General features: G+C 35.3%; 2 pseudogenes; both read right to left on the reverse strand.

The window, feature by feature from the left end:
- Positions 1–34,914: 34,914 nt before the first annotated feature.
- Positions 34,915–146,082, reverse strand: LOC144223166 (sterol-4-alpha-carboxylate 3-dehydrogenase, decarboxylating-like; annotated as a pseudogene).
- Positions 146,083–193,515: 47,433 nt separating this feature from the next.
- Positions 193,516–212,342, reverse strand: LOC144223167 (large ribosomal subunit protein uL16-like; annotated as a pseudogene).
- Between the last annotated feature and the right edge of the window lie 76,016 nt (positions 212,343–288,358).

Raw genomic sequence — 288,358 nt, forward strand, 5'->3', positions numbered from 1 at the left:
CTGTGTATATTATGCATAAATGTGGTATGACTCTTTCAATTTTGTACATATGTGTACAGATTCACTCATTAAAAACACCTTAAGGACAAATAAAACCTGGGTTATACTTTCCTTCCTAAGCACCCTGATTTTTTTTTAAAGAAACAGTATAATGGTAAGAAGAAAATGAACTTGACCAAATACAAAATTAAAGTAAAACCTATCCTGCAAACTATACAAAAGACATACAAAATGACTGAAATAGCTTTACTTTTTTTTGAATCGTAAATGAATATATCTGTACCTTTAGTATGTCTGGAGGCTGATAAACACAGCTGTCCATAATGAGAAAGCAGATTACATCATGTTACTCTAAATAAGCCTTCTAATGAGAAATCAGGATTAAGTTGAATCTGGAGAAGAAATTTGAATTTGCCTTGAGAATTTCAAGCTCATCTCCCCCGGGGGAATGATGGAGCATTAAGAGATTTTAATTTGAAATGAGGTTATGGGATTGTAAATTGCTGACAGATATTTAGTAAATGATTTAGTGTTTGTGTTTACATTCTAGCTTAGGCAAGATTTTGACTTTTTCAGCAAACTGAAGAAATGTCTTCAAAACACATTTAGCTAATCAGAATGAAGTGTCCAAAGAATGGGGAAGAATGGGCAATTAAATCAATATATTTGAATTATGCATTAAAATTCAACAATAAACTTTCATTCTCTGAGCAAGCCTCAGTGTATTTTAGTGCCATACAATTAATTTATTAGTATCAATTAAAGACCTAGTGGTAATGTCCTTGAATAAGCGTTAGAACGTACAATATCTGACTTATTAAAAGTACCTCTATACCTCTCTACATTTCTGGAAGAGATCATAATTACACAAAATCCACGGAAATTTCTTTTGTGGTGATTTATCACACAGTAGTTCTAAAAACATTCAGAAAGGAAAGCTGATGTAGGTAAGATATTGTGTTTATTCCGCCCCCACCAGGGATGAGTAGCATAGCTCATGTCCAACTACTTCTGTAAAAAGGCAGCCCCGTGGGGAAGACGGATAAGACCAAGATTGATACCACAACTTACTCCCTTTTTCCTTTTGAAAGTTTTATTTTCAGTGTGACACCTACTATCACACACAGTCCCTTTCTGTTCTTTTGACAAACTCACACAGCTGGCAAAAAGCGATTCAGCCTTCATTACAGAAATGCCACCCAAAGGGTGTCTTTCAAAAGCTTTGTGTTTTCCGGCTGGAGTCAAGGCTGAATGCATCATGGTTTCTATGGCCCTAGATTTTCTAGCCCAAGATAGACGCCACTGTCATTACAGATATTGCAGGAAAATGTGCTATTTCTTACTGAGCTGCCTTGTGGACCAGTGTCACTGGGGAAATATCACAGCCTGGTTTATGGGAGGCTGTCCCATTTTATATGCAGGTACGTCATAAAGAGCTTTATGCTTGGGAGGCTAGCTAGGAATACACTGCTTCCTACCCAGCCAAGATTCTCCTTTTTATTTCATCTATTGGAAAAAGTGGCTTACCATTTACCTTTTTGTGTCCATTTCTAATTTCGGCATAATCCTTTTCCTCTCAAATTCGAAATCTGACACTTGGGGTTTGTGTCCTTCTCCTTTGCTTCTTCCCATACATTTTCTTCTGCCCTAAAACCTATGCAATTAACTCCTGTCACCTTAAAAGCCTTTCTTACAGCACATTGCCCCAGCTGTTGAAGCATATGTAATTACATCCTACACTACCTGTCCTGGGGCATGCTAGTTTCATACAATTTTCATATCACCCTTTTTCATTATTCAAGCAGAGTGAAATTTTAAGGACAGTGTGATTAGGCTGAAATTGGAACTATTCAAGGTTTGGCATTGTGTAAAAGCAGGCTTTCCTTTCCTACACCAAACGGAAAAGCTATTGTTGAAAAAAAGGGTTCAATCGGCTTGACGTGCACCCTGGTCACACATTCAGGACTGTCACGGTTAAGACTTTTTGTGGAGCCAGGGCACCTGGGTGACTCAGTCAGTTAAGCATCTGACTTTGGCTTAGGTCATGATCTCACAGTTTGTGGGTTTGAGCCCCGCATCGAGCTCTGTGCTGACAGCTCAGAGCCTGGGGACTGTTTCGGATTCTGTGTCTCCCTCTCTCTCTGACCCTCCCCTGCTCATGCTCTCTCTCTCTCTCTCTCAGAAATAAATTTTTAAAAATACACATTAAAAAAAAAGACTTTTCATGGAGCCAGGTTAGCATTCATTAGTCTTTTCGTGACTGAGTTGGAGTTTAACCTGAGGGAAATGGTGTCAGTGATGAAGGATTTTACAGATTTACATAGATTCTGTCCTAATTTTGGCGATGAGAACCAAAAAAGACACATGGAAGCAACGTGGACAATATAGGCAAAGTACTTATGCAAAGTAGGCCAGTGAGATTCTTAAAGAATATCGAACATTACTTAAAATGTTCATTGTACAACAAAGGGAAAAGGAATAAAAAACTTAAACAGTTGTTCTCTCTCTACATTAAACCTAAACAAAAGCCTCTAAAGCAGACATACAATCAGGAAGTGAACTCAATCCAGTTAATACTAATAACAAGTTCTCTAACTTCCCAGAATTCTAGCCCCACAGTTTTCCAAGATACATTGTGGTTCAATGTAATCAATCAACTTTTAAATATTTTATCTCCTCAGTATTAAAGTGGGCTACTAGAAGCATTAAACTTATAAAGTCCCTATGATATTAATAATACTGTTTACTTCTCACCAATTGGAAATAGAGTTGAAAAGCTGATCAATGCAAAGCCATAGTACTTTAAGACATGGTGTCTCTCATATGCAAGTGTATGAATGCTCAATTAATTTGAAATCCTTATGTCACACAATCTTACTGTTTTTATCAAGTGATCACATTTATTCTGATATCACATCATGGTATCAGTGGCATTCAGTGTATTTGGAGCTTTGGCGACAGAGGCTAGACATTGAAGAGGTGTGTAAATATTAATTTGTCCCAATATGGGAAGATTGTGTATGTGTCTGAGCACATATGGTGAGCTAGGGGCACTGTGTAGATGGAAATCCACATATAACTTCTGACTCCCCAAAAACTTAGCTATGAATAGCCCACGTTGGCCAGCAGTCTTACTGATAACATAAACAGCTGACTGCGTGTTGTATGTATAATATATTGTATTCTTACAATAAAGCAAGCTAGAGAAAAGAAAATCTTATTAAGAAATTTATAAGGAAGAGAAAATATGTTTACATTACTGTACTGAATTTATGTTGAAAAATGGCATATAAGTGTACCAGCTCAGTTCAAGCCTGTGTGAGTCAAGGCTCAACTGTAGAAGGAATTTTTAAATTTTTCTGTGTTATATTACTATCATTGGCTATTCTTTCCTTCTTAATTAGCAATAACACCAAAGAACTGACTATTTATAATCCTAGTTACTAATGAAAAGTCAGAGTACACTTGAAAGCATGTCATTACAAGGATCCCTTCAAATATGATTTACAGACATAAATAATGAAAAAAAAAGAGAGAGATCTCCTCACCAGGACTAAAATGTTATGATCATTTTGCTTTCTTTTTTGTTCCATAAATATGAATCTGTTTGAAAGTATAGATTCATGTGGCAAAAATGAAGAGGTCCAAAAACATCAAATATTAGAAGAGCTTTGTATTAACAGGATATTTTGTTGAATGTTTATAGGCGTGTAAATTGGTAGAAGTAATTTGAGGACGAATTTGGGATTATGTGGTAAGACTGAAGAAGCACATATCCTTTGAGAAATTAAAATCTTAGGCTACCTAGAAAAACTCTTGCATGAGTGCACCAAAGGATATGCTTGCAATGTTTATAGTAACATTTATGCAATAGAAAAACACTGGGAAGTGACACCAAAATCTGTTGGGTGAAGAATCTATAAATAAATAAGTCCAGGTATATTTATAGAATGGTATACAACATAGTTGAGAAAAATTAATAGCATTATGAATAAATATGATTAAAGTCAAACTTTAACATTGCACAGAAAAAGCAAGTCTTTAGAAAATACATATTATTATTATTATGTATAAAGGTAAAAAATACTAGACAAAAATGATTGTATATTTCTTGGGTGCACCTACATGTTCGGTAAAAGTGTACAGAAATGCAAAAGAACAATCAGCTTATAGTTCAAGGGTAGTGGTTATGTCTGAGAGAGATATGAAGAAGGAAGACAACACAAACACATTCAAAGGTAATGGTACTATTTAATTCCTTGAGGTGGGTGATAGTCTCATGAATGTTATTTCTTATTCTTTAAGCTACAAATTATATGTATACATACTCTTGAGAGAGAATCCCAGGCAGGGTCAGTGCTATCAGCATGGAGCCCAATGTGGGGCTCCATCTCACAAACCATGAGATCATGACTATGCCAAAATCAAGAGTTGGAAGCTTAGTGGACTGAGCCACGCACGTGTCCCTAGCAACTATTCTCTGATATTTACCATAACCTGTGTCTTGTTCTTATCTGAAAGACCATGGTAGACAGGAGAAAATGATAATGCTGGGATTAGAGATAATGCCATCAGAATTTCTTACCCTCTACACATAATGCTGTCAAAATGTTTTCCTGATTTTTTGAAGTAGCTTTCAATATTTGTTGAAAATATTTTTTTCAATGTTTTTAATTTACTTTTGAGAGACAGAGACAGAACGTGAACAGAGGAAGGGCAGAAAGAGGGAGACACAGAATCCAAAGCATTTTCCAGACTCTGAGTTGTCAGCACAAAGCCTGACACGGGGCTCGAATCCACGAACCGTGAGATCATGACCTGAGCCAAAGTCGTCGGAGGTTTAGCCAACTGAGTGACAAGGCACCCCTCAATACTCACGTTATGTAGAAAAAAAATACATTGTGCTATAAATGCAGTAAAGATGATAAGAAGCAACGTTGCATAATATGCAAAATTGGTAGATGTGTAATGGTGTATACCTTTGACTTTGAGGTTTAATAATATTATATTCCGCATAGAAATTTGTTCAAATCAACTCATTGTTATTTTCACTTCTATTTATTTACATGAATTGTTTCTTCAGTTCAAAGATATGAGACACATACATCTTTGATTCTTTGCTGTCACAAACCACTCAAGTTATTTTAACTGACAATGCTAAAAAGCATTCTAATTTTTAAATGCCTGTGGAACATAACATTCTAAATATTGGCTGGATGAGATGGACTCTGTGAAACAGTTAAATCCCGGATCTGAAGGAATACTCTGTTGATGAGACCCACTGTGGTAACCGGATTACTAGATAATGCAGGTCAATGGGGCAGAGGAGGTAAAGATAGAGAAAGAGAGACAGAGACAGAAGGAGGGAGATTGATTCAAATCCTGTGAGAGTGGCAACCAAACCTGACTGAAGACCTTTCTTAGTATCCGCCTTTGGAATCCCTGCAATGTATTTTGTAGTTCAGCCCATTGGCATTTAGGACTTCTGCAGACACTAAATATATACTAAATACTTTTTTGATAAATTATTTAAGTAACTAATACTACTGAAAATACTGTTAGGGGCATGTGGCTGTGACAGTTGTCCTGTCTGAGGAGAGACTGAATGATTGGTGGAAATTAAACTTTGAAAAAACACTTTACTAAAAAAACAAAAACAAAAACAAAACAAAACAACCCCCCATCCCAATCCTTTTTTAAACATTTTTAATGTTTTTAATTTATTTCTGAGAGAGAGAGAGAGCACGCATGAGCTGAGGAGGGTCAGAGAGAGAGGGAGATACAGAATGTGAAGCAGGCTCCAGGCTCTGAGCTAGCCGTCAGCACAGAGCCCGACGTGGGGCTCGAACCCATGAACTGTGTGATCATGACTTGAGCTAAAGTTGGACGCTTAACCGACTGAGCTACCCAGGGGCCCCAACCTCAATACTTTTTGATGTGCAAGAAGAGGAAGTTGTAGATTCTTTTAGCAGTTAATTTGATTTTTCTAATCAGTTTTTCACTTGCTTATCCAGTTTGTTAATCATGATCATTTTTATAGCAGTCCTTTAGTAGCTCTTACTATATGCCAGAGCCATTCCAAGCATTTAATGGGTATTGTTTAATGTATCTGCAAATGTCACTTTGAAGTAGACATTAGTAACTTTGTTACATAGTGAAAGCAGGGTCATTGAGGAACTTGCAAGAGGTTCCTCAACCAGAGTTTGGATTTGAACACAGGTCTGCTGGACTCCAATGTTTATGTTCTTAACGTCTTCCACTGTACTATTCTCATTAGCCTCCTAGAATTTCTCAAGCTCTGATTTTCTGTGCTGAATTTAATCTCTTTGTTAAGTTTGTGGGAAATCTAACCGATTAATCAAAAAACAGAATTCCCTTAACCATGATATTTTCTTTCTGCATGCTACCTAATCTGTAACTGCTGATGTTTACTTACATGCCATGCCATCAACATTTCCTATGCTGATCTACTTGGTTACCATTTAGTCCTTGATTCCTTTGTAATCTGATTTTCAACTTCACCATTTTATACTGAGAAAAGGCTGTGCGATGTAAAAATGAACTTGCTATGAGATACAAAAAAGGTCCTTTATCTTGGGATAAAAATAATTATCCTGCATAATTTCCTAATAATATTAAGAAAACTCCATGTCAGTGAAAAGCTATATTCATGTTAAGTCCCCAATCGACTTCCAGAGTGGAGTCCATATCTGATTTCATTCAGTTTACTGAACCTCCTTTCTGGAATTGGCCCCACTGACTATTTTTATATTTTATAATTTGATAACTTTGTTCATTCTTTCTGGAATGTCCCTGTCCCTTCTTCATTCAATCTAATCCTATTTATTGTTCACTAGATTCCAAGTTTCTCCTGATTCTTCCTAGGACAAGTTATCTCTGTGCTTCTACTGTAACTACCATTTTTCTGAGATCATTCCTTGTGTTTGTATCAGGGTGATTTCTCACATTGGAAAGGATGCCTCAAACTGTCAGAAATTATTTCAGAGCCATATTTATTCTTCTACCATGCCTAGTACAATGAATAGCCTGAGTGAGTTGTCAATAAATATTTGCTAAATTGAATCAAGGTTCTTTATAGTATTTTGTCAATAATTAGAAACTTGACAAATATAAAATATTTGCTGAGAAAATAATGAGATGGGGCCTCATTTATTTGCTTAGCTATTATCTATTTAAGTGTGCTTTTGTCAGTCTAGCTCATGGCCATGAAAATGATACATGAGATAATAAAATAGTAATTTGGTTTATTTCTCAATAAAAAAAACTATGTCTTCAATGGGATCAAAATGTTCATTTCTAAAAAAATAAAGTGTTCATTTCTTAGAGTGAAATCCACCACACACAATGTTTTACACCATCTTGTAAAAAACTGTTCTTTGGAGCATTTTAGAATCAAGAAAAATTATGTAAAATGTAAATGATAAAATTTCAAGGAATTTTTCCTACTGCACGTGTAGCATTTCCTGGGAAGATGTTATTGACTTTTTGCAAAATAAAAACAATAACATTAAATGCAGTACACTCTAAATTCATGGTTAGGAAGATTTGGAGATCTGGGAACGTGGTTTCTCTATAGGAGCCTTGAAGTGAGTGTTGATGTTTCAATTAGTGCCAATTCACAGCCTATGAGAGCTGTGGATAGCTACCATCTGGTGGCCTACTACATACAGAGAAGAGATGAATGTCTCGTGGATATAACTAACTTCCTGACAGATAATTTCTCTGTGAATAAATCCTCAAGCAATTCAAGTGTATATTTATTTCAGGCTTTTTATTGGAATAGATGAGACAGGTGAACAAATATCCATTAAGGAGTTACTGCCTTTTGTAGAACTTACGGTGACAAGAAGGCGATATAAAGTTCTCAATCATTCACAGAAGAATTGTGCAGCATGGTTTTCAGACATCCAATGGCACATTTGGACAGAATAAATGTCTGTTGTTCTCTTAGATTAATATTCCAAACGTTGAATTTGAAGCCCAGAATCATGTGGATTTATTTCAAAGTTCAGCTGTAAAGCTTCCCAGAGTTATAACCCAGCCAACCAGGAAGGCTTTGAGCTAGGAATTTTGTGGTTCATGCTACTTGAGGATGAATATGGAAATATGATATTAGACAGCTTGTTGTCAGTTTCTAAAAATCATTACACCCACAGAAATTCTATTTGGCCCACCAAATTTGCAATCTTCCAGCTCATATTTCCTAGCATTATATCTGCCTTGCTGTTTCACATCATGAGGCTAAAGCAAGAACTTTCAAAAAAGTAGAGTCCATCCCCTCAAAAATACCAGATTTCTTCTGAAATTGAGTTATGCGGGAAAGGAAATGAGAGAACGAATATATTTAATTAAGTTTTCTCAGACTAAGTGCTGAATTTTATTACATTCACTGGATATTTACGTTCTCAGCACATGCATTGGCATTTATTTTCCATTTCTCATCCTATTCTACCCTTCAATCTAGGCTAGTGACATAATGACAATTTACCGAGTGCTTATTAAATGACAGATCTGTGAAATCCTGATGTGCACTTATCATTTAACCTTAAAAATCAACCTCTATGGTAGTTACCATCTTCCTTTGCTGATAAGGAAACTTGCACAAAGTCACCAGCTGGGATGCAGTTATGCCAAGTTTCAGACTCGGTTGCATGTCTTATGCCTGTGCTCACAGACAGAACATTTGTTTTAAATGTTTATATTTACAGACCACATCTATACTGCATATCTCCAAAGATATTGCATCATATTTGAGATCTTCTCCAAACATTTAATTTATTACAGTAAACAAAGGGATCATAATTCAGCTGGTAATATTAGAGATCTTTGGATATATATTTGAAATCATAAAGAAAAAAGGAAGGGTTTATTTTAGGAAAAATATACCATTTTTATAAAAAGCACTTTATGGGGGCACCTGGGTGGCACAGTCAGTTGAGCCTCCGACTTCAGCTCAGGTCATGATCTTGCAGTTCATGGGTTTGAGCCCCACATCGGGCTCTGTGCTGCCAGCTCAGAGCCTGGAGCCTGCTTCAGATTCTGTGTCTCCCTCTCTCTCTGTCCCTCTCCTGCTCCCTCTCTATCTCTGTTTCTCAAAATAAAATAAAGACGTAAAAAATTTAAAAAATAAAATAAAAAGCACTTTATGGAGGTATAACTGATATGTAAGAACTATACATAATTAATGTAAAAACTTGACGAGTTTGGAGGTAAATATATACCTGTGAAACTATCACTGCCATCTATGCCATGAACGTATCTATCACCTGCAAAAGTTTCCTCCCAGCCTCTTTATTATTATTATGATATAATAAAACTTAACATAAGATGTACCTAGTATTTCTTGAAAGTATATAATACAATGTTATTAACCAATGGTACTCTACTGTACAGTAGATCTCTAAGACTCACTTGTCTTGAATAACTGAAACCTTATACTCTTTGATTAAAATCGCTCTATTTCCTCCTCCTCCCATCCTCAGCAACCACTATTCTACTCTCTGCTTCTATGAGTTTGGCTATTTTAGATTTCTCATAAAATAAAGTCTTATCAATTCCTCATAAATAAAAAATAAATTCTTCATAAATACAAAGCCTGGACAACACTGATGATAGTTTCACAGATGTGTACTTATCTCCAATCTCATTACATTGTTTAAATTAAATATGCATATCTTTTTGTATGTTAATCATACCTCAACAAAATAAAGAAATGGGAGATAAAGAACAATTCAAAAAAGTTTCTTAACAAAAGAAACAATCAAGAAAGTTCAAAGATAACCTACAGGATGGAAGAAAATATTTGCAAACTTATATATGATAAAAAGTTAACATCCAAAATATATAGGCAATTCTTTTTTTTTAAATTTTTTAAATGTTTTATTTATTTCTAGGAAAGAGAGAGAGAGAGACAGCGTGAGCAGGGGAAGGTCAGAGAGAGGGAGTCACAGACTGAAACAGGATCCAGGCTCCGAGCTGACAGTCAGCCCAGAGCCCGACGCGGGGCTCGAACCCACGAACCGCAAGACCATGACCCAAGAGGAAGTCGAACGCTTAACCGACTAAGCCACCCAGGTGCCCCTATATAGGCAATTCTTAAAACTCAGTAGCGAGAAGACAAATAATCCAAGTAATACATGAGCAAAGGAACTGACTCAATGTTTCCTCAAAGAACATGATACACATGACTGACAGGTATATGAAAAGGTATTCAACACCACTAATGATCAAGGAAATTTAAATCAGTCATAATGAGATATCACCTCACAGCTCTTATAAGGGCCACCATCAAATAGACAAAAGGAACAAGTGTTGGTAAGAATATGGAGGGAAGGGAACCCTTGCATGCTTTTCATGAGAATGCAGATTGATGAACCCCCTATGAAAAACAGTATGGAGATTCTTCAAAAAATTAAAACCAGAAAGACCATATAATCCATTAATCGCACTTCTGTTTAGATCGATAAAATAATTGCTATCAGGATCTTCAAGGGATATCTGAACTCCCATACGCGTTAAAGCATTATTCTCAAAAGACAAGATGTGAAGGCAACCTAAATGTCCACTGGCAAAAGAATGGAGAAAGAAAAAGTGGTGTATATACACAATGAAATATTGTTCAGTGTTAGGAAAGGAGGATATCCTACCATGCATCACACCATGATTGAATCTGGAAGCTAAATATATTCTTGCATTGACTAATGTGCCTCACTTGTTATATTTATTTATGCCTGTATATCTTATTAGCCTAAATATTATATTTCTATAGAGCTATTTAAGCACTTGTTATGGTATAATGCAAGCATTGATTGCTTTATTTATTTATTGGTTGTTGCTTTGAAATCTTTAATGATCTTAGAAATTTTAGAAGCTACATGATAAAATGTGTTCTCTTTCAGCTCAGCTGAACTTATTTATAGCCTTATTCTTCTTATGTCAGCAGCTATCATCAAAGATTATTATATATGCACCAGATTTATTTCAAGTCTTTTTTATATGAAGTAGTACTCTTAGCTGAAAGAATATATAACTTAAATTTTCCAGAAAAATATTTACTTCTATTAAATATCCTCAGAGATTTTCTAGTCCAACAACATGCTAATATCTATGTTAGCAACATATCTATAGATTTGGGATTTATATTTTCATATATGAAAAACTAGTAGATTTAATAAGTATAATTAGAATACCGAAGAGCTTAATAGAGGGCCTTGACAATGCATATTAAAAATAAACAGTGTTTGATAGCATACACACCAAAACCCGAACAATACAAAGAGTAGTATGGCTCCTAGGCAAGAATAGCATGCAAATTCACCAAGTGTTCCATAGGAAAACAAAAAAATAAACACATAAAAACTAATAGTAAACACAATGACTATAAACTTGCCTTAAAAAGGATATGATTAGGGGAGACTGGGTGGTTCAGTCGGTTGAGCTTCGGACTTCGGCTCAGGTCATGATCTCACAGTTGGTGGGTTTGAGCCCTAGGTCGGGCTCTGTGCTGCCAGCTAGCTCAGAGCCTGGAGCCTGTTTTGAATTCTGTGTCTCCCTCTCTCTCTGACCCTCCCCTGCTCATGCTGTCTCTCCTTCTCTCTCAGAAATAAATAAAACATTAAAAATTTTTTTTAAAAGGACATGATTATAATGACAAAATTTAGAAATGTGTATGTGTTTAGCTACTACATATAATGGTCAAGATATGTATCCTTTAAGCTTGGCTAAATTTATCTACAGCCATATTCCAGTGACGTCAGTGCCATCATAGAATCAGCAAATCCTGGCAGGACTCTGATCCCAATCAATGTCTTCCTTCTCTTTTCTGCTGCTACATAGGGCCAAGGTGATGATAGGAAAAATATTAAGTGATAGGGATCTAATGGAGACAGTAGTTCAAAATGCATCATGATCTAAAATAATACTGCTCAATAATTTGCAAAATAAAATCAGAGACCTTTCATGAACATAGTAATACTGAATCATTTACCTCCAGGCAATTTATATTTGATATTGCCCTTAAGCTATTTTCCATGTATTATGACTCCTATACGTAATGCAGCACTTCAACTTTGCCCTATTTCTTTCTGAGCCTGTGTGAAACCATTAGAAGCAGATTAGTAACTATTTATTTTGATGATAGGTGTTTTTCTGTGTGTAATAGAAAAAAGATTCAGAGTCCATGATGCTAGGAAATCATTCTGTAGCCGAGCTTTCCATCTCAACCCTAAGGGGAGAAAAGCTATTGATGTTGATGAGAAAGACTATTCACACAGTATATCCATAAACTCAATAGCTATTTTTCTTTGGTAACATTTTAAAGATTATTATTAACAGTTAAATCATAGTACTGATTATTTTATGTCATTATGCATTTCCTATGTTCAATTACTTGATGGAGATTATTTTTGTTTGGTATTTTAACAGAGTCCTTGGTTAACAGTGTTGATCTATGTAGTCTTGCTTTTTTCTTATGTTACAATGGAAAGCCATGAACCAATACATATATCAAAAATTCAGCACGCTTGTAACATGTATCTGTGGACGTGCTCCTCCCCTATCCCATTTACTCCTACCTCCCCTCATTTTAAAATAGCCACTATTTCGAAAATAGGATTATAGTTGCTGGACTATACAACATTATACTTCACTACACTATACTACACTACACTAACTTGAGTTTTATCACACATATATGCAGTTCTATATGAAATATTGGGCTAAAGTTGACTAATGTGGAATTATACAAAAGGGTATCATATGGTATAATATAATATACTATATTTTAAGTACAAACTTTTGTTTACAGCTACCTTCTCTTAATACTTTAAAGATAACACTTCATGTCTTCAGGCTGTTGCTATTATTGAGAATTCCATGGTCTTTTTAACAGTCATTCTATTATGGGTGATCTTTTCCTTTCTATTTCATGATTACTGTCTTTGCTATTTTCTCACTTTTACTGCAGTGAGTCTTGGCATAGATTTCTTTTTATTAATCTTATTTGGGATTCATTGAGTCTGTGGATCTATCTATATTTTTACATCTGGTAAATTTGCTCTTATTATGATTTTAAATAGTATCTCTTCAGCTTTCTACTCAGCCTTTATTCCTGGAACTTCAACTAAGCGTAAGTTAGAAATTTTCTTTCTTTTGTCTATGTGTTTTAACCTCTCTCTCTTTCTTTTTTTTTTTTTTTTATGCCCTGGTCTTTACTTATTGCTTTCAAAGTATTTTTTCTTACATATATTTTTCAAGTTCATATATTCTTTCAAATGCACCTAATCAGTCATTTAACCTTCCACTAAGTTTGTTTTTATTTCAATGACTGTTTTTCATATCTAGAAATTCAATTTATTTTTCAAATTTGTCAGTTATATTTTTGTCTTCTTGTTCTACACATACTTTATAACTGTATTTTTTTCCTTAAATTTTTTACTTAGCTAGTCTGTCCTCTATATCTGGCAATTCCCAGATCTGTAGTTCTTACTGTCAAGACTTTGTATCTTTTTTTGTTTATCGACATAGTTAGTTTCTATTTTGTTTGGTAATTTTCAGCTCTGATCTTAATCCTGCACGTATTTGAACAAACCTTCCTCCAGATATCATTTGTTTCTAATTCTGAGAGTGGCTAACACTGATCTACAACTATTTCAGCACCCTACTAACTTGGAGGAGTTATCTCAAGTTCAACTTCCTAACTTGCTACTCTTCCTATAGTCATATCACAAAGGGCATGGAGACTCCGGCCAGCCACCAGTCCAGCTTGTGTACTCCAACTCTGCTTCTCTGTATTATGTTCCCTGCCTCTCAGACTCTGCCTCATATCCAAGTCCAGTTTTCTGATGCTCCAACTCCAGGCTAGTTGAAGCTCTGATTCTTAATCCTCTAAACCCTGCTTACATTTGTGTTTATTTGTTTGTTTGTTTTGGGAAAGTGGAGTGTGGAGATTTCTCCTACCATTGGTGAAGAGAACAATGGTATAAAGAGTGAATGTCACACTGGGAGACATCACCACTCTGGTGAACTGTTGGTGAGTTTTTCAATCTTCCTTTTAAACACATGCACTATAGATATAGAGATAGAGATGATATATGATAGATGATGGACACATAGATGATAGATAGATGATAGAGAGATAGATAGATGAAAGATAGATACAGAGATAGCTATAGGTTTTTCTGGCATTTTGTTTTCATGTTCTTTTAAAGAAGTGCCAATAAAACTGTTCTACACAAGGGAATTATTTTACCTAGCTCAGAAGAGTTTCATAGAGTTTAAAGGCTTTCATACTGTTTTCCTAATATTCAAAATCAATTTTCATTTTATAATGTTATACTTCTGTTTCCTGAAATTCTTCCTATAATTGTAGATAATGATCACAGCCTCCTGAGTTTATATATTATATCCATTTCTTCCATTTTGATAATGATCTCTTATGTTATATTAGCTTAAGCTTTATTAAGGATTTTGTAGAATTTTCAAAACATGGTTAACTACTTATATAGCTCTTAAAAGGAGACATGCAGTGGAAAAATCAAGCCTGTGTGAAAAAGTAATTGAAAACACACAAAATATACAGTAAAAATGCAATTACGTTAAAAATAGAGTCTGTAAACTAGGTCACTGAAAAGCTGTCAGAATATTTTGGTTTTTGTTTGGTCTCCAACTTTTTAACAATACTATTTTCAAAGAAAAAGAAGTGAACGTATTGTCTGTGAGTTAAAGAATTTAAAGAAAACATGACATTATAAAAGAAGCTAATGATCTTCATCTACCTAGATTAAAAAATATATGAGATGATAAATTAAATATATGTTTACTCAATTGCAGCACCTAGATAAAAATGCAAATGTGGTGTGTAAAACTATAAACAGTGCTTAATTAAATAATGACTCAGTGTCTGGAGAAAAGGAGACCTATGCAACAGCTATGTGGTTTTTTTGCTTGGTAAAAATGCAAATGAAATCATTAATAGTTTATAAATGAACCTAGATAGGAGACAGCTAATGCCTATCCTGTTCTAAATTAAATAAAAGCAATAAGTGTTCCATTACATTCATTGAGGTAAACTCCAAAGTCACCTTATATTTACGAAATATAAGATTTAAATGCTTATCTTATTGTTTTTGTCTCCCATGAAATCATTCTTTATGCTGTTATGAATTTTGGCATTAAAGCAAAGTTAGTTAGAACATCATTTTCTCTCATTGTTCTATTCAATTTCTCCTCTCCTCTCTCTGCCTTTCTTTCTTCACATATACACATGTATACACACTCACACATGCACAGGAAAATGTCTATATACAAAGAGAGAGGAGAAAAGACACAATAAAATCACATCGACCTATATGCTTTTAGGTCAGCTCCAGCATTAGGTGACCATATTCTTGCCACTAAGAGTTATTTAATATTCAAAGGAAGGGTTTGGTATGGTACTTTCACTTTAATATTTATAGAATTTGATTGCAGCTGGCTCCTCCACTCCTCCACTTTAGGGTGTGGTAGAGAAATGGACTGAACAAAACCAAATGTATTATGTGATCAACTCTCAATGATTAGTGTATTTTAAAATTGTGTGTCTTCTTCATGATGGAGTTTTTGTTTATATCCAGATCATCTCTCTCTGTACTCACAATTCTACTCAGTCTCTCCTGCTTCCTTGCCCAAGGAATGCAAATAATTTTAATTCTAGCAAGAAAAAAATGTAATTATGAAAGCAAATCTGCTGAAAAAACTGCATTCCCCAAACAAATATAAACTGCCTTTAACACTTTTAGATTATCAATGTGCTACTTCCCTTCATTACAACCGATATGTGGATTTCATGTAAATAAATTATTTGAATAAGGCTATATACAGCAAAGAATATAAATTATAGAAATGAATAAATAATTATTCTGATATTCAAATATACTTTGAAAATCACATTGGTTAGTGCAGTGAGATGTAAAGGTAGTAAAGAGAATGTCAAATCAGAGGAGAATTACAGAAGGCAATAATTTTATTTCTTTATTTAACTGTTTTTAGTTTTACCTTAAACATAAAAGGTTTGCCATGCCCTAAGAAGATGAAATATTGTTATGAGATCATGACTGAACAAAGAATTTTGTGTGGGAGAAGGAATAATATTGACAGAGCAAGGTGAAATGAGCCAAAGCAAAGTATGACAATAACAAGAATTCATGTGCGTATAATATTTTCAGCTGGTTAAGAACTCTAAGATCCATTAGTTCATCTGATATGTAAGCTTTCTTGGTTGAGAAGGTAGGTGTTATTACTCCGATTTTAAGTATGAGGAAACTCAGTAAACATTGCCAATCATAGCCAAAATGCCCAATTTGAAACTCACAGAACTGGACTAAGTGGAACAAAGTAGTTTAGGAGAGAATAGGCTTTTCATGGGGTGGTTTAAAATTAGTAAAGACATAGGCACTATTTCCTAGTGAGTGCACACTTTAGAGAGTTTTGACTGTGGTAAAGAAAGTTAGCCTAGCAGGCAGTTAGCCACTCAGCCTACTAAAATAACATTGATGACCTTATGAAATTGTTTTCAAAGATGGTTGTAGCAATTCCTACCAAGTTTTTCCAACTCAGAGGAAGAGTTAGCTTCCCCACCCTTTAAAAATACAGGCTAACGTTGAGACTTTGCACTAAGTTTTCATCAGGCCTCTAAAATAGACTTGCTGATGGAAAAAAAGATTCATAAGTATTATTCTATCATCTCCTTTTTCAAGACATTGAGAGCAGCACTGTCTTAACTTGGGCTCCTATAGCAAAATACCATAGACCAGGTGGCTTAAACAATGGCCATTTATTTCCCACAGTCTAGAGGCTGAGAAGTCCAGGATCAAGGCTGCAGCAGATCCAGTATCTTGTGATGGCCCTCTTCCTAATTCACACAGTGATGTGTCCTCACATGGTGGAAAGAGTGAGGGAACTTGAAGGGGTTTCTTTTACATGGACACTATTCCTATTCACAAGGGCTCTACTCTCATGACCTAATCACCTCCCAAAGACCCCCACCTCCTCATGCCATTACACTGGGGATTAAGTTTCAACATCTGACTTTTGGAGGACACAAACATACAGGCTACAAGCAAGCATTTTATTCACTGATGGACACTCCTTTCTCTCCATTTCAACCACTGTAAAATACTTTACCCTAAATGAGTATGCAAAAAATATTTATTGTATAAATAAACAGATTTCACTTGTGACTACAACAGTTAGTTTATTACTCAATATTTATTCATCCTTACCTCCTTACTAACAGCTTTGATTTTGTTGGATATGCAAGTGACCAGTTACAAAACCACACTTTCCAGCATTTTGGGTAAATATATGATATAGTTCTGGCATGTGCCTAACTCCTTAAAAGGAAGACTATTCAGCCAGAATGACTCTTTGACCTCTTGTTCTCCTTGGAATATGGTTGTGATATAAGGGCTCTAACAGCCACCTGTCACCATTAAATGAGATGCACATGCTAGATAGCTGAGCCGGGAGACAAAAAGAAACTGCGTCTTTGATGGTATCATGGATATGTTAAACCTGATTGAAGTCACTCATTATGGAATTTTCATTGTCTGAAGAAAACATACACTTATCTTGTTTGTTTATTTATTTGTTTACTTATTTATGTTTATTTATTTTTGAGAGAGAGCACGTGGTAGAGCACAGCAGGGGAGGGGCAGAGAAAGGAAGACACAGAATTAGAAGCAGGCTCCAGGCTCTGAGCAGTCAGCACAGAACCTGACACCAAGCTCAAACTCACGAACTATGAGATCATGACCTGAGCTTATGTCAGATGCTTAACTGACTGAGCCACCCAGGCGCTCCATATTATTTTTTGTTAAGCCTCTATTACTTACTTGGATTTTCTGTTATATTTGGGTGAGCTCCATATATTATCCTTACCCAATGTGTATTGTTCCATTTCCAGATGATTAAACTGAGGCACCTAGAGGTTAATTGATGTGAATGATCATATAGCAAGTCGATTTCAAAGCAGAAGGAAGAATTCTGGTTTTCTGAGTCCCTACCTTTTTTTCACTATAACACAGCTGAAATACCTATGAAGTGGTAAAATCTTTGGGGGAAGGAAGTTACCATTACTTTATTTCTTTTAATATATCTTCTGGCATATGTGCCGTTTTTGGTACTGGATCCCCAGCGTAGACAAACAAGTCTCTTGTCTGCATGGAGTTTGTATTTTAATGGTTAAATGAATACACTAATGAATGTATGAGTAACCAATACTTTTCTATCTTTTTTTTTCTGAATGACCAACCTACCAGACATGATAATGATTTATTTCATTCTTCACATTTAGAAAAGCACATGAATATATCCACCCCTTCCCTCCCTCATTGTATCAATGAGTAATCTGAGACCCTCTGACATGAAATGTTATGCTCAAGGATAAACAGTTCTGGAAGAAACTTTGACATTGGCTGACAAATTTATATTACCAAGATCATGAAACAAAGAGAGTCGATCAAAATTCCTGTAACAAATTGCAGGATGGGTCTACTAAGCTAGCTGTAGCTGGATGCTGAAGGGAAGCAGGGTTTCTACTTCTATGCCAGGCACATGGTGGTAGAAGAAATTTTGTATACTCTCTGCAGGCTAATAGGAAATGAAAGCCAACAAAGAAATGATGGTTTCAGAATGTCTGCAAATTGAAGGATCTACACCAAATTGTGCAGAAACAAAATGCTTTCTTTCACATCAGAGCAATAGATAACCACCTGTGACCAAAGGACCAAGCAGAGTCTAAAACAGCAGGTGGATCCACAAAAGAGCAGCAGCTTTTGCAAAACAGAACACCAAACAACTCTTTGAGATAGCGACTCAGTCCACATAGGATCAGCCCTGGGCAAAGTTTCTCCTTTAGAAGTGTCTCTGCAAAGTAACTGCTTTTTGCAGGAGAGCTTTGGTTGATGCTGAGTACAAAGAGACTAACCAGAACTGGGATTTAAAAAAGTAGTTGGTCCTTAATGCAATATGTTAACAATTTGGATCAAATCTGGCACTTCTTTGTCATGGGCCAAATAAGACTTACATCAAATATTTCTCAGCTGTTTGAAGAAAATCAATACTATTTACAGTTATAGCAAAACTCAGTGTGGATAGAGACCACGTAGGTACCAGACATTTTGAACGGAATAATAGGGTTTGCTTTCATTTTTATTTATTTATTTTTTAACTAGTGGAACCAAGTCAGGCTTAATACATTTTATTGATTTTCTGTCGCACTGTTTTGAATACATATGTGCCTGGTTGATACAATGGCATAACGATATCTCCACCACTTTAGTTTGTTTTCTCATCAAATGCATTGTGTCAGTCCAGATTTCTAGGCTTTTGTTTTACATATTCTCCAAATTATGATGAAAATGTAAAGGACAGCACAGAATAGCTATGCAAGCCTCCGTGGGAAAACATGTCCACGTGAAGAGAAACTTCCAGAAGATTTGCTGTTTGTGTAATATGTTGACTGAATGTTTTGTTTATGTAAACAACACTTTACAGAGATAGATTAACTAAATTTTAAGCAAGTTCTTCATTTTGATTGTGTGTGTGTCTTTTACATGATCACAAGTGAGAAAGGGAAGATTTTGAAGTTTAGGCAGCTGATCTGGAGATACCATTATTCTTTATGAAAAAAAGTAAGATTTTAAGAACTTTGAGAACTTGAAAATTTTTCCGTACATAGGGTATCTTCTGTCTTTTTGATATGAATTTCCATAATTAAAAATTTTATTAGTCGTTTTATATAAACATGGGAAATGATTACCTTTATATGGAGTCTGATATTAGGTCTAAAATTTAAGCTTTTATATTTGAATACTGCATACAAAGTCAGATTACATTTTGAAGGCCAACCTATTCTGTATAAATGTGAAATTTACCCTTTCAAGAAAGATGTTTATATTTCAGGTTGTATATTTGCATCTCCTAGAAATTATTGATCTTGTGATAAATGTTATACTTTCATATTTAATACATTCTAATTGTGTCATGGATGTCAGCTCCTTGAGAAATATATATATGAGAAATACATGCTATAACATACACATAGAGTAACACTTATATGATGTGTATATGAATATTTATACACGCTAATTTAGTAGCTATCTTAATCTACATATTCTTTCCTTACAGTGGCATACCCAGGGAAGGTAGATGAGTGTGGTCTATCCTTGATATAGGCATTGTCTTTAGATAATTAAAAATAATAATAAACCAACTCAAAATTGATATTTTTGTCAACATAGGTCAATAATTCTAAATAATGCCAATAATAAAAAATCTCCTTCCTGAATATATCTTTTGTCTAAATAATAAACAAGTGCTAGAGTTACTGCTGAATTTTAATTAATTAAAGGCACATGTGTGTGTGTTTACGTGTGTGTGTGTGTGTGTGTTTCAAATTAGTGCAATTTATTACTTAGCCTCTAAATATCCACTGTCTTATTTTCTACATGGCATTTTCTGTGTACCCACTGCCTCATTTTCTGTTTTCTGTCTAACCAGCTATGGAACATCAACCCATTTTTAACCTACAGAAAAATAAATAAATAAAATTTACATGCAAAATATTTGTGTGTGGGCTTTTCTACCAAAGAGTAAGTTTCTTGCAAACTCCATTCTATTTGCTCTAACATACAAAGAAGTTTAGTCCCTTACTCCTACTGATTCTACCTTTCCATAAAGAAGGATCATTAATGTGCTCTGATCAAAAACAGAGAAATTATCTACTGTAGATTCCACGATTTAGCAGCACAGAAGAAATAGAAGCAGTTTCGGCATTTGCAGAACGGAGATGAATTCCCAGCTCATCTGAGCTGTGCTACTGCCCTGCCATTTTGGTTATAAATAATATTTCCGCTCCACTATGTAGCAATTTAAGGAGATTTCATATTCATAAGGGCAGATTTCAGGACGCTGTGCCTATGAGAGGGAAGTCAGCCTTGAGAAAAATCATTTAGCTCGCTAATATTTAATCTCATTACCTGTAAAAAGGGGAGCTTATTTCAGAATTCCTTTTAAGTATAAATACTGATGTTGAGGAATCTTGAATGAGACTTCTTACGGCTGCCATAGTTAAGTGCATAAATCATATTTTATTTTAAGAGTTCTTTAGCCTATCCAAACAGCCAATGCAATAGTGCTAACAACAAAAAGGACATTAATTAAACATTTCCACGCTTTATGTTAAAAGCTGCGTATGCATTTCTTCCATTGATCTTGGCCTTTCCAAGTTTTTTGAGGAAATGGAACCACCCTCCTTTGACTTGTTCAAGCCCTTGAACACTTGAGTCTTCTATGTCCTTCACCCCTGCATGCAATCCTTCAGCGCCTCCTCTCAAGCTCTCTTTGGGACGCCAGCAGTAACCTTGTCATGGTTTTCTGCTTCCATTTCCCCTCCTACAATCCATTTTCTGTAGAGCAGTCAGAGTGAACTTTCAAAAATGCCAATTAGATCATGTTATTGACCTGTTTTAACCTTCCAATGGCTTCAGAGTTGCACTAAAATCCATTTTCCTTAGCTGCATTGACCGGAGTCACCCAACCAGAGCCTGCTTGTCCGACCATCTCTGTCACTTCTCTGTACCCCCACTGTAGCCAGCAACCGGTCCTTGTTCTATTTTTCATGAATTCCATGTTCGTTTCTCACCTCGAGGGCTTGGCATTTACTGTTGCTTCTTGCTGAGAAAGCTCCGGCCTGAGTGCTTCACACTGCTAGCTCTTTCTTGTTAAATGACATCTCCTCAAAGCCACCTGCTCATGAACGCTTCCTGGAGTATTTTCACAAGGATTCGTTGTTGCTTTTACTTCATTATATCATTTTAGTTTCAAAACCACCTCTCAGGTGACATCAGTCCTCCTTAAGTGTATGTCCTGGAGCAATCTGTCATTGGTGCACAGTACCATGTTGTGTGACTGTGTATAAGTGCTGGTTGGAAACAAACAAGTGAATATATAACCCCATATGATGGAGGATTTCTCCCAGGGCCTCCTGTACTGTGTAGGGAGAAAATTTGTCACATGTATATTTTAGATAGGATATTTGGTTAGGCAAAAATCTGGAAATTCAGGATAACTCTCTTTCATGAGCTCACAAAATATGTATTTGAATAGGCATACTTATACACACATAAAAATACAAAATCATGAGTGTGTATCTTGGTTGACTTTTATTGTGTCTACTGCGTGAACCATACCCATATTAAGAAACAGAGCATTGCTGGCCCCTGAAAAGCTGCCCTGTTTTGCACTTCCAGCTACTATTACCTCTCTCCCCACAGCCAAGGATAGCCATTATCCTCACTTCTAAGAGATTATGTTAGTTTTCCTGGCTTTGAACTTTTTGCAAACAGAATTCTACTGTGTATATTCATTTTGTTTATGGCCTTCCCCCCCAGCCCCCTCAATGGTATGCTTTTCAAGATTTTTCCATGTTGTGTATAGCTACAGATTTGGGGGGATTGCTCTATTGTAGTCCACTAATTGAATAGAGCAACCGTATTCCATTTGGATCATTTCCAGGTTTTGGGCATATTAAGAATAAGTTGCTATGGACCTTCTTGCACATCCCATTTGGCGACCACATTAGGAATAGAATTGCTTGGTTGCAGAGGGTGCATTTGTTTACCTTAAGTCAATGCTGACAGATTTTCAAAGTGACTGTACCAACTTTACTCCCAACACAAGTGTAGCCTCCTTGCAATATTATTTTTTTTCACTTTTCATTGAAATAGGCAGGCACAGAATGCAACATGCATGTAATTACAACCATCTTCTCCAAATTATGTTCATTCTACTATATCAACTAAACAAGAACTTCAAAAAAAGTACAATGTTTCCTCTCTGCAGTCATTTCCCTGGGAATATTGATTTCAAAACAAGATAGAACTCCAAATCTGATAAGTAAGCAGAATCTTGAGAGTCAGGCAACATGATGTATGGAAAGACCATAGGGCCCATAGCTAAAAGGCTTACATTCCAGTCTTGCCTTTTCCTTCTACTGGCTCTGGATTGTTCAAATCATTCAGTCTCTCTATTTTCTGAGTTATTCATCCACAAAATGGGGATTAAAGAAAAATTTTATATAACTTAGTTTTCGTGAAGCTTCAATAAAGCAATGTGTGGGATTCTCTCCTTACCAAGATGTAGAATAATCCCTACTTCAGTCAAGAAAAGATTAACAATGTGGATGGAACGAGAGTGTATTATGCTAAGTGAAATAAGTCAGTCAGAAAAAGAAAAATATCATATGATTTCACTCATATGTGGAATTTAAGAAACAAAACACATAAACATAGGGGAAGGGAATGAAATTAAGGTAAAAAACAGAGAGGGAGATAAACCATAAGACACTCTTAAATACAGGGAATGAACTGAGGGTTGCTGGAGGGAGTTAAGTGAGGTAGTGAGATGATGAGCTAAAGGAGTGATGGGCATTAAGGAGGGCACTTGTTGGGATGACCACAGGTGTTATATGTAAGTGACAAATCACTAAATTCTATTCCACTGGTGTTATTTGTAAGTGATGAATCACTAAATTCTATTCAATACTACATGATATCTTAACTAACTTGAATTTAAATAAAAAAGAAAAGGTTATTTAAAAAATGACTACTATATTTGATAACACTTGCATATGCTTCTATAGCATTCTTTACCCCTGCTCTCTTTTTACAAAAACTCCTGAATTGTACTTGGAGATCCATGTGGTTCTTTAGAAACTTATTCTACCCCTGGTTTTATGCAGGGATTTGCAATATGTAGGCTTTGCCAACCCATGCTGTCATTTTCTGGGCCACAGGAATTATTTTAGCATGGAGCACTCCAATTACCTCTCAGATCTCTTCCAGGATTGTGGGAAGGCTTTTCTTCATTTTCATTTTTTTTATAACAGCTTTATCGAAATATAATTCACCTATCATATAATTTGCCCGTTTAGAATGTACAATTCAATGTTTTTTAATGTATTCAAGGAATTATGGAACCATCATCACTACCTAATTTCACAGGACTATTTCATCATCACCAGAGAAACCCATTAGTAATCATTCCTGATTTTCTTATAATCCCATTCCCTCACAGACCAAGGCAATTGCTAGATTTGACTACTTTTGATCCTTTATGTAAATGAAAAACTATAATATGTGGCCTTTTGTGACTGGCTTCTTTCACTCAGAATAATCTTTTCAAAGTTCATTCACGTTGTAGTTTGATCTTGGTCTGAGCAGTCAAAGGATACTGTTAATTACTGCTGAGGGATCTGAGAGTGCTTCCTGATGTTTGTTTGGTTGAAGATCTCCTAGTAGTCTCCTCTCTTACTGGATTATGCTACACTGTCATAAGTCATGCCCTTGTACCCAGCTCTGTAGACAAACATTTTCCCTATGTCCTAGAAATGTATTTCCTGGCCTGCTAGTGGCCTAAAACTATACTGGACTTATTCTTCACCCTTATTCCCATGCTCATTGGATATTTATGTAAATCTAAATTTTTGTAAGCTTTTTCTTCATGCTGTCCTTTTAACTTTGATCACTGAGATTGGTCACAAAAATCAGCACTTTCTCCCACTCTAGCATCTGGCTGTGGGAATGATACTGATGAGGAGCAACACTGTTACTTGTAAACCATCCTGATCTCCATTAGAGGAGCCTCTTTCAATGACCAGAATCAGCCTTTTTATTTCTTCCTATTTCAAGGCCTGTTCCTCCTTGTGGTAGGTCTCAAGGTAGACCAAATCTGCCAGACAACTACTGCTCTTACTAAAGCTGAAGTGTTCTTTCTAAGATCTCTTCTGCCACTTAATTTTTCTGGTTCTTAGTGATTAATTTACAAGATCTTCTCCCCTTATTTCTGTTCTCCAACATTCATGTCCAGGGGAATCCTGGATTACAAATTCACAAAAACATGTATAGAAATGACCGACAAAGAGTGGGAGCGTTGCTTCATCTTTATGTGCAACCACCTAGAACTGTTACCATGAATTCACAAATTTATCACAGTGTGCATGATTATTGTACACTCCCTTAATTATAAAATGTTAATTTTACATTTTCCCAAACTCTTCAATTTCAATAGTTTAAAGACTACAATAGCAAGTATTTGTTTCATTTTTTGAAATTTCCAAAAGATATGAGCAAACCTGGCTCTATCAGGTTGTCCATTGGTTAAGCCTGTGCAATAATTCGAATGCCTTACTAGACAGCAGCATCCAACATATATATCATACACTTTTTGTTACTGCTGCTGTCATTCAAAGCTGATTGTCATTGAATTCATGATGATTTTATTAGCTCTCTACTACTCATACTTACTACTTATGCAATGGTCTAAGAAGTTTCAATTTGTAATATGAGCTCCCCCCATACCCCATCCCTCAAAAAAAAAAAAAAAACCCATAACAACAAGGGAGGAGAGGGTGAAAATAAGCTACTAGACAGAATGAAAAGGAAAAAAAAAAACAAACCAATTATCTCTTTAATTAAATTAGTATAAAAAATCACTTCAGATAGTGCAATATAAATAAACGTACTTTCCTTTCCATGATTTATGTGGTTTTGGTATGGATTTGGTCAAGACTCGTTCAACAAAACACATATAACGTATTTACTATAGTCACGGCATGAATGGGCAATAACACACCAAGCAAAACAGAGGGCTTGTTTCCAAGAATGTTACATTTAGAAGTTTGGACAGTTGCCTGTTGTTCTAATTCACTTTGCCAAGACTAAGAAAAGCTGAATTTAACAACACAAAATTCACTGAAAAGTGTCATCCCCTCAAAATTAGAGTGAATGTTAAGAATCTCACTTTAAGTAAAATTTTCTTGGATATTGTTTTTTGGTTCTAATTTAATGACAGTAATAATCCCATTTAAGGGTATTTAAATTTGATACAAAAGACAATATTAGACTGAAAGGACAGGTAGCATCTTTATTCGAAGCAAACATCACCAAACATAAAAGAAAAGGCTAAGTATTTCTCACAGTTTACCAGTAGCTACTTAAAGTTATACATCATTCAACTGGGATCATTACTTGAAGATCTCCAGCCAATAACACAGTGTGCTTGAGACCCATTCCAGCTGTTGAACAGCTGAGCACTGGGCTAAGCAACATTAGCATAGTATTTAATCTAACCCTCAAAACAACTTCAAGAGTTGCTTTCTATTTTTAACCCCATTGCATAGATAAGAAAACTGAAGTTTAAAGGGATGGGTAATTTATCTGATTGAGGTCATACAATTAGGCAGCTACAGTATCATAATCCAAACTCAGGTCTATTTCCATCATCTGCTAACCATGTTGTTGTACCGTGTATTACATCTGGGAAGGATATGTTTCCAATTCATAACTTTTTCTTTCTACTTCTTCCAATGCTTTCTTTGATGTGGGTTTCTTTTGTATACTAGCTTTCTATAGAAACAACAGTGGTGTCTATTCAAGTGAAGGTAAATTTGTTGTCAAAATGTTTTATCCTCATCATATAGAATAGTGTTGTTACTTTAAAGAAAAAGGAATTGTCAGATAATATTGTAGACCTATATAAAATTGGGAATTAAATAGTGTAATAATTCATTGGTCAAACTTATTTTATCATAGAACCATAGAACAGTGGAAAAGAGTGAGTGTGTGTAGTTTTACTTTTTCCTACTCATTCCTATTTGAGACAGGCTGATATCCAAAGATTTAAAACTTTTTTGAAGCCAAGATGCAAATAACCCATAACAGAACCAAGTCTCAATTCTTTTGATTCCAATTTCAATAATTCTTTTAAAAAATTAATTTAATTTAATTAGACATTCAAAAATAATTTCCTCTTCTGAATTTGTCCTACATATGGAGAAAATGTGAAAATATTTTCATAATAGAGTAAATAATTGAGACCTAAAAGTTCTGTTTAACATCATCATTTAGATTATTTTTATTACATCACCCAGAAAGCTTTTGTCATAAAGTCAAGGGATGAAATTATAAGTTAAATGTAAACACCTTAATGGAGACTTTTTGAATGATGCTTTAAAAATACACACTATTTGAATGTCTCAGAATAATTGACATATTAGAATTTAACAATAAATCTTTATTCCTTTTCTAAATTCTTAACATGGATTAGAATGATTGTTTTTGTTCCTGCTGTTTTTAGAAAGATGCTTCAGTTGTTGTTTTGGGTAAATGCTTTAGTTCTAAAAGAACAATTTCCATTTCTAACTCTAACGTTTAAAAAATGATGTGTAAAATGGCAGATATTAAGAAAAGAAATTCAGTTTTGACAGCCTTTCATTAATTAAAGTCCACTAAATGAATCTATTTATAAGAATGTTTAATCAACTGAGTTTCTACAGACTTAAAAGCCATGTTTTTAAGAGATAATCAAGTTAGAACAAAAGAGAAAATTCTGCATGCCCTTTTGGTTGGACCTATATCAATAGTTTAAAAGCTTTTTGATGCTTTGAAACACAGGATTGGTTTCCTGACAATGATTTATATACTAATATCCCTGGCCTATTGCCTCTTTTCCATAATCATAAAGCTGTTCAAGTTTGGATACTAGAGGTAAACATGACAATATAAAACATGCTGACCCCAAGCGGTGTTTCTCTCACATTCAAACATACTATAGATAATAGTAAGTGGTAGAGGTAAAAAAAAGAAATAAATAAAATAAATAAATAAATAAATAAATAAATAAAAAGAAAGAAAGAAAGAAAAAGAAAAAGGAAAGACAAAATCTTTCATCCTGTGAAAGGGTTTTTTGCAGGGGGAGGAAATAAAAGCATTTAAAATTCATATTTTTGGACTAAGGGGATTAAATTCATGGGCACTTTAAGAATATTAATAATTGAGTGCTTCACACAAGCCAAGTAATATGCCATCCTTCTAAACACAAGTTAGACAGTTTTTGTCCGAAAGGCTGAGCCCAAGGCAGAATGGTAGTACCCATGGAGATAGAGCCAGTGATTTGCTGTATTATGACTAAGAAATTAGTTCTGTCAGAAATTGCATCCTTTTTTTTCCAGAATGAACTTGAATATAATGGGACTCACCTTTCTCAAAAGACCATTCAGTGACCATCTATTATTGTTCAAGAATGGTCCATGGAATTCTCATTAACTTCCATTCTGACCCTACATGATTTTATCAATATCTTCCTTTCAACTACATCCAATATTCCGCTCAAGATGTGTTCTGGTAAGCACACTGTTGTCTATCAAACTACACAGACTACCAGGGTCTGTGTCCATTTCCTTCTGTCCCTGGTATAATTTGGTGGATGGGGTGACACTCTTATTATCACTAAATTTTCTCACTTTTATCTCCCCTTGAGTCCAGTGGATAGTGTGAAGACGTGCATTAGGGGAGCCATGTTAAAAAATATTTGAAAAGCAATGCCTTAGAGAAGGATACTACAAAGGTCAACTTGGCATTAATAAATAGTCTTTTTCAAGGCATAGATAGGGAACTACTACTTTATATTTTCTTTGACTATGTAGTTCTAATACAGCTTCTGGTTCAATTACTTTAATATCAGTGATTTCAATATTACCATTTGATATCAACCTTATTTAATCATTTGTAGTCATTTCATGAAAATCTCCAATAATGTAAAGCAGAGAGAAAAATATATTTAAAAGTATGTTTTACTCCACAATGGGAAAATCCATAAAGATATTCATAGGAACTTCGATTTCAGTGTAACTATCTTTCCCTCAAAGTCTCACTAAAACCAAACCAAACTTCTATCCATTTTATGTCACTAATCTTGTTAGCATTTTCCTTTCATTAGCCCAGGCAAGAGACAGAAAGAACTCGATCCTAGATTTCTGCTCTCGGTTACCTTCTTGAGTCAGTAACTTGGCACTTTCTCAATCTTAAAAATCTCTCTTGTTGGTTCCCTCCTCTTTATCCTTACTGTCTCTACCCTAATTCTCTTCTTTTATTCTTTTCAGTTGGATAAGTGTATCACCCTTCTTATTTATCTTTTTTTTCCCTCAGGACACTTGGGTGGCTCCGTAGGTTAAACATCCAACTTCGGCTCAGGTCATGATCTCACGGTTCATGAGTGGAGCCCTTCGTCAGGCTCTGTGCTGACAGCTCAGCCTGCTTCAGATTCTGTGTCTCCCCTTCTCTCTGCCTAGCTCATGTTTTCTCTTTCTAACAAAGAAATTAAAAAAAAACATTTAAAAAATTTAAATTATCTTTCTCTACACTTATCTTTCTCTAGTCCATCCTCAATATCATCTCCAAGCTGATCTCTCCAACACAGATATATGACTGGTCAACTAACAATGGAAATATAATTTTGAAAAACTTGATTACAGATTAATCGAATGTTCTGCAAAATATATCAAATTTTTCTTAGCGTGAACCTTCCTTAAAGGTTCTCAATTGATTCAACATTCCATTTTCCCCTTCTGAATTACTTAGTGTTCCCAGACCTCGTCAGACTCATGCTTTCATATCTGATATTCCTTTCATCTGTCATGTCTGTTGCTGATTGTCACCCAAGTGCCTCTTCATCCTGTCAGTTTTAGCTCAAGACTCCTCTGCTCCTTAAATACATCTTGGATTCTCTCAGATAAGGATCAGCAATCTGCCTTAAGTTCTTCCTGCATCTGGCATATAACTTTAACATAGTAAGGATACATTGCATAATAATTTTTGGTCAGTGTGCTGATCCATTCTATCTACATTCTATAAAGTCCTAGAAGGTAGAGGCCAATACTACCCCTGTATTTATGTCCTGAGTCCCTAATGTAAAGCTTGAATGGAGTAGACACAGTACAAATTTGTACAAATAAAATAAACTTGTACAGTACAAATAAGCAAATTTGCCAAATAATCTCTCATATGACTGCAAGAACAAAAAAAGACATTATAGGCTTCCCAAATTGTGATTAATATTAAATAATTCTTCATTCATAGCCACATTATGATCCCTAGCTCTTAAAATAATATGGTTTTAGTAGGAGACAAACTACAACAGAATGCTAAGAGTTCCACAATTTTTGCCAATGGTGATAAACAGTAATAAGGGAATTATTTCCCACTGGTTGCTAGACCATCCGGGGGAAAATCTTTATCTATTAAAATGTAGAAATCCTAAATGCAAATATTTATACTTGTTCGGTGACACCTAAGTTGTAGAAATGTACATTTTACCTCCCTAAGGCATTGAAGGAGGATGATGGTAAGATACTCATCTCTTTTTACCTCTGCAAGGAATAGGACAAGGTACATATCAATTTCAAAAACAGACTTTGATTATAGCAGGTGGATAGTGAATTTACTGATGAGATAACGCAGAGTTAAGTGGTTGGTAGGGATGTAAAAGTGAGCATCACTTTATGCATCCTTATATTAGTTTTGTCAATAAATATGAAACTTGAACTTCTTTTATTTGAAATGGCAAATTTCACCAACATTTTAATACAAAGTGACGGTGTGAACTAACTTTGACTTGAAAATTCCTCACTTGACAAATTGCTTTTTTTGCTAATTGTTATGTTCAAGTCATCCTCCTGATAGACTAAATCTATGCACATATAGTAGAAATATCATTAAGATAATTTAGTCTTGGATCTTTCCTGATCCAGAGAATATTTTGAAAAATTTCTTATGTACCACCATTGCAAAAACCAAAGTTGTTAGTTTTAAAAAGCCTAAAGACATCACGTATCTTTAACATACACGTGCGCATAAGTCGTACCTTTAAGTATATACACATAAATGCAATTACAGTCAAGATTAAAATAAGAGGATGGGTGCTTGAGAAGTAGTATGAATAAGATTAAATTGGATACTAAATTTTTACAAAAAATTGCAGAGTTCAAGCACAAATGCTGGCGTGGGTGTAGTCATATGTGAAAATGATTTTCCAAAACCAGTTGCATTTGGTTTATGTGTTTAGAGATCCCCCTTCCTAGTCTAGGCACTGACATCTTCAGCCATATTCACTCTTAAGACTTTTCCCCAGTGTTTCGAGTTGACAAATTAGAAGGAAACATATACTGTATTTTCCATCTAATAGCCATTTGGAGTGACCTGAAGTATGTTGGAGGGGCAAGAACACCTAGAAAAGACGTATTTTCAGGAAGTGGGGGGGAATCCGTGGACAGCTTACCATATTCTCACAGTAGACAAAAGTTAGGCTCTCCCGATCCCTTGCTTCTTCTCTTAGCTTGGAGGAAGAAGGGGGAGAAGGAAGAGAAGAAAAATGAGATGTGTCAGACATCCCGCCTCTCTCCGTCTTCAGTGGGCCCAAGGAAATTGTGAATTTTAGTGAAGTTTGGAGTCTGATTATTATTCTGCCTGAACAGGACAATTACTGGAATGGATCATTTGCAACCATTGGAGCCAGTAATGTGACAGGAGGCTTTTATAACGCAGACAATGACTGGAAAAGTTATGGGCTCTGCTTGAGGGTTCATCCAGAAAAAGAGAAAATTAAACTTCACCAAAAATGGTGTGGAGGAACAGCAGAAGAAAAATAAATTTCATTATCGCATCTATGAGTCTGACTTGTGTGGTGTCCCAGGTGGCAGCTATGACTGGCAGCAGCCGTAGACATGGCTGCAACGAGGAAGAAGGGAATTTTGTTTTCACCCTAGTTTATACAATTCCTTGCATGTGGAGCAAACTAGTGGTGTGAAAATAATTCCAAGCGTTGGTTTTATTTATTTATTTTACCCCAAGCATTGGTTTTAAATGTGGAAAAACAATTTACCATTGTACATCGGATATGTTAATGTGATCCTTTTATTCTTCCAGATCTTTAGTGAAGTAAATTGTAAGATTGGTACATTTTTGAAATCTGTGTTTCAGTTTATATTTACAATGCATTTTAAAATGCAACATTTCATCTCTAAGATGTTTATATTTGTGGAATATAGGAGATTTGGGGGTAATTTCCATTAAAATTTTATTATATTCATCTATAATTTATAGGGCTGTTATGAAGTTCAAATAAGATAATGATGCACAGTACAAGCCCTTGACAACTCAAAAAATGTTAGATATTATAAATACTATTATTACATACATACTAACAATTGCTTTATATGTATGACAAAAATACTTTTTATCTTTAACTTTAGTGTCTTTTTAGCATTAAGAATATTAAGATATAAAGTTATAAAAGCATCAATTTATTAGACTGTATTATTTCTTTTTTGAATTTTAAAAACCATTTGATAATGGCTTTCATATTTGAATAAATACAGAAATCTAAATCTAACCATAACACAAAGGGTTTATATTTTTACCATACTGCTTGGCATCTTTTACTTAACTATTTCACAGTTTAAAATGGTCTGTTGAAAAAGTGGTAGCACATGTTTCTGTATATGACAAAATAATGGCAAATGTAGAAAGGTACAGAAGGTACATTATATGAATAATGGTTCAAAAAAGTCAGTCTTTGAACTTTGATTCTTTTCCCTTTCCCACAATTAGCCAGTTTTGTATGATAGAATACGGACCTATAAATAACTTAATTATACGATAGAATCATTCTTAACCTACTGTTCTGTGACTGGCCCTTCATTTTATGTTTACTGGTCATTTATTAAAATCAGCTCTTTATGCCATTTCATGTCAATTTACTACATTTTTCTTAATCCCTGAAAAATGGTTAGATCTGTCTCCTACTTCTTGATATTAACATTGTCAATTGCGTTTTCAGATATTTTTATCTTGGAGAAAACTGTTGAATATTTCCTCATAGTGGGTTTGTGGATGTGTTGATTTGCAATATGAATTTTTGTATCTATACTTCTAAATTGTTTTCCAAAAATAGACATTTCAATCTGCAAAAATGACAATATCTATTCTGTCATGGCTTCACCAACATAAGATCTTATAAAATATTTTGTCTGGTATCATTTTGGCAGTTTGGAAATGGGGCATTCTTACTGTTTTATAATATATATATATATATATATACATGTGTATATAAATGTATATATATATATACATATATATATTTGTAAATGATCTGGACATTTTTAAATTTATTTCCATCCTGTTTTCATTTTTTGTGAAATTATTATTCATATAATTTGCTTTTTCTTTAAATGAGATTTAAAAAATATTATTGATTAGTAAGAGTAGTTTAATATTAGATTAGTCCTATGACTCAAGTTCTTTTTTTGTATAGGCAAGAGTTATCGACATTGTAAAACTACATATAATTTCTATATTAGAATAAATTTTTACTGAAAAATGTTCATATTCAAAATATCTCCTTACATGAAATGATATAAAAAATAAGAAATAAGCATGTGAGTTCAGGAGAACAAAGGGAATGGTACTAGATAATTAAAACAGAATGCTAAAAAATAAAATGACAGAGGGGCGCCCAGGTGGCTCAGTCAGTGAAGCACCGATTTTGGCTCAGGTTGTGATAATTCATTTCTTGAGTTCAAGGCCCTCATTGGGCTGACAGCTCAGAGCCTGGAGCCTACTTCGGATTCTGTCTCTCCTTCTCTTTCTCTGCCTCTTCCCCACTCATGCTCTGTCTCTTTCCCCATCTCTCTCAAAAATAAAATGAACATTAAAAGAAATGTAAAAAAATAAAATGACAGATGAAGAGATTAAGATACAAAGCCTAGGAGTAAACTATGTTTATCATAATTTCAGACAAATGTGTCATTTGAAGTCAATAGAGATGTTATGGACAATTTTTTTGATTTAATTTTATGTGTTTTATTTTATTTTATTATATATGTTTAAATTTTTTAATGTATTATTTATTTCTGAAAGAGAGAGAGAGGCAGTGTGAGCAGGGAAGGGTCAGAGAGAGAGGGAGATAACAGAGTCCAAAGCAGGCTCCAGGCTCTTAGCTGTCAGCACAGAGCCCTACGTGGGGCTTGAACCCACAAACCATGAGATCATGACCTGAGCTGAAGTAGAACGCTTAACCAATTGAGCCACCCAAGTGCCCCTATTTTATATATTTTTATGACTATAGTTTATTGTCAAATTGGCTTGCATACAACACCCAGTGCACATCCCAACAAGTACCCTCCTCAATGCCCATGACCCATTTTCCTCCCTACCCCCCCATTTGTTTGTTCTTAATATTTGAGAGTGTCTTCTGGTTTGGCTTCCTCCCTCTCTGTTTGTAACTATTTTTTCCCTCTTTCCTTTCCCCTGGTCTTCTGTAAGTTTCTCAAGATCCACATATGAGTGAAAACATGATATCTGTCCTTCTTTGACTAACTTATTTCACTCACCATTAGACCTTCCAGTTCCATCCACATTGCTGCAAATGGCATTGTTTCATTCTTTCTCATTGCCAAGTAGTATTCCATTGTATATATAAACCACATCTTCTTTATCCATTCATCAGTTCATGGACATTTAAGCTCTTTCCATAATCTGGCTATTGTAAAGCTCTGCTATAAACATTGGGGTACATATGCCCCTATGAATCAGCACTCCTGTATCCTTTGCATAAATTCCTACTAGTGCTATTGCTGGGTCATAGGGTAGTTCTATTTTTAATTTTTTGAAGAACCTCCACACTATTTTCCAGAGCTGCTGCACCAATTTGCATTCCCACCAAGAATGCAAGAGGGTTCCCGTTTCTCCACATTCTTGCCAGCATCAGTAGCTTCCTGATCTGTTTGCTTCAGCCATTCTGATCTGTGTGAGTGGTGTCTCAGTGTGGCTTTGATTTGTATTTCCCTGATGATGAGGAGAAAACACAAAACAGTAGAATATGAAGTTGCCTGCTTTAAGAAATTCAAATCCAATCCTGCAAAAGCTAAAGTGTCTGCTGTTTTCTCCCACTTTGTGGTCACGTTAGAGCTAAATGTGCTCTCATCTAACTGGCAGGAGGAGAACTTAGTTCAGAAGAAACTCACTTGGAGAGGGGTAGTATCTTGGACCACAGGGGACAGTTGGCAGCCAGGAAATGCATTGAGAAGGTCCAGTCTCTGGGGGCGCCCCACTCGACCTTCCGCAGGTTGTGAAAGCTCTACATGGTCTGGTGCTTTCTATGGCTTCACCCATGGTGACCAGTGGCCGATAGCCCATGACCTTTCTGGCTCTTCCAGCTGTAATAGTGGAATGTGCTGGGTAGTGTGACCGGCATTGTTATGAAAATGGGCTGGAGCTGGATGACAGGACTGATCACCATCACCAAGAGGAATAGCAGGGAGGGTGGTAGCAGGCCACCCAGTAGGGGATGTGATACTTGGGGGCCTTTTAGTTGAGGCCTGCTAAATTCCTGTGGGGCAGGAATGTCCAGAAAGGTGTGACTTCATGGTTGGTGATATGAAGTGCCTTTTCACTCACAGCCACGTCTCAGGAGAGGTACTCTGCAGCCAAGATGTGTCTGTGCACCACATTCTCCACAAAGGTGAGGTCCACCAAGCTCTCCCCATTTCCATCACAGACTTCACCTTGCCTTTCCCAGACACCTTGTTGAAGATGGGGACCAACTGGAGGTGTCTTGGGCTGAAAATGCCGTGAGGGTAGGTGGCCATGATTAAGAAATACCTCTCAGGATTATTGGGCCCCAGGACTGTTCTCTCCTGTAAGATTTTTGTCTCCATGTAGGGGTCTATGGGTTTCATGGCAACAGGAAGATCTTCAGTACCATTCGTGATGCTGACGCCCCCAATGACACTGGACTGCTGGTTAAAGTGAGTTTCTGAACCCCAGCCTCTGTACAAGTTTCAATGGCATCCTTAGTGCCAATGTAATTCACTCTATAAAAGAGTTTTTTGTTGTTACTGGTTGGTGGGAGTGACACACAGTGGACAGCTGTCCTTATACTTTTAAGAGTTGGGTACAGATCCTGTTAGCTGCAGGGATCACCCGGAAAGAACTGCATCCAGGGATTGTCAAAACCTGGCCGCATATCAAGTACATTGATAGAGTAGCCTCTTGGCTAGAAACTGCTCCACTTTGGGCTACCCGAGGAATCTAGAGCCTCCTATAATTGTGCATTTACAGGCCCTTCAAAGAATGCTCATTCAGTTCTCAGCCTCCCAACCCATGGGACCTCCTCTGATCAGTCTCAGCCCACTTTCAGCTTGTACCAAAAGACTTCCAGCTGCTGGTGCCACCCTTTTCTCTGATGCAGTCATTTTGATATCAAGGACCTTATTTTCTCATAAATAACTAACTTTTTAATTAATTCTATTTTTCAAAAATAGAAATGTCTTTATTGGTTTGTTCTTCTGACATTGAACCTAATGCACCTTCATTGTAAGCTAGTAAATAAAAGTTTTAAATAAAAATTTTAATAAAGAAGATTATAAGTATCCTCTATACAGGAATAATCATTTTCAATATATTTGCTGAATGTCTTTCCAGTTTCTGTTGTTTTTTTCTTTCTCCCCTTCCTTTCGGGCGCCATCCTTTTCTTCTTTCCCTCCTCTTCACCTTCTAAAACAAAAATCACCATCATAGATTGCATTTTTTTTAGAATTTTCATTTTTTACTTACTATAGTTTGGACATATCCAAAAGCCAACTACATAATCATTTTCAGTTTCCATAGAATATTTTTTTATTGTGAACTAGACTATGTATCTACATACTGTTGATGATCATTTAAGCTAATGTTATTTTACAATACTCTAAACAACTCAGCTGTAGAAATCCTTGCACATTTTCCTTATAATATGTTTGATTATTTAGGTTAAATTTTCAGAAGTGACATTTATAGATCAAAGTATCCACACATTAAATATCATGATGCTTATTGTCAAACTGCCCTCCAAAATGTACCTGGCACTGAGGTGCTATCATTTTTACTAACATTTTTATTATGTCTTTTTACTTTTTACTATCATTTTTTATCTGCCCAACCTTATTTTTGTAAAAAAAAACTCATTTAATTTGCACTTATTGGATGACTAGTGAGGTTGCATATTACTCATATTTTAATCACTATATTTTTAAGTGATCTCATAATTATGTCCTACACATTCTCATTGTCTGTTCTCTCCACTCTTTCTCTCTCTTTTTAATTTTAAATTTCCTTATTTGACTTAAAAGATTTATTGCAATACTCTTTTGTCCTATGTATACCTTTCAACTGTTTATTTGTGGTATTATATAATCTAAAATATTTTCCTTAATGATATCTGTATTGTTTTCATGTTTTACAAAATTCGTCTTTCACATGATTTTAAAAGCAGTAACCTAAACAGTCTCCTAGAACCCTGAAAAACCATAATACATGTAGTTTAAGTCAGATTCCTGGACAGAATTCCCTCCCATGGGAGTACGTGTCCTTACTAATATCTCTTTCCTTCCTAAGTGTAATTTACCCTTTCTTCTTTAAATGGAACAAGTAGGTCATATAACAAATATGATGGCAAAATAAGTAGAGAGTTTCCAATGCATTTGGAAATATTGACTAAGATATAGGGAGACATTAGTTTTATAGCTTTCCTTTTCCTTCCCTCCCTTCCTCCCTCCTTTCTTCTCTCCCTCCTTCCCTTCCTTCTTCCCTCCCTCCCTCCCTTCCTCCCTTCCTTCCTTCCTTCCTTCCTTCCTTCCTTCCTTCCTTCCTTCCTATATGTTTATTGAGTGCCAACTTAATGCCATAGGCACAATTCAAAGTTTCAGACTTTTAACAAAGACAGGTAAATTTAATAAGAGACTAGACTAGAATTTTGCAAAGACCACCTAAGGGAATCATGGAAAGCTCACAAAAAGACATATGTAGTATGAACACAGTTTCAGGTTATGAGTCAGATGTGCTAAATGGTGACTATTTTTTTAATAGAAATGTTTCTATTCAATTTATGGGAGAAAACATAATCTTTCTTAGTCAATTCATATAAACTTAGTCAATGTGAGATTTAAAAAATGAATTTAGGATCTTCCTCAATCTTGCATTGGGGGGGGGACATTTTTACTGGATGTACCAAAAATATCGTCATATCTGAAGGAGTGGGAGGCACCCAGTCCCTGCTATTGACATCTTTCCTATTGGCTTGTGCTGAGAGACCTCTCATCTGATTCATTCTCCATGACCACCAAGACATGTCTTTGTAACCACTGCAAATCTTTTTCAGCCCACCAGCTCTGGGTGCCACATCTTGGATACCCCCAGCCAAGGAGCACAGAAGTGGCTGGGGGACTGTGTGTTCCTTGTGTCCTATCGGAGTATGTGAGGACTCTCGTGACACTGTCTCAGGTTGCTTCCTGGCATGCAAGAAACCTGTCTCCTCCTGAAGCATCAGTCAGCTCAATCTACCCTTCCTGTGTGCATACACTGTGAAGCTAACCTTAGGTAGGGCAAGATTCAATCCTCCTTCAATGACTCTCACCCTCTGACACTTCTCACTTCTTCCCAACTTGCACAAATCTTTACCACTTTCAAGTGCCTGGAGATATCACATACCAATCAATTATTTATTCACTCTGTGTCTATATTGATAACAAGGATTTGGCTTTTGATGCTGTAAAGATCTAACTTCTTGTGATTTAAAAAGCTAAAGAATCTGCCAGAAGCTTGGTTTTTAATTTTTTATACAAAAGCTAGACATTCATTCTTTCTATCTTCATTTCTGCAGTTATGATGGTTACCTAAGAAAGACCAGCATGCTCATGCCTGATCTTTTTCTGGTTCTTTTTATTGTGTTTCCTTCTTTTTCTCTGTTTACTCTCTTTTTACTTCACACACACACACACACACACACACACCTCTATACATTCTAAATGGAGAAACTAAATCATATATAGTATCCTCACTCCAAGATCTTAGGCTTGATAAGAAGAAGAGCTTAAGTAACAATGAAGTATCATGTAGAATCTTTCACTATAAAGAGGTACCAAGAGTAAAGAATTTATAAAATTTAATAGGCTTTATGCTCATTTTCAAGATTAAAAAATCTTGGGGAGGTATTTACAGTGAATTTGTTATATGTTTTGCTTGTTACTTATACAGTTTTAAAATTTTAATTCTGTAAAACATGCCTTGCAGATTTTGCTTTGTTAGTCACTAACTGGGAAAGAAAGGTCAATCAAAGAATGAGACATAGTGTTCTAGCCTCTAGACAGGCAAAAAACAGGAAGGAAGGACCAAAATCTTTTTAGGAAGGATATTTTCTTTATCTCCTTATATTCTTCATATTCCTTTCATCATCCTGCTTTCACATTTCCTACAATTAAGCATCAGCAAAATAAATATGCTCACCCAGTTTGCAAGCCTGCTCTCTGAAGTTGCTCTTAGTAATACTTCTCTTTTCTGTGTATACAAATGTACTAAAATTAATAAATGCAGAATATGCAAAAAAGTGTGTAATGAATAGTTGTTGACTTGTCCAGTTTATATAGAAATGTACCTTTCTAGGTTGTGTTTCATGATTGCTTTTCTATGTTAATTTAACTGTAGGTGATAAAATGCCAGAGAGATTAGTATAGGATCACATTTGAATTTATTTTTTTTGTATTTACCCAGCAAATATTTATTGAGCACTCTACTAAGTACCAGATACAGCTGTAGCTGCTTGAGATACTTCAATGATCAAAAGACACAAAGATTCTTAGAAATCCTGGTCTTCCTTAAGCTTACATACTAAGGGAGACAGACAATCAGTATCAACAACCAATCAACTCTACGTAACTGGACGAAGTGATAAGTTCTATCAGAAGGGCAGAGCAGAGTAAAGGGACAGAAGTTCAGAAGTGGACAGAAGGTTGAAATTTAATATGAATATGCAATACATATTTGTGATTATATACACAGCATATGCAATTACATACATGGTATATGCAATTGTATACACACACACACATATACATGAAACTAACAAATGTTTTTGCTATCTTTGCTTTGGCTATGATCACATTTGAGTTTAAATGTTAGAATTAGATTTGAGTCCATCCCCTCCTATTACTGCTTTATCCCAATTCCAATTGTGCTGTATCAGCCCTAAATTCTTCATTTACTCCAGTATCCTACAGAGCTCACACTGAATATTTTATATCAGTGCTTCCTTTAAAGTCTTGGACAATCAGTAAGAATCTCATTTTAAGAGCAACACACAGGAGGTTAAGCCTTGGGTTCCTCCTTCCTGTAGTTTATGGTAGTATAATGGTTGTGAAGTCATCAGCTCACTGCAATTTGTTATTTCAAAGGTATTAATATTACCCACACCTACAATGAAAAAGTCAAGAATTTTTATTTTAAGTATACTTAAGTGCCTTGGAAAGAATAATTGATTAGTATGTTCATCCTAAATAGAATACCTATAACTTTTTAAAATATTCTCTTTTTAAGTCATTGAAATATTGCCAGAAAACATAAGAACAGCTACTGAGAATAGTATTAAATTTAAAGCAACTTCATATAGGAGTGGTGATTTAGACATGACTTTTAGCATAATTATCACTGAAATATTCTATACATCAAATAGAACAGAATAACTTTAAATATATAATTTTGAAAATGCAATTACCCACAGAAAAAGGTGCAAATTATAACTTCTGTGTATGCTACTCTTTCTTTTGGGATATGGTAGCGATTCCACAAACCTATGTGACACAGCTTCTTACTTGCCCCATTGGCCTTATCTTAACACTTTATTTTTTATTCCTTTAATCCTAGAAATTTAGAGGCAAAGCCTTATAGCATATATTTACAGTATATACATGCAAAAATGCTTTTCAAAAAGTATGCTTTTGAGATTTTTTAATGGAAAAGAAGCTGCAGGTAACTTTTATTTATTTATTCATCAAGTATTCATTTTACATGTTTATTGAGCTCCTAACTTGTTCTACAGATTCTGGGTAAGGTGATAGGGTGTTGTTTTGACATAGGTAGAACATCTTAGTAGTGGAGTATTAAGTGAAAAATTACTAGGTAAAGTGAAAGTTAACTTCTGCTATGTTCCCAAAATTAAAAAAAAAAAACAAAAACCTTTCTTGCCTTTATTTGGAGATATGGAAAGAGACAAAGAACATTTTAGTAGAGCTGTAGAGATCAATATTATTTTTTATCTTGAAACCTCTTATTGCCATTTCTATACATTCCAGAAAGTTGTTCAGACTGACAGCTAGGGTATTTGGGAAAATGGTTAGTTTACACATATCTTCCCAATCAATTCTGTGAAACTCTGTGCTTTATACTTTTTGCCTATTGCAGGCACATGTTTTGAATTAAAAGCAAAAGTAATGATATTTTAACAGAAAGATTTACATAATTGGCAGCAAAAATCTAAATAAATGGAGTGAGAAGACTTGTCAGGAGGAACTCCCTCAAAGAGGTGAATATTGAGTTTGTCATTAACAGAGAGAAGAAAAAAAGAAGCTGCAGAATTGTCTGTGAAGCATCACAGAAATAACAATTTCTAGTTCCTTATGTGTGCTCATATGGACATCACACCTACTTCTAGAAAAGCTACTATCTTATTTTAGTCACATTTATTTTAAATGCTTATGTTCCCTTCCTAGTCTATAGGAAAGAAGCCTATAAGGAAAGAAGCATACTCTACTCATTTTCAATAAGTAAAGGAATAAATGAACAAATGATTTTATGTGTGTGATTAGTTTGCTAAAGAGGGAAGAAAGGCCGCCCTTGACAAGCATTTATGGTAACGGCTGCTTTGTTTCAAAGCTGGCTTTGATGGATGTTTCAGGTTCACATCTTGGAAAGCCAACTGTGAGATGGAATTTGTTGAGAAGGGTGATTTGTAGGGGCAGTCCTTGGAATCTACAGTTGTGAAAGGGAGCCACTGAGGCAGGAGTGGGCAAAGGAGATGTTAAGAATGCAATTCCAATCATAGCCTCAGCCAAATCCATGGAGAGAGCTCTGGAGCTAGAACAAACCTTCAGCATTATAGGCCAACTTGATCAGGACTCTGTCTGCCTTCACTGATGAACCATTGGATGTTGGGCATCCTGGGAAGGGGGCATAGCCTCTGCAGTCACTCTGTGCAATGAGGCAATCTCTGATATTCCTGGCAGTTGAGAGCTGTTTACTGTCAGCACTCTGCAACTGGGGCAACTTCAATGATGTATTCCTTCATCGATAGGGATCTGCGTGGCTTATTAGTGTCCATTGCGGTGGGGTGATACTAGTTTATAAAGACTGTGGTAAGTCAGAAAGAAGGATGTAGAGGAGATAAAATTACCAAAGATGAACATGTGTCTTTTTTTTAAGGCACAATAATACCATAACATTCACTCCATTACTAGTATGTAGGTTGCTTGCATAGGAGTGGGTGGAGAGATCAAAGGTGAGGGAGTTCGTTTACAAAGTTGTTTGAGTGATTCTGTCATGAGGTAAAGAGGTCCTGGTAAAACTAAAAGCCATGGAAATAACCTGTATTGAACCTGGCACCTGAATGAATTGAGGGGTTGGAGAGGTTTGCCCCAGAAACTTTTGAGCTTCTCGGTTTCAAAGACTCTGTAATATTTTGCACCTAATATGAGGTACACATTATTGTAATTTTATTCTATAGCATAACAAAATGATACTTTGAGAGTTTAGATGTATCACCTAAGTCTTCCTTTCGGGAAAGGGAGGAAGACTAGGTTTGTCTGACTATAGAGACTGTACATTTTTACACTAATCACATATTGTTTCTGTGAACTGATAGGCTAGAGCATACATTTCATCTTCGAAGTGCAGATTTGCTAGAGGATGATGTGGAAATATGATGATAAAAGAAAATGAAGGTCACCTCAGTGGCTCAGTCAGATAAGCATCTCTTGATTTCAGCTCAGGTCATGAGCTCACTGTCGTGAGATCAAGCCCCTTGTCGGGCTCTGCAATGAGCATGGAACTTGCATAAGATTTTCTCCCTCTCTCTCTGTCCCTCCCCCACTTGTGCATACATTCCTTCTCTTTCTCAAAATAAATAAATAAACATTAAAAAAGAGAAGGCAAAGGGGGAATATTCTGATATGCATTAATGAGGAATGAGGATTTCTAAAAAGATACAAAAGTTTATCAGGTAAAAGAATAACACCCTCGTTATGCACTGCACTGGAACTATCATTTAAAGAGAATATACTTAAATCTTCATGAAAACTGTATAGGACAGATATTATCATAATTTTTGTTCTCCACATAAGAAAACTGGCTCTTAGAGAATTCAAATAAACTGCTTGAGGTCAATGAAGCAGCTAGTTAACAGTGAACTGGATCTTTTTACATCAAGATTGCCTGATTTTAAAGCCACCAACATCATATCTTATTAAAATTTGCCTCCTTATCAAGGGGGAGTATTTTTCTGTTAAGTCATTTAAACAATTGCCAATCTACATCCTCCCCTTTGGAATATCCATCAATAATTTAGCTAATCTTGCTCTTTAAAAATTTGTGTCTGACTAATTATCATTCTATGCAATGGGCACCTTTAAAGTCGCCACCAAATCTTCATATAGGATATAAATGTATGTTTAAGTTGCTTATATTCAGTCAGATTGAGGCTTGCTGTGTCAGCTGTCTAGGGCTGCCGTGACAAAATGCCAACCACGGACTGGATGGCTCAAAAGAACAGAAATTTATTTTGTACCAGTTCTAGGGGCTGAAAGCCTCAAGTCAAGATGTTGGTAGAATGATCCTAGCTCTGAAATGTGTAGAGGAATCATCCCTGGCCTCTTTCTAGCTTCTGTTGTTTGCTGACAATCTTGGATGTTCTTTGGGTTATCCATGTGTCACTCCAGTTCTCTGTTTTACATGGTCTTCTCCCTGTGTCTCCATCTTCATGGGGCCATCTTATATGTACAACAATAATGCTATATTGAAGGCCACTCTACTCCAGCATGACTTCATCCTAACTAGTTACAATAACTTTCTTTCTACAATAATGTTTTCTTTATTCCTTCTTTCCTTCCTTCCTTCCTTCCTTCCTTTCTTAGAGAGAGAGTGAATATACACAAGCCAAGGAGGTACACACACACACACACACACACACACACACATACACACACACACACACACACAGAATGCAAAGCAGGCTTCAGGCTCTGAGCCGTAAGCACAGACCCAGACGTGGGACTTGAACTCACAAACTGTGAGATCATGACTTGAGCTGATGTCAGATGGTCAGCCAGCTGAGCCACTCCATCTTGCTCCATCTCAAAAAGTTTACATTCTTAGGTACTGGGGAGTATGACTTTAATATATCTTTTTGGGGGGCACACAGTTCAACCTATAATACTTGCATACACAAAATCTACATGTGTGATCAAAATAATTTTGTTTTGTGCCATGTCTGTAAAAAAACAATAGATGAGCTTTGCTAGGCATATTCCATTATAGCATTCTTTTTTTTTTCCATTATAGCATTCTTTAACTATTTAATCTATATGAACAAATTAGAATCAGACAGATAGCAAATTATTCCTAATGGACCAGAATCTAACATTTTATCTCTTCTTTGTATGGAATTCCAACTGATATTATTGAGTGTACTCTTGTGGTGAGAAAACAACTTTACTGATATTACTTGTGATTTTCTTATTCCCTGTGGGTTGCATTTTCTTTTTGCTCATTTAGATAAGTTCCCCTGGAACCCAGAGTCAAAACTTGTAGGGTCGGCTTGGGGAATTTGTTCTTCCTAAAGTGCTTTATTCTAATTATATTTTTTATTACTCATATTGTAAATGAGACAGACTGAGGAGGCATTGCCAGACTAATTTTTTTCAGCTTTTGTAATTTGAATTACTCTCCTTCCATATGCATCTAATTATAAGAATTTCTTAGATGTAGATATCAAAGAATTTTAATATTTAATTTGCCCCTAGGAATATGATGAACAAGGTCTTATGTTTATTAAATTGGTCTTAGGGCAGGGAGCCCTAAAGTCAGACGCTATGATGCATGATTTGTATTTAGATATCATTAAACCCATGAATAAATTATGTGATTATTTCACACATCTGTAACATGGAAATTAGACCTCTTAATTGTCAAATATAATTATCTATTTCCAGGTTTCAGCCTTATTTATGTTTCTGTACATCTTACGATGTCTTCTCTCAAACTTTTTTTTATTTCTGGTCCCACCACACACTCACTTGTGCTTTATACTCCTTTTTAGCGTCTTCTTCTGCCTTCTCATCTACTGTCTACCCCCTTGCATTTGTATTTATTACAAAATAGAATCCTTTTATCCTTATGATTTTGTGTGCACTGCAAAATTGTTGCATATCTGTATACCAGTGTTGCCCAAATCTACTTCTCTAGCTTTGATATCACCAAGTCTTTGACCTCAGTTGCCTCCTGGATATACCCTGGATGTTTATGTGTATTTTTGAGTATCAGATGCACCATATTCATTATTTTTTCTACAAAGCTGCTTTAGTAGTAAAGTAGATATCATTCCTTCCTCAGTTTACATTGTTTTCCATGTAATTTTGCAGTTCCCCAAAACACAAGGTATATTTCTCTCCCTTGGGATCTGGGCTAGCTAATGAGGTAACTTGGTGTGGCCAATGGGATGCTAAAAGGAAGAGTTTTCTCAGCATGTAGGGACTGAAGTGTGCTTGAACATTCTTTGGCACCTTTATTATTGCCATGAGAATACATGCCCTGGCTAACCTGGCTAAAGGAGGTTGTGAGAATTCTGTAGAAGAGCTACTCCACAGACCAATGTTTGAAGTAGAACTAGCCAAACTTATTAGTTCCACTTATTAGCCAAACTAGATGTGTGAGTGAATTCAACTGATAAAAGTAGAGGCAACCAGGTAAGATGTGTGAGAAGTAAATTATTGTTTTGGTATGTCACTGATTTTTGTGATTGTTATGCAGAAAAAGTAATCTGATGCAAAAATTGTTACTTGAAGTGGAATGCTAATAAAACAAAAAACTAAAATATGTGGCATGGATTATAAGCCTGGATGGCAAGTTAGAAAGAGACCGATATAGGAGGCTTAGAAAATGGTAGCCCATATGATATAGTCATGAAATATTTGTAAAAACTGCCTTTGTGATCCTTTGGAAGACTGACATCAGATGTGATTAATTTGTAGACTGGGTAAGATGGACTCCAGACAGAGTGCAGAATGAGAGATCTAACTTCATTTAGATGGATTTAATCAGGTAATAAAAGTGAGACATGAGCTCAGAAAAGAACTACCTAGTTGGTAAACAGAATGAAGAAGTAATAGAGAGCTTCCACAATGTACTGGTTTATAAAGCTCAAAATTCTTCAGGCTCTCTGACCTTGCAAAATAGTAAAATATTACCAAATTAAGATACATAAAGCTTTGGGGCAAAGAAAAAATTAAGGGCCTTTAAGATGTAGCGTAGGGGTGTAGACCCTAAGAGTGGTCCTCTTGTGCTTTCCTAAACTATTGAAAAGATTTAGAATGGTACCTAGTATGTCTTGCAGAGAACAAAAGGGCATCTAGAAAGCATAGTCTCACAGATTCTTAATGGGCCAATACTACTCAAAGCACCGAAAGGTCTGTGGCCTTAGAAATACAGTTCATGGAAATAGAATACATAATGAAACCCACAAATTTGTTACTTTTGTAAATGTAGTTGACTGTGATCAACTAAGTAAAACACTTGGATTTTGAGACACTTGGCTAAAGTACCACTAGCCAGGGTTGAAAAGGACTGAAACTAATATCTAAAATAACTCTTGGGTTCCCAATTTTGCAGGCAGAAATTAGTCAAAGGAAAGAGGACACATCCTTTAACAACCTCTTTAGAAATGGACAAAGATGATGACAAAAGATTAATTCCCTAACGTGGCTGAGAGCCACTCCCAAGAAGCAGAACTGGGACCTAATCAAAGAACATTTATTTTTTTCAAAGAACATTTTTGACTTCCAGAGGACGGGGGCATGGAAACACTTGTGTAGCAGGAATTCTGAGTTGCCAAGGAGCAGTGACTTCTGTGTACTTTTCTTTATGTTCTTTTTTCAAATGGGAGTGTGTTTTAGAGTTCTCTGGTTTCTATTCCAAAAATTATGTGATGTATGCATAAGGTCAAAAAATTTACTGGGGTACCTGGATGGCTCAGTCGGTTAAGAGCCCGACTTCTGTTCAGGTCATGATCTCACGGTTTGTGGGTTTGAGCCTCACTCCGGCTCTGTGCTGACAGCTCAGACAGAACCTGGAGCCTGATTCAGATTCTGTGTCTCCTTCTCTCTCTGACCCTCCCCTGCTCACGCACTCTTTCTCTCTCTCTCTCTCAGAAATATATAAAACATTAAATTTTTAAAAAAACATTTACTTGTAGGTTTGCTTCTCTCTGTCTCTCTCTGTCTCTGTCTCTTTAAATTTATAGGCCTCTAAATCAAGAGAATGTATGTCTATATATATATTTCACCAGATCCAGGACTTTGAGCCTGATATTATCATTAGTTTGGTTTTCAAGGATTTTTGGATAGAGTGGGGCTGAGTGTATTTTGCATGTGGGATAAGTGTGTGTTATTCTGGCTGAAAGGGCATCTCTCAGGCATACTTTAAGGAAGAGGCAGAGAACATTTGTTAGGTATCTTCAAGTTCTGAACATAGCATATTGTGTACTTGAGATTACCCCACTAATTTACCCAGTGACATGGAAGGCTGGGAGCTAGCTTTCAGTGGAGCTCTGAGTCAGACCCACGGTGTGTTGCAAGTAGCTCTGTTTCTTGAGTCATAGATTTATTTAGGAAGCCGTTTTGGATCTGTGGTGGGAAAAGATGTCATGCAAGCTGTAATAGAAAAATTGTAACAAATAACTTTTGTGTTTCTAGAGAAAGTTCCCATACCATCTGTAGCACCATTCACAAAGCATCTTCTGTTGTTCTGTTAAGAACTAATATTGATGAACTGTGTAACCAGGAGACATCAAGCATCTGTGCCTTCAGAGATACCCATCATGGGTAAAGTGAATCAGATCATACATGTAGGTAGGCTCAGTAGCAATCCACTGTTAAAACGTGATATGTCTAAGATAGGCATGATCAATGTCAAAGGCACAAGAAGATGGGGTGCCTCGGTGGCTTAGAGGGTTGAGAGTCTGACTCTTGATTTTGGCTCAGCTCATGATCTCACAGTTTGTGAGTTCAAGCCCCACATCAGGCTCTGTGCTGAGAGTGCAGTGCCTGTTTGGGATTTCCTCTCTCTCATTCTCTCTTTGTCCTTCCTCCACTCATTTGCATGCATGCACGCTCTCTTTTTCACAAAATAAATAAATTAATTTAAAACAAGGTACAAGAAGTTGCATTAACTAACAGATGGGCCAGACCTTAACTATAGTCTCTACCACAGTTACAGTGCAACTTATTTGCCTATCCTCATGTTATACCTATGCCAAAATAGAGTGGGTTCTCTTATAACAAGTTGACAGAAATGGGAAAAATCAAGGCTGCTTCATAGATACGTCAGTTTGGTGTGTTGGGACTAGCTGAAAATGGACTGCTGATGCACAATACTCATACTTAGAAGTCGCCCTGATGCTGAAGGAAAATCTGTACAAAAGGTTCCACACTATGCACGTCATTAACAACATGGTGGAGCAAGAGATGTGCCTAAAGCAAGAATGTAGACAGATTCGTCAGGGGATTGGAAGATAAAGTTTGGAAGATAAGGTAAGGAGGCCTATAAAGAGGTGTGCGGATGGACAAATGGGGGTGTGTACAAAGTGTGAATGGTTTTTGTATCGCTCACTTATGCCTTGCAGAATTGACCCACCTTTACCAATAGAAGAAGCACTAAATAACCAAGTAGATAAAATTACACAGCACAGTGTAATTAGTTATTGGTAACCATTGCTGGCAAATTAAATAAATGGATGCAGTAACCACGATGAAAAGTATGAGGGCTAGACATAAACCGCAAACCCTGGATCATCTCATGAAGATTCCCACTCACCCCCGCTGAGTATCCCAACTGCCAGCAACAGAGACCAGTGGTAAGCCCCTGATATGGCACCGTCTTAAGAAGGTCAATTTGGTGGCAATTTATTCTCTTGAACCCCTTCTATCCTGAAAGAAATTCCTCCTTTAAAAAAAAAAGTTTATTTATTTTGAGAGAGAGAGGGAGAGAGAATGAGCACAAGCAGGGGAGAGGCAGAGAGCAAGAGGAGAGACAGAATCTCAAGTAGGGTCCACACCCACAGTGCAAAGATCCATAGGGGGCTCCATCTCCAGTTCATAAACATGGACTATCTTTCCATTCACTTGAGTTTCCTTTAATTTCTTTCATAAATATTTATAGTTTTTAGTTTCAAAATCTTTCACTTCTTTGGTTAAGTTTTTCCTAAGTATCATATTGTTTTTGATGTTATTGTAAATCAGTTTATACTGTTCGTGGGAATGTAAAATGCTACAGCAGCCTTGGAAAGCAGTAGGGAGGGTTCTTAAACACTTAAAAACAGAACTACCATATGATCCAATAATCCCACTTCTGGGTGTATATTCAAAAGAATTGAAATCAAGTTCTTAAAGAGACGTCATATTTCCATGTTTATTGCAGTTTTATTCACAATAGTCAATACATGGAAATGACTTGCATTCATCAACTGATAAATAAAGATAATATGGTATATACATATAATAAAATATTTTTCAGTCATAAACAAGAAGGCAGTCCTGCCATTTTCAGCAACATGGGTGAACCTGGAGAACATTACAGTACGTGAAATAAGCCAGGTACAGAAGGACAAACACTGTATGACTCCACTTGTGTGAGGTATCTAAAATGGTCAAACTCATAGAGGCAGAGAACACTATAGTAGCAGGGCCTGAGTTGAGGGGGAAATGGACAGCTGTTTTTCAAAGGATATAGTTTCAGCTATACTAGATGATTGAGTTCTAGAATTCTACCATGTAGCACAGTGCCTACAGTTTGCAGTACGGATATTGTGCACTTCAAACTGTGGTAAGAGGATAGATCATGCGTTAACTGTTCTTACTACAAACTCAAAGCAAAAGCAGAGGGACACGAGATAATTTTTGGAGAGGATGTATATCTTTACCTGAATTGTAGTGATGATAGATGTCACAGGTGTTCGCATACGTCTAAACTCATCAACTTGTGCACATTTAATATGTACAGTTGTTTGTATGTAAATTGTGCCTCAATAAAGCTATTAAAAATAATTTTAAGAGTAAGAGTAATTTTACAGCACCTTCATTGCATCCTTGTGAGAGCCCCAGAGCCAGAGGAACAAGATGAACTATGTTTTGATTCCTGACCCATAGACACTGTGCAATAAAAATGTTGTTTTAAGTTGCTAAGTGTTAGGTTAATTTAACGCAAAAACCTTAGGGGAAAAGCTTTATTTTTTTCTCACTGAGAATGATGTTAGCTATAGTTTTTTCATAAAAGCCCTTTTTCTGTTGAGTTTTTTTTCTCTTAACCTACTTCATTGGGTTTTTTTTTTTTAACCATGAATGGATGTGGTACTTTGTCAAATGTTTTTTCTGCACCTATTGAAATGATTATATGTATTTTATCCTTTCTTTTGTTGTTATGTATCGCGTTGATTGATTTGTGAATATTGAACTACACTTTCACTGGGAATAAATTCCTTTTGATCGTGGTGAATGATTTTTTTAATGCATTGTTGGATTCAGTTTACTATTTTTTTTAATTGAGGATTTGTGCATCTATATTAATCAGAGATATTGGCTTGGAGTTCTCTCTTTTCTGTGGTGTCTCTTTCTGGTTTTGGTATCAGAGTAATGCTGGTCTCATAGAATTAACTTGGAAGTTTTCCTTCTATTTTTGTAATAGTTTGAGAAAAATAGGTATTAATTCCTCTTTAAATGTTTGGTAGAATACATCTCTGAAGGCATCTGGTCCTGGATTCAGTAGGTTGTCTTATTGCTTTGTTGATTATTTCCTTTGCTGTGCAGAAGCTTTGTATTTTGATATTGTCCCTACACTTTATTTTTGCTTTTGTTTCCCTGGCCTCAGGAGACATGTCTAGAAATATTTTGCTATGACCAATAACACAGAAACTACTGCCTGTGCTCTCTTGTAGGATTTATGGTTTCAAGTCTCACATTTAGGTCTTTAATCCATTTTGAGTTTATTTTTGTGCATGGTGTAAGTACGTGGTCCAGGTTAATTCCTTTGCAAGTAGCTGTCCAGTTTTCCCAACACCATTTGTTGAAGAGACTGTTTTTGTTTTCCTATTGGATATTCTTTCCTACTTTTGTCAAATAAGCATATTTGACCAACAAATATAAACATATAATTGTGGGTTTATTTCTGAGCTCTCTATTCTGTTCTATTGATCTATGTACTATTTTTGTGTCAGTACCATACTACAGCTTTGTTGTATACCTTGAAATTTGGAATTGTGATACCTCTAGTTTTGTTCTTCTTTTTCTTTTTTCGTTTTAAATGTTTATTCATTTATTTTGAAAGAGAGAGAGAGAGAGAGACAGAGGGTGTGAGAACGGGGTAGGGGCAGAGAGAGAGGGAGAGAGAGAATTCTAAGCAGGCTCTGTGCTGTCAGTCCAGAGCCTAATATGGGCTTAGCCAAAACCAAGAGAAGGACACTTAACTGAGTGAGCCACCCAGTTCTTTTTCAAGACTTCTTTGACTGTTCAGGATCTTTTGTGCTTCCATACACATTTGTTCTAATTCTGTGATAAATGATGTTTATATTTTGATAGGGATTGCATTGGATAGTATGGACACTACCATATTTTGTCTCCCAATCCATAAGCATGGAATATTTTTCCATTTGTTGGTGTCATCTTTAATTTCTTATATCAATGCTTTATAGTTTTCAGTGTACAGGCCTTTCACCTCCTTGATTAAATTTATTCTTAGGTATTTTATTCTTTTTGGTGCAATTGTAAATGGAATTGCTTTCTTAATTTATCTTTCTGCTGCTTCATTATTAGTGTATAGAAATGCAAGAGATTTCTTTATATTGATTTCATATCCTGTGACATTACTGAATTCTCTTACTGGTTCCAGTAGTTTCTTGGCAATTCCTTAGAGATGTTTTTATACATAGTATTATGTCATCTGCAAATAGTGAGTATTACTTCTTCCTTATCAGTTTGGAGGTCTTTTATTTCTGTTTGTTGTCTGTTTGCTGCGGCTAGGACTTCCAGTACTGTGTTGAATAAAAATTCAGAGTGGCTCCCAACTGTGTCTCTGCCCTTCCTACCATTTTTGATGTGACCTCTTCTCTTTGTAGCTGTGGAGAGCCTGTTCTGCCAGTCTTGGGCCATTTTCTGAGTTACTTATGTGAATGTGAGCGTTATCTCATTGTATCTGTGGGAAAAGGTGAGTGTAGGGCCCTCCCTACACTACCACCTTCCCCCAGAAGTCCTACATCTTCTCAATTCAGGATGTGTCTACCATTTTGGAATATTTCTAATAATTTTGTTCCCTCGACACCAAAAACTATATAGTCAGTTGCATTGATCACATTTTAACTATATTTATAATAAATTCAGAAGGTTTTAAAAGTTACTAAAGCCCACACCATTTAAACTTAGCTCTGTGTACAGGCAAAACTGAGGTAAACAATCAATTGCTTTTCCTTAACTAGACATTCTCAGCTAGTCATGCTTGAGGATTTTATTTTTGAATACTTAATCGTGTTTGATAGGACCAAAGTGATATACATTCAGGAATGTTAAACACGAAGCAATGATCTAAATTTGAAGTATTTCTTTTCTGGTCTCTAAATCTGAAGTAAAAAATGTGCTTTTTCATTTCTCTTGTGTGCTGGGTGACAGATGGGAGAAGAGCTTCCTCTCCTCCTCTCCTGCAGTCTCAATGCTCGAGGGTCGCATTGCAGTCCCCAAATCTCTAGCTTCATAACTTTCAGATATGCTATTTCTTTGAATACCTCAGAGACATGCGGTGAAGTAACTGAAAGGATGCTCAATTCTGTATCTCAGTCTACAAGATTGCTTGTGCCTCGGATGTCCTGTGCTGACCTCTGAGGTAGGCCATGCATCTTGAAAGGTGAACCTTTGTGCTACCTCTCAGTGACTTCCCTCCCTCTGTAGCCCGGTGAAAAATTTTCCCCTATGGATGTATTACTCCCTTTCCAGATTGGTCATGGACACGAGTCCATATTAATAAAATTCTGTTTCAACCTAAATAAAAATTTCTGGCATGTAATCAGGACTCTAATAGCAAATATTAAAAACTAAACAAAGGAGAAACCTTACAAGATGAGATACATATGAGATTTATATGGGAGGACTATTTCTATGCTAATCAAGCTCAATAACTGTTTGTTAAATGAATGATTTTTCTCCCTCTCCTTATTTCCTTTCTGAAGCTTGGAAAGTTTAGCCTGTACGATTTATTATCCAAAACTTTGAGATTTTTACAGATATTAACATGAAGGTTTTGAAATTGAGACCAGGTGGTTCAATCCAGGGCCTTACATTTGGAATATTGGATTCCTCTAGGGTAACAGTCTGTCAGGAAAACCTTTATGCAACGCAAAGATAAGTCCAGATTCTCGTGCCAAGACTTGAGGGGAATGAGGCTCTCTGCATGAACTAATATAAAGTTCTGACTGCGTTGATGAACAGAAAATGGTGAAATTGTAAATGCATAGCTATTATGGAGATGGAGACATTGCCTTTTAGAGATTTCTTCTGGTTTCATTCCACTCTGGGGATAGATCAGGAATATTTTTCACCAGTTTAACATATCAGAACAGTGTAGAAATACTGTTCTGGCAAAAAAGGTTTTCCTATCTGTGAAATTTTCTAAGTTAACAAGATTTATTTATCCTTTAGTTCACCAACATTATATTGAACAGAATTTGTCTCCACTATCTGCTTTTGCACACGTGCTGTCAAACCTCTCCAAATCTTTCATATTCCTGTTCATGTTTGGGGACATTTTTTCTTCTCTAAAATCTCTAGATTTTCACTCATACTGATTGCTTCTTTTTCAAAAATTTTTAAGTTTATTTATTTTTGAGAGAGAGAGAGAGAGAGAGGAAGAGAGAGAGTGCCTGTGCATGTGAGCAGGAGAAGGGCAATGACTTATGAATATCACTTTGATAATCTTTAGCATATGTTTATCTTCTAAATTCATTGCCTAGCTAAAAAATTTTTTTAAAAATCAAGTTTTCCATTCCTATGTATTACATTAAGTTTCTTCGCACTTTATGCAGAATTCTAACCTGTTTTTTATTTTTTTAAATTTTTAATGTTGTTATTTATTTCTGAGAGAGAGACACACACACAGGATGAGCAGGGGAGGGTCAGGGAGAGAGGGAGATACAGAACCTGAAGCAGGCTCCAGGCTCTGAGCTAGCTGTCAGCATAGAGCCTGATGCGGGGCTTGACCCCACCAACTGTGAGATCATGACCTGAGCCGAAGTCGGCTGCCCAACTGACTGAGCCACCCAGGTGCCCCTAACCCTGTTTTTAAAACAACCACGACTTTTCTACAGAAACCCAGTGCCCTGGGTTTCTTAAGCTTTAGCAATGGTAACAAAATAGCAATGCTTTTGTCTATTGCTTCTTTTTTAAGAACATTTAATTTTTATTTAAAAAATGTATTGAAGTATAATTAATATGCAATGTTATACGAGTTTTAGGTGTATAAATATTGATTCACCAACTCTATATATTACTCAGGGCTCACCACTGATAAGTGTAGTGGCTGTCATCATATGTTATTATAACATTATTGGTGATATTCCATATGTTGTACTTTTCATCTCTGTGACTTACTTATTTTAGAACTAGAAGTTTGTATCTCTTAAGCCCCTTTATCGATTTCTCCTACCTGCCCCCCACCATCTCCTGCTTCTTCTTCATACATATGTGGGCTGACCTTCTCCATGAGAGTTTCTTAAATGACTGAAGCTCTCCTGATCATACTTATTTAGATTTTAATATACAAATGTTGTGTCATAAATCTTAAAAGACTGAGCACCATCTTCCTACCTTTGATAACAAAAAAATGCTTTAATTTTCACATATGCATAATTAATTGTCTTGCTGATTTTTTGGGAAGAGTTCTATAAATCAATCTCTCAATTCATTTCTTTGGTGATTTCTGACAGAAATAGTACTTCTTTGCCCAACGTTATAATAATTCTCTTGAATGAGATCAATACTGAAAGCTCATTGTCTAGTCTTTTGGTTTGTGTTGAAATTATCACGAAATCCAAATTACTGGAATAGTAAACTGAAGAAACGGATTATACATTTAGGACCTCAAGGTAAGCTAAATTCGGTGGGCAGAAGAAATAACTTCATTTTATCAAAGTTTAGGTTTTCTTATGATTGGTTTCTTGGCAAAGAAATCTTTTTCTTTTAATGTTTTATTTATTTCTGAGAGAGAGAGAGGGAGCATGAGCAGGGGAGGGTCAGAGAGAGAGGGAGATACAGAATCCCAAGCAGGCTCCGGGCTCTGAGCTATCAGCACAGAACCCGACGTGGGACTCGAACCCACAAACTGTGAGATCATGACCAGAGCCGAAGTTGGACGCTTAACCGACTGAGCCACCCATGTGCCCCATCTTGGCAAAGAAATCTTAATAGTGGAAATAATGGCAATTAAGAAAATACTCATCAGTTGTGTTCACTTCTATGGTAGATAGCTCTTAAAAGAAAATTTCCTTTTCTTACTTGAAATTAAGGCAGTAGTGTGTCACTACCTATGTCCATCGATTCTCTGAAATGCTCTCAAATGTTTACTTGTTTGTTTTCTCAGTAATCAATTCTACCAAATCAGGATTTAGATGTGCAAAGTTGTGCCCCACCTATTTTTCTCAGTTTAAATTTGGTGTAATTAAAAATAAAGATGAGTTTATAAAAATGTATTTTTCCTAATTTTTGTATTCATTATGAAGAGAGGCAGTCTAAAATCAAAATTAAACTGTTATATCACAGTGACACAGGACTAAAAGATCATTGTTCTGAGTTCTTTAGGCAAATAAACTGTGCTTTTTTGAGAAGACTACAAATGAAGTGTTCTCTCCTCTTTAAATAAGAACTGATTAAAAGATTATTTAAATAGAAGCTCTAAAGCAAAAGTGGTTGCAACATTGATAAGAAGGAATGGATGTAGTTGCTGTTCCTTGAGTTAACACAACTGAAATTCTCATACTGAAAATCCACATTTCTAAGCATTTAGGCTGTGTGAAATTATATACTGAAAAAGAAATGTTGGCCAATGCTACAAATATGTTAACTGTTATATTTTACAAATATATATATTAAAAAACAGTCTATGCCCACATGTTTGAATCTTCCAGTTTGACCTTATTGATCAAAAATGCATTATCTATATCAAAACATTTTTCAAAAAAATTTACTAACATGATAACCATTCCAATGAGAAGAAGAGAATGAATATAAGCATAAAATCTATAAATAATTCAAAACCTAGTAGTATTTTATAACAAAGTAGACATTCAGTTATTTATTTTATGTCTTCCCTTCTAGATTGTGGGCAGATTCCACAGCTTTCTCATTCATCATTATATTCCTAGCACTAGATTGGTGTCTGGCTTATGATAACCAGTCAAGAATATTTGTTCATTGAAACAGAGCAGACTCATAAATACAGAGAATAATTTGGTGGTTGTCAGAGATGAGGAGGTGGGGGGGATGGGCAAATTAGGGGAAGAGAGTTAAATTTTTAAGGTAGAAGAAGATTTTATTTTATTTTATTATTTTATTTTATTGTTTAGTTTCATTAGTTTATTTTGAGAGACAGAGCAAGTTGGGTAGGGGGAGAGAGAGAGGAGAGAGTGAGAATCCCAACCAGGCTCCGCACTGTCAGCACGAGGCCCCTGTGGGGGCTCCAACTCAGGAATGGTGAGATTATGACCAAAGCCTAAATCAAAAGTCAAATGCTTAATCTTAAGATTGAGCCACCCAGGTGCCCCAAAGAAGGTTTCTTAAACAAGATACAAAAAGCACCAGCCATAAAAAGGATTAATAAGGAGGACAACATTAAAATTAAAAGTTCTGTTCATCAAAAGGTGCATTTCGGCAATGAAAAGACCAGACCCAGAGTGGAGAGGGTGGTTGCAACACATGTAACTGGCAAAGGACTCACACCCAGACCTCTAAAGCATATAAAGAATGGCTATAAACCAGTTAAAAAAAAAAAAAAAAGATTAGTAACCCAATAAAAAAAATGGGCAAATGGCTAGAAAACACTTTACAAAGGAGGGTAGCAGAAAGGCCAACTGACAGATGGACAGGTGCTCCACCTCCTTATTAGGGAAACCCATACTGGAAGCATGATGAGATGGCACTGAGCACCGCCAGAGTAGCAAAAACTGCAAAGCTGGCTGGGTTGTGGAGCAGCTTTCTGAAGCTCTGGTGGGATCATGAATGCATGACCATTTCAGAGCGCTGACTACATTTGCCCTACACCTGACACTGGCAAACCCAGCGATTCCACAACTAGGGGTGCCCCCCAAAACGCATTCATGTGTGCGCCAGTGACACATACAAGAAGGCACACCATAACGCTGTTCCTAACCATCTCAAACTGGACACATCCCAAATTCCAAAAACAGTAGCATGGTTGGACAAATTGTGGCGTATTCAAACAATGGACTACCATAAAGCAAGCGTGACACAAAATAATTACACATTGCAATTCCCTTTATGTAAAACTCAAAAATCAAGAAACACTAACTCCTGGTGTTACAAATCAGGAGAGTGATGATTTTGGGGAGGAAAGGTAGTGAACTTCAAAGGTACTTGGTCTGGAGGTTGGCTACCAAGGTGTGTTTATTTTGTGATAATTCAGTGAGCTGTAAAATTTGTAACTTGTATACATTTATATATGGGTTATATTTCAATAAAAAGGTAAGCAGAGTTTGAAGAAAAGAATATATTTGTTGATTAATGAATGGATGAATTAATGAATGAATATTAAATTGTAAAAATAACCAGACCTACTATACTGTGCTCAGTAAAAGGTCTGTATAGAGTCTTGTACACACATCAGCTCTCTATGAAATATGGTGAATTTTTTAGGTAGAATCAAAATAGTTCTCTCATATGATAATATTTAATTAGGTATTGTGTTTAGTAATTTAAATATTTGGAAACAAGTCTAACCTATATTTTAAAATAATAGATTCTATACAATGATTACAAGGATAATTTATTTCTTCTCTTTTGTCTTTCTCTCTCTCCATCTCTCTCTCTATATATATATTTAATTTTTTAATGTTTATTCATTTTTGAGAGAGAGAGAACTGAGCAAAGATGGGCAGAGTGAGAGTGAGACAGAAACCCAAGCAGGCTCCAGGCTCTGAGGTATCAGCCTACACTTGGCTCAAACTCATGAATCCTGAGATCATGACCTGAGCTGAACTCATACATTTAACTGACCTAGCCACCCAGGCTCCTTTTTTTTCCTCAAAATATATTAATTAGGGTTTTGAGTAACATACAAGTGTGATTTCAAATTTATCGACCATAGTTTACTAAATTACAAATATTTTCATTCCATTGAAAGATAACTATGTTTTTCTTTAAATTAACCTGAAACCAACTCACTATATTGCTTTAGCCTCAAGCTAGGGAGCTCTCAAATTAAGGACAAATGCCCACAAAATCATATTTTTAAGGTAGTAATTATAGTTGCTATAATGGAAATTTATTTATTAAATTATTTATTAATTAAAATAATGCCCTCCCACAGAAACTGGGAGATGAGAGTGCTATTTTTCTTGGTTTTTGCTTTTTAATGGGGTATTTCCCAGATCTTTTAAAAAGAAATTTCTGGGTCTTTAATGTGGCAAAAAGCTAATTTAGCTTTTAAGAGATTTAAAATTTTTCAAAGAGACAGAGTAAGACCTTATTGCAAGTTTTCTCAAATAAATGGTATGAGAAGGGAGGTGGGGAATCTTTTCCCTTATTTTTAACAGGAAGAATAAAACCTTTTATTTTTAATTTGCATTTGCCTTTACATAAGTATAGCCCAAATTAATAGTAGCAAAGTAGGGAAGAAAGGCTACTATCAGAAATTTCTGGTTTTGATTCCAAGCTTCTAGTCCCAAACTTCATTAGACTTTTTTCCCCTTTGATCATATTTGATTTATTCTTCAGTGAATTCAGGTCTTATTTCAACAGTCAAGCTTCCACAAAACCCCTTAGGCTGGGTTACCTTGCCTCCATGCCTAAATCTGTACATATTTATTATAACAGACGGTGCATAATAATTCTTGATAATTAAAGTGTGGTCACTGGAGCTGAATAAAGACAGGATAAATCATTGCCTATGTTATACAATAGAAAGAATGCAGAAGATGATACTGAAGGTTGCAGTTATGTTCCAGCCTTGCTGTACCAACTTGCTGGGTAATTATATCTTCTTCCGTGGGTTACCGCGAAGATAAAATGAAATTATGTGATTAGCACAGTGTAAACCAGGGAGCAAAAACAGGTCTGAATGGAGCTCAAGGAATGTTGCTGGGTTAAATACGTTTTCAAAATCCTTCCAAGACCTAGGATTTCACGGTTTGCTGATTTAGGATTTAGGATAATATTGCAGGATTTACTTCTTTAATTTCAACACTTCTTTTCATTCATGTCATTTTAAGTATTTATACTTCGGTTTTATTTACTGAGTTCCTTAAAATTTTTTTTGACATTGATGATCACCTTTGTGCGTGGAATCAGATTAATTAGGATCCACTGATGTCTCAGATTTATTTAAAATTGGAGATGGGCCTAATGGACATTTGGTATGAAAAACAAGTTGAAAGCATGTTATGTCCTTGGTGACAAAATAGATTTGATTTAGAATGACTAAAAGGTATTATTCTTTAGAGGTTTTCCTTTTATTTATTCTGTATTTATTTTCAATCCAGACACTTGATTTTACTTGGCAGAGAAGCAAACTGATAAGTTGTATTTGGAGATGCAGTGTTAATTGATTCTTAAAATACTTCTCCATAAAACTTGAAAATATCATCTAAAATACCAATTTCATTTCTAAACATATATTGGAAGATGCTAACATTTTCCGATACAGTAAAAGAGGACTTTTCCACCTTCTACAGACTATTTTCTTGAGCATTAGGCCCATGCTTAGATACACCAAGCAAATCTGTTCCCTGCCCTGAGATGCCGAGTAAATGCTGTCTGAGAGAGAAGTCAATAAGCATACGTTCAAGATGTATTCATGTAATAAAGCTACTTTTGAAAACTCTGAATTCTTTCTGCCTCGTTTTTTTCTAAATATCTGGCACAAATATAATATCTGAGAGTGTAGTCACTTATGCATATTTACACGAAGAATAATCTGGTAAACATCGGTATGATTAAATATAATGAAGTTATTTGCTAACAGCAAATATATTTAAGTTCTTATATGTACCGCATGGGGAAAAAAAGAAAAAATATCTTAAAAGAGGGTTTTAGCAATATATGGTTTCTTGTTTTTAGAGAGTTCATCTTTATTACTAGCACAATATTATTAGCACATATATGAGTTTTAATATTAACATTTTTGTGTCTGGGTTGAATTCAAAAGTATAGATGTATTTTTATTTATTATTTTATTTTTTAGAAAATGTTTATTTATTTATTTAGAGAGTGGGGAGGGGCAGGGAGCCAGAGAGAGAGAGAGAGAATCCCAAGCAGATTCCCTGCTGTTAGCACAGAGCCCAACTCAGGGCTCCATCTCATGGACTGTGAGATTACGACCTGAGCTGAAATCAAGAGTGAGATGCTTAACCAACCGACTTACCTAGACACCCCTATAAATGTATTTTTAAAGTTGAAATTAAAACAATCAAGTTGAGTTGTAACTGAGTAGAGAATGTAAGAGAATGAGTAACAAGAAAAATGGATTAAGTGGTGAAATCTATCAGGTTTAGATAATGTAAATTAAAACAAGAAGTAATATAGTGAAAGGAAGTTTGAAAATAAGGTGAGCAATACTTTACATTTGAATGTAGCGGTAAAAATCCCATAATTTTAGTTTTGAAGTGTCAGGTACCCCTCTGGAGACCAAGTGAAACTCAGATGGGCCTGGGTATGTCTAGCAAAATGGATGAGACCAGAATTCTGGTCTGTTGCCATTGTTCTAGCTACATGAGGAATGAGGGGCCTCTGAGGAAAATTCATTCAACCAGAGGGAAGAATAAGCCATAAATACTAAACATGAATTTCTGAAAATAATAGACACTTCAAGTACATCCTTTTTCATATTATTGAATTATTAGCCTATGACCAGTATTGTGGGAGCAGAAGAAATACAACCATGAGGGCCCATTAATAAACCATTATGAGAAAGTAGAAACCAAGCCTTCCTTTCCCCCACTTTACCATATGCTGCTGTCAGAGCACTGGAAGTGGCTAAAATCACAGAAGTGGCCAAAGTGACACTCTCGTCATGGTAGAATTCTGGGAGACTTTGTAGTGCTCAGAAGGAGCTGCCTACCCATCCTGTAACCACGCCCCTTAACCCTCCACCCTGCATAAGCAGCATGGTATTAAATGAAATAGATGCATTTCTAGCTGTATATGAGGAATTAACAAATCAAAGAAATACTCAGAGGAAAATTTTCATGGGATCAGTAACCCTTCATCCAACATATTAAGGCAGGGGCACCTGGGTGACTCAGTCAGTTAAGCGCACAACTCTTGATTTCAGCTCAGGTCATGATCTCACTTTGTGAGACTGAGGCCCCTCGCGCCCCCCTCCCCCCCATTGGGCTCTGCACTGATAGCATGGAGCCTGCTTGGGATTCTCTCTCACTCTCTCTCTCTTTGCCCTGCCCATGCTGGTGTTCTGTCTCTGAAAATAAATAAATAGATATTTAAGAAAATAAGAAATAGTAAGGCAATGCTAAAGAAAAATGAAGTTATTCCTCTTAGTAAGACTCCATCCCTAAGTACGGTCAAGGCCTAGGGAAAGTAGAAAACTTTAGAGTAAGTTATTGAATATGCCTGCCCTCTAAGAGGAAATAGTTGTGATAAAAGGCTCTTTGGTTTGGAGAAGTTTTGATAAAAGTCCTTTTGGTTTTTGCACGATTTTCCAAGAGCCTCAGGATTTGAGGAAGTGTGATGAAGGAGGGCTGGAAGAAGGTTGCTGGGTGGATAGAATTTAGTCTACCCGGGTAGGTTCCTGAAAGGAGCTGTGGGGAAACATCTGGTGCACACTCTGGACTTTCCAAGGCCCAGAACATGTTTTCTTCACCCCAGTGAACCTCACTCTGTGGTTTCCTTTGAGTAAGTTGTGAATGAAGAAGATTGTAGCTTGGACTCTGCTAGAACCTCAGAGTCATAAAAGGCTTTTTGAAAGTATCAATGGACTCCAGTGGATAGCGTTAGAAAACAAATCCAGTAACAGAGTTGCTTCATACAAGAAGTAGCTTAGAGTAGCAATCTTTAAGTCTACGTGGGTGTGATGGACTTGATTTCCTTTTGGTGACCACAAATACTGTGTCTGTCCCAATTTTTAAGAGGAGCTCTTTTTTTTTTTTAATGTTTGTTTATTTTTGAGAGAGTGTGAGTGGGGGATGGGCAGAGAGAGAGAGAGAAGGGGACAGAGGGTCTGAAGCAGGTTCCGCGCTGATAGCAGCCAGATGATGTGGGGCTGGAACTCACAAACCATGAGATCATGACCTGAGTTAAAGTTGGATGCTGAACTGACTGAGCCACCCAGGCGTGCATAAGAAGAACTCTTAATACCCTTATTATCCAAGCTGAGAGACCACTCCAGATCTCAGTTTTCCCACAAATCCAGGCAAACAAATTTGGACTTAAGATTTATTTTTGCTGCTTTTTAACAACCTCTTTATTTCTTGCTACATTTAATCCGGCTATGGCGCTGTCCTGGAGGCAGACTCTATTTGCCCTCTGTGCCAACACTGAAACAACATTTTTGTCACATTTTAAAAAGCCGATTTTGCGACGTACTTGTGAATGATGTAGCTTTTACTAAAGAATTATCTGGGAGACAAAGGATAAGAATTTAGGTCACACAAACATCCAGTCCTAATTTCCCTCAAAGGCCCCCTTTCCTCCATCCTTTTTGAGCTTCCTCTGAACGTCTCCCCTTCTGGAACAAAGAAAAGGCTTTCTTCCAGCTTTCTCAAAGATTACCCTGGGGCCAGGAAATGAAGACGTGGTCTCTGTGTATGCCTATCAAAATAACCACCCCACTGTCCTCACCTCCCGCCCCCCAACACAGTGGGTTCTTCTATGAGATTTGACTTCTAAGGTGAAGAAGAGAGTTCCATATCAGTAGTTATATTAAGATCCTTCTTCTCTAAATGTGAATAGTACTTTAGGAGCTGAATAACTTTTTTCAAATTTATAAAAACTTGAAAGAAAAGTCCTGAGGAAGGAAATGCCTACATAAAGTTACCATTTCCAAGACCCTGAAACTTTCAGCCAGAGTTAAATCACTGACGCGTGATTGTACTGTGAATTCTGGCTCTCCCTTACTCATGCATAATTAAGTTTCTTAGCTCCTCATGATTCTGCCAAAGCTCTCGGGCAAATCAACTCAGCTTTCCCTGAGTCCTTCCTGGTATGGCTAAAGTTCAGTTTTGTTTCCCTTTAATGAAGAATTAAATCACAAATTCCATAAACTAAGCCAGATCATAGAAAATTTAAAGCAGGTCATTATAGTCTAGTGACTTCACAAATCCTTTGTGCCTTTCTTCCTTTTTTGTAAAGCAGGTGATAAAGTAAGCTTTTACTGTTCAGGGATAAGTAATTCTCAGGTATTATTTTCAGATCGTAATAGTGGTTCAGCAGCTACAGTGCTATCGGGTCAGATTCTAAGAAACTTCTTAGCAATGAGTTGTACACAGACAGAAAAACACGACTTTCAATGAAAGAATAAAACCCATCATCACCATGTTATGAGCTTCTTAGTGTCAATAGGCTCATACTTAGGGAATGAATGTAAGATACTCTTTAATATCAAAAAAGCCTAGATCTTTTGTTGTCTTTAAAATAGAAAGTTGCTAAGACTATTACTTAATGGTTGGTTTAGATCTCCTACTAAAAAGTTCAACTTTCAGTTTGTCAATTTGTATTCTAATCAAGCATTGTATCATTAATGGGTTTAAGTTCCTAGAGAAATCCAGAAATGCTGTTTTAATCTGTGATATAGCTGGTAAAGTGTTTAGATACAATAAAATGTAATGGAACAAAACCTATTGTTTTTTTTCTTCAAAGTATCACTATCCAGTCAAAGTATTAAAGGCATGACCAAGATAAATAATATGCAAATCATTGTCTGGATGGACTAGCTCCGCATAAAAATTGTTACAAAGTTTCAGAAGGATAACTGAGGTTAAAAGGTAGCCTAATCCCTAAATCTCCCACTGAATATCAGAAAATAGGAGGAAAGATACAGAAACAGGAAAATGATGATTGCAAAGTAGAAACGATATTGTAGAAAATTAAACAGTGCTGTGGAATTTTTACTCATTTCTTATTTATTTATTTATTTATTGAAGTAATCATTTATTTTTTAAAATTTTATTTATTTTTAAAATTTAAATCCAAGTTAGTTAACATTTACTGTAATCATAATTTGAGGAATAGAATTTAGAGATTCGTCGCTTACATATAACACCCAGTGCTCATCCCAACAAGTGTCCTCCTTAATGCCTCTCACCTCTTTGATCCTTCTCCCCACCCAATACCCCACCAGCAAACCCTCAGTTTGTTCTCTGTATTTAAGAGTTAAATAATTTCTCTCTCTTTCTGTTTTGATATTATTTTTGTTTCACTTCCCTTATGTTCATCTGTTTCGTATATTAAATTCTGCATACAAGTGAAATTATGTATTTGTCTTCCTCTGGCTGACTTATTTCACTTAGCATAATTCACTCCAGCTCCATCCATATTGTTGCAAATGGCAAGATTTCATTCTTTCTGATTGCCAAGTAATACTCCATTGTGTATACCCATTTCTTATAAGAAAATTTAAGGTAACATTCATCCCAGTAAAATTAACTGTAGAAGTATAAATTTGGTGTTGCAAGAGAACAGGGTGGAGGACACCAACTTAACGCCCATTTTCCACCTTCCTATCCATTCAGTCAGCCATGTTTTGAGAAGGACAAGCAAAAGCGTTGGAACCACGAAAAAGAGTTTCTGCCAAAGAAAGGAGATGGATAAGACATGGTCAGTGAGTGTAGTTTTAACATAGAGATTAAGATGGAGAAAGTTTCATCCAGCAGTCCCTTATTGAAAAGAAGGTAGACAAAGAGAGAAATGAATAAAATAAAAAATACAATTCTTCAAGGGCAGCACATCTTGGCTCAAATACCTTCCTAGCAGTTTTGCAATGTGGAAAATGTAGAAGAAAGACACACAGAGGAAATGCCTCTGTAGAAGCAGTCCAGGGAAGATGATAACGGCACAAGACAGAGGTGATGGCCAGAAGACTGGAGGGTGGGGACGTGGCATCTAAGATGGTGGGGAGTGTTTGTTTGAGAATGAATCCCATTTGCCACGTTAAAAGCTACCTCATGAAAAGTTCATTCTAGTAATTTGGACTTCATTAGCTTTAAAAAAATTTTTTTGACAAATAGTTCTCATATATCAACAGGGCCTGGAGAGAATATTACAAAAGTTTTTAAGTACATTTGTTAGAATTTGTATCATTTCTGAATCGTACTATATAGCAAAGTGGAAAATGTAACGTAGAGCAAGAAATTGGGAATCTAAAGATAACATAAAATTAATAAAATGTTGCATAAGCAAGGGACATTCTCATTATATTTCACCATGTTTTTAAATAAGTTTTGAGTCTTATTTTTTCTCAGTTTTTTAAAAGGAAGATTAACTGTAGCGTGTTCAACTATTTGGAATATACCAGTTGCTTAGATGGAAAGGTATTTAAATTTTCATACCTTGACTATCATTATATAAGTCAAAACATATTTTTGATGGGTTTACACTTTTACTTTTATAATCTCTTTTTCAATATTACATGTTGACATATAATTATTTTGACAATTTTAAACAGTTCTTCAATTTAGCCTCAAGTAGGAGAAATATTAGAAGCTGAAACAGATTTCAAAATTTACGTAGGATTCATACTCTCTAAGGCAAAAGAAAATGACATGATAAAAAATCAGTAAAGAACTTTTAAAATATTAATGTATTTCCTACATAATCTTTTATATGAATTTAATGAAAATTTAAAAAATCATGGGAAGGAATAATTGCTTTTAAAATTGCTAATGAAAATTCGCTTTTGTAGGTATAGTCAATTATGCAGATTTTGACTACTAAAAGACACACCTCCACTTTTGAAATATTGGAGGGGTTTGGCTTTTGCCTTTAGCTTTCAGCTCTTTCAATGATAACACAGCTGAGGTGGGTATACATATCTTAATGACTCATTCACTGATGAATGCAATTCTGTCCAATAAAACAAGGGGTGTTCAGAATGTTTCATGGCAACCAGATTCCACAAGAGCTGCCTAATTTAGCAAAGCATTGAAAGTCAGAGAATGTGGCTGTCTTTGCAATAAGAAACAACACTTAGAAGAATATATTGTAATTAAACTCTAGGACTTGAATATAGCAATTCTAAGTGGAAACTCAACTTTTCTCTCACGATGAGATATAAGCAACCTGTGACTGCCAATCTCTTTAATGTTTTTAATAAATAGCGTGTTCAACTTTACATTTTTACAAAAAGTGTATTTATTTAGTTGAGTTCCCTATATGGATGCTTAAATTAAATTTATCTCTAAATTCCACATATCATGGACGTGTTTTATGCCTACTCTAGTGGAGGAAACTTGTCCGAGCACAGAGACACACATTGGTCCAGTGAATACGATGGTGGCAAATAGAGGTGGGTGGTACTTTCATGATGGCATGTCTCTGCCCAAATTGTCTTTGTATAAAATAGGTCATTATGTCTTTTATTTTTACTTAAAATTTTTAATATTTATTTATTTTTGAGAGAGACAGAGACAGACAGAGTGTGAATGGGGGAGGAACAGAGAGCGCGAGAGAGCGAGACATAGAATCCAAAGCAGGCTCCAGGCTCTGAGCTGTCAGTCCAGAGCCCGACATGGGGCTCTAGCCCAAGAACCATGAGATCATGACCTGGGCTGAAGTCAGGTGCTTAACTGCCTGAGTCACCCAGGCACTCCTTATTTTTACTTTAACAGCAAGTAGAATCTATGCATCTTATTATATTTCTTCACTAAGATTTCTGATGATAAAAATATTCAATTAAATCTTTAACTACCGCTAGAGGCATAGATAATGAGAAATTGTATTCTCCTATGAAAACCAAAGATTTATATTTTAAAATTTTATAATTTTATTGACTTTTATCGCTTTAAAATATTGTTCCCCCATTGACAATAAATTTAATGAGTAATCATGAGTTGGCAGTACATGCTATTAAGTCTGTCTTTTTAATGGTTTTATTAGATTTTGCAAAATAATAATAGAAAATCCACTTGCAATAATTCAACAAGTATATATTAATGCCTAAGAAAGCAAAGGAGAGATCTCATGACAAGACAAATTAGATTAGGATAATCATCATATTTATAGTAATAGAGAAATTTCTTTTCATTATTGGCTGTTTAATCACATATGAATAAAAACAGGGATATACTCAGTATGATATTTTGGAAGTACACTATGCCTGGATTCTCATATAATTGAAATTAGGGATTCTAAATAATGTATCACCTCTACTATGCAGTTAAAAATTTTTAATGTTTATTTATTTTTGAGAGACTAGAGACACAGAATATGAGCAGGGGAGGGGCAGAGAGAGAGAGGGCAACACAGAATCTGACACAGGCCCCAGGCTCTGAGTTGTCAGTCCAACGCAGGGCTCAAACTCACAAATGGTGAGATCATGACCTGAGCCAAAGTCAGATGCTTAACTGACTGAGCCACCCAGGTGCTGCCGTTCAGCAGTGTTATTTTAAAAGTCACAATTATATTTAAATGTCACGACTTAAGAGTTACATTAGGATGCATGTACATGAGATATGCAATATTCCCTATTTACACTGAAAAGCCCACTGACTTAAAAATTGATTATTCTTAATTTTTTCATTTGCTCCATAAAATGTAATAATCTGAATTACTTGGCCTAACTTGTCACTCTGTAGATGGAAAAACTTGTTCTAAGCATTTGTTATCTAGATGTTTGAAGAAGAAAAGATGACTTGTTACAATGTACACTAGTCGATCTCTAGTCTTAAAAAATTAGAATATGTTAAAAAGAAAAAGGCTTGACAAATCTCACCCACAGTTAGAAATCAGAAAATGATGGAATGTCAAAGCATTGAAATAATCTTTCAAAATAGTGTGTGGCATAGTAAATAGCATGTATGGTATTTTGACTGTTATATAACATTATGTAAATATGTTATAATATACAGATAAGACTATTTTTCTATAATTTTCTCATAGTAAATTTAGGTTGTGTGCATTTTAAACTTTCTTTTATAAATAATGTTGCAATTTACACTTATGCCACATCCTTCTAATGCACATGCTGGAGTATGGCATATTTTGGTAACGTACTATATACATTTTCAATTTGTCCAGCTAAAAAAAAAATACTCTCCAAAGTTTTACTCATTTATACTTCATAACAGGTGCTTGAAAGTTCGAATTACCCCATATCTTCACCAGCACTTGGTTTATGTGACTTTTTGTTGTCATTGTTAACAGATGATTGTGAAATACTATCTCACTTTTAAAGCTGTTGTATTTATTTTGAGAGAGACAGAGAGAATGTGAGGGGGGAGAGGTTAGAAGTTTTAAAAATATTTTTTCTATAAAGTTGTTACAGACATTTTGTATCTAACTTTTTAGATTCATAAACTTCGAAGCTTGTTACATTCTTTTAATAAATTGACTTCTTTAATCATTATGAAATAATCCTCTTTATCCCTGGCCATGTTTTGTGCTTTGCACTCATTAGATCTTTATAAAACCAAGTTTCTTTGGATTAATATTAGCATGATATATCTTTTCCATCCTTTAAATGTTAATCCATATTTGTCTTTACATTTAAAGCATATGTCTCATAAATAGCGTATAGTAAAGCCTTGCTTTTATTATCAAATTTAAAACCTTTCTGTGGTTGAAATGTATTTTTAGGCAGTTTATTAATGCAATTATTGATAAGATTGGTTATCTTTCTTCTTGATGTTTTTTTCTATTTGCTGCAACAGTTCTTTATTTCTTTTCCCTCCTTTTTTATTCTGTTAAATTAAATAATTTTTATGATTCTATTTTATCTCCTTTGTTGTCTGGTTAGTTATAATTCTTTGCTTTGTTACTTTTGTGTTTGTATTAGGGTTTATAGTGTATATCTGACATCTGAAGTTATCACAATATATCTTCAAGTGACATTATAGCATTTAATGTTCAGTATGAAATCTCAGTAGTGTACTGGCATTTCTCCCTTCTCTTTCACGATGTTATCATATGTTTTGAATTCAATAGATAATAAATGCCACAAAATTAATATTAGTTTTTTAAAACATGTCCTTACTTTTATTTATTTTTATTGTCTTCAAACTTTTATATAAATTCAGTTGGTTAACATAGTATACTATTGGTTTCACGAGTAGAATTTAGTGATTCATATTTTACATATAACACGTAGTGCTCATCCCAACAAGTGCCTTTCTTAAAACCCATCACCCATTTAGCCCATCCCTGTGCTCACCTCCCCTCCAGCAACCCTCAGTTTGTTCTCTATTGTTAAGATTCTCTTACAGTTTGTTTCCCTCTTTTTCCCTCTTCCCCTATGTTTCTTATCTTCCACATACGAGTGAAATCATATGGTACTTATCTTTCTCTGATAGACTTCTTTTGCTTAGCATAATACACTCTAGCTCCATCTTCATGGCAAGATTTCATTCTCTTTGATGGCTGAGTAATATCCCATTGCATAAATGACGGTAATTACTTTAAAAATTCAAATAATAGGCACAAATTATATATTTTTCATGTTGTTACCACTTCTAATATACTTCATTCTTTTTTTCTTTTTAGGATTTCCATTGGGAAAAAAAGCCTACGTTGACTTTTTTTTCTTTTTATACTTTATGATGTTTGCTGCTGTCTTAATTTTTTTTTTAAGTCTTTTATTTATTTCTGAGAGAGAGAAAGAGAGACAGCGTGAGCAGGGGAGGGTCAGAGAGAGAGGGAGATACAGAATCTGAAACAGGCTCCAGGCTCTGAGCTGGCCGTCAGCACAGAGCCCGACATGGGGCTCGAACCCACAAACCGTGAGATCATGACCTGAGCTGAAGTCAGCTGCTTAACTGACTGAGCCACCCAGGTGCCCCTTTTGCTGCTGTTCTGCTTATTGTTTTGTTTCAAACAACAAATATGGTGTTTTTTATGTTTACTCTTCTGTGTATGATGGGTCTTTTTCTATGTATGATTTTAGGGTTTTTTTCTTTATCACTGGTTTTGAGAAATTTTATTATGATGTGTGATGGTATAAATTTTTTCAAAATTTTTGTGACTGATGTTCATTGAACTCTTGTTTTTATAGTTTTCATCATATTTGGAAGATTTTCAACCATTATTTCTTCAAGTGCTTTTTCTATATTCCTGTTTCTCTTCTCTCTTTCAGAGATTCGAATTATATGTATCTTAGACCACATAAATTTTTCCCACAGTTCACTGACATTCTGTTCATTTAAAAAATTTTATTTTACCTCTGTGGTGCATTTCAGATAGTTTACATCATTATCTTCAAATGCAATATTTTTTCTAGATATTCTAATGTCTACTATCTTATTAATCCCATATAGTGTATTTTTCATTTCAGACATTATGGTTTTCATTTCCAGATTGGATCCTTTATATTCTTTCATGCTTCCACTTAACGTTTTGAACATAGAGGATATAGTTATAGTGACTAATTTTATGTGCTAGTGTTCTAATTTATACAACTGTGACAGTTATGAATTGGTTTTTATTGATTGATGATTGATTTACTCCTTATTATGAGACATGTTTGCTGTCCCTATGCAAGCCTGAGATTTTTTTACTGAATTTCAGACATTATTAATTTTAAGTTGCTCATCTTGGATATTTTTGTATTTCTATAAATATTTGTCAGCTCTGTTGTAGCATGCATCTAGGTACCTAGAACAGTTTTATCCCTTAAGGTCTTGATTTTAAGATATCTTAACTGAGACTAGGCCAAGATTCAGTGTGTGACTATTTTCTCCTTCAGAGGCAAGATTCTTCTAAGTAGTCTAGCCAATGTCCAGGGAATCATGAGTTTTTCCAGTCTAGCTAATGGGATCAGGCACTCTTCTCTATTACATGTAAGCACCAGGACTGCTCTCTTTAATCCTTTTGGACTGCCTTCTCTCTTAAAGTAGTTTATTTATGTGTGTGTGGTTCTCAGTACTCAGCTGAATAATTATAGAGGGAATATCTTGAACATGCTCTATGAGCAGCCCTCTGCTCACTGGTACTCAGTCCTGCTAGCTCTGGCCATTTTGGTCACCCTGATCTCTCAGCTCAACTCAGGTATCCTACTGGCTTTCCGCTGTCTGCACCATGGCCTGGAAATACTCTCAGGTTAGTAAGTTGGGACCATCATGGGACTCATAATGTTTGTTTTTTGTCTCTCAGGAATCACTTTCCACTACCAGCTGATATACAGTGTCTTCAATTGTTTCACATATTTATTTTTGGATGTTCAAACAAGAGGGAAAATATGGTCCACTTTAGTCCATCTTGCTCATCGGGTGCCTGGATGGCTCAGTTGGTTGGGGGTCTGACTTTGGCTCAGGTCATGATCTTGTGGTTTGTGAGTTTGAGCCCCATGTCGGGCTCTGTGCTGACAGCTCAGAGCCTGGAGCCTGCTTTGGATTCTGTGGCTCCATCTCTCTGTTCTTCCTCTCTTGTATTGTGTCTCTCTCTCTCGAAAATAAACATTAAATAATTTTTTAAAAAGTTTTACTCTGCATTCTCTCCTTGTCTAGTCTCTAAACAAGTTGCATAATTGCAATGTGGTCTGATTCCTGAGAGTGTTTTGCAAATGTCACCTCTAAAACTATCTGCACTTGTCAGTTCCTCTGTGTTTTGTGTGCATGTGCACGTGTGTGTATGATTTACTTTAAATTCTATTTCTTTTATTTATATACGATATAGAGAGATGAATAATAGTGTATATTCAGGCATTCGATTTTTTTCTTAATCACTTTTTGCAGGTTGTATTATAAAGAAAACTGGGTGTATAATTTATTATTTTTCAAATTTATTAAAATATATTTTCTTATTTTTAAAATTTTACCTTTATCTATGATTATGTCTTTTCCACTTCTGGTAGTGAGTTTTGGTTTCTTGTCTTTGCCTGGATTCCCAAAAACATAGAGCCTGAAACAATGGTTAATTAAGCCCAAGTAATTTACTGGGGGGTGCAATACAGAAAACAAAAGTTAAGGATAGAATGAATGCAGCAAGCTAGGAAGAGCTAGTGCAAAGATACATTATTTCGTTGCCTGCAATCTTAGAAGATTGCTTGTTCTGTCTCTTATTACCATAACAAATGCGCCTCTGGAACACCCGTATGGGAGAAGATCTAGAGAAGGACTTATCTATCTGTTCCTTTTACTCATCATAACTCGTACAAATAGTGGCAAGCACTACACACAAATACGAATTTATTACCGTTGTCAGCCAGCAAATTGCCAGCTCTGATTTACATTTTTCTCTTCATTTTTGGCCCCAAGGACTTTGATTGCATTAAAGGGGCTTAGCTTTGCATTCAAAAATAAGCTTTCTTATGTATTATCTGGCATAACTAATTGTCTTCTGAGAAAAGGTTTTCCTGCCATGTTGTTAGAAAATGAAGAAAAACATACATATTTAAAATGTTGTGGGTTTTTTCATTTTCTGGCTATGAAAACAAATGAGAACAAAATGATCTAGATATAGTTTGCTTTCCATATTGCTTTGAATTGAAAAGCTTTCAGTGAACAAGTAGACCTGACATGTTTTGTGACAGGAAGGAGAAATAAGCTTTCATGCTTAAAAAAGTTTTTCTTTTAAATAACATTATTATTTTTTAAAATTTTATTTTAGAGAGAGAGCATGAGCAGGGGAGAGGAACAGATGGAGAGAGAGAATCTTAAGCAGGCTCAATGCTCAGGGTGGAGCCCAACATGGGATTCGATCCCACAATCCTGGGATCATGACCTAAGCTGAAATCAAGAGTCAGACACTCAACTGGCTGAGCCACCTAGGTGCCCCTCATTTAATTAACATTATTTTTATTTGCTCTGGTATATTTAATCAAATCCTGCTCATTCTATTTCTACATACTTCGACTCACACATTGCAACACAGTTTTTAAATTTCTCTTAATTTTATTGATACTGTGTGATTGATCCATAGTCCATAATTCTGCCATAGATGTTGTTAAATAATGTAAAACATCTGCAGATGTTGGTTTTTAAATACCATTTCCTAATAAAAGGTTCCAGAGCTGCATGGTGAAATGGCTGATTCTAGGGAATATAGAAGCCATGTCTAGAAATCAGAAAGTAAAGAAGTGCTCAAAAAAGGACACAAGATGGTCCATGTTAAAGGGACACAGGAGCGAGCTTGAACATGCTCCCAATGGTCAAGTCTGGATCAGTTTGCAAAATAAAATAATGTAGCAATGGAATACTACCCACAGAATAATCTGAATATCTATGGCTCTCTTGGTATAAATAAATGACTCAAAAAATAATAATAGGATAAAGTTTAGCCCTTTCTCACAGTAGAATTCCAATTCTCCTGTAAGAAGAAATAAGGGTGTCTGCCTGGCTTACTCAGTAGAACATGTGACTCATGATGTTGGGGTCATGAGTTTGAGTCCCACATTGGAGATAGAATTTACTTAAAAATATGTAGAAGAAATGGAAATGGAGTCATAATTAAGTACACAGCATAGAAACAAGTTTTGCAGGCAAAAATCATCACTGGACACTGAAAGTAATGAGCTAATGTATGATGAGGTACAGAGAATTTATATAGGTCCAAAATATCACCCCACCAAACACTTATAATTAAAAAGGGTAAAATACTAACTTTTTAAGGAAATCTGGTGTACACCACCCTTAGTGTGAGCTAAATTAACATGACCAGTAATGAGGCATCTTCCCATCCTATATCTCCTAATTATCCACTAAGAAGGGCACAATATCAATTTAATTATGAGAAGCTCTCAAACATTCCAAGTTGAAAGAAATTCTACAAAATGACTAGTACTCTTCAAAACTGTCAAGGTCATGAATGACAAAGAAAAACTGAGGAACTGAAGGAGATTAAGGAGACATGCCATCTTAATTCATCATGGGATCCTGGATTGGATCAAGACCACAAGAATGAGAGTGTAAAACTGATGGAATTTGAATTAAGTTCTGTAGATTTTTAGTAGTGGTGTATTAATGTTAATTTCCTTGTTTCAATGATTGTATACAGACAAAGATGTTAATATTATGAAAAGCTGTGTGAAGGCATATAGGAAGTCTTTNCTGCAGAATAAAAGCTAAACTGTTACTCATCCAACCCAGATCTTGGGTTATCTGGTTCCTCTCCACATTTTTACAGATTTATCTACTATCAATCAGTCTAGGCACATCTTCACCTCTGGCTAAAACAAATTGCTTGCAATTTTCTCAATGCTTGATGCTTTCTCTTACCTCTAGGCTTATGTCTTACTTCTGTTTGGAGGCTTATTTGTTCCAATCCCCCCCCGCCCCCGTTAACTTGACAGATTCTTTAAGGCTCAGTGCAATGATTCCCTCTTTTTATCAGGGTTACCTAAACCATCTCTGTTCTCACAGTAGCTGTGATTACGTGTGCCCTAGAACTTATAGGGGTTTGTAATTTATGATTTATTTCTCTGTTCCCTCCCCAGCTTATGAGTGATTTTAAGACAGAGATAGTGTCTTTTGTTATGGGATTTTGATACTCAGTAGTACCTGGTGTATAGTAAGAACACAATAATGATTCACATAATGAATGTTTGGGCCTTATGTAAAGTGAACCAATAATAGAAAGTAAAATTGCTTTTATCCCATTATTTTTATAAAAGAGGATGGTGTGTATCATTAGGATGTCTCTGAAGATGCAACTGAAGATCAATTTTATATATTTCTGGGTTTTTCTTGTCACTAATAACACAGTTTTGAAACCATGTGATCCTACCTACAGGCAAAAAAAAAAAAAAAAAAAAAAAAAAAAAGAAAAAAAANTATTTTTATAAAAGAGGATGGTGTGTATCATTAGGATGTCTCTGAAGATGCAACTGAAGATCAATTTTATATATTTCTGGGTTTTTCTTGTCACTAATAACACAGTTTTGAAACCATGTGATCCTACCTACAGGCAAAAAAAAAAAAAAAAAAAAGAAGGAAAGAAAAGCTATTCTAAAAAAATCATGAATTGGAGATTTTAAAAGTTTAAAATTCAGTTGAACTGCAAGTTAAACATACTATTATATTAGCTCAACTGTATTATTGCTACAGTTGAGTGCTACAGTATGTGCTAACTATTTTCTTGTTTGTTCCTTCTCCCAGTCCTCATAGATTCAGGTTATTGATTGATAATTTGCTTAATTCTTTGGGGCTTTGCTTTGTTCCATTAGTCTTCTGGAAGTTATCCAGTATGGCAGAGAGGAGAGGCATACGTGCCATGGAGCTAGACTGCCCTGGTTAAAATTCTACCTTGGCCACTTAACTGTGTGGACACGAGGGAGTCAGTTAGCCTCTCTGTGCTTCAGTTTCCTCATTTATAAAATGAAAATAATAATGGTAATTAGCTCATAGGATTACTGTGAGGATTAAATATTATTACACAGGATTCACTTAGAATAATGGGAAAAAAAGCTCCTGGCTCATAGCAAAGAATCACATAAGTGTAAATTATTATAATAATTGCTATTTGTCTTTCATCCAACCTTGCTACTTATCGTTTCCTTTCAATACATTTCCTAATTACCTTTGTGGCTATAAAAAACTATAATTAACAAAATCAAGTAAAATATCTATTAAAGTATCATAGGAATGTAAAATTTATGGGAAATGGAGGGCTTAGTAGCAGACTGCAACCATCTGAAGGGCTCTTATGTGAAAGAGATTGGGATTATTTGCTATTTTTTCAGAGACAATATGCTAAAGTGTATGAAAGCTGCAAGGAAACTTACTTTGAATTTCTCATAAACAGAAATGACAAAAATGTAACCTAAGGAGAAAGATTTCCTTTTTTAGAAGTACAGGAGATAACCTTTAAAATAGATGACTTCTGAGATGTTTTTGATTCTAAAGATCTATACAGCATCCCTTCTTAATAAAGACTCTAGAGAAAGTTGGGATAGAAGGAACCTACTTAAACATCATCAAAGCCATCTATGAGAAGCCTTCAGCTAACATCATCCTCAACGGGGAAAAACTGAGAGCCTTCCCCCTGAGATCTGGAACACGACAGGGATGTCCACTCTCACCACTGTTGTTTAACATAGTGCTGGAAGTCCTAGCATCAGCCATCAGACAACAAAGGGAAATCAAAGGCATCAGAATTGGCAAAGAAGAAGTCAAACTTTCACTCTTCGCAGATGACATGATACTCTACATCGAAAACCCGACAGACTCCACCAGAAGCCTACTAGAACTGATCCAAGAATTCAGCCAAGTTGCAGGGTACAAAATCAACGTACAGAAATCAGTTGCATTTTTATACACCAACAATGAAGCAACAGAAAGAGAAATCAAGAAACTGCTCCCATTCACAATTGCACAAAAAACCATAAAATACCTCAGAATAAACCTAACCAAGGATACAAGAGATCTGTATGATGAAAACTATAGAAAACTTATGAAGGAAATTGAAGAAGACACAAAGAAATGGAAAAACATTCCATGCTCATGGATAGGAAGAATAAATATAGTTAAGATGTCATTACTACCTAAAGCACTCTACACATTCAATGCAATTCCAATCAAAATTGCACCAGCATACTTCTCAAAACTAGAACAAACTATCCAAAAATTTGTATGGAACCACAAAAGACCCCGAATAGCCAAAGTAATACTGAAAAATAAAACCAAAACGGGAGGTATCACCATCCCAGACTTTAGCCTCTACTACAAAGCTGTCGTCATCAAGACAGTATGGTATTGGATCTATATTATTTTGAGTAATATTTTTAGGCAGAGAAGAATTTATTTCTCCCTTCCATAGTGTGATAGGTCTCCAATTCTGTTTATCAAGAAAGAGAAAATCTTATAGTAAACATTAAGAATAGAAAACATGAAAGTATTGCCATATATTAATGATAAGATTTATGTCCATATCCACAAACCATCTTTTATAACCAGTGGTATGTAATCCGTTAGTGAATCAAAGGTACATTATGAAGTGGTGTATTACTTCCTAATAACCCCCTAAAAATTCTTCAATTTATTTTAGTTGGTAAACTTCTGTGTTTCTAAAAGGCATTATAAGTTTGTGGAGGGTGGGTAGAAGACGTAGGCTAGCTGAGTCTGTAATAAGTGTTCCATTTCCTCTGATATGATTATTTTGCAAACACCAGTGCATGCCCAGTATTGGCTGAATATTTATTGGTAAGTGTACTATGTTCATTTAAAAATTGACTTCCACTCTGGGTAAAATTCACTTAAATTTTTGAAGAACTGTCATTTTAGTAAGTTATATATTGAGAAATATATCTATATTTGTTTCCTTCTCAGAGGACTTGTGAATGGGTTGACCATAAGTCTATTTATGCAAGAATGAAAAATGTATTTTGCCTTCAACTCTTTATTGGCAATAGTATATTTGAAAAGGAGTTTCTGTGATCTAAAATCTCTATTAAATATTTATTGCTTGACTAGAAATCCCCTTCTCTACCTACCAAATACGTTTTTGAGGACGGTCATCAAGAACCTGGACCTGAAATGAGAACTACCTGGCCACGTGACCTTGTGTGCACATTTTTCACCACTAGGAACTGGTTACCTCATCATTAAATTGACCATATTACCAATGGCCCACAACATGCTAGCTGAAACCTGTGGATCCAGTCATGTTTAAATTCAAATTAAGAGGGGTGCCTCCGTGGCTCAGTCAATTGATCATCTGACTCTTAATTTTGGCTCAGGTCATGATCCCAGAGTTGTGGGATGGGACCCTGCTTTGGGCTCTACACTGGGCATGGAGCTTCCTTGAGATTCTCTCTCTCTTTGTCCCTCTTACTTGCTCCCCTGCACATGCTCTCACACTTTCTAGCTCTCTCTCTCAAAAAAAAAAAAAAAATCAAATTAAACAAAATAATGCGGTGCATCTATCATATATTATTTAATACTAAATGGGGCCTGGGGCATAATCCCAAAAAGGAAAGTATTCATGTATTTGCAGTGATTCATGAATATTGACTCTAAGTGGGGAAAGTAAGATATGTAACATCCTTACAAAAGCTCAGATAAGTTTCACCTTTAAATGAGTTTTGGAAGCAAACTAAAACTAAAACTAAAAATCTTTTGCTCCTTAGAACTTTTTGTATTTTGAAATAGCAGATGAAAGATCATATACCTATATTTGTATAGCACAGTTCATTATTACTACTTACATACTTGACTTTATGTTTATTTTCCAGGATTTTACTGGATAACAAAATCTGGGCAATAATTTTTTTTATTATTCTGGGTTTGAACCCAGTTTAAAGAAGCAAAGAGATTTAAAATTTTTTTCCTAGAAGTATATGGTGATCATACTATTTAGATGTCATTGAAACCAGCATGAATTTATGTCTTCTAGGCATTAAAGTTATCTTTCTTACCAAAATAATGCTGACACATTTCTGCTATTATAATCTTACTTTAAATGATATCTTAGGGAATCAAAAGCTTAAAATTCATTCATTCACTTATTCATTCAGTAATTGTTGATTTGGAATTATTATGAGTGAAGTCACATTCAGTGAGAAGTAATATTAGATCAAGAACCTGACAGAAGAGTTGTTTGACCTGAAGAAAGATTGGAGATATATAAGAAATTCCAGCTTCAGTGATAATTTGGCTCAAAGTAAAACTAGTTTAAAAGTTTACCTATAGATCTTGGATATACAATGAGAAGATAAAGGTAACAAATTGGAAAGTCTTGTTGGAATGCATAGGAAGCTTCCTCTGCAGTTAGTCAAGAAGCCATAATTAGAATTACAGCTAAATGTTATTGGCAACTTTGGCCAAGAAAAGTTGTGAGTGCTCAACTGGGTAGGATTCTGATCCTCAGAGAGCTCCAAACTGCTGGTCACACTTGAAGTTCTTTGGTAAACCACTCTGTGAACGACTTCCAGTGTGAGTGTATAGGACCACTATAATGATTGTTACTTCCTTCTACTCTGTTTGATAAATAAATTATTTAACTCTACATCATCCTAATTAATGCAATCAACATCATACATGGGAATTTATCAATGGATGCATTTGATTTGTTTAAGTCAGCAGCGTCCAGAAAGAGGCCCTCTTGGACAAAAGCAGATGAACCTCTCTTTCACAAATTGAGAAGGGTCAGCTTCACGTATGAAAATAAGAGATGGCACAATGACAAAAGCAATACACATGTTAATATACACATTCTGTTGTTCTCTCTTAAATCAAACTGAGTTAAACATAAAAATAATATATGTGGGTCTTACTTTTCTCATGTATAAATTGTAGGGATAGATGGGATAAGCCTGATGCTGCTACCTGCTCAAAATTTTTATTTGAAATTTAGTATATTTTTTGTAGTTTTAAGTTCCACTTTAGCCATGTACTATGCCTCAATAATCCAGTTGAATCCAAAATTATCAGTGGTTGTTTTACCAAGTTTATGTAGAGTTTTCTTTTGAAAGAAAGTTTTGTTTTTGAAAGAAAACCATGCAATTTAAAAATTAGCTCCTGCACACACACACACACACACACGCACACACACTTATCATTCCCCACATTCTTTGGTCTTTGCCAGGGCAATGAAAAACTGACATCACTATCTATGCAGTTAAGTGATGAATGCACTTTAACACAGCTGGGTACTTTACACTAAATATGTCTTCTCAAACACTATCATATCATCACTTCTAACTTTTCAAACTCTTTTCTAGTCTTATAAAAAACAAAATAATTATGAATCTTCTAGAAGTGACAGAGTGTAAGTTTCAGAGCAAAGAGAAATTATTAAATGGAGCATGAGTAATGTAAGTAAATGAAAAGAAAGACATGATATGTAGGACATTAATAAAATAAAATTTATATTGCAGTTGGGCTTTGAAAATTGATAATAGGACTCTGTGCTTCTAAAGGATATGATTTAGTCTCATACTGCTTATTTCCATCTACTTCCAAAATAGTCATTCCTTTTAACTTGTAAAGAAAATGCCTCACCTTTTCATGTCTCACTGGGCTGAATTCATGCATCAAAAAGTTGTTCAGTCTGACTTAGAAGAGAGCAGAAAGAAAGAATGTATTTTGTTGTTGTTTACATATATAGTCTCTTGTATTTTGTAATCAAGACCTCACTGGTTTCTTATTGATACTGTAAATGTAAAACACTTTGTTCAATAGATCATGTTACCAATCAGGATATATTAAGGCTAAATTAAAGGAGTATAAAATTTTATTTTTCCTCTGATATTTTTATCCATGTTTTTTTAAATTGGTAAATATTTATAAGTTGTATTATATATACCAAGCATTGTATGATCAGGGACTGGATATACAATGATGAAAATGTAATTATTTTTCCTTTTATTTATCTGATTCTCTAGTGGAGGAGGAGATCAGTGCATCAATTACTAATGATGATAAAAAATGGTTAATACTTTTTATCTTTGGAGTGCTTACTATGCATCAGAAACTGGACTTCCTATTTTTCATGAGCAATCTCATTTTTAACTATCACTACAGTCCCATGAAGTATATACTAGAATGCCATTTGTCAGATTAGGAAACTGAGGTTTAGGATGCTAACTTGCTCCAAGTCTCCTAGCAAGTCGATGGCAGAACAAATACTCAAACCTGGCCTCCCTGACTCCAAAGCCAAGGCTCATAACATATATTATTACAGGGGGACAAATGCCATAGAAATGTGTATACACAAGGTTATGTAAGCATGGATAAATGAAGTGGTTAATTTTATACCAGTTAGGAAGGGAGAAAGCCATGGAAAATCTTCACAGATAAAAAGGGTATTGAGTGAATGCTGGCATCTGAGAAATGTGGACACTGTGAGATGACTAGGATTTTCACTACAAAGCATGGAGTGGAGGGGAAAGGGATTGGTATGAACAGATGTATAGGGGTTTGGTCAAGAACAATCTGTTTAAACTACATTAAAGGTCTAGGATTTTCTTTATGTGTACATAGAACCTCCAAATGATTTCTCAACAAGGAGGTGATAAAATCAACAGGGAGGTGATTAAATCAGTCTGGCACACATGAAGACCAGATTGGAGTAAGAAGACCCTGGATAGGAAGACAAGTTAAAGTTACTGGACATGTTGACAGGAAATAGAAAAACTTCAGTTAAAACAGGAGCCTTGTGGAAGGAGATGAGAGAAGAAATGCAAGAGCTTCGAAATTCAGAGATGGGATCAATTCAGTTTGATACTGTTCTGTAGAGAATGAGGAGCAGTTTAGAATAATCCCATGATTACTGTATTTGGTGATAGGGAGGATAGGAAAACAGAAGAATGAATGGATTTGAGGGTGCAAAATGAAGAGTGGTATGACAATGTTGAGGTTCAGGGGCCCATGGCATGGCCATGTTGAGACGTCCAGTAGATGGAGGTAAGATAATGCAACTATTATTAACACAGAGATGAAGTAAAATTTATTTTGCTAACTCAAAAATTATAGCAGGGAGTTCTTGCCAGAGAAAATACTGATGGTCGCTATGAACAACAGACTCACCAATCGTATGTAGCTATTTTCTTTGCTCTTCAATTGCCTCCAAGTGGGGCTTGGCATCTTGAAAACAGAGATTCTTTCTTAAGGACAAGTCTCCCCTCAAAGCATGCATAGAGCAGGCATGCCTTCTCTCTTCAAAGCTGAAGAATTAGATCCACCCTTTAAAAATAGCTTAGTGAAAATCATCTATAAATATGTTCGTTTTCCAAATAGTTCCTTTTGATATTTACTTTAACACTTAGGTTATTACATTTCTTTATGAGAATCATTTAACTAAATAAGTGCTATTAGATGTTCAAATATTACTACATAGTATGTTTCTCCTGACATTTTGTGATGTTAAGATATATATGTATAATTCTTCCAACTCAGAATTCCTAAAAACCATTGATGTTAGGAGGTGTGATTTTCAGATCTCAAGTAAAAGTCCATTAGTCCATTAGTCACTTAGGTATATAAGTTATTATTTTGGTTTGGGGATATTTTAACAAAAATGAAAGCAAATCTTATTATATACATTCTAGATAAATACATATTTGGCTCAATTTCAATGCATAGCCAATAGTCATACCAGGTTTTCATTCTAAGTACATATTTTTTGTTTTTAAAGGATGGATGCATTACTAACCTGCTCTTTAGACCTTTAAATTTGAAAATAATTTATCTGCTACCTCATTTTATACTTTAAAATAATCTGAGAGGATATTAAGAACTCATTTTACAGATGAAAAACATGCCAAAGGATTAAATAGAAAATATGTGACAAGTCTATGTTTTAGTTTTATAAAGTACACAGTAAAGCAATTGGCCCTTAACCTATAATAAAATTATGTTATGAACAAAGTTAAGTGCCTTGCAAATAGCTCTGAGAATCACAGCATACACAGTTTTCTTTTTTAATCTTAGAAGTGACATGAAAGATCAATTGAATGGTGTTTATTATAAGGTGATCCAGAGAGCACCAAAACAGCATTTCTTGTTTTGACTTTTTTCTCCAGTGTCATTAAGTTATACTTGACAAAAATGCAAAAGATAAAAAATATTCGATGTGCACTATGTCATGATGTGGTATGTATGTACATTGTGAAGGGATTTCTCATATTGAGTCAAACAGCACATTCATCACCTCACATATTTACCTTAAAATTTTTTTGTTTTGGTAAGAACATTTTTCCATTCTCCCAACAAATTTCAATTATACAACACAATTACCTGTATCAACTGTAGTCATCAAGTTATGCATTAGATCTTCTGAACTTACCCATCTTATAACGGAAAGTTCATAGCCTTTTACTAACTTCTTTTTATTTTCTCCACTCCTTGCCACTGGCAATTACTGTTTTCCTCTCTGTTTCTGAGTTTGACTTTTCTTTATTTTAATATTTTTATGTTTAAGTGATACCATGCACTATTTGTGTTTCTCTGGTGTATTTCTCTTAGTCTCTAACAGATGTGAGGCCATGTCTTATTGTGGTTTTTATTTGCATTTCTCTGATGCTTAATGATGTTGAGCACCTTTTCATATATCTGTTGACAATCTGTAAGTCTTTTTTCCAAAAAAATGTCTATTTTGATCCTTTGCCCATTATTTAAATTGAATTATCTGGTCTTTTTCTAATGAGTTCAATGAGTTTCTTGTATGTTTTGAATATTAGGCCCTTATTGAAGATGTGGTTTGTAAATATTTTCTCCCATTCCATAGGTTCCTATTTCATTTTGTGATGGTTTATTTTACTGAACAGAAGCTGTTTATTTTGATGCAGCCTGTCTTTATTTATTTTTTCCTTTTGTTGTTTTTGCTGTTATATTTAAAAAAATCGTTGCTAAGACCAATGTCAATGAGCTTCTTTGCTATGTTTTCTTTTTGCTATGTTTTCTTTTAAAAATTTTGTAGTTTTATGTCTTACATTGACGTCCTTAACCCAGTTGAGTTGATTTTTGTGTATGGTGTAAGATCAGGGGCTAGTATCTTTTTTTTTTTTTTTTTTGGCATGTGACTACTCAGTTTCTCCATTACCATTTATCGAAGACACCACCTATTATATATTTTTGACAACTTTTCAAAAATTAATTGACCATATATGCATGGGATTGTTTCTGAACTTTATTCTTTCCATTCATCTATGTGCCTGTTTTTATGCCATTATCATTTTGTTTTGATTACCACAGCTTTGAATATAGTTTGAAATCAGGAAGTGTGTTGACTCTAGCTTTGTTTTTCCTTCTTATGATTGTCTTAGCCATTCAGGGTCTTTTGTGATTCCATACAAATTTTAGATTTTTTTTTTTGTATTTCCATGAAAAATGCCATTGTAATTCTGAGAGGAATTACATTAAATCTGTAGACTGCTTTGGGTAGTACGGAGATTTTAACAATATTATTTTTTCCAATCCATTAACACAGACTATCTTTACATTTATTTGTGTCTTCTTCAATTTCTTTCATCGAACTCATAAAGTTTTTTTGTGTTTATAGTCTTTTACTTCTTTGGCTAATTTTTTTCCCGAGTATCTGTGTTTTCAGTGATATTGTATATATTTTTTCCTTAATTTCTTTTTCTGATAGTTTATTGCTGGTGTATAGAAATGCGACACATTCTCATATTGATTTGCATCCTACAACTTTACTGAAATTATCTGTTAATTTTAACAGTATTTTGATGGATTCTTGAAGGTTTTCTCTATATAAAATTACATCATCCACCAAAAGAGACAATTTTACTTCCTTCAGATGTAGATGTCTTTTATATCTTTTTCTTGCCTAATTGCTCTGTCTAGGACTTACAGCATTATGCTGAATAACTGTGGAAAGCAGCCATTCCTCTCTTGCTCTTTATTATCTTTGACATTTGTTCAACTCATTTTCTTTTTCTCTGTCTCTCTGTTTGGTGCCTCTGTCTTTGCCTCTGTGTTCTCAGTTCCCTCTTTTTCTCTTCCTTCCTCTCATATTACTAAAACACACACACACACACACACACACACACACACATAACTACATAACTTTTGGATTTGGATTTTCTACTAAGGAATTAGCATTCAGCTACAAATGTTACACTTAGGAAGAAAATGAGAAGAATAAAAGGTAAAAAAAGAAGACAATATTTTGATATTGTGACCTTTCTTCACCTGTCCTGACCTCCTTTCCCCTTTATATTTGTTCTCCCTCTCTTGGCTGTCTCAACCCTCAGGCTTAGAGAGATGAAATAATGGGAAGTTTCACCTATGGAACTCGAAAGATGTTATTCAAAGGGGAGAGAAATAAAATATTTAGTGCTCTGACACAGTCTGTGACCTGCTTCTTTTTATTGCTATAGTTCAGAGGATGTTAAAAGGGTTTTATTAATGTGGTTGGGGCTAAACACAGACTTGCTGTATAGTGTTTTTTATCTGTACCATCTTACTTTGTAAAGTTCATCTATTATTTTAAATACTGATCATTTTTCAACTAAAATTTCTCTTATTTATTTTGTATCACATGCTGCTGATCATTGTCTTGATGACAATTAAATCAATATCTAGGCCTTATAAATGAGTCATTGGGAAGTTCACCAATGTCTTTGTCTTTCATTTTCCTGTTCCAGAACAGTTTTCTAGAGAAGGGCTTCTCAAATTCCCAGGGAAATTGTGTAAGTGATCAGGCATCCATCTCTTTTAAAACACAGGTAATTTGTACATTTCTTTGCATTGTTCAATACTAATTTTATACACACAACCACATGTGCACACATGTACACACATGATAATTTAATAGTATTTTAATCAATGTTTTAGATTTTTATTAAGAAAAATTACACCATGGAATTGAACTCTTTGGTGAATGTCATATTCCATGTAAGCTATGGCAATGAAATATTTTATGATTATGAATTATAGTTTTATTTCCATTTTGAAAAATGGTACTACTCTGCTCAAGGGTAACAATAAACTGTTTCTCAAATTATTACAAATAATTCTCAAATATAAGATGTATTTATTACATACATTATTGTGAATATTATAATTGATATAATTATTATTACAATGGTAACAATGTTTATGTTATTAATTCACAATCTCATTATTGATAATATTTCATATTTTGATATAAAATTTGATATGAAGTCCCTAGAGAAAAATTATACTTAACTCAAAGTGTTTCAATCTACAGTAATCTGAAAGTTAAGATAAATCAGTATTAAGAGGAGGAAAAAAAATTCCCATAATGATGAAAAATGCCAATTTTACATTTTATTTTAGAGCAGAATGAATCATATGTGTGTCTGAATTGCAATGTATACGTATTTCAATTTTTCTAACATCTTATAGTGTCAGACTTAGAAACCACCTATTAACAACTGCCCTTACTAACTACTACCAGTGTCTAGCAAGAAATAGACTACTAAGCAGCTCCATGACATCGAAATAATAACATAAATTCAAGTTGTAATATTTTGATTTATTTTTATGATCTGAAAATATTTATAGACAAATAGATTTAAAATTCAGATATTTGAACTATATTGTTAAAGAAAGTGACAAGGACATGGTTAAAGAGGATGAATTAATACTTCATAGAACCAAGATGAGGTATGTGGGGTAATTACAGAACTAATGAGCTAGTTAATCATTCTGAGAACAAACCATTGCTTCCATTTGCTTCACCTGGTGGGAGGTTTGAATAGATGACTTCTAAAGTTCTCACAGGATGTAGGATTCTATGACTGTGCAATTTAATATAATTTATGTTTCAGGTCCTTGATTAATTAGAAAGTTTGAGAAGAATATTAAGTCTTTTAGGCCATTACAATAATGCTTTCAGCCACCTTAGTAAGAGGAAAGAGTTAATATCCAAATTTTCCAGTTTATTACTGTGGATCAATAAAGAGTTGAGCATGGTAAAATGTCAAAAACCAAGCAATATATACTAAATTTTTTGCAATGAAGTATTTTTCTGTCCCAAATCTAAAATGGGTGACCTAAGATTGTCAAAATAGTTATTGGATAACTCAATGTAGGCAAACTAAATTTTTGAATAAGAATCAACAACAAAACTAAAAATAAATAGACAGATTAGGCTAAATTATTCTATTTTTTATCATGTCATGAAGACCTAGCCTTTTAGGGTGTTAGAGAAATAATGTATTAACTTGAATCAGCTAGGGTTTAATTAAATTCATCCTAAATCCCTGGAGTTTTATGTTCTAAGCAGCAGCCCAGTGATCTGAAGAGGTCATGGATCTTGACCTTGCTGACTACCATATTCTCAATATTAGAGAAGAACGATTCTCAGAGTGCCTAATCCATTAGAGTATATGTTATATGTTACAAGATCATATACCTAGACTAGTGGAACATCGTTTAGGTAAAGGGAAAAAATAATACAAAAATATCTATACCATATGCATTTGAAAGCCCTTCTTATAAAACACAGACAACATATACATATATTTAATTCAAAGATTAAAATAAATTTCTATTTTTTCTCTAGAGTGACCCTTTTTCATGAGTAGAGACAAATTTTGATTACATTGATTGTCCTGGTATGTCCCAATTTAGACAGTGAATTCTCCCTTGACTGTAACAAATACACGTTAGTTATCTCTTTAAATCATAAACTAAGTGTGGTCTGTCCCTACTCAGGCTTTTACCCATGAAATTAGAGGCCTAATGTAGATCTTAAAACTTCTAAAGAATGTGAGAGGATGTGCAATATTTTCAATGAATTAAGTGCATTTCATAATGGTATCATATAAATAATTGTTCCAGAAGTTTTTCAGCCACATTATAAGATATCTGGTTTTCTGTTTTTAAAAGGTTATAAGTAATCAACACTTGATTGATCCAAACACAATATGGTAAAAATGGATATCCAATACCGAAAAGTAGCAGCAAAAAACACACTTTAAGTTTCTTTGACAGCAAAATTTTCAAATATATTTATAGATTTAAAAACTTTATGCTAACTTTATTGATTTTTCATTACCTTTTAAACTGAATTAAGTCAGATTAGAGGTGACTGATGTTAAAAACTAGTTTATATTTCAGAGGAAATTTTAACATTTTTTCACACCTTTGGAGTTTACTTTCAGGAGGAAGATAAGCAGTTATAGCAAGGATAGTGCAAAAATAGCCAATACTGATCACCAATTAAGGACAGTCCCCTTTACAGAGACTTCAGATTAATTCTCTAATGTTGTGTTCACTGATTTGATCTGGTAATTGATTTTTTTAAATTTAAATTCAAATAGACATGACTGTTATCTTCCCAATTTTCTGTAGATGAATTTACCTCCATTTTTTAAGCATCCCAGGTTATGATCCCATTTGGTAGACACTGAGGAAGTGTTACTAGGTGACCAGTATACCTGGTATACTGCTGATGCTTTATATTCAAAATCTTATTTCTCTGAGACCATGATGGAATTTATTTGTATTTGCTCAAAGACAAAGTTTTTGAACTTTCACCATTATATTTATGTTTTCCTGAAAACAAAATAAAACAAAATCAAACCCATAAGATTAAGTCTCCATATTTAAGACTGGAGTGGGAAGTTTGATCATTTTGTGTAACTGTATGTGTGTGTTCATGTATGTAATTTATTCCATGCTAGTCTTTTGTGTTAAGGCTGAGCTCGCTCGCTATGATCTTGACTAAAATCTGAAAGAAAAACTTCACTGGAATTTACCAGAGACAACCTGGCAGGTTTTTGGATAAAGCAGGAAATAAATGAGAAGGACCAGTGTAACATGTAGTGTAAATAAATATGAAAAAATACATTTCTAAAATTCATGCTAATACTAAGTTATCAGCCTAGGGCACAATGTATGATGCCTGATTAAATTTTAACTTTTCTTTGGTTTGTCATTTCATTGTATGCTTCACTTCACTTAATAAAAATTTGTAATCAACATCAAATAGTTCAATGCAGTAGGCAGAAGATAGCAGAAAAATTTTCATTTTTGTAAGTAGCATATGTAGCTATAACATTTTTATTGGCTAGGGAACGAAATAAGGCAAAATGTAAAAATAAAAGGCAAACAATTACTAAAAAGAGACCATTCAATTCCTTAAGATAATAATACAAATATTTAGTGCGTGCTGACTATGTATTTGTTGGGGCCCTATGAGGTAGAGCCCATTCTTATCTTCATTTTTCGGATAAGAAAAGTGAGGCTTGGGCCTACTATTTTTTAATAAAGACAGCAACAACGTTCTCTGTTGAACCCAATGAAAATTTGCATAATTTGAATATCTAGGAAATGTTATTTTCCCCATCTACATTGTGATAAGATTTGCAGGAAGAGCTAGTACGCTGGCATTGAGAAATATCATTTATTTATTATTTGATTAAAAATGCATTTATGGTTAATTCTGGAGTAACTAAGATCCATATGAATTTAAAAAATTATGATGAATGAATTTTGCACTTAAGTATCATTTTAGGAAAATATCACCACTAAATAAAAGCAATCTTCTGCTCTAATATGCACATGAAATCAGTATACCTTTTATGAAAATCTGAGGACAAAATTTTATCCATAAATCTGTTAAAACAAAACATGAAAGTAAAACTCCATAATATTCTCTTCTTTCCTCATCTGGTAAATGACAAATGGAATTTAATTTAATCCATTAGGACAATAGCTACTATACATATTTAAACTAAACCCTTCTCAAACAACAGTAAGCATCTATCCCTGAATAATAGCTAATTTTTCGCTGTTTACCGTCCCATGCACAGCAGGGCCTCAGCTGTATGAACAGTGCACTCTAATACTGAGGCATGTCACACTGACCTTGGGAAGCAATTTTGCTAATGAGTGACAGAAGACCAATGAACTATGCAAGGCCTTCCCTAATAAAATCATAAAATGAGTTTTACAAGAGTCAATTCCTCATGTTCCTTGTTACACAAACACTGAAAGCTACAGCACTCTTATCTCTCACAGATCCAGAACAAGACTCTCAATAGTACCCGATTGGGCTGTGAACTTGGCCTGAGCTCAAAATGAGGTCAGCAGCCAGACTGAGGGTCTCCTACTGTCAACACCAAATGGTATGAATAAATTGGATGAGAAGGTGGCCCATCTAGTCCATGCTGATATCCTCGTTTGGTAGATCTCACTCAAAATCATTTACTTCACATTATATTGACAGGTAGCAGTAGATTTACAACAATTGTGTAGTTTAATCAGTTGTCAACTTGATAAAAATTAATCTCTTCTGCATTATAAGATTCTCTAGCTCTGCATAAGTCAATACAAATTTCACACCACTCTTAAAGTATCATAAAAATATTATTCAACTGAATAAATATTTGTTGCACACCATCCTGTCCATACTCTTACAAACTAGTTGTTACCTCATCACTTGTGCAAGGATTAGTACTTGAAATTCTAAGAAACTTACTGAATCATTCCATGATTAAATTTAGAGTTTTCAAAGGAACTAGACCTTAACTTGCAAATAGACAGGGCTATTTCATGATTTTATAGCCAAGAAAGCACTGAAAATTAAATTGTAATAATTTAGGATTTATTATCGTGTTCATTGTAAAGTAAAATTACTTAAAGTGAATGAATAATCATTTGAGCTGATCCTGCTTTTTGAGCATTTAGGGAATGCTAAGGTTTAAAAGATATTCAAAAGAAAGATAAGTATATATGTTAATATTAGGAAATTTATTTTATCTCACTGCAGAGATGTTTTCCATTCCATTACAAGGTCATTTAGAAGACCAATAGAAATTTCCCATACTGCATATGTAGTAATAGCAACTTGGAATCACAAAAAACTAAGAGGTTAATATCATTTTTCTCACTTAATCTTTTGTGAGGTAGATATTATTTTTTATTCTCATTTTTCAAAGGAGAGAGGAAACATATTCAGATAGCTCTAAACTCTTCAGAAACCCTCAAATGCTTATTGAATAAAGCCCAAAATCATTATTAAGGACTATGCTATACATAGTCAAGTTCCTGCATTCTTCTCTGGCTTTATTTCAACCATCCTTGTACCTGCACCTTCACTTTCTTTACCAAAATAAATGAGTACATGAGTTAAAATGAAATAACTTGTCATTCTATAGCCCCAATGCCAAGGCTACATCATGACCTCTGTGCCTTAGTTTATAGTGCTTCCATAGCCTAAAATACATTTTACCAAATTTCTATTTCCTTAGACATTACAGCCGCAAGATGAAATTCAAGGGTCACTTCTCATATCAGAGAAGGATACAGTTGCAAGATACAGTTCAAAGGTCACTTCTCCTCCATAGGTTACCTCCAGGTCTTCCCCCATTGTTCTGGTTTCATGTGTACTTTGTAACATTTATTGGGCTTATTTGTTGAGATAATGTTTCTCTTCTTGTAGAATATACCTTCTCTTGAGAGCAGGGACAAGCTCTTCATTGTTTTAGCCTCCTCAGCACCAGGCAAAGTGTGAGCCTACATTTCTACATTTCATAGTGCAGTAAATGCAATCACATTAAAACAGTAAATGCAAGGTACAGAGTATAAGGTGTGATAATAGTTCAAAAGAGCGTTTGACAGGGAAAAAGCGGCTCTCATCTTAAGTTTTAGAAGGTTCTAAGTAACTTGTTATTTTATTTTATTTTTTCTGACAGTGTATATTAGAAAGTATAGAGGGGCACCCGGGTGGCTTAGTCGGTTAAGCGTCTGACTTTGGCTCAGGTCATGATCTTAATGGTTCATGAGTTCCAGCCACATGTGGGGCTCTGTGCTGTCAGCCCAGAGTCTGGAGCATCCTTTGGATTCTCTGTTTCTCTCTCTCTCTGCCCCTCCTCTGCTCGTGTTGTGTCTCTCTCTCAAAAATAAATAAACATTAAAAAAAAAAGAATGTGTATAAAAAATTAGCTTTCAAGTCAAAACAAAAAATAAAAACTAAAGACAAATGAAAATCAACCACGAAAAGCTTCCTTTGACAAATTTTGTTTTAATTACGTGACTTAGATGAGGTATGGGCTTTCTGAATTTTATTTTTAAGTTTAGTTTTAGTTTTTTCTAGGTTCCTTTAAAGGTCTTTGTTCAGTAACATGTTCATTCATTGGATCTACATTGTGCTCTATCCAATGTTAGAAACCATTTTAGCCAAATGGGTCTGGATCCATGACCCCAAGCTCATTTTTTTTACTTATTCCTACATCAGCCTCTGACCCTTTCATTGGTGGAAATTGTCCTTCTAATCCCCTGGAGTTTTCATTAGTTTAAATGAGTTCACTTTGTGAGTTATTGCTTTTTTATTGCCAAAATGTCTTTTGCAATTACCTTTTCTTTTAGAGGGAAGGTTTTGCATGTGTGTGTCTATATTTATAAGATTAACTCCTAATACTTACTATCTGCATCTTTATTCTGTATAACAAAAATATTCATTAATGAGGATGTCAAAGAACATTATTTCCACAGCACAGTAAGTGCTTTTCCACTGTCTGACTTCAGAAGTATGGAGGCTACATTGTGGAATGACCTAAGCAATTACAGTGGTATGATATTAATCACCTTGAGAGGTAGAGCCTGCAAAATCATAAGTTGGAGATAAGCCTGTTTGGGGGGCAATTTGCTATTCAAACTGAATAGCACCCTGAGAGTAATTTTTATTGCACACTGTGACAATAACACATTCATAATATGAGACAGAAATGAACTTGGCCTCAGAATTTAGGACGGCAATTCACAAGTAGCCATAGTATTAGCGTCGTATGCTAGGAACAATTTTAACACAAGGTATGAATTGGAATTGGGGCTTGTTAATTCCATCGGGTTCCTGCTGTCTGCTATTAGAAGTGATTTGGGTTTTTTTGCTTAAAACTTTTCAGAACTGCTCTAAGTCTTTCTGTGATTAACAGAAGATGAGTCGGGAATAAGCAAAAGCTTCAACGAAGAAACAAAGATGTTTTAAAGAAAACAAGGGTTCCTGGGGCACCTGGGTGGCTCAGTTGGTTAAGTATCTGACTCTTGATTTGGGGTCAGGTATCGATCTCATGATCTCCTGGTCTGTGGGATTGAGCCCCGATTTCCTCGCACTGTAACTTCTGCTGAGAAGTTTTCTCTCTCTTTTCTCTCTGCCCCTCCCCCTGCTCTCTTTCTGTCTCTGAAAGTAAATAAATAGTTTTCTTTTCTTTAAAAAGGAAACAAGGGTTTCTGACCTAACAAACCTTGAGTGGTATCTTTTAAAAATAATAATTTAAACTTAAGATTTACACAAAACTTCTAGTGTGTCAGTCAGGGGTCTAGAAGGGAATTGTATCCAACCCTGATGGCTCAAGAGACTTTAACTTAAGGGGCTCCTTACCGAAGCATGGCAGGGTCAAGGAACAGAACAAGAAATGAAGCACCAGAGACTAAGCAGTGGGAAACTATTAACAACTTCAGTTCTGAAACCACAAGGATGGGGAGAGTGTTCTTGGACCCAAGAGCCAATAACGAGAGTGACCTAACAGGAGCTGTAGCCACTGGGGAGAGGAGAGATGTTAAAACACTGCAAAAGCAGAAGCAGCAGGAAAGAGTTAGCATGACCCCTTTCCCTTTCTGCCCTTCAATCTCTCTTGTCGTCCTGATGATTTCCAGTAAAGACCCTGGAAAGAGGGGAGGAGAAAGAAAAACAGACACGGAGAGTAGGCAAGGCATGATGGTAGTGCCGGGGGTTATCAGCACAGTTCAGTGTCATTTCAGCATTACAAACTGCAAAGGTTTCTCTTTATTATTATATTCTAACCTTTTCTGGAGATGATCTTTGACATAATTTTGAAATGAAAACACTTTAGTGCTGTGTAATCTGGAGCGATATTTCTTTGGGGGTTTTATTTGCACTCTTCTTAAAAGGAGGCAAACTTCTTCTCATCAACGTCTACATACTTTAAAAATGTTAGCCCACTAGCTTCATGTCCGTTCTTATCACAATAGGAAATTGCTGTCTTGAAAATGTCTAAGCTTTAAAATGACACATTTAAGAGACTTGTCTGAGGCGTTGTGTCCTGACCTTTCATAGTATTCGATGTTGATTGATCTTCTCATTCTCTGAGGCTACTGATTGCCTATTGATCAAAATATCTTTGATAGCCTCTTACTCAATAGGACACTCTACTCTGGCTCTTCATCTTACTTTCTTTCCCTTCTATTCCTTATAATGTAGGCTCTCCTGAGGGTTACGGACAATATCTTCTATTCTATTTCTTTGAGTAGCAAATATGATTGTCGTGAGTCATCCGACAATCAAATATGAACAGTTCGTGAGTTCAAGTCCCGCATCAGGCTCTGTGCTGATAGGTCAGAGCCTGGAGCCTGTTTCAGATTCTGTATCTCCCTCTCTCTCTGACCCTCCCCTGCTCATGCTGTCTCTCTCTCTCAGAAATAAATTTTTTAAAAAATTAAAAAAAAAAAAGAATACCACCCAGGCTCAAATGTGAACTCCTATGAAAGAGTGTTTCTTTTCTAATTTGTTTTCTGCTTGACTGCAACACCTATCTCAATATCTGATATGTGTGAGCTCATTATAAAGAAATGTTCAATAAATCAATGAATTCATGAATTTCCATAATAATTTTAACTGCTTTTCTTTCTTGCCTTTGTTTTAGATTTTGTGAATGATCTTTCAAATGTATTATTTGTATTCCCACTACCTCAATCAAAATTTATACCCTTATTAAATGTCAATTTTGATATTGCAAAACTTTCCACTGCTGGTTACATTTTTTTAACTTTGTAACTTCTACTCAAAGCATCAGGATTACATTTTTGATTTTCAAGTCAAAATTCCAATCCTGTAGTTGCCCAAAACAAAGAAACAAGAATATGGAAAACTGTATACAAAATTTCAACTAAGGTTAAATGATAAAATCACAGATTATTGTCATCATTTTTTATTAGCATTTTCTTAATTGGTTTTTATATAGGTTTATCTATATATTAGTCATTCAAGCGAGTAAACGATCTCAGTGGGTTAAATGAACAAAAAAATATATCATAGTTGAACATTGAAAGTAACATACTTCATGTGGGAATTGATTAAAAGCTAATTTATAATGATTCAGTTAATAAGTTAATATATTCTTATTATCTCTCTTGCTAATAAATCTTTGATGAAAGCTATGAGTCAAAGACCTATTTTTTTCCTTTTTGCTTCAATATTAAAACATAGATCATAAAGTCTGCTATGTTCTTAGAATTGTTTAAATATTAAGAATACAGCCAAGTCCCCTGACTTTGCAGACCTTTATTTAGTGAGGGAAAGCAAACATTAAACAAACAAGTTATTAAATAAGACAATTTCAAATAGTGATAAAGAAGAAACAGACTTCTGTGGTAATGTATGCTTGAGATGTAGGATGCTACTTCACTTTTATTTATTTTTTAAGTTTATTTCTTTATTTTTAGAGAGAGAGAGACAAGGAGAGGGACAGAGAGAGAGAGAGAATATTAAGTAGACTCCACTGACAACATGGAACCTGATGCAGAGCTCAATCTCATGAACCGTGAGATCATGACCTGAGCTGAAATCAAGAATCAGACACCTAACCGACTGAGCCCCCCAGGTGCCCTGGATGCTAGTTTAGACTCACTGGTCAGGGAGGGCTTTTATGAGAGGTGAAATTGAAGCTGAGACACAGATTTATGAAAGAAAACCAGTCACATAAAATCTGGGGCATGCAAATTCAAAGAAACTGTTAATATGAAGGGTATATAATTCATCTCCTGAGTGTAGTGAAAATAAAAGTGATGTTTGTGCTGATAGAATTGCTAGGGTAAAGGCCCTGGGGTGGCAACAAGCTTAGTGTGTTAAAGGAACAGAAAGTTCATGATACTATAGATACAAACGAGGGATGGGGGGAGAGAGAGAGAGAGAAGAGAGACTAGAAAATGCAGCTTGAGAGAGAGAGAGAGAGAGAAGTGACTGGCCATGTAATGGCGTCTAGACTATGGTCAAAAAAATATTATTGTTTGTAATCCATATAATAGGTTACCTGTAATGGATTACTATATAATCTATAATAGATTAAAGAAAGAAGTGAATAAGCAGATCAACTAATAATAACCCAATGTTGATACAACTCAGAACAAAACTCAAGATAACTGGTGAGTTTCAATACTGGATTCGATCAATACACTGAAGTTTATTAGAAATGTCAGTTTTTAAAGAACTGGTTTGGGGGCAATAGTATAATTTTTTGCCTTGTATATTGAGATGTCTGGGGTCTTAAAAGAAGAAGGAAGAAGAATTAAAAAGTCCAGTGAAATGCATTACAAAATTTATCTAGGTGAATTTTATGCTTTCATTACTCTGGCCTTGTTCCCAGCACTGATTTATTTATGTGATGCTAAAATATTTGGATTAAAAAATTATATTAACAACTCTATATATTCTTAAATTATGTCAGATATAACCCTAAATATTAAATATAAACATAAAAATATATGAATATCAACTTAATGAAGTCTGAAAGTTTAACATAAAATAAACTACTAATTGAATAGCTATTTATGAAACAACTAATTGAATAGCTATTTAATATTTTTAGGAAGTGTTGATGTAAAGAGAATACAATGATTTCATTTGAAATGATATTAAATATAGTAAAAATATATCAAATTGTCAATCTTTTTACTTCTCTAGAGTATTGATTTTGTGCTTTGTTTTATAAAACTCTATATCTTCTTTACAGCCTATAAATATTTTCAAAGGAACCAAGGTGATCACCTTCCTATGGCTTATTTTTCCCCCATTTAAAAGAAAATCACTTTGTGATATTTTTCATTCTTCTTCCTTTGACCTTGACTTGTCATTCCTGAGAATTAATGGAACTCAGTCAGCTGAACTTTTCTCAATTCACATTTCACATTTCTCTACTTTGGGTTTCTTGACAAACACAGAAGTTACATGATTTATTTGAAAGGGAGAAAATGATCTCACACGTGGCATACATAACTCCATGTTGAAAAACAACAACAACAAAAAAGCCTAGAAGAGAATAAAATACATAATAGGTCACACTGATCAATGACAGTGAAGAATTGCTGTAGGGATTTCTGACCCTCACAGGCCTTACTCCTCCTTTCTGAAGCCCACCATGAAGCTGGATATAGGTTTTAGGGAGCTACATCAGCTTCTTTAATTTTTAAATTAGAAACATGAGGCCCAATGCGGTGAGCAGTCATGTAGAAGTCAGGTGTTGCAGGTGAGTTACTCTGGGAAGCAGGTACTGAGAAGGAAATTGGTGTGCAGCAAATGTCCCGGGAAGTGCTCTCCTAATCAGCCTACCTGGAGGAATGAGGAAAACCAAATGAGGCAAAAAAGGAAGTTGGGCTGCAATAAGGTCACAATGAAGTCTTCAACAACATGACTCTGGGTCTGACATGGCCTTGCATATTGGGGCAAGGGATCCCTATCCATGTGTTTCTAATGATCATTGGATACAGGGCATCCTTGAGAAAGAGGTTGAAGAGAATGGTCTTGGAGAAGGCAGCTTTCTTTAGCCAAAGGCAATCCTCAGAGGAGAGTGTTTCTATTTTAACTTGGCTGGTGGTGACATCTGAGTGCTGTATCATCAGACCATTAGACCATATCTCCTGATTCCTGGTTCCGTGTTCTCAGTCTGCTGGAATCTCCTAGATGTAGAACTTAGCTCACTTTCTGACACATAATAAGCACCTAATAAATGTTAAGTCTCCTCATGTGTCTCCCCACTCCCACCTACTACCTTGGGTTAAGACATAGCTTGGAGCCACCTTTTAAATGGTGTTTTGCTTGAATGTTGGCTATTTAAGCCCTGAGTGGCTCTGACAGGTTACAGGTAAGTAGATTAGTGAGGCCTGGGAAGGGTGAAGTGTGTGGGAGAGGCTAGGCAACTGGATATTACCTTGGACACCTCAAAAATGAGGTGCATCCATAGAAGCATAACCCCTTCTGGATGTTTGAATTTTGAAAAGAAAAGTTCTGGCATGTATTAGGAAGGTCTCTGCATAATATAAAGATATTAAAGTAGTGAGAGCAGGCTCTTTACTCATGCTTTTGGAAGTAAACAATGATGGACAAGGTAAGTACTAGATAGAATGGGCTTCCTAGAAGAGGGATCAAAGAATGAGGGCTCTCCACGAAGCCAGGGCTACCATCCCTACAACTTTACCCTCAAAAGAAAATTTATGGTGAAAAGAAAATCAAAGCTTGATAGTAACTAGCTAACAGTCAAATAAGTAATCATTAGTTTTAAAAATAAGTGAAATTGAATTTAGCCTCTCAAAATGCCTTCACTGCTTTGTGTAGTTAGGCAAAATAGTGTGTATATACAGAGAGTAGTTGGGAAGATGCTGCCACAGAAAATATGCCAATTAGCTGGGTCAGTATTGTTTCCAAGATATGTAACAGCGAACATCATCATATCACCAGGACAGAAAGGAAATGTGAATCATTGGGTAAGCTGCTGTCACAGGTCCAAGACCAAGGTGATTAAGTCCCCAGACACCCTCCTCTGACCATTCTTTTTGGAACTCACTGTAGTTTCTCTTCCCTCCAGCTCCCACAGGGGAATTTTGATTAAGGACTTTATTTCATTGATTTACCAGTCACATTGGGAGGTGTATCTCAATTCAGAATATAAGTTATGGCAAATTTGAAGATTTTATATAATTTCTTAAGATACAAAACCAAATATATTAATCTATTATAAAAAAGGGCCAACCATTTTTAAGGATCACTTAGAATGCTTTGGCTACCTGCAACACTGATGCAGCCATTCAACCATGTTATTACTTAACACAACAAATAACTTGGAGGAAGGAGGTAGTTCTATGACTGGTAAAGTGATTTAATAATATTAATTCCCTAAATTGGCAGCTGTTATTCCCTTGACCTTCTTTACTTCATGATCACAAGATAGGTGTCTGAGTTCCAGGTATTATACCTACGTATTGTGATGTACAATAGAAAGGACACTTATGGGCAAAATGAGACTTTCTTTTGTCAAGGAGAAAGAGTCTTCTTACATGTCATTGGTCACAACTGAATCATAGAGCCATTTCTTCCTGCAGGGATGGCTGGAAAAGTGGAACAAGTTGCTTTAAACTTATCACAGTGGGCATTTTGCCATCAGGACACAAATCAGGATTCTCTTAACAAATAGGAGGGTGGGGTGGGAAGGAATGATTCTAGATTGGGCAATTTACTGCATTTGCCACATAAGGGAACCTTAAAATACAGTAGAGTAATAGGTTCACAGGCATTCAATTCTCCCTACTTCTGTGTATGTTAAAAAGTTTCCATATGGAAAGCTTAAATATTTTTTCCATTCAATGATAGGAAACCTTAAAAAATTTGATTTAATATATATTCAAAAATCAAAATGAATAGTTTTACTATACTCTGAATAAAATAAAATGACATACAAGAGCAAAGGAAGAAGGCAATAAATCCAAATGAGTTTCTTCCTCTTTGCGTTACATTTCTTGGTTAATTTTCTCCTCATTTTACATCTTTCATCCATTTAGCTTTAGCTGGAAGGGGGCAGTTAGTATAGGAATGACAGGCATTTTCCCATCTTGGTCTGTTTTGACAGGAAAGTGTCCATAAAGGAGCCAAGGGTTGAATAATATTTCAAGAGTATGGCAGTGGTATTACAGATATGGGGAAGGACAATAATCAGAAATTAAGTACAGTTAAGGGCCTAGAGTAAGGGACCTGTGTGCCACTGTGGATTCAGACCTGTATGGTCATATAGAAAGCACAGGTAGGTCAGGCAGCATATTCATGAGAAAGCCAAAGGTGTCCCCTAACAGACATAAGCACGGGAGATATTAAGAGTATTGCACCTGTCCAGTGTTTATGAAACAATCTGATATCTTTAATTAGGAACTCAAATTAAGGGGGAGAGGGTAAGGGAGGGTGAGAAGCTTCAACAAAGCTTGGTTCAGGGACAATGACTGGGCTTAAGAAAAGGTTATCTCTTAAATAGTATTCATTTATTTTGTACTAGACTTCAGGAACTTGGGCTAGTATGTTGGATGAGAAAAGCTTCATAAAGTTGCCATTTAATGATGCAGTTGTATTGTTATAGAAATGCACTAAATGTGAGAGCAAAGATGGGGGTGTTAGAAGTATTCAATATCTGTGATGCACCTGTGAGGCTGTGTATGCATGTTTGTGTAAAGATTGCATTTTTAAAAATTTTTGTGTATTGTATGAATTGTGTAACTATATATCACATACATGTGATTATATATGTATTATTTATATATACATTATGTGATGTGGTTATATACTATGTGTATCCTTCATATAATACTTAATTTTTCTTATGGTTATGCTAGCAAGCATATTTTTTCTGTCAGTTGGCAGATAAGGAGACAATCAGAGAAAGAATTACTTTGTCCAAGGTTTATCAGCATACGTCATATCAAGAATTATGACATGAGCTGTACTTGTCACTAGGAATGAATAAAGAGCTAAGCCTCAGGATAAATAAATGATTGAAACTATGAAGTAGAAGCTGTGGTCAGTCGTGGCTATTCCCAATCACTTGAGGAAAACCTCTGACGTTCTTTTGAACCTTAAGGGAGAAATTGAAAACAGCATGCCAGCAATTCTGCTGCAGGACCATGGTGTGTCTGAGACCTAATATTTTATTAGGTTATTATAATATAATATTTATTAGGTTATTATTCATAGTTATTATGACTATGAATCCCAAAAAAGTATTGCATTCAACAACTCATGACACATAGAAGAAGATGAAAAGGTGATTCATTGTAGGGCCAGAAAGTATGAAAGTGTTAAAAAACAACCACCATGCTGATAGGGGTGCTTCAAAGGGGCACATGGAAGAGCATCCATTCGCCAACTGGAAAGGGCCAACTGGAAGAGCATCCATTCGCCAAACCTACACCTATTTAAACAACAGGGTAAGTAAAGTAGTACTGAATCACAACCAAAGTATAAACTAAATATCCATGATTCCATAATGATATAAGTAAGTTAAGGGCTATACAAAAACTGAGGAAGAAGATAAAGGCTTCTCTTGAGAAGTATTTCAAATGATTTATGATGACACTCTGTTCTAAAGAAAGTGGAGCACAGCATCCCACACTTCAAAGATGACTTCCCGCCAAAACATACATTACTGGAAGGGGGATAAAGGTTGAACGTTACAGTGGGCAAACCTGATAGGAGCTTTTCCAGGTGCACAAGGTCAACATTAGTGGTTGTATGTCATGGTGATAGTATGTATCCTTGATATGATGTAATGACAGTAAATGGGTCTTTACCTCTGAGGTCTTTCTCACATAATCCTAGTGTAATTATGAGAAAAACAGACACATTGCAATAGAAGAGGATTCCACAAAATATTTAAGTGTTGCCTTCAAAACTCTCAAGGTCATCGAAAACAAGGTAAGTCTGAGAAAGGGACCTTTTCAAAGGAAGCTCATGGAGACATGACCACTAAACGCAATGTGGTGTCCCAGATGGGATCCTAGAACAGAAAAAAGGATGTTAGGGAAAACTAAGGAAATCTGGATAAAGTATTGGCTTTTGTGATTTATGATTTATCAATATAACTTCATTAATTGTGACCAATATACTATTGTAAGATGTTCATAATCAGGGAAACTGTGTGTTGGATATATGGGAACTCTTTATACTATCTTTATAACTTTCTGAAAATCTAAAGCTATTTTAAAATGTAAAGTGTATTATTGGAGCAGTGGGTTAGGCATCTGACTTTGATTTCAGCTCAGGTCATGATCTCATGGTTTGTGAGTTGGAGCCCTGCTCTTCATTGTGGCGAGGCATCCGCTTGGGATTCTTCTCTCTCTGCCCCTCCTCAACTTGCACTCTCTCCATCTCTCTCAAAATAAATAAATAAATTTTAAAGTATATTATTTAAAAAAGCCATGAAAATATCTGTGGTATAATAAAAAAAAGGACATGTAATTACATAGCGAGTATGATAACTGCCTAAAAATAAAAACAGGTATTAGAAAATAAAACAGGAATACAACAAAATTTTTTGTAATAGCTGTTCTTAGGTGGTATGACTATGGTAATTTCCCCCCTGTATCTCTTTGTCAATTTTTAATGATATATATTGATTTCATAATAAAAAGAAAAGAAAAGCAAGATGTTTCATGGATCAAAGAACAAAGAAGTGCATGTTTTTTAGACATAACGATGTGTAGAGCAGTGCTCCTGGCAGTGTTCCTTTGATAAAACGTACTTAAAGGAACACACAACACTGAAAAGACCATCACAATAAAAATGAAAGTAAGAATAAATCAAAGTACAATTATATTTCCAGCTAATGCCTCTATTTAATTGTTACCTCAGAATAATTTCAGTTTTTGTGATAGAAGGTTTCAGACCTAAGTAAGAATTTATAATATGACATGACATGACATAACATAACATAACTTAACATAATTATACAGAAAATGTCTGTAAACTCATTCTGTATACAATATTGAATGCTAGCTGCCACAAGTTTCTGAAGCAAAAATATGATCTTTACTTATATGTTAACATTATACAATTATACATAGGTTCATTTGAAAATAGATGTTGACATTCCTCATCTTCACTGTTTATACATCTTCATACACATGCATGGCAGTTGTAAATGAGACTCAATAATAGTAGCCAATGACTTTATAAAGTCTTTTGATTGCTACATGAGTTCTGATAATAGACTACATAAAAACTTGTTTCTTAGAAATGATATATGAACAGTATGAGAAAGAAATCTTGGAAGCTTTACCAGAGAGGTTCGTTATAAGGTAGGAAGATGCTCTTCATAACTACATGAAAGTATGTCACCTAAGTAGGGATGAGAATGTATACCTCAAATACTGATATTTAAATACTTGAAAATTTTACCTTATTTGAGAATGTATACCTCAAATATTTATTCATGAATAAATATCAGAAAGTTGACATAAGTAATTAAAGACAGCTAAGTGATTATCAGTGAGTATAATTTTAAAAAGTTTTAAAAATAATTGATGAATAAGATACACGAACAGCTAACACATGAATTGAGTCATATTTAGATCTAAGATTGAGAACTACCAAATTCATCTTTGTTACTTTCACACCTTTTACATATTGAATATCCAAGAAATCTCAGCTCCAAGTTGACCTTAAGCTTTAGAACTTCATGTGTGGTTTTAAATAAATGTGTGATTATCTCCTTTAAAATCAATTTAACATAATTATTTTAAATGTGATTTTTTTTTCATTTTATCCCCTAGTATGTTGCCTTAATAATGTAATAATAAGCATCATCCTTGCTGCAATCAACAAGACAGTGTGGTGTGTTCTTTTTAATCAAAGATGTCACAAATGAGAAAATTAGACACTGAGTATGAAAATGGATTGTTTTCATTATAAAGGTATCGCCGGCACTAATTAGATTGTGTACGCACAGCTATATATCAAAGCATAGAAATCCATGTCACATTTGAAAATAACTGGCAGACCTTTGGGTCTGTTTTTCAGCTGTCCAACTCTGGCCTTTGTAGAATATGCTTCTGAACTTGCAGCATGCACCTGATTGCCAAATAACTACATGTAATGAAAGCAGCTGGTGGGATGCCATAACCTGTTTCACCAGCCAGAGATGACAACCTCTTAAAGGCACTGAAAGCTTTAATGGAAACAATTCTGTTTACTTGCAGGAAGCAAGATTTCTTGCTTGAAGAGATTAATCAATCCTTTCATTTGATAGAAAATTTAATTGAAGACAACATCCAGAGGTAAAAATATTGTTCAGCTAGCCTCTTCTTTTGCCATTCTGTCATATTAATTGGGATTGTCCTCATATTTTCATTGTTGAATTCGCTTGACAGAATCACTAAATTACACTAAAGTTGTTTAAGCATGAATTTTGTGAGAGGCAATCTTTTTAAATTTGACCGGTATGTAGGAAGCATGAAACTGATATATTAGAAGGATAATTTCACAATTTTTTAACAATGCAATATAGCATCTACTTCCATCTACCAGTGAGGTGTGAAACTCACCTCATGCTCATATTGGTAATATGGGTAATTTGTTTTCAAGCCAATATTTACTCTGAAGTTGACATGGAATGTTTATTAATAATTTTCTACTATGTTTTCTTGTCCCCTATGAAAAGGGGTGGAGTGTTTTTACTTCTTTTGTGCATGCCCAATTGTATAGTTAGCAGTGAGGATCAGTCAATAGATTGCTAAGAATGTTGTTTCAACAATGCAGAGAAATAAGCAGTGTTGAGGGGAAAAAAAGCCCCTCCCTGTACATTACACCATTCCATCACTTCAATAGGCACTGTTTATAAAACCATAAACAGTCTCTATGAATTCTCCTAGTGTGGCTACCATGCCCTTAAACTCTACCTATGGACAATTGGACAATATTCCTTCTACTGAGCGTCTAACATGCAGGTGTGATGCTTTGTTACCTGCCTTCTATGTACACACTCCAGAAAGAAAGTAGGAAGCCATGGAAGAGTATCCTTGTGATTTTAATATCAAGTCCTGAATTATTTATCTCTGAAAATATTTTTCAAACATGGCTTGCATTTTGTTTGTTTAACCTCAAAGCTGTGTTGTTTCATGTACAGGCTAAACCACCAGCTGTTACACTGTTATTCGTAAGTTCATCTCACTGTGATTAAATGACCTACCTAAGACTTACACCTATATTTTAGCATCATTTTGAAATGTTATACTTCTTTCCAATATACTGGCTGTAGGTATAATCTGAGCTTCCTAGCATAGTTTACAATGACATCCATCATCTGACCCATTTGCCTCTGCCTCTGACCTCCATCCTCTAGCCCTCCCTATGAAGCATTTCGTGTAGCCCTTGAACATACATCTGCCTCCTGTTTGAATTTATGGCTCCCATCATGTTCTCTGATCTGCTGAAAATGTCCCATATCCCTACTCTCAGCCTTAGGTATATACCTTCTCTCCTCAGAGCAGTCTTCTTGAGACCCTTGACTTTCACAAACTGCTTAATTTTCCTAGGTTATAATGTATTTGTTTTCCTCTATCATTGCCCTTATTATAGGTTTTTTCCCTCACCAGTGAGTTTCTTAAAATGAGGCCTACATCTTATTCATCTTTGTAGTCCCAGTACTTAGCATGGCACCGGACACATACAAGTGCTCATTAAATGTTCACATATGGATACATTCATTTCACTTGTAGAATAATTTTTGATATATACTTTTTGTCTAAAATCTTTTTTTCAGGATGACTAGATAAACTGCTTTCAAATAATCATAAACTTTCCCCAAATTTGTCAGCAACCTTAACTGTAGTCACAAAAGTCCACTGTGGATAGTACTTATTTAAGAATAATGAAGTCAGAAATTACTTGGCCAGCAAAAATGCCCAGACACACCACAGAGCTGCTGTAGCTGAAGGACCAATGTCCCTGCTGCCCAGAGGCATGAACCCCACTGCAGAAGAACCAGATGTCTCTGCCACTCTGTTTCCCAAAAGGTCTGCCCTCCCCATCTCACTGTATTCACAATTATGTGAATAATGAATTGCTAAATGACATGGAAGATCTTGGGCTTGAGAGGAGTTTAAGGAATGCCATTTTACTTTTCTAGTCCTCACATTACATGAACACAAGTTAGAAGACAGAAGGCGTAGAATGAGCTACTTTGTTCCATTTGATACACTCTCAAAATGTATAACTGAAAAAAATTTTTATGAGTCAATAAACAATCAATCAGTCAACAGCTTACAACTGTTTTCTCTGGAACCTTGGGTGCTAGAAAGAACAAAGGTAGAATTCTGAAAGTCATGATATAGTGCTTTTATAAGGTTTTCTGCTGGCCCCTATTGTTGACTTCCAAAAACTTCATCTTCCTCTCTTTTCAATCCCTTATCTACTATTATTCCATCCATAGTCTTAGGAAGTGTTGATGTGGACAGGAGTAGGCTAAGAATGCACCTGGACCCCAAATGGGCATCATCTCTTTTAGGGTTCCAAAGCTTTAGGAAATCATGCTAGATGAGTGTGATTCACTCTCAGCAACTTCCCAAGCTGAGAGAGTCATTTCAGCTCTTCTATGAAATTCAGGAAGAGCTATCTCTCAGGACTCAGGCACTTAGGAGATACATCCCTTCCTTCCTCAGATACTGACCATTGGCTCCTTAGGCTTGGATGGTTGGACTACACAACGACTATAGTGGCATTTAGAAAGAAATACTGTCTCCTTTCTGGAATTCTGATTTTCAGGATGCTTTCAGAGAGCACACTGTTTTCCTCCACATTTAATTGGTAAGTGCCAGTGATCTTACAAGAAAGGGAGGTTACTCAGACTTCCAGCTAGTTTAGCAAAAAACACAGACTTCCACGTGACTAAAAGTGTGTGTGTTTACACAACACTAATGACTGCTTTTGTCAGGATTGATCCTCTTTTTGTAGATTTTTCTTATAGAAGGTGACTAAAACTATTGCAGATGGTTGGACAATAGGAATCTCAGTGGTCAGAATTCTGCTCCTTTGGCCAAAAGGTACTGCCTATTGTTACTAACATTGTATATATTTACTGGATTTATCAGTCCAGATGCTTTAAGATGCATAAAAGTGGGGAAATATGAAAACTAGCCAAAATAAAATAGCTTTCGTGTCTGAAAGTCTACCTGCACATGTCACTTTTACACATGGAGCTCTCCTGGGAAGTTTAGTGCTGGTAACAGAGCTGCTTTCTAAACACGCCTTGCCACCACTCAGATTCAAGTGCTTGTGAACTCAAATGGCAATCGTCTGTGGACTGTATTCGGTAATCACATATAATCTTCTGATACCTGTTTGGTTATTGCCCTGATATGTTACTTAAATATTTTATTGATGTTTAATTTTTCACCTGTTTTTCTATTTCTATATTATCTTTCTAAGCAGAACAGGGACAGAATCTTTTATTTTATTTTATTTTACCTTTTTGGTATCCTATATTGCCTGGCCCAATTCTGTGGAATTCTAAGTTCTGTAAGAACTCAGTAAATATTTACCAGTGAATCTCTTATATGGTATGTACTGCTTCCAGGCTATGAGATTGAATCATGATGTGGCAGAAAATGTTATATCTCCCAGGGTGCCTTTAAGACTCTAGCTCTGATTTCATCTTTCTCTTCAGTTTCTTTAATTTCCCAACAAGACAAGAGCTCTGAGATTTTTATGTGCATTGAAACATTGAAATGCTATATACTAAACTAGTTCCACTGGCTTTTTCTGGGTGGAGCATCCATAGACAGTTTTAAGTGTTTGTTTCACACTTTTCTACACTTTCCAAAATTATTATGCATCAATTTTGAAATTACAAAAGATATTTTAATTTTTAAATGAATAAATGAAGATCATGACTATTCTAGTTGTTTTACAAAGGAATAAGTCAACTTAGTCTCTGCCTTTAAAGGGTACTAGATTTATTGTTTTATTCAACTTTATACTTGTCTTTTCTGCAGTCTCTATGATTATGCTGTTTTAAGGGTGGATACAGAATTTTGCAGCATTATATAATAGACCACTTGGCTTTTCCTTTTTTTAAGTTTATTTTATTTATTTTGAGAGGTAGGGGGAGGGAGAGAGAGAATCCCAAGTATGCTCTGAGCTGTCAGCACAGAGCCATATGTGGGGCTCCATCTCATGAACCATGAGACCATGACCTGAGCCGAAATCAAGAAGTGGCCACTTAATTGACTGAGTCACCCAGGCACCCTGACCCTTCTTGACATCAACAAACTAATCAGACTTGGCTCATTTTATACCTCACTGAGAATATTTACAAAAATTTTTGAACTATTTTTGTAAGGATTATATATAAATGCAAAGTCATTATCTAAAATCCCATGATCTGTATAGTCATGATCTTGTTTTAGGTATATAAAAACACACATGAAACTGATTTAATAATTTTTATTCATTCCAGTCCCACAAAAATAAAATGGTTTCTGGAAAAGTGAAGGGAGCATAATCTTTGTATAAGTTGTACAAATAATTAATTTAGAATGTTTCCTGAACTAGAAACTGCCAAACACATGCAAAATGATAGCATCTCTAGCCTTGAGGAGCTTACAGTCTTTTACAGACAAGACATTTCCATGAAATATTTGGCCATATCTTACTATATAGTTGTTGAATCAATACTTAAATGACATCAGTTTGAAGGAGCTTTAAATTACCACCCTGCCTGAGGTACTTACAACACTCTAGCTTTTTGAAAATCTTTTTTAGTCCTAAAAATAAATGCAGTAATTTTGGTTCAGGCAGTTGGGAAAAAAAAGCACAGAAGTTCTACTATTAAACAAGTAATGATCTCAAAAGCAGAATTTGGGGTTAAATGGATATGAGCAAAACATAGAACAAATGCATAAAAGAATAAGGACATTAAATTAAGACATTAAATTATTATTTAAAAATAAAATTAAAGATATACAGTTTCAAAGAATAAGTCTTTAGTCAGATTCATCGGAATTGTGGATCTTAGGATTTAAAAATAAAAAGGAATGAATGATAGAGATTGATTAGCCCATTTGTTTTTTCTTACAAGGAAAGTAAGGATAAGGAAGTTCAAGGTCATTCAACACTCAGTATCTTTGTACAGTGTTCTTTATGAATAAATATGTTACTGTTATTTTCATTTATTTTTATTTTATATATAAGACTAGTTAGCAAATAAATATATGCACCTAGTTTAAAACTCAAATGTCATTGTAAGGCTTGTAACAAACTCAGCAATTTCTTTTTCACATCTGCCTGTTCAAACAGATTTCTTGTGATTTTAATTACATACTTATGTTAGTTCTTGATTTCTTCCAGTATCAACAAAATTATGATCTTCCTATCCTCAAATTTTATTTTTTCCCCCTTAGACCATTTCCTTTACATACCCATTTCCTTTTCCCCAATCCCTGAATATGGTTATACAGATTTAGTTTAGATTAATATTCAGTTATTACATTATTCTGATTTTGTAAATATTGTTCACAATTAAGCAACATAAAAGGAAATGATTATAGTTTCTTTCCTACAATGATCTATTTTGCCTAGAATTAATAGTGCTTACATGTATTTGCTTGGTTTTCCATGTGCCTGTTACTACTTTATCCATAAACATTCACACAGAACTGTAAAACATCTCCTAAAATATCCAGAAATACAAAAAGGTATCATTTTATATTTTTCTTAGAGATTATGACAAAGTGATTGCATTCATTGCCCCAATTTTTCACAGTGCCTTATCTCCATGCCTTCTGATAGAACTCTTATATTGACTTTGGGATTGGTCATATGATTTGTATTGGCCTCTAGAAAAGCAGCAAACTTGAAACAAGGAGCAGCTTGACAAAGTGCTTCTGCATTTCTGCTTGCTCTCATGAGATGATTCCTTGTTTCTTGTTTTTTGTCTTTTGCTGTTAAGATATCAGAGAAATAAAGAGAAGAGCTGAGTTGCTCATAAAGGCCATTGTAGCACAGTCAGCCTCCAGCCAACCTACTAGCGCACCACATGGATGAGCAAGTCTAGGCCAAATCGGTCCGGCCTACCCCAGTGATGCATAACTGCTCAGCTGCTCTGTAAACGTGTCAGAAAGAGTAAAAGACTTTTTTTAAGCAACCAAATTTTGGAATGGCTTTTACTCAATAATATTTAATCAATACACAGATATTCATTCTTCCTAGGGCTTTTAGCCTTGATTAGTGACACTTTAAACCTGCTGTATCCTGGGATACATTAAGCCTGCTATCCTGGGATCCCTGTTACCATCTTGGATTTCTCTTGCCAGTATCTTTTACTTTGGAGACCCTTTATCCTGGATCCCATACATTTTGTGTTTTTTATTTCCTCTCTCATTGCAGTAGAGTACAGGCTCCAGCAGCATTTTAAGAAAGGATAATAGGTGGTTACAAATATTTAAAGGCCTAACAAATCTGAGAATATTGTTCTCTGTCTTTTAGAATCAATTCATAGTTTGATTAAACAAAAATACAGGTTAAAAATCATTATTCCTCAGAATTTTGAATATATTTTTTTCCTAACTTCTAATATTGTTATTTTAAAAATTGTTTTTTACCCTTTTGAAAGCTTTTCAAAACACTCTTATTTTTATTTCAAAATTCAGAAATTTCATAGATGCTTTGCTATAATTTTTATTGCATTTGGTATGTTTTGGTATGAGCTTTCTTTCACTTATCGTATAAAGCTCTTAACGGGTTGCTACTATTCGGAAAATGATAATTTTCAGATCTACTTGTTCTTTTAAAAATATATTATTCCTTTAATCATTCTTTCCTTCTGCATTTCCTCCTGTTGAAACCTACAGTTTTAATATGTCAACTGTTCCGAATTAGGCTTTTATTCCCCCCCCAATGTTTCATCTTTTTATTTATTTTATTTTCCTTCCTGGGGAATTTTCAACATTCCATTACAACATCTCCAGTCGATTTGAAAATATTTCTGCCCTATGATTCCTAATTTCTAGGAGCTCTTTCTTGTTCTCTGAATATTTCTTTTAAAAAGCACTCTGTTCTAAATGAATGTAAATCTTCTTTTATGTCTCTGACGACACTAAAGTTTTATATATATATATATATCCTCTTCTTTCCGTTGTCTTTTTTCTCCTGAGCCCCTTGTTTTCTGTTTATTTTCTTAGGCTTCTTTGCTTCTGGTTAGAAGCACTGTTTGACGGTCTTTAAAAATTAATTTTTGTTAAAATGACACACCAGGAGCAGATAGATGAAGAAATACTTGAGTAGATCTTGCTGATGTGGTCTTCCCGAAAAGCGACGGGCATGTGACCAGGCCAAAGCTGTCAGTACCTGCGTGCATTTTCTCTCGGGTTGGCTATCCCCCCCCCACCCCCTGAAAACTCTTTTTAATTATATGACTGGAAATTACACATCTGCTTTGTTGCTAAACGGGGGGTTGGGGGTTTCAGGATTTAGAAATCAGAAACTNGCCCCACCCCCATCACCACGCCCATCTCTGGCTCACATGACAGAATCCCTATTTTCCCTCACACAACATTTCCACAGAGGAAAACTTTTGCCTTTGGGCACACGGGAAAGGGGCAATTTTGTGACTGAAGGGACTCAAGAAGAGAATGTGGGGTTATAACTGCACCTGATAATGACGTGCAATCAGGGATCTTGGTTTCCTTTTGTCCTGCTCTTCAAAGCAGACTTCAAACCAGACTTTCCATGGTTCCATGCAAGAAATCCCACCGTTTTGTACAGGTTTCCCTCCTCCTCGTTTCCTCGGACGTGCTAGTTGGCTGCCATTTCTGTCTCTCTGCTTTTCAACTTGCAAAATATGAAAGATATCTCCCATCTCCCATTATCTTTTCCCCTTTCATTGTCCCTCTGGGTCTATACAATTATTTAAAAATTTATACTATAATTTTTATAGAACTGGGGAAAGGGGCTTATGTTTTCTAGATGCTGTATTTAATTTATTAAAACCCCGAGTGAATGACTTTAAACTCAAAGTATGCATCAAAATTCATGTAATTATAACATAACCACTATTACTGTAGCTAAACAAAGATGAAACTTGTTTTTAAATACCTCCTGAAACTAGCATAGGCCATAGGAATAGCAATAATTATTAATTTTAAACTACAGAAAAATACTAAATATTACTTAAAATGATGTGTTTTGTGAGTCATAGGAACTTTAAAATGAGATAAATATTTCATGTGTCATTTTAAATACATATATTTTAAGATGGATTAATTCCAGGAAAACAAATATAGTAAAGTAAAAGCTTACCTGTTAAACAAGGTCAAATATTTTCACTATGCAATAAATGTTAGTTTGGCTTGCATGTATATTTTCTAACAAATTTGGGAACAGTGACAATTCTAACCAACTATTATCTCTGTAAATAATGTTTTCTCAGAAGCTAAGTTAATGAGGTAAGTCTTGGTCATCTGCTCATTAAAGTTCTAAAAATAGAGCAAGTGATAAATGTGGTGTCAGAATTTCCAGGCCAGGAGGAAACCTTTAAGGCTAACGGTGATCAATGCCAAACTCCAACATCATGACACTGCATATTCATTTGACAAACCTCTTATCTGTTAATTACTATACTTCTTGGATTAAGATGATTACACTTTCTATGGAAAACCTGTGACAATATTGGACTTTTTTTTTTGGTGAGCATTTGTCATTTGCTGAATTTTCTAGGTGGCCTGATAATGGATTCCATTTTCCAAAACTATGAAGAGACACCATTATAATTTCACAGATAAAGGAAATAAACCTCTCAGTAAAAATTTACTATGAAGGAAGATCTAAGAAACACGATTCTTTTGGAAGAATTCAGTGTAGTAACATTGGTGCCAGTGGATTTTGTTCTGTTGTGCTATTATGAGAACTATTCACTTACCAAAAATGCATACGCTGCAACACATCTCCTCTGAATTCCATGTTCACCGAACAGCTAAGAATTGTGAAGTTAACATTGTAATCAGGCAGTCCAGGCGTGAACAGCTACTCTGTATCAGATATAATGACCTTGAGAGAGTTAATCACTCTGACCCTTTATACTCATCTGTAAAATGGGAACAATGCTAGTTGCCTCTAAAGAATGGAAGCTGCGTGTAAGACTGGTTAAGCTGTGTACATAAACTTAGTGCCCAGTGCCAGGTACACTTCAGCCAATCAGTCACTGCTGGCTTTCTTCCCACAGTCAAAAATATATACGTAAAAATATACAAAGTTTGTAACAATAAAAACTATATAATTGAAAGCTTTAACTGACCTGAATTATAAATTCACATAATTCAGTGTGTAATAAACTCAGTACTTGAGTCCATTTTTCTCCTGAGGAGTGGACAGATTTCTTTCTTTCTTTCTTTTTCATTTATTAGTTTTTGAATCAGTTGTTCTCACCCATTAGCAGAGGGATTGGGTGTCAGAATCAGCTGGGAAATGTTTCAAACTTCATGCTATGTTTTTAGAGATTCTGATATATCAACATCTCTTCTCAAAAATTCACTGTCTTAGGTCTATGAAACCCAATCCTTATTAAGATTTTCTGAAATCACATGTCAGAAATGTGAATTACTATGGAACCATACTTGCTTTCAATTATGTTTGGATAAATGACAAAGTCCTTTCCACTAATTTCATGATTTATGACATTATGTAGTTTCTTAATCTAAGTACTCAGCTATTCCTTGTGTGTAGCCCAGAGCCATGGAAACTGCAAATTCTAAGTAGATGTAAAAGGACAGAAAACAATCTAAAACATTCCCTGAAAACTTGAGATGACAGTAAATGAAAAATCATGTCAGTTTATAATATTTAGATAGTGTCATAATGTTAAAATTAATTCACTCCACTTTATCAATTTGTAAATCACAGAATTTCTGAGTTAAAGACCATTTATTTTTCCTGCTGCTGCTACTACAACTACTACCAGCAGTAGTGCTATTGGAAAATACTTATTGAGTTATTGCTATGTGTAAACTATTGTGTTATGCAACTTTTCCTGTATAATTTCATCTAATCCTTCCAACAGTGAAATAGTTCCTCTTAAGAATAATCCGAGGTAACATTTATGGCTCCCTCTCATTGAACTATAAAGAATATAAGTAAAATCCCTATTCCATGTAAAAATGTTTCAAATTGAAGACAATTTTATGTCTCGATTTCCAGACCAATATTTTTATTTTTTTCTGAAGTGATGAGATTGTGATTCCCCTTTCTACTTTGATAATTGCCCTCTTCAAGTATTTCAGTTTCTCTATTTTCCTCTTCCAGATGCTAAGTGCACCTGCACCTAACACCTCTGTGTACAATAGCCAAGGATTATCACATCCCTTGTATTGGATTTAGCTCTACTTTTCAATCAAATGCCAATTTAACTCTTTTGGTCTTTGTGCCACATTTCTTTCACATCACCCATATTCTACTTCATCTTATGCTCTGCTGAAAATAGTGAAAATACATATAAATATGTATTTGTAATATCCACCTTTCAAATCTGCATACAGTTAATTACCATTTATATAAGCTTGTAGAAGTGATGAGGGCAATATAAAATTCATAAATTCTTGAAAAAACCCATTTTATATTTTCTTTGAAGAATGTGACACAGAAGCTCAGATCCTCACTCATTCCATCCCCAAATTCTTCTTGACTTCATTCAACTCTTAGTAATCTACAAGTTGGTTGAAATGCAACTAGAAACATACCAAAATCCATAAACATAGCCATGGAAAATTGAAAGCTGGCCCTCTATTTAACTTTACCAAGGCAGGTAAAATGAAATGACAGTCTAATAAAAATCTTTAACTATTTAAAAAATTTCAAGGTGCCCAAGTACCATGACAGGAAGTCATAATGAACATTCTTGTAACAAGTTTATGAGTATAAATAATAGATGTTGGTAAACAGTCATTTGCATGGCTATGTGGAAGTTAAAGGACACCGAAACTATTTAAAAACAACAAAAACTGAAGTCACCAGAAGAGAGGTGGGTGGGGCGGTGGGTAAAATAGATGATGAGATTAAGAAGTGCACTTGTGGGGGCGCCTGGGTGGCTTAGTCGGTTAAGCGTCTGACTTTCGCTTAGGTCATGATCTCGTGGTTCGTGGGTTCCAGCCCCACGTTGGGCTCTGTGCTAACTGCCAGCTCAGAGCCTGGAGCCTGTTTCAGTCTATGACTCCCTCTCTCTCTGACCCTCCCCTGCTCATGCTGTCTCTCTGACCCTCCCCTGCTCATGCTGTCTCTCTGACCCTCCCCTGCTCACACTGTCTCTCTCTCTCTCCTAGAAATAAATAAAACATTAAAAAAAAAGTGCACTTGTGATGAGCACTGGGTGATATATGGAACTGTTAAATCACTATATTGTACACCTGAAAATAATATTACACTGTATGTTAACTAATGAATTTAAATAAAAACTTTAAAAATAAAATAAAAACAGTGTTTCCAAAGCCTCAGTAGCTTTCATCATTTTAATCTTTTTATCATTTTCCTAGGTTATTATAAAAGAAGATAAAGACTCAAATATGAGTTTCCTTTTTAGAAATGGCCAAATAACTACAAAGAAAGTGTTCTATAAAAGCCTTATTTTTGGCTCATAAAATTATAAACCTTGGACAGAACTGGATATTTAGAGTTGGTCTCTGACCCCTCTATTGCTCAAAAAAAGAGACTTTTAAAAAAAGAAAAGACAACTTTAGATTTTTCCCCCCTCTATTTACCCAAGCATTGTACTGTTTAGATGAAAATGTATTTATATATAGACGATGCTTTTTTCCCTATTAGATTAATTTTTCTCAGAGGATCTCTACTTTTATAGTTTTCCTTTCAAAACTATGCATGAACTTCAAAATAAGGCCTTTTCAGCATACTTCTTTCTGCTCTGTATAACATTGCATTTCATCCATGATTCCCTAGTTTATCCTGGCTGTATCAAAGGAATGTTATCTTATGAATGCCTTTATATATAATATTTACTAAGTGGTCTTGTTGTAACTTAGACTTTGTCAAAAATATTCTGAAATGGAAACTAAAATGCAAACTGGTGAGAAAATATCTTAGAGTTGACCAAAACCCATCATTTTTCTTTATTATATATTTCTTTTTCTTGATTGTCTGACTTTATCACTTTGTATTTACCTATTAAAGTACTTCTCTATTGTGTATAGGTAAAATGAGAATCAATTCTTTAGACATTGGGAACTTCTGAAATATCTTCTGAAAGTTATGTCCATGGCATTTATTTATACAATTGGAGATAAGAGATCACAAGTAGTAATTCAGAAGTTAATGCACAAGGAAGTAGGGGACAGAGGGTGTCCAGCACAGAATGTTGAAGGCTGAGGCTTGGCACCCATGATTTTCCTCTTTGTCATATTATCTCTCCCCTAGTCCTTCTGTGATTGATAAGTTAGTTTCTTCTACTTGTCCCTATTGGTCAGCCATTCAAAGAGGAATTTGTTGGAAGAAGAGATCTATTTTATTTTATTACTAAAAAATTTTCTTGTTTATTTATTTTAGAGAGACAGAGAGACAGAGCATGAGTGGAGAAAGGACAGGGACAGAGGGAGACACAGAATCCAAAGCAGGCTTCAGGCTCTGAGCTGTCAGCACAGAGCCCAATGCTGGGCTCAAACCCACGAACCGTGAGATCATGACTTGAGCCAAAGTCAGACATTTAACCAACTAAGCCATCCAGATGACCTCAAGAGATTTCTTTTAGAATGTTCTTTTAGTATGTCTAAAAGAAGAGAAAAATAAAACTGATGTTTTTCCTTTATTGCTCTCTGTTTCATCTCACTTGGAGTTGTCAGAGACACATTATGGTGATTCTGAAAGTGTTTAAACGCTTACCACCAGCACTCTTTATTCATTCACTAGTTTATTTACTTGTTCAATAAATATTAACTGAATATACTTACTTTGTGCCAGTAAACTGGGAAAACAGATAAATAAAATCAATTTTTACCCTTAAAAATGTGTACATTTATGGAGACAATAAGTATCAGTACTTAACCCATCATTGGAAAACTAGGGATGATTTCTTGGGAGAGATGATGCCTGAATTTACACTTCTGTGCTAAATAACTCATGATTGGACAAAGACAATAGGCCAAAAATTTCAAGACTGGAAAGTAACATAAACTAAGGGCCTAATATCTAAAACAATTTGGTATATTTCTAAAACATCAAGCCTTATAATGCTATTGTATCACAAAGTGTTGACCACAGAATGACTAGATGATGAAGCTAGTTAGACAAGTAGCCAGTAGTCATGAGATGGAGAACTTTGCATGCCATCTAAAGAATTTTAGATAACACAGAGATAAAAATCACTCAAATTATTTTTATTTAATTTTAGATAACACAGAGATAAAAATCATTCAAAGAATTTTAGATAACACAGAGATAAAAATCACTCAAATTATTTTTATGTAGGGAAGATAATTTGTTAATTTAGCATTCAAGACTCTCAATTTTATCCGTTATATAGAGGATGGATTTTAGAGAAAGAGGAAATAGGAAAAGAGAACATTTGGTGTGTCTCACTAATAACCTAGCATGAGTTTGTTGAGACTGGATTATGCCAATTTTCGCTTTCTTTAAGCTAAATTCACTGAGCATTCTTTATATCAGGCAATATCTGAAATCCTGGGAACACAAAGTTAAGCAAAACTGGACATATTTCCTATTCTCACGAGATTTACAGTATAGTAAGGAAGACAGATTTTAACAAAATAATCACATAGATCAGGAATTGGCAAACGGTAGCTCCCAAGTCAAATCTGGTCTTCAGCTTTGTTATGGGTTGAATTATGTCCCCCCAAAAAGGTATGTTAAGTTCCAACCCCTCCACCATACTTCAGAATGTGACTTTGTTTGGAAATAGGGGGTGATCATAAAGTGTTAAAATATTAAGTGAGGCCGTTTAATATAACTGATGTCCTCATAAAATAAGGAAATTTAAACATAGACTTTCAAAGAGGGAAAATGATGTGAAGACATCCATGTAAGAGTGGCTTTGTGCCTGGAAGGCTGAGGATTCTTGGAAAATCCCAGAAGCTAGAGAAAATAAGGAATTTATTCTCCCCTAGAAGTGCCAAAGAGAGCACGGCTCTACTGACACCTTGATTTAAAACTTCTAGCCTCCAGAAATGTGAGACAGTAAATTTCTATTGTTTTTAAGACACAATTTTTAACACTTTGTTTTGGTAGCCCTAGGAAATGAATACACATCTGTTTTTGTAAATATAGTTTTACTAAAAAATAGTTGCATTTTTAAAATTCAATGGCAGAATTAAATTGTTATGACAATGGCTATATTGCCAAGAAAGCCCAAAATATTTACTAAATGGCTCTTTAAGTAAATGTTTGCTGTTCCCTGGCACAGATGAATGTAAAATTACAACTGAAACACTACAGAGATAAATATGCCTATAAGAATGTGCAGCAAGGGAAAGGAGAATGGAACTATTAAGCTAGAGAAGATCTTCTCAGAAAGATTCAAGCCATTATTGAGTGTTAACCAGGTGAATGTGGTGGGGAAAAGATTCCAAGAATAGGGAACAACCTATATTTCTTCGGCAGAATTACTCTAAAAGAGAGCTTTTGAAACAAATGCTTGCATGGGAATATTTTATTGAAAAGTGATCCAAGGGAACAGAAGGAAGGGACTGAAAGAATGAAGCCAACAAGGAAGAAAATCCAAGTGTACATTACCCTGTTGGTCTCACTGGAGGCAACTCATATGAGACATTTCAAAATGTTTAGAATTTTTTCTTTGAGTATCCAAATATTGGCATCAGAGAGGCTTTGGGTAAGAGGTGATAAATACCTAAATATTGATATCAGGTCAAGGCCAATAGTAGGTACTATCAGATACACCTGTGGGAAGCTGTTCAAGGTATGTATTTACCTGGTCACTACTGTGGATGCTATGAGGAGTGACGCGGTGCTGAACTGATGCCTGCTGCAATGTATCCAATGCATAGTATGTACAGTCTGAGGGAATGTGGTACCATTGAGGTATAGTGAAAAGGGTATCATCTAGATACGGTAAGGCTATTGTACAGAAAGTGAGGTGGAGAGCAGTATCAAACGTGGCTAGAGACAAAACGAACCCAAAGAGTTAGGCAGATGTCAGACAAAATAGTTTTTTTTCATCATATTAAGAACTTTCTTCTTTACCTAAGTCCCGTATCAAACCACTGAAGGATTATAAATAAGAGAAAAAACTGACCAGGGTTGGAGTTTGGAGTCACCATCAGCTTCAAAGACCTCTGGCTCTAGGTAACCCTAGCTATAGGTAGTCTGCTGTGGAGAATGGATTGGAAACGTGAACGAGTAAAATATGAAAGAAATCTTTTAGGAAGTTATCAACATGTTCCGGTTGACAAAGGATGGTAGTGGGAGAGATTGAGGCGGAAAGAAATAGACATATTCAAAAGATATTTAGTGTTTTGTGGAAAAATTATAGCATTCAATAGTAGATTAAGTTTTGGGGAAAGTTGTGGTGATTAAAGAAGGAGGTGTCATGACTGGTAAACAAACATCCATCTTGTGGAAATTGATGAATGTTGGTGCCCATCATTGACAAGGAAACCACAGGAAGAATCAGGTTTAATATAGAATCTTGAGATACCTTGAAGACATCTAAATCACTATGTCAACTAGGCTGGTGAACATATAAATCTAGTTCTCAGAAAAGAATTGGCTGGAAAGAGAAATTTGGAAACTATCTGCATAAAGAATGTGATTAAAGCTATGTTTGGTGGCTGAAATTTATTGGAGAGTATAGATGAGAAAAGAAGAAGGGCTCTGGCAATTCGTGAGAAATGCTGATATTGATGATCAGATAGAGAAGGATACATTTACAAATAAACAAAACAGAAGCAGACAGAAAAAGAGGAGATATAGAACTCAGATCCAACTAATATCTGTGAGATATAAACAGTAGATCTGGAAATTGATTAGCATTGGACATGGGTTCAAGAGAGACCAGGAGAATGATTCCTTACTTTCTAGTTTGCATGAGTGGATGGATAATGGCTGAGCTGGAAAGAGGCTGGGGTGAGTCTTAAGCACTTGGAATTTGAGGTGGCTGGGAGGCATTTACGTGCACACATCTGAAAATGCTATCACCAAGATTAGCCTTTACATATGTAACACTCGCAATGTGCCAGGTATTGTTGAAAACATTTTATTTATATTAATTAAATATGAGAAACAGATACTACCATTGCCTCTGTTTAACACATGAAGGAACAGAGGCTCAGAGATGTTCAGTAATGTTAGAATCACACAGCAGCTAAGGAGTAGAGCCAGAATTTAAACCTAGGAAATCTGGCTGAAGAATATTATCTCTTAATCACTGTGTTAAATTGCTTTTACTAGATAAATCTAAAAATAAATTACAGATATGATCCGGGTATATAAATTTAGCAACCAATACAGGTTGGTGATAAAGTCAAGAAAGAAGAAAAAAAAGCATGAATACAATAATAGGAATAGATGATAAAAGAATCCTGGAAGGGAAAGCAATATATAGAAATGGCAGAATGTATTTTTAGAAAAAGAAACAGAATAGGAATTATTTGAGGAGTCCAAGGAAAACAAAAGAGTAGAGAATTATAGAGGCCAAAAATTTGAACAATGCTTAGAAGGTAGTGACTACATAGAATATAGAGTTAGCAAGGTCTCTAACAGAGTTAAGTATATTATATATTTATGGAGTGTAGGAATCAAGACATCCCTAGTGACCTCAAAATGTACTGCTTTGGTTGCATGGTAGTGGTAAAAGCTGAGTTATTGGAATTCATTGGGTGAAAATGATGTGAGAAGGTAGAAATAATAAATGTGATTGCTTCTTTTAGACATTTGTATGGAGGCAAAAAAAAGGATTCTTCAGGAGTATAGAAAGGGCACATGGTTAGGAGATATTTTCTCTGAAGGTGAAATAGAGATTGGGATATGTGTATAGGTTGCAAAATGAACATCTGGAGAGTGATAGGATTGATGGAACAGAGCTCTGGAAAAAAACAAAAGATAGGAGATCTTGATGTCAAAGGCAGTAATGAATTACGTTATTACAAGGTGGGTTGCATTGTTCTCTTACAGTTTCAAGACAATATGGATTTTTTTAATTTAAAAAGGAAGAAAATCAGAGAGATTATAATTTTTAGATTGTTTGCCAAAAGTGAATTGGGTAGAGATTGAAATAACTTTCAAGAAGAGGAGAATTTCTGGAATACATGAAAAAATGACAAAGCAAGATAAATAAGATTAAGGAAAATGACTGAATGGACCAGCTAAATTTATAGTTGAAACTTTCTGCACTTTTACTTGGTGGTATTCTATATAAATTCAGGTCTAATCTGTATACCAGCATTCACAACCCCAGAACAGCTAATGAAAAAAAAAATGGGATTGTATTGTTGATCCAAAGGACCCAAGGGTGGACTTTTGCTGATGAGGTGCAAATAAAACATAAAGCTATAAGAAAATGCAAGATATTATTTCAAGTACCATTTGGTTATTCAATCACAGATACTAATATAGAGAAGAGAGAAACAACACCCAAGTGACGATATTGGACTTGGATAAAAACCAGGCAGGATAGAGCCTGGAAATTTCTGATTTGATGCACAGATTTATTGGGGATAACATAGTTGTGCAATAATGGCATGTTGGAGTTAAAGATTTCTGCAGTGTGTTAGTTCTGGTTATTGGCAAGGTAAAAGACCTAGTTATGAGGGTTGCTAAGGGCTGTAGACGATTATTAAGCTGAAAAGATCCAGGTTTTGAAATTTAGGGTTATGATGATGTTTGGAAGCTTCTATTCCACAGGAGATGATGAAGAGATTGTCGTAACTCCAGCCATATGAGAATACTGCTCTGAGAATACCTTTGCATCTTTTTAAAGAGTCCTTACAAAGAATAGGGAAGGCAAAAAGTTTAATTCTTAAACATTAAACAAAGCTCCAGTCTGCTAGGGTGATCAAGAGAATTATCTGGCCCAGATAATCAGCAGGTTACTCAAATTGGGTTAAAAATAATACCTGATGGGGATTTAAGTCTGTAAAGTCATCAGAAACTATAATCTCATTTTAAAATAACTTACGTAGGTGCTTCATCTAAAGGTAAAAAATTAATATGACATACAAGCATCTAGCTCTCCACAAATATGCATTTCATATATACCTTGATTTAAACCACACCTTTGCAGCTTTATAGCTGCTTGACCTTTGCCAAATTAATTAACCCTAGGGATTCCATGTTTTTCAACTGTTGAATCATAATAATAATAAATAACTCAGAGTTGTCAGAATAAGAAATAGTGCATGTCTATCACATACAATATACTTCAACACATTTACTTATTCAATACATTTGTTTAAAATTAGAAATAACAGTACAAATAACACCAGATATTTCTTTGTTTTAGAGAAAGAAAGAGTGAGAGAGAGCACATGAGCAGGGGTGGGGGGACAGAGGGTGAGACAGAGAGAGAGAGGGAGAGTGAAAATTTCAAGCAGGTTCCACACTCAGAGCCCAACACTGGGCTCATTTCCACAACCCTGGGATCATGACCTGAGCTGACATAAAGAGTCAGACGCCCAACTGACTGAGGCACCCAGGCACCCCAACACTAGGATATTTCTTAAAACATAGTACATGCAATAGATGTATCTATTCCTCTTAGTTGCCAGGTTAAGATTTATTAATTTACCAAATTCTGTCCATAAATTTTAGATTGTTAGACTTCTTCCTAAACCATTACATTTCCAGTAGTCCTTTAAGTTTTCAAATATATTGTAATACTTTTTCAAAATCTCCTAACATGCTGATAGAATAAGTGGTGACAATGAAAGGAGGAAATGTTGGTAAGCTTCCTTCTATGGTGGAGTTTGAGAGGAGGTGGTTTGGGAAGGGTCCTTTAGTGTGTGTGATCAAATAGTACTCTTCAACACAGTTATTTCCTTAGACTACTGCCTTTAGCCCCCTCTGAACTGGGAACCAAGCCTGTAACCTGCACTGGGATGCGGCTCAGAATTCTGCCTCCAGATTTTCCTCTTTCTTCCAAAATTCTACTTCCAGTACCCCAGTCATCCTCTTTTTGACTCTCAATTACAAAAGGATTTAGCCTGTTCTTTAATGATTTCTTCTTAAACAACTGTGTTTGATTGCCCATTGCAAATGGTTCCCCCTTGGAAACTCACAAATACTTATTTTTCTTCCTTGAGTTTAGCTCTGTCTAAACCTTTGTTCCAACAACATAAGCAAAAATGCATTGCTCTTTTAAAGGTGTTTGTGTTTGTTTCTTTGTTTTTCCTGCTTTCCTCTCCCTTATAATTTACCAAAAAACAAAAAGATATAAGAAAAGGGACAGCATCTGAAAACACTTTCCATAACTGTGGTTGGCTTAATATTAGAGAAGGGGAAAAAAGCCCCAGCATCAGAGTAGATAAATAAGTTTAGCTTTGTGGAGCTGCAGACTTTCAGTAAACAATGTGACTACTTCTCACAGAATTCAAAACCTGAAATTATTCTCAAACCTGTTCTACCTTTGAATGGCTTGCCCCCAGTCCAACCCAATCACTGGAGAGTATATGTTGGAGAAGTGCAGACATGCTACAAATCCTCATTCCAATCCAATCCAGATTTGCATGCCAAACCATATACCACAGAGAGTTTTCACCAAAGGTCAATGAAATACATTAAGTACTTTGTGGACCTACTAAAACTATCATTGGAATTCAATGTTGTACAAACATTCAGTTTCCTGGTGGGATAGACATCAAGGTCAACAAATCAGCACTTTAAGAATGACTCCTGGATGGTGTGGGGGGAAAGGGGAGGGTTGAGACTCAGTGGGTGATCGAGAAAAATCCTTGTGCAGGCCAGATCCTCAATGACCCTGAGCAGAGGCTCCTGAAGTCACAGCCTACCAGCTGGAGCAGTAACAGTGGATCGCCATGGAGAATAGCAATGGCATTGAGGAAACAGGCTTTGGGGTCTCTGGAGAGGATGGCTTGATTTGTATCTGGGTTTTTTTTTTAATTTGTTTGTTTGTTTTCAAAATATGAAAGGTGTGCAGAAAAGAAAAAGGGAAAGAAGCTGCGTGGTAGAATGTGTTTGGTATTCTCAGGTATAAGAGGAAACAGGATAAACAACCAGAAAGACGTAAATGAACAACTTATAGATTATGAAAAACATAATAGCCCTACTATTCTTTTCAGAATCTTTGCACAAGAATTTAAATTACATTAAACATTTAGAGAAAACAATAGGGCAACCCACATAGAATTGAAAAATAATTCACCTCAAAATATTCAAAATAGTCTTGTTTTCTTATTAGTTGCAAACGAATTTAGCTTAGAGAGCATAAGCAAATCACTTTCCATTAATTATAGCTATTAATCAACACTGATTTTATATGTTTCAATTTATGAATATTTTATAAGTAAAACAAAGTGAAAGAGAAAAGCTAGCATTTGATTTTACTTTTTTCTTCAAAAATATGATTTTTTATTTGAAAACTTTTAGTTTTTTCTTAGGTTTTATTTCCCTTCTTTGCAATAAGTATTCAAATTTGTTAATAAACTGTTGCGTCTACTGAATGCCTGGCAGATGGTTTGAGCTGTGTAGGACCTAATCAGACAATACCCATGCTGTGGTTTTATTCTACAGAGAAATATTTATAACAAGGTATGTAATGATTCTACATTTTAGATTATTTTCTACACGTGAATGCAAAGTTACATTGGAAATAGAAAATAGAAGCTGTGCTTGTATCTATGTATGTAAGTGCATTATGTTTGAGGAGACCAGTCATAACAAGAAATCAGGAAGCTAATTATAAATCATTTATTAAAACTCCATCAATCAGAAGAAGTAATTTTTCCACCAGTGGGGATTTCTAATTTTTCCACAAGTGGCTCACTTATAATAAAGACTAAATAAATAAACATTCTGAATAGATACATGAATTATTAAACATATTTCCAAAAAGAAAAATGAATAAGGGATGCTAATATGCTTATAAATTGCCAGTCTCCCTGGTAATAATATAGATCAGGGGGCATTGTACATCTACCAAATTGGAACTATAGTACTTTTTCTCTAAATTTTCCTGACTTTGAAAATGAGAATAATTAAGCAATGGAAAGAATTCTCGAATCTCTGGAGCTATAAATAATGGATTTTAAGGAGAGATGAATAAGGAAGGTAGGAAGAAAGGGAAACATGTCATAAATCTGAGGAATTGATTCTTCATTCCTTCAGCTAAAAGGCCCTGAAATATCCCAGTATTAGTTATCTACCATTCTCTTAATTGTATCATAATTCAAGCCACTTTTAAAACTTAATAATGAACCTCTCTGAGATGTTTATAATGTTACACTAATACTACCCCCTCTAACAGAAACCCTGAAACTCAACAACGTAAAGCAAGAACATCTGCATTCCCTCACACACAGCCCAAGGGTGGGGGAGAGAGAGGGGGAGAAGAGGTGGAGATGCGAAAGGGGATGGAAGGGGGAGGGAGAGGGTCTCTACTCCACAAGGTCATTAAGGGGTCAAGCTGAGGAAGGCTCTGTTAACCTCAGTGCATTCGCCAATTCCCCCCTTATTATGTAAGTTGAGATAAAAATCAGAGAAAGGGCATATAATCATGGGGGTTAAGACTAGAAGTATTTATTATTTCTACTCATATTTAATTAGCCAAAGCTCAATTTCATGGTCACATCTAAATGCAGGATAAAGTAAAAAGTGTAATCTAGCAGTGTTCTCAGAAGAAAAGGGTAATGAGTTTGGTCAATAGCTACCCAGTGTTGTCCCCCCCAAAAAATATGTTAGTATTTAAGGCTTGCTTATTATGCAAGCCTCTTCTCCAATTTCTATGAGCATACAAATCATTTGGGTATCAGAAAATGCAGACTATGGTTCAGTGGTTCTGAAGGCGGGCCTAAGAATTCTAATGTCTAATAGGTTCCCAGGTAATGTTAATGCTTCTGGTCCACAGAGCAGAGGAGCAAAATAATAGTTAATCTGGTCATTACGTGAAAACAAATCACCAACTGACAAACAGAAGCCCAGGCTCAGTGGGATGAAGTTTAAGTCCAATAGCCATCTTTCTGTTCTTCTTGGAATATATATTCCCACTCTGTGCCCTTGTTCTGCTAAGTAAAGTGGCTCTAATAATACATAGTTCCTCCAAAGCTCACAGAAAGCTGGAGATTTATGAGATAATATCTGCAAAATGCTATGGCCTCCTTGGGGAAGAGGTGTTAGAAATATACAACATATTATATTATTATTAGCTTGTCATTGGCTGGGAGGAAACAATATCCTATTGGGGAAGAATGTTCTTATTCCTTTAAGTCTCTAAAAACCTTTGCAAAGAAGAGGAGCCCTTTTCCCTGCATGGAGCATCTTTGCTGTTATTTTTTCCATTGTTCTATTTTCTACTGAGGCATACAACAATCTGACCATAGCATATATACCATCAGCTAGAAATGTGATGACCGTTTGAGCTTCATGGCTCAGCAGTTTAAAACTTAAGAATTAAAATACATATATATATACATATATATATATACATATATATATTTAATGTTTACTCTTGAGATAGAGACAGAAGATAAGTGGGGGAGGGGACGAGAGAGAGAGAGAGAGAGAGAATCTGAAGCTGGTTCCAGGCTCCACGCTATCAACACAGAGCCTGACGTGGGGCTCAAACTCATAAACCGCGAGATTATGACCTGCGCCAAAGCCAGATGCTTAACCCTTTTTTTTTTTTTAACAAGGGACACACACATTCACTACTGCAGCCGCTTAGGTGCTCTGTGAGTGATAGAATTTAAGCATTCACAGAACTACAGAAAATCACAGATCCTGCAAATTTTGTGAAGGTTTTCTCTATTAGCTATATTTGTTCCTTGTCTTTCTCCATATTGAAACAAATAAATATGCATTTTCATCCTTTCTCTGTTAGCTAAAACCATGAAACCAAGGTTGCCAGGATTATTCTTTAATGTATTTATTCATTCATTTATACTGATATTTTTACTTTCCCTGCCCTACCCTTCCAGATAGGCTCAGAATTAGCTGGAGAAAAGAATGAAGGGGAAAGAAAAGGGAAAAAAATGGAAAGGTTCAGCGCTCTTTTATCTCTGTTTTACAGCCTACTTTCCTATTTAAGCTGGGAGGAGCACTTTCAAGAATATAAATCAAGAATCGTGTTGGTTATAGACTAAGGGAAAAATAGAGTAAAATAAAAGTAAAAGTCAAAGACTAAAAAAGTATGTTCTTATTCTTGCTCTTTGTTAGTCTTTTCTAATGAGTTGGAATGAGTGCTAAGTGGAAGAAATGTCAAAGTGGGATTTTGAATAATAATATCGATTACCCAGTACTTTTTGTCCTGAAAGCTTAAGATACAGCTATTTTAGGATACAAATATTGTGTAACATTGTCAGCATATAGCATTCTTTTAAAATGCAATTTTTGTATTGTGAATGAATAGTTTTGTTGGCAGCATTATCTGAATTATTCAAGCAAATGGAAATTTTCTTCTAAATTATATACAAAATTGCCTTCTTTCCTTGGAAGCTAGACACCTGACCACAGTTTATTACCATGATAACACTAATAATTCAGTATATTACAGGAAATCTGGTTTTAGCCATAACACAACTTGAAAAGATAGACTAGATCAGATTATATTGTTCCAATTTCATTAATAAGAAAGGAAGATCATTTAGATGATGTCTTTTAATATCAACTTTAGTATTGTTAGTAGCAGAGAAAGAACTAACTTGATTCCAAGTGTAAAATTACTTCAAATTAGACTGATTAGTTCAAATTAGATTTAATTTCCAACTCTCTTTTGTTAATTAGGTGAGAATTTTTTAATTATATTAAGTAATAGAGGTTTAGGTTTTTAAAATAATCAGACTACTGGAAGCTAATTGGTAAAAACTTAAAATCTCTCCTGTCCAAACTTCCTACCAACCAAAATTTTATTCAACTCCCTAAAGGTATGTGTTATTAACAGTTTTTTGCATGTATGCCTCGAGGAATTTTCTGTGCCTATGCAGGCCTATATCTTCAATTTACTCTCTAACTATAAACCCAGTGTAGACAAAATATGAATTGTATACACACACATAGGTTATATAATTCAATATGCCATATTGATAACTAAAGTCTTGCTAATTATTTTTAATTGGAGAATACTTTCTATTTTAGATTATTTCAAAAAGTTTAATTTTAGGGTTTTCATTACTATGAGAAGCTACATTATAATTATTCTTCCTTCATACATATATATTCCCTTGTCTGTGTAGGAATGCCTCTCATTTCAGCTTTTAAAAATCATAAAAATCATTGAGGGAGGTGGCTTCCCTTAATCACACTTCTCTCTTATTATGCATTGTTGCTGAAAGGTAGGAGATGCTGGGCTCATTGTCCAAATTATACCAGTAGCTGTATGTAATGCTGTTTAGAGTGCAGTTACAATGAATTCAAATCTCATCCAAATACATCCTAAAAATGTTGGTTTGACCCCTAATTAGTTGGTGCATGTCCATGAGCCACCCAGCAAGGCTGTAGGGGTTGCAGAGTCGCATTATTCTTTCTTAGTGAGCCTTTTCCCTACCTTCGCAGCAGACAGATGAGTCTCTTATCAGAAGGAGCAGATGGCAGCGTGAGTCTATTTGAAATTGCAGACATGCACTTGGAGAACAGTTCCTAGAATTTTTTTTCTTTGTTAGAGTGTATTACACAGGAGGACAATTGGCGTTAGGAGCCTAGGGAAAACTTTTGAATTTTGGCTCAGAAATGTTTCTTGGGTTTTGCTTTAATAGTTATGCAATGCTGGGATTAAAAATGAGATAGCCCATTGACCCTTGATATTCTAGATATGGAACACTGATAAACATTTAAGATTTAAGAATTTCTGAACTTGAAACCAGTAGCCCCTGAATAACGCTAATGAATCATCTTAACAGTTTACAGGTGGTTTCATATTCAGGATCTCATTTAATCCTCACAGCAAATCAATTTTTTTAAATTCCTCTTTTACGAGGATCAAAGAGGCAAAGTGGTTTATCCCAAATCATAAAGCAAACAAACCAAAATCCAGAAATTAAGTGTATTGGTCAAGATTGGCATAAGTGTAGTTCATAATGTGGGTAGGTAATTATTATGGGTCGGTCGTTGTGGCGGAGGCTCTATACACATAATGTCTTCTTTGTCACAAAATTACTACAACTATGGAATTATTATCTTCATTGCATATATGAAGTTACTGTAGATAATCTGCCCAGAGCTGTCCGTCCTTCTGGTAAAGAGTACACATGGCTTCCATCCTGTGCTCCATTTAACTCCAACTTTTATGCTTCCTTAGAGCTCCCAGAAGTTCGCACAGCCCTAACAATATCTTGATTTTATACCAGTGGAACCCGGGTCAGAAATCTACTGAACTATAGTAATAAATTTATGTTGTTTAAGCCACTAATTTTGTGGTGATGTGTCACACCAGCAATAGAAAAGTCATACAGAGTGTTGTGGATATTAAATGAGATTAGATAGATATGTGCATAGATGGATAACCTGAATATTTTAGAGATTTAGTAAATTATTATTTTAACCATACGTTTTTTAGATTAATACAATAATTTTAATCAGTTGTGTTGCTTGGGGTATCTTACACCTTATTTTGTGTATCATAAAAAGTAGTCCTAAACTATTGTATATAAACTCAGGTAAAGTTTCTTGTTATATTCACATACGTTTTGTATAAGGTAACTCATGTACAAAGTTCATAAGTTTGAAAGAAAATCTGTCCATCTATTCCTTTTTTGTTTTCTTTTCCTATACCTTGGGAAAACCTCGGTTTTTGTTTTTAATGGTAAAGCAAAGAAAGACAAAATAAAACAAAGCAAAGAACAAAGAGTTTTATTACTGTTTATTCTATTAGGATTAGCTATCATTTTATTTATTCATGTTTTATAAATTTTGTTAGAAGCGGATTTTCAATTAGAAAGTTTGGTGTTCAGGTGAGTTAAGATAGATTAATAGCAAAAGTGTGGGGAGTTGATACTTGTTTTGCAGTTTGATATCACAAGATCTGCTTTTAATGCTCCTTTATTCTTCATGAATTATGTCAGAAGTAAAAATTATCGTACAACTAGTATGTGCCAGCATTAATTTAGGTGCTGAGGACATGACAAGAAACAACAGAGACAAAAATTCCCATCCTTCTAGTGGGGAAGACCGATGATCAGACGAGTGAAGCAAATGTTTATTTGTCTTAAGGCAACAAAGAATTGAATGCATTTAAAATCCTGATGGTTAATTTTACAGAATTGAAGAGCTTGAGGTTTTGTTGGTTCTGGAGAAAAATAACGGTTTACTTCTCTGGCATTATGTGGAAATAAACATTTCACATCAATGAAATCTCTGCCTGTAAAGGTTAGTATACTTTTGCTCTTTAGACATTCACAACTTTTCTGATTAGTTTCTTTCATGTCTATATAGGCTCTGTTTCATATTATCGGTTTTGGAATTTAATGGATCTGGAGAGGTAAGAATAACTTTTCATCTGATCTTTATTCCTATTTGTGGAATAAAGTTTAATCTGGAAACATGGAATAATACCTCATTGTGTATGTAGAAAAGATAAGAATACTAAATTTGGTATATCTTATAAAAAACCAAAATGCCCTGAAGACTATGTTCACTGGTAGGGGTGAACTTCCCTTTTACTTGACTTCATTTCTTTTTGGAGTGACTTTCATTAGCCATTGCGTGCCGTTCCTGACTTCTTTCCTAACTTCCTACACATATCTGTGGTATGTATGGAAAATATGTATATGTTATGTTTAACTCTTTCCCTCTTCCCATTGAGTACAATTATCGGCAGGGAAACTATGTCCTGGCCTGCTTCCTACTTTGTGGGAGGCTTACTGGGACGAGTTATGTTCCTATAACATATTCTGCTAGGTAAATATGGGTAATTCAAGCAAGTATATTCGCAACCATCTGACTAAAGAATCAAAGCTGTGTATTCAATCAGATTTAATAGTAATAAAAACGATACCATGATCTTCAACTGTTGACTTGATATGTGTTATCTCTACCCCCATCCGCACCCCCAATTTTAAACCTGGAAAGAGAAGAGTGATATTTATTAGTTTTCTACAAAAATAATAATACCCAGAATATCTAATGACCAATATAGTTCCTCTATCAGTCAGAAAAGAAACAAAGGGAAAAGGTGAGGATATACCTGACCCATTGTCATGGCTGAATGTAAATTCTGATACCCTAAAATGATAACATGATTTGCAAATTTCCTGTAAACAGAAGAGAATCTAGTCATTCAATTAAACATAAGATGCCTCCTATCACAGGAGTATAAACATCTCATTGTAATCAATATCTCTGAGTAGTTACTAGATATTTTTGCTAATCACATTATTATGTTTATAAATGGTATCCATTCATCTGTTGACTTCGCTATGTCCATCTATGCAATAATCATCCATTGAGCACATGCTATGTGTGAGATATTACTCAGCTAGACACTAGCAATGCAAAGATGCACAAATCATGGTCCTGTCTTCAGAAAACACAGGGTAAAATGAATTCAGGTGACTCAATCCTGGTTTTTATTTATAAACACATTTAAAATTTTTCTTTAAATCACCTTATAAAAATCAAAACATATTACAATTGATATGACCTTAAAGAATAATGCTTCTTGTGTCAGAGCTTGAAATTTACATTATTAAAGAATATTTAAATTATCATTTCTATTGGTACAAAACAAGTCTATTCCTTCCAACATTCACACATATTGTATAGTTTTTAAGTTTGACATAGAGATGTTCATAATAATTTGTAACTCTTCTTTGTTTTATCTTTAATTTCTGTCCTTAGCACTCTGGCTTTTTATTTTTTTGACTTATTGTTTGCTTTTTGGGTATCAGCTTTTTCATTCTTTTGTTTAGATTATGTATCTATCTATGAGAAGAATCAGCTTTGTTTTTCATAATCAGTTTTTATTATCTTGCCATTTAAAAATTACTCTTTCTGCCTTTCTAAGGTTTATTCTCTTGCTTTTCACTCTTCTTGCTCATTTATTTTCAGTCTTTCTTATTTCCTTATAGATAAACGTATACAAAATTCCCTCTAAGTTTGCCTTAATTATATGCTCCAAATTTTATTTAGTGTTTTCATTGTCATTATTATATATTTTGTAATATTTTTCAGGAAGTGTTTAGCTAAAGGTTATGTAGAGTTATTTTTTCTTATTTTCAGATACCACACATAACAAATTTTATTTTTACTGTTGATTCCTAATTGCATTGCTTTTTGCAAAAAAAATGAATAACCTGTGCTTTGTGGCCTTATTGAAACTTTATAACTTGGTTTAGTACATGGTTCATTTTTCATGTAGTCTCAAAAAGTATTTTCGCTGTATATTTTTTGTGTAAAAAGTTGTTATATGTATATGTGTGTATATATGTATATATTCATGTATGCATTTACATCTGTACACATATAAATTTAAACTTATAAATTTTGAATTTATTGTTACTTTCCAATAATTCCTTTGTTTTGATTTCTTCATCCTTTTACTTCTTAAATATTATATTACTCAAAGTAGGATTTATGTCTATTATTATGTTTTTATGAAGAAAATATATTTATTAATATGAACATCTATAATATATATGAAGTTATATATTATATATAAGTATATATTTAATAGAATGATATTGCCTTTGCTTCTTTGACAAATTAGTTGACTATATTTGTGAGTGTATCTTCAGGCTTTCTATTCTATTCTGTTGCTCTGTACATCTGTTGTTTTACCAATATCACAGTGTTTTGATTACCATTGTTTTATGATACATCTTGAAATCAGGCAATTCCAGTCTTCTGACTTTGTTTCTCACCTTCAATAATAAGTTGCCTACACTGGGTCTTTTGTCTGTCTACATAAAAGTTAGAATCAATTTGTCTACAAAACAGCTTGCTTGGATTTTTTTTTTGTGATTGTATTAAACTATAGATTAAGTTGGAAAGGACTGATGTTAATTTTGAACATTCCTACCCATAAACATGGAATGACTCTCCATTTATTTAGTTCTTCTTTGATACATTCCATTAGAGTTTTGTAGTTTTCTTTTTTCTTTTTTAAATGTTTATTTAGTTTTGAGAGAGGGAAAGCATGCACATCCAAAGTGGGCTCCATGCTGATAGCAAAGATCCCCATGCAGAGCTGGAACTCACAAACCATGAGATCATGACCTGGGCCAAAGTCAGATGTTTAAAAACTGAGCCACCGAGTTGCCTCTGTAGTTTTCTCTATATAGATCCTGTACATATTTTGTTAGAGCTTTTTCTAAGTATTTCATTTTTAGGGGTGCTGACATAAATAATAATATGTTTTTAACTTCAATTTTCACTTATTCACTGCTAGTATACAGGAAAGTGATTGACTTTGATACATTAACTTTGTATCTTGCCACACAAATTCAATAATTTGTTATAGAAGATTTTGTTGTTGATTCTTTAGAATTTTATACATGAATGATTATGTCATCCAACAAAGGCAGTTTTATTTCTTTCTTCTCAATCTGTATACCTTTTAATTCCTAGTCTTGTCTTACTGCATTAGGTAGAAATTCCATTATGATGTTGAAAAAGAATAGTGAAAGGGGGGGTAACATAGCCTGATACTTGATCTTAATGTGAAAACTTTAAGCTTCTCACGATTAAGTATGATGTTAACTGTAGGTTTTTTGTAGATGTTCTTTATCAGTTTGATGGTTTGCTTCTATTCTTAGTTCGGTCAGAGTTTTTATCATGATTGGTGTTGGATTTCATGAGATGCTTTTTCTTCATCTATTGACATGATTATGTTTGGTTTTTTTTCTTTAGCTTGTTGTCATGATTTTCAAATGTTGAACAGCCTTGCATACTTGGGATAAAATCTCACTTGGTTGTGGTGCAATATTCTTTTACGCATGTTGGATTCAACATGCTAATATTTGTTGAGGATTTTTCATCTATGTTCAGAAGTGATACTGATCTGTAGTTTTCTTTCCTCCATTAATGTATTTGGTGTTGTATTGGAGTAACCTTGCCCTCATAAAATGATTTCAGAAATAGTCCCTCTGCTTCTATAATCTGGAAGGGATTGTGGATAATTGGTATAATTTCTTCCTTAAATATTTGGTAGAATTTATTGGAGAATTCATCTGAGCTTAGTGCTTTTTTTTTTAAGGTTGTTAATTATTAATTCTGTTTAATAGATATAGGCCTATTCAGATTTTATATTTTTTCTCATATAAGTTTTGACAGTTTCTTTCAAGCAATTGGCTCATTTGTTTATTCATTTGTTCTACATTATTAAATTTATGGGCATGGATTATTGATAATATTGCTTTATTATTCTTTTAATGTCTGTAATGATATCCCTACTTTCATTTCTGATATTTGTGTCTTCTCTTTTTTCTTAGACTGGTTAGAGGTTTATCAATTGTATTCATTTTTCAAAAAAAAATAGCTCTCTTGATTTTTTGTTTTATATTCATTGATTTCTGCTTACTTTGGATTTAATTTGCTCTACTTCTTCTAATTTTCTAAGATTTTAGTTTAGGTTATTGATTTCAGACCTTTCTCCTTTTCTAGTATATCTATTAAATGCTATAAAGTGCCTTCTAAGCACTGCTTTGCTGCATCCCACACATTTTGATAAGTTGTGTTTTCATTTTCATATAGTTCAAAATATTTTTAAAAATATCTCTTGAATTTCTTCTTTGACCCATGTGTTATTTAGAAGTGTCATATTTAATCTCCAAGTATTTGGGGATTTTCCAGCATTCTATCTCTTATTGACTTCAAGTTTAACTCTGTTGTGGTCCTGGGGCAGAAATTGTATGCTATCTATATTTTTAAAATATGTAAACGTGTCTTTTATGGCCCAGAAAGTTATCTATCTTCGTGAATATTTCACATGTTCTTGAGAATAATGTATAATCTGCTTTGGTTGGATGAAGTAGGTTATAGATGTCAATTGCATTAGTTGATTGATGGTGATCTTGAATTCAATTATGTCCTTACTAATTTTCTGCATGCTGGAACTGTCTATTTCTGACAGAGAGGCCTTAAAGTCTTCAATTATAATGGTAGATTCATCTATTCTTCCTGCAGCTTTACCAGTTTTTGCCTGATGTATTTTGACATTCTATTGTTAAGTATATGTACATTAAGGATTATTATGTCTTAGAGTATTGACCTCTTTATCATTATATAATTTCCCTCTTTATCCCTGATAACTGTCTTTGCTCTACAGTCTCCTCTGTCTGAAATTAATGTAGATACTCCTATTTTCCTTTAATTGGTGTTATCATGGTATATCTTTCTCCATTCCTTTAATTGTAATCTATATGTGTCATTTATTAAAGTAGGTTTCTGATAGACAACATTGTTTCTTGATCCACTCTGACAATCTATCTTTTAATTGGTATATTTAGAACATTGATACTTGAAGTGATTATTGATGTAGTTGGATTAGTTTCTACCATATTTGTTTCCATTTGTTGCCCTTTTCCTTTGTTTCTATTTTTGTCCTTTACACTTTCTCTGCCTTTTGTGGTTATAACTGGACATTTCACATTATTTGATTTTCTCTTTTTTATTAATACATCAATTCTACTTTAAAAAAAAAACTCCTTTTAGTGGTTTTCCTAGGGCTTGTAATATACAGTTACAAGTAATCAATGTCCACTTTTAAGTAACATCATACTGCTTTATGGATAGTGCAAAGAATACACAAAGAAGAACAGAATAAACCCATCCCTGACATTTGCTTATACTTACAGATCAGTGAGTTTTGTCATGAATAAAATTTCCCATATACAAATCTAACTGCATGGGAAGTATTTTTATTTTATAAATTTGGTAAGTTATTTCATCCTCTTACCTGAAATTCTTGGGGAAATACCAAGTGCTTTCTGTCTTCTCCTGTTAATATCATAGCAACTGTAAATATTTCTTTCTTTTGAACACATACAATAATACATCAGTTTTCTATATGTTTTATAGTTTGCAATTCAATTTTATACTTCATGTTTTCATTTAATTTCAACTTTGTGATATTAAAGTCATTATTTCCTATTAACAAATGAAGAAGTTGTAGCAAAAGAACATTTAGACACTTGCTCAAGGTCACACAGGTAAATAGTCTGCACTTTAATGCAAGATACATTGAAGTAGAGTCCCTTTCTCTTTTTATCAACCACTGAAGTAATGCCTAGCACAGTGACTGACATAGCCAAGGTGATTAATATATATTTGTTCAAAGGAGAAAGGAATGAAAATCTAATAAGTCTAAAGCTCTCTCCAGTATAATGTGAGGAGGAAGGCAAAAAGACACAAAACTAATTGTCTTGTATTCAGATGAGCTATGAACTGATCACTGTATAGATACTTGATAAATACAAATATTTTATATTGTGTTAGTGTTAGCAAGGTTGCCTTTGGTACATAAACATTAGAATTTATCGATAATTATTTTTTTATTTTTAATGTTTTATTTATTTCTGAGAGAGAGAGACAGTGTGAACAGGGGAGGGTCAGAGAGAGAGGGAGACATAGAATCTGAAACAGGCTCCAGGCTCTGAGCTGTCAGCTCAAAGTCCAATGCGGGGCTCGAACCCATAAACCGCGAGATCATGACCTGAGCCGAAGTCGGACGTTTAACCGACTGAGCAGCCCAAGTGCATCTTTTTAAAAATAAATTTTAATGGATAATTTAGAATGATTTGAGAATGTTACTATGCTTTGTGTATATTAGATATACTGTTAATTATTGAAGATAACAGAAATAGATAACTTGTAAAAATAGAACACCAATTAATTGTAAAGGAGAACTGTTTTTTATTTACACTATTTGTGGTGATCCTGATGAGAATAAAGACTAAGTTTGAGACTGATAAAGGAATAGGAAATATTGAAAAATGTTGATTAGGAATTCTATTGCTATCAGAATAAAACCAGCAATGTTTGATGAGAAGGAATAAGTCAACATATAAATCCCGCCCTTTTTTTTGCAATCTTTCTTCTATTTACCCTTTAATTTTAAATGCATCCTTATCATTAAGTTTAATGAGTTTGTTTAAAATGAAAAATAAAGAAAAAAAGGGCTAGTTTTATGTGAAATCTCTGTGACTCGGGAATTTATATATGTATGTTTGCATTAGCTATGGACATACATATATGCATGTTAGTTATGCTTATTTTCATTTTGTCCTCAGAGAACTTGAAGTTTTTGTTTTTGTTTAATATCTGCTTAGGCTACCTTAGTGATGTTATACAATCTTTCATCATTATAAAAAAGAAAAGATGAGAATGAGAACATTTTTCTCCTGCTGTTGTGCTTTAATACTGATAAGGGAAGATATATGGCTCTGATAAAGTAGAAATATATATATATATTTTAAAAGATATTTCTAACTGAAACATGTTGGAAGAACACTATAGGTTTTAGGGTGAGATTTATAATGTTCATGGTAGTGAAGAAGTTGAGTCTGTAATAATTTCTTTTCCAGAGAACATGGAAAGACTTCAATTAGAACAAGTTAAAGAGAGTCACCTGCTTCTGAAACTGCCTCAGGTCAGCTATAAATACATGGCAATCTATACTAGTTAGATGGAATTCTGACTTGTAACTAGTTTAGGATGTGCAACAGCAACCCACTATCTGATGTGTAGCAGGAATAATGGCGTGGACTGAATTCTCAAAGTAGATCATATTATTACACTGAATCAGGACAATGGTCTATCTACGGCTTCTGGGATTGTGATCACAAATCATTATGGAGCTGAGTCACTGAAATAGCATCACTATAATAAAAAGGAGCCTGAAAAACCAACATATAACATTACTCTGTGGAGAAGCAGTTGTTGAAATTTACATCCAAGCCACCTGATATTGTGCAATCAATAATAGAAGATTTCCTCCAAAATTTTGTTTATCAGGGTCAGCCTCAGAAATCTAATAGAGTAGCTTGCCAGTGATTTAAGCTGGAAGGCTCTGTTTTCCATGGCTTTTGCACAGAGAATTGAATTTATGGACTCTTCATGCAGCAGTGGCTATTACATGCAAGGTGCCAATGACTACTTGATTATCTCGGAAGGACCTCAAAGCTAGTTGGGCATGAAATAGAGGACCTCTTCAAATGAAAGGGATCAGAATATTCAACACAGTTTATAAAGTGTGACAATTCTATTATGTAAGTTTGAACAGCAGCCACCATTGGAAAAAAAAAATCCATCAGAATATCCAAGAGAAAAATAGCTTGGCAGAGCTAGTGACCGTGAAAAAATATAGGCTTCATTACTAGTGGGAGAACAATATTTGGAGCTTTTCTATCTTAAAAATATGAATTATGCTCCATAGAATATGTAACTAGTCCCCAGTAATGTGAAACTATGATGGCATAGATACTATTTGTAATGGCTGGCTCCAGATTTAATATGGAAAAATTTCTCCATGATTGGATTTTGAAATTATTGATAATATCAAGGCAACTCCAAATAGAGACCATGATGACCTTTACTTTCTATGATAGGAATCATGTATAACTGTGTGAAAGAACAAAGAAAAGGATAGTAATCCATTTTTTCATAAAGGAAGGTAAATTTTTTATATAAATTTTTTTATTTTAGAACAGATTTAGAGTTGCAAAATCATTGTGAAAACAGTGCAAGAGTTCCCATATGCCCCACACTCAGTTTCTTTTATTATGAACATCTTTCATTAAAACAGTACATTTGTCACTACTAATGAACAATGAACTATTACATTACTATTAGCTAACATTAATATTTATTCAGATGCCCTTAGTGATTACCTAACATCTTTTTTCTGTTTCAGGATCCCATCCCAGATACTGAATGACATTTTCTTGTCATGTCCCCTGAAGTTTCTCCTGGTTGTTACAATTTCTCAGACTTTCCTTGTTTTTGATGATCTTGACTACGTTGCAAAGTATTGGTCAGGTGTTTTGTAGAATATTCTTCCACTGGGATTTGTCTAGTATTTTTTCATGATACATTTTTGAGAGGGGGTGTATTTCTTGGAGGAAGACCATTTTCTTCACATCATATCAAGGATGCATATGACTGATATGACTTACCGCTGATGATCACCTTTATCACTTGACTTGAGGTATGCTTGTCCATTTTCTCCCTGTACACTTACCTTTAATTCCTTTCTTTCTACACTGTATTATTTGAAAGAAAGTCACTATGCATAGCCTGTACTTATGGAGTGGGACTTATGCCCTACCTCCTTAAAAAAAAAAAAAGCATCTATGTCAGTTATTTAGAATTCTTTTGAACTAGAGATTTGTTTCTTTTCCATTTATTTACTTAGTCCATCATTTATTTATAACTGAGTCATGAATATCTGTGTTGAGTTATAATTCAATACCATTTTACTTATTTTGTTGTCCAATCAAACAGGTCTATTTTTGGCCATTAGTTGGCTCTTGTAGCTCTTTGACATATTCCTTCCATTGTTTTATTCTGAATTTTGTTTGTTTTTAGTACTTACTTTCTGGCACTCTAAGTTTTCGATACCAGGTATGGTCATTGAAACTGGGATATCACTGCTTCCAAGACCTCTTAAATGACAGAGCAAGAAGATATTCTGGGCATGTATATTCACTTACCTACAAATGTTTTTATGTGTAACTATATGTAATTATTTTAAGCTAAATATTAGTTATTACTGACATAGGAATTTTTTTCAGCATCCAGCACTACAGGATGCTCCTTAAAGACTATGTTTTGTGTGTATTTCTTGATGCTCTTCAAAAAATTTTATTTTGTGTAATGTTGCATTGGACTTTTTTTTCAGCATTTCAGTTTTGTTAAAAACAAAAAGAAAAAAATGTTTTCTAATAGGACTATAGTTACTTTTATTTTAAGTGAAATTTTCAGTTTTTAAATGCTAGGATTCAGGGATTGAGAGTATAAATTCCAAACCCTGATGGTCTGAAAACCCTGTGGTCTCTCCTTCCAGGAGCAGAAGATTGTTAGAGGTACCCTTACTACTTCACCAGCCCATACGATACTGGTTTTTCTCCTAGAAACTAGATTGTCCCTTTTTTTTTCCCTTTTCAACTTGGCAGAGTTCCTGTAAGTATGTGTCTTTCAAACCTGCCTGAATATTAAGTCACCTGGGGAACTTACAAAAAAAAAAAAGTACCGATATAATCTCTCTACTTCAGACCAAATTCAATTTATGTAGGACGAGACTCTGGAAATGTTTTCTAAAATTTCCCAGATTATATTATAGAGCCAGAGTTAGGGGCAGCATTGATACAGATGACCTCCAAGATCCTTTGGTCCTGAGATTCGGCTGATCTTTGATTTCCATTAATATGATCTGTCTGGATCAGTCTCTGCTTTATTCTCAATATGATGTAATGCATACAAAATAACCACAGATCTAGAAGTTATTTGGTGCTTGAAATGTCAGCTTAAAGAGAGTTTGCTATAGACCCGTGTATACTGGCACCATACAAACCGTTCGACAATGGGCCTTATGGCCATTTGGGAAAATAAAATTGAACTAGGCCAATGTAAAACTGTTATTCCAGAAGTTCAAGTCCACTGTGGGTGATTTGAAATGCTTCCAATATTAGTGAATTGCATGCTTTCTGTTGACCTATTTTGAGATAGAATGATTCAGCTCCTAAAATGCAGGAAAATACTATTTCGCCACCTTCTGAGTAGGATTGTACCAGAAGGAAAACAGCCATGTGGATTGTTCTTAGAGATCCTCAGGGAAGTCCTTACAGATCACTTTAATAATACATTCAGGTATTATGTAAGGCCAAGGTCAGGAAACATTGAAACCTAACGACTAAAAGTATTAAATGAAAAACCCAGATTCTTGAATTTCAGTTCTGAGACTCTGCTAAAGCCTTTTTGATACCAGGGAAGACATAACACTTCTGTGTGTTGTGCTTTCTCCATCTGTAAAACAAGGATAATTGCATCTTCATTACGATGCTGCACAAATGCATGAGGCAATCTATAAGAAAACACTTCAGACTCTATAGTCAAAAAGTCCCTAAACTATAGCATAGTGCCACATTTTTGTGGTTCTTCTATTTGACCCAAATATCTTTTGTAATTTAAGCACATTTCCTCCTAGATGGTATTTGGGGGAACCAGAAAATTAGCTTGCTACAGCTTATTTGCAATAAGTTTCATCCCAGTGTTTTGGCCCAACTGCTTTTCTTTTTAATACCAATCATCTCTATGTAGTCTTATATTAATTTCTTTCTGCATCGTAACTCAAGCTGTGAGTCACCTACGTGACCCAAGCTTTCCCCAAGGGCAAATCGTTCACCACTGCTGATTTACCCATGTTAAACAGAGTGACTTCATTTTAAGTTTTATCAGCTTTTGCTCTTCCAGCTCTAAATTCTGTGATTCTAATGGTGCATGTAAAAATTCGAAATGGATTTAGTTTCCTCATTATAGGAGTCTCTGACCCCATCACACATGAAATAAAGGTAAGTTGGAGAAAATCATAGGAAAAGCCTTTATTTTGGATTTTGATTATGAGCTACTTAGTTGGATGGCTTTCTCTATTAGTTCCTCTGAAGGGCTTCATTTAGTGGAGAATGAGGTAAGCTGTCAGAATGCAGGGAGTACTGCTGGGCTCCAAAAATAAGCTTCTTAATTTTTTTAGTGACACATTTTTACATATTCTCTGAAGATAGTTCTTGACTCAGAATATTAGAATGTTCTTTCTCTGCAGGTGAAGATGGTGACACACAGATGGAACTCATTACCTGTGGTGCCACACACAGCTCACGAGAAATTTTAACGAAGGGCAGGGAAAGTGCTTCCAAGTTTTACCACTGTGTTTCTGCACCCATCATTCAGGCATCCAGACAACTTAGGGACAGCGGTGTACACAAAAGCGGACTCAGCAGACTTACCTAAAGACAGGATCGGATTGTAGTTTTTACACCAAGAAAAGTAAACTATAAAGACACATCGAACGATCATGCCATAAATTGTAGTGTCAAAAATAATCCTGGCTCCTTAGAATCTTGTGGGCTAAAGCAGCATTTAAAACTAATGGGATCTGGTTAATCTTCTAGGAGGAAGAAAATTGTCATTGAAGCAACTCTAAAAAAGGATTTGGAAGATATGGTCATCTGAACACTGATACAATAGGGACAAAGAATCTCAGTGTTCTATATCTGAAAAGAAACTAGAGATTTTTCTTTTTTGTTGAATAATGGATTTAATTTTAGAGTAACTGTAAAACAAACTATGACTGTGCCTTCATCCTGATACTTTTGCAAGTGTTAAACTAGTGTCAGGCACTTCTATAATGCCTCATACTTTGCACAATCCTATCTATCTTCCCAAAATGCACCCAGCCTTTTCAGCCATAGTTATCTCAAATACATCTTCTACCCACACCCACTCTTCCCTGTATAAAGCTTTGGATAATAGGCAGAAATGGACTCACCTAACCCATTTTCTGTGGGACAAATCAGAAGGTGAAACTCAAATCAAAAGGAAAAGAGGATTTCTGATCTCTTGAAAACCTCATCTTGGAGTTTAACTGGACTTGGTTCACAATTGAGACTTTAGTTCTGAGGTAGAAGAGGCAGCAATGGAGGGAGTGGATGGACTTTGTTTACAGACTTTCTTTCTCTTGATGCTTTGATATGATGCAGAACATCTCAGGGCAGGCCGAGGAACAACACACACCCAGGTTCATGTCTTACCTCTGCCACTCACTATGTTTCTCACTTTGGAAGGACCACTTGGACCACACAGAACATGAACCCAGAGAGTTAGCATAAGAATTGATGAAATTAGGTCATACATATTCCTGGTACAAAGTATACACTCAAAGAGCACCTGGGTGGCTCAGTTGGTTAAGTGTCCGACTTTGGCTCAGGTCATAATCTCGCTGTTCATGAGTTTGAGCCCTGCATCAGGCTCTGTACTGACAGCTCAGTGTCTAGAGCCTGCTGCAGATTCTGTGTCTCCCACTCTCACTTTTCCGCTGCTCATGCTCTGTCTCTCTCTCTCTCTGTCTCTCTCTCTCAAAAATAAATAAACATTAAAATTTTTTAAAAAAAGAAAGTAGACACTCAATGCATAGTAATGATCATATTATTGCACTGTTCATAAATAATATATATTACCCAGAGGTGTCAATAAGACAGAGTTCTCAATAAATTATTCAATACCTACAGCCACATTGCCAAATAATCAAACCCTTGATTTTGATCTTTGACCATTTTGCCTCCTAATTGCGGGGTCCTCCCGATAGCTAAACTTCCATCCTCAGCCTGTCAATCTAGGCCTGTTCTCTGTTTCTCAACCCCAGGTGACAGAGGTGTATCATGGAAGGAAACATTTCCAACCCCTGAGACATATTTTCAGGTAAGAGTATTTTTTAAACACTGTTAAAGGTAATCATTCTAAAATATATCCCCTGTACTCCTATAGGGTGAATAAGTGTAGATTTTCTGGTTTATTCATGGTGTGTCATTAAAAATCTCGATTTAGCGGGCTGGCATTAATTTATCACCCTCACCCTTAAAATTAATTTAGTCATAATATCCAGCTGATTCCCCCTACCAAATTTCTCTTAAACCCATTCACTTTGTCCATCCCATTTGCCACCATAGTACTTGATGCAGCAAACCATCTTGCTTCAACCTGGGATACTTCCGTGGCTTCTTAACAGACAGGTGTCTCTGCTTTTGCTCTCTTTTTCAATCTCCCCAGATCCCTCAGAGGGACTTCCCCTGGTTTTAAGGATAAATGACAAAGTTCTAGGGCAGCCTTAATGTCTTACACTATCTGGCTTCTGCTCTCTAGCCTCATCTCACACCTCTCTTCCTTCTATCTTGGCACTCCAGTCTCTCTGTTTTTATCTCAGTCTGCTCTGCGTTGTCTTCAGGAAAGATGTTTTTTCCTTGAAATGGCCATCCTTCTCCTCCACTCCCATAGCCAGAGTTAATTTCAGCTCACTCTTTGGGATGTTACTCAATTAACATTTCCCCCAAGGAAACTCCCCCTGACTTTCCAGGCTCCCCTGAATCATCAGGTCTACAGTATGTGGTGCATATCAGGCCTTGTCACAGCACTCATCACTATAGTTTACTGATGAGCTTTGTTGTTATTTTTAAATGATCTCCACTGCTGGAATTTAGCTTCAAGGGGGCAAGGACAAGTTAACTTTCTTCAACACTTGTAAAATTGTTATAATAGAAGCCTTTACTATGAGAATAAGTAGATGATGCAAGAAAAGTGCTTAGTAAGATGCCTTGTACACAGTGTGTTCTCATTAAAATAATGTTTCCATGATTGCTGTGCTGAGTGCTGCAGGTGGGGGCTGGGGGAGGAACCATATGGATGAGACAACAGTGCCTGGTCATTTACTGACTAGTAATGCCTTATAAAAAGGAACGAGGGTGGGGAGGGGGTGAGCTTAATTTTAGAACAAGAATCGTGCATAGAATTGAGGTGCGACATCAGAAAAGTCCTAGCAGCAGGCATAATTGTCTTATTTATATTTCCAGAATAGTGTAGTGGGACAATTTTAAAACCTGAAACCCAAGAACTGAATGGACCCATGTAGACTTTTCTATAGAAACGATGACCACGCATAGGGGATCAGTTAACTATGAAAAATCCTGTGCTGACACATATATTCTGATGTTAACTCAGATGCCGTGGAGTGTTCTCTTAAGAGCTTCATGCTTTTCTTGAAGGGACTTCCAAGTTGCTATTTTCTCAGTTGATGGTAAACTGCCATCAGAGAAAGATTTTTGCTTTATAGCAAATATTGGTCAAGAAGAGATGTAATGAGCAAAATCCCAAAGGACAAAGCACTAAAAACACATGCTGCTCACCCTCTGGCCTTAACTAAAGGCAAATTTCGTCTGATTAAGAAGAGTCAGAGAACTTTACTTTTCCTACTAAGTTTCTTTTTAGCCTAGGTCATTGAAGAATTCAAAAAAAAATTAGCAACAGCAAAGAAATGAAAAACCTATATAAATATTTTCCAGCCTCTAAAATTGTTTCTAAACATCCTCAGCCTATCATTTGTGAATGGAAACAAAGGTAGAAGAAAACTAACATATCTTTGTTACTTATTTATTTAGTTTTGAGACAGAGAGCAAACAGAGGAAGGGCAGAAAGAAAGACAGAAAATCTCAAGCAAGCAGCACAGAGCCTGATGGCAGGGGCTCAAACTCATGAACCATGAGATCATGACCTGAGCCAAAATCAAAAGTCAGACGCTTAACTAATTGAGCCACCCAGGAAACCTGAAAACTGACATCTCTTAAACACAAATTATGTGCCTGGCCCTATATCTATACTTTCTTTATATTTGTGTCTTATAATCTTTAAATTACTCTGCAAAAAATGTTGTTGTTTCCCATTTACTACTTTAAACAACCTCAGTAATTTGCTAAGTCTAATAATAGATGTACCTGGCATTTGGAAGCAAGTTCACCCAGCTTCAAAATCTGTGTTCTGAAATTTTTTTTTTCTCCCAAAGGTAATAAAAAATTTCTAAAGTTTCTTCCAAGCCTAAAATTCTAAAAATATATTTAAGTCATAACATTAACAGTCTTCCTTCTAGCAAAATTTCAACAGTTAATTGCAACTCTACACATATTGCTTGCTTGCACCTGAACAATGAAAAGTGGATTGAGAAAATCCGTAAAGATGCTGACTGGACTCAGTTTAAATTCATGATTACAAACCTCAGAGGGACTTTGGCTCTGCTGGGCAATCCTGCTCTATATTTCCCTGGTAGATCTGCTCTATCACTCAACTCTTTCTCATCTACTCCTCCTTCCTCAAAACCGCACAACCTCTTCTCTCTCCTCTCAGTTGTTAATCATGCTTTTCATTAATAGAGAAATTGGGAAACTTCCAGATGCTTCCAATTATATGGTCTACCACGTCAACTTTATCTGTACATATATATTTTGTCTTTCCTCATGTTACAATGGATGTGCTGACTGCCACAATCTAATGACAGTACCTCAATTTATGAAATGGATTCTAATATCTCATTAATTTATAGAGTGTGTGCATGTGTATATATTTCAATTCCCATTATTTAATCTAGTTATGTCCTCTATTCTGCTGGGAATACTGAACTGACAGATATGGAACTATTGTTCCTACCAGATTATAGAGTTAAGCTCCTGAGAGCCTCAGGTCACATTTTTTTTTTAACTTTACATGTGTTTCTATTTAAATGCCATATTTAATATATATATTTCTTACAGATAATTAATTGCATGGTCTTTGAATGATGTAAAGTAAGGAGCTTTGGAAGTTATTTGTGTTATACAGGTTTGTTTGCCAGTGTCCTTGTAAAATAAGCCATTCTCATCAGTTTTAAAAACCTACTCTTCCATGTAACTCTGTTCCTGTATGACACTTAGCAGGACTATGACACTTAGTATTTTTATTAACTTCTCCCACAGTCTTCTGACCTCTGGACTCTGCATCGCCTTCCAGTTTAACAGTGTCATGCCCAGTCTCCTTTTGAAATGTGTGAGCCGACCAGCACCAGTTGAGATGGGTCTCACATTTTCCTGAATCCGGATGTGACTGTAAATTTCTTTGCCTTTCAACCTCACAATGATATAGTGCATTGTGCCTTTTTTAATTAGTTGTCATCTCATGAATCCAACAAGTTAGGCATTTTCCCATCTTTACCACAGCTCTTTCGTACACTACGGATGTCACTTCATCACTTTCTAGAGTGCCTCACCTACAGTTCCTTGAATTTTCTCTTCCTTTTTTTCTGATTGTACCATATTGTTGATTCATTAACATCGAACTCACAGTCAATGGCATTATAACTCACGATCAAATAAAACTTATCAAACACACATATCCATGAGGCATATCATGGCCCTCTATGCCAAAGAGTTCTAGATAACTGCACCTCAGTATTGTACTTGGAGGAATTTTAAACAGGGAAATCATTACCAAAAAGCACAAAAATGCAAAAAAAAAAAAAAGTGGCACTAAGAGATGGTGAAATGAATGTTATTTTACAGTATAAGAGCTAAAACAAGAAGACAGAATGCCTTTTTTGATCTCAACTGTAAATGTGCATATCCAATTAGTCAAATTTTTCATCACTCTGCACGTCTGCAAATGACTGGGAAGGCATGGGTGTTGATTTGGAGTGTACAAATATATATTTTAGCAAGTAGGTGAATTTGCAAACACAGAATCTGTGAACAATGAGTACTGACTATACACATGTACATATATGTGTATGTATATGTGTGTTTGTATGCTCTGCATGCATGTGTATGCTATAGTTATGCATTGTAATTAAAATCACAAATATAGTATACATGTATACATGCTATACATGAAGAATAACAAAAGCAAAAAGCTTTGCTTCTGGTTTCCTTCAATTTTTTGTCTTATGTCTCTGCTCCCTTTGAAATCCTACAGTTTCACTAACTCTAATAACTTTAATTTTATTCTTTCTTAAGCTACAATATCAAAACTCCACCATCAAGCTCATTAATAGCCTATATGTTGTATCCTGTAGTTAATACTTTAATCCTCATTTTACTTAAACAAGCAGTCTCATTTGATACAATTGACTGCCCCCCCCCTTCTTAAAACTCTCTCTTGAAATCACTTTCTGGACACCGTTCTCAGCTGTTTCTCCTTCTCTGAGGCCTTCTCTTCTCTAGCAGTGATTTTCAAGTTTATGAGTACATACAAATTGAGGTATACAAAGACTTTTGGGGGCGCCTTGATGACTCAGTTGGTTAACCAACTGACTCTTGATTTCCTTGCAGGTCATTACCTCATGGCTTGTGAGATGGAGCCCTGCAAAAGATGGATGCACCTTCACCTTTCCTGAAATTCGCCTTGGTTTACTGCCCTAAAAACATCAAAGTTCGACAAAGATGCCAATGTCGATGCTAAGAAAATGAAAAAGTATAATGACTGAGTGACTAATAGTTGTGCAAATCAGGGCTCACCAGGTCTTTTCAATTTTTATTTTTAATAAGATTGAAGGAGAACCTACTGAGTTGTTTGGTTAAAGCTTATATGAACCAGAAACCAAACACCAACCACATATGTCTTAACATTGAAGGTCAAAATTACCTACCCTATCTCCAGCCTTATCACCAATATACACACATCTTATGGCCTAAATTAACACGGCTTTACTATGCCAATGTTCAAGGAGTTAAAGCTATAAGAAGTTATAGGTTTATTATTTCAAGAGAGACTATTAACAGAGGCAAATAACTTAATTGTTCAATATAGAAACTTCTAGAAGGACTTATCAACTCTTCAATAGAAAATAGCAAAAGAAAGTATAACCGTTATATTCTGGTTCCAATAACTATAAACTTGTTACAAGCGTGATCCTTACCCAATGCTAAATAAGCCCCTCTACCGCCCTCTTGCCTGACCTGAAACTCTTGCCTGAAATCAAAGTTCAAATTTCCATAAAATCTGACCCTATGTTTTTGCCATGCTTGTGAGACACTATTGATGCTCTGACTAGGTGGCATTCTCACTTACCGAGCTAAGCAAGAAAGTCATCTTTGCCTTATCACTAGGTTATGTTGATGATATTTGAGGATCTGGCATCTACCCATTAATAACAATCTTTGATTACAGATCATTATTTATTTTTCAATTAACTTTTAAATCTTAATTCCAGCATAATACATAGGGTTATATTAGTTTTGGGTATATGATATCATGATTCAAAACTTCTATGCTTTGGGCATAAAACTTAGGAGTTTTAAAGTTGGGGGCACCTGAGAAAAACAAACAACCCAGTGAAGAAATGGGCAGAAGATATGAACAGACACTTCTCCAAAGAGGACATCCAGATGGCCAACAGACACATGAAACGATGCTCAGCATCCCTCCTCATCAGGGAAATACAAATCAAAACCACACTGAGATACCACCTCACGCCAGTCAGAGTGGCTAAAATGAGCAAATCAGAGAACTCTAGATGCTGGCGAGGATGTGGAGAAACGGGCACCCTCCTACACTGTTGGTGGGAATGTAAACTGGTACAGCCCCTCTGGAAAACAGTGTGGAGGTTCCTCAGGAAACTAACAATAGAACTCCCCTATGACCCAGCAATAGCACTGCTAGGAATTTACCCAAGGGATACAGAAATGCTGATGCATAGGAGCACATGTACCCCAATGTTCATAGCAGCACTCTCCACAATAGCTAAAACATGGAAAGAGCCTAAGTGTCCATCAACAGATGAATGGATCAAGAAGATGTGGTTTATCTATACCATGGAATACTACATGGCAATGAGAAACAATGAAATCTGGCCATGTGTAGCAACATGGATGGACCTTGAGGGTGTTATGCTGAGCGAAATAAGTCAGGCAGAGAAGGACAAATATCATATGTTTGCACGTATAGGAGGATTAGGAGGAACTTGACGGAGGAACAAGGGGGAGAAGAAGGGGGGAAATGGTGGGGGGAAGGGAGAGAGGCAAACCATGAGAGACTCTTGAATGCTGACAAAAACTGAGGACTGATGGATGTGGGGGGGAGGAGAGATGGGCATGGACGAGGACACTTGTGGGGATGAGCACTGAGTGTTATGTGGAAACTAATTTGACAATAAACTATTTGTAAAATAAATAAATAAATAAATAAAATAAGTAAATAAAATTGGGGGCACCTGGGTGGCTCAGTCGGTTAAGTCTTCAACTTCAGCTTAGGTCATGATCTCACATTTGTGGGTTGAAGACCCGTGTCAGGCTCTGTGCTGACAGCTCAGAACCTGGAGCCTGCTTCAGGTTCTGTGTCTCCCTGTCTTTCTGCCCCTCCCTCTCTCATGCTCTGTCTCTCTTAGTCTCAAAAATAAAGAAAACATTTAAAAAAATTTTAAATCAAGTGACTCCACAGATTCCCATCTATCTACTTATGTGAGCAAGTCTTTTGGGTGCTTTTATGCACACAGACACACACACACACACACACACACACACACTGAAAAATATTAATAAAATCGATGCTAAACTCTATCTCATTGAGAGCTTTATACTCAAATTTTATATTTCTGTTTTTATGTATAATATACTACTAATAGTTACAACAATAACTTGATCATAAAATAATTTTCACATATAGAAGTTTATGGAAATTTTACAGAGAAGTCTTATCTCCAAATGGTTTTAAGACATTAGAAACTTACATTTAAAAATATAGACTTTTTTTCTCAGAGAAATGTTATAGTGGATGACCTTTAAATTTTTTTCAAGCATACTACTATATTATATTAGTTATATGTTGCAAAAGAAGTAGAATAGAAATAATGAGTTCAAAAAAATGAAAATTTCATAGTGTTAAAGAAGACTTGGTCAGGTATTTTTAGATGAATAAGGTGACCATGACCATCAAATTATGTGGTCTTAAAGTTACTAAGTATATTTAAAAGGTGATAGAGCAGTGTTATTTTAAACTTTTAAAATGTCAATATTTATAATACACTAAAATTGTGTTCTTTGTAACAACTTGGGCTCATCATGAAAAATCTTGGTATCAATTTTAAAATGTGCAAAGCTATACCAAGTTGTTTTGAAATCATTTTATGAAACAGGGCAATAGTTTGAGGCCACTGCTCTGTTCTGCCTCCAAGCCTGTTTCCTTCCTGGCTCACAGGCTCCTCTGGGAAATCTTGTTGAGTCTCATGACATTAAGTAATATTGCTTCACTGAATAATGCCAAATGTATGTCTCCACTCTCTACTCCCAGACTAATATACCCAACCTTCCATTTGAGATATCTAGTTAGATGTCAAATGTGCATCTCTAAACTGAACATATCCCCAAAACAACTCTTGACTTCTACTCCAACCTACCCTAATATTTTCCTCTCCATTATTTACTATCTCTGTGGGTACTAATTTAAAACAAAAAACTGAAGAAAAAAATAACTTGCTACTGTCATAAATCCATTCGTTTTTCCTTTTTACAACATCACATATTCAATTCAGTGGCTTGCCCTGTGGGCTCTACTGTGAAAATGTATCTGGAATCTGTTCACATCTTACCATTTTCACCTCCAAAATCTAAGGAAGTCACAATCATTTGCTTCCCTTCCCAAACTCTCTCCATCCTGATCTTAGCAAAAGAATCTGAAATAGTCTCTGTCTTGCTATTTTTGTTTACAGTAGTTTTCTCTAGGAAATAGGAACAAAAGTCTTTCCCTCTTACGTGAAGCTTTATGATTTTTGTGTTCAAACCCACTAATGCCTTCCCCTGTACCTCAACGTCACAGTTGATGTAGGCTCCAATATCTTGTATCTTATTTCCAGTCCTCTGAACCTGTTCCTGACATTCTCGTCACATGGTTCTCCTCTGTTTCTGGACCAATCACACTCCCAGGTTTGCATTTTATCTTTCGTTCTACCTAAAATGAAAATTCCCCGGCTAGCCGCATGATGAGTCTCTCCAGTCATTCAGCTCATCTAGTGGCTGACCTCCTAAAACATTAGCATGTTCACAGAGGGGCCCTCATTCTACCATCCCGTACCTTGCTATATTGTTCCTTCATAACACCAGTCACTGCCTGGCACAGAAATATTTATTTGTTACCATTTTGTTATCTTCTTTTACCTCACACTGGAATATAAGCTTCATGAGACCAGGACAATTTTTTTGTTTGTTTTCCTTACCAATACACTTTCAGAACTTGGAACAGAGATCAACAAGGAATGGTACTCAGTAAATATTTGGTTGATATATACATGGCTGTCTTTTTGGCTAAAACCAAATAAGTAAGAAAAATGATTTTATTTAGGCTATTGCAATAGGGAGTTATGAAAGTCAATATCTGAGGCATGTGGTTTTACCTTACATTTTCACGAGGGAGGAGAAGCAAGTTAAAGGTGGGATTGCTTTTGCAATCAGGAGATGTCTCAGTCAGCTGAACAGGAAAAGTTTATTCCTGTGTCTAGCTAGCTGCTAGGGGACAAACAGTTCTAAGGTCAGCGAATCATTCTTGAAACAAAATTTGGGAGTGAAAGATCTGTATCTGGCATTGCAGGAGGTTCAAGCAAAATAGGAAAGGTTTGTATTTTACATTGTCCCAGGTAAAAAAAAAAAAAAAAGAGGGAATTATCTGTCAGTTTCATGGGAATCATGAGAAAGGGTGGACGGAGTATAACTTATGATATGAAACAAAGGTTCTTTGTGGGAAGCCTTTTCTGGAACACAAAAGGGTAGGGGATCTTTTATCCATCACTGTTCTCTGGGCTCAGATGAAGTGCAATATTGTCACCTATATGATTTTAGTTCTTCTTGAAAATGTTTCCGATAAAATTATCTTTATTTGGACATATACGTATTTTGTTTTGTTGCTGTTCTTTTTTTTTTTTAACTAGTGAAGTTACTTTATATTGGGCACTAACATTGAACATGCAGTATTTTTAACTTCTTTGGGTTTTATGGATTACTACATTTTGGAATACCTCCATTTGTTACCTTGCTTCTAATACTTTGTATAATTGAAATTCATATAATGGAAAGAATGCCATAAAGATGGAGAGTAGGCAGAAACTGAGCCTCAAAGGGATTGTATAACTCCCCAAGGTTATTGAACATGTAAATACTGGCTCAAATAAAATTGTTCATGTTTATAGTGATATATGTCTTATTACTTCTCTCTTGTAGAACAGTTATCATTGGGAAAACAAACAGTAACATGTTCCTGATTCTTGACTTTATAATATATTATTACAATTCCTCTTTTGTGTAAGTGTTAAATAATGACTACACATAAAGACCTATATTATAACCCATTTAGCCAAATAATATTAGCACTTTGAGACTGTCACACTTTCCAATATTCTGTCCTCCCTCCTATTTTCCCCACCATTCTACTACTGCTGCCATTCAGGCAGGAATATGTACTTGGGGTTTTAGAATAGGTGACTTTTAATATTTATGGTCCTCGCTGCTGTCCCCTACACCCAATAAATAGCAGCTAAATATATCACCGCAGACATTCTACACAGAGTGGTCCAAAGAGCATATGACTAAAATGAATACCAATTGATCTGGTGAACAGTGTGCTGTTTATACTTCGGAGCATTTCTCATACTGACATTCATTAAAAATTCACCAACTTATTGAATACCTAGTACTATATGCCAGTCATAGTGGGAAATAAAACTGGCATCATCCCAAATTACAACAGAGGGGAAAAGAAGTATTTTAGGAATTGCTTCTAGATCATTCTCGGGTTTTTTATGGGAAGAAAGAAAGAAAGAAAGAAAGAAAGAAAGAAAGAAAGAAAGGAAGAAAGAAAGAGGGAAGGGAAAAAAGAAAGAAAGAAAGAGAGAAAAGAAAGAGAAAGAAAGAAAGAAAAGGAGGAAAGATAAGGAGGAAAGAAATCTTCTTGAGCCTGGTGTTCATTTATTAAGGATTAAGTCAGCCATCACCTTGAATTAATTTCTTCAGAGATTTATAATGCATTGGAGCAAACATTTGCTTATAAGTCTGTCTCTATCCACTAACTTCTATCTTTGCTTAGTGTAGATGCCATGTATTATGCTTTTATGTTTTGTCTCTGAGCAGTTGAAGAAAAACTGAATAAAAAAACATAATAGAATGGTTTGTTTCTGAGCTTTTAGGCCATTACTATTTACTTTAGCAATACTGTTAAACTTTTGAAGTATACATTATTTCATTTGTTCTTCCATTTATTTAATAATGCTTAATGAATAATTACTATATGCCAAGTACTGTGTTATATGCCAAATGTAAATAGTTAACAAAATGGATGTGATGTATATTTTCATAGGTTTACAATGTAGAAAAGAAGATTGCTATTAAATGAATAAACAGAAAAAAACACAAATAAAAATACTCTGTAAATAGTAGCTTCATGAAGACAGGCTAATTTTTTGTCTTAGTCATCAGTGTATCCACTTCAATATGCTAGTAAACATTTGATACAGTTTCTCTAATTAATATAACTAAAGCTGTGATAAATTATATGACTAGAATTAATTAGTGGAATATAATTTAAAATTCTGGACAAGGAAGGGTTGCTCTGAACAGAATACCACTAAATTAAAAATAGATTCTCCAACTATTATAATAATTCTCTATCTAACAAAATACCTTTGCATGGGCTGGCAAATAATTTTCCCTTTACTCTTCCAGCTTTTTGGCTGACATCCTCTTGTAATAAAATACAGAAGAAAACAAACAGAAGTTTAATAACATTTATACTTCTATGCATAGGAGATACCCAGGAAAACTGGATAACTCCCTGAAATGGCCCACACTGTCACCTTAAATACCATCTCCAGCCAGAGACAAAGAAGATGTTGGGGGTAGAGAGAGTTGGTTATGGGAGTTTATCAGATAAAGAACAGTAAACAAAAGTATGGCTGTTGTGCAGGTTGGAATCCAAGCCTTCTCCACTGACAAGATAAGGGTATCTCCACTTTAAAGTTGGAAGAGCTACCATCAGCCTATGCCCAAAATGACTGCCCATCGTTGTAGAGCACCATCCCCAGAATGTTGAGCAAGAGAGAAATTCTATGTTTTAAAACCTCTAAAAAGTTTTTGGGTCACTTATTAGTTACACTATCACACAAAATATAAAGGGAATGGTATCATTATAATATTTTCATGATAATTAATATCATTGAACTCATAATAAAGGCCAAGTACCATTAAACATCATTTCATTTCATCATCTAAACAAGCTCATGATATGACATTTATTTTCCTCATTCCACCAGTAAGACTACTAAAGGCAGAAAGAAGACTCATACCTGGCTTCCGGCTACTCAGATAGGATGCTAGTCCAGATATGTCTATTTAAGGCACTATTTTCCTTGTACTGAAAATTCCCTGTTTTTATTTACTTTGAAAGCTCTTGGAGCGCCTGGGTGGCTCAGTCAGTTGAGTGTCTGACTTCGGTTCAGGTCCTGATCTCACGGTTTGTGGGTTCGAGCCTCACCTCGGGCTCTGTGCTGACAGCCAGCTCAGAGCCTGGAGCCTGCTTCGAATTCTGTGTCTCCTCTCTCTGACCCTCCCCTGCTCACACTATCTCACCCTCTCTCTCTCAGAAATAAATTTTTAAAAAACATTTAAAAAATTAAAAAAGATCTCTCTTAAAACTAATGTATATTTGTATATATAATGACTATAGTCATTTGTTGGAAATGTTTAAGTACTTTGTCTACTTATTTTTCCCCCTGAAAAGTAGAAGAGGTGAAATGTCTAGTAGGGTAAGTGCTTGAAGCATAAAATAAATTCACTAAATGTTTATTTGATTACTTCATCATCTATTTTAATGTACTTTCCTAAAATTTGCTAAAATATCACTGTTTACATTTCATCTAATATGTTGAGAGAAATTACTTTTGTAATACTACCTTTCAGATTGTGATAATGATTTTTAATGATAATTCTTTAATACCAAGACAAAGTACTAAAATAAACACTTTCAAACCATCTATGCACCAAGCACTTTCCCTTTCTTTTACTCCATTAAGAGAATATTAAACAGTCTGAATGTGCGTGTAACAGACTGTATTCCTTTCCTACTATAATAATAACATGCTCAGTTAATGTAATATTAAAGAATCAAGTTTATTCATATATAAGTTTTCTTCCTCAGGTACTTTAATTTTTAATTTTAATGAAATTCCAATCACTTTATGCAGTCACATTTTAAGATGATCATCACTGTCCAAATATTGCTTCTCATGTATGTTTGTTTATAGCAATTAGTCTGATTTTCTTAAATGCAGTGTAAGATAAATGTATGCAAATAAAGTCTAGAGGGAATAGAATCAAAATTAGTGTTCTTGATTCAGAATGGTCTGTTCAGGGACAGCTTCAGGCAAATTGAAAAGTATACATACTCACTTATATCATACCCTTTTAGTATTTGTCCTTCTTCCAAACTGTGCAACATAATTTCTTGTTTTCACCATCATTTGCAATCAGATCAAAGCTCGTGAATATTGTAATTCCTTCCCCAAATAAATGCACTCATGTGTTTTTCCCAGCATAAGAATTAATCAAATTGAAAACTAAATATACTCTAGTTGATTCTGGTAATAGAGTTTCATTTAAATTAGTATACATGGAGGGTGTTTCTTTGTGTTTGTAATCAGGGATATTGAAGTCTAATTTACACAATAAAATGTATAATCTAAAGTGTATAAGTCAATGAATATTGACAATGAGAAAATGTATAGAAACTGCCTTGTCTATTGCATATTGTACAATAATCTTTCAGAAAGTAGTAGCTATTCACCATCTCAATGTCAATCCAGTTCATATTTCTAATCACTATACTACAAGATTAATGAGAATCATGAATTATTTTTCTTCACATTCTCCCTCTAATACTTACTCCAATCTGTGAAAGAGCTATAACACAATTATGTTAATAGATACGTGGGAATCTTTCCTGCGTTCTTATTCATGAACTGAATTTTTTTCATTCCTTTGTTTTCCAGTTTTTGATCTTTATAACTGCTTACGAGACTTCAAACCCCATTCTAAATGTATCTATCCTACCCCAGGGGCTATGTTCCTGTGCTCTTGCGGTACCTCTGTTCTTCTAGAACAAATTCCCGAACATCACCCACTCACCCACACTGGCATTCCATACTGCTTCCACCACTTCACCTTAAGTGAAATCTAGCTTCTCCCATGAGGTACATTCCTAGAAACATTTCTTGTTTTTGTAGATACTTCAGAGCTGAATAATCTAAAGACCTAGATGAGGCCCGGTGATGAGTCTCAACCCATCAGGCACCAATCTGCTGGAGTAGGTGAACTATATTGGCCATATTTCCTTTCAGGAGAAATAATACACATATTTGTAAGGTAGTCTTCCATAAGCCATCTGGGCCAGGAGAGACATGACAGAGCCATGAGACCAAGTTACTTTTCATAGCATATATTGTTACAGAATAATAGTTTTATAAGACATACCCACTTAATATCCTGAGATAAAGTTTGTGGATAGCATAACCTAAGTAAACACAAAATTTCCTCCAAGTTACATATATTTTCTCACTGCAATATAAAGGCAAATAAGAGTAATTGATAACAAAATATTGCATTTCAATGTCAGTTACTTGGACATGATTAAATAAGAAGACATAATAAAACATCTTGATGCCGAGACCCACCTATAACAAATAAATATTGGTTTAAGAAAAGTAAAAAAAAATATCAAAGACTATCTATATAAATAGTGGAAAATCCTGAAGAAAATTGCAATTAGGATGAGTAAAAATAGGCTGGGTTTTGGTTTTCTTTGTTTATGTACTTGATGAGAGATATAAGGAAATGACACTAGTGGGTATAGGAATGATATGCGAAGACAAATGACAGTCTGTGAAGGTGAGACAATGAGGAAAAAGCATTCTCACAAATAAGTTGCCTTTAAACATAAGTTAATGTCAAAATAATTCTGTGTAATGACATAGAATGGAGTGGTAACAAGTGTCACAGAAAGCAAACCATATCTTAAAATATGTATTATTAAGAAATTGGCTAACAGGTTCCAATTTGGTGGCTTACGTATGATATAGTCTACCTGTGATACAGTCTAGAAGGACATCTTGAAGGACACAGCCAGGGCAGAATGGATGGCTTCACTAATGCCAAATGTGGCTTTCAAGGTGCCAGCAGCATCACAATTTCACAGTCACAAGCGACTGGGGAAGGGACATCCAGGATACGGGGCTCTGTTATTAAGAAGATGATTCAGATCTGCAGACACTCTCTCCTGTTCATGCCATTGACTGAGACCTAATTAGCCACATGACCCTGTGGACTGGTAATGTGATCATGTGACCAGCTAAAGTAAAGGGGGATCTCTTACTCAAAGGAAGAGGCAGCTTTGTCCCCAAAGCACACCCTCTGTTGAGACAAACATTTAGTTTCCATTATTTAAAAAGATCTTAGAGAACTAGAAGAAAAATAGAACATTTAAAAAAAAAGAATACTGCAAAAAGCTTTAGAGATATAGAATAGACCCCCAGGGGCTATGTCAGTGTAGGACTGAATCAGAATGAAAATGCCTCTAACAAACAATTTTAATGTATGCTTTTCTCAAATAATAGTAAGTGAATATAAAACATGGCTTAAATCACTTTAGATCAATGCATTTCATGCATCTCTGCTAAATAAATAGAATTTGGTTCTTCCACTGTTAAAAAAAAACAAGTTTTAAATTTCTTTCTTAAACATTTGTGATTGGTTTGGTTGCATTCTGATATCTATATACTGCATGCAGATGCCTGGTTTAATTGAAATATGTAGATGGAAATGCTCTAATAATAAATTTAGTTCTTTTCAAGGAGTGAGTTATGTAAGTTTTAATTGTGTTTAAAACTTATCATAATTAGATATATTAAATCTCGCTTTGGCTTTAAAATCATTTTTAATTAATTCTTCCTGAATTATTGGCTAACATGTTTCACCTTCATTTCAAATGGGTTAATCATCCAATCTAGTATTGCATGTTCATACAGATTTTTGAATTTAAACATTATATTTTTTAAATAGAACACAAATGAGAGCAGTATAGTTCCATTTTTGTATGCCTGATCTTATCCTTATTTAACTGCTGCAAAGATAGAAACTGAAAGTTCTTGGCAAGCAAGGAGTTTTAAAATCGTATATGATTGTTTCTAAATTTACTAATACTCTTTTTATTTTATTGCATAAGAAGGACCTCATTTATCTTTTCACATACATATTAAAATATGTCACATCATTTCATAATATTTTAACGTTGGTATTCAATTTTTATTTGATTAACTAAAACAATTCTACAACAGAATAAATTAGCAAGCTAAATACTTTTAGGATAATTTTAGGATCAATTGTTCTTTTCTTTATTGTCTTTTCACAGTTTATGAAATTTATCACTGGATGGATTACATTAATTATATGAATATCACTGATAGTGATCTTCAGTTTGTAAAGTCTTTAAAATGCTCAGTGACTAGGTGCGATTGACGAATAGAGAAGCAATTGCTAAAACACTTCATTCAGTTTTTAAAATGAGATGTTGAACCCACCTTACTGACTAACCATACCTGTAGCCCTGTCTGTTTCATCGGCAGTGAGATTGGAGAGAGGAAATTTTTCACACAAACCTTAGTACGTAAAGGTTATAAAACGTGTCAGTTTCTTTATGCTTATTGTTGGTGTGACAGTTCTCCAAGTTCCAGCCTCCAAGAGGTGAATACCAAAGTAAGATGAGACATCCAAATATGTATTGGGGGAAATGCCTGTGAGGAACAAATGGTGAGAAACAAAAGAAGGCAAGGAGTATCTTCAGAGTGTTGCAGAGAGCTTTGACACCTGTGATGGGAGGGGAAGAACCTTGGACTAGAGAACAGCTGTAAGAGAAATTTGAAAAGGCAGGAGAGAGATCCTCAAGATAAGGTCACCCATTGGAAAAGCCCAGGGCCCTGTTGGAATGGATTTGGGCTGCTACCCACGCCGTACTTGGCGATGGGCCAGCCGCTGGGGAAAGCCTCAGCGTGAACACAACGGTAAATCCAGACTAGATGCATCCCTCGGAGCCTGTCGGGGAAGGTGCCCCCTGCAGCAGATCTGAGCAGCACATTTCCCTGGCTGCCACGTTAGTAATTCTGAAAATCACATTTCCTCTATGACTTTTTAATTAGTGATAAACCATACATCTCTAAGCAGTAGGACTTTATTTTTATGCAGGCTGCTTTCATTCACTTCTAAAGAAAAAGATGCTTATCCACTGTTCATTACATAAATGGATTTTTTTTAACTTTCACTATCTCATTGATTTTTCTTCAATCAGGTTCACTGCTTAATTCAATAGAAGAAAGTAATTTGATTTAGATTTCTCTCCTTTCTTGAACTAATGACCTGCTGCTGCTGATAAATTTATTTTTTCTCTAATGTTTTTTAACTTTTGATGTTTTTGCTATCATTTTGCTATTCTTTAAGAAATGAGTGTTTTATCATTTTGATTAGAATATTTATAAGCATGCCAGGGACAGTATTATAGTTCTCAGACATTACTTTAAATACGAGAAGTATAATTTTGTCAAATACAATGGTGTGCTTCTTTGTAAAATGTACACTTAATCTTAGCCAACCCATAGTTTAATTAGGAAAAGAAAAAAGTGTCAGCAGAGAAAAATGTATCAGCAGAGTAAGTAATTGGTAACTGTGGACTTGTGGGCCAAGCAATAAAACCCAACATTAAATATTCAACTGAATATTGTCAACATTTTCCCTTTATTTGATGTATTGAAATCAGGCTTACCAAACACCCATACTCGTACACACTCATGTGTATATAATTACCTCATAAACATAAAGGTATATGTCACCATGAATACAATGGATAGATATGTTTAAATGGTAAATCAAACACCACCATTGGTATGTAATTTTTTGTATTGTTAAACTACTTTTGGTAATGTTCTAATTAGAAGAGTGTTAAGATTTTCTTCTAACTCATCAGTTATATGAAAAGAATTTAGTGCCTTTTAAAATCATGCAAAAGTAACTTCAGAACATCAAAAATGCATTTTTTTTTTACCGGTAAAGACATGGGACTAGAGTAGGTGTTCATTGGGTGACAATCGATCCCATTAATTGCAAATTACTATTCATGACTCCTTCAACCAATTTCAGCTATTCCCTTCAGACTGTGATAGTCACAAAAAGCCTCACCTATTTCCCAAATGCACCAGAAAATGCCTTCTTTTTTTTTTTTAAGTGTTTTATTTATTTCTGAGAGAGAGAGAGTGAGCAGGGAAGGGTCAGAGAGAGAGGGAGACACAGAATCTGAAACAGGCTCCAGACTCTGAGCTAGCTGTCAGCACAGAGCCCGATGTGGGGCTCAAACTCCCGAACCGTGAGATCATGACCTGAGCCAAAGTCGGACCCTGAACCCACTGAGCCACCCAGGTGCCCCCAGAAAATGCCTTCTGAGGCAAGATTCCTCTGAAATAACTTTCTCTGTGCTAGATGATAAGCTCTGAAACACGGCCTCAGCATTTCCTCTTCCACTTTCCTCCAGACTATTGAACTGCTTTTCTAAAACCATGGTGAACAACTATTTCGAATGATTCTATTTGAAGGGACATTGACTTATTGTCTTGTCAAAACATAACACCTTTTTTTGGGGGGGGTAGTTCTGATTTGTTGTCTATATTGCCTGAAAAAAAGAGTGAAGGGAATTTTTCAGTGTATACCCAGGACACCAGAATTTCAAGTTCATAAAGGATTTTAAGAAATTTGATCCTATGAAGAATAAATAGCAGATTTTGCTACCCTGAATTCTTGTGGTTTGTAACGTAAGGGTCTTCCAACTCCAACAGCTTTTCAGGGTCTTCCCTGAGGACTTTGCTGGGAACAATGGGCTTGGATTTCTCATGTTTTATAGCCTTGCCTGACCAAAAGTGGATAATTATTTCCTTATCATTATTTCAACATTTATTCCTAAAAACAAAATACAGCCAAGTACAAATGGAATCATAAGAATAATATAAATTAAAAAAAAAACAAAAAAACAGAGGAAATAAATATATTTTTTTTAGGTTTTTTATTTTACCCAGAGATCAGATCCAGTTTATTTCCTCTTGCTGAATAAGACAGACTAATTTTCTTAGCTGTAGCTTAATCTTCTTGCAAGGCCTGGAGGATCCATTTGGTGTGGTTCTAGGAAGCCTCATGCCCACCCCATCCCCAATTTAATGCACTGTTGATCAATCCTCTTGAGCCATGCTAATCTTCTCTGTATCATTCCATTTTTAGTATATGTTCTGAGGAAGTGAGTACTCTTGGGGATAACTATTTCAGATCCTTCCTTCAGGATGTTTGCTCTTAAAGTCTCTTTGCCAATGAAATATTAATCTCCCTGTCAGTGAAAGAGACAGTCTTTTTTCAGATTATCAGTTTATTTTTTCCCTTTAAATGTTTATTTATTTTGAGAGAGAGAGAGAGAGAGAGAATGTGGGGGAAGGGCAGACAGTGATGGAGAGAGAGAATCCCAAACAGTGGTCAGCACAGAGCACAATGCAGGGCCAGATCTCATGAGCCATGAGATCATGACCCAAGCTGAAATCAAGAGTCAGATGCCTCTGACTCGACTGAGCCACCCAGGCACCCCTCAGATGATCAGTTTAAATAAGTGTCTATAGACACAGCAAATCACTAAATTTTCCATGGAATTGGATGCAGTTATTAAATTTTTTCCCTGAACTTATGGTGGTTAGAGTACAAGTCTCAATAGGCATATCTGGATTAGAATCCTATCTGAGTAACCAGAAGCCAGGTAGGAATCCTCTTTCTGCCTTTAGTGGCCTTACTGGTAAAATGAGGAAAATAAATGTCATATCATGAGCTTGTTCAGATGATGAAATGATGTTTAAAGCAATAACTTAGTACTCGGCCTATATTATTATTGAACTCAATAATATTAATTATCATGAAATTATAATCACATTTTCCTTTATATTTTGTATGATAGTATAACTAATAAGCAATCCAAAAACTTTTTAGAGGTTTTAAAACAAAGAATTTCTCTCTTGCTCAACAGTCTGGGGATGGTGCTCTACAACAATGGGCAGTCAATTTGGGAATAGGCTGATGGTAGCTCTTCCAACTTTAAAGCCTGACTTTTAAGTTCTCTCTGATCATCACCATTTTAGCCTCAAGAAGAAGGGCAGGAGTATAGAAGAAGTATGACACTATTTTTAAATTCACTGAGCACAAAGAAGACATATCACTTCCATTCATGTTCTACAGGTGAGAGCTTATCATGTGATTCATCTGTCTGCAAATGTGGAAGACTGGACAATCATGTCACAGCTATGGTTTATATGGACACAGAGGAGAATCAATTTTGGTGGACATCTAGCCTCCGTGCCATGACTTCCCTGAAATTTCCAAAATAATAGTGGTCTTTTCTCCATATTGCAAAAGGGTATGAGGATTCTCTATTACTAGGGAGTGAAAATAAGGTAATTGGGTTTTTACTTGAGCCTCTAGAATACTGTTTCACAAACTGAGAGCCAATATGCAACTGTAACCCAATCTCCTGGAGAACTTGTTCAAATTATAGTTTCCAGGCCTCCAGCTGGCCCACTGAATCAATATGTCCAGGGTATGAAGTGAGCATTTAACTTTTATCAGGAAGACAGGTAATTCCTAGATGCATTCAAGTTGAGAATTACTGCCATGAAAATCTAAGGTGGCACTTAATTTTAAAGCCATGGGCAGTTGTGAGTATCAAAGACTGCTACTATTCATTCTTTAACATGATATGAGTAAAAATTTCAAACAAAAATGAAAACAAAAACTCATGGTGGACCTTTCTCCATGATGCATCTTGTTATCTTGCTGTCATCCTTCAGATCAAAGACAGTCACTGATGAATTAGCTGTCATAGAGATTTTGTCATTTGTTATCTTTATTTTCTGTATCCATCCCAACTTAGAATTTTAATACTGTGAATGAAATGAATACAATAAACAGTCAATTATGATTAAGAACTATAAGTTAGCTACCATTAAAGGTAATTTTCATCTTACTTAATTATCATATATTTTTCAGTGTTCAAAAGTTATTTCATTACTTGATTTAAATCTCTATTAAATATCTTGATTTGAGCAATTCAACTTCATAAAAGCCCTTTTAAATAAAACTCTAACTGATAAAATATTTTACATGATTATATTTTATTCAGCAGGGTATTTTTCATCACCTAAATCTTCAAATATAGTTGTGAAGTTTGATTTTTCCAGTAATTATTATATGCTCATGTTAAAAATAATTATTTTAGTAGTGTAGTTTCATGTATTCCTTGATATACTGAATAATTTTATTTTGTTACATTTAGTTTCATGTTTTCAAAGATACTATTTTTGTTTTTGAAAGCATTTTCTTAACATTTGGGATTTGTCTGGAAATCTCTCATCTTATACTGAGCTAGCAAAAGATTAGGCTTTCCCCAAACACTTTTTTTTTTAGCATAAAGATCAAGCCTTGCCGAAACTTGGTGTGATCTTTTTCACTTTTGATGCTTTTTATATGCCTAAGGCTAGTGAGCTTCATATCTCAGTTTCCACAGAGAACTCAGATCTGTGAGAATTAGCAAGGGATTAAAGTGATATTTCCCCCTCTGTGCCCTTGCTCCTAGCTACTGTGCTGTTTCTTTTACCGCTTAATGTTTCCAGGAGATTTTTAAAATTCACTATTCTCTATTATGTCCTCAATTTTTGAAATATTCTTATCAGATTTTCTTGACATCAGTTTGGCCAACAATGCCATCAATGTTGGCTTTATTTCCTTCTAAATATATTTGAACGGTGTTAATAGATACAAACATGAAGCTGTAAACCAAATTCATGTTTATCTGTCACACACACACACACACACAAAATATTGAAATAAGACTGAATTTCTCACCTTCCATGAAAGAAAACAAATAAATTGTAGCTTAACCAGTGTTGAGGCTTATTACTCAGTTCTGAGTTCGTTAGGAAGTAGCCATTGATTTTACATGGCATAGGTTAAGTGAATTTCCCCACTCATTGCTTACACAGGTGCAAGACACAATCACATACTCAGATGTACTTGTCCATGCTCAAACCAGAAAAGTCAAACTTTCATATTCTGAATAGAATCTAATAGGTAACCATAAATACTTGATTACAATATTTTTATTTTACAGCCACATTTATAATTAAAGCAGAAAACAGTCCTAGTGAGAGAATGCATTTTAAGTCTTGAAAGATCTTACTTTCAAAATTTTTAAGAAGGCTTGCATGCTACAAAATATAAGATTTTGCATATTCAGTTTAGTATAGGTAAAGGAATAGCAATCTATCCTTGTAAATAAATGGATAATCACAAAAAAGCCTTTGCATTTTTGATTGTAGAGGTTATAGCCAAGACAAAACATTAACCAAGGGGTAGACTCATGACCAGTGTGATAGAGAAGAAAATAATTGTGACTATATGATTGTGCTTTTTCTGAAATTTTATTTGATTTTAACTCTACCACTTTTTTTTTTGTTTGTTTGTTTTTGAGTGCGAGAGAGCTGGGGCAAAAGCAGGGGAGGTATAGAGAGGGAAAGAGAGAATCCCAAGCAAGCTCCACGCACAGCAAGGAGCCAAAATCAGGGCTCCATCTCGTGATCCTGGGATCATGATTTCAGCCAAAATCAAGAGTAAGACACTCAACTGACTGAGCCACCCAGGTGCCCCAACTCTACAACTTTTGATATTGTGTTGATTTTAAGACCAAATCTGACCTATAACTTTGATCCCATCTTTCAATATTCTCAGTAAATGTGGGAAAACAACTAACTTCTCTTCCTCCATGCCCTGAGAGACAAAAGAATGTAAGCTACTGTCCTAAGGCTGTGCACACTATCTCATTTAATTATATTGTCATTTTAACTCTCTTTAACCAATGAGGATCCTGACTCAAAAGGTGAAATCATCTGTCTAAGAACACTTAGTAAATAGAGGAACCAGGAGATGCAAACACACATCCAACCCTGACAGATTAAACTAAATTTTAGACCTGCTGAGTTACATCCAAGGGACACTTGGGATTTATCTCACACTAAACCCAGTGAAGACTGGAAAGTCTTATTTACATAAGATGATAGGAATGGTGGGAATGAAGAGTCCAAGGGTGAGATATCTTATGTCCCTAAATAAAGTGTCTAGTATTACTTATGGTTCCCCTTTGGTTACAGGTAAGCCCGCTGCACATACCCGAATTGCTATATAGGTATCTCTTGCTTTTCGAAAGTTCACATTAGTCCGCTTTACTTTCATGAGAGGCCTACATTAGCATCTTTTTTTACTAACAGAAAGAAATGCAAAAAAGATTTCTGGGTTTGTTTTGTTTTTTAAGTGAAAAGCAAAAATAGGCATTCAGTTCACCCCAAGCAGAGAGAGTGGTCCCAACAAGCCCCTTCCTCGGAGCTACACTCAGCATTTCATTCAAGCCTCATAGTTTCAGACTGTGTCTGTAAGCATCTGTGCTTTATTTCCATTTGTGTGTGTGTGTGTGTGCGCGCACGCGCGTGCGTGCGCGCACCATCTAGCAAAATGTGACCTAAGGTATTAGAAAAGGCATAACTGAGGTTACTTTTTGTGGGTCTGGAAAAGTTTTAAAATGCTCAAAAATGCTTCCACATAAATTAATGGTAATTTCTTCTTCGCTTCACAGTATTTTGGCTTACAACAGTTTCCATAGGGAAGCTCCACTTTGGGAGAGTAGGGAAAACTATACCTTTAGGAACAGTTGGATGGGGACACAGAATTATAAAAATAACTTGAGAAAGGGCCCTGGGTTGGGTGTCTCAAAGGACCTGACAAGATCTTCATTGTCAGTGTGTTGAAGGCTATGAATTATGCCTTGTGATTCAGGGCCAAAAAGGCTTGCATACCTGACTGCATGCTGTCTGCATCTGGTCTTTGGGAAAAAAGAGTTATTGTAGACTTTCTTTGCACTTAAGGAAGTGGGTCCTTCTTGATGATGTCTTTCTGCTAGCCAGACTCTCTTATGATAATTGCTAAGACGTCAAGACCAATACTCTTCCCAACCAGGCTACTTCTCATTTAGGCCTGCTTCTGTGAGGGTATGCAAGTGTTACTTACTTGCGCACTTAGGTACAAGCTGATTTCTACCTGACTTTTCTATTCTGAGATGACATAGAATATATTGATTGAAGCAAATTGCCAACCAAAAGGTAGATATGTGCAATTCATAAATACCCTTTGAACACAGGCAAATTATTCTTGTCCTAATTATCATTAATGATCATAATTATCAGCATCAACCACAGATATATACATTGAATTCTTTTTCTGGGTATAGTAGAGCAATTACATGGTCTTCCTTTAAAATTGACATATAATCTCTCTTATGGGGGTCTACAATCAATCTGGGGAGATAGTGCATACATAAAAATGCATTAAACTCTAAAAATAATACTTGTAAGCCTAATATAGACCCAAAGAAAGACAGGAGTTCAGGGATGCATTATGTTTTCCTAATATAAAACATTGCCAATCATAAAATCAGGTGGCCTGGATAGATTTCAGTTTTCTAAAAAAAGTCTAAACATGATGGTGTTTAATGAATTGTCAAACAGTTAGAGATGTTAGCACAAATTCTCTCTTTAGCTCTAACATATGTGTTGAACGGTAGACAAAAGCAATTAATTTGGGGAAAAAATCAGTCTTGTCCCTTTAAAATTTCAATTCTGACAGTTCTAAAGATAATAGTTCCCTTGGATTTAATGAATATTATCCCCATATGTTTTAGACACTTATTTGCTAGCAAAATCTCATTAGACAGTGTGAAAAAATTAGCCCCTTATAAAATTACACATCTAAGAGAACTGACAGCTCTTTTGATTGTGCCTGCATTTGTCAGAAACAAAGAAGCAGCTCCTGAGTCACAAAACATTATGTGTTTTGAATTACAACAGTGCCCATTTACTCAGAGACTCTAAGTTTGGAAGGTCCAGGATCTTAATATAATAGAATCTCCTCTTAGGGCTAAGTAGATTTTTAAAAAAGGACATTCTTTTAAATTTGGGAATATTTTAGTGACCTAGTGGAATGCTACCAAATGATTTCACTTGAATGGGCTTGACAGGAATCGACAAAGCCTTGTTATTAAAGAAATGTTAATTTTAAGATTTCAAATCATAAAAAGTTCATAGTAAATTGACATGAAAATTATCTATGCATCTTGGTCTATAAGCTAGGTCTAGTTTATTCCATATTATTTCATGATGTATATTTTTGTGTATTTCTGTAAGGTACTTTTACAATTTATGTTCATCATGTATGTCCAATTAGACTTTAAAAACAGAGGAACGGGGGAGCACCTGGGATGTTCAGTTGGTTAATCATCTGACTCTTGATTTAGGCCCATGTTATGATGTCACTGTGGGTCACAAGATAGAGCTTCTTGTGGGGCCCTGTGCTGGGTATGGAGTCTGCTTGAGATTCTCTCTCTCCCTCTTCCTCTGTCCCTCTCCCTCCTCTGCATGGACTCTCTCTCTCTCAAAACAAAACAGAAGAACTGGAACAGGTTATATTTTTGTCTTAAAAACCATTGTAATTAACTAGTAATACACTCAGCAGTTAACCAGAAAAACACTCATTGAAACAAATGATGATTAAATTTTCTCCCTTGCCAGTAGTCTTAAGGGAGGTATGGTACAACTAGCCTCGCAGAGGCAAACAATGTCACCAGCAACCCCAAGTCTTCTGACATTTCCCCTTCACTGACAGTTGTATTCCTATATTATACTCATGTTTGTCTCCTCTTGTATGAAAATTGTTGCTATCACCCCAGACATCATGTCTACATTCAAAGCAGGACCAATGACAAGTAGGCTGTGCTGGGTCATATGTCCCCTTTATCAGAATTTATGAGGAAACTTCTGAGTGCTCTTTTGGCCAGGACCAAACTCCATGGCCAAATGCTATCTTCAAAAGAAGGTTAGAAATTAGGGAACGAAAGAGATTTTATTAGTTAAGACCAACAACATTGATCATTGGATTTTATTAGCATGAAAGAAGTTAATAAATGCATCAGGAAACTGTATCTGCCAAATACATACAGATTGTTAAAAAAAAAAAGGCAAAAAAGATAAAAGCTATGTATTAAAGATGGAAAGTTCTTTTGGTTCAAANTATATTTTTTTAATTTAGAGAGAGAAAGAGCAAGCCTGAGTGGCCAAAGGCTGACACAGGGCTTGATCCCATGACTTTGTGATCATGACCTTAACTGAAATCAAGAGTTGGACGTTGAGCCAACTGAGCCACCCAGGAGCTTAATATTTGCATTTTTAGTATATTTTCGCTCTTTGCTCTTTGGTTGTTCCACGGGCCACCACTGCACTTTGTATTTGCTGGTTCTGAGCTTAGAGTTTCTCCAAGCTCAAAAAGAGAAAAGACATATAGATGTGTAGCAGCTTTCTTCTACACCTGTTTTTGGTTTGTGGTTTTTTTGGATATGTCTCCAACGTCATTTTAAAACTATTGTTTTAATAGAAATATCCCTTTTCCAGTACAGCTTTGGCTGTCTGAGCCAATTTTTTTTGTGGTTCCATACAAATTTTAGGATAGCTCATTCTAGTTCGATGAAAAATGCTGTTGGTATTTTGATAGGGATTGCATTAAATCTGTAGCTTGCTTTAGGTAGTAAAGACATTTTAACAATATTTGTTTTTCTAGTCCATAGGCATGGAATCTTACCATTTGTTTGTTTCATCTTCAATTTTTTTCATCATTGTTCTATAGTTTACAGAGACAAGTCTTTCATCTCTTTGGTTTATGTTTATTACTAAGTATTTTATTATTTTTGGTGCACCCCATGTTTATTGCAGCATTATTTACAATAGTCAAATTATGGAAGCAACCTAAGTGTCCATCAATAAATGAATGGATAAAGAAGATGTGGGGACAATGAAATATTATTCGACCATAAAAAAGAATGAAATCTTGCCATTTCATTCAACAACATGGATGGGGTTAAAGAGTATTATGTTATGCGATACAAGACCCTCAGAGAAAGACAAATGCCATATGATTTCAGTCATATGTGGAATTTAAGAAGCAAAATAGACAAAGAAAAAAAAGAGATAAACCAGAAAACAGATTCTTAACTATAGAAAATAGAGCATTACTAGAGGTGAGGTGGGCAGGGGATGGGGGAAATAGGTAAGGGGATTGAGTGCACTTATCTTGATGAGCGCTGAGTAATATATGGAATTGTTGAATCATTATTTTGTATACCTGAAACTAATAGAACACTGTGTTAACTGCATGGAATTAAAATTAAAAAAAGAAATATCCTCAAATTTTTAATGTGCTAGAGGAATTCTTTCTTATTTTCTGGAGCTGCCATATATTAATTCTTTAAAAAGTATGATTTTATCACTTCACTGGTATATGGGGAGGGACAGGTGATAAATATATGCATTTATCATTGGAAATATAAGTTCCTTCCATAATTCTCAACATCTCTCAATTCAGTTGAACTTCACAAATTTATTGAGTACTTATCAAGATCAAAGCACCATGCTCACTTCTAAGGCACACATACAGGTGACTAATACAAGGTCTTTGACGAAAGAGAAACTCTCAGTCTAGAAAAGGTTAGAGGGAGGAATGAGTCTCAGTCACTATTTACAGTGCTACTAAAGCAACTATTTATAGAACACTAAGGTTGAGAGGAAAATCTTACGTGGCCAAAAAGGTCACAATCAAAGAAAAGGGTATAATTTTGAGAGACAGAATGTTCCAGAGGGATTGTGAAGCATATTTTCTGGGTGTGAAAGTAGAGCAGATGCCAAACACAATAAACGATACCTGAGGAATATACAGTAAAATGGCGCCTTCTGGCAACAGAGTCAAATATGTATAAAAATTTGGGAGGGTATAACAAATTTTCTATGTGAGTGCAGAAGTCACAAGGACACAGGAGCCAGGTGAAAATAAACATTTTAATCAGGAAGTAGAGGGGACTTCTGAGTTGCAGTAGGCTATAACAAATAGTGATTGAACAGAAATGAGTATTAGCTTCAAAATGAAAAGGCAGAAGACTTTCATTTTGAGGAATAAACTAGGGCATTGGGGTGGAGTCTGTTATCGAGTCCACAGGAAGAAAGATGGTCCAGACTGTTCTCCCAGGTAGCCAAGTGCCATTAACTGTATACTATGAAAACCCAAATCAATTTTTATCCATTTCAAGCATAAATCTCAATATTTGCAAATGCGGTTTAATAACTGAATCAGTAGCATTGATCTCAGGTGAAATATCTTAACTGCTTCCAAAAACTTCTAAAAGTCATGCATTAAAATACTTTGCCGAAAGCTGTACATCATGTCAGCAATAGATCCAAGGTGAAAATTCACTGGTAGGTCTGCTATACAAGGCCATAAAGTATACATGTGTGGTGGTTGTGTGTTTGTGTATATCTGCATGTAATTGGTGTGTGTTTTTTCTGCATTTGGTTTTACATGCATTACTTAATGTATGTAATGTTGAAAAATATTATTATGCTAATGAATGGTAAACATGTGCAAACAAAATAGGAGCGATACTAAAATGAGTCTGTCTCCATTGCTGAAAATACATTTCATCACCTGAGACTCACTTTTAATTGATCCCTTAGGGAGAGTATAATAAGCAGTTATTTACCTGGCTGAAATGAATACTGTGGCAAATCATAGTTTCCAGTTTCCTCTACAGCTAACACTTCCTTTGTGTTCATTAATGTCTCCCAATTTCATTTACTTATTAGATTTGGTTGTTGACTCACTGCAAGCAATAATTTCTAAACATGAATACTGAATTGAAATTGCTCAATTACTAAAGTTTTATTTTTGCTATATTTATAAAGGTTTGGCTATGGCTGAAAGTAAAATGACTTTTGGATTTTGTTCAGGTGAAGAGCTTTATTGGGTTATTGCTGCATTGAATATTTTGTGGTGTCGTGTGGAAAACACCAGCAAGTCTATCTGCCAGCAGAGTAAAGGCAACATAGAAAACAGCAATCGCGAGGTGGGCATACTGACCAGACCAACCTCTCTTCCTGCTCATTTCTATCTTATAGCTCCAGCTGGGAGATTGACAAAGCTGTTAACTGTTTTGAATTCTTCAGAGAAAAATAAACATAATGTATTAATATTAGTCCTATATGATACAAGCTTATAAATATATTTAGTCACCTTGAACTTACTATTTCTAGACATTTAATTTTCAATGGAATTTCAGAAAAGATATGGGGCCCTCTCTATACAGAAGCTTCTCTGTCATTCTTTTGATGTTATACAAGGAGCTCAATCATCACTTCCATATTTTCCCAACAGAGCATGCATCTAAGCAAACAACTGACAATGTCAGGAGTTTCAGGCATTTAGAGAAAGGAATAAAAAAATCCCCGTTAATAAAAATTGTTCCTAATATCTTAAGTGATAGTTATTGTGAAAATTCAATTCAACACCTAAGTGGAAAAGGGGAAGAAAGCTGTAAAAAAAAAAGTATGGGGTTATTTTTCAATCAACATGTACAAAATATCTGGAGAATATTGACATATACCTTAATGAGAACAGCAGAAATATATGCCAACTATAAAAAATACCAAGGACCTGCAAAATCTAGACTTCTTGGCAAATGTGCTAAAGGTGCAAAGATGGACAGAATGAGAAGAAAGGTGAAGCTCATGGATGTAAACTACAAGCAAGTTGGGGAAAGAAAACTTCATGCAAGAATTAAAAGCCAATAAACAGTATTTCAGTGTTATCTAATACATAACTCCATGTAGAATACCAACGCCGGGATCTTTGGGTGACTTTGGATAAAAATGTGATACCTTATAAACTGATTTAGAGCTTTGCTTTAGACTTTAATTAGGGTATTAGGGAAATTCCCAAATCCAGATTGTTCCAGGAAATGAGCAGGTTGGATAGACAAGATCAAACAGTGGTCAATACTCAGGATGGTTTCACAAAATTGACAAAGTAAATGTGGATTAATCACCAGGACCAGATGGTATCAACCCGAGGGTTTTAAGGAACTCTGGGGTAAAGTCGAGGAACAGCTGGCCATGTGCAGCCAATCATTTAAAAGAAACATTGTGCCAGAAGACTATTTGTTTGCAAATTTTACCCTTTTAGGAGAAGGCTCAGGGAGCTTTAGTTGGTGAATTTATGTTGGGAATAGACAAAAATAGTAGATCTATTACAAAGAACAATTGTCATATACTTTCAACATGTTTATTCTTATTTTAAAAGGTCCAAAGCTCGCACATCTTTAAAATTACTGTCCCTGAATTTTATATTAAATTATGTAATATTTGCCTTTGAATATTGAATTGCTATAATAAACGTAGGTATGTATGCACACCTGTATTTATACAGTGCATAATCTGTTTAGGATCACCAGACATGCTATGGCAGTTACTGTAACTAAACAAGACAGTCATTATTTCTCTGTGCTTTCTCATCCATAACTGGGTAATTGGCATCAAGGATGAAACAGTGACTATGGGGACTAAATAAATAAAAAATGTGTGAAAATTTAATCCATGGAGGCTACTACCTTTTTATTGTCTTTTAATACTCTCATGCTCCTGTTCACTCCTGTCTACTCCTTACCTAAAATGAGCAGTTATAATGAGGAGATAGCAGAGAAACATACAATGTACAGAGGTCCCCACTTTCAATTTGTGATCACAAACCTCTAGCAGGGCCCTCAGCCATGCCTGGAAACTCTACCTATTTCCTTTATTAGCATATTTCCTAGATCTCCATAATCCCGTACACAGCCCAATCCCAACTAACAGGTTTGCCTCTTCTTTTACTTAACAAATAGAGCAGTGAAAAGAGAATGTATGCATTTTCTCACTAAAAATCTACCAATATATCTCTAACTATGTTTTATATCTACTCCTTTCTCTCTGTTACAATGGATAAAATATCCCTGTTTCCATTTATGGTTATTTTCTCCACTGCTGTAAGTTTATTCTCTCCTTTCTCTCCCATTCTTGGATTTTGCTCCCACAATTACACCTCCATTGTCGTGCAGCATTCATATTTTCCTCTCTGTTGGATCAAATGCCTGTCTGGATAAAAATATACTATAGTGCATCCTATAAAACAAAACAAAAAACTCTTGTGACCATAAACCCTACAGCTTCTGCCCCCTTTCTGGCAAAACGCCTTGAAAGTATTGTTCTGTCTCAACTCTCATTTTTCTCGAACTTACCTCAATTAGAATTCATCTTCCTTAGTCTCGTTCGACTAAAAATACTCTCATCAAGGGATCCAGTGATCTCCATGTTGCTAAATCTACTTGTCAGCTCCATTCTCTTCTAAAATTCAGTACCATTTTTAGAATACTGGATCACTTTCTCTGTCACAGAAACCTTGCTTCCTTACATCTAGAGCACTTAATTATTCCAGCTGTACTTTTCCCTCACTGGCCACTCCTCATCTTATTTTTCAAAGATCTTCTTTTTCCCCATCTCTAAATAACAGAGTGACCCAGGGCTCAGGACTCAGATTGATTTCATTTTCTATCTTTTTTTTTTTTCCTTCATGACACTCAGTTTTATCTTTTAAGAAATGATGATTATGTTGCCATCTCCCAGATTTGTGATTTAAGCCTGAGATTCTCCTCTGAAGCCATACTCACTTGTCCAGTCGCCTACCTGACATTTCCACATGGGGCAAGAACATGCATCTCAGACTTTCACGTCCAGTGTGAAACTCAGGATTTGCCTCCACAAATCCACATTTCTCAGAGTCTCTCACATCTCTGTAAAGGAGATATCATTAGCTGAGATGCTCAGAACTAATCTTTGAGAAAAAGTTTGGAGTCACCCTCAAGTTTTCTTTTCCTCTCATATCCCATTTCTAACCCATCAGCAAGAGCCAGCAGCTCTATTTTCAAAACACTGTTCTAAACCCTGTAGCCCTCACCAGCTACATCACTGCTAGCTGAGTCTAAGCCACTATGTATTTTGTTTCTTCTTTTGGCCTAAACTTCTCCCATAACTTGGTCTTCCTTTGCTATCTCTGTCCCCCCACCCCCACCCTTTTCCAAACTATTCTTCACACAGCAGTCAGGGTGATCTTTAAGAATATATAAATCTGGGGTGCCTGGGTGGCTTAGTTGGTTAGGCATCCGACTTTCACTTAGGTCATGATCTCACGGTTCGTGGGTTCGAGCCCCGCGTCGGGCTCTGTGCTGACTGCTAGCTCAGAGCCTGGAGCCTATTTCAGAGTCTGTGTCTCCCTCTCTCTGACCCTCCCCTGCTCACGCTGTCTCTCTCTCTCTCTCCTAGAAATAAATAAAAATATTTTTTAAAATAAAGTGTATTAGCCTATTTAATTTTCCCAACAACCCTTGTACTATTATCTTCATTTTATAGCTGAGGAAACTGAGGCACTAAGTGTTGAATAAATGTCANAAAAGAATTTATAAATCAAGTTGTGTATCTCCTGTGCTCAAAGCCCTCACATAGCTTCTTACCACATTTAAAATGAAGTCCAACATATAGCCTAAGCCTCCCTTTACGACCACCTTTTTGGTTGGCCTCTTATGCTTTTTCCCTTGCATATTCTGTTCCATTGACACTGGATTTCTTACTGCCTCCAAACTACATCAAGGATTTTGCCTTTGCTTTTCCATCTGTCATAATATTCATTTCCCAAGTATCCACCTAGCAAACTGTTTCACTCCACTTTTAAATCCAGTTTCCACTAACTCTGGTATTTCTTAAATTATCCAATTGTCAAAATCAATACCTTGTCCCCCTCAAAAAAAACCCTACCCTTAAAATCATTTTTATTTGTGATGGGGTGATTTTACTGAAGTATTGCTTCAAATCTAATTTGTAAAATTACTTACAGAAGCAAGAAATTTATGATAAATACATGCGTATTAATAACAGCATTTTGGGGGGGCACCTGGGTGGCTCAGTTGGTTGAGCATCTGACTCTTGATCTAAGTTCAAGTCTCATGGCCCATGAGATTGAGACTTGCATCTGTGTTGTCAGCCGAAAGCCTGCTTAGGATTCTCTCTCTCTCCCTTTCTCATAATAAATAAATAAGCTTAAGAAAAAATAAGAAAAATGTTTAAAAAAACAGGATATTTTGCAGTAGCCTGAAGCTGGAAACAACCACATGTTGGTCAGCAGTTGAATAGATAAACAAAATGCAGTATACACATATAATGGATATTATTCAGCCTTGAAAAAGAAGGAAATTCTGAAACATGCAACAACATGGATGAATCTTTAGGACAGTAAGCCAAGTGAAATAAAACAGTGACAAAAAGACAAAAATTGCATGGTTTCATTTATATGAAGTGCTTAGAGTGAGTTCTAGATGCCTAGAAACAGCAAGTAGAATTGTGGTTGCTAGAAGCTAGGGCTGGGGTTGGGGTGAGGAGTTATTATTTAAAAGACACAGAGTTCTGCCATATAAAAGATGAATGACAGGGACAGTAACAAAACAATGAATATATCTAATGCCACTGCATTGTACATTTAAACATAGTTAGGTGGTAAATTTTATGTTATGTATATTTTATCACAATTAAAATTTAAATAAATTTATAATAAAATAATAGATAATAATTAATATAGAGGAGAATGTACAAGTAAACTGCAACACATGTAAGAACAAACTAACTAGAGCCTGGGGATAATGGTGTCATATTTTTCAGCTGCATAATATTAGAAAATAACATTACAAAGTCTCCTGTATTATTTCCAAAAATGCCACAGAAGCTATATTGGCTTGTTGATGAAGGTGAGAAGGACCATTCCTTTAAGAAATTCATATGGCTGTTTCAAGTCTTTGATAAAGGAGAGGTCTAAGGCAAAATTGGATCAACTTGAGCGCAGGAAGTCTGGTTTCAATGTGCTTTGCCCAGTGTAACAATGTTGGGGAACATATATGTATTATTTTATTTTATTTTATTTTATTTTTTTACAAATAGTTTATTGTCAAATTAGTTTCCACATNATATGTATTATTTTAATACACTGATGCTTGAGGTCACCCTTGCCTGACATCGATGTCTCTGAATCTGGAGGAAGATTCGTGTTCCGATGGTTACTGGGTCAGGAAATAAAATGCAGGGTCCCAACAGTTAAAAAGAGACAGATTGGACGAGTTAAATGGGAGACTCAAGGTTGATTCCAACTGCAGTAACTCTTTACCAGATAACAGTCATTAGTTTATAAGTCAATCATGGAGACAAACAAATGCCAAAGGCAGAAGATGAAAGGTCTGGAATGAGGAATTAGTTTTAAAAATGTGCAGAAGGTGAGTGAAATTTATATGATGAGTATAAGTGTAAAGAGAAACCTAGATACTATTTTCTGTTGCAAACATTCTTTATCAATATTTACCTTACATGAGAAGCATATAGGACATGGTGTTTACTTCAGGATTTTCTTCCTGATACCTAGAAATCAAAGTTGCAGGAACATTCTCTATACTTCCTTCCCTAACCACAGAAACACTTAGTTTGCATACTTCTTGGCCCAGAAGGGGACATAATTAATTAGAAACATGATGAAGTTGTTAACAAAGGGTGATACATTAAGAAATGTTTCAGGGAGCTTCAAAAAGAAAAATTGATAGCCCTAAGATAAGTTTGTTTATTCAGATTCTTAAATGCTGTTCATCATTACAGCATCTGGATGTTTCACATCTCAGACAAGCATCATTACTGAAAAAAAGGTAATTTCAACAACAGAAAGCAAAATAATTGAACAGAATTGTTGCCTGCAGGACTGAATGACCCAAAAACAACAAAAATCTTGAATAATCACAGAGAGGAATAAAAGCAGAAGGTAAACATTTTAATCAAAATAGAGAAACACTGGATTTAATGGACTTAACTGGTTACAGATTTAGAGTTCTGACAGAGAATTTCAAAATACTATTATCAAATATTCGGTAAACTTGATTAAATAAGAAATATGGCTGTCTTGGTTTATTTGAACTTTACCATTGTCCTGATATTTATGAGCACCTCATATCTGGATTACAGCATAAGATTATTTTATTTATTTATTTTTTTAATGTTTTATTTATTTCTAGGAGAGAGAGAGAGAGAGACAGCATGAGCAGGGGAGGGTCAGAGAGAGAGGGAGTAACAGACTGAAACAGGCTCCAGGCTCTGAGCTGGCAGTCAGCACAGAGCCCGACACGGGGCTCGAACCCACGAACCGCGAGATCATGACCTAAGCGAAAGTTGGACGCTTAACTGACTAAGCCACCCAGGCGCCCCCAGCATAAGATTATTTTAAAACAGAGTTTCTTTCCCTTTGAATCCTTCTTTTAAGACATTGCCATACTAATCTGCCAAGGAATACCTTTCCATTAATGGAATGAAATTTGGTCAATCTTCCTTCAACAATCTGACCCAAATTTCCTTGTCCTATGTTTTAGAATTGTAATCTTAATTAGGGTCCTCACTTTGTATAAAAAACATTCTGAGGCTGAAATTTTGTCCACTTTTAGAGCTCTGCTACATCTCTCTCTCCCTTCTCTCTCTCTCTCTCTCTCTCTCTTTCTCTCAACAACTTATTTAAACTAAAAAAAACTTACAAAAACAGTTCACCCATTTTTTACCCTCTACCCCAACCCATATCTCTGGGAACCACCAATCTGTTCTCTGAATTTGTGAGCTTGGTTTTTGTTTATTTATTTGTTTTTAGATTCCACATATAATAGAGATCAGACAGTACTTATCTTTTTCCTGTCTGACTTATTTCGCTTCACATAATACCCTCAAGGTCCATCCATACTGTTGTAAATGATAAGATTGCGTTTAAAAAAATTTTTTTTAATGTTTATTTATTTTTGAGAGAGAGAGAGAGAAAGATACAGAAGGAGACAGACAGAGCACAAATAAGGGAGGGGCAGAGAGAGAGGGAGATACAGAATCCAAAGCAGGCTCCAGGCTCTGAGCTGTCAGCACAGATGCCTATGCAGGGCTCAAACTCACAGGCTGTGAGATCATGACCTGAGCTGAAGTTGGACATTTAACCAACTGAACCACCCAGGTGCCTGATTTCATTCTTTTTATGGTCAAAATATGTACATATGCACTGCAATTTCTTTATCCTTTCATCCAGTGATGAATACTTAGGTTGTTTCCAATATCTTTGCTACAATAAATAATACTGCGATGGATATAAAACGCATATATCCTTTTGAGTTAATTGTTTTTATTGTCTTCACATAAATACCCAGAAGTAGAATTGCTGGATCATATGTTAGATCGAAGGTTAGTTTTTTGAGGACCCTCCACACTGGTTTCCCTCCACACTGGTTTCCCTAGTGGCTGTACGAATATACATTGTCACATCAACAGTGTACAAGGATTCCCTTTTCCCTACATCCTTCCTAACACTTATTATTTCTGGGGTTTTTTTGGTAATAGCCATTCTAAGAGGTGTGAGGTGATATCTCATTGTGATTTTTATTCACATTTCCCTGATGATTAATGACACAGAGAATCTTTTCATGTACCTGTTGGTCATCTGTATGTCTTTGAAAAAAATCCCCATTCAGATCTTCTGCCCATTTTTTAATTTTTTTTTTTTTTTTTTTTTTTTTTTTTTTTTTTGCTATTGAGCTGTATGAGTTTTAAGTATATTTTGGATTTAGTCCATTATCAGATACACCATTTGCAAATATTTTCTTCCAGACAGTAGGTCGTCTTTTCATTTTATTGTTGGTTTCTTTTGCTATGCAGAGCTTTCTGGTTTGATGCAGTCCCACTTATTAATTTTTGGTTTTGGTGTCAGATTCAAAAAGTCATCATCAGGAGCTTACTGTTTATGTTTCCTTCTCAGAGCTTGATATCATGCTTGTGTTCAAGTGTTTAATCTATTTTGAGTCAATTTTTACATATGGTGTAAGATGGTGGGCCAGTTCCATTCTTTTGTATGTCACTGTCCAATTTTCCCAACAGCATTTGTTGAAGAGATTGTCCTTTCCTCATCCTATGTTCTTGGCTCTTTTGTCATAAATTAGTTGTTATATGTGTGTGGGCTTACTTCTGGGCTCTCTATTCTGTTCCATTAGTCTACATGTCTGTTTTTATGTCAACAGCATACTGTTTTAATTACTATAGCTTTGTAACATAGTTTGAAATCTAGGCACATGATGCCTCCAACTTTGGTCTTCCTTCTCAAGATGCCCTAGGTTATTCAAGAATTTTTTAATGGTTCCATATAAATTTCAGGATTGTTTTTTCTGTTTCTGTGAAAAAATCATTGGAATTTTGAGATGAATTTCACAGATCCTGTAGATTGTTTTAGGTAGTATGGACATTTTAACAATGTTAACTCTTATAATCCATGAGTATAGACTATCTTTCCATTTATTTGTGTCTTCTTCAATATCTCGCATTAGTTTCTTGTGGTTTTCAATATACATCTTTTACATCCTTGCTTACATTTATTTCTAGGTATTTTATTCTTTTTGATGCAATTGCAAATGGGATTACTTTCTTAATTTCTCTTTCCTAAATTTCATAGTGTATAGAAATGCCACAGATTTTTGTGTATTAATTTTTTATCCTACAACTTTTTCAAGTTTGTCTATTAGTTCTAACATATTTTGATGAAGTCTTAAGATTTTCTCTATATAACATGTCATCTGCAAATAGTTATAGTTTTACTTCTTCCTTTCCAATCAGAGGCTTTTTTTGTTTTCTTGTCTGATTGCTCTGGCTAAGACTTCCAATACCTTGCTGAATAAAAGTGTTGAGAATGAGTATCCTTTTTTTCTGAACTTACAAAAAAAAACCCTTCAGTTTTTCACCATTGATTATGATATTAGCTCTGGGGATGTCATATATGGCCTTTATTATGTTGAGGTATACTCTCTCTGTACCTGATTTGTTGCAAGTTTTAATCATGAATAGATGTTGAATTTTGTCAAATGTTTTTTTCTGCATCTATTGAGATGATCATATGACTTTTATCCTTCCTTTTGTTAATGGGGTGTATTACACTGCTTTGCAAATGTTGAAATATTCTTGAATCCTTGGAATAAATCCCACCTATCATAGTGTATGATCCTTATAATATATTGTTGAATTTGATTTCCTAATATTTTTTAGGTTTATTTTTTTATAGAAAGAGAGAGAGGGAGTGCACATGTATATGAGCAAAGTGGGGGTGGAAATAGAGAAACAGAAAGATAGAATCCCAACTAGGCTCCATGGGGCTTGAATTCATGAACCATGAGATCATGACCTGGGCTGAAACCAAGAGTCAGATGCTTAACCAAGAGCCACTCAGGTGACCCTGATCTGCTATTATTTTATTGAGGATATTTGTACCAATTTCATCAGGGGTATTGGCCTGTAATCTTTTCTTGTTACATCCTTATCTGGTTTTGGTGTCAGGGTAATGCTGGCCTCATGAATTGAGTTTGGAAGAGTCTCTTCCTCTTCTATTTTTTGGAAGAGTTTGAGAAGGAATGGTATAAATATTTGATAGGATTCACCAGTGAAGTTATCTGTTCCCGATCTTTGATGTGAGGTTTTTAATTACTGATTCAAAGCCTTTAGTTTAAAAGCCTTTAGCTCACTACTTGCCAGAGACACCTTCCTCTTGATGCCTTTCAATAACACATCTCGATTGCTTAAATATTGCTGTCTTCACTTCCCTTTTCCTGTCCTCCAGTCCCCCCTTTGGCCCACACACAAAGCTTTCTTATAACTGTTCAGTTTAACATTTCTATCATTTTTTCTTTTTACTTTTTTAGTGTTTGTTTTGTTTTGTTTTGGTAATCTCCTTAACCTGTGCTTCGGTTTTCCTGATAGTGTTTTAATTCAGGACATACTTGGACAGTAAACATTTTCCATAACATGTCCACGTCCTCATCTTTCTGAATGCCTCTTCTTGGCTGATCCCAACCTTCCCTTTATTACAAAAACAAGTTTAAGATGCAGTTTTTCATAATCCTCCAACAATTTTGACCCCTGCTAAATTTATGTTATATTTATTTGTGCCATGCTGCTTTTCATTTTTATTTTTTTGGTATTATGTGTATTTCCTTCTCATTGTCTTTGTAGTGAAAATCTTCCATTTCAAGAAAGAAAGAAAGGAAGAAGGAAAAAAAGAAAGAAAACATTTAGATCTCAAGGCCAGAAATCATATCTTTTATACTTTTTAACATGGCAAAGCATAACAGATGTGATATCATAGATTCTCAAATATTTGCTAAATTATGCATTAATATAGTCTTGCATATAATATTAATTTTATTTTTCATAAACAAATACACTTCTAATAAGTTCCCTGGACAAGTGCTAGTATAAGACATTCTGTGAACTATTCTCTACAGATATTATTTTCTATCTATAATGTAAACCTAAATGCAGTGAAGTAGTGTTTGATTGTTACCTACAATCAACTTTTATGTTGATTGCTTATGTTTTGCTTATATGTTTATGCTTATATTTTACTTCATATTTTTACTTATATCTGCATAGACATGGAAATATCAATATTATGGCACTAATATTAAGTAAACTGAAGAAGTAGCTATTACCCAATTATGAATATAAGAATACTCACTGAAAGTTCGTTGAAGACCAAAATACTTCAAAGTAGAAAAATTATTCAAATGACTTCCAGGAAGCAAGATTACAGTGTGTTTCAGAAAGGGCAACAATAAAAAAATGTGTGTATACTCACACACACACACACACACACACACACACACACGCAAAACTTGTTTTTTTAGGCCAACAAAGTTTTACAGATTACAGCATATGGATTACTATGTCATACCATTTCATTGATTTTCCTCTACCACTGATCCAAATATGAGTGTTTCTCACAACGTAGATGAGAAGATTCTGCCTTAAATAATTTTAGCATTTTGTTTTAAGAATTATATATATAGTATATATATATTATATTTTTACACACACACACACGACCATGAACTCAAGCAGCTGAAGTGCCTTTATTTTCAGTTGATTCTTTAATTTCAAAGAAACATTAGGATCATATATAAAAGTATTTTGTTCACCGACAAGTTAATTATAAGTGATTTATATCTGGAGAGTATAGAGGGGTGTGGTGTACTCCCATTTGTTCAGCCTTAAATAGTTGTTGTTGTTTTTAATGTGGTCGATTAAAGCCATTATGTGCCATCAAAGCAAACTGAAATCTTTTCCTTTTTATTGGGTGTAATAGTAAGACACATTTCTGAGTGTGAAAATAGAACAAACCTCCCTCACTCATGTTTCATAAACTCTGCTTGGAACCATGTATTGCCTGCTGTTTTTTCATAACCATGGATTTGTGGATTCAAAAGTTCAAAATAGTTTATTCTTTTATCAGAAAAATCAATCATACAATTTATTTGCTGCCAGAAGTTTGTAATTAGATCTCATTCACTACCACATGATTGAAGAAGTCAATACATGGGTATGTTAGAAATTATGTTCAACAAACATAAAATAGATATCAACTCATTGCCAGTGAGGCTTAAACTGAATTATACAAATACTCTGAACAAAAAGTTAAAAAATCTATTTCTCTTTTCAATTCTTAAAAGAAAATGCTAAAAATATTTAAGGTAGAATCTTCTCAGCTATGTTGTGAGGAATACTGGTACTTTGGATCAGTGATAGAAAAAAAAGGCTGGAATCATATGACACAGCACTCAATGTGCTATAGTCTTCAGAACGTTGTCGGCCTAGGGAAACAGCTGCATACAAGAAGGTATATAATGAGAGGATTTTGATGGCAAAGAGATTCAGAATCATAATAATAAGGTATATTTTAAATATTTTTCCCTGTAGGGTCTCGCTTTATATAGTTTACCATAACTTCAAGAGTTTTAATTTTCCTTTTCTTTTCAGATTAAAAAAGTAACAGCAACAACAACAAAACTCTGAAATAATGTTCACGAGTTTCAATCGTCTTGGTGGTACTTAGTACTCTTTTGATGGTGGAGGGTTGAATAATATTTACTTCTTCCTTTTGCTCTTCTGTATTTGCCACATTTCCTCATATTTGTTCTAAGTCTATTTTAATGAAATAAAACATAGTAGATAAAGCTAAAGTTAGAGTGTTCCTCTTCCCTTGTACCCTGTTGTGCTAGAAGCAATGCTTAACACACATTGTATAAATGTACAGTATATCTCTTGATGTGTGTGTGTGTGGGGGGGTGCAATATATAATATTGCCTTATGTGAGTTTCATTTAAATATTGAGCATAATATTGCAATTTCCTTTTTTCATCATTTTGCCTTCTATTATATCATTACATGCTATGTAGTTAATTTATGCCTTTTCTTCAATATATAGCAATGCACCATAGAGTAGATAACACATCTTATCTATCTTACATTTGTTGATGGACATATAAAATTATTTCCAATTATTTTCTATTACATAAAGAACTAAAATGGAAATCTTTGTACATATGTTTAGTGCACCTGTGCACCAATGTTTACAATAGTTTATATGTACAATAGAATGGCTGATTCAAAAGAAATAGAATTAATTCACAACTGGCTATTACCAGATTTTTCTCCAAATAATTTTAAAATTTTATACTCTCATAAATATGTTTGACAATTTGCCCCAAACTCTTTCCAATATGTGATATTATCAAATTTTTAAAGAATTTGATCAGTATAAGTAAGAAATATCATTTTCTTTGTAAACTGACACTTCTCAGAATAGTCAAAAATGTTTGGGGCTTATTTTAATATTTTTATTGGACTCATGAAATACTCTTCAGTGAATTGCTTTTCATTAAATCTTTTCATTTTTTTTTTCCTATTGGGACTTATATGTTTTTTTCTTATTGAACTCAAAAATGCTAATGGATAAAAATCATGTATCTGCTACAGAGTGGCAGTATTGTTTCTTAGTCAGCCTCAGCTTACTTTCTGACTTTTTTAATGGTGACTTTAGTCATGTAGAAGTTCATAGTTTTGATACAATCACATTAACCAAACTTCATTTTATAAGATTTATTTATGTATTGGATTTAAGAAATCTTTCACTACCATATACGGGGCATATTCTCCTACATTCTATTGTCATACTTTAAGTTGTATTTTTACCAAGTTATTTCCTCCATCTGGAATTATTTTTACGTAATATGAGGACCAAATGTTTTGTCCATCTTTTATGCAAAGATGATCATTTTAATATCACTTACCTAATAGTGTTACCCTAACCCACTGATTTGTAAGGTTCTGTCTACCAAAATCCTATATTTGCTTGGGCCTATTTCTAGATTTCTATTCTATTCCACATCTGTGTTTTCTTTCTAATCCTTAATCACATTTATAACAATCTGTGATATCTGACAAAAAGGAAACTTTTATTCTTCTTTTTTACTCTTCACCCCAGAATTGTCTTGCTATTTTCGGTCATTCTCAAGAAGTTTAGGATGTTTGTCTAAGATTCACAAGGCATCCTTTTTGAGGTTTTCATTCTAATCACATCACACTGATAAATGTGGGGATAATAACTTATTTGCCTTATAAAATCTGCCATTCATGAGCTTGTTATACACTTTGATTTATTCAGAACTTCTTTTGTTCTGCAACACTTAATAATCTTTTATTTCATAAAGAACTTGCACATGTGTGCCAACTATTTCCTCCTAAATATTTTAGCTTATGTTGGAACTGTGAATAGACAATTTTTACTACCACATTTTTTTAGTTATTTGCTAATTGCTGATCTTATACACAATAAATTTGCTGAATGTTCTTGTTAGTTCTAATACTTTATAGATTCTCTTTGGTTTTCCTGGAGACAGAGTCCACAAATAACTATGTGCTGTGTCCAGTTAAGATATTTTTCCTTGTGTTTCTGTCAAGTTCAATGTGAAATAATTGGGATTTAGAAGTCACCTTAGTCTTTGTCCAGTCTTTTATTGAAATTTGTGACTCTTTTACGTGATTTCTTTTAAAGTTTTGTATATAACTTTCACCAGGTTAAGGGAATTCCCTGCTATTTGTAATTTGATGAAAATTTAAAAGATGAATTCATTACAAACCCATTAAACATTTTTTTGATGGACCTCTCTGGTGGTCATCAGATCAACCAGAATCTGAAATTCAGTGTTTGGTTAATATTCTGAATGGAACATCAACATTATATTATCATTACAATTGTTTTTAAAATGTACTTCCCAGTTGAATAAAATCTAAGTCTATCTTTACTAGGTTATGACAAATGAAAAAATTTAAATATCCATACAGGAGCACAGTAAATATCTACTGGAGTCAGTCCCCCATGGATGCACATTATTTTGAATTTTCCCCAGAAATAGAATTTTTTTAAAAAGCAGTTGCCACATAGATCACAGAATACCAATATTCTGCAACTAGCTGCACAACTTAAAGTCTTAATAATATATTGGGTATAATTGATGCAATGGGGCTATTACTTTATTAGGATCTCTATAATTGTCAATCACCAGTGGTCATTAGTTTTTCTCACACCCCATAATATACTGTTAAAGAAAGAATTTATAGGCACAAATATATTGATGTCTAACATATTCTTAATTAAACCTAAAATTTCTTGATGCCTCCATGTATTCTACATTTTTTAAAATTAAATCTAATTAGTCTTTAATTCTAAAGTTTTCAATCTTAATGCCCATTTTAAACATGATGCATAGGTTTGTGTGAGGTTCTGTTCCTCAGTGGTTTGGCTTCTCATTCTTACACAGTATCTCAATAAGCACACTGGTAGGCTGAAGCAATTATTCATAGGTTTTTAAAAGAAATTTCTTGGGATCCTTGGGTGGCTCAGTTGGTTAAGCACCGACTTCCGTTCAGGTCATGATCTCTCGGCTCATGGGTTCAAGCCCCGCATCCGGCTCTATGCTGACAGCTCAAAGCCTGGAGCCTGTTTCAGATTCTGTATGGCTCTCTCTGTCCCTCCCTCACTCATGCTCTCTGTCTCTCTTTCTCTCAAAAATAAATAAACATAAAAAATAAAATAAATTCCTTTTCTGAGACATACTTTCACTTGTAAACCTTCATAATCATATCATAACCATAATCATATCTCTCTAATTTAGTTATATTGACCTTTAACTTTTGTCAGTATATTTAGGTTGTGACAACATGTTGTGCACTGATATCCAGCAATCCCTGTAGATGTATCTTCACTTCCCTGGGTGACTTTTCTTAACTCTATACAGATGATCATGATTTCCCTGTTAGAGTTTGCACACAAAACATGGCTATTATATTTCTTTGAATCATAGTTCTCTCCTTAATCTCACACATTTTTAATCAGCATTGGTCCCAGGGGCTGTAGATTTTTCTTTGGGTCATTATCAGATTATTAATATTCATAAAACCTAGGGCAATTTGAAAGAATCTAATAGGGTCCTTTTCTAGTTTGATTTGAGGGCTTGATGGAGTAGCCAGATAATCTGTTCATTTATAGCAACCCATTAACGGGTTCCTGGGTGGCCCAGTCGGTTAAGCGTTGGACTTCGGCTCAGGTCATGATCTCACGGTTCAGGTCATGACTTCACAGTTCGTGGGTTTGAGCCCTGCATTGGGCTCTGTGCTGACAACTCAGAGCCTGGAGCCTCCTTCAGATTCTGTGTCCCTCTCTCTTTGTCCCTCCCCAACTCATGCTCTGTCTCTCTCTCTCTCAAAAATAAACAGTTAAAAAATTAAAAATACATAAATAAAATGTTAGCAGCTACTCCATCTGTCACCTTTTTTATTTGGGTAATTTTTAATGAATTATCTGAACATTTCCATTCAGTTTAATTGTCCAAATATTTTCTTCATCCTTTTTATTTTTACCGTTTCCTTTTTTTTTCATGAATAATGCTAACCTTTTCCCTTCACTTGACCTCATTTGTGGGAGCTGAATTAGTAGATTCCCATAAACCTCCTTCATATAATTGTGCTCACAATACCAGCTGCTACAGTAAGAGTGGGATCATGACAGGACCTGTACTACTTCACTAAACATACTCACATAGGTTTTTATTAAATGTACCATATAGTAGGTAAACAGAGAGAGGTCCAGAAACTTCGAGGCGCAGTTCCCAGCATCCTTTCTCAGTTGCACAAGATGCTTTATCTTCAGATTGTTAACCAAAAAGATGCACAGAAAGATACCTTAGCCTCCAAGGAGCTATGGTGCAAAGCCAAAGAGGGTCTTCTGTACCTCAGGTCCTAAAACTAGGCTGGGGAACTGGTTAAACTCGGTGTAAAGAATCAGTCTATACATTTTCAGTAAATAGAGACAGGTTAGTAGAGAGTGACTCCAGGGAAATTATGGGCTTAATCACTAGCTAGTACATTTTAACTTATCTTTGCTTCAGCCAGAGGTCAGTAGCAGACTTCTAGGAGCCCCTGGGGATTAGCATAGCTCTATATCAGAGACTAGCCACAAGTTCATCATGTCCTTATACAAATTGTTTTGATTTCTTTTATCTCTTCTTATTTCATTTAAAAAATAGTCACAACAGAATAAAAGAACATAGTCTATATGATTCATTTTTTGAAAGATTTTCAGATTTATCTTAAAGCCTACAGATTGTTTTACTTTCTCATAAATGTGTGTTTGAGAAGGAAATGAATTCTATAATTGCTAGAACTAGGTAACATAGATATATATCTTTTAAGCCAGTTTGTCAATTGTTTTTCAAGCCTTTTAAACATTATTAATATAGATTATATATTTGAATTATCTTATCTTCTACTTTTTATTTATCATGAATTTATCTGTTTTCTTTAACTTTCTTTTACTGAATTCTCTCCCCCTCCCCTTACTGTTTTAGAAGTTACATACTTAGTGCTTATTCTTTTTTCAGAATCACAGTCCTACAAAAAATAAAGCTAATCAAAGTTTCTACCTTCCTCAGATCACTTTAAATCTGGCCACTTTCTCCTGTTATAAATGCTGATTTGAGGAGCTACCTTTTGAAGGAATGTATGTGTCATTGTCTGGAAAGACCTCTTCTCTTAATGGTTGTATAATCCAATTATATTCCCATTTAATTTTCAATGAATACCTCATAAAATCCCACCTGTGTAAACCTGAATATAAAGTGGTCACATTAATGACCTGACTGTTCTTTGTTATGTAAGTAGCTTTTGATGACAATTCACTGTGCCTGTATCTGCTCAGTGCTCTAATGTACACGTCTTGTATCACTATATTTGTATATATATTTCAGATAAGAATGTCCCTTTCTTTTCTCCTCAGTTCCTTTATAGTTTATGAGATAATGCAATAACTTCTAATGCAATATAATTTTTTTTCAAATTTTTCACTTTTAGATATTATTGTACATAGTAGGTAATAATACTTCTAAAACGTTGAAATAAAATTTTTATACCAAGATGCTAATATTGCATTCTAGGTAGTAGTCATATAGCCTTCATTTCATTGATTTGTTTATTCACTGTAACCTACCAAATTATGATACATACAGTGATAGGATCACAGCAGTGTTTTAAAGCTAAAATGTATTCAACATGAGCCATTTCAGGGAAAAACAAAAATGAAAACCCATAAGCAGAAGCCTATGTTTTTAATAATCAGATGTAAATGGAATATATTTGAAGGTATGTTCTCATCAATCAATAAACACACAATGCTAACAGCTATAATGGAATGAATGGTTAAAGTCCCAGTTTTGAAATGAATGTTTTAAAAATGATCATATTTATCAGTAGTATATCCAGAATCCATTTTTTCAAAGATCAATTTTGTTTTATACTGTTTTGTTTTACTTGACAGTTAATATTCCACACAGGAATAACATTTTTTTCTCAAGAAAAGTCAGAATTGAATTTTTTAACTTAAATGTAATTTGAAGGCTAAATTATTCTTTAAAATTCAAGTGCTTTAATTTATTACTATAATTTATTTCAGAACCCATTCTGCTTATTTTTGCTTTTAAGGCTTACCTAGTTTTTGCTCAGTGGCCTGAATATCTGAAATTTGGCAAATACTCTGTCTAATTGAGGCTTTTAAATAAAAATATTTTTCCCCAATATTTGTGAAATTTTATGTTTTTTCCATTTTTCAGTTATAATATTGAGCCCTCAATTGTATTACTGAAGTACCTCCTGATAAGAACCATCCTATATTAACTTGAATTTTTGAAACAGGTTTACTCATAAGAGAGTCAATTGATTTTACTGTTCCTAATTGACAGTTTATGCTCTCATTTATTGCCTCTATGGTCTACAATCTGATTAATCATGTAAGATATGCTCTACTTAAGAAGTTGAAGACAGATATCTCAACTCATTATGAGTAATAACAAAATAAAGAATTTTTTAAAAATATTGTGTTACCGTATATAGCATTAAGAGCAAGGAAATATAAATCTCTGACTTTGCCTTCAATATATTTACAATTTTGCCAGCAAGGTAAGTACTAAGTATATAAAAGTTAAATAATAATAGAAAGATAAAAAAAAAATAAAACAAAACACTCAACAGTAGTAAATGTCATTTGATTAGTCAACAAGGGAGTGATATAGACAAAGCTGGCATTAGTTCAAAGGAAGATACACTTAAAAACAAAATACTTTAAGGATGATTATGCCCTGAAACTAAAAGTTATTTGCATGTCTAGATACTTTGAGGATAATGAAAGGCAATTTAGTCTAGCTAAAAGATAATACTAGCTTTTGTCTGGTAACTGGTAATGAAACAACTTAGCTTGAAATGTACAACTCATCCATAATTGATGTATGAGTATTCCAATCTTTCAACTTGTGAACTGAATTAGTTTTGGTTCATTAACACTACCCAGAAGTCATCTATTTTAACATGCATTTGGGTGATAGTATTTGAATTGTAAATACCTCCATTCATTTTTTTTCTTTCCTATCTTAGCTTATGTGTAAATCAATTTACTGGCAAGATAAAGAGAAGTTTCTTCTGCACCACACAGTCATGAGAGAGGTAGACTCAAACCATAACCACTTTATATGAACGCTTTAAAAATATTACAACAGTTATATTGAACATAAGAAATTAGTTAAACTCTTGTACAGTTGCGTATATGTAAACACATTTAAAGAGGATGTTTTCATATACTTGAACATAAGTGCAGTACTTGAGATTTAATCCAAAATATGAGATACACTAGACAATCCTTCCCATACCATAATGTACAGATTAGATCTATTGTTTTGTTTCAGGAAAAGCTATATGAAAGAGAGGAGGATATGTAGAAATTAAGGTCTACAGAGTTAAGTAACTTGTCTACAGATATGGAGCTATTGGATTATAAACTCAGCTCTCTGACTCCAAATTGAATGGTTTCTCAGTTATATCACTGTAGTATGTTGGTCTCTCTCAGAAGCAGATTCCCAGGTGGAGTAAGTTTGCAGGGAATATCTTAAAAGATCAGCATTTGTGAAGAGAAAGCAGGGTTGGTTAGATAAATCAATCTGTAATGCAAACCCAACAATAATTTTTTTTCCAAGATCATGGGGAACTTTGGAGCTGAAATGGACTATCAGAATTGCTCCATGTTGGGAAGGAATGGGTGGGCCTTTATAACCACATCTATTAGATCTGGACCGCTCAGCAAAGGTGTGATGTGACAGAGGGTTGGGGACTTGTAGTGACTGGTGAGGTGGAGGAGAAAAGTTGTTCTTTGCCACTGAGATGATGCCTAATTATTGACAGGTGAAGGATATCTCTGTCAGCACTCTATCCATCTGGAGCTGCAAATCTTTCCTGAAAGAGGATCCAGATGAAAAACTCTTGTATCCACTACAACCCTCCACCCTTGCACTGTCCAGCTTCATTTCTTTATATGTGGTCAGAATGTCCATCCTCTGCTTGTCTTGATGCCTTATCTAGCAGCATGACTTTGACACTTATTTCTGAGGAATCTGAGCCCCTGGTATCTTTGCTGTTTTCAGGCACCTGCCAGTCAAAATTAAATGAGGAAGTACATTATTTAAGTGTCATTTAAGAGTCACCCAAGTGGATTAACTGGTTCCACATATATTCTTTCCTGACTTCATTGTGGAAAAGTATCCTGATAACAATTATTGCTTCTGCCAAGATAGTGACTGCCTTCCAGCTTTACTGGTCCATAGATTCAGGAAGCCTGAAATACCCAGATGGCAGCATTAGCTTATAGTTTAATAGCACTCATGCTGTGGGGTATGGGTGCCAAGTTAGCTCTGCTCTTGCATAATAGCATCTCTAACCCAGAGTTAAAAGATTGGGAAACACAAATTCCCCAATTTACTCACTGAGAATGAAGGTAAATTATGCTACTCTTACTTCTACTATTGGTTCTATGACCTATATATTCTTTGTGTTGGAGACAGAGCACAGTTTAATGGTCTTTAATTCCAGGTATATGCTATATACTGGAATGGTGATGACGACATTTCAAAATTTTTTATTTTATTTTATTTAGTAATCTTTACACCCAACATGGGGATTGAACACATGACCACATGATCAAGAGTCACATACTCTTCTGACTGAGCCAGACCGGTGTCTATGGATAATGGTATTTTAAGCTCATGTTTCTCCTCTGAGCTAGGATTTTGATTATTTGTTTGACAGGCTATTCCAATACTCTAGCAGGCAGATTTTGGGCGGCATAGGGGGTAATATGACAGTAAACAGAATGATCATCAGCCCATTCTCATGTCTCCTTTACTGTAAAACGAGGTCTCATGACCAGAAAAGGAAAGGGGTCCAATACAGGCAACTTTCCACCAACTGACTAGTTGTTACCAAGGAATGGTACCTTATCAGGACACATCATCGATCTCTGTTAGCAGATTGAAGCTTTGCCAGCCCCGGTAGCTCTATCAGCCATAAGTAAGCAAGACCTTTTTCCTGTTTGTCTATACATAATCTCTGTCTCTGCCAATATGGTCACTTTGTTCATATAATTGTACCAGCAATAGGATGGTCAATGACAAAAGCAGAATTATTTCAACCAGTTGAGTGACTTTGTCTGTGTGGTTGATCGGTACCTCTTCCATGAAAAGTTATTTCTGATAGGCATTAACATATGGCACAAAAATCTTTATTCTCCCATTTGCACTTGTACCTCCATGATCTTCTACCCCAGACCTTTTTATCTCTGTTCTTCTGATTTGTCTCCTCTCAGGTTTCCGACCAAGGCATTCCCCACTGCATTTAAGTCAGGCTACTTCTTTTTCCACACAAAATGGATAACACTTGCACCTCCTGAAGATGTTTGGGAGCTTTTTGGTCAAATTTTTTCACAAGTTCATTTTACAGCAACTAATGTGTGAGGTTATAGTCCAGCTAGTGTTCATTTTTTGCTTGAACTCATATACCAGGTCAATATCTTTACAAGCTGAGCTTGGATTTTTTTTTTTTTCCTTCTTCATTACCTGGTAGCAAAAGATGATTCATATGGCTTTAAGATGAGCTGAGGTTGAAGCACAGTTGAAGCAAGAACAGAAGGCATGGGTTTCCTGCTCATGTTTGTACCCTCCAAGAGGTAATAAACTGGCTTGCACCCTCTTAGAACCTACCTCATGAACAGTAACTCTCTACCCATAGTCACATGGCCTATCTCTATCAGAACACAATAGCATGCCAGGACTTGTTTTAAACAATGCAGAGTAAAATTCTCCCCTGAAGGTGACATAGTTTTAATCTAATACCAGAAGCTGACCTTTTGATTTTCCTAGTGGAACTTGACAGACTTGCCATAAACTCCACATAGCACTGTTTCTTAACACTGATATTTCTTTTTTTTAATTTTTAAAATTTATTTTTGACAGAAAGAGAGAGACAGAGCGCAGCAGGGGAGGGCTAGAGAGAGAGGGAGGCACAGAATCCGAAGCAAGCTCCAGGCTCTGAGCTGTCAGCACAGAGCCCCACACAGGGATTGAATTCAGAAACCATGAAATCATGACCTGAGCCAAAGCCAGATGCCCAACTGACTGAGTCGCCCAGGCACCCCAACATTGACATTTCTAATCGCTCAGGATCTGCTGGGGTATATCACTTAAGTGGCTGGACATGTTCTCTAATCCATTTCTGTTCTAGGACCTATCAAAGCTGATAGGCTTTCATATCACACAGTGTATGGTGGGTGCGATATTCCCAGGCACGACATATACTAGCTGTGGAACCCAAAGAAACATAATAGGGGTTATGTTTCTTTTGTCATGGTGTGAGGTGCAAGATGCAATAATTTGTATTTGGTTCTGAATGGGATATTCCGGCCTCCCCTTAACCACTAAACACTTTGCTGTTGTGGCAGACATAAAAATTTGCAGTGGTTACACTCTACTTTCTCTTTTCTTTTCTTTTTTCTTTTATTTTCTTTTATCTTCTTTTCTTTTCTTTTTTTTCCCTTTCTTTCTTTTTTTATTTGGTGGGCATGAATACAGAGGGTCAGTACCAAGGTTCTCATGAGTACAGAGCCTGCCATTTGTTCAAGGGGCCACTGATTGGGGATGTATTAGATCCCACAACCATCTGGGATGAGCCACTTTTCAGCCACCATGTCTTCAAATTCATCTGCATTAAACTTAGGAAAGCCCAATTTCTTGGAAATGTGGGTCTTCTGGTGGCCAGGGAACTTGAACTTGGCCCCTGTCGGGGCTCAATCACCTGATTCTTGTTCTGCAGCTTGGTACTGATGGACATGATGACTTGGCCAATGTGGACCCTGGCCGCTGTACACTGGGGATTCCAAAAGCACCCCAAATACCTGCCTGGAGCCTGTCAGCTCCAGCACAGAACAACATCTTATTGATACAGATGACATGAAAGAGGTGGAGCTGCCCTCAGATGTGAAAACTGTCTTTGCCACAGCTTTTCACCATGTACTTATTGGCACAAATAGCCTCCAAGGCTTCAGAGGAGAGCTGCTCATATTCAGTTGACACCATGTGGCCACATAGTGGGAAGTCATCCACTTTTGCCTTCTTCGGCCCCAGGTCAAAAATGTGGATCTTGGCATCAGGGATATTTCTGCAGAAGCAGGACGTTGGATACAACTCGTTCTTACACTACTGGTAAAAACGGGAAAAGGCAGCAGCCCATGGTGACACCAAAAGTTTCAGTGGAAGGAAAAGAGTTTACTCTCTACTTTCTAGGTATTTTTCTAAGGTCTCCAATGTACTATAGCTTTTTTGATCACTTACCTAGTTAGCATGATGTCATTATAATGGATACACATAATTTTCTGTGGAACACCCCCAACTATACTATATTCTGACTATAGTATGACAAAGGTAAGGAGAATAAATGTATAATGTTGTTTGTTTATAAATATAGTTTCTGATCTTTTATGAGAGAAATAACAAACAATACAATTGCCAAATTTATAGCTACATACTAATTGAGCAATAGTGTTCCATGAATACTTTCATGTTTCTATACCTTCTGGGCTTCATAAGGCAGACATGTCTAGGAAGCTAGAGATTCTATTTTACTCTTCTGACTTACAGACATATCTCTCCCCAGAATATTTATTTGTCTATATTCAAACAATTGTACAAATCTAGGTATCTTTCACTACATTTTCCTCAATGTTCAATAATGTATATAATTGTCTATAAACAATATCCTTTTGGATAAGACTGGTGGTATCATTACCACATGGCTTCCATTTTTTCAACCATTCCCATTCTTATCTGGGAATCTACTTGTATAATCTCTTATGCCATCAGCTATGGCTTGTAAAAAGCAGCCAACACTGAGTTTCTTGGTAAATTCCCAGCTCAAACCAAGAACTGGACGCTTAGCTGACTGAGCCACCCAGGTGCCCCAATTAAGCATTCTACCTTACTCTACACGGGGATTTTTCTTTTCTTCTGCTTCTAGGAACCATCCTAGTAAGCGTCCCCACCATCTCTTTGATTTCTTGGGAGGTATGTAAATCCTATATATCAGGAGAATGCTCCCAATAGTTTCACTTGTCCAATCCCTTGGTTTTACTTGCTTAAGCAATTAGAACATAATTACCTTTGTGTTCCTTCATATCCTGCCAGGACATGTTGACTTGATCTTGCAGCTTCTTTGGAGTAGTCTTTTTCCTATGTTTTCAGAACTAACACATATTGGACTGGGTCATATTGCTGTAAATTAGTCTTAGTAAATACTAAATTTATACCTAGTCAACAGGAGAGGTGATGGCAGATCACAAGGAAGACTGTGTTGTCTTTTATTGTAGTGGTAGAGGCAGCAATCAGGGGAAGCAGAGAGAGGAGTTCTGAATTAACTTTCCTTAAGTATGGAGAGCAAACTGAGGGTTGATGGAGGGGAGGGGTGAGTGGGGAGATGGGCTAAATGGGTGACGAGCATTAAAGAGGGCACTTGTTGGGATGAGCACTGGGCATTTTATGTAAGTGCTGAAACACTAAATTCTACTCCTGAAACCAACACTATGTATCAACTAAAATGAATCTAAATAAAAATAAATCAATAGACAAACAAATAAAAAACAAAAGAAATTTTAAAAATAAGAAAGAGAGGACAGGTCACTTCCATAGGCTCAGAGTTCAGGAAAATCTAAGGATTCAACATTGTGTGAGATTAATCCAAATGATCCTATCCCATATATTCACTGTCCATTCTTTCTCAACCAAGGCCGTGGCTTTGGCATAACTGATCTGCCTTTACATTTCTTGGACCTTAGTAGTTCTTACATTTAAATTCTGATGCTGATAAGCAGCTTTCTCTGTTTTTCTCTTGAAGATTATGCTACCAAGGAGATCTTCTAGATTTCATAGGGGGTTTTCAGTTGCCTACTAATTAGTCAGCTTTTTGTAATTTTTTAAAAATCTAGAATATCAATGGAATTTAACAAAAGTCATACAATTCCATTGTCTTTAGAATTACTGTTTTATTCATACTTTTCAAACCTGATATGTCACACCCATTATAGCAAACTTCCACTGCTATATGATGCCAATTCATCAGAGAAAGTTTTAAGAATTCTATTGTGATAACTAAGTCAATAAAGTAGCACATCTCCATTACCAACCTCATAAATAAATTCCCTTCTGTTACTTTAAAATACATTAGTTTTCCTATAAAGAGAAGGTTACAGTAGAAACATTACTTTCCTAATTGTGAAAAATCAAATAATTGCCCTCATCTCCCACTTTAGTCTGCCATGGGCCTTTTGCTTTATAAGTGCCATGTGAAACTCTTAACTAACAACGGTTAACATGGCCTATAATTCTTTTCTGAATTATCCAGATACTTGTCTTAATTCCCTTATCCCCTCCAAGAATGTGGAGATGCAAACAAAGTAGAACGTGGACAATATCCCAGATATTTGCGAGTTGGTTTATATAGGGACTTGCCTCAATAGTTTAAGGTCTTGTCCTACTTAGAAAGATTCCAAGTCATAGGTTTATTGTCTTTGCTTATTTGTTTTTAACTTTCTTTATGCAAACAGTTATTTCAGTTTTTCTTCTCACCTATTGAAAAACCACGGAGGACCTTATTACAAATAATCACTTATTAATTATCTGTTTACTGTGGAAACTGAAGTCTTGGGCTTTGAATATATGTCATAAATTATAACTGTTAATATGAAAATGAACATAAAAGTACACTTTTAAAAATATTTCTAAAAATTTTTACATTTATCTATTTTTGAGAGACAGAGAGAGACAGAGCATGGGAAGGGGAGGGGTAGAAAAGGAGACACAGAATCTGAAGCAGACTCCAGGCTCTGAGCAAGCTGTCAGCACAGAACTCGATGCAGGGCTAGAAACCACAAACTACCGTGAGTTCATAACCTGAGCCGAAGTTGGATGCTTAACCAACAGCCATCCAGGGACCCCTCACTTTTAATAATATTTTAATAAAGTGATGCCCATATAGTATTTCCATTAAGGTGCTGTTTTTGTTACAATAGCATGGATAAAAAATTAGCTAATTACAAAACAAGTCATCATTTCTCTGTGGCACAGAGTCACTTTAAATAGATGATACAAGGTCAATATAAGGAAATGATTTATTTTGTTTTGTTCTTTTTTGAAGGATGACAAGTTATGAAACAAAAACTCCCCTAAATATAAAATTAAATTCTGAGAGCTTTTACTAAAGCTAAAACACAAAACCACATATGCACATGATATGCTTAAGTTTTGCCTTCAATTGTATGCTTTTCATATGACAATGCTACACCTTCTTAAATAGATAGCTCAAAGTGCCCTAATGTAAAAATTTTACACTGGCCTCACAAAGACTTCCATTTCAATCCAACATGGAGTAAGAGGAACCACATTTACTCTTTTGCATGAAACAACTAAAAATCAAAGCAATTATATATGTTACAATGACTTTCAAGATATTCTACATCATCTAACAATGGCTAGTGATCTCTAACATATGATAAATAAATGAGGTGTGCTCTGTGATTGTCACATCTTACTGCTGGAGGAATTTTCCAGGTTGTTTTTCTTGAGAGAGGAATCCAGTTAGAGTCCAGGGTCTTCCTGAGTTGAGAGTCCAAGGAAATTTGTGCTCAGGGTAACTGCCTAGAAAGACCTACATAAAGAAGGAAAACCTAGAGACCTTCAGAGAATCCATCTGAAATACTTGGCTGAGTAGAGATTAACTAATGCAGATGAGGAAAATACTAAAGACAAGAAAGAGAGAATTAAATAAAAAGTACATGGGACATCAAAAGAACTGGGGATATTGCCTGTTCCAAGCAGTCAGAGTAGAAAGCTTGATAACTTATGAAGCATTATTTAGCATGCTAATAAGCATTTAAATATTGCTTTGATCTTACATAACAAACCTTATATGCAAAACCTGAAGGGGGCAAACTGATTTCAAATGACACAACTTTGTTCAAGAACACAGTTCAATAACATTTTAATAATATGAAGAGATTCAGCATCTAGTATACACAATGTTGAACTGTCAAACAAAAATTTCCAAGTATGCAAAGAAATAGGGAAATACTATCTGTAATGAGGAGAAAGGTTAATCACTCTAAACTGAATTAGAAATGATAGTAAAGTTAGAGCAAAAAGACACTAAAAGAGTTATTATGCTTGTTTTTCATATGTTTAAGAAGGTAAAGAAAAAATTCAAGAAATAGAAGAGACAGAAAAAGACCTAAACTCAACTTCTAGAAATTCAGATCTGATATTTAAGATGAACATGCCCTGGATGTCATTAGTAGTAGATTAGACCATACAGAAAAGTGTTTAATGAACTCGGACAATAGCAATAGAACCTACTCAAAATGAAGCCAAGACAGAGAGAACAGAGTTTCAGTGAACTATGGGACAAATCGAGAAGTTAGGTATATATTATTTGAAGTGCCTGAATTAGAAGTGGAAAAATTATTTGAAGAGGTAATGACTGACATTTCCCCCCAAACTTGGTGACAACTATCCATCCACAGATGCAAGAAATTAAATGGATCTAAGCACAGAGAATACAACAGTGTACATTATAAGAAAATTATTTACCATAAGATAAAGAAAAAATATTAAAATTCCAAAAGGAATGAGACACATTACATACCAATGAACAAAGATAAAGATAATAGTAGTTTTTCTTTGTCAGAAACAATACAAGCTAGAAAAAAAATAGGGAAAAAAAACTTTAAAGTACTTAAAGAAAAGAATTTTCAATGTAGGTAACTTTACACATCAAAAGTATCTTTCAAAGCTACACTTTTACAGATATATATATAAGTGAATAATTGAACATTTATAGACCTACACTATAAGAGATGTTAACGAAAATTCTTTGGGGAGCCTGGGTGGCTCAGTCAGTTAAGAATCTGGCTCTTGGTTTCGGCTCAAGTCATGATCTCACAGCTTCGTGTGTTCAAGCCCCACATCGGGGTCTGTGCTGGCAATGAGGAATCTGCTTGGGGTTCACTCTCTCCCTCTCTTGCTGCCCCTCCGCCACTTATGCTCCCTCTGTCTCTCTCAAAATAAATAACTAAATTTTTTAAAAAAGTTCTTCAAGCAAAAGGGATGGATGGCAGATGAAAAGCTGGATGTACACAACAGGATAAAGAGAACTGGAAATGGTAGAAAGGCGGAATTTTTCTTATTTTTCAAAATACCTACAAACAGAATCATTTTTTTAAAGCAAATGCAATAGTAATATATTTTAGGGTAATAGGATAGAGGGAAGTAAAATGTAAGAAAATCATAGTACAAACTGTGAGAAGGATGAAATGGAAAAATACTATTATAAGACTCTTTTACTATACATTAAACAGCATAATATAATGTAAAAGTGTATTGTGATATGTTAAAGTTGTATACTATAAATCCTAAAGAAACCACTAATATAACAAATAAAGAGCTGTAGCTCACACATGAAAAAAGAGATCAGATAAAATAATAACTAAATAATTAATTCAATAGAGAACAGAAGAAAAGAGAAACAAAGAAGACATCAGAGGAAAATAGCAAGATGGTAAACTGACACTAAAACGTATCAATAATAATGTTAAAGACAAACGTTCTAAACACACCAATTAAAAAACAAAAATTTTCAGATTGACTGAAAAAGGATTCAATTTATCCTATGAGAAAATAATTTTAAATATAAAAAATACTTTAAGAATAAAATTAAGAAAAATACATGTAATCCTAACATTGATTAAGAGAGAGCTAAATTGGGGTACCTTGGTGGCTCAGTCATTTAAGGGTCTGACTCTTGATTTTGGCTCCATTCATGAGCTGGTGGTTCATAGAACCTAGCCCCATGTCAGGCTCTGTGCTGGTAATGTGAAGTATGCTTGGGATTCTCTCTCTCTCTCTCTGCTGCTCCCCTGCTCTTGCTCTGTGCTCGCTCGCTCTCAAAAGAATTTTTTTTAAAAAAAGAGAGAGGTGAAATGGTTCTATCAATATCAGACAAAGTATATTTCAGAGGAAAGAAAATTATCAGAAAGAAAGGAATTCATTTAATGAGAAAGTGGCAAACTGATCTAGAAAATTTAACAAACCTAAAAGTTTGTGTATCCAATAATAACATAACTTAGAAATACATGAAGCAAAAATGTATAGAATTTCAAGGAGAAATAGACAAATCTTCATGTACAAATCTACAAAACTTTAAAAAATCTTCTCTTTTTTTGAAAAATTTTTACATTTATATATTTTAGAAAGACCGAGTGAGACAATGCAAGTGAAGGAGGGGCAGAAAGAGAAGGGACACAGAATCTGAAATAGGCTACAGGCTCTGAGCAAATGTTCAGCACAGAGCCCAATGCAGGGCTTGGACCCATGAACTATGAGATCATAACCTGAGCCAAAGTTGTACACTCAACCAACTGAGCCACACAGGGACCCCTAGAAAATCTTCTCTTAATTGGGGCACCTAGGTGGCTCAGTCAGCTAAGCATCTGACTTCAGCTCAGGTCATGATCTCATGGTTTGTGATTTCGAGCTCATATCAGGCTCTCTGCTGTCAGCCTAGAGCCTACTTCAGATCCTCTGTCACCCTGTCTCTCTCTGTCCCTTGCATGCATACACCCTCTCTCTAAGATAAATAAACATTAAAAAATTTTTTAATCTTCTCTAATCAGCAAAATGATTAGACAAATAATCATAAGATATGCATTTGCACAACATTATAAGCCAAACTGAACTAACTGACATTTCTAAAATACTGGACAAAAACAGACCACACATTCTTTTCAAGTATACATGAAACATTTGCCTTAATAGGTCATATTCTGAATTATAAAACAACTGTCAATAAGTTTTAAATGATTCAAGCAATAGAAATATGCTTTTAAATTAAAATGGTATTAAATTAGAATGACAGACACATGTTTGGAACAGCCCCCAAATTATGGACTAAATAATGCACTTCTAAATGACCCATTCATCAGACAAGTAATTAAAATAGGAATTCAAAAGGGTTAGTATCCAAAATACATTAAAAAACTTAATAAAACTCCATACCCCCAAACAAATAATCCAATTAAAAAATGGGCAGATGACATGAACAGACATTTCTCCAAAGAAGACGTACAAATGGCCAACTGACACATGAAAAGATGCTCATCATCACTTACCATCACAGGAAAATAGATATCAAATTACAATGAGATATTGGAACGCCTGTGTGGCTCGGTCGGTCAGGCATCCTACTTCATTTCCGGTCATGATCTCACGGTTCATGACTTTGAGCCTCGAGTCAGACTCTGCGCTAACACCCCAGAGTCTAGTGGCTGCTTCAGATCCTGTCTCCTTCTCTCTCTTATGCCCCTCCCCTGCATGCTCTGTCTCTCTCTGTCTCTCAAAATATAAATAAACAAATAAATAAACATTAAAAAAAAAACCTACAATGAGATATCACTTCACACCTGTCAGAGTGGTTAAGATCAACAACACGAGAAACAACAGGTGTTGGTGAGGTCGTGGAGGAAAAGAAAGCCTAGTGGGACTGCAAACTGGTGTAGCCGCTCTGAAGAACAGTATGGATGTTCCTCAAAAAGTTAGAGCTACCTCATGATCCAGCAATGACACCACTGAGTATTTAAACAAGGAATCTTAATTCAAATGCTGTTTAGAGCAGCATTATGTACAATCACCAAGATATGGAAATAGCACAAATGTCCAGCAATTGATGAATGAATAAGGAAGTCGTGATACATACACACACACACACACACAATTCGGCCATAAAAATGAATTTTCCATTTGCAACAACATGGATAGAATTTGAGAGTGCAATACTAAGTGAAATAAGTCAGTCAGAGAAGGACAAATACCATATGATTTCACTCATATATGGGATTTAAGAAACAAAACAAACAAGCGAAGGGAAAAAATAAAAAGAGAAAGACAAATCAAGAAACAGACTGTTAGCTGAAATATTTGTGAGCTTTGGTTAGACACATATCTCTTAAATACACAAAAAGCATGACACATGAAAGATTAAAAAAAGAATAAATTGGACTTTTTCAAAATTGGGGAGTTTTATTTTGAGAAAGTATCTCCTAAGAGAATGAAAAGAGAAGCTGCAGATTTGGGGAAAAATACTTTCAAAAACATGTCTGATAAAATATTTTTAGTCAGAATATATAAAGAAACCTCCAAATTCAATAATTTAAAAAAAGCACAATTAATCCTGTAAAGATGAACAAGCTTCAAACAGACATTTTATTTCACCAAAGAAAATGCTTTATGGATTTTTATATGGATAGCATATAAAGGACACGTAAAGATGCTTATTCAACATTGTCAGTCATTAAGGGTTTTCTAATTAAAATGTAAATGACTCAACTACCTACTTACTTGAATGCCTAAAATCAGAAAGCCTGACCACCCAGTGCTGCGACAATTTCAATTCTAAAACATTGTTAGTCGAAATGGAGAGCATTACAAGCACTTTGTAAAAACAGCTCGGCAATTCTTTTAAAAATTAAAAATATGGGTGCCTGAGTGTCTCAGGTGGTTAAGCGTCTGACTTGGCTCAGGTCATGATCTCATGGTTCATGAGTTCAAGCCCCGCATTGGGTTCTGTGCTGACAGCTCAGAGCCTGGAGCCTGCTTGGGATTCTGGGTTTCACTTTCTCTCTGCCCCTCCCCTGCGCATGCTCTCTCTCTCTCTCTCTCTCTCTCTCTCTCTCTCTGTCTCTCAAAAAGAAATAAACATTAAAACATTTTTTTAAATTAAAAACACCCCTAGTCTGTGGTGCAGACATTCTAGTCTTTTGGATTCACTCAGAAAAACTGAAAACAGTGTCCATTAAATGACTTATACTCAAATGTTCTTAATACTTTGTATATAATAGCCCCAAACTGGAAACAACACAAATATTTGGTAACAGACTCTGGGTAGACATTTGTGGTATATCCATATGGTACACAATACTGCTTAGCAATACAAAGAGAGAGGAAAGAGAGAAAGAATTGATCAATGTAATTATATGGATATATCTTAAAATAAATATTTTTGCTGAAAGAGGCCAGAAAAAAGATACTGCACACTGTATGATTCCATTTATATAAAACTCTGGCAAATGCAAATTAATCAATGGGACGTGAAACAGATCAACAATCTCCTGAGGATACGAAGGGTGGTGGGAAGAGGTAAGAGGGACAGTTAACAAAGGAGCATGAGGAAAAGTTTGTGGGTAATGGATATACGCATTATCTTCATTGTGATGATTTTTTTTCCTATGGATATAAACCTATGTCAAAATTTCTCAAATTGTATTCATTAAACATGTGAAGCTTATTGTATGTTTATTATACCTCAGAGATAAACACAAGTATGTCTACATACTAGCTTTACTAGTCTACAGTTGAGTGACACTGAGCCGCTTGGTAATACATTCGAGGATCAACCTTTCTTCAGATATTAAGGGTACTATTTTGGAAGATAAAAATAAAATAATCGTTGTAAAACATTTATTACAGGCTAGACACATTTACATTTTGTGTAATAAATATTATAGAATTATAGATCTAAACAAGATGAGTCTTGTCAAAAGTAATATTTTACATCTCCCATTTAAAACTCTCCTGGGCACCTGGGTGGCTCAGTTGGTTGAGTACCTACTTCAGCTCAGGTCATGATCTCAGGGTTGGTGAGTTAGGGCCCCACATTGCTCTTTGCTGTCAGTATGGAGCCCGCTTCAGCTCCTGTGTCCCCCTTTCTCTCTGTCCCTCCTTCACTCCCTCTCTCTCTCTCTTAAAAATAAAAAATAAACATTTAAAAATCACTCTGTCTTTGCAGCACAAAATCCATCAGTGTGTTTCACATTATGATTCTCAATCATCTACTAGAATTCTCATGTTTTAGAAATATTACTTAAGACTAAACGCTTAAGAGAACTACCCCGTTACTAAAAGTATAAATAAGATTGATTACATGGCTATCTAAGGTCTGCATACACTTTGAACTATATTACTAAAATCATAGAGGCCAGGAAATGAAAAATGGTTTAACTTCTAACATTTGCCTCAATTTTCTTCTTCAGTTCATCATAGAGTTGTACAAGTATGGTCTGCTTAATTTCCTCCATACTTTGCCAGAGTGAATACATTTAATTAAATTCCTTTTACTTAATAAATGAAGACAGTATAGTGACTCATCTAAGAAATGAAGCCCTTGTACAAGTTCGATCATTAGTAGCAAGCTCTGGTCTCTGAATTAATCTGGTTTATGTCGCAACTTCATTTTGCCTGCCCTACTTAAGTTTTAGTTTTACAGGAAGAATAGGTCTAAACAAAGAAATGTTAAATACATTTCTGTGATTATTTTTCCTTGCCCCCCAATATATATGGGGAAAAATCACTAAATCATTAACAATCAAGTACATCTAAAGTATACAAAGGGAGGCATTATTAATATTAGTAATATTAGTACTGCTGCAGCTACTGTTACTACCACCACTATTACTGTTACTGTTACTATGACTATTACTATCACTATTACTATTATTTCTGAGAGATGGAGAATGGAAAAAATGGGACAAAGGGGAATAAGAAAAGAGGGGAAAAGAAGAAAAGGAAGAAAAAAGATAATTGCCCATCTCCACTATACTAACTTTTGTGTTGAGAAATTTTAATCTTCTATTCCACAAACAAAGGTAGCATTATGAGCACTTTAACAACCTTACATCTCTCTGGAGTTGCCAGATTTAACAAAGAAAAATACAGGACACCTAGGTAAATTTGAAATTAAGATAAACAATAAGTGATTTTTTCACATATGTATGTCTCATGCAATATTTGAGACATACTGAAAATTATTTGTTCTTTATCTAAAATTCAATTTAACTATGCATCCTGCATTTTATCTGGCAACTCTAGGCTTTACTTCTATATGTTTCACCTTTCAAATGATATGTGCCCCTAATAAATCATGTCAGGGTAACTTTTGTGACACATATAGTCCAGTTTTATAGAGGTGCAGATTTCCTATCATCAGCTAAGTATGGAAGCAAAACCTCCTACATTTTTTTGTTTGGCAAATAGCCAACTTGAAGGAATAAAAAACTAAAGAGGAACAGAAGTATAAGGTGCCGAACAGGGGAATATCTTCACAGAGATCATAATAACAAAGTACACTGGGTGAAAATGAAGGAAGTATGGCTTGGGATTTAAGGAGGCAGAACATGGAGCAAGGGATGGTAGAAATGCCTCAAACTGGTCCTGTAGCACACAGGACGATGGGTAAAATCAATAAATTAATGGAAAGGTAACTCTGCTTAATCAAACATTCTATTGAATCATAACATGTGTTCACTAACATTAGCATAAGTAAGTGCAGCCTTCTTTTAGACTAGCCAATTCGGACTCCAAGATCTTTTTCAATCTTATACTGTTACCAAATGTAAATATTTAAGAAATGGAAAATGTACTGATAATTCTGCTTGTGCTACAGAATATAATTCATTCACCCAAGCCTTAATGGTTGAGAATTATCTTTTCTTTGTTCTTTAAGTATAGCTTTTATCTCAGATCCGCACAATGACTACTCATTCAGCCAATTATTTTCAAATGTTATATGTGTTACTTGATCTTTAGTAGAAAGAGCAGTGAACTAAAAATCAGAAATCAGGATATTCATCTTCTCTTCTACTTTAAACTTGGCCAACAGTCAGCTCCTCCGTGATTCATTTTCTTACTAGGATAATAAAACCTCTGACTTATCTCATTAGATTCTTGACAAACTTAATTACTTTTTAGTGTGTTGGAGTATAGAATCAAAACGATTATTCCAGACTTATCTCAGACAGCAGGAGGACATAGGAGGTTAGTAGCCATTTTATGTCAGCTAGTAAAATAGTAGGTTTGTCAACAACAAAATGTTGAAATGAAGACTAGGTAGGGTAATCCTGTAATTTATTGTTCAAACTGGAAGATTTGAGTAGTAAAAGCATTATTCATAATAACTCTGGTCAGCAGAAATAAATGGGGATTATCCCAAATAACTGAGCTACGTGGTCACTCTAGATCTAGGGGCCTAGTCTTACATTTACATTTACAAAGACTATGCAGCATTTTTACTGAGATTACATTTTTGTTTTGTGTGATGGCGAAGAGGTGGAGTGAAAGAGATTTAGAGGTACACAGGGATTCCAAAAGAAAGGAAAACTATTCAGAGATAGACAGGTAAATGTAATTACAGAAAAATGGATTTCAAAAACCTAGAAAAGATCTGAAGAATTACATACCTGTAACTCTAAAAGAGAAGAAATATCTTCAAACATGTAATTGTCATATACTAGCAACATTTAAAACTAATGAAAAAGTAAAAAGTGTGGGTAACTTTGTAGTCATTTGAAAAGTGATACGTAAGTTGGAAATAAGTGATTTTATTTATTTGTTTGTTTATTTGTTTATTTTTTTTTTACTTTCTTTTCAAGAGCAAGGAAAACAGAGAATGAGCAGGGGAGGACAGAGAAAGAAGGAGACACAGCATCTGAAATAGGCTCTAGGCTCTCAGCTTGTCAGCACAGAGCCTGACTCAGGGCTAGAACTCATGAACCGCGAGATCATGACCTGAACTGAAGTTGGATACTCAACTGACTGAGCCACCCAGGCGCCCCTTGGTGATCATATTTATATTGCAGACTCCCTTATGAACCAAACATCATAATATTGACATACATATTTTTAAAGTTCTTTAAAGAGAAAAACTTTCAAAAATCTTCAAAAGATAATACACTTTGTAAGTGCATAAAAGAAGACACTACATTATAATAATGAAAAAGAATATTATCTTACATTATGTTATCTTATTTAATCAGTCTGAATAATGAAATAAATAAAATAAGCTATTTTATGGAATAGCTTAGAGAAATTAAGTAACCAATTAAACTCAAAAAACTAGTAAGTTGACAAAACTAAGAATCAACTTAATTCTCCTTGACACAAAATATTTAAACACTGTCAATAAAACCCCAAAACTAAACCTCAAATTATGATCAACATTTGAATGGATAAACAGATTATGCAAAATCATAAAATATAATCCTATACAGAATTGAGAATGAATGAAATACTGTGAAGTACTACAGCACCCAAAAATATGGCTGAATCTCTCAAAGCTAATATTGAACAAAAAAAGCCAGAGATAAATATAGTGTATGATCCTATTTATATAGGGTTCAAAAACAAACATCACTAAGTTGTAATGATGAACAATTCTTAATTAGGTGCTAAGAGTATATGGGGAAAAATAAGTGATAACCACAAAATTTAGAGTAATCAAGTTTTCTAGGAAGGAGGATTTATAGTTGTAAGCCTCTGAGGTGCTGGAAACATTCCTTACCTTTATGTAGGTTTTGAATATACAGTGTGTGCTTTGGGAAATTATTAAATTATATTTATGCTTTATGCACTTTTCTGTATGTATATTATATAATAATTCAAAGTTCTCTAGTTAGTAAAAAATTTATGGATACTTTTTGTCAATAATTTTTTAATTACTTGGAGATTTACATTTGTAGAAATATGTAATATGTCAGAACTGACTCTAAAAGAAATAGAAAACCCAAAGGAATCATAATCATTTAAGCAAAATAAATCTAAATTTTAGTGTTCCCTAAATGGCTTTATAGGATATTCTACTAAGTATTCAACAAGCAGATAAGTTAAATTTATACAAATTCCTTTAGAATAGAGAAAAATAAAAATACACTTCCAAAGTATTTTATGAGAATAATAAAACCTTAATTTTGAAACCAAGTAAGGACTAATAAAAAAGGAGGGGTTTACATATTTAGCCTGCTCCTGGACATATGGAATACCCCAAACAAAGAATTAGAAAATACAATTTTTTTTATTTTTATTTATTTCTAGGAGAGAGAGACAGCATGAGGAGGGGAGTGTCAGAGAGAGAGGGGGTCACAGACTGAAACAGGCTCCAGGCTCTGAGCTGGCAGTTAACACAGAGCCCGTCGTGGGGCTCGAACCCACAAACTGAGAGATCATGACCTAAGCGAAAGTCGGACGCTCAACCGACTAAGTCACCCAGGCGCCCCGAAAATACAGCAATTTTTAAAAAGATAATATACCATGAGAAAGTTTATTCCAGGAATGCAAGCTTAACCAAATATCAGAAAAAGACTGAAGTAATTAGCTACAATAACATTTAAAGAAGAAAAAACATATGATCATCTCCATAGTTGCAAACATAACATTTCACAAAATCCAAAATTTTATAGCTAAAAATATGTACAAACTAGAAATAATATAGAACTTCTTAACAAAATTCAACAAACAAGACATACAAAAGAATTTTTAAAATAAATAGACAAGAACTCCTTAAACAAAGTCAATAATGACATTAGAAATAATAATAAAATGCTGAAACTATTATCAAAAAGCAATCAAAACATGAATGCCTGGATTATCAATTCTTTTAAACAGTTTGAATGTGTATTGGTGTCTATACATATTAGCTAGGTAGAAAAAAATAGAAAGAGTATAAAAATAGGAAAATAATAAATAGTGTAAAAATGGGAAAGACAAAAAACTTGTCATATTTGCAAATGACCAGATTGTTTACATAGAAAATTTCTCCCCAATTATTTAAACATTATTTGAATTAGAAGACTTTGCAAGCTTGGTAGATTAAAAAAAACAGTAGTCAAAATAAATCTGTATATATAAGAAAATCAGATAAAATACACAATTACAGAAGAATGTTCACAAACCACAAAACACATGCAAGAATTACTTTTATATCTGTATACTAACAATGAAGGAAAAACACAAAAAACACAGTACCATTTGCATTCACTTTAGAGAAAATAGAAAATTTATAATAAACAACAAAATGTGGAATCTAGATGCTGAAAATTATAAAATGTTGATGAGAGAAATTGAAGAAGATGTCAATAAATAGACTTATCATGTCCCTAAAATTGAAGATTCAGGAAAGATATTGATTAACCTCAACTTGTTCTATAGATTTAATATAATTCCATTAAAATTTTATGGAGGTATTTTGTAAATATAAACACTTATTCTAAAGTGCATGTGACGAAGTATAGGTCCTAGAATAACTAAAATAATCTTGAAAAAGAGGGATAAAATGGAAGGATCACTCTACTTCACATGAAACTCTACTACATGCCTTAATAGATCAGGAAACTATGACATTGGTGTAGAAATGAGAACATACCAAAATGACACAAAATAAGAAATTCAATAATAAATCCATGCAAATATGTCCAACTAGATTTTAACTAAGATGCAAATGTAGTAAAAGAATAGCCTTTTGAATAAATGGTGGGAGCACCTGAACACACATAGGCCAGAAAGTGAATCTCATGCTTAATACAAATAGAGCCCAAAATGAATCATAAGTCTGAATGTAAAGCTATAAAATTTTGTTGAAGTTACTCATATATAAACGTATGGACCTTTGTACTTTATAGTATCCAGAGCTTTCCTGAGACATAGAACCAATAGAGATGGGGGGCCGAAGAAGAGGAATGAAGAGAGAAATACAGAGATTTATTTAATGGAATTAACTCACTTGATTGAGGAGGCTAACGAGTCCATGATATGTAGGACAAATCCACAGGCTGCAGGCACGAGTTGTAGCTTGAGGTTGAAGGTAGTGTGCAGTCTGAGTAGCCTCCTCTTGGGGGAGATCAGTTTTTTACTTAAGGCCTTCAACTAACCAGTTGATAATGGCCACACACCTGATGGATGGTAGTCTTCTTTACTCAAAATCTATTGATTAAATGTGAATGTCATAGAAAAAAAAAAACAACCACACATGCTTTCACAGCAACTCTAGAGACATTTGACCAAATATCTGGGAACTGTGACCTAGCCAGGTTGACACATAATATAAGCCACTACAATTTCCTTCCTAAAATTTAGTTTAGATGTCCAGACTAATAATGCTACTTACACACATGAAGAAATTGTAGAGTTTTATACTCACATAATCAAGCTTTCTATTCATCTCAGGGAAGGCTTCCGTGCAGGTCTAAAGTGGCTGGAAGTGGCAAGGAGGGACTACTCCCTTGAGATGTATTATGTTAGGAAATTGTGCTGGGGTGCAGATTCTCACACATGGTCCAGGCAAGTGGATGTATGATTGAAATTTCAGTGCCAAAGGAGGGAACATCTGGTCTTTTTAAACTGCTTACCCAGATCTGGAGCATAGGGAGAAATGGATGTGGTGGGTCTGAAAATTATCAGCATTCAAACATCAAAAATGGAGCCTTCCACTTTATCACAAATTTGTAGGGGGAAAAGGGAGAAAATCATCAAGATCAAGAACTCAGGCAGAGTTCTTAGACTTGACACCAACATCATGATCCATAACAAGAAAAATTGATAAATTGGACTGCATCAAAATTAAAAACTTTTGCTCCACAAAGCCCTGTTAATAGAATAAAAGGATAAGCTATAACTGGGAGAAAAAAATTGCAAACCACATATCTGACAGAGGACTAGTATTGAAAATATATAAACTCTTCAAAACTCCAGAGTAAAGCCAAAAATCCAACTATAAAATAGGTAGGAGATATGAAGAGACATTTCAGTGGAGAGACTGCAGATGATAAATAAGGGCATGAATAAATGTTCAACTCTCTTAGCCATTCGGGGAATGAAAACTAAAACCACACTGAGACATCACTATATTACTATTAGGATGGCTAAAATACAAAATGTTGTCAGCAGCAAATGCTGGTGCGGGTGCAGAGATACTGGAATCACTCGTCCTTTGATACTGGGAATAAAAAATGGTGCAGTCATCAGAAAAGTTTTGGCGGTTTCTTATAAAATTAAACACGCAACTGTTATAACCCCAGAGATTTATATAGTATGTGATTCTATTTATATAATATTCTTGAAATTACAGAATTATAAAAATGGAAGAACATGTAGTGGTTGGCCAAAGTTATGAATTAGACGAAGCTGGGAAACCGTGACATGGGGATCCTTTATGGTGAGGTATCTTGACTCCTCTTTATTTTAACTTTATCAATGTCAATATCTTGGTTATAATATCGCATTATAGTTTTGTATATAATGTTCCCATTAAGGATAATTTGGCAAAAAACACATGAAATCTTTATTATTTCAATATAATAGCATGTGAGGCCATAAACATCTCAACATAAAATGTTTAATTAAAATAAGTACATTTACAGTTGCTAAAAATAAAAATAAGTCCTAGACAAAGTTCAAAATCTTGAGAGAAAAAATAAAATATTCAAAATTTCAAAGTAGAACAAGTGGACAGTTATGTCACATTTTAAACAGGAAGACTCAATATTATAAATATTAGATACAAAATTATTTCCAATATGACTTTAGTAGATTTTTTTAATAAGATGTGATAAGCTGATTCTCAAATATGTATGAAATGCAAAGGGTAAACCATGTATTTCTCAAGATAAGGAAATATTTGGAAGGACTTAGCTCTGCCATTTACCAGTTTATAGATACAGATGTTTCTACTTTTAAGCTTAATGAAAGGGTCACAAGAATTTTTTTCATTATTGTTCCTTAAACTATGCTTACAGTACATCTTTTCATATATAAAATATATATTACACAATACTATTAAAGCATATAGTGAAATAAAAAATATATTGTACATAAATGTGCATGCATATACATAATTACATGTGCACACATATATGAAAATAAATAGCTCTGTGTGTTAGAATTTCTTGTGAATTTATTTTTGTTTGTATTTTCTAGTTTTCTACAGAAAATGTGTATTACTTGTGTGGTAAATGAATATTTTGTACTGAAAGAAGTTAAAATTTGAAATTTCTGTAATTGCTTTGAGAGAAATGCCAAAGTCTCTGTTTTGCCTAGGTCTCGAAGTGTAATTCCATCTCTTTTTAAATGCATTTATTTTTCTGCTAGTAAGCATTTAGACTCTTCACAGTAGTGTCATTGAATGACAAATTTTGTAACTGCTTCTCACCATTTGTTGAGGGACAAGATTGCTAGGGCTTGCCTTGCCTAAGGTCACATAGCAGATCTGTGTTCTAATGAGAATGAAACTCCAGTTCTTTAAATTTGACATGCATCTTTTTCCTAAAGCACCACTGCTTATTTTAGGTATGTATTTAGGAGAAAACCAAACTACTCATTAGGTCCAAGAGAATTATAAAAAGAGATTTCAAAAGAGAGCAAGCAAGGCTAGAGAAGAGTCTCTTAATAATCAGGCGGGAAGGCCGTTGAGGAGGAGGAACTTAAGTATGTCCTCATTAGAAGAGCTTTGAACTTTTTGAACCCTTAAACTAGCCATGAGCCCTCACCATGGACTTGACTTCTTCCTCACTGTGGCAACTAGAACATCCAAATTCTTCACTTGTGAAGAAGCCATTCAGGTTTAACAAGCTTTAGTCCCTCATCTGCACATTAACCCAGCCAATCCCAATTGACCTTATTTTAATCCTTGTTTTGCATAGAGGACCTACACAAAACTATACTTTTAAGCTTTCTCCCTTATGACTCTGTCCCTTTTCTCTTCCTTGGGGCATAATTCAGGCTCCTACCTAAATCCATGTTTCCAAATTGCAATTCTACTGGCCTAAATAAATGCTTGTTTGTTTAAAGTTTTAGTGAATTCTTTCTTGGTCAACAGAATCCGTCAAGGTCCAATGTCCTATTGTGAAATGCTGTTCAGCTGATAGAGGTATCTGGTCTTCACCCTGTCCCAGGGAACACTCCCAGATCTGCCCTTGCTTGGAATTCAGGTTTGCACTCTTCTCCAAGTTGCTCCAGAACCCTTGCTTGAAGCATCTTTTAAGAATTTTCTGATGGCTATCACTAACACAGAGCAAAGATTTATTAGTGGAGTAAAGTCTTCATCATCCTTCTGAATGTAAGACCATATTTATGCTCTATCTTTGCCGTGAGGAGTTGGTAACTAATCTCAACTCTCCTCTTCTTTCACCCATTCTGCCATTCCCCTTACCCATCTACCCAAGCATATTGCTGAATTTATTGTTTCTTGTTATTTGGGAACAGGGGATAATTAAACTCTTTCTGTTTATTGACTTTAGTTTGTTCTTCAGTCTGTTTATTCAATTTAGTTTAAAATATAGTAAGACATAGTGTAGACTTACAATCTGCGTAATTATTGTGATGTAGATGATGATTACAATTTTCTATTGCAAATACTTAGCATTTTGTGAATTCCTGGTTTTAAAGTATGGCAATTGATATTGATTTAAATAAAGCCATCTTTAAAAAATTCTCTATACAAAAAAATTCTCTATACATTTCCTACACAACTATATATATGTATTTTAAAATTTTTCATTACACAATATAGTAATTCATATTTTTATTAGAAACATTGGTTGTTTTCTTATGTACTTTTTTTGTTTTATTATTTTTTTCCTTTATAAAGCTCACCAATATCATTTCAGGTAGTAGTTATTTAGAAATGAATTTAGTTCTGAATTATGCTGAGAAATCTTCCGTTGTTATTTCGCTTTATCTTTGAGTACATTCCATCCTAGTTTGCTTGGGGGAAAATCAAACTGGGTCTCCAATCACCAGAGGCAGCCCTAAAATTATGAACAAACAATAAAATTGGCATTCCTCATTCCCATCAACATCATGCAGCTGTGTAGATAAATAAATCATGTGGAGTAAATGTTTCCGTTCCATCTATTTGGAGTATACTCTTATAGACTAGCCTTACTATGCAAAAATAGTTATTGCTGTCTTATATCTTCATTTTCATCAACATCATCATCATCATCATCAGCATCATCATCATCATCATATCTTATTCAGATGAGTTGATGAGGAAAACTCTAATGAGTTACAGGATTTGATATCATGCAAATGTACTTTTTCACTAGTTGATGAGTTTATTCTCATCTTTCGCTTAAGAATACAAACTCATAACAAGGGTGAATCAAGCCAATGCATATGTAATGATGTAGAGATAGTTCCATTCTATGTATGTGTGTATGCGTGCCTGCAGTTGTCTTGTCTTTTTTTCTATAACTCTCTTTTCAATAAAATATGCTGTGAGCTTTTTCTACTCGTAGACCAAAAAACCCCCAAAATCTGTAGCCTAATTATTGAAAAATCTTGACATTGTTTGAATTTTGATTTAAAATGACACTTGGAATGGATTTTGGAGAAATAATTTAAGAAAAATGTTTTATGCCTATGTAATCATCAACAGTAAGAATTTCCATTTGGCATGTTAAAGAACTATTGCGACATCTATATAAACAGATTGTAGTATATCTCATACCTTGATGTCTTAAGAATAATCGAAAATACTTTGAATACAAAAATCTTCTTATTAAAAGCACTAATATTACATATACTGTATGCAGATAAAATTTACATCAAAGCACTTCAAAATTGAGATGGTAGAGAGTCTGAATTAAATATATGGAGGAAGTTATCTTAAATAATAATCATTTCAAAGTAATAACCTGTCTAAGAATGGCAACTGTGTGCTTTTGCATTTGGTATTCAGCAAGTAGTNAAGGGGCAGGCAGAGTGCGAAGGAGAGAGAGAATCCCAATCAGGGATTGGGATTGTGTATGGTGTGAGAAATTGATCTAGTTTCATTCTTCTGCATGTTGCTGTCCAGTGCTCCCAGNAGTTTGCCTGTCAAAACTGCCAATGCTGACTGATAAATGTTCAAAAGACTCTACTGGAATATTGACAAACCCTCAACTTGTGTGTATTATGGAGATAAGAAGACTAAATTTATATTTACTCTAGGTCATAGCCCAGCCCTGAACTTCACAAAACATAAAAGCTTTGTTAATAATTTCTCAGGATGATGAGTATGATGTGTGTGAATGAAGATACATCCATATTCACACATGCACATGCACACACACAGACACCACTCCATCATTCTTATCACAGAAACATGTGGCACTGTATTAGTCAGGGTTTTATCAGAGAAACAGAAGCTGCAGGATATTTACATTAAGGTATTTATTGTGGAGGATAAACTTATGAGATTGTAGGGGCTGGAGAAGCAAGTCTGAAATCTATAGGGCAGGCCTCCAGGAAGGGTAGGCAGGAACACTTAGACTCCAGAATGTAAGTTGCTATCCATTGGTCAGATTTCTTAAGGAAAACTGCAGTTTAACTTGTAATTGATTGAATCACGCCCATGCAGTTTATCTAGAATAATTTCCTTTACTTGAAGTCAACTGATTATTTAATCATATCTACAAAATTTCTAAATTAGCATTTGATTAAATAACTGGGTTTTGAAACATAAAACTAACAAATACACACATAGTTCAATGATATGGGTGTGTCTTGCTGCCCTGAACACTGTCATAAATTCAAATATTTAAGGTAATCTCATTACGAATACATCCTTGTGTTGGCTTCAACTGCTGTATGTGTGAGTATGCTAGCCATCTAAAATTTTATTAGTGTCCAATGAACTCCACATCCTCTGTATTAAAAGCATTACAGTCAAAACTCTTGAATTTTCTCAATTTCCCTGTTGTGAGAATCCCTAATGTTATTTAATATTGAATTTTATTCAATATTATTTGAATACTGTGTTCATAAATCACTAAGTTTATACACTGACGTCTTTTCACTTTGTCTCCCTGTCTGTATATTTTACCACCATGCTTCGCATATTGCTCTACTCTGATGTGTTTAAAACATTAAATATAATAATTAATTATTAACCAGCACATGAAATAGTTTATATCTTTTTTTAAAGGTTATTTTAAGAGATAGAGCATGAGCAGGAGAAGGAAGGGGCAGGCAGAGTGCGAAGGAGAGAGAGAATCCCAATCAGGGATTGGGATTGTGTATGGTGTGAGAAATTGATCTAGTTTCATTCTTCTGCATGTTGCTGTCCAGTGCTCCCAGCATCATCTGTTAAAGAGGCTGTCTTTTTTCCATTGGATCCTCTTTCCTGCTTTGTCAAAGATTAGTTGGCCATACATTTATGGGTCCATTTCTGAGTTCTCTATTGGTCTATGTGTCTGTTTTTGTGCCAATACCATACTGTCTTGATGATTACAGCTATGTAGTAGAGGCTAAAGTCTGGGATGGTGTTGCCTTCCATTTTGTTTTTCTTCTTCAATATTACTTTGGCTATTAGAAGTCTTTTGTGGTTCCATACAAATTTTAGGATATTTTGTTCTATCTTTGAGAAGAATGCTGGTGCAATTTTGATTGAGATTGCATTGAATGTGTAGATTTCTTTGGGTAGTAATGACATTTTAACAAGATTTATTCTTCCTATCCGTAAGCATGGACTGTTTTTCCATTTCGTTGGGTCTTCTTCAATTTCATTCATAAGTTTTCTCTAGTTTTCATCATAGAGATCTCCTATACCTTAGGTTAGGTTTATTCCTAGGTATTTTAGGGATTTTTGTGCAATTGTGAATGGGATCAGTTTCTTGATTTCTCTTTCTGTTGCTTCATTACTGGTGTATAAAAATGCAACCAATTTCTGTATGTTGATATTGTACCCTGCAACTTTGCTGAATTCTTGGATCAGTTCTAGTAGGCTTCTGGTGGTGTCTGTTGGATTTTCTATGTAGAGTATCATGTCATCTGAGAAAAGCAAAAGTTTGACTTCTTTGCCAATTCTTATGCCTTTTATTTCCTTTTGTTGTGTGATTGCTGATGCTAGGATTTCCAACACTATGTTAAACAACAGTGGTGAGAGTGGACATCCCTGTCATGTTCTTGATTTCGGGGGGGAAAGCTCTCAGTTTTACCCCAATGAGGATGATGTTAACTCAGGGCTTCTCACAGATGACTTTTATGATGTTTAAGTAGGTTCCTTCTATCCCAACTTTCTTGAGGGTCTTTATTAAGAAGGGATGCTGTATTTTGTCAAATGCTTTTTCTGCATCTATCGACAGGATCATATGCTTTTTATCTTTTCTTTTGTTAATGTGATGTATCACATTGATTGATTTTCAAATATTGAATCAGCCCTGTAACCCAGGAATGAATCCCACTTGATCATGGTGGATAATTCTTTTTATGTGCTGTTGGATTCGATTTGCAAGTATCTTGTTGAGGATTTTTGCATCTGTATTCATCAAGGGTATTGGCCGGCAGTTCTCTTTGTTTGCTGGGTCTCTGTGTGGCTTGGGAATCAAAGTGATACTGGCTTCATAGAATGAGTCTGGAAGTTTTCCTTCGATTTCTAATTTTTGGAATAGCTTGAGAATAATGGGCATTAACTCTGATTTAAACGTCTGGCAAATTTCCCCAGGGAAGCGCTTGGGCCCAGGGCTCTTATTTGTTGGGAGGTTTTTGATAGCTGATTTGATTTCTTCACTAGTTATGGGTCTGTTCAGATTTTCTATCTCTTCCTGTGTGAATTTTGGTAGTTAGTGTGTGTTTAAGAACTTGTCCATTTCTTCTAAGTTGTCCAGTTTGTTGGCATATAATTTTCATAATATTCCTTGATAATTGCTTGTATTTTTGAGGGATTGGTTGTAATAAGTCCATTTTCATTCATGATTTTGTCTATTTTGGTGCTCTCTCTTTTCTTTTTGAGAAGCCTGGCTAGAGATCTGTCAATTTTGTTTATTTTTCAAAAAGCCAGCTCTTGGTTTCATTGATCTGTTCAACTGGTTTTTTTAGATTCTATATTGTTTATTTCTGCCCTGATTTTTATTATTCTCTTCTCCTACTGGGCTTGGTGTGTTCTTGTTGCTCTCCTCTAGTTCCTTCAGGTGAGCTGTTAGATTTTGTACTTGTGCTTTTTCTAATTTGTTGAAACAGGCCTGGAGTATAATGTGCTTTCCTCTTAGGACTGCCTTTGCCTTATCCCATAGAGTTTGCCTTGTTGTATTTTCATTTTCATGTGTTTCCATATATTTTTTAACTTCTTCTCTAATTGCCTGATTGGCCCATTCATTCTTTAGTAGGGTTTTCTTTAACCTCAATGTTTTTGGAGGTTTTCCAGACTTTTTCCTGTGGTTGATTTCGAATTTCATAGCATTGTGGTCTGAAAGTGTTCATGGTATGATCTCAATTCTTTTATATTTATTGAGGGCTGCTTTATGTCCCAGTATATGATCTATCTTGTGCACTTGAGAAAGTGAATTCCATGCCCTCAGGATGTAGAGTTCTAAATATATCTGTCAGATCCATCTGGTCCAATGTGTCATTTAAGTCCATTGTTTCTTTAGTGATTTTCTCTATAGTTGATCTATCCATTGCTGTAAGTGGAGTATTAAAGTCCCCTGCTATTAGCACATTCTTGTCCATAAGATTCTTTTTGTTTGTGATTAATTGTTGTATGTATTTAGGTGCTTCCGTATTCGATGCATAGACATTTATAATTGTTAGCTCTTCCTGATGGATAGACCCTGTAATTATTATATAATGCCCTTCTTCATCCCTTGTTACTGTCTTTACTTTAAAGTCCAGTTTGTCTGATATAAGTATAGCTACTCCAGCTTTCTTTTGACTTCCAGTAGCATGATAGATATTTCTGCATCCCTTTACTTTCAATCTGAAGGTGTCCTCTGGTCTAAAATAAGTTTCTTGTAGACAGCAAATAGATGCATTTTGTTTTTTTATCCATTCTGCTACCCTGTGTCTTTTGATTGGAGCATTTAGTCCAATTACATTCAGTGTTATTATTGAAAAATATGGATTTAGAGTCATTGTGTTCTTTGTAGGATTCATGCTTGTGGAGGTGTCTCTGGTACCTTGTGTTCCTTGCAACATTTCCCTCACAGAGTCCCCCTTAGGAGTTCTTGTAGGGCTGGTTTAGTGCTGATGAATTCTTTCAATTTTTGTTTATTTGGGAAGACTTTTATCTCTCCTTCTATTCTGAATGACAGGCTTGCTGGATAGAGGATTCTTGGCTGCATATTTTTTCTGTTCATCACATTGAAGATCTCCTGCCATTCCTTTCTGGCCTGCCAAGTTTCAGTAGATAGGTCTGTCATCACTCTGATAGGTTTCCCTTTGTATGTTAGGGCCCTTTTATCCTAGCTGCTTTCAGAATTCTCTCTTTGTCCTTGTATTTTGCCAGTTTCACTATGATATATCGTACAGAAGATTGCTTCAAGTTATGTCTGAAGAGAGTCCTCTGTGCCTCTGGTATTTCAATGTCTGTTTCCTTCCCCAGATTAGGGAAGTTCTCTGCTATAATTTGTTCAAAGACTCCTCCAGCGCCTTTCCCTCTTTCTTCCTCTACTGGAATTCCTATGATACAGATATTGTTCTGTTTGATTGTATCACTCAGCTCTCAAACTCTCCTTTCATGTTCCTGGATCAGTTTATCTCTCTTTTTCTTGGCTTCCTCTTTTTCTATAATTATGTCTTCTAATTCACCTATTCTCCTCTCTGCCTCTTCAATCCGTGCATTGGAAGTCTCCATTTTTTTATGCATCTCATTATAACATTTTTTAATTCATCACAACTATTTTTAAGCTCTGTAGTCTTTGTAGCAATAGTTTTGCTGATGTCTTCCATGCCTTTTTCAAGCCCAGTGATTAATTTTATGATTATTGTTCTAAATTATTGTTCAGTTATGTTGCTTATATCTGTTTTGAGAAGTTCTTTAGCTGTCATTTCTTCCTGGAATTTATTTGGAGGAGAGTTCTTCTGTTTTGTCATTTTGGCTAGCTTTCTGTGTCTTGTCAGTTTTAAGAGCTTGTTATGCACTCTGCACCTTCGAGTACTGCTATATTAAAGAAGGCTCTTTGACTGACAAGGGCCTGTCAATTCAGGAAGTGTTCTTAGAATGGTGTCTCTTGGTTTCTCTTGTTGAGACTTTGGTTATTTTATTTCCCTACTCATAGTGGTGTTTGGGACTCTCCACCATGTGTACTTTGGCTTGTTTCTTTAGGTAGCCCTATAAGGTTGTTTTCTCAGCGGACTCTGTCTCCTTATCCTTTTCTTTCCTAACTCCTGCGATTCTGTAAGGGTTCCTATTGCTTCAGGTCTTCTCCTTTTGAGAAATAGGGGTGAGCAAAATGTATGATGCTCCTTACTTCTCTGCCATCTTGCCGCCCTTGGAAATTTTTCTTATTATCATAATTATATTTACTAGCAATGGTATCATGTATGCAATAGTCAGGGTACTCCAGAAAAACAGAACCAGTAGGGGGATATATACTTATAATATACAGAAACAGATTTATTATGAAGTATTGGCTCACATGGTTATGGAGACTGAGAAGTTCCATGATCTGTCATCTGTGAGCTGGAGATCCAGAGAGCTTATAGTATAGTTTGAAAGGCTGAGAGTCAGAGAGCCAATGGTACAACAGCAAATCTGAATCTCAAGGTTGAAAACCAAGAGCACCAAGGGCAGAAGATTGCTGTTATAGCTCACGCAGTTAGACAAAGTGAATTCAACCATCCTTCACATTTATGTTCTATTAGATCCTGAATGGATTATTTGATGTCCACCCACATTGAGAAGGACCATCTGCTTCATTCAGTTCACTGATTCAAATGCTAATCTCTTCCGGAATCACTCTCAGAAACATTGTTTAATCAACTACCTGGGCATCCCCTGGCTCAGTCAAGTTAGCATATAAAATTAACCAACTCAATAAATTTATGTAATTATTGCATGAGATAGGTGTAAATAAGTTTTCAGAGTGAAATACAAAAAGTAGTAGTCTTGAAATTTTATTGCAGTCTCAGTCAGAAGATTTCAAAGAATGTGAGACTACACAATTAGAAATGTACTATATTGGATCTTAATTTATCAACTAGTCATGATTGATAATGGAGTCCAGAGGAAGAGTTTAGGAAAGTGTCTAATTAAAAGCAATGGTAAATATACTCGGGAAATATACACTACAGACCTTCAAATCACAGGATCAATTTAAAAAATCACTAACACTTGTAATAGTATGGAAATTCTAGGCTCTGCAAAAAGACAAGAGAGAATCAATTTAAATATTGAACAGTGGAAGACAATTTATCATTATTTATAGGTTATTCACATATTGATTGAACAAGTATTTCCTAAGGATGTGTCATGTCTTTAGGAGCACCTAAAGATTTTCCTGAGAAAGTGACATTAATGAATAGAATTAAAAAATTGACAAAAATTATTTTGGGGAATAGCAGGACAAAGTGTGTTTCAACAAACAGCAAAGGTAAAAGAAGAGAGAAAATAGAATGTATATGGCTGTGGGAGTATTTGTAATATAAGATTTTTTGTGTTAGTTGTATTTGGAAGATAATTCTCCCAGATCACTTGCATTTTTGAACAGTTGCTTTTTTCAGTACTGAGAGCTTTTGTTTTGGACTATTTCATCTAGGATGTTTGTATAGCAAAAAGTCTTGGAAGATGGAAATGGTAGCCCCTCCTGAACAGAAGACAGGTCTGTTTGCTATTATATATAATAAAGATAATATCTCCTTTTGGGACAAATTTTGGATGTGTTTGCTTGCAGCCCACTATAAAATTTTTAAAAAAGGAATTTCCCAAGATTGAGGTTCCTCAACTGTTGTTCTAGCTTGTTCAGGCTGCCATAACAAAATACTACAGACTAAAGGTATTAAATAATAGGGATTTATTTCTCCCCATTCTCTTAGTTGGGAATCCCAAGATCAAGATGCCACCAAGGAAGGTCATCCCCAAACTTCTTCTCTTTGCTTGTAGTCGCCTTCTATCTCTCTATGTGTTTGCATGATGTCTTCTTTGGAGACATGTCTGGCAGGGAAGGAAAATCAAAACCTATAAAAAAGGAGGACTAATCCTTTCTCATAGTACTTGATAATAAGTGCCTGATTACACACACACACACACACACACACACAAATATAAAATATATCAGATATATATGTTTTCATCTCTATCTCTGGTTAAAGCTATGGATATCAGGTATAAATTTAGATATATGTATATCTGATACCTGATTATATAGAGGCCTTCCAGAATATCAAGGCTCAGAGTTAATCACTACTTTGGTGTGTTGGGTAGTAGGGAAAGCAGTCAGTTCAGCTTTGATGAGCACAGTCTAGTTGAGGACCTATGAAACTGCTCTATCCCTGCAAATATGCCTACTTCATTGGTGAGCTAATTGAGCAAATAATGACATGATGTAGAAAAAAAAAACCCCTGATATCCACAGGTGAGTTAATCTTTTTATCTATTTATTGAAAATGTTCTTTGCAACTTAGACTTATGTTAAAAAAAATTGGACTTAAAACTTATCACACTCCAGGCCCTCTCTGAGAGATCTGTCCATGTAACTCTCAGAACTCCTTGTTATCTCATATATGCTTTTCCCCAAGTCCCTGAATATCTCCCAATTAGTCACCACTCACAAATGAGATTATATCTCCTTCCAAGCATCTCCACCAGAAATCTCCTTTCTGGGAAGAGAGATGCTTCTTCTAGGAAAAATTAACCACAAAACCTACCTCCTTAAGTTCCCTCCCTTTGAAGAATTTCCTTCTCTGCTTTTCCTTCGAGGTCCCATGTTCCTGTAACTGTAGTGCTATAGCAGTCTCCTTCCAGCATATTATTTGTTAACCAGACTTGCTCATTTTCTCCTTAGTGAATTAGTCATGGGGGAATTCCCATGAGAATGAGATGGGGATTGGGGAAGTGGGCAGAGAAGCAGGAGCAGGTGCATTGTGAGTATAGATCACATTCAAGTACAATTTGCCATGCCTTCAGTTCCGGCAAGAAGCAAGTCCTCCAGATGCCACTTTCACCAAATGATAGTCGGCTACTGGTCATTTTTGAGTTAACTATGACCAACAATTCCAAAAACATCCAATTATTGGCATCTTAGTTCACTTGGTCACTTGGTATGCAATCATGTAGTTTCTAGTAGAGACTAAAAGTAAACCAAGCCTGTTTTCTGAAAGGAGAGTGATATTGACAAGTAAATTTCTCCAAATCTTAAAAGGATTCTCCATGATCTGTCTATCCTAGGTTAGCTTTTTTTTTTCTTTTTCCTTATAGGGCCATATGGTAGATACTTTAGATATGTGGCCTTCTGGTCTTAGTCAAAACAGCTGAATTTGGCCATTGTAGAACACACAAAAGTAGTCAAAGTCAATATGTAAGTAAATGGACATGGTAATGTTCCAATACAACTTCATGAAATTAGAGAGATGCCCCACAGCCTGTGGTTTATTCAATCAGGCCCTTATCTGCCCTGATTCCATAGAGCATTCCACTCTTCCACAAAATCTTAAGCAACTTTGGATCTTCTGGTTCATAGAGCCAAGTACAGAGATGGTAGCATTGTGACTTGGAGAAGACCAAGAGAGTTCTCTTGCCTTAGACTTTACTCAAAGCTGGTAGCCATTGAGATTATTTAACAAATGGTTTAGAACCAAATGTTTTGTCCCAAACCCAAAGGGGCCTTATAAATCTTTGTGCATCTTTCTTAGGTCTAATGAGTATATTTCACTTTAGAGTGGATTTTCCAAATACCCGGAACATTAGAAACACTGAAAGTTTACAAAGTTGTCAGACCTGTTTGTTCATGGGATTTATTTTATATGTCATGGCATAAGTTTGTATTATAAGTCAACTGAAACTTCCTATTTATTAAGCTATTATGGCATTATTGATATAGTAGACCATGGGTTGGCAATTTTTTTCTCTAAAGCACCAGAGAATAAATATCTTAGGGTTTGTGGGTCACATTTAGTTTCTGTCACATGGTTTTGTGTGTGTGTGTGTGTGTGTGTGTGTGTGTGTGTAACCCTTTACAAATATGAAAATCATACTTAACTTACAGGCCCTACAAAACTAGTAGGCTGAATTTGGTTAATAGACCATAGTTTACCAATCCCTTCAATAGCCCAGTTTCATTTACTTTGAGATTTGGGGATGATCAGGTCTCTGTAAAATAGAATTATTGCATGGATCACTACAGTTGATTTAGCTCTAAAACATAAGAACAAAGATACAATGCTATCTCAGTTGACTGAATGCAAACTATTGGTGTTCTTTCCCTTGTGGTAATAGAAACAAGTGTAACAGAGACAAAGGTCCTTGATGATTTCCTACCATAAAGACACAACAGGAAGAATAGACAACACTACTGCAATTAGCTTTTGTTTACATTCTTAATAACCAACTGTCATTCTCCAGGATACATCTGTCTTCTGCACAAACGGGAGTCAAGTGAGGAAAGGGATAGGAATCATGTCCTTGACATCTTTCAAATCTTTGATGCCAGTGCTACACTCTGTAACACCCCCCCCACCCATTATTACTTTTGATTTATTATTTTGGAAGGAAAGAAGAATCATAGGGATTCCTAATTGACACTTCTTGTCCCAACATCTCTAATTCTGTAGGGATTCTGATCATTGTTGATTCAATCCATTTATCCTCAGACATCCATAAGACCACATTATCTTTGTGGTCCACAGTGATATTGTGGATCCTCCAAAATTAGCATTACTTCAGAATTAGTACTCAGTCATCTTCAAATAGTATGGGCATTTTACTTAATATACAGTAAACTCAGAAAATAGCCACAAGAAGGTTAGAAAAGAAATTTTCAGTATATTTTTACTATATTAGCGGAGTTTCCTTACCCACGTGTACCCAGAGTACTTCAACAGACTTGGATTTTATGATCTGATACAAGTTTGGGAATTGGGTACCTGGGCATGGCTATTGTGGTGGCTCCCATCAGGTCTTTGATTGGCCCACGTGAAATATGTCCAGAAACTTTCTGAGTAGCCATAAAATGTATTGCTAAGGACACCATGATCAATAAGTAACCACCAAAGATTGATCTGGTTCAGACCATTCTGGTGCTGAGTAAATAAATATATATTCATCCTATAAATTAGAGCTGCCTCTTGAATGCTTCCAGCATCACTATCGAAAATAAATATCCATTTCATTAGTAGTATTTCCCATTACTCTCTTGGTCTACATAAATTAGCCATTATACACATCTCAACAATTTCTTCTTATCTGATTTATATGTTTCTGAAAATCATGGTGAAAAGACTTTCTCATGGACTTTTATCATGAGGTAGGGGGTGGGTGTGCAGGTAGATTGACCCACAATATCTCTGAAATTATTTTCCCCTCTCTGATTCAGTATTATAAAAATACCTTCCCACACCTATTCTCCAGATTTATGATGATACAATTTAGCAAAATCTTGTAATACTTTTGATTAGTAACCCTGTCATGTAGTTTTAACTTGGTAATTGATCTCTTGAAACATACTGAGATCTAATTAACATTATAAGTTGAAAGCCAATGAGCACCGTACTGGGAGGGACAAATGAGGAGAAATTACTTTGTTCTGCAAGGTAACTAACTGTCTCAGGGAAATACATTATGGGATCTTTAAGCAAGGCAGGCATGGCCTCTGCAGGTTGAAGAAAAGGTTGCTGATTCTCATGGATGGAAGTGTCTGCGGGATTGCTACTTAGTATCCTGCTAGTCTGCAACTAAGCCCAGAATAACATTGCTGGAGTCATAATTATGTGAACACTGCATATTTACTTAGCCAAAATTACGGAATACATATTCTAGAAGGATGAGAGAAGAATGTAAGAAAAGTCAACCTCCATCTTTTCTGGTATAAATTTAATAATGTCTACATCTGAAATGTGGAAAATAATATGATAATATTATAAGCATGGTTATTAGAAATAAGGAGAAAATACAGAGGAAACAGCTAAAAGAGTTGAAATTGATAGTCTCTGAGGAATAGAAATCCAGGGTAAGGAAGATAATCCATTGATTTGAGTTGTAAGTGCTGTGACACTATTTGACTGTTTAAAACCAGGTATGTATGCCATATTAACACAAATTAAAAATATATGTGTATATGTGTGCGTGTGTGTGCATGCATGTGCGTGCATGTGTGTGTGTAAATACATTAATTTTCCAGGACTGTCTAAGAAAATACCACAGACTAGGTTCTGTTAAACAGCATCACTTTATTTCCCTAGAGTTTTGAAGGTGGTAGTCCGAGATCAAGGTATCACCAGATTTAGAATCTTGTGAGGTTTCTCTCTTTGACTGGAAAATGGCACCCTCTCCTTATATTCTCAGTCTTTTCTTTCCATGATGGCTTTTTGTACATCTGATTTTCCTCTTTGTGTAAGGACAACAGTCAGATTGGATTAGGGGTTACCCTAATGTCATCTTTTTACTTTAATTAACCTCTTTAAAGGTAAAGTGTGATCTCTAAAATACAGCCACATTCTGAAGTACTTGGAGGTCCTGGGCTTCAGTATATGAATCTTGAGAGACAATCCAGTCCATAATATGTATTAGATTATCACATAATTATTATATATAATATATATATATATTATGTGTGAGTATAGGTATCTATATCTCCTCTCTCTCTCTCACTGAGAGAGAGAGAGAGAGAGAGAGAGAGGCTTTAAACCATGGGAACCTTCAATGCTAATCCCAATTTTGCCATGGTTTTAAGAAAGTTATCTAATTTTCAATTATTTGCTTTTTGTCTATAAATACAAGTATCAGTGGGTTACATACCATGCCTTTTATGAAGCTCCTGGCCACAGTAACCATGCATAGTAAGCTCTCTGAGCACTCACTGGACTTTGCAGAAGCTGATAATACACATGAATTCATGCTGCCACACATTCAACATTTATTGTATATTAGTTATATTTCAGGCACTTTTCTTACAAAGAGCATATGAATATAAAGTATTGCTAAGGCTTCAGCAGTTTATATTTAATGAAGGAAACACAAATGTAAACAAAAAGTGAAACACAAACTTGTGATTGCTATGAGGGAAACCTGCGCAACACACCAAGAATGTGTAAGTGTGCAGGAGGTCAATTCTACCTGTTGGGACGGGAAGAGGAGGCAGACTCAATAAAAGTTTTATAACAGAGGTGATGTGTAACTTGGTGCTTCATTGTCAAATAAGAGTTTACATGGGGCACTGGGTGGTTCAGTAGGTTAAGCATCAGACTTCAGCTCAGGTCATGATCTCAGGGCTCATGGGTTGGAGCTGTGCTGACAGTTCCAAGTGTGGAGCCTGATTCCATTTCTGTGTCTCCCTCTCTCTCTCTCTGCCTCTCATGCACTTGTGCTCTTTCTCTGGCTCTCAAAAATAAATAAATGTTAAAAACTTAACTCAAAATGGAACAAAAGACCTAAATGTAAATACTAAAACTATTAAACTCTTAGAAAAAAAGGGTATGGGAAATAAAAAAGAAGAAATAAATAAATAAATAATAGGAGTTTACAATAGAAAAGAATTGTATTCTTCATAGTGCAAAACAGCAAAACAAAACAAATGAGGAATAATAAGAATGGGCCATTCAGAGAAATAAAAAGAATGTATTTAACTGGAATAGAGAGCACAGGGGGCTGTCAAGAGATTACACTGTACCAAGTACATTTTGTTGGCATTATTTTATTTTTTACTGATAACATCACCATGAATAAGTACTCTTATTTTCTCCATGTTATGAATGAGAAAAATAAGTTTATAAAGGTGAAATCCATTGCTCAGTGTCACCCTTATAACAAGGGACAGACCCTACAACTGAATCCAAGCACCTTATTTTTTTTTCTTTAAGTCAAGTTCATTGTGTTTACTAACTGATTTGGTAGTGATTAGAACTTAATGGCTATCTTCCTAATACATTATGAGGCCAGGATGATATAAGTAAAACATCCTTCACATCTAAGACTATTCATCTTTTCTGGAAACATTTGTTAATATGGGTAGCTGTCAAAATATTTAAAGGTTTCATGCACACAAGAAGCCAACCAAACTAGGCCCATAAAACTTGGTTGCATTCATTAAGGACCATTTGTTATGTTAAAAGTTGTGCTGTTGACTATTAAAATAACTATTAATTAGCCTCTAAATGTTATACCTATTCTATAGCTTATAGGAACGGAACATCCACATTCCCTGTTCTTTATGTCTCTTTCTGAGCTAAATAAACAGAATCTCTGACTGTTCTGATTTTTATCTCTCCCTGAGACAAATACACACAATGCATGCATATTTTATTTATCTCTGCATTCCCTGAGACTCATGACCTGTGTAGGAGAGTGACAACTCGGTATCAGGGCCACCAGAATTTCATCTCTATAGAGGGCACCATCCAATTTTAGTGGTGCAAAGGCAGTGGGGTGACGGTTCCACTGGGAAGGTAATAATAGAAATTATAGGTTATATAGATTTTTGCACAAAAGTGCTAAAAATGTCAGCTTCAGTATGAAAGCAATTTATTTGTTATTTTAATAGTGACCGTTTCCCAATCTTTTTGAAAAAGGCAGTAATTTCACCTCTTAAAAATGATTTGGAGGAACAAGAACAAAATCAGACAAAAGAAGACAATAGCATACGTATTAAGGTCTAAAAGTTTGGAAATTAACAATGAGAATCTCTTTCTCCAATCTCTTAATTATATTTTTAACTTCTATTCCATTGTCATTGTAGAGTAGCTTTGAAGAAGTTCTAAGAGTTTTAGGCTTCAGATTAATAACATTTCAGATAATTAACAGAAGAACAAAGTAGCTTAATAGCTTTGGAGGCATGAAGCCTATAGAAAGAAAAAAAACCTTTTTAGTTGAAATTGCCTTGGGGTCACATTAGTGTTTAATCAATGTGTGAAGGTTCATGGTAATATGGTAAGGCTAACTCATTCAACAGGCAGAGATTCTGCTTTAGAAATACATATTTCAATAGCAGATAATGCTTTAAAAGTTTGATAGCAATTTCCAGGAGCTTCCATTATTCCAAAACTAGAGACATGGATTATAACACAGTGAAAATTAATCTTACTTTAATGAACCTACCATAAGAGTCAATTAATTTGGAATCTTAGGCTCTGTAATTGAGCCTAAAACAAACAAACAAACAAACCTTTATCCACCTAGATACGTAATACCATAAACTTTAGTTTCACACAAAAAATGAAATAATACTCATATTTAAAGCAACTGACCAACCCTGCCATACTGTCCCTAAGGGGAAGGAAGTGGATTCCTTCTCAGGTCTCTGTATCAGTACCTTTATAGCTTCAGAAACGACAGTGAGGCAGGCATGCTGATACACATATAATACACTCCCTTCTGCTCCCCAAGTGATTTGATGACTGGATTGCTTAGAAACATTTAAAGACCTTTCTTTCCACTCAACCTTGGTGCCAGTCATTTGGGGATTTTACATCCTCCTCTGTCCCCCTCTCTCACATGTCCATTGTGGCCTCTTGTACCAACGAGGGATGTCATTGTAACTGTAATTACTATGTCCCAAAGCACTTAGCAGTAACAGATTCATTACGTCTTTACTTGTTCACTATAGTTGTTCACTGTTTATCTTCCCTACTGGAACGTAAGCTTCCAGAGAGAAGAAAGCTTTCTCTTCCATTGTTTGTTTGCCTTTTTGTTTGTTTTTGGACTGATGAATTGTTAGTACCTGGGAGAAATCCTAGTATATAGTAGGTACTCAATCCATTTTTATAGAATGAATAAAGTTTAAATAAATAAATGGATTTAGATCTTTGTTTGACCCAATATCTTTTACAAAAGTCATGGCCATTGATTATGTCTGTCCTTCCTGGCATGAAAGTAAATATTCTTGTGAAATCTGGGTCTGGAAATGTCCTTTTTGCACATGGAGCAAATTCTATGTCTTATAAACAGCACCTTGAATCTGATCAGAGCACCATATAATAGCTGTCTTATCCTCTTTCCAATATTGAGGCCCATGTTCCTCCCTGACTTTTCTAATTAGATTGTCTGCCTAAAGCTTCTTCATGCCTCTAACTGCTTCCACTCACCCTAGCTACTACCCCATATGCACCTGAGGGATAAGAATCCGGAAGTTCGTCTTAATTCCAGCCAGTGGTTTGGGACATCTAACACTCTTGCCTGGTCCCTGAGGCTGTTGATTTCCCAAGAATGATCTTAATTTTGGCCTTATGGTAAATAAATGCTCTTGTCAATGATCTGGTCTTTCACCTTACATTAAATGTTACTGCTGCCCAGAATGCTCAACTTCAAGCTTTTTGGTCATTGATAACCTTGCTTACAGATTAGATTTGAATTCCCACATGCTGGTTTGTGTTTGGTCGATGGGCTTTCATTCTTAGAGTCTGGCTTAAATCCTCTGGAAACACAAGCAGTTTGACACAGCTGCATTTTGCTATTTATCGGCCATGATGCCATCAGAAAAAAAAGTTGCATCTGAGGGTTAAGAACAGCCTGTCCTGGGTAAAGATAAAATAAGCAATATTCTATATAGTATGATTTAAAGGATGCAATAGGAAATGAATTTGATCCTTCAATCTACCCCGTTAAAAACACACCTTGACTAAAATAGTAAATATTACTTATTTCTGTGATTAGCATGAGTATATGTATACATCTCTTACCACAAAACTATAAGAAGTTAGTATATTAAAACTCATCTCTGATCATGTTTTGTTCTTGGTTAGAAATCTTTCTTTTAAAAAAATCAACTGAGTAAATTTAAAGATCTAATTGGCTTTATTTAATGATTCATGATTGGACAGCATACTATCTAGCAAATGAAAGAAAAACTATGAAAAATAGAGCACTTTTGGGCAGAAGAAGCTGGGGCAAACAAGTTATTCTAGCAAAGAACGGACTGTTTCAGGTGAGGCCAAATTTTATGGCCAGAAAACCTCGTACCTTCTCTTCACCTTTCTTTTTGCAGTCACCCAATTAGACACAAATACCTATGTAAATCATAGTACATTTACACCTTCACGTTCTTATGATTATCTAATTTATATCTGTCTCCAGTCACAGAGAGCCTGCAGCACACATCCATGCAAGGAATTTAGAGCGTTTTATTTCAGTTTAGAAGATTTACTACTAGAGTGTGCTGAAAAGCTAACTGACCCATGGCTTGAATAAATTAATGCTACAATCCCTGCAAGCAAATCCATGAACTACGCCACCTTAATAGGGATGGTTTATGCCTAAAAAGGAACATCTCTAACAACCTCTGTCTGTGGTGATCATTTTCCTTGGGCCTTGAAAGCCTAGATGGCTGGTGTATAATTAGGCAGTGCCTCTTTAAAAAAAGAAAAGTTTATTTATTTATTTTGAGAGAGAGAGACAGGGTGAGCAAGTGAGGAGCAGAGACAAAGGGGAGAGAGAGAGAGACAGAGAGACAGAGAGACAGAGAGAGAGAGACCCAAGCAGGCTCCGCACCATCCCTAGTGTGAAGCCCGACACAGGGCTTGAACCCATGAACTGAGAGATGCTAATCTGAGGGAAAATCAAGTGTCAGATGCTTAACCATCGTAAGCCACGCAGGATCCTCAATTAGGCAACACCCTTAAGATACTTGATTGTGTTCTTAACTGTTTATAAACAAACTGAGACATCTCATTGGTCAATGTTCCTGAATTTACATTATTGAGTTAGAAATGTTCATAATTCAAGATTTCCTTCAAAGAGTGGATTGATTTAGGCAAGGTCACTTTCCTTTTGGGGACAGTAGGAGTCTATCAGGCAGATTTCCTTGCTCATGTTGACCAGGAAATTCCAGACTGACTGGTTAAGAATACATTCCTGGGAGAAGTTGAAATTGCCATTAGCTTAAGTATTAAGTCTTGGTTTGGTGATGTGGGCCTTACCCAGTGACTCCATTTTGGTTCTGTTGTCTCTTTTTTTAACACCTTCAATGACCTTCTGTTGCTCATCAATTGAAGTCCAATCTCTTTAAATCCTTGTAGAGCATTCTACCCATCTGTGCCATTCTCCTGCTCTTCATTTATGAGATACCCTAGGCAACCTGTAACATCCCCTCTCTCTATATACAACCAGAGTATGACTGCTCTCATTTTTTTTGCCCCTACTCTCCACTAAGTCTGGCAGACTCTCCTTTCAATCTCTATATAACCTTCCAAACTTGGATAAAATATCAGGTTTTGGGATGAAAGACCTAGAAGTAAAACTATCTTTGTCCAATTTTGGCTCACGTTGTGATCTCACGGTTCCTGGGTTTGAGCCTCAGGTTGGGCTCTGTGCTGACAGCTCAGAGTCTGGAGCCTGCTTCAAATTCTGTGTCTCCCTCTCTTTGCCCCAGCCCCACTTGTGCCCTGTCTCTCCAAAATAAATGAATATTTTAAAAAATAAAAAAAGCTATCTCTGTCACTTAATACTTGTGTGAGTGTTAGCAAGTATTACTTCATTTGAATTTCTTTTTAAATCTTTATTTATTTAATGAACTGAGCCACCCAGTCACCTCTTTTTTTTTTTTTAAATCTTTAAATGGATTAAATAATACTTATAGGGTTGGTGCAAAATGAATAATATAGATAAGGTAGGTAGCTCAATGCCTGATATAAATATCCACTACCCAACTTCCTAAATTTCAAGCATTCTTTGCTTCTCTTCGTTAAAGTAATGTCGAGGAAAGAGCATTGCCTTTGGGTACAAAAAGTATTGCCATAATTCTTGGCTTTGGTATGTACCTGATGTGTGCCTCAGACAAGTGCTTACATTATGTATGTTCATTTACTTATGTATGGAAAGTGGGAGTCAGTACTTCATATTATCTAACTTAACACTGAATGTTCCTTTTCTCTCTATCTTTGAACATTCAGTAGCACTTTGTTCATACATTTCTTACAATATTTGAAAGGTTCTTCTTTGTGAACTTATCTTGGTATACTAAAAATGTCTTACCTTTCTTTAGGGTAAGCACTGAGTCATTTTTATTTATCTTAATAGTTTTTTTTAATATATGTTATAGATATTTTTGTGTACCTATACATATATGAGATGAGTAATACATAGCAATTATGAATAGGCTTTTCCTAGAGTTACTTTATCAGAGTAGGGGAGAGTGTCTAAAGCTCTGGCCAGAAGAGTGAACAAATTAAGTCCTAATGAAAAGAGACCGGGGGTGGGGAAGGATGGTGTTGCCACAAGGGAACTCTATGGGGAGTTTAGAGGCACAGTGTGTTGAAGGACAAAAACAGCACAGGAGAAGAATGTGGCGAAGAGTAAGATACACAATAGAAAAAGACCTCGCACTTTCCTTGTCCTTAGCTAGCTGAAGCATTAGCCCTTTCTTCCCCTACTCTACCCTCCACCAAAACATCTTTGCTCTTTTGCTCAATTTCAAAGTGCTAGTTTGTGTCACGGGTTGAGATTCCCCAAAGCGGATCCTGAGACGAGGATTGACAAGTGGGACATTTATTCAGAAAATGCTGACAGGTAGTAGGTAAAGCAGGACAGGGAAGGATATGAAATGGAAACTCTAAATGAGGTCCCATCGCAGGCAAAGTCACGCAAAGGGTGGCTTCAGCCTGATCTTACATGCAGTTTCTGAAATGTAAGTTATGCCTCACTGATCTGATCTCAGGTGAGGAAGATATAAATTCCCAGGTGGTTCCTGATCTTTGTACAACACAGGCAAAGGAGGTTATCATAACCTAAGGGCAGTTCTCTGGAAAAGAATTGCACATGCTGAGTTTTGGAAATAAAAGGACAAAATGTGACCATCGCCCTGCTCCTGCTCCTATCCATACCCCATATACAAGGGAAAAAAGACATCCAAAGCTCTCTGAGCAGAGCACCAACACTGTACGTATACCAGCGAAGATAAGCAAGAGGTGGGGGACCATTACCACTTACAGTCTGCTGTGGAAGGTAGAATTCTTAAATGCTTCCCTTTGGCTCCTCCCTCATGACTACTTTGAGAATTTGAATGGATAGCATCCATGACCAGAAACACTAAAGAGATGACTAGGGAACTCTAAGGAGGAATGCCTTAGAAATAGAAATAAAGTTAGGTTTTATTAAGCTTAGGTAATTCAGATGGTCACTATTTTACTTAGCTTTGAAATCTGGCATTTTATAATCAGCTTTCCGGGGATGCTGGGACACTTACTTTGAATGTATGCTTCACAGCCGTAAGATTGTATTCAACATGTGACCTCTTCAGGTGCATAAATAAGCCATAGTTCTTGGTTTGAATTATCAATGCAACTTTCAAAGTTCTTAATTTATTTTAAGGAACAGAGGTCTGAGTATGTTTCCACTCCATGCACCCAGTTCCTATATTCTTCCTCCATTACTTACAAGTAAGGATACACTGTGTGTGGAAGTGGGAGCTAACTGTGTTAGTACCCTCAACAGTAGAACGAGCCCTGGTGAGTTAACACAAACAGGAATGCTCCAGAGAAACGAAAGTTAGCTGTGTTGCGGGTCTTTTCTCTGTGCTTTAATTTTGAAGCAGAGCATTAGCCTTGACATTTTTCAGTTGATAGGTATTTTCTAGATATTCTTTGGGGATTTCAAAGTAGGCTAAAAGACTTTTTGAAGGATGGGGAAATGAAGCTTTTGTATTTGTTATTTCCATTGCAGCTATTACTGAGAAAATTAGCTCCATATCAAGAGAATAGAACAAACAACACAAGATTACTTTCCTGGGTCTCAAAACAGACTTCTGACAATATGTTATACGCTGTATCAGACCTCACCCCCTGTAAGTTTCATTTTTTAAAAATTGTAGTTGCCAAAATTAGCTAGAAAAATGACATAATAACATTAGTTTTCACAAAAACACGTGATGTTGAAGATCAGCTAAACACACTCCTTCATTAAGGCAGGCAGATCTCAAAATGATGTAGCTTATAAATCTCAAAAGCTGGGTGTTTTCGTGAGAACAAAAGGACAAACTCTTTAAAAAAATCAGTGCCATATATTATGAAAAGCCAAGATATACAATTGTCCTGGAACAGTTAGACTCAGCTTAAGCAGAGTGAATCCTCCTAGCACCGGAAAATGAAAGATAAGACCATGCATGAACCAAAAAACTTTACATGTCTTAGCCCTTGGCTAAAAATTCCACATAAATTATACAAAAAGATCCCCATGTGGACCGATCATTTCCAAGTCAAGTAAAAGGAAATGGTTTCTCCCTTTATGCTTACGACTTTGGGACACAGTTTCAACCCTCAGTTACTTCTGTATCCTTTTTGCTTAGCAAATTGTATGGGAAATCACACTTGTCAGACATTAGCAAAGGAAAATATTCTCCTTCACTGTAAAGAGCTCACAGCACAAAGCCATATAGGTAGAGAGATTGCAGAATCCATCTCATTTCCTCCCTAGAGGAGGAGTATATAGGTGTGAAGACATTTATAATTCTTATTTTATGAGATTTTCAGGTGCATATATATTTATAATTGTCATGTTTTCTTGATATATTGACACTCTTATCTTTATGACATGTCCCTCTTTTTTTCTCTAGCAGTATTTCTCTCAAGAAACTCAAGTCTATTTTCTGTGATAGTCGCTTCAGTTATTTTATAGATTCTATATGTAGAATATATATATTTTTTCTATCATTTCAACCTATTCGGTGTTTGAATATAACATGTATATTTGTAGATGGCATATAGGAAAGTTATGCTTTTTATCTAATCTAATAATCTCTGCTTTTTGATTAAAATGACTAGTCCACTCACATTTAATGTAATTATTGATATGGTTGGGTTTACATCTGCCATTCTAGTATTAATTTTGTATAGATCTCCTGTTTTTTAGCTCTCTGTTTTTTCATTACTGCCTCATTTGGTGTTAAATAAATGTGCTGTGCTAATTCCTCCGTAGATGTTTTAAACTATATTTTTGAATTATATACTTTGAATTGTTTATTATTTTGGCAATTTTACAGATTACAAAAACACATTTGATTTTTATGTTCATTTTTTCTTTTTCTATCAGCTCCTTCTGTACTGTGTTCTTTTGTGTTAGACAAATATTTTTGAGCACCACTGTAGTTTTTCTGTTGATTTAAAGTATTTTTGAATTATTTAACAATAAAGAAAAATACTTAAGAAAACATAGAAATTGTAGAGTTTAAATTGAAGTAGCCAAAAAAAAAATCCATTAGAATTGCTGAACAGCAGATATAAGACAGCGGGGGAGTAAATCAGTGACTTTGATTTGATCAACAGTTGTTATCTAACTGAAGAAAAATGAACAGAGCAACATTAAACATAGTAAGGTGCATGTAATGTAAGTCTTAGAAAGAAAGAAAGGGAAAGAAAAATATTTGAATATGTCTTCCCTGTAAATTTCATAAATTTGATGAAAAAGGTTAATGTATAGATAGATAGAATCTCAGCAAATCTTATGCAGTATAAATCCGAAGAGAATCATATCTAGGCTCATTTTTACAGAGGTAATTTTAGAATACGAGTTTGCATATCTTTTGTTAAATTTATTGCTAATTAATTTTTTGATGATGTTCTAAATGGAATTATTTTCCTGATTTTGTTCCTGAATTGTTCATTGCTAGTGTATAAAAACAGGAATTTTATGTATTTATATTTTACTAATGACTTTACTGAACTGACTTATTAATTTTAAGAGTGGTGTGTGTGTGTGTGTGTGTGTATTCCTCAGCATCTTTTGTAGGTAAGATTATATCATCTGCAAATAGAAATATTTTTAGTTCTTCCATTCCAATCTGGAAACCTTTATTTCTTTTTTTTCTTTTTTTGCCAAACTGCACACCATTTTACTTCTAGTTTTCTATATCTCATTAGTTTTTTTTCATTCTGTTTCTCCTTTACTTTTTTCTTTTCTTTTCCTGAGAGACGGAGGGGGGGGAGAGAGAGAGATAGAGAGAGAGAGAGATAACAGGGGAGGTGCAGAGGGAGAGGGAGAGAGAGAATCTTAAGCAGGCTCCATGATCAACATGAGATCATGACCTGAACTAAAATCAAGAGTAGGAAGCTTAACTGACTGAGCCACCTAGGCACCCCATCTCCTCTACTGTTTTCTTTTGCATTTCATGAATATCTTCTACTGTAAAATTTTAATTATTTAATGATTTTTATATGTTTTTTGTGTTATCTTCTTTGTGGTTGTTCTATGGCTTACCATATACAACTTAACATCAGAATCTACTTCAGATTTATACTAACTCTGTACCCATGCCAATATTGTTATACATAGTACATTCATATATATTAAAAATCTAATGACAGATTGTCAGAATTATTACTTTACATAATTTTAGCCTTTTAAGGATGATGAGAGAAGAAATAGCAAGTACTTATTTACAGAGTCTATTATATTAAACTTCTTAATTACCATCTCTGCCTCTCCTCATTTGTTCCTATTCTCACTTCATTACAACTATTTTCCCATTCACCTAGTTTGCTCTTTTATTTCATATTTCGGTTAAATTCCAACTTAAAATTATTTTCTGTACAAATGAATAGGTAAAATCATGTCACCTAGGAATAAAAAATAACTGCACACGTGAAGATATCAAGTCATTTCATTTGATAACATCTTTGAAATATTATAAAATAATTATACATAAAGTAGCTATGAAATAATAATGCATTATTATATTCAAAGCCAACATCTAACATAATTTAGCTTAATTTAGCTTAATACTAATTTAGCTTAATACTAATTTAGCTTACATAAATTAGTACTCTGGGGCACAATCCCACTGAAGGAGAGACCCAAGACAAGGAATTGGTATTAGTCTCATTTTTGTATGTATTCAATTGAGCACTTTATATAAACCATTATAGTCAATTCTGCACACTTCCCTTTCAGAGCAGTAAGATTAGTAAATATTACAAAAAGATGGTAAATTATTTCCTATAATAAGGTGTTCTAGGGACATATATGGAACTAATACAGAAAAGATCATGTTTCTAATAATTTAAATAAATGGCAACAATGAAGAAAATCTGGATCTCTTCTTCCATCCCTAAAAAGATAGAAGTCAAACTAAAGGAGGAAGCTATGGGGTCCAAGTTTCAGTTCAAAAAGATAGAGGGTGTCTTTAACCTATAAAGATAAATATTAGATGAGATAATTGGTTTCTAGCACTAGAGGTATTTAAGCAAGGATTAATTGAAAAATTAATTAAAATTTGCAGAATAATTAAAGAACCAAAGCAAAAGCTAAACAACCTATCTTTGAAAAACATCAGAACTAGGGGCACCTGGGGGACACAATCACACACAGTTAAGAGTCCAGCTTCAGCTCAGTTCAGATCTCACAGTTCATGAGTTTGAGCCCTGCACTGGGCTGTTTGCTGTGAACACAGAGCCCGCATCAGGTCCTCTGTCACCTCTCTCTCTCACAAAGATAAATAAACATTAAAAAAACCACACCAGAATTAGAACAGGTGATGAATCTGGGTAGCAGTCCCTTCATAGCTGCTTTCCACTTGTGGAACACTGCTCAAGATTCAAAAGCCCTTAAAAAGAGTCTCTTTGGTATTTGATTTACATATTTATGTGAGCACATTTTGGTCACTTTAACTGACAGTCTCCAAGACGTCAGGCCATGAGGGAAGGACATTTTCCCAAAGGAAAATTAAGAGTTCTATTACAAAATCTAGAGGTTGGATACAAAACAAAACGAAACAAAACAAAACATTATATGCCTTCTGCAACAGGAACATTTTATAGGTATTTTATAGGTACATCAACCAACAGAGTGATATAGAGATTTTATGTTAGTTCAGTTATTCTCTGTGATATTACTTCATCTGGTAATATTGCTATTGCAATTTGTTTCTGTCTTAATTATTGACAGCAAAACATTATAGATAAAATGTTTAGCATTTTGTTTGAGGTCAGTCTATTGGAAAGAATGCATTTTTTCCCCCTCTTAATGTTTCTTCTCATGTGGAAGCATCTCCACTATAGTATGACTTCTGGTATTTTCATCCCTTTATCTGATCTATGAAGCTGGAAGGAGAAATTAGCATGTGTGAGTCAGTTATTTTCTCTTCCCTTTCTCTCCATGGAGTGAACTGCTTAGAGGAAGAGAGCATTCTTCTTTTTGCCATAATTTTTTCAGAACCAAGCCCCTGTCTTGCCCTTACTTTAACAAAACACAGGTCTTAGATGGTCTTAGCCACGTGCAAGTCTAAAAGAAGCAAATGTCAGTTTGTGTCCCTTTATCAAACATGTGGGGTCTTACAGTAAAGTCTTTCAACTTGATCTTGAACTTCACAAGCTCTACTTTCCCTAAGCAGAAGTGGCTGAGATAAATATTTGGCTTTGGGAGAAAGTTATCCTATTAAACATTAGAAGTATATCAATATTTGTTGTGATTAAGTAACATTACAGTTACATGGGAAGTAGACATTTTAAACTGTTAGTGGTGTAATGAATTGAATTTTGTGTTCCTCCTCTCAAATTCATACGTCGAAGCTCTAACCCTTATTGTGGCTGTATTTGGAGATGAGGATCCTGAGGAAGTTGCTAAGTAAGGTTAAACAAGTCATGAGGTTGAGGCCGTGATCTGATAGGATTGGATAGGATTGGTATCCTGATAAGAGGCTCTCTCTGTCTCTTTCTGTCTCTCTCTCTCTATTCCCCTGCACATGTACCAATGAAAGGGAAAATGAGGACATCACTTAAAGAGAAGGCATCATCCTTCTACAAACCAGAAGAGAATCTTCATCAGAAACCAACTCAGTTAAGCTGTGATTTGGGACTTATAGCCTCCAGAATTGTGAGAGAATACATTTCTTTTGTTTAAGCCATCCAGTCAATGGTTGCCAAATCCAAAACCCCCCAAAATGAGAAAAACAAAAACAAAAACACAATAATAACAACAAAAAACCCCTTATATCCAATAGCTTTCAGTGTCTAGGAAGTGTTTAAAATGTTTTCTTCCTCAGCTCTGTCTCAATGCTTGTCTAATGAAAAACAGGATTTTAGATAAAAGTTTTGTAACCAAATAACAAATTCTAGGAGTGAGAATGAAAATTTATAATAAAGAACTTCAGACAAACCAAAATTAAGAAACTCAGGACACATTTTGTTCATAATAGTTTTTTTCTTAGGTGGATGTGTGTCTGTATGTGTGTGTGGATGTGCGTGTGTGTGGATATGAAGTTGACATCTGAATTATAATTGCTTAGAATCACTTTTGACCAGGTAGCAGTTATGATGTTTTCATTACTGGTACATGGACAGGTTTAGTCATTGCTGCATATTCTGCTCTTATAGAAAATTATGTGCAATGTTGTTACAATACATGTTAAGATTAATTACCATTTAAAATACCTTTAAAGAGGGGCACCTGAGTGGCTCAGTCATTTGGGTGACTTCAGCTCAGGACATGATCTCACAATTTATGGGTTTGAGCCCTGGTGTCAGGCTTTGCACTGATAGCGTGGAGCCTGCTTCAGATTCTCGGTCTCTGTCTCTTTCTGTCCCTCTCCTGCTCTCTCTCTCTCTCTCAAAAATGAATAAACATTAAAAAAATTTAAAAAATAAAGTAAAATATCTTTAAAGAATTGCTCCATGATTTGGCAGTAAATGAAAAGTTACTATGTATTCAGGAAGGCATGAAAAGTGATCAATGGGGAGTAAAGTTGATACTCGCAGAACATTTACCATTAGAGAAATGGCTATAGTTCCTCATTTTCTTGCCATCAACAACCCAATGTTTATAGGATCTTAGAAAGAAAGATGCTCTCAGGAAGCTGTTTAACTTTCATTGTTGAGATTGGTAGTGGAATATTGCTCACATCAGTGCAGCTCAGTGAGGGCAGGTCCCATCGCCAAATGCCCTGAATAGATGAAAAGTTAATGTGCCTGTTTTGTGTGTCAACTAAGACTACTGTTAAAACACTGAGCCATTATTTAATTGGTAGAGTTTTTTTCCTTAATGATGGTATAAATGGTAAAATAATGGTCCATCTTACAATTAATGGTTTAAGATAGATGAATTACAATGAAATGAAATCCACCAAAGCATTATGTGGTTCAAATGTTTCTCTCTTGGTGATGGTTTGCTATTTGTAGTGTTATTTGTGACTATATTCTTTTTGGGAAGAACCATGACATTGCTATTGCATTTTAAATTTGATTCCTACTTAACCATATATATTTCTCATATGAAAAAATGATCTGTGAACAGTCAGTACATTTTTGCAAGGTTAAACCAAGTCCTGAGGACATGTCAATTTATTCTTGTGATTTCTTCATTCAAAAAGATATTTTGGATAATTTCATGTTTGAATTGGTTCCATAAATATAACTGCCACCAAATAGGTCATATGTACTATTGCTTCAGGCTGTTAAACCTGCAGTTCATTTGTTGTGTGAGTCTCAATATCTGATCTGTCTTTGTTACAGAGCTCATTCAGACATATGTTCATTTAGGTGCGTTCTAACAGTTGCAATCCAGTATACTCTTAGTGGGATGCTGGGAAACAGTTTAACTTGGCAATGAAAGGTAATCAAGAGATAGTCCAACTGTTGGTTGCACTGTTATAAGGATATTGGATCATCTAGAGCAATCTTCTATTTCTACAAAGATGAAAAAACAGATCTGTTTCATTTCAAAATGTGTTTAGAGGGCAGACCCCTGCCCGACACACACACACACAGCCAAAGAGACACAAGAAAGAAAGCTCTGCTGGGGGTGCCTGGGTGGCTCAGTCAGTTAACTGTCCAACTTTGCCTCAGGTCATGATCTCATGGCTCATGAGTTCAAACCTTGCATTGAGCTCTGTGTTGATAGCGTGGAGCCTGCTTTAGATTCTGTCTCCCTCTCTCTATGCACCTTCTGCATTCTCTCTCTCTCTCTCTCAAAAATAAATTAAATTAAATTAAAAACTTTAAAACAAAGGAAAGAAGGCTCTCCAGGAAATATCTATGACCTCAATTGTGGTGATGGTATCACACGTATTTGCATATGTCCAAACTCATCAAATTATACACATTAAATATGTGCAGTTCTTTGTATATCAATTATATATCAATAAATCTATTTAAAAGGACCTATTATTTTCTTCTGTTTTAATATACAGAGAGCGTAAGCTGATCATTTTTGTTAAATTAATGTTATTTTTTTTAGTTGTATGGAATATTCATTCTGCCCTCCACTTGAATAAATCCGTTAGAGTACAATCTTAGTTGAGTTTTGAAACGTCAGTGACTGAGAGTGTACTAAGAAACAGAAGTCTATTTTTGGAGGCCTTTTTCCTTGTTAAACATAAAAAAAGGAACTTGGCAGTCTGCGCAGGCCTTGATTAAATACAGCTCAGATTCAATAAGGAAAGAAAACCTTTACTTGATGAAATTCTTCTATAAAGGTATTTCCTTTCTTGGATTACTAAAGAATTGTGATTTTATTTTTCAGCCATAGAGTTAGGATGTAATTTGATTCCTTTGGGAACTACTGTGATCCTCTCAGTGAATTCTATAATATCTTCGGAAATTTTATTTTCTTTAAAAACTGAAGGTGAAGCAAAAGAATTAATTAAGACATTATAATTTATTGTCTGACTAAATTTTTAGGGGTAACATTTCTTTTTTGTTTCTATTTTTTCTTATGTTTTTATAAGCACATATTCATAGAATTCCACAAAACTTAGCATATAATTGTTCTCATGTACTTAATAATTTATTAAAAGAATGTATGGGTTCACTTTTGGAACCACTATTACTAAGAAGTCAATATCATGCATGTCAGTATCTTCTTTGGCATGGACCTAATTGAATGGGAATATAGTTCCCATCCGAGGATTAATTGAAAATCTGCTGGAAGACTGCAAGGTTTACTTTGGAAATGGTAAGGCGAGAGTCAAAGAAACTTATATAACTACAAGGATGGCACTTCAAATCAGAGAAAACATCTCTCCCTAGAATATTAGCCTTACCAGACAAACTCTTTTCTTTTCTTTGTCTGTGTGTGTGTGTTTATTTATTATTATTTTTTTTTACAAATAGTTTTCCACATAACACCCAGTGCTCATCCCCACAATTGCCCTCCTCCATGCCCATACCCCCCTCCCCACCACATNACTCTTTTCTTATTTGTTTTCACATCTCAGATTAGGAGGGCAGTTCTTTTGCAACCATCCCCTCCCCACCTCATCGAGTATATTGTAATCTACAGTGTATTTCTGTAGCTTGCTATTCTCTTCCTATCATGATACTTATCCTGCTTAATTATAAATACTTGTCTATTTTTGCATATCAGATTCAGTTGGTAACCTCTGTTTGACCAGGGACTGTGCCCACATTGATTTTCATTTTCTAAGTACCACAATGTCTGGTAACTTGAAATCGAGTATGTATTTACTAAATGTATGACTCAAACAAGTGAATTAATTACCTAATATTTTTTGCTCTCAAAAGCAAAGAATCATGTCTTATACATCTTTGTAGCTCTTGCTACATTAAGGTGTTTTTGTTTGCTTGTTTTTTACCAAGTGAAAGCGCTAGAATAGGATCAAGATGATAATACTCTTACTCTTTTAAAACCCTATGAAATGACAGAATAAACTCATATCTCAACAAAACAAGGAAGGACACCAGTTGAGGAGTTCCAGAAAGCTAGAAGGCTGGTAACGTTGGATATACTGAGAAACACTTCTGGGGGGGAAAATCATAAGCAAGAGAAGAATGTGTTTAAGTAGAGAAAGTTTGGGAGCCCTCAAAGGCTCGAGGCAGAGTTACTGGAGCCACAGAAAGCCACTTTTTTGAGCAGCCACACAATTTTCCCTTTCTTAGGCTTAGCTGACCAGGGCATTTGGCCAAAGACTAAAGCAGTGAGTTAGACGCTTGGACTAAATTGGAAGGTGGTGCTCCGAGGGAGTACTAACCACCTTGAGGGGGGCCTGTCAACACCCAGAAGACCAGATACTACCTTCATCCCCATAACTTTCACCTGCTGCACAGGTATTTTCAAAAACAAAAATAAACATCCAATAAATCTCTGAGTTATAGCAAAACATCAAGGACATGAGATACCAAGCAAACAAACAAAGCAAAAAACAAACAGAAGAAGAATTAACGCCTAAGATAATGGGGTTTGTAAAGCCAATAGGGCAAATATGCCTAGTAAAGTCATAAAAATGCATAAAAATCTTACATTCCAGAAATCTCTCTCTTTTTAAGTCTTTTATAAATGTAAAACAAATATTCCACGTGGTAGGCAAAATTTCAAAATGTGCCTTCTGCTCATGGTTTCTCTCTCTAATTTTAGGACCCGTGATTATGTTATATTGTATGGCAAAGAGAATTGTCAGTGCAGTTAAGGTTACTAAGCAGTTAGTTTTGAGTTAATCAAAAAGAAGATTATAAGTGGTTGCAATTTGACCATATGAGCCCTTTAAAAATTTCTTTTCTCTAGCAGAGCGAGTCAGAGGAATTGCATGAAGCATACCATTGGTAGCTTGAATATGTAGAAGGCTACGTGGAAAGGACTAGAAAGTTGACTCTGGGGGCTCATATATGCCACCAGTTGATGCCAACAGAGAAACAGGGACTTCAGGCTCATAACTACAAGGAACTGGATTTTGATGACACCTTGGATGAGCTTTAAAATGGATTCTTCCTCAGAACTTCCAAAAAAGAGCTTACCTGCATTGGTTTCAGCCTTGTGAGAGCCTTAGCAGAGAAACTAGTTAAGACAGGTTGGACTTTGGACCTACAGAACTCTGGAAATAATAAATAGATATTGTTTAAAGATGCTAAATTTGGGTTAAAAAAAAACCTAACACATTCCACAAATGTCTTGTCAGTTGGTATTTTGTTAACAAGACTGGTTCTGTTATTATTACCTTTCCTGTTGACATCATATCATCTATTCTTTATTAGATTTATGGAAAATGAGTCTGCATTTCTTCTAAAGGTGAATGAAAAAAGATTTGTTATTTTATTATTTTTTAGTAATTGTCACTAAATAAACATACTTAGGCACCTTCTGTTAAAATAAATCAACCAAAAATGTATTAGAATGTGAAAACCAACTGTAATGAAGTATTTTTTCCTTGACATCACTATATTTTGCTAAATAAATCATTTATGACTATGCCTTTTGACATATTAATTTATTTACTTCAAATTAATTTTCTTATTTTTCAGATTATTTCTTCACCTCACATTACCTCATTAACTGCTAAGAATACTTGTCTTTTTTGGGGCACCTGGGTGCCTCAGTTGGTTTAGCGTCTGGCTTCAGCTCAGGTCGTGATCTCACGGTTTGTGGGTTTGAGCCCTGCATTGGGCTCCGTGCTGACATCTGGGAGCCTGGAGCCTGCTTCAGATTCTGTGTCTCTCTCTCTCTCTCTGTCCCTCCCCCGCTCATGCTCTGTCTCTCTCTGTCTCAATAATAAAATCATAAAAATAAAATTTAAAAAAAGAATAATTGTCTTTTTCTTCCTTCTTCTGGAGGTCATGACTTATGAGCATTATGACTATATGTGAGTTGATAGACAAGAATTTGAAAACAAAAATAAAAGCCTTTTGTTGATTATGAATATATAGACTCCTTGAGTAGCCTGGAGGATGGGAAAATGATCAGTTACAGTGTACCTCTTTTCTTGATTATTTCTTTCTTTTCAGCTTATCACACCTTTTTTTTCCCCAACAAAAATGTCATAGTACTTTCTCATCTTAATATTTCCAGTACCACTTATTTGAGTTCTAAATATACAATTCCTAAGGACATTTTAACTTTTATTTCTAGTGAATAACTCAGTCCTAATATGTTTAAATAATCTTATTTCCTACCATTATTCACAAGCACAAAGTTTATGGCCTGGCAGTTTTAACACCTTAAACCCATACTTGAACACCTACTCTTTATTTTATTTTCAGTAAACATTAATCATGATATCATTTGACGGCTTTGAATTATTTTTAACATTTATTTCTTACAAGTGTTATGTTTAGGCCCTATCTCTTCATATGTGGAAATTTGAAATGCTCTGGACAGATGTGCCAAACTCTGTTTTCTTCCCCTATCAATTTATCCTGCATAAATACCACCAGTATAATATTAAAAAGCCTCTTTAATCATGTTGCCTCCTTGCTCACAAAACTACTCAGACTTCTTGTTGCCTAAACAATATTAAAATTCTAAGGTCTGCAATTCAAAAGCTTATATAATCTAATCTCCACTGCCCTTCCAATTTTATCTAAATTTTCCCTTTTGAACACTCTAATACAATAAAATTATAATTTATTAAATATTGCCAACTGATTTAATCTTGTGTTTATTACATATTGATTCAGCTTCTAGGATGATTTATACACGAGATGTGTCCTAGAAAAATTTCTTCCTTCCTCCAAAATCTATTTCAAATTTTATCTAATCCAATAAAGTCTTCCTTGAATATCCCAGGTGAAAACGACATTTTTCTATTTTAATATTCAATTTCAATTTCTTTAAAATCTATTTATTTAATTTGCGGCACAGAGAAAGAGAGAGAGAAAGAGAGACAGCATGAACGGGGGAGGGGCAAAGAGAGAGGGAGAGAGACAATCTCAAGCAGGCTCTGCATAGAGCTCACCAACTGTGAGATCATGACCTGAGCCAAGATCATGACCTAAGCTGAGATTGAGTGCCTTACCTGACCAGCCACCCAGGCACCCCTTAATGATTGTTGAATAAAGTCTTACACATAAACTTGGTCCCCAGTTTCCACATTAGATTTCAGAGTGTAATTTTTCATTAAATATTTCAATATATTTCCTATACAGTCAAATCAAAAAGTAACTAGGAACAGGAGGGGATAGTGGGACTATTTCTTAGGAATTTGGAAACTACATTTTCTATTATTTATGAAGAATAAGTATTTCTGTGGACTGTAATTGACAAAGTGGTTACCTGGTCTTCTTACAAATGCCAATATCAGATGAGCATTCAGCTGAACATCTCTCTTTCCTCCAAAAGGACAGATTCCTCAAGTCAGCATTAAAGATCAATGACAATGATGGCAACTGTGACCTGCTTTGTCATATCTTATCAATTCCATGGGCAAAATCCAACTATTCAACATTTAGAATAAATTCATTAACAATATGTTAAATTAAATATCAGTGGCAATAACTGTACACCTGAAATGACTTTGCCATGAATCATGAAAATCTAGAGGAAAATCAGATAAAATATGTTTTAGATCAAAGATTGCCAGCACATTATACCAAAAATTATTTTGACAAAACTGAAAGACATTCTATGCTCTCAATAGTTGATAAAATATATTAGGGCTCCTTAAGATGTTGCAATTATACCTACACACACACATACATCTATATGCATTTGTTTATTTACTTTTTATCCAAATTTGCAGCAAAATTTATCTATAAGATATCCTACACTTTATATTTTATTTCCCAAATAACTGAAAATGTGTCTTAAATTCAATCTGAGACTTGGTCGCTATATGTGTCTTTAAGAATATCTTCTTTTCCAGGGCCTACTATCTTGCTTCATAGACTTTTCATCTTTTAAGCTTCAATAATGTCATGTAATGAGTTTCCTTGCTCTCAATTTTGCCATTCGCTAACCTTTACCTTATACAGATATAGAATTTTTCTAAAGGACAAGCCTTGTCATTTTACTCCCCATTAAGTGGTTTCTATTTGATTAAAGGAGAAATCAAACTCCCTACCTTGGTATATAAGGTATTTCAAGAACCAGGTTTGCATTCCCTGTTCAGAACAGTATCCCATGCCATAAATATTTAAAGCTTCCCTGTGCTTTTCCTCAGTGTTGCCTCATCCCGTGGAATGTACAAGCTCTGCTCTCACCCTACCCCTCTCCTCCCTTTCCTGGCCTATGTGTCTGGCAAGAACCTGATGGTCTTTTAAGTTTCAGTTCATGTGCCACACTCCAGAACAATATATGACAAATTTTATTCCCAAAAGAAAATTAGCCATACCTTTCTCTGTAAATCTGATATACACTGTATTTATGACATTTTATAATTCATTATTTTATAATGAACCCCCTATCCCATATGACTGCTGTAAGTACATAGAATCCATAACATATTTACAGTTGCCATTACACAAAAGTTAGTAAAAAATGACCAATGAATGAATATATTTATCCATATAAGAAAATTTACATGTGGACATAAGCATTACTCAAAGAAACATTGTGGATGTCTTGATGATTAGCAGTGGCCAAAACCAACAAAATTGTATAGATGTGAATATTCATTATGAGGAAAAACAATACTACTGAATAGTACTGAAAAACAATACTGAAATATCAACACTCCTATGGCATTTCCAATATGCCAGTCACAATATATCCACTTAATGTGTATTGACTCATGGAAGTCTCTAAACTCCATTTCGTTCCTTGGAGATAAAATTCTGTGGCATTCACCATTTTAGACTCAGTACCTTGAATAGTGCATGACCATGGTGGATGCTGACCATGTAAATATACTCTATCAGCATTTTTGGAGGACTATAAAGACATGTTGCTAATTGAGTCTTCAATACATTATTATAAATTAAATTCTGTCTTTTTTTTAATTTAATGTTGATTTATTTTTGATAGACAGAGAGAACACAAGTAGGGAAGGAGAAGAGACAGAGGGAGACACAGAATCCGAAGCAGGCTCCAGGTTCTGAATTGTCAGCACAGAGCCTGACACTGGGCTCAAACCAACAGACCATGAGATCATGACATGAGCTGAAGTCGATCGCCCAACAGACTGAGCCACCCAGGAACCCCAAATTCTATCTTATTGAAATCTGGTGCTTACATTTCTTGTACTATGTAGCCCAATGTAAAATATTTTGAAATATTTTAGAGAACAAAGGTAGTTTTTCGTTTCTTATTTTTAAACTTATAATTCATATAGTCTTATTACAAAGGTGTGCTTGATACAAAAGATATCTCATGCATTTTACATCCTATCCTTCACAAATGGGAATGCAATACTTTTTGTTTGTTTCTGTATTTTATGAAAATTGTTTATTTTATTATGTTTTGCTTTATTCTTAATTGCATACATTTTTTTTATTAGATTATTGGTTCCTGTGGGTTAGACTCTAGCTGCCAGACTATGTACCACCCACCTTTTATCTGTACACAAAATAGGGGTGTAACATGATGAGAAACAGGAGCAAGTGGAGAGACTATGAAGTTGGAGTACTGAGATACAGTCCCAGTTCTACCAGGAGGTAGTTCTGCTATGTCAAATAACTTTTCTTTTTCTCTGGGATTCACTCTATTCTTATGCAAAAGATGTAGGATTAAATCATATCAAATTTTCTCCAGTTTTAATATTCTATTATCCAATAAGATATATAATTATTGTGTTAAAACCTTGTCTAATCTGTGAATGAATCCTGACTATACGGACAAGAACTTGGAATTCTTTAAAAAATGTTTCTATGTAAAAATAAATTAGGGTGCCTGGGTCGCTCAGTCAGTTAAGTGGCTGACTTTGGCTCAGGTCATGATCTCACGGTTCGTGAGTTTGAGTCCCAAGTCGGGCCCTGGACTGACAGCTCAGAGCCTGGAGCCTGCTTTGGATTCTGTATCTCCCTCTCTCTCTGACTCACCCCTGCTTGCACTCTGTCTTTCTTTGTCTCTCAAAAATGAATACATGTTAAAAAAATAAAAACAAAAAATAGATACATAGGAAGCCAAGCTAAAGATATGTTACCCAGCCTTCCTTCTTGTTGCTAGTTCTGCCCTGGTGACCACGTTTTGGAAAATGGGATATTAATAGAAGCAATGTGTTTATTTCCCAACATATCCCACTACAAGGAATGGATATATCCTTCACTTTCTTCTTCCTGCTAAATAAGATACAGACTTAGTGGTGAATTATCCATATAAAAACATCCAACACCCAGGAATATTCCATTCACACATGGAAAGGCCTGGGTTCCTAACCCTATTTAACCACTATATCATGCCTGGATGCTTATATAATCTATTACACAAAGGAAGATGAATAAATTCTGCCATACCTCCGCAGTTCCAGATAGATTACCATCACTAAAGTAAATCAGCAGATGTGCAGCTAATAAAATGGCATTTGAAGAAATTCTTTTCTCTAAGCAATCACAATAAGAAGCCATTTGGATTTATGTGTCAGAGACAGCAGTATACATTTACTGTGCTGTCACAAGCCTACGTCAGCTCTTCAGCTCTTTGGTTTCCTATAGTCGAGAGGGACCTTGATCTTCTTGATATATCGCAGAACATCCTCTCTGCTACTCACTTATATAGAGAATACAATGCCAGACAGATATGGTGTTCAGAGAGCAGTAAACATTCTAGATGACTCAGTAGGATTCATGTATACCTGAGAATGGGAGATAAATTCTATAAATGTTAGGGGCCTGCCACATTGGTAGAACTGCTCAGATTCTATGGTTCTTTGTCATAACAGAATATCCTTTCTTAAGTGAGAGGTAAGTTGTTCTATCATCTACCAGCAAGAGAGAGTCACCATGCTTCCTGGTGTCTTTGAATTTTAAAGGCAACTCACACCACATTTTGGTATGCGACTTCATTCAACACTTTTACAGGGTAACCCATAAAACTGTGAGTTTGAGAGTCAAGAGCAGCATATTCAGCAGGTGTAGCCTGCTGTTGGAGCTGCCCTACCTCACAACCAAGTAGATCGGAGTTGCCAAACTGCAGTCTGCTGGCCAAATCTGGCCCATCTGCTTTTGTGTGGCCTATGGATCAAGAAGAGTTTTTCCATTATTAAATAGTTGAAGATACCAAAAGAAGAACATTTTATGACACGAAAATTGCATGAAATCCAAATTTCCATGTTGATAAAACCACTTTTACTGGCATATAGTTATACTTCTTCCTTTATTTATTGTCTACAGATGCTTTCATACTACAACTAAGATGGAGAGATTGGATATCCATCCCATGAGGCCTAAATATCTGTACCTTTATAGAGAAAGTTGCCACTCCCTGGAGTAGAAAAACAACAACAACAAAACAAAAAACAAAACCAGGGACTTGCCGTGGAGACTCTGGTGGGCCTCAAGAAAAAACTATGGCTCTGGTTCAAGTTTAAAACAAGGCCATGCTCTCTTTTTCCAGGAATAAAAGTTTTCAAGGGTTCAACATCAAGAAGCCCCCTCACTCAGGTAATCTTCATTTTTCCCTTATAAAATAAAATGTCCCACCTGCCACCCTCAGAGGCCATTTGAAAAACTGCTCCTGGAGTGTTTCTAGAATCCAAACTCCTAATAATAAAGCGCCATGTAAAAGAAAATGCCCAAGTTGATTTGGGCATTAGCTAATTCACGAAATCATAAATTGAGGATATATTTCCAACATCTACTGGAAATTGGAGATGAACTGTGTAAGAACATAACAAAGCCAGAGCAGAAGGAGCAAGTACATTACACAAGCGGACACCTTAGACAGTCACAGTAGCTGATCCTTCTGCTTTACTGCCTCACCTTCGTATCACTACTGACACTGCACAAGGCGTCCCCTATGATCACCTGTGTCACAGGAAAAACATACACCTGCACGGCGTGTTGACATTACCTGGAAGTGGTTGGCTGCTGCAATATAGCTGTGCTTAGGGAAAGCCTGAGAGTTACAATAAAGGAAAATCTTCCCAGTGAGCAGAACTTGGAGCCATGGATCGATGTGTCCCCTTCATGCGGAAGGAGAGACCATCTGAGAAAAATACCTATGCTGGCTAATGGGTTGGAAGGTGGATCAAAGCTTTGCAATGAATATAATTTCCCAGAATGGTGATAATTCTGGGCAATAAGTAACTGAATGGACTTCTGGGTATAGGCATCAATGTTAAAGATAACTGGGTTCACTATAGTTGAGCATCAGAAAAGATCCATTTCAGAGAAGGCTTTAAATAAAAGAATGAGGACTATGATCTTTCAGATGGGTGCCATTGATTCTTTCCCAGGTATTTTTCTGCTTGCTTGACAGATTCATATATCAGGTAGTTCCTGAAGGTTAGCACAAAGGCTATGCATGAATTCTATGGCTTAAGATTATACCAAGGCTGATCTGGTTGGCTATTGCCAGACCCCAGAGGTTAATTATGATCACCTGATATACTATTAGTTTCCAAGATAGAAGCCAGCCAACTGGTAGCAGGCTGAGTACATTGGCCCCTATCATCGTATCTATCTCCACACAGGGCTAGATATATTTCTAGGATGCAAACATGCCTTCCTGCTTGTAACACCTTATGTCAGTGACATTATCCAGGGACTGTCAGATATCCATATCCATGATATCCTTTTCTATGACATTACACATACCAATGTGCTGGCATCCATGGAATTCACTTACTTAGCATATACTTAGGATTCAATTACAACTAGCTTTTAGAATAGTGAAACAAGTTGCTAAAAGTTCAGTTACAGTTATTGCTGGCAAGGAAGTCATAGCATTCTTCATTCATCATGTAGCATATGCCAGAAAGCAAACTCCACTATATGATGTTATCATCACTAAAAACCTAGATACGTGGGATGTAGAAACTAAGAGGTTAGAGGTGAGACTGTTCTCACTATTACACAAAGTGGCTCACGGGAAAAATTTTTGCTTCTTTTCTCTGTGACTTTGATTTTAGTGGCTTTAGAAGTCCTAATGTCCAAGGAAGAAATGCTTGTACCAGGGAACACAGCAACACTCCTTTAAATAAGAAACTGAAATTGCTCTCTGTGCTTCTCATGCCATGCAGAAAAAGGGTCACTCTTCTGGTGAAGTGATTGATCTTCATTATCAAGGAGAAAATTGGTGCCTGCTACACAATGGGATAAGGAAGACAATGTCTGAAACCAGAAGATTCACTGGCTTTTAGTACCTTTTCATGCCCCTTTACTCAGTAACAGTCAATGGAACACTGTAGTGGTCTAATAAAGATAGAGACAGAAAAAATTCTGAACCCAGAAAAAAAGGTTTGGGCCACCCCATTTAGTAGAGAATCTCATCCATTTTAGGTAATTCCAGAGGGTAAGGGGGGGCCTTAAGTGGGTAATTGTAAGAAATAAGCTCACCGATCCAATCAAAGGAGGGATGCAGAACAGAGTGAAGAGAGGTTTTAATCAACATTCTTACAAGAACGGGTGTCCGACGGACAGGCACGCTCACGTTACAGCAGACAATTTATCTACTAGGGTGCAAGTCCCTCCCCCGATTCCATATTGGGTGAGTACTGCAGAGGTTACAGCCTTACCGGGACATTGTTTCTGCCCTTGGAAGGTAAAAAGTAGTCTGATTGGAAAAAATGTACATCCCCTGAGGTGATACAGAGACTTTCAGTCCCTCCTCCCTTTGTTCTTTGGTGAAAGCTCATTGCAAAGCTCATGAAAATACTCTCACAAAACTTAGAGGCAAAGAAGAACCAGGAAGTGAAGTGTCTAAGGGTTTGGGACTCCAGGGTTTGGTGGGGGGGTGGGGTGAGGTTTGTATATATTTCCAATAGTTGTAAACCTATACTTAATTAGCACAGCATTTATTTGACACTTCTGAAAATGAATCAGCTCCCTTACCTCTCACATGTTGGCGATAGAAATTACAGAAATGTGACAGTTAAAGGTAAATTTTATATTAATTGTTTTTTTCCCCTCCTCCTTTTGTTAAGAAATAGTGATGGCTGGGATACCTGGGGTGTCTAGATGTCTGTGGTGGTGGCTGGGGTGGCTCAGTCAGTTAAGGCTTCTGATTCTTAATTTTGGCTCAGATCACGATCTTATGGTTCATGTGTCAAGTCCCACAGAGGGCTCTGCACTGTCAGACGTTGAGATTCTCTCTCTCTTTCTCTCTCTACCCCTCCCTCCCTCTCAAAATAAATAAACTTAAAACAACTATTTTACAAAAAGCAATGGCCGTGGCTAAAATTTTATATTTTAGGTGGGAGTATATCTATAGCGCTATCATCTGTGATTAAATATGATAACATGAAACATATTGTATGCGTACATAAATTTTTCATCAAGAAAAGAGAACAAGAGCAGATAGTGAAAAACAAAAGAGGTGGGTGGTGCTGGATATTTTTGTTTGCTTGTCTCTAAATTCTCCTCATCCCTCCCATCCTGTTCTGTTTCCTGGGAAGTTAACTACATAGACTGCTTCAAAGAGCTCCTTTGCCCCAGGGCTGGGTGTGACCGGTGGGAAACTTCTGCAAAAGGTGTGATGGAAAGAGGTGGTGGAGATTGGGTTATGTATTCCTCTGACTCCTGAAAAGCCTATTAAACACTGCAGCTGCTCCCTCAAAGCCCTTTCTTACTACTACAGTTATGCTTTCCAGATTCTAGTAATTGCTTCATCTTCTTGCCTCTTCAGATCTGGGCCTTAGCAGCTCACATCTCTTGCTAGCCCTGATGTGCTTCAGCCAGCCTTCCCGGTGTTCCTTAACTGCCCACATTTGGTAAATAGTTTTTCCCTCAATATTTCCTCAAGTATATTCCAAATATACTCTGTTTAAGTGTGAAATCTATTTCCTGTGGAGAATCTGAAGGATACAAGCACAGAGTAGGCAAAATATTAAATGTTAGATATTATTTTTCCTTCTACCTCTTAAGTCTGAGACTTTAAAGTTCCAGGTAAAATAGATATCACTGCCTTAGAAAATGTCACCTATATCGTATTCCCCTATGGCAATTGGGTCCTGGTTTTGATGAGAGGGTAATATGCGAATAAATGGATCTTCTTTGTCTTTTTGTCTTTTTCTTTAGAAAAATGACCTTTAGAAGCAGTGCACTAGAATATAAATGCAAACTGCCTTTAAACATTTTTGACAAGCTTAGTGTACCCAAAGCCTCTATTGCTCTGTAAAAACAAGTTTGTTAATGCCTACTTGACAGTTACTAATAATTATAGTCACTTTGGTTTTTATCGTTTTGTGTATTTTTATTTTAGTTGTGAAAAAATGTAAATGCTTAACTCATATGATACAATTTTATACAAATGAGAAATTCATTATGACATTGGAAAATAAAAAATGAATAATCTAAGCTTAATTATAGATTTAGATCACCTTTCTCAGCTATCTTCAGTAAAACTAAGTGATAAACATAATCAATGAATATATCCAATGAATAGTTAACTAGCAAATAATACTGCATGTCATAGTAATTTGTGCCAGCATTTTAGTCATTTCACCATTGTATCAATATACACTTATAATTGTGTAAAATTATTTCTGTGTTTCCTTATTGCTTTGTGTTGTTGTTACATCTTCAGCAATGTCAATAAACACTTTTTAACCTGAAATCTGTTTACATAACATACCATTATAATTCTACCATATAGTTTCAAAAACGAAAGAGTTTGCCCACAAATATCATTAAGTCATGTTTACTCAATGTGTATAACTTCTGCATGGTTTTATACATATATATTTATTTATATTTGAAAATATCAATTGATAAATATATGGGATGTTTTCTAAAAATGCCATGTTTTTAAAATCTATCATAATTAAATTATAAAACAGTCACCACAATGATCAACAATCTTTATTAAAATTGTTCTATTTAGAATCTTTTGGAGATCAGATAGGTAGGTGGTCTTCAAGGGTGATTTGTCATGTGCACATTGCACTTGTGCCTCTGAGAAATAGAAAAAAAACAAACCTGAAAGTATCTCCCAAAGTATTTATGAAAAGAGATTAAGACAAGAGAGAGATAGTAAAGCTGAATCAATTAATTAAACTTAGGAAATTCAATCAACATACTGCTTTCAGAGGAAAGAATGTTATTATAAAGTTTTTTTTAATGTAAAAATAATTCAAACTTCAAGTGAAATTTCCTGCCCCCACAACCAAAAGCTACATTTGATTGTGTCCATCCCTTCCTCCCCAAACCTCCAATATCCCATCTAGTACTTTCGGACATTTGAAACTCCTGAAGCTACAGAAAGTACTAAGATGGCCCGTTTCATGGGACTCTCTTTTCCTTCTAATTCTTAAGTTTTCTTTCTGCTAAATTGATTCAGTTTCTGGGTCATTTTATGAGTTGTTTTCACTGCTAGGGTTATCATATTCAACAAATAGAAATCCAGAATTTTAAGTTAAATTTGAAATTCAGATAAAAACAAAAACTTTTTTTGTATAAGTGTGTCCCAGGCAATATTTGGGACTTATTTGTTGTTCATCTCATTATTTGATACATTTAACTGGGTGTTCTGTATTTTATCTGAAAACTCTCCCTATTGCACACTATATTACTCTTCAATGGGATTCAGCTTCTTATATTAGTTCTGCCCTCTCTCGCCTCTCCACAGCAACAAGATTCTTTCCATGTAAAATATTTTAAAAAAATAAATAAACAAACAACTTTCCAAAAAGGTTTTGGGAGAGATCGAGAACAAACATACAAACAATAGAAGACATTTTAAAACACAGTTTACAAGGGAGCAGGGTGGTTCAGTGAGTTTAGCGTCCAACTCTTGATTTAAGTTCAGGTCATGATCTCAGTTTGTGAGTTTGAGCCCCGCAATGGGAGCTGTGCTGATAGCACATGGCTATTTTCTCTCTCTTTCTCAAAATAAATAAATAAACTTTAAAAAACACCCACAATTTATATTTCTTCTGATAATAGAAAGAAAAAAATGGAAAAAGCTTTTCCCAAGGGATTATAGAAAATGAAACCATGAGGACATTGAGGAAGCAGGGGTGATGCATGTCTTCTGTCTCAAATTCTCAGAAGTTTACTGAACACGGCTAAAAACCAAGGCACCTGCTATGTGTTAAAATGGATATGGACTTTGTGTCTAACAGTAGCCCTAGCAACCAATCACATATGGATTAGTATTAACTGTAGCTATACCACTCACATTTTATTCAAAACAACAGCCGCAAATTTCCTCCTTTTCAAAATCTTTAACCTCCTGTGTCTCTCTGGAGCTCACTTTCAAGTTTGGTGGAATCTGTGTCTCCTTGATTGCAATCCCTAAGACCTCAGATAAACACACATATTTTATTATACAGCTTGCAGTTTGGGCTTTCATTGGTTGACACTTCCCTACATAAAAGCAAAGTTCACTGGTCTTTGTGATCAAAGTATGCATTTTTAATTGATATTGATTGATTCTGATTACAAGAAAACAGAGAGATTCTTAAGTGAACTTTGGCTAAATTAATTTTTTTTAAATGCTTATTTATGTTTGAGAGAGAAAAAGAGACAGAGCATGAGTGGGTAGGGGCAGAGAAAGAGAGAGACACAGAATCTATAACAGGCTCCAGGTTCTGAGCTGATAAGGGGCTGGAATCCATGAATTGTGAGATCGTGACCTGAACTGAAGTCAGATGCTTAACTGACTCAGCCACCCAAGTGCCCTAACTAAATTTAAAAGATCTGTATTGTTATTTCTTCATGTAGAACATGAAAAGATTGACTATATGAATTGGCAGGCAGATGTATTTTAAAGCTTGATATTTTCTTCAGGAATATAAATTTCTTAATGTTTATTTACTTATTTTGAGAGAAAGAGACAGAGAGAGAGAGAGAGAGCGAGTGAGCGCCAGGGGATGAGTCAGAGAGAGGGAAAGAGAGAATTCCCCAGCAGGCTCTGAACTGTCAGCACAGAGCCCGTCATGGGGTTCAATCTCAAGAACCTTGAGATCATGACCTGAGCCGAGATCAAGGTGGACATTAAACTGACTGAGCCACCCAGGCAACCCTTTCTTCATGAATTTGATTAAATAGAGTTTTGTCTCTTTGGTGATCTCACAATCCTATATAAAATAGTAAACCAAATGTATATATTTTTTCCATAACATTTACCATCATTCCTCACGCCATGTACTATTTATTCATATACTGACATATACATTCATATACCAACTTGGTTGTTATTATTGTCTGTCTCCTGAGGCCAGAAGGTAGCCACCAGAATGACCAGGATTTTGCCTGTTTACTTCTTTGCTCTATGCCCAGCACTTCAAACAGTTCCTAGCACATAAAAGGACACACTATATATATAATGACTGAAAGGTGAACTTTCTTTATTTCCATGTATACATAAGGGACGAAACCAAATTCCAGGTGTTTCTAAAGCTTTAAAAATGCACTGAATATAGAGAGTTAGGACAGTGGCTGGCTTATGGTACACAGGAAATGAATGATTAATTTTATTGTCACTAACACAGTACACACTCCCTGACATGTAGCAGTAAATCAATGGGTTTTAATACTCTTTCCTTTCCTTCTCAATTTCTTTGATTTATCTCCTGTGTTGAATTCATAGCTTTTCTTTCTTATCCTGAACAGAATCATGGAAATGCAAGAAAATACCAAGAACAATACAAAGCCTAAATATATAAAGTATTAATAATGTTTGCTGTTTGAATTATATGTATAATTAAAATGTTTAGCAACAATAGAACAAAAGGTAGGAGGGGGTCTATGATGCCACATTATTTTAAAATTGTAGCATTTTGAGGGTAGTAGTGAAAGTACTCACTACATAGCAAATCTTACAAAGGCAAAGATTCATATTGTAGTCTCTTGAGTCATAAAGGAGTGAAAACAAGTCTGCAGCTAAAAATCTCATAGGGAAAAACATAAATTTAAAATAACTTGATCAATTCAAAATAGGCAAGAAAGAAGAGAAAAAAATTGTAGCAAAATAAATATACATAAATCCAAATACATAAATAACTTCAGTAACTCTAAGGAAATAAATAATCAAATAAAAGATAATCACTCTGGATTAAAAAATAGTATCTAAATACAGACAGTTTTAAAAAGACATACCTGAAATTAAAAAGCACACATTGTTGAGGTGCCCGGGCAGCTCTGTCGGTTAAGAGTATCACTCGTGAGGGGCTCTTGGGTGGCTCAGTCGGTTAAGTGTCCGACTTCGGCTCAGGTCAGGTCATGATCTCCCAGTTCATGAGTTCTAGCCTCACGTCGGGCTCTATGCTGATGGCCAGCTCAGAGCCTGGAGCCTGTTTCAGATTCTGAATTTCCCTCTCTCTCTGACCCTCCCCTGCTCACGCTGTCTCTCTCAGAAATAAATAAAACATTAAAATTAAAAAAAAAGAGTATGACTCATGATTTCGGCTCAGGTCATGGTATCACAGCGAATTTGAGTCCCACATCAGGCTCTGCGCAGCTTGCTTGAGTTTCTCTCTGTCTCTCTCTATCTCTCTCCTCCTTTCTGCTCCTCCCCCACTTGTGTTTTCTCTCTGTCTCAAAGTAAATAAGTATACTTTAAATTAAAAAAAAAACATGTTTTCTTTATATTTAAGCCTGTTCTTTTGGTTTATCTCTCTCTCCTTTTTTCTCCTATACTTCTTTGTTTTGATTCTTAAATTCTACATATGAGCATATTCATATGGTATCTATCTTTCTCTGACTGACTTATTTCACTTAACGTAGTACTCTAGGTCCATCCACATCATTGCAAAATGCACCGAGTGTTGTTGTATGGAAGCAATAAATCACAGTAGAGTATATCTGAAACTAATATTACACTGTGTGCTGACTGGAACTTAAATTTTAAAAATCTTAAAAAAGCACACAGTGTATTGCAAAAGTATGGGAACTATACCAAATTAAATAAAAGAGCAACAAGTAAGTTGGTATAGCTATGCTAGCATCAAAGATGACTTTGAGGCAAATAGAATTACTAGAGCTAAAGAGAGCTACCCCACCATGATGATAGGGTCAATCTGTCAGAATCATCAGTTAAAAGTGCATGCATATGATAACATAGGTTCATACTATGTAAAGCCAAAATTGATAGAAATAAAAGATAAGTAGAAGCTACCACAAATCTGTGGAAATTATTCAGCTATTTCTCTCGGTAATAGAGCAAACATATAAAAAGAAAGCAGTAAGGATATAGAAGATGATATGACATACTTAAAAAAAAAACTGAACCTAATTGACAAAAGAATACCACCAAGAACAATGGAAGAGTGTGTATTCTTTCCCAGTATGCTTGGAACATTTGCCAAAACTTTGGCTCAGGTCATGATCTCATAGTTGGTGAGGTCGGACTCTATGCTGAGAGTGCAGAGCCTGCTTGGGATTCTGTCTTTCTCTCTCCTTCTGCCCTTCTCCCCTGCTCACATGGTCTTTCTCTCTATCTAAAATAATAATACTAAGATGAAGAAGAACAGGAAAGAGGAGGAGGAGGAGGAGAAAAGAATAATTTGGCCACAGCAGAACACTAGGAAACAATATTAAAAGGATGACTAGAAAATCCTCCTATGACTAAAAAACAGTAAACCCTTCTAAATAGCCTAGCTCTAAAAGAAATCACGATGGAAATTGTAAATATTTTTAACTGTATAATGAAAATGAGACTTGGTGAACTTTTTGGATACAATGAACGTATAATCTGAGAAAAAAATGTAACGTGTCCATGAGCATGTTAGAAATAATCTAAGTAGCCATCTCTAAAAGTTATAAAAAGCAATTCCATGTTTCTAGCAAAGATTAGAAAGTCAAAGACAATTTTAAATGTACTTAAACGCATGTGTGTGTGTTTTAAAATATTAAAGGATAGATGAAACACCCTCAGACTTAAGGGAACAAAGTTCTCAAAAAAACAAACCTTTTGGAGATAATATGGCAACATTCTGCAGTTTCTTTTTTTCTCCTGTCTGAGTGTGGGGCATAAGTCACATGCAAAGGAAGACATAGCGTTCAAGAGTCTGGAAAACAGTTCAGTGTTAGCAAGTCTCACAGGGACAGAATGACAAAAAGGAAACACACATTAGACTGCTGGAGATCAGGTTGTACCTGAAAAAGGAGAGACAAAGGACAGAGTCAGATACTTCAACTTTTCCATGTTTGATAATTTGCTTATTCTAAAGTCAGAGACAGGTCTAGAAAGCCAAGATGGATTCCTATAGAAACTAAGGACTTCCAGTTTCTGGTTCTGCATGGAAGGAGGTGGGAGTCACCACTCCCCATGGTGACGAGCAAAAAGCTGCACAGACTGAACTGTCCACAACACTTCTTGGATCCATAAGAGAGGGGATGACCCAGGCAAGCCAGTGCTCCCAAATTTTGAGAGAGACAGATGAATGTCAGGAGTCAGGACTGCCTGGAGCACAGACTCAGGACCTGAGAATGGGAGCCAGCGCAGCAGGTTGGAAAACCTGAGCTGTAACTGACAAACTGCTGGAAGCTCTAAGCAGACAATTTTGACAGTTAAAGACTCCAGGGGGACCCTGTCATAAGAGGGTTCCCACAAGAATTTCCTCCAGTAGCCTGAGAATCAGAGAAAATCCCCTTGAGCTTCAGGCAGGGGGACAGAAAAAAAAGAACCATTTTCAAATATGCCAGAGCACTCTTCTTAACAAGGCCTGCCCACAAGAAAACTAGTTAACTGGAGCCTAACCTGCTGGGAAATTATCAGAGCCCCAGTGATCTAAGGAAGGGAATTACCTAAGCCTCCACCCATTCTAGCCATACTTTCCTACCTAATCAGGGAGTAAAAAACCTCAGAAACACTTGTGAAGTTCATAGTCCAGAGGCACAGATAGGCTAAAAGACTGAGCCCTAAAGATAGGACTGTAGAACCCGCCCCTCCCCAACATCTCACCACCATATTGCTAAAGGTTCATTTATAGCAGTTCCTTTTCTGAAGTATACCATATCCAGCTATCAAGAAAAACTTTACAATGTATACCAGAAGGCAACAAACAAACAACCCAACAAACCACAATTTGAAGAGACAGAGCAGCCTCAGAACCAGAACTGACAAGGATGTTGCAATTATCAGACTGGAAATTTAAAAACAATTATGATTCATATGTTAAGGGCTCTAATGGCTACAGTAGACAGCATGCAGGAACAGATGGGCAATGTAAACAGAGAGATGGAAATCATAAGAAAGAATCAAAAAGAAATGGTAGAGATAAAAAAAAACATTGTAACAGAAATGAAAGATAACTTTGATGGGCTTATTTGTAGACCAAACCTGACTGAGCTAGGTGGATGGAGTTTTCAGCAGTTGATTAGCTGTGAAGAGTTAAGAGGTAATAATTCAGAGATCACCAGAGAAACAGGACACTTTAAAGACCAAGCATCTAAGGTAGAACCTCTCAAAGATTGTGACCTAGTAATAGGTTGAGGAGACCAGAGGTGGAAGTCTTACCAAAGCTACTATTTACATTCAAGCAAAGTCAGTGCTTAATTGGATTACGGTGGTCAGCTTCCTTTTTATCCATCTAGCAAAGGAGAGAGTAAATCTCCTAGAGAAGAAGTAATCTGATCTAGATGCTATAAAAATGTTTTCTATTTAATGTCTGGTATCACTCAAAACAATAACAAAACATGCCAAGAGAAAGACTAAATGACTGAAAGTCAATAGAAAAGAATAAAAACAGACCCACTGGTAATAAAACAGATTTTAGAATTATCAGGCAAAGATATTAAAGAGAAAAATGGAGGCATCTATGGAAAAGAGAGATGAAAAATAGAAAGTTTCCCAAATAACTGGAATTTATATAAAATCATCAAATTAAAATACTAGTACTGAAAAATTCAATAATGAATATAGAGAACTCTGATCAACAGAAAATATATAGATTAAAATATAGAAAGCAAAATTGAATACCATTAAATGTGTGTGTGTGTGTGTGTGCATGCGTGCATGTGTATCAATGAAATAACTAACGTATCTGTAATACGGTTCCTAGGACACAGAGAATTAAGTTGTAGCAATTTTTCAAGACATAATAGCAACTTCGGATTTTCCAAGACCGATGACAAATTTCAACTCATATATCCAAGAAATCTACAATTCCAACCATTAATGAATAAAAGCAAATCATGACTAGGCAAACCCTAGTCCACCTTCTGAGAGCCAAGGATAGACAGATAACATTTTGAAACCAGAAAGAGAAAGAGAAAAAATATATGTTAACCTTAAAATATCAACATATAACACTATCAACTATCTTTTAAACAAAAATTATCACAACCAGAGAAAAATATAATGCAATCATTAGAGTGCTAAGTAAAAATAATTACCAAACTATAATTCTATGCCTAGAGAAAAAGTTCTTAAAAATTGAAAAAAGCAGAACTGTACTTAAACAATTAAAATAATACTAAAGGGGGGGCGCCTGGGTGGCTTAGTCGGTTAAGTGTCTGACTTTCGCTTAGGTCATGATCTCACGCTCTGTGGGTTCGAGCCCCGCGTCGGGCTCTGTGCTGACTGCCTGCTCAGAGCCTGGAGCCTATTTCAGAGTCTGTGTCTCCCTCTCTCTCTGACCCTCCCCTGCTCACGCTGTCTCTCTCTCTCTCTCTCTCCTAGAAATAAATAAAAACATTTAGAAAAAAATATACTAAAGGAAATTCTCAGGTAGAAAAAAAACATGATCTCAGTGAGGAACAGAGAAATAAGAAGCAAAAAAAGTTAATTTGCCAAAACAAAGACAGGATTAAAAAGCCCCATAATTATCCTATATCTCTTAAATTAAATTTATAAATATTATTAAAAAACATTACCAGTCCTATACAGTTTCGGTGATAATTTAGTCAAACATTTAAGGTACAAATAACACTAATATTTTAAAAAATTGTTTTGGAGAATGGAAAATGAAAAATACTTCTTACCTTATTTTATGAGGCCAGCATAATTTTGAAAACAAAATTTGATGAGGACATTAAAAGATATAAAATTAGAGGCCAAGCTCTCTTATGAACATAAATGCAAAATCTTAAGTGGAGTGTAAACAAATAGGATCCAATAATATATAAAACCTGATTACACACCATAACTACTTTGCATTTCTTATGTAAAATTTTGGGTTAGGTGTCAAAAATCTACCAACATAATGAACCACAGTGACAAGCATATTGAAGGAAAAAGAAATATAATTATCTTAATAGATATAAAAACATTTGATAAACATGCTGTTTATATTAAAACAAACAAACAGCATTCAAGAAGTATGAAAAACTTCCTTAACCTGATTATTATATCTATAAAAATTTCTACATATTAAGAAATATAAAATTTCTACTGAAATTTGGAAGAATTTTTCAAAGACTGGACCAAAAAGACACAAGCACTCCCTACCATTATTCAACAGTTCTCGGGGGATTAATTTACATTAATAGTATTACCATTTACAATAGTATTAAAAGATCACAAATACTTAAGAATATGTAATGAAAGATGGGCAAAGCCTCTTTCTACAAATCTGCCCATTTTTATTAGAGAAATTTTACAAAGCCAAAATAAGTGAAAACATGGACTGCAATCATAATTTGAAAGATTCAGTGTTGTAAGGATATCAATCTCCCTAAAGTGGTCAGTAAATTCCAATCTCAAACATAATTTTATATCTAGAACATGTAAGAACTACAAATCAGTTAGTACGTAGCCAGCAACAAAATAGGAAAATAGGTTAAAGTTTTGGACAAGATCTTTGCAAAAGAGTATATTCAAAGTCAATTAGCATAAGAAAGGGCATCAAGAAATGCAAAATAAAAGCCTAATTAAATACATTATCACATTTCCATTAAGCTGAGTTAAGTTTTGTTTTTGTTTAATTTTTTATGGTATTGATAACCTGTTGCTGATGGAAGTACAAATTGATATAACCACTTTGAAACTTTGTTTAAAGTTTAAATTTAAATATTAAACATTCACATATATTATGACTCAGTAATCTATTCCCAGGTATATACTCCTAAATTGTGCATATATGTTCACCAAAAGGCATGCATAAGGATATTAATAGCAATACTATTTGTAAGGACTCTAAAACAGAAATAACCCTAATGTCTATTAATAATAGAATAATGGCATTATGTGTTCATTTAATGCAGTATTAGAAATCAATGAGTATGAAAAAACACTGAATGGATTAATCTCAAAATATAATATTGAATATAGCAAGATCATCACAAATAGTATATACTATATAGTTCCATTTTCATGATGTTGAAAACTAGCAAAACTAGGTGAAAGTCAGGAAAGTGCTTTTTTGAAGGGAGATAGTGACTCTAAAAGGGATAATGAAGGATATCTGATAATGTTTTATTTCTTGATCTGATTGTTGATTTCAGGAGTCTTTTCAGTCATGAAAAGTAGTTGATCTGTACAGTAATTTTTGCATTGTCCATATATATAATTATTATATGTCATGTTATATATTTTACATATTATGCTTTGATAGTAACTTTACTTAAAAAATAGCACAACCTCTTCAGTCTTTGACTGTCTTACATCTCTTAATATCCAAATGGTGAGATTCTCAAGTCCTCATCTAATAAAATAATACTCTTTGCCATCTTTTACTAATGCTTCTTGCTTCCAGTATTATTGAAATGTACATAGTTCCTTACATTAACACTCCTCCTAAGGCTCATTATATTCATTGTTTTGCTCTTAAATCAGACACAGCACACAGTGACATCTCTCTCCAGAACTGCAGTGGAAAATTTTTCTGTGACAGCTCTTCCATTAATAAATTTTGAAAAAGAATGTTTCCACTCTCAAATTTCTTAGCACCAGTGCATTATAGGATCTGAGATGGTTGTAAACTGCTGGCACAATGGGAAAACAGCATCATAACTATTTGTAAGAATGGATTTTCTAGTTATATCTGCTAGCCCACAGTAAGTAGGAGGCTTCTCACAGATATCTGGCCATCCAATTTGGCAGTTTATTTTTCCCCATGTAAGAAAGATAGAGGGATAGCTGCCCCAGAGGAATTGTTATGGCCTCTGCTTTTGGAAATGGCTTATTTCTTTGTTCATAGCTATGAGAATGTGTCCAATTCCTTTGTGAGATTTTAGCAACTTCGAGAAAATTTCACAAGTGAGTAATGAAGTTTCGGTCATTTCTCCTCAAAATGTACCTTCACTTTCCCCTCACCTATGTGGTCTGAAACTGAACTCAAATTCAGGTTCTGTCTCACAAAGCAAAAATCTATAGAGGTATGAAAAGATCATGAAATGTGACTATGAATTCCAATGATCACTTGGTCTTTCCCATAGGAAGTGAAAGAAATTAGAGAAAATTAGATTTTACTGAGCTAATGAGGCACACAGGAAAAGGTTTAGTTTTGCTTTCACTTTTTTCATTGAAGCAAGCAATGTGAGATTGCAGCTAATTTTGCATTCACTTTCATCTATTTAAGTCATAAATCAGATAAATGTAAAAGTTCAACTGAAAATCCAGTAAGCCAAAAAGGATGGGGAGGAAGGTTTAGCATTTTCTGGGCAACTATTATTAACATATTATGTTTAATCCTCACAATAATCTTATGAAATAAATATTATTGTGATTTTATAGATCCGTAAACTAGGGTCAGTGGCCAACCACCTCCAAGTTCACAAAGCTAATACATCGCAGGAGAAAAAGTCCATATTCTTATCATGCTAACCAATGGGCCTTCAACTCTATGGCCACACTATGGGTGCTTCAACTCTAATCTACGGTAGAAATCATTTTAATTCATGCCAAATCTTATTCCATTTGGAATAAGGAGCACATGGCACCTTATTTTTTGGAAAATGTGGGGAATATTTTCAGTTTATGTCATGGGCTTTGGATTTTCTGAGTAGCAGAAAATACATGCAACAAATTAATTTGCACCTACATACTGGAATACAATTAGAAAAGATATCTACAATAATGTTTCTATTTTCCAGGGGATTTGCTGAACAGGAAGGAAGAAACACTCTGAAGTAAAATCTAATAACAAAGCATAATATCATGAACCAGAAAGCTATCTTATGAAATGCAGTCCATCACTTCAGGGGATAGATAATGTAGGTAATCAGTAAGATCATGGATTTCAATATCAAGATAACCTGTGAATTACCATATGTCATGAAATATAAGACATTATTGATTATGAGAACTAATAATACTTTATAAGGAAGGAAATAGTGCTAGTGCTACCAAATAATTTCAAGACAGTTCTGATTGTCAGATGCATCCTTATTTCAGAGGTGTTAAATTTGAAAAAAAAATATATGTAGATCTGATGACATGAGGAAGCTATGTTATATAAACTATAAATGTTATGAAGGCTGAAACAAAATACAAATGTATTTCTCACTTACTAATGTATGTAACAGGTGTTCCTCACTGTGGCTGGTTCCATCTGAGAACTGACTCAGGGATCCAGAATTTTTCCATATTGAGTCTGATCCATCTTTAACATATGATTTCTAGGGTCCTTGTGCTTATATACATAAAGAGAATAAAGAACCCAGGGGATTATGCCTGAAAATTGTGTGTGAAGCAGGCTGGGAAAGAAATTGATCACCAATTCATGGTTAGAACTAAGTTGCAAGCCAAAAAGTGAGCAGCCGAGCCCTATGCCTACGAAGGAATCAAGTTTGGTGCAGTCAAGCTTTACTGAGAACTGCGTCGTTAGACTCCTCATGCTCACCAGTGTCCATGATTCTCCCTGTTCACAGACACACACGATCCTCTTTCCTAGCCCCTTTTGTTTGAATGGATCACTGAATGAAAAGATCAAGGGCAGCTGCCCTAAAGAGTCACCCAGATCCACAGCGGACTTGTTGTGTGTAAGATTCTAGTGTTAATTGTTTTAATGCATCTAAGAACTGAACACAGTCCCTGGCATATAGTAGCTAATCTATAAATATAATTTATTATTCCTATTTTTATAAAATAATTACCAACTTTTGAATGTGGAATCTTTATTCTGATTTTACTTCCATCATGTGTAAATAGGTACATAATTATCTTCACATACTTGTAAACTAGGTTTGACTTAAACACTTCATCTTTTAAAGTCACTGAAAAAAATAAATCCATTGTAATAGCCTTCAAATAGAATTAAGGTGCTTACCCTATGACCCAGCACTGCACTACTGGGTATTTATCCACCAGATTTTAAAAATGTTGATCAAAGAGATACATGGACCTGAATGTTTATAGCAACATTATTAATAGCCAAATTATGGAAAGAGCTCAAATGTCCATTGGCTGATGAATGGATAAAGAAGAGAAAATGTAGTATGTGTACACACACACACACACACACACACACACACACATGCACACAATGGAATATTACTCAGCCATTAAAGAATGAAATCTTTCCATTTGCAATGACATGGATGGAGCTAGAAAGTATTATGCTAAGCAAAATAAGACAGTCAAAGACAGATACCATATGATTTCACTTGCTGGGAACCGCACCGGCCTCTCTGGATGGCAGTCACATCAAGGAAATGACAGTGTTTGCACAACTCCTGCCATGAGAAATGAAAACTGGTATCTCTTTCTGCTACTACTGTCTCATGTTGGAAATAAGCCTGCTGGTATTGACCAGGCCTCACAATATTCCATATCAGACCCATATGCCGAACACAGATACCTCATAAGGAAAAGCATATTCCTGCTTTTTCAAAAGAGATTTTAGATGAAAGCTCTGTGGATGATTGTCAAAAGGCTCTTCCTATGGGCCTTGCAGATCCAAGACTTAGATAATAAAGGGGGTTAAGAACACAAGAGTTAAGACTGAGCCTGGCCCCGAGACAAATAGCCTAATTTAGAGTTAAGGAACAGATAAGGGCAGAACTTAAGTTAATACTTACACCTTCTTCTAACTGGTGATGTATGGCAGTCCCTTCCCCAAGGCCTACTTTCCACAAACACCCTCCCTTACAGGGGTGGCTGGGATGATGATAGGTAAGAGTAGCTAAAACATAACCCAAAAACAAAAGTCAACACATTTAGGGCCTCCATTGTGTTTACACATTCAGCATTAAGTCAAGAAGTTTTCCACAAACAACTTATTAACCAGTTTAAAAACATTCTTCCTCTTGTGAGCCAGATAGAATGACTCAGCCCATCTATACACTTAACCTATGACCTAACCTTAGCATTATTAACTTAGAACAAATATGTATGTTATCCTGTTTTTTACTAAGAATACCCTGTTAATTCCTTAGTTATAAGATTTACTCAACCTCACTATAATTGTAGTAGTTCTGCAAGAATATTTCTGTAAAACCTGCTTCTGTACACTTTCCAAAGCATCTTATCACAGAGTATCCATTGTAAAAATTCCTTTTTCTGATCTCATGTTATCATTTAGCCAATAAATAAAGACACCAAAACCGACAGGACAGAGACGCCTGCCTGGTGATCAGAAAGAATCTCGGGGCTCTCTCAATCTCTCTCTCTCTGTCTCTCTGTCTCTCTCTGTCTCTCTCTCTCTCTCTCCCCCCGACACCGTCCATCCTTCAGGGACCCCTGAGCTTGCTGGAGCCTGCCTCCGGCATTCATTCATATGTGGAACTTAGGAAACAAAACAGATGAACATAGGGGGAGAAAGAGAGAAAGGCAAACCATGGAACAGATTCTTGACTGTGGAGAATAAGCTGGGGTGGAGAGGAGGTGGGCTGGGCAGCAGTGGTTTGAACGGTGATGGGTAATTGGGGAGGACACTTATTGTGGTGAGCACTGGGTGTTGTGTGTAGGTGACGAAATCACTGGATCCTGCACCTGAAACTAATATTATGCTGTATGTCAACTAACTGGAATTTAAATGAAAACTAGGAAGAAAATAATAAGGAATTAAGGTGCTTGGAACCCTTCATAGAGTAGTATACAAGATGACATGTTTACAGAAGCCAGGGAGAATGCTAGCATTGTGACCTCTCTACCTGGAGTTGGCTCAGAGTTCTGGTACTTGAATTAGGATGGACACAAATTGACAAAATTCAGTCTTCAGCGACTCCAGAAAGCTTATTCTAATCTCAAACCTTTCTAAAGTTTTTGGGATCCATGAAAAAATAATGAATTTGACCCAGGAAGATAGCAATAGTTTTGGGCTTGAGTATGCCTTTTCTTCCTGCTAATAGCACTCCACTTCCATTGTGAGACCACCAGTCTGCATTTTTAGGAGTCTAGAACAGGCCTCTTATTTTAGATATAAAGCTGAGAGATGCTTGGATTTATGCCAAATTGTGCTAAGGGGGAGAGATGAGATTAATATTTATCTCACCTCACATGAAACTAAAGGAGTGTCATATTCCAGAATGAGTTAAAATAAACTTGCAATTTAAGAAAAAAAAGATTAAGCGAGGACACAGTTTGATGTCATTATGGACAAAACTGAGTACGTGCGTGTGGAAATAGAATGTGTGGGACAAAATAAGAATTTAGGGCCAAAGCATAATTCTGTCTGCTTATGGTCCATACTTTTTGTTTTGCTTTGTTTCCTGGCCATTCTTCTTCCTCTTCTTTTTTTCTTAAGATATAATTGACATTGTCTAAGGGATCCATTCTTAGAGCAAACGTGTAAATTAAGTTTTAAACTTTGCAAAGTGCAGAATAGACGCTACCCAAAGTTAAATTATTATTCAAAAATAATTTCAGTTTACAAAATTCATTGTATAGCCAAGCGTATTTTTGGGTGAATGACTAAATACAGATTACCCATCTGCTGTTGTCTTTGAAAAATTCTCTGCTTTTTATTCTCATTTTATCTCTCCTTTACTCTCATGCTGTCATTAGCTTCAAAGCAAGGACCATACACAGTAAAGATATGCAGGGGATACAGAAGCTGATGTAAATCAGGCCCACTGTGGACTGATTTTGGATGCAGCTGTTACTCAATTTTACAACATACACTCACTGTGCTTTTGAGTTTTTCTAAATTGTAAAAGTCAGTAATTTAACTGATTCCTGGAAGACAGTTCAAAATATCTTCTCCTCTTTCAACTACTTGAATATTTTACTAGAGCACTTTTGATTCCTGTGAAATTATTCTTGCTTTTAAGAGTAATCAATGTTCTGTGCTAAGCAGTAAAACATGAATGTTATTGAGATTGATTACTATAAAAATTTATTTTATTCTTTATTGTTTGTAATTTTTTCCTATAAAACATTATTTAAAATTTTTAAAAGGTGTCTATACTCTGAAGATGAGATAATTACTTTAAAATTTTCATATGGATCCTAGTTCCATAACTACTGAATATAAGATATTCATATGTGGAAAAAGGGCTCATATCATATATGCAATAAGCTTTATTATTGTATGTTTAAAAGTTATTGTTGGGCGCCTGGGTGGCTCAGCCAGTTAAGTATCTGACATCAGCTCAGGTCACCATCTCATGGTTTTTGTGAGTTCAAGTTCCACATTGGGTTCTGGGCTGGCAGCTCAGAGCCTCGAGCCTGCTTTGGATTCTGTATCTCCCTGTCTCTCTGTCCCACCCCCACTCACACTCTGTGTCTCCCTCAAAAATAAATAAACATTAAAAAAAGTTATTCTTGAGGCTTATCATCTCAGACATGTGAAACATGAGATTGTTAACTACAGAGATAAGATTTTTAGCATGCAAATGTAAGTTCTGTCTTGAAACCAATTCTTTTTCTTTATATGTTTATGATAAAATATATGATAAAAGTATAAAGTTTAATATTTGAAGCCCTTCCTAAAGAGAATAATTAAAATCACATTGATATGATTACATTAAAAGGGATTCGTTCTTTCTTCACATACTGTCGGAGTTATCTGCATTAAAAAAATTTAAACTGAGTAAATTTTAAAGATCTTATTGACTTTATATAAAGATTTATGAATCTGGGAACATCCCATTAGCAATTAGAAAAGACTTTGAGGAGCTGTACAAAATAAAAGACTTTTATAGGCAGAAGAGAGCCAGACTGGGAAGTTATACTTAACAAAAAGTGGATTGATCCTGGCAAGGTCATTTTCCTTTAGGGCATTCAGGGTCTATCAGACAGATTACCTCACTAGTGCTGAGTAGGTAACTTCTATATCAGTGTTTTAAGATTCCATTTCTGGGAGACCTGAAACTATAAATTAAATTAAGTCTTAGTTTAGTGACATGGGGCTTAGTATAAGTGACTCCATTGTCACTAGTCCCGTTGACATTTTTACATCTGTGAGGTACTGTTTGCTCAAATATTCCTGTTTTGGCGTACAGTTATTATGCTCTCTCTGTCAAATATTTACTACTGTTTTTTCATTAACTGAAGATATTATATTAAAATTTCAAATCTAGATCTATCCTGAGTAGTTTGCAAAACCATTAAGAATTGTTTAGTAAATTAATGAAAGCTCATTTCCTGAGGTATCTCTAGCAAAAACAAAGAAACAAGCAAGCAAAAACTTGTCTTAACCCACTGTAGGACAAAATGACTCCAAAGATTTTATTGAATATTTATACATTTTTATTTTAATTTCTATACAAGGGTCAATGAAGGTAACTTGTAACCCTCTTACAAGTTCCTTTCTTCCTTCCTTCCTCCCTCCCTTCTTCCTTTCTCTCTCTTTTTTCTTTCTCTCTCTTTCTTTCTTTCTTTCTTTCTTTCTTTCTTTCTTTCTTTCTTTCTTTCTTTCCTTCCTTCCTTCCTTCCTTCCTTCCTTTCTTTCTTTCTTTTCTTTGTCTTTTCATTTTCTTTCCTTATCATCCTCTATGGCAAATTTTGAGTCTATGGCGAGAAAAGTAAACAGGAATCCAAAGGCAAATTTTTGGTCATGAATTTCAAGAACTATCTAGTAAGAAAAGATGTCCTTCCTACTTAAAAAAACTTAAAGTGAAACCAAATTAAAATACAAAAACTGACATTGAAATACTTATTGCAAAAATTAAGGATTTTGTTGTTTCACTTTCACTGAATATCCTTCATGTATCTTTGGAAAGGTGACCTTAAAAATAATTACACATTTTTGTTTTTATTCCCAAGGGCTACTTGCCAACCATATTATGCTTTCCAAGTTGGATCTCATTTTGTGGCTGCCCTTTAATCGCTGAAGGTCCCTTTTTATCATTTCTGTACTAATTGGTGTTAAAACACTTGACAATCTATTGTGATTTGTTTCATTAGCTTGCATCTCTTTCCCCACTCAGTGATTAATAGAGATGTTAAATAAGATTACAACCTAATAACAATGCCCTCTCTACCCTGCCCATATCTCTCTTCAAATAGATAGCAATATGTTGTTATTTTTTAAAGTTTATTTATTTTGAGAAAGAGAGAGCAAGAGAGCTCATGCCTGTGCGTCTTGTACACGTGCACAGCAGGAGAGCAGGGGGGAGGTAGAGATAGAGGGAGAGAGAATCTCCCAAGCACTGACAGTGCAGAGCCCAATGAGGGGCTTAAACTCAAGAACTGTGAGATCATCACCTGAGCCAAAATCACATTAGTGGCTTGACTGACTGAGCCACCCAGATGCTCCAGCAATATGCTTTTTTGATGCAAGCAAAATATGATTTCAGTCCAGCCTCCTGTGAAGAATTAAGCTAGATAATTTGTAGATTTGTGGCCTTCCTTCTGTCTAAGATGTCGTAGACTCTGGGTCTAGAGTTCTTTCTTGTCTAGCAAGAAAGTGGGACGCAGGTTTAAAATGCAAGAGATGGCTAATGTCCAGGAGAAGATAAGAGCCATGATGAACGATCCTTGCTCCGTTTNCCTAGCAAGAAAGTGGGACGCAGGTTAAAATTAGCAAGAGATGGCTAATGTCCAGGAGAAGATAAGAGCCATGATGAACGATCCTTGCTCCGTTTTTGTTAGTATCAGAAGGCTTACAAACATGGTGATGGACGTGCACAAAGAGACATGAAGCTGTGAACATTAACTCATGGACATGAGGGAAAGGGGGTTTTGAAGATATTAGGGGTTTGGGTTAATGCAAAACAAAATCCTGCCTGGCAGGCAGGGCAGAAGGTTGTTTACAGCAGATAGGAGGGACCACCTCTGTTTACCTAAACTTGTCTAGGGGACAAGAAAGAGGGAGCAAGCTACTCAGGGTCAGCAAGGTACCTTTCTTTTATTAATTAGCTCTGCTCTGGGCAATTTTGCCCTGCAGCAGTCTATAGCTCTATTCATCTGTTTACCTAATTTGGTCCTTCCTTCCCTGTGGTAAAAGCAGCTTTCCACTATCATACTAAATTGGGGGGTGTTTCTGCCCCAATACCTAATCTTGTTTATTTCATATACCTTTGTTCTATTTTGGGGCCTCGGCCCCATCCTCTCTATACCTATTTACTTAATCTTGTTTATCCAAACTTGCGTGTGAACATCCTAAGGCTTTCTAATTCTTTTTGCCTTGTTAACACATCTGTGCAAGCCCAGGAAATTCCTAAGCATATTCCCCACACTAAGATATATATAACTTGAGACTGACATTGTAATTAATTGACAAAAGTTTATGTTAGTATTTGTATGAAATCAAATATGAGCCTTATTTTTAAAAAGGAACTTCACATGCACATGCACACCCACACATGGACACACATGCACATACATGCACTCCTTAGGATGTAGATATTTTTAAAACTAATTTTCAAATTTCAATTTACTCTTTTCAATTTCTTGAAGACATCTTAAAGTGGATTTATTCCAAAAGGTGGGCTTCAATTAACCTCATCGCAGAATGATTCTTGTACCATTTTTAGGAACAGCTTTATTGAGATGAAATTCATGCATCATAAAATTCATCCTTTTAAAATATATAACTCAGGTTTTTTTTTTAATATTTGCCATTGTGCAACGATGAGCCACTACCCTTAACTGTGGCTTATATATTTTCATATGTTGTTGTTACAACATTTTTTGTATTACTTGACTATGTTTTTTATCGTAGCTTATATATTTACTTCCTACTCTTTTATATAGACACTTTTTTCTTGACATGATTGCAAGTTTAATTTGGCTAGACATATATACGTATAATACAATATTTAATTGGATGTTTTGAGTGTAGGGACGAGGTAAAACAGATTGCAACTTCAAAATGAATATGTGTCAGATCATATTAGGATGATTTTGTTTTATTTCATTATTATTGTTTAATGGTTTATTTATTTTTGAAAGAGTACAGGAGGGAGGGGCAGAGAGAAAATCCCACGCAGGCTCCACATTGACAGCACTGTCAGTGCAGAGCCTGACATGGGGCTCAATCCCAGGAACGGTGAGGTCATGACCTGAGCTGAAATCAAGACCTGGATGCTTTAACCGACTGAGCCACCCAAGTGCCCCCATTAGGCTCATTTTGTAAAGGAAATACTTCAAATTCCTTTTGTGTCCATGTCCATTTGCTGTCCTTAGACCCTGGCAGATTGAATCTTTACCTAGTTCTCTATGCTTTAGAGATGGCACTGGTTTGAATAGTGTCCCCACCCTCAAATTCATCTATTCAGAACCTCAGAATGGATTTTATTTGTAAATAGGGTTTTTGACAATGTAATCAAGTTAAGATGAGGTCATATTGAAATAGGGCGGCTCCCAAATGCAATATATCTGGTGGTCGTTTAACAAGAGGCCAACTGGGGCACAGAGACAGAGAAGGCCATGTGAAGTCATAGGCAGAGATTGGTGGAAGGTGTATACCAGACTAGGAACACCAAGGATTGCCAGCAATGACTGTAAGCTAGAAGAGGCAAAAATTCAAGCTAGAACCTTCACAGAGAGCATGCTCCTGCCGACACACTGATTTTAAGTTTCTAAGTTATAGAAATGGTAGAATAGATTTCTATATTTTAAATGACATATTTTGTGGTTCTTTGTTTATAGAAGCCCCAGGGAACAATATAGGATCTCAACACTTGGAAATGCCATCCTCAAACTTTTTAAGGTTCCTCTCTGGTATCCAGGTCCAGTGTCCATGGGCAGCAGGAGGGATGATACATCATCATGTACAAATGATAAAACTAGGATTAAATACATGACATTAGGGAAATTTAGAGGTAAGAAGACAGATTTTTTTTCAATGAACATTTTCCAAAGACCAGAGCATTCTGTTAACTAACAGTATTGCTACCTTTTTCTTTGGATGGAAGGTATGAAATTAACCAGGAATGGTGTATTTTAAAAAAAAAAAAAAAGGACATGAAAAGATAACGTCTGAACTGGAAGATCTGAAGAAGAAAAAATGACGCTTGAATACTATATTTAGTATTCACATGATGTGATTGGAGAATTAACAAAAACATAAGTTCTCTTTCTGTACTCATTCTAAATCTTCATCCATGAATGATTATATATCACCTGGACACATGTGATATATATAATAACATATTTATCAATCAAATGGTTTTATAGACAAAATCCCCACACCAACTATTGACTCAAGGACCCACGCAGCCTAGGAATGGCCCAGCCATACCTATATTAAATATTAGAAACTAGATTTGGATTTTGAAGAGCATACTTGTATCTGATATGTAGCTGAGGAGTCTCAAGGCAAGAGGCTGTTTCCATTGGCCTGAGGCAGCAGGCAAGATATAGACATAGAGACAGAGAGAAAGGGAGAGGGGCTGGGACAAGTAACTGAACTTCCACTGAATATAGGGTAAAAGCTGCATTAGAGTTTCCCGGGGCCCAAAGACAACCTCCAAGGGAGAGGAAAGAGCTATATGGGAATCATTTAGGTCTTTCAGGTCTTAACAGAAGAGCAGCTGGAGGCTGACTGATCCTAAGTATGAAGGGCAATCACAAACAAATAAGCATCAAAAACCACATACATCCTGTTCTAGAATAATAACCATGAAAATCCAACAGCACTGTTAAGTTCTCTGAAGACCATAGGAATAAATGCCCCAGGGGAGAAAGTAAGATTTAAGTTTTGATCAGGCCTTGAGGTCATAAATGAGATTTAAAAATAGCAGTCAATAAAGAACTTTCTTGTACCCTTAGCACCGCTCCCTCCCCAGGTTTTTACCAAGAATGTGCAAATGGCATTTTGTAGTGAAGGGGAAATAAGCATGAAAAAAGAAAATCAACAATCACTTCACACATATTAAAGGACATCTTGGTGAGGAAAAAAAAATACAATAAACCATCTTCATACTGTTAAGCATTTGCAATTTAAAATGAGAGTTAAAAAACTTAAAATAAGTCTTATAGTGATCAGCAATGCTGAGGGGCTGCATAGTGTCATCATGCGGTAGGAGGCAGACCATCCTTCATGAGAAGATTTAACGAGTGTGCATTGGAGAAATGAACTCCTTCTAGTTGCCTTCCATGAGTTTTGTTAATTAAAAATGTCAGTCAAAATGTCTTATCTAATAGAGCAGAGCTTGTGCTATGATGATATATAGCATGATACAAGCCATGATATGTAGGGGTACATGGAAGGAGGAAATTAAAATTTTCTCTAAAGTTTTTACAATGCATTTTCTTAGTTTCTAGCTTCAATTTCATAGCTGAACACTTTAAGCTCTTCCTGAAGAATTTCTAAACAACCTTGACCTGATGTCTTTTCATCCACCTGCCCTACAAGCATCCAGCCTTGGGGAAATCTTGCTGCCTGTGTTCGCTTTGTCTGTACATGGACTTTTGAGACTGTGGAGAAAATCACACACCTGAGCCAACTGGTGACGCTCCACATTCATGGTTGCCTGTTTGATCAGTGTTCTCACAGTGATTTCAACTGAATTATGTTTCACCAGGCAGTGTTCTTTCTCATTCTAACAAGAAATATTTTATCTTCTGCACTTGCTTCCTTTTCTTCCATGATTCCCTTTATTCCCAATAGATGAATGAGCCCCCTATTTCACAAAGAAAATAGACCTCTCTGAGAAGTAATGTCCAATACTGTCTCCCCACAAGCCCTAATCTTATCTGCATCTACACACATACCTGTTTCTTTCATTAACATGAAGTTCTTTCACCAAAATCAAATCTATATTTGGTCTTATGTTTTAAGCCTTGTCTTGTCCTAACTCTTCGGGACCTAATATTATTTATTAACTCACATTCTGCTAGAATATCAAACTGTCCCTTTTATCCAGGAAACTTTTCTATTTTCACATGAGTTTTTTCAAATCCCAACAAACATAGAAAATACAAAAGGAAAAAGCAAACTATTTCATTAAAAAAAAAAATGATAACACACATACCTGAGCACCAGCAAAGGTGAACAGAGATAAATATAAAATAGACACAGATACTCATTTATTGCTGGTGGCTGTGTGAAATGATTCAACCTCCATTGAGTGACATTTTTGGCAGTATCTATTGTATTTGTAAAAGTGTATATCTTTTTTCCTATAATCCTAAATCTGGGAATTATCCTATAAAGACATTTGTACATACATAAATGCAATATGCACAAGTTTATCTATTGCAATATTGCCAGTGATAAAAAATGTGAGTCAAGTCAACTCACTGCTCAAAGCCTAAAATGGATCTGCGTTTCACTCAGAATATATCCATGTACTGTCAGTGGCTGCTCTTTAATCTTTACTTCACCTTCTATGGTTGTCCCTTCGCCTACTATGCTCCAGGCACATGGACTTTCTTGCTGTTCTTCCAACATGTCAGGCATGCGCTGCAATAAGGCCCTTCCTTTTGATTGAAACAGTAGTTGCATATTGCCTGCCTCTTGTATCTAGAATCTAAAGTCCATGAAGGTTTTAATCTTTATCAGTTTTGTACACTGATAAAGGTCTGAAATAATCCTGGTACATAGTAGACACTTAATATATGTGTGTTGCATTAGTGAATAAACCTAGATCTCAATTAAAGCTAAGTGTTAGGGTATAATATAGAAAACCTGTAAAATATAATACCATGATACTACAAAAATACCAAATAATGATTATGCTTTCTTTGTTCTGTAAAATATCTATAGGGCATATGTTAAATGGAAAAAAAAAAAGAGAGAGAGACAGAGTGATAGAGTATGCTATATTTGTATAAAATGTAGAAAAAGAAAATACTGGTTCAGAGTTGTTTACATCTTTGTAAAGAAACTTTAGAAATGCATTAAGATACTACAAATTTTGAACATTGTTCTCACATCCATTGTTGTGAACTCTATCACACAGCCACATCTAATTGCCCCCAGGGTTGGTAAATGTCACCTAGCTACACAGCCTTGAATCCAGCTCTTCACTAGGATGGAAGAGGAGAATGAGCTTTTAGAGACTGAAAGTGTTCTCTATGGTGTTTAAGAAAATACCGTACATATCTATGTTGACCACAGAGTACAGATATTCTGTTTTCTCCCAGAATTTCTAAACTCAGCTCTTTTTTTCTTCAGTCCTACACTTGAAAGGCAACTGCTACTTAAACACTTAAGTTATGCCAAGTGCTAAAAGTTTCCCCTTGTCTTATCTCTTCCTTTGAATTATTCATAGAAATCTGCAATGGTGTTACTGTTAGTATCTCCAAAATGCCTGCCCCAGTCTTTATGTAATCTTTTCCACAAACGTGCCTTTCCTCAGGTTTTGAATTTCACAGCCTTTGAATATCTTGGTCTATTTCAATAACAGCCGAATATTCCTTTCTGCTTCTTCCTGAATCGTGGGAACCTTGTATATAAAGTAGGATATATGTTTCTGGTGTCTCATTTTCTTCTATTGCTTTTCTAGTCACTTCCAGCCCTCACATAAATCTGGCTGCTTCTTGAGCAAACTTCCTTGTCTGCATGTTTCTCAAGTAACACAGGGTCAGGAAACGGAATAGATGCTCTCTTTGCTCCCCATTGTTACTTTCAAGTCATTTCTTCTCATTTCTCTTTCCAAAAATCTTAGATCCTTTGACATCTGACAAAATCCCCATCATCAGCCTAGATCCTGGTCCCACAAGTTTATTCATTGAAGATCTTAGCTCCTGCCCCACTGTTTTTGTCTGACTCTGCCCCATATGGGTGTTCCTTTTGACATCTTGACATCTTGGTGTTTTGATCAGTCTATCAATCAAAGTCCTTATAAGAAACATTATCACCCCTTATGGTTCACAGGGAGGGATTCTGATGAGAGGACAACTTATATAAAGGAAGACAGTTACAGAAAAAATGGTGAAATAACCTGAGAAAACTCAAAACAAAAGGAAAATAGAAAAAGCGCAAACAAGCAGCAAGAATCCAATAAGAAAGAAAGAGTAAACGAGAAAAAGAAAGAAAGATGATCTAGACAAAGATTGAGATTTCAGTCCTGCCATTTATCAGTAACCGATTGTGATCATATCATGAACAAGGCTCCATAATACAATTCTGGTCTTCACTTGACCAGTTCAGGATTTCCTTCTAAACATGATGCATCCTAAATTCTTCTTGCAGTGGGCTCTTTGCATGTTCTTCTATTGGAGGGCAGAAGGAGGTCTGGCAAATATGCAGGTATACAATAGCTGTTTATGAAATGACTGATTGAATAAACAAGTGAGTGGATGGTGAATAAGCCACACTGACTCACTTGTTGGTTTAAATCTGTAGTTCATAAAACTGTTTCAAAGACAGTGCCTTTTGAAAGAAATTACCACACATATCTCAGTGCTGTGTTGCTATTACACTGTCCCAAACTAAATAAATGTGTTCACCCACATATCCTGTATAACCCAGATGTCACAGACCTTCCAAATCTGTGATTATAAAATAAGGCAGTATCACTAAGCTAAAAGAGATGAAGAATCTTTAAGCTTCTTTGCTAGAAGTTACTTCTCAAAGAGCACTAAAAAAAAAAGACTCGCTAGTCTTTTAATCACAGTCAGTTCTGTTTTTCTTCGTTTCTAGCTCCCACTTACCCATTTCAGCTACCTTGGTATCTTTGCACTTGCTCACACCTCCCCCTGGAGTTGTTTTATGCAGAGTCTTTGAATCAGTGACCCTACTCACTATTTAGGTTATGGCTCAAATATTACCTTTCAGAGATGAGTCACCACCACACGTCTTTAACTCCTTTCCATCCTGTTACTTTATAGAAGATCAGAGTATTGTGTATTTTTTTTAAATGAAGCATATTTGAAAGAGTTGATTTTTCTATTTATCTAAAGTTTTAAATATTTAAAGTTTTATTTACTTAAAGTTTTTTTTCCTTACTAAATTATAAACTCCCCATAAGGAAGAATGCTCTTTGTCCTTAATGGTGACTTTCCACAGTGTAAAGAGTCTGTGTGTTCCCTTTAAACATCATCTATAGGTTGTTTCTATCACACATAGGACTTGAGATCACAGTTATAAAATTCATTAATAACCTTACTAACTATATATCTAAATTTCATCACATATGATATGAGATATATATATATATATATATAGAAAATGGTATTGCCAAAAAAGTTGTATTGAATTAATACTACTTTCCCTTGCATGCAGGTAAAGGCTATTTATTGACAGGCTACAAATACAAGGGTTACGTATGTAAATATGCTCTTTATTTGAAAACAAGATTTTAGAATAGCCTTTTAAAAACATTGACTTGTCTTTAGATTTGCTAATATGGAAGTGTAAGATGCTTTCTAACTTTTACTTGTTATCATTGCCAAAGTTTGAGCTTTCATTCAAACACGTAACTCCTTTGGATATGAAAAAATCTTGTGCTTTTACACTCAAGACATGAAGAATGGAAATTTAGTCATTGAGATTGATATTTATTAAAATGACAAAGAGGCAAATTCTATGTATCTTCTCAAAAACTACGTGCTTTTAATAGGGAAGCATAACTGTCTAACAGTATAATGTACATTGGTACCTACTGATTTTCTGGCATCCAACATATCTGCATTTGTAGCATCTGTGTTTCTCATGTTTGATGTCATAATATCTGTTTACTTATTTACCTTATTAATGACAAGTTCCAGGGAATAATACCATGTTTCCTTTTTTCTTTTTCTTTTTTTTTCCTTTGGCTAAGCACTTCAAGTTTTTGAGGCTGAGAAAATACGATATCCTCAGATGCTATAATGAACTTCACTCATGACTCAGTCTCTGAAGGATTGGCCCCTAATACTCTGTAATCCATAAAGGACTCTCATATAGCATTATGGGGTGCTTAGGTCCAAAATATCAATAAAATCTGAAAAGGGGAATATATGTTTGCTTTATGTCTCAGATTTCTGAGATGTCCCATCAGAACCATTTTTTATTTTCTCTTCATGGTACTATATAACATTTTACCTTCAGGGCTGCTTGCATTTTCCATGCCAAACCTCTCCTTAAAAATTTTACTAACCTAAAGATTTAAGAAGGGAAATAAAATGGACTAGTAATGATTGGCTAGTCGTCAATATCCATTTCTCAGTGATAAGATTTAGACAAAGGAATTTCTATGATGTCAGAAGAGAGCAGAGATAGTCAACTACTCACAAAGAAATACAAATAACCATGAGAGAGAATAAATCTCTGTATGATAACACTGTTACATAAGTCCTTTCAGCAGAGATATAGAGGTTTCTTCATATTTAAAATCTTGCAAGTTCTTCTGATACTTATTTCAAAAACTATGGGAAAGTGAAGTATCAATATTCTGGCTGTGCTGTAGTTATTCTAGAACCTGTCAGACTCCCTCTAGTAAGAATCCAAATTTTACTTGACTGATGAGCTTGGTTGAAACTTTGCTGGAACCTGATCTAGTAAAAGTGATACAAGCAACTTCTATTTAAGATGGTTGAGGCAGTAACATAGTCTTTGAAGCAGTTCAATTCTGGAATTAAATTGGTGGTTTGAACTTGACCACCAAGTTAATTCCAGCTCTGGTAACACATGGGTCTGTCCACAATATTACACATAAATCATGGCAATTCATGAAATATACTGCTAGTAGAGGCCAAAGCTAATGCCATTTGGGAGTTGAACAGAGAACATATTAGTAGCCTGGTGTTACTTCAGCCTTGTAAATACTTAGAACTCTCAGTAAACTTTTAATAAAAGTTCCAAATCACTAAGGGCTTGAATGTATGTAGTAATTTTATAGCTTTTTGTTCTTTCCCTTTTCTTAGATAAGTACTTATAGGAGGGAGGTTTGCTGATTAGCCAGTAAACTATAAGTCTGAGGTAAAGTCTAAAAAAAAATGCTAAATCAGGAAGGACTTTTTTTCCTTTTTAACACAAGCTGAAATGCTCTTATTTAGAAGAATAGGAAAAGCTATTGAATATTTACCCTGAAAATGTTTTTACTAAGTATCCATTTTAGTTCAATATAAAGTCTATTGAAACACCTATGCAACATATCCAAAATCAATTTATCAAGTAGCTATATTATCCTTCTGGGTAACATACAGCTCAGTACTTTTCAATAAAGTTATCAAACAATCTTGGTTAAATCACTGCTAACAAAAGGTTTATATTTTTCTAACAAATTTTTATTGTACATATATGAAAATCATTTTATTCATATAAAATAGACAAAAATAATTGAAACAAATAGGGTTTTTTTTTTTGCTTCAAGTTAAACTTGGTTCATAAATTTAATTTAATTTAACTTTTAATGTTTATTTATATTTGAGAGAGACAGAGACAGACAGAACATGAGCAAGGGACAGGCAGAGAGAGAGGGAGACACAAAAACTGAAGCAGGTTCCAGGCCCTAAGCTGTCAGCACAGAGCCCGACGTGGGGATTGAACTCCTGAATCATGAGATCATTACAAACTCAGAACCTGTGAGTTCATGGCCTGAGACGAAGTCAGACACCCACCGACTGAGCCACCCAGGGGCTCTAGTACACAAATTTTATAAGTAAAAATAGTTTATAAGTTTTAGCATTGATTTGCATATAAAAATTTCTGAAACTTACTGACGGTCTGACCCTGTGGACATCTTGTAATGTTTATTTTCTTTTTAGGATAAGATTGCTTATGCAGTTACAGTACCTGAACATTCTAGGTAACAATCACCTCCGAATTTAGTGGTGTAAAACCACAACCATTTTACTGTGCTCAGAGAGCTGTGGGGCAGAATATGAATATGTACTGTGGGGATGATTTTTCTTTGGGTCTGGGGCCTCAGCTTGGAACTCTCAGCTCCTGAGGGGTGACTGGAGGCACCAGGAACTGGAATTATATGGAGGCTATGTTATGTGCATGTTTGTTTGGCACATGGATCAGATGCCTCAAAGCTTGGGTTTCAGATAAGTCTGCTGACCCTGACTCCCACCTGAGTCTTTTCCACATGGCTCAGACTGCCTCAAAGTATGACAATCAAATGTCATATGTCTTGTCCCTGGAGCCCAAGAGCAGGTGTTCCACAGAATAAAACAAAGGACACATGAACTTAGCCTTGAAATCTGAGTCACTTGGGCCATATTCTTTTGGTCTAAGCAATTACAAACCCACTAGAGGATACAAGGAGAGGGGGTTCTACTTGCAATAAGATGATTGTCAACAAATGTGTAGTCATGTTTTAAAAGCAACACCTTCTGGTATCTAAGAAATTATGCATTTAATTAGTCCCATAGTCTATTTACTGATTTCTAATAAATATTCATAAATTTTTATTTAACTGAAGTTAAACATACGTATACATTTAAACTTATTGGAAGGTTTTGAAATCATGATCGGATCTCATTACTAACTTAATTGAAACGAGCAGCACAACATGGGAAGCAGTTCATTCTCATTAGGAAGTCTCATAGGTGGAACACTCCGGAATTATGAAAGAAGTTTCTTGGTATCTTGCCAGAATCTTCTCTTCCAGAAAACTTTTTAAGCGTAATTTGTCTTTCAATTCTAGCCTTTCAAATTTAATAGTCCCATCAAAAGTTTTAGAGATTGTGAAATCTTTCAAATAAGCCCATTCCTACTTTGTAACGGGAACAGAGACAATTGAGATCTCCAAAGTTAAAGAGGCTTTATTTTATATTGCCCCCCTCTTTTGCAAATTAATATATTTTTGAGGACCAGAATGGTAATCTATGTCATATATCATATCACTTGTTTTCAGGTTTACATACTACCCATGTCACATGTATGGGTCTATGCGTGTGGGAGCCCGACAGTGACCACAAGAAAGCGTGGTTAGGGATGCAGAGATGTGCCTGCACACGGGACTCTCTGCCTGGGCAGATCATGCCTGCAAACAGAATGTTCTGTCAAGGGGCCTGCACACAATATCCAAGGTTAATGATCCGCTCGCACACGAGGGAACATGGCCTCCTTAGAAATAAGGAGGAGGCTGGAATTGTGAGCAGGCCTCTTAGTAAACATGTTGTGGTCGCTTCTTCCCTTTGCTCCCCCCTGTCCTTGGAATGTGTTTGGCTTCTTGCCCTTATTTGGTAAAGGAATGCATCTTGTAGATTTCAGTTTGTATCCAGTTACCAGGGTATAAAATAAACCGCAAGAGGGGCTTGCGTAGAATTGTTCCTCCGACCAGAGTTGTGTCTGTGTCTGTCTTTTGTGTGTGTCTTGTCTTTGTGTCATTTCATCCGCAACAATGTGCTCACAGAAATAGAGAAGGACAAAACGGGAAGTAAAATAGAAGTAACATAACAGTAATTATTTGGGGCGGGAAAGTGCACTCAAAAGAAAAATAAACCGACTTTATGGAAGGAATTATGTGTGAAGGAAAGAGAAGCACTTTTATAATCACCACCAAGAGATGTCTGTGGCCAGAGGTAGTGAGTGTACTGGGTACCTATAGAAGTGAAAAGAGAAGACTGAAGTGACAGGACTAAGTGGGCTTTATATTTAAATTCTTTGGCAGTAAATTTTAGACGCTGTCTCATGCAGTATTTGAAGGGGAATGAGGTTACATTCCAAATGCATGCCCAAAACTAGCCTGGACTAAGAAACTACAAGTAGTACATAAAGTTATGCTTTCATCCTTAGGACTGGGGAAGAGGGAAGCTAATGGTAGGACTTTGGTAAAGTTCTTTATTACCCAGATCAATTATAAGAAATACCCTGACTCCTCCCATAGTTTATTAAATTACGCTACAATAGACATTTTCAAATGCTTCACATCTAATTTGGAATGCAAATACTGAGAGCACCTGATTGTATTAGTTATAATACATATTTATCTCTGTTTCTTCAGTTAGGTCCCTAATATGTAATTCTCTAAAATATATCCCCCAAATTTATATCATGACCAATGCATAATTTTCTAGACAATCGATTCTACATGATTTAAGTACACTGCCAGCTATAAAAGTATGTGGAATTTGTGGTGACATAGCAACTGTGCTGCCCAAATCCTGCATCATGGAAGACTTAATGACCACTTGTTGGGAATGATGACCTTCAATGGCTGATCCATTCTGAGAAGTCATGACCTTTCAAGGATGTCTATAGCCAGTGTCTTGATGGAAGTGAGGTATGATGCCGGGAGCCACACCGACCTCTCTGGATGGCAGTCACAGCAAGGATATGGTAGCGTTTGCACAGCTCCTGCCATGAGAAATGAAAACTGGTATCACCTTCTGCTATTACTGGCTTATGTTAGAGATGAGGCTGCTGGTATTGACCAGGCCTCACAATATTCCAGATCAGACCGATATTCCCCACACAGATTGCTCATAAGGAAAGACGTGTCCCTGCCTTTTCAAAAGAGACTTCAGATGAAAGCATTGTGGATAATTGTCAAAAGGTTCTTCCTATGGGCCTCGCAGATCCAAGACTTAACATAATAAAAGGGGCTTGAGTATGGCCCTGAGACAAAGAGCCTAATTTAGAGTTGAAGGCAGATATCCACCCCCACCCATTTATTTCTGCTTGGAGCATTTTCTGGCCTTGTATATGCTGATTACTCCCTGTGAAGGAACCTATTGAGGAACTACTTTTGTCATTATGGGAGCAAAGGTGTTTCCTGGAAGATCTGTTTTTCTTGATACCTCCACCTTAAAAGAAGTAACTTCACCTTTTTTATCCTAAAAACTTTGTCTAAAGATACCTTCTTCCCCATAGGATAAGCATCTCAATCACAATTGATAAAGTTTATGCAGGAGTCTTCTAGATTTCCAGGAAATTCTTACATATCAAAGAAGTTTGTCATCAGAAATCATTGTTTAAGGCAAATGTCACTTCTGTGCCATCCCCCAAACACTTATAAAATAAAGTTGAGCCCCAGTCAGAGCAGAGATGCCTGCCTGGTGATCAGAAAGAATCTCGGGGCTCTCTCACTCTCTCTCGCCGACACCGTCCATCCTTCAGGGACCCCTGGACCTGCAGGATCCAGTCTCCAACAGTATGATACCCTGGTTATTTGGGACAAACTGGTGAGTCACTCAGCACCCAGCAGCTCTCACTGGATTCAATCAAAGCTGTGCCCAGGACTCCATCACCGCTGAACTTGTTCTTCTGCCCACTCTTGCTTCCTTCCTCTCCCTTCCCCCAGGGCTGATTTCAACCTAGGTAACTCCCTAATAAATGTCTTGCATGTTAAACTTTACCACAGAGTCTTTACTAGAAAACTTAACCTTCAGTAGAATCTTAAAAATTAAGGTTAATCAAACTTGAATATAAACTATCAGAATATACTTAAACTTCTAAGATATGCAAAAACACACTCTACTAGAAAGAGTAACTTATTTTCTCTGTGAAAGAGTTTCTCCTCCAATTGATTATGTCATTTTGAATTAAAATAACCTGCTTGCTGATAATAGGAAGTGTCAGTGTCAATGTCAGTACACATTTCAAAAGCGTGCTTGGAATACTGTATTGAGTAGAAGCTTGATAAATGTACATTGACTTGCTAGATAATGCTGCTGCCGTATAATATAATGGTAAATAAAATTATTCGAAATGCCATAAAATATATGATAGTTTTCCTTTATAAAAAGCAAAGCAGTGTAGACAAGCTTTAACAACAACAAAAACACTCTCAGAAAATTTCTTTAATGTAAACAAACTTCAACTCCCATAAAGGCAGCTAGTAGGTTATAGATTCTTTTCAATGGCTTAAGATGAAAAAGAGCATACTAATCTGGAGCCCATAATGGGAATAATTGACCAAGATGAATGAAAAGGCAGACATTTCTCTTTGTGAAGTAAAAAATGCTAGTTTAACCATTTACTTGCTTTTCATGTTTCTTCTTATTCAGTATTTCGTGTGTTTTTGAGTACACGTGGTCTTAAGGTATGTTTTTCATTTGTCCAGCCTTTATTTTTATACTGACATACTACACAAATCATTTCCTTGTGGTTATCTTTGTGTTTTACTCATATATTTTTCTGCTTCCCTAAAATGTAAATACATGAAGACATTTATCCTAAAACAGTATTCATGAAAATGGGAAATGCTTATTGGAAGTAACTAAATAAAAAATGCAAGCTTGTTTTCCTTCTTTTAGTAAGTAATTACTGTATGCATTTTAACTTATCAAATATGATTGCCAGAGCATCCTTGTTATATTGCTAAAAATAGGCAGTTTTATCTTATTACAAATAAAATTACATGTGCTCCTTATTGAAATATGGATTTCTATTTAAAACCTTGTATTGCGGGGGGAGGAGGGGATGGGCATGGAGGAGGACACTTGTGGGGATGAGCACTGAGTGTTATGTGGAAACTAATTTGACAATAAACTATTTGTAAAAAAATAAAATAAAATAAATAAAATTAAAAAAAGATAAAAAAATAAAATAAAACCTTGTATTGCTTGTTTATACATTATATGTATATGCATATACATATAGAATGCATTTTATGTTAATGCAATACAAATAATTTTACTAAAAGTAATGTTTTAATTATATACAACAGAGAAGAATAAAGTCAGTTAAAAGACACTAGATCAGGGGCACCTGGGTGGCTCAGTCAGTTAAGCATCCAACTTCAGCTTAGGTCACTGTTTGTGGGTTCGAGCCCTGTATCCAGCTCTGTGCTGACAGCTTGGAGCCTGAAGCCTGCTTTGGATGCTGTGTCTCTGTCTTCTCTCTGCCCCTCCCCAGCTCTCCCTCTCTCTCCCTCTCCCTTTATAATAAACAAACATTACAAAATTTTTACAAAAAGATTTTGGATCAAATAGCACAAGGCTGCCCCAAAAAACATTTTGGAAGAGGGGGTCCATTCACACTCTACCTGGTTCTCAAGTTTGACCAC

The sequence above is a fragment of the Crocuta crocuta genome, unplaced genomic scaffold (assembly GCF_008692635.1).
Source record: "Crocuta crocuta isolate KB4526 unplaced genomic scaffold, BGI_CrCroc_1.0 scaffold231, whole genome shotgun sequence".
NCBI classification, from domain to species: Eukaryota; Metazoa; Chordata; class Mammalia; order Carnivora; family Hyaenidae; genus Crocuta; species Crocuta crocuta.